The 218,990-nt window shown below is 36.8% G+C and overlaps 14 protein-coding genes and 1 long non-coding RNA gene across 33 annotated transcripts in view; 10 read left to right on the forward strand and 5 right to left on the reverse strand.

Moving 5' to 3' along the window:
• plekho1b (pleckstrin homology domain containing, family O member 1b) overlaps positions 1 to 24,591 on the reverse strand; it is a 25,397-nt gene extending 806 nt beyond the window's left edge. Inside the window, exons 1-7 of one of the 2 annotated variants that reach the window (XM_048153167.1) lie at positions 24,159 to 24,591; positions 23,040 to 23,186; positions 22,791 to 22,895; positions 11,188 to 11,328; positions 7,614 to 7,718; positions 3,854 to 3,955; positions 1 to 1,413 (exon numbers count right to left, since the gene is read on the reverse strand). The exon at positions 1 to 1,413 is cut by the window's left edge and continues 806 nt beyond it. In XM_048153167.1, coding sequence (XP_048009124.1) covers positions 721 to 1,413; positions 3,854 to 3,955; positions 7,614 to 7,718; positions 11,188 to 11,328; positions 22,791 to 22,895; positions 23,040 to 23,186; positions 24,159 to 24,185 — 1,320 coding nt within the window. In that variant the 5' untranslated portion in view covers positions 24,186 to 24,591 and the 3' untranslated portion in view covers positions 1 to 720. The remainder of the gene's footprint in view (positions 1,414 to 3,853; positions 3,956 to 7,613; positions 7,719 to 11,187; positions 11,329 to 22,790; positions 22,896 to 23,039; positions 23,187 to 24,158) is intronic. The other variant, XM_048153168.1, reaches the window with a different exon arrangement.
• A 22,394-nt stretch (positions 24,592 to 46,985) lies between these two features.
• Positions 46,986 to 54,152, reverse strand: si:dkey-23o4.6 (retinol dehydrogenase 13). Its single transcript, XM_048211623.1, has 7 exons — positions 53,116 to 54,152; positions 52,525 to 52,659; positions 52,257 to 52,448; positions 52,011 to 52,172; positions 51,433 to 51,552; positions 50,166 to 50,370; positions 46,986 to 47,777 (listed from the first exon to the last, which is right to left on the reverse strand). The coding sequence occupies exons 1-7, from the start codon at positions 53,177 to 53,179 to the stop codon at positions 47,672 to 47,674; spliced, it is 984 nt and encodes a 327-aa protein (XP_048067580.1). The 5' UTR covers positions 53,180 to 54,152; the 3' UTR covers positions 46,986 to 47,671.
• A 122-nt stretch (positions 54,153 to 54,274) lies between these two features.
• Positions 54,275 to 68,845, forward strand: pogzb (pogo transposable element derived with ZNF domain b). Of its 5 annotated transcripts, none has more exons than XM_048211608.1 (21): positions 54,275 to 54,407; positions 54,904 to 55,003; positions 55,145 to 55,257; positions 55,367 to 55,483; positions 55,945 to 56,129; positions 56,219 to 56,327; positions 56,424 to 56,675; positions 56,986 to 57,165; positions 57,272 to 57,372; positions 57,467 to 57,750; positions 57,905 to 58,059; positions 60,100 to 60,200; positions 60,298 to 60,444; positions 60,741 to 60,875; positions 61,744 to 61,943; positions 62,030 to 62,170; positions 62,323 to 62,373; positions 62,458 to 62,570; positions 63,799 to 65,451; positions 65,689 to 65,722; positions 65,863 to 68,845. In XM_048211608.1, exons 2-21 carry the CDS (start codon positions 54,957 to 54,959, stop codon positions 67,676 to 67,678), a joined length of 5,934 nt encoding a protein of 1,977 aa, XP_048067565.1. In that variant the 5' UTR covers positions 54,275 to 54,407; positions 54,904 to 54,956; the 3' UTR covers positions 67,679 to 68,845. The 5 variants fall into 5 exon arrangements, with proteins under 5 accessions (XP_048067565.1, XP_048067567.1, XP_048067566.1 ...); XM_048211610.1 differs by having other exon boundaries at positions 65,896 to 68,845; XM_048211609.1 differs by having other exon boundaries at positions 60,744 to 60,875.
• Positions 68,377 to 77,869, forward strand: selenbp1 (selenium binding protein 1). 2 transcript variants are annotated; one of them, XM_048211620.1, is made up of 13 exons: positions 68,377 to 68,509; positions 69,626 to 69,752; positions 71,871 to 71,927; positions 72,919 to 73,031; positions 73,122 to 73,307; positions 74,127 to 74,247; positions 74,322 to 74,504; positions 74,576 to 74,757; positions 74,899 to 74,977; positions 75,901 to 76,022; positions 76,138 to 76,230; positions 76,446 to 76,564; positions 77,453 to 77,869. In XM_048211620.1, exons 2-13 carry the CDS (start codon positions 69,749 to 69,751, stop codon positions 77,613 to 77,615), a joined length of 1,422 nt encoding a protein of 473 aa, XP_048067577.1. In that variant the 5' UTR covers positions 68,377 to 68,509; positions 69,626 to 69,748; the 3' UTR covers positions 77,616 to 77,869. The 2 variants fall into 2 exon arrangements, with proteins under 2 accessions (XP_048067577.1, XP_048067576.1); XM_048211619.1 differs by lacking the exon at positions 68,377 to 68,509 and having other exon boundaries at positions 69,368 to 69,752.
• Positions 77,870 to 78,508: 639 nt separating this feature from the next.
• On the forward strand, positions 78,509 to 99,747 carry pi4kb (phosphatidylinositol 4-kinase, catalytic, beta). 2 transcript variants are annotated; one of them, XM_048211617.1, is made up of 12 exons: positions 78,509 to 78,723; positions 82,119 to 83,143; positions 90,129 to 90,173; positions 91,841 to 92,068; positions 92,209 to 92,436; positions 92,526 to 92,635; positions 92,836 to 92,940; positions 93,026 to 93,149; positions 94,082 to 94,347; positions 94,447 to 94,579; positions 97,672 to 97,792; positions 97,910 to 99,747. In XM_048211617.1, exons 2-12 carry the CDS (start codon positions 82,124 to 82,126, stop codon positions 98,089 to 98,091), a joined length of 2,562 nt encoding a protein of 853 aa, XP_048067574.1. In that variant the 5' UTR covers positions 78,509 to 78,723; positions 82,119 to 82,123; the 3' UTR covers positions 98,092 to 99,747. The 2 variants fall into 2 exon arrangements, with proteins under 2 accessions (XP_048067574.1, XP_048067575.1); XM_048211618.1 differs by lacking the exon at positions 90,129 to 90,173.
• On the reverse strand, positions 83,142 to 86,699 carry LOC125280849. Its single transcript, XR_007187764.1, has 3 exons — positions 86,354 to 86,699; positions 85,708 to 85,790; positions 83,142 to 83,362 (listed from the first exon to the last, which is right to left on the reverse strand). It is a non-coding gene; the product is annotated as an uncharacterized LOC125280849 (long non-coding RNA).
• Positions 99,748 to 100,200: 453 nt separating the features above from the next.
• On the forward strand, positions 100,201 to 119,847 carry myo1eb (myosin IEb). Of its 4 annotated transcripts, none has more exons than XM_048211615.1 (27): positions 100,201 to 100,607; positions 101,777 to 101,914; positions 103,533 to 103,622; positions 103,961 to 104,055; positions 104,159 to 104,246; positions 105,997 to 106,086; positions 106,764 to 106,895; positions 107,148 to 107,282; positions 107,386 to 107,518; positions 107,658 to 107,854; positions 111,328 to 111,408; positions 111,494 to 111,580; positions 111,665 to 111,751; positions 111,851 to 112,018; positions 112,586 to 112,671; positions 113,023 to 113,104; positions 113,331 to 113,536; positions 113,632 to 113,776; positions 114,643 to 114,757; positions 114,958 to 115,127; positions 115,311 to 115,456; positions 117,334 to 117,480; positions 117,601 to 117,758; positions 118,287 to 118,361; positions 118,448 to 118,637; positions 119,069 to 119,232; positions 119,317 to 119,847. In XM_048211615.1, exons 1-27 carry the CDS (start codon positions 100,605 to 100,607, stop codon positions 119,391 to 119,393), a joined length of 3,285 nt encoding a protein of 1,094 aa, XP_048067572.1. In that variant the 5' UTR covers positions 100,201 to 100,604; the 3' UTR covers positions 119,394 to 119,847. The 4 variants fall into 4 exon arrangements, with proteins under 4 accessions (XP_048067572.1, XP_048067570.1, XP_048067571.1 ...); XM_048211613.1 differs by having other exon boundaries at positions 100,204 to 100,607; positions 118,445 to 118,637; XM_048211614.1 differs by lacking the exon at positions 100,201 to 100,607 and adding an exon at positions 100,768 to 100,787 and having other exon boundaries at positions 118,445 to 118,637.
• Positions 119,848 to 120,312: 465 nt separating this feature from the next.
• Positions 120,313 to 133,410, forward strand: prune (prune exopolyphosphatase). 2 transcript variants are annotated; one of them, XM_048211621.1, is made up of 8 exons: positions 120,313 to 120,514; positions 126,103 to 126,207; positions 126,352 to 126,554; positions 129,281 to 129,465; positions 129,702 to 129,860; positions 129,974 to 130,068; positions 131,986 to 132,144; positions 132,456 to 133,410. In XM_048211621.1, exons 1-8 carry the CDS (start codon positions 120,476 to 120,478, stop codon positions 132,864 to 132,866), a joined length of 1,356 nt encoding a protein of 451 aa, XP_048067578.1. In that variant the 5' UTR covers positions 120,313 to 120,475; the 3' UTR covers positions 132,867 to 133,410. The 2 variants fall into 2 exon arrangements, with proteins under 2 accessions (XP_048067578.1, XP_048067579.1); XM_048211622.1 differs by lacking the exon at positions 120,313 to 120,514 and adding an exon at positions 121,692 to 121,941.
• A 2,672-nt stretch (positions 133,411 to 136,082) lies between these two features.
• Positions 136,083 to 150,604, forward strand: bnipl (BCL2 interacting protein like). The gene is given in 12 exon segments (XM_048153337.1): positions 136,083 to 136,179; positions 136,319 to 136,371; positions 140,710 to 140,790; positions 140,872 to 140,942; positions 141,145 to 141,396; positions 141,505 to 141,696; positions 141,774 to 141,796; positions 141,798 to 141,877; positions 141,987 to 142,118; positions 147,633 to 147,719; positions 147,834 to 147,932; positions 149,520 to 150,604. Coding segments are annotated over 11 exon segments (1,086 nt in total). The 5' UTR covers positions 136,083 to 136,179; positions 136,319 to 136,327; the 3' UTR covers positions 149,545 to 150,604.
• Positions 150,605 to 154,392: 3,788 nt separating this feature from the next.
• cdc42se1 (CDC42 small effector 1) lies at positions 154,393 to 167,384 on the reverse strand. Of its 3 annotated transcripts, none has more exons than XM_048152759.1 (5): positions 167,228 to 167,384; positions 165,554 to 165,883; positions 161,102 to 161,206; positions 156,774 to 156,856; positions 154,393 to 156,691 (listed from the first exon to the last, which is right to left on the reverse strand). In XM_048152759.1, the coding sequence occupies exons 2-4, from the start codon at positions 165,605 to 165,607 to the stop codon at positions 156,788 to 156,790; spliced, it is 228 nt and encodes a 75-aa protein (XP_048008716.1). In that variant the 5' UTR covers positions 165,608 to 165,883; positions 167,228 to 167,384; the 3' UTR covers positions 154,393 to 156,691; positions 156,774 to 156,787. The 3 variants fall into 3 exon arrangements, with proteins under 3 accessions (XP_048008716.1, XP_048008717.1, XP_048008718.1); XM_048152760.1 differs by having other exon boundaries at positions 167,223 to 167,378; XM_048152761.1 differs by lacking the exon at positions 167,228 to 167,384 and adding an exon at positions 166,964 to 167,073.
• Positions 167,385 to 168,450: 1,066 nt separating this feature from the next.
• Positions 168,451 to 174,877, forward strand: gabpb2b (GA binding protein transcription factor subunit beta 2b). The gene is made up of 8 exons (XM_048154149.1): positions 168,451 to 168,660; positions 169,511 to 169,618; positions 169,729 to 169,896; positions 169,998 to 170,192; positions 170,311 to 170,461; positions 171,572 to 171,736; positions 171,820 to 171,938; positions 172,640 to 174,877. The coding sequence occupies exons 2-8, from the start codon at positions 169,511 to 169,513 to the stop codon at positions 172,991 to 172,993; spliced, it is 1,260 nt and encodes a 419-aa protein (XP_048010106.1). The 5' UTR covers positions 168,451 to 168,660; the 3' UTR covers positions 172,994 to 174,877.
• Positions 174,878 to 174,994: 117 nt separating this feature from the next.
• On the forward strand, positions 174,995 to 178,668 carry elp6 (elongator acetyltransferase complex subunit 6). 3 transcript variants are annotated; one of them, XM_048154152.1, is made up of 8 exons: positions 174,995 to 175,064; positions 175,294 to 175,437; positions 175,528 to 175,606; positions 175,681 to 175,751; positions 175,831 to 175,955; positions 177,292 to 177,496; positions 177,591 to 177,746; positions 178,455 to 178,668. In XM_048154152.1, the coding sequence occupies exons 2-8, from the start codon at positions 175,384 to 175,386 to the stop codon at positions 178,575 to 178,577; spliced, it is 813 nt and encodes a 270-aa protein (XP_048010109.1). In that variant the 5' UTR covers positions 174,995 to 175,064; positions 175,294 to 175,383; the 3' UTR covers positions 178,578 to 178,668. The 3 variants fall into 3 exon arrangements, with proteins under 3 accessions (XP_048010109.1, XP_048010108.1, XP_048010107.1); XM_048154151.1 differs by having other exon boundaries at positions 175,006 to 175,132; XM_048154150.1 differs by having other exon boundaries at positions 175,016 to 175,437.
• Positions 178,669 to 179,028: 360 nt separating this feature from the next.
• Positions 179,029 to 187,682, forward strand: aldh5a1 (aldehyde dehydrogenase 5 family, member A1 (succinate-semialdehyde dehydrogenase)). 2 transcript variants are annotated; one of them, XM_048154147.1, is made up of 11 exons: positions 179,029 to 179,698; positions 180,030 to 180,272; positions 180,795 to 180,878; positions 180,982 to 181,152; positions 181,251 to 181,367; positions 181,718 to 181,861; positions 181,962 to 182,105; positions 183,124 to 183,282; positions 183,572 to 183,735; positions 184,065 to 184,123; positions 186,213 to 187,682. In XM_048154147.1, exons 2-11 carry the CDS (start codon positions 180,051 to 180,053, stop codon positions 186,422 to 186,424), a joined length of 1,476 nt encoding a protein of 491 aa, XP_048010104.1. In that variant the 5' UTR covers positions 179,029 to 179,698; positions 180,030 to 180,050; the 3' UTR covers positions 186,425 to 187,682. The 2 variants fall into 2 exon arrangements, with proteins under 2 accessions (XP_048010104.1, XP_048010103.1); XM_048154146.1 differs by lacking the exon at positions 179,029 to 179,698 and having other exon boundaries at positions 179,705 to 180,272.
• A 213-nt stretch (positions 187,683 to 187,895) lies between these two features.
• kiaa0319 (KIAA0319 ortholog) lies at positions 187,896 to 201,263 on the reverse strand. 3 transcript variants are annotated; one of them, XM_048154145.1, is made up of 21 exons: positions 200,678 to 201,263; positions 200,186 to 200,294; positions 198,844 to 199,547; positions 197,578 to 197,734; positions 197,365 to 197,463; positions 196,541 to 196,638; positions 196,348 to 196,435; positions 196,148 to 196,243; positions 195,921 to 196,053; positions 195,520 to 195,748; positions 194,454 to 194,577; positions 194,242 to 194,371; positions 193,659 to 193,807; positions 192,437 to 192,588; positions 192,206 to 192,344; positions 190,356 to 190,515; positions 190,075 to 190,211; positions 189,821 to 189,943; positions 189,340 to 189,430; positions 188,746 to 188,837; positions 187,896 to 188,562 (listed from the first exon to the last, which is right to left on the reverse strand). In XM_048154145.1, the coding sequence occupies exons 2-21, from the start codon at positions 200,232 to 200,234 to the stop codon at positions 188,390 to 188,392; spliced, it is 3,123 nt and encodes a 1,040-aa protein (XP_048010102.1). In that variant the 5' UTR covers positions 200,235 to 200,294; positions 200,678 to 201,263; the 3' UTR covers positions 187,896 to 188,389. The 3 variants fall into 3 exon arrangements, 1 of the variants encoding a protein (XP_048010102.1); XR_007179237.1 differs by lacking the exon at positions 187,896 to 188,562 and adding an exon at positions 189,654 to 189,714 and having other exon boundaries at positions 188,797 to 188,837; XR_007179236.1 differs by lacking the exon at positions 187,896 to 188,562 and having other exon boundaries at positions 188,779 to 188,837; positions 189,340 to 189,714.
• On the forward strand, positions 201,221 to 204,942 carry LOC125244138 (tyrosyl-DNA phosphodiesterase 2). The gene is made up of 7 exons (XM_048154148.1): positions 201,221 to 201,525; positions 201,919 to 202,045; positions 202,290 to 202,946; positions 203,279 to 203,370; positions 203,459 to 203,577; positions 203,743 to 203,913; positions 204,025 to 204,942. The coding sequence occupies exons 2-7, from the start codon at positions 202,020 to 202,022 to the stop codon at positions 204,328 to 204,330; spliced, it is 1,371 nt and encodes a 456-aa protein (XP_048010105.1). The 5' UTR covers positions 201,221 to 201,525; positions 201,919 to 202,019; the 3' UTR covers positions 204,331 to 204,942.
• Positions 204,943 to 218,990: the final 14,048 nt, after the last annotated feature.

Here is a 218,990-nt window from a genome sequence, read left to right on the forward strand (position 1 = left end):
ATCGTTTCCTTTACTGCATGGAGTCTCGTCTTTAATGGCAGCTGTTTCTTCCTCCACTTTCCGCAGCAACTCTGGCACCAGACGTCATCTGTGTTAATGTTCATGGCTTTGTTCACAATTAGAGCCCATCTGATGGGATACAGAGCATTGCCGGACACAGCACATGCTCCATTATCCGTGAGCTTTCCGCCAATAGCCTTTGGCTGCACCCTGATTGCATCTTATTATGAGCTTTGTTTTTGTTAACAGCAGAGCAAGTGTGCTGGGAATTATTATTATTATTATTACATACAAAAATGACCCAGGGAGTAAAATAGACCTCGGGGTCTGTGACCATTCTGAAACAAAGCTCCTCCAGTGTATTATGAAACAGAAGGAAAACATTCACATTGTGATAGGCTGAGGATGACAACAACATCACCGCCATGTGGTGTTTCTCACCGTCTTACGCTGATGGGCCACTCGGTGCCTCCGTGCTTTTACTGTCCCTGTTGACATCACTGTGAAAAATGATACCGCAGGGTACAGCGCAACAGATTGTGTTTGGTAAAACCACCGGTCCATCGTATTTTTGCTCTGACGCCGATATTAGGAAGCTCTTTAACAATTCATACATACACGTATAGCTCATGTTATTTGATTCCAGCAATACTAAAGCAGTCAACAGGAAGAGTCCGTTGAAAAACGACGCCATTAAACCGTAGAGGACTTTCTGTGTCGTCACATCATGCTTTTCCGGTGGTTTTCTTGTTGAGGGCTGTTCAGTTTGCCGTTCTGTGAAGGACCGGGCGTGGCGGAAGAGGCAGAGTCAAGCTGCTTGTATAAAGCTCTGAGTTCTTTCACTTCTTCCAGTACGTCACGAGCCTGCCCCCAAGTGGACGCTGCTTCCTCCAGAAGCCGCTCCGCCTCCATCCGTTGACCCTCTGGGCTGGAGCTCTTTCCAGACGGCGATCCCTTCCCCTTGCCCTGTGCCCGCACCTCTGTCAGCAATTCTTGCGTTCTCTCCAGCTTCTGGGTGATGAGGTCCTGGAGCTGGCTGATGGGCTGCACTGGCGCTGAAGTCGAGCAGTGTGGAAGGGCCCGTGTTTCGCAGTGCGTGAGGATCTCGTCCATGGAAGCGCAACGGTTCTTCTCGGATGTAGGCGTTTTTTTGCGGAGCTGCGGCGTCCGATGGTTTTCCGACCAGTCAAAGGCACTCTCGCTTTTTCGCGGCAGACTCTGGGACTTTCCGGGGGTCTCGTTACATGTTGAGAGCTTCGAGGTGTCTGTATTGGAGCGCTGGGAATCTAGGGTACGCTGGGAACCGGCTTTATCGAGGGTATCCTCATGAGAGTCCTGACCCTGTGCTGCGGGGACATCTTCTTCCTGGATGAGGTCAAGTGTCAGCATGCCATCCGAGTTTGTGGTAGAAGCCTGAAAAGGGTGAGGAGATTTTAGACAAAAGTCTTTCTGTAGGTTAAATGCAAAAATCAAACCGCTTCATTCATTGCGATAACATTTTAAATTTAATTGAATTTTTCTGAGTTTACCTTTTTTAAAGAGCAGGGCTCAACAAGAAGGATGTAAAATTATCTATCTGACTGGCATATGAATTGTAATAGTCTTGGTTGCATCAGTAAAAATGGGTTTAAAAACAGAAACCAATTAGTAATTTTTTACTATACTTTATATTTAACTAGTTCACCCAAAAATGAAAATTATGCTATTACTCACCCTCATGTCGTTCTACACCCGTAAGACCTTTGTTCATCTTCGGAACACAAATTAAGATATTTTTGATGAAATACGGTGGCTCAGTGAGGCCTCTATTGCCAGCAATGTCACTGAACCTCTCAAGATCCATAAAGGTACTAAGGACATATTTAAAACAGTTCATGTGGGTACAGGGTTTAACCTTAATATTATAAAGCGAAGAAAATTCTTTTTGTGCACCAAAGAAAACTAAATGACTTTTCAACAATATTTAGTGATGTCCGATTTCATAACACTGCTTCGAAGCTTTACGAATCTTTTGTTTCGAGTCAGTTGTTCGGAGCGCCAATGTCACGTGATTTCAGCAGTTTGGCAGTTTGATACACGAATCACTGATTATATTAAGGTTGAACCACTGTACACACATGAACTGTTATAAATATGTTTTGAGTACCTTTCTGGATCTTGAGAAGTTCAGTGACATTGCTGGCAATAGAGGCCTCACTGAGCCATCAGATTTCATCAAAAATACCTTAACAAGAAGATTAACGAAGGTCTTACGGGTGTAAAACGACATGAGAGTGAGTAAATAATGACATTATTTTCATTTTTGGGTGAACTAACCCTTTAACATTTAATGAAAAAAAAAAAAAAAAAAAAAAAAAATATATATATATATATATATATATATATATATATATATATATATATATATATATATATATATATATATGTAAAGTTGAAGCATTTTGAATAAAAAAATTCAATAATCTTTATATATATATATATATATATATATATATATATATATATATATATATATTTTTTTTTTTTTTTTTTCATTAAATGTGTATGGTGTGACGAGATCTCGCAAGATTAAATTGTGACGAGATTTCTCGTCGAGGCGAAAAGCAGTCTCGTGATAGTGTGAGGGTGAAATTAGTTTACATTGCATTGTTTACATTACGCCTCCACTGTCATTTTGCTTTTTATAGAAATAAAAACCATTTAATTCAGTTGGATAACAGTCGCTGCCACTCCCTATTCACAGAGTACGCGCGATCGCGAAAGTGAAAGTAAACGAGCGCGTATTCAAACGCGACGTCAATACCCCGCATTTGAAAGCGGCTCTCTGATGCATGCAAATATCTTCCAATATGAAAGCTATCTTAGGCTGGGCTGTGTAGTTGTAAGCATCTCTCAGCTCTGTATCATGCTTAAAGAAAATTTGGTCTCTATTTGCACTGTTAATTTCAACATTTACTAATACATTGTTAAAATCAAAAGTTGTATTTGTTAACATTACATAATGCACTATCGTGAACTAAACACGAATGACTATTTTTATTAACTAACATAAACAAAGATTAATAAATACTGTAGCACATATATTGCTCATTGTTAGTTGATGTTGGTTAATACATTAATGTTAATAAATGAGACCTTATTGTAGATTTTTACCATTTTTATTTATACTCTTTATTTCTATGATCAGTTTGTGGAAAGGAGTTCAGTTAGGAGGTCAAAAGTTGTAGAAGCTCATAAATCATGTACAGTAAGGTCTGAAGAGACTCGTATGAAATTATACAGGAGAGAAGCCAGTTTGCGGCGAAACGTTTTACAGTGCTTGAATATTGTTGTCTTTTACTGCATATGATAATTCATACTCAGAAAGTAGAACTGAAATGACATTAATTACAAGATGATTAGTTAAAACATTTCAAATACACCTGCAGATTATTTTTCTAATCATGTATTTCATCTTTGAGGATTTCTTAAAAATAGTGTGTAAAAATCTCGTCTCGTGTCTCGTCACGTCTCGTGAGCTACCTGTCTCATATATATATTATACATTATATATATATATATATATATATATATATATGTGTATGTATAAATTCAGATTTTCTGATTTTATTTTTTTATTGTGCTAGTGAAAATGTTGGCAGGGTAGGTAGAAATCTGAACTACTGGTCTGACCTGGAAAGCTGAAAAAAATCCTTACTGTTGGGCCCAAATTTATTCTTTATACTATCGGTTTTGAGACAAAGTATTTCATTCCTGAAAAAAAGTACATACTATCATATGTATCATTCCAGCCTTTTCCCAGCAGGCTGTTCACGTTTAATGAGGTGACATTCAGAGCAAATGGACTGCTTACCACAGCCATGAGGTGCCCGCGGGTGGGCAGACGGCGAGTGTGGGGTATCTTAGCTCGGTCACGCGTCGGATGGGCCAACAAGCTGTCCTCTTCCACCGTCACCTAAAGGGGTCGAACAAAGAGCACTGGAATAAAGCCCAACTGAACAAATCAGTCACATGGAAACTATCAGTAGCTACATGTTTCATGCTAGCCTGCAGGAGGAGGGGCATTATATTGACCGGACAATCAATGAGTCTGTTTATTATTTGTTTGTGATGTACAAATAATGACATATGACCAATTGAGAAGAGTGGATGAATGTTTGATTTCTGGGCAAAATGCTCATGCTTGTACAAGCTAAAGGGAATAATCTGAGGATTTGTTACACTGAACAGTGTTTACTACACTGAACATCCATCGAACGTGTCAGCGCACTTCTGTTGTTTACGAGAAAGCTTAAACTGTAAATGCTAACATCCACGACTTTGTGTTCTGAGATGACTTGTGTTTGTTGGCCAGTGGAGTGTATGTCTAATCTCTACTGTGTTTGGTAAGGGTTTATGGACTAAGGGAGGGTTGGTACACAACAAAACAAAATATTTGTTTAGAAGATTACCTTTGTTTCTTAGCATCTAGCATCTTGTTTCTTAATCTAGCTACAGCATGGTGACTGCTTCATATACCCTACCTCTACTCTACTTGTGGTGGTGAGTTTCACACAAGTAAGCTCAGGATACATAAAGATCTAGTATATATTTGTGTGTGGTGTTGTTTGTGGCTAGTGAATGCATATTCTCATTGTCTAAGCACTAAACCTGCCTACACATTTCCCACACTTGCAGCATGCAGCAGTGCTTGGCAACGGATAAGCAGTGCATTGATATCCAGAAATTAGCAAAAACCAAACCACTCAGATCAGAAAAAGAATACGTCTGATATTGATTCTTAAAATGTCAAGATTGATCGCTCTTTTAATCTATGCATTTTTTATTAGATACATAGAAAATTGTGCAAAACAACTGTCAGTGATGGTTGAGTCAGTGACGCATCCTGCTGTGCAACCTGCTTCTCTATCTCTTTCAGTTCCACAGATAATTGACATATGCCTGTTTACATTATATGTGAAAAAATCACAAATTAATTATTATCAAAAAACTTCAAAATCAAATAGAATTGAAAGCTTGTCAATTGGAATCGAACTGACCTTGAATAGATACCCAGCCTTGGGAAAAATGGAAAATGCAAAAGACATTTTTTTTTTGTTCTGCTGTTTATTTAATTTATTTATTTTGATGCCATTACTTATTTAGAGCAATAATTACTTGATGATTTGATCCATATTTGAACATACCTGCAAACTCTAAAGTGCTGAAAAAGGTGTTTATGGTGAAATGTTTGAAAGGTGACATGTTTACCAAGTAAATAGTAGTAGGGGGTTTGGGGTCATCGTCCCCCATGAGAAAATTTTTGTTTTTTTAACATATAAACTAAGCATTCTGGTGCACTCCCACAAGAAAATAAATGGGAAAATTTTTTTTGCTTCAAGTAAAAAAAAAAAATAAAAAAATTAATTCACACTAGGTCTGGGCATTGACAAATTTCACAATTGGATTCGATTTTGATTCAGAAGCCTGCGTTTTGATTTCGATTTGATTACCTTCAATTCAATAATGATTAATTTGGTACAGTACATGGCAAATTTCCTCAAATATTCCTCAACTAATACTGTAAATTATACAGTAAGTTGTACTGGATCTTTCAACATACCTTCGGTATTCATTCATCCTACATCCATTGATGTTTATTTCGTGTTGTAAAGCAGAAGAGATGATTGGTTCACATGCGCTCTGCCTCTGTTTGAACTGAAGCGCTACAGCGATGTGTCAGTCACACCACAGAGCGCCAAAAAAGATCACGACAGCTCGAGAGACGTTTATGGTCTCACTCCAGTCTATGGGAAAGTAGCCCATTTTCGATTTATTGTGCCTGCAAACTCACCCCCCAAAAAAGAAAAAAAATTCTTCGGATCTACACAATTCACATGACATAAATTACATATTTTGATTCAAAATGGCGAATTTCACCGAAAAGCGACTAGTTTGCAGATATGTAATTGTTTTTAATTTGTTAATATTTGTTAATATTTTAATATTGTCTGTATCATGTTACATTTTGTGGTAGCACCAAGAATTGTAAAATTGTATTACTATGGAATATAGAAATGTAGAATATAGAAATGTTGGTATCCTGACAACCCTAAAAAGAACAATGTGATATAGTACCATTCTGTCATTTTTAAACTGGTATATTGAATAGAATTTACATTTACATTACATTTACATTTATTCATTTGGCAGACGCTTTTATCCAAAGCGACTTACAAGTGAGGAATACAACAAGCGAGAATTAAAAAGAATCTGCCGATACTGGCATATACTTTATGTATACGATACATATACAATACTTTAAAGCATCTACATCTATTGTATTAAGTGCTATATAAATAAACATGCCTTCACTTGAGCGCTGAACTGCAGAGCTCGTGTAAACATATCCACATCGCTATGATCAGATACTTTCTTGCTGCTGTTTTCTCACCACTGTCATTTTTGTTGTGTTTATTTTGTTATTGAGAGGAAAGTACACAGTACATATTTACATATTCTATCGAAACGCCACTCTCAGCAGCACGGATGCCGCTGGGATGTTAATTGAGCTCTCAGGATCAATGTGTTTCCCGAGTTTTGGATTTTAACATGGTTTAGTTTGCAAACAACATTACTGAGCTGGTATAATTCTATCGTCTTGTGAGCTGGGTTTGCTAATGCTAACGCTAGCGATGCACCCTTCTCCGCACCACAGTTTACATTCTGAGATAACGCTGCCATCAAGCGGTCGGGTTTAAACCGAACACAAAGCCTCTGACACAAATCTTAAACAACTAAATATCGATACGGTGTTTTTTTTAAATCGATACAGTGTATTGCCAGAAATAATATAGTGATATTCACATGTATCGATATTTTCTTACACCCCTATTACTGAATGGCTATAACAACAAACTAGTTATGAGAAAGGTTCAACAGAAGAACTCTCAACATAACCGGCTATTATTGTGTGCTGACTCAGTCTGTTTCCTCTCCTGTTGAGTAGTATGGGAGACCTCGCCTGTTTAACTCAGCAAGACGTAGGGTATGAATCACACCACAGTCGCATGTGAAAGGGAAAGCACACGCTCTCTCTGATTTATTTAAATGAATACATTAGTACTAGTACATTGAGTGTGCTATCTCACGGTTAGGCGGCCTGTGTGCATGTTTATGGTTCTAAGCCATGACCTGTTCCCACGACATGTCAAGAGTTGATCTGGAAAAAGCAGACAGCATGGATGGTTAGGCCAGATTAAATCTCGTTCATTAGCGGAAGCTGAAGGTGAAGATAGGCTCTGATATGGCTGCTTTAACGCTCAAAGTCGTGACTGCCGTCTATTTTTGGTGGAGTGATTCATTTTCTCCCACTGTGTGTCGAGCGTGATTATAGACCCGCTTTTAAATTGAGCAAATCCCTTTCGCAAACAAACTGTGAAAAGATCAGGGAATGAGAGGGCAGGATTAGAAGTTTTTATGAAAGTGGCTTCTCCAAGGACTTGTGAATGACAATCTGTGTTCAGTTTTTAAATTTTTTGAAGAAAATAGCATGGCGCTTGCTCATGCTAATCACTGCTAGAGTGGTGTTATGTGCAATGTTATATGCAAAGACATGGGAACGTCTAGCTTACCTCATCCAATATGCGATTCTTGGCCCTGGTGATCGCTGCATTTAAAGCATTGATCCATGACTCCTTCTCTTCTGGACTGACGGCCAAAAACACCAGATTTGGAACCTGCATGTTGAGGATGAAAAATACTTTAAAACGTGTTCTATTTGAGAAGATCATTTATCCAAATACAAACATACAGGCCAGTGCAGGTTATAGAGTAACTGTACAGTTTGATATATGACCAGTGTTGCCCTGAAACCTGCTGGCTTTTCATTTTACGCCTACAAACATGGTGAAAATTCCTTCAGTCTTGTGCTAGGTGGACACAAACATGTAGTGAGCCAAGCATAAATGAGCAGGTACAGCCATATGGCTCTTTCTATGGACAGCTGATGCAGCAACAGTGTGAGGCAGAAACCACCATATTAGGCAACAACACTGCAAGTCTTCCAAACACAGTCTGCTGGAGCCGTGACAGGCGGCCTGGCCCTTCTGTTGATGCTGCAGCTGTGTAGATAACACTCTGCTATGCACCCAATGCTACGTATTTTTACTGTTGTTGACAAATCACTTTGGCAATTAAAAGGGACATATCATGTCAAAAAGAAAAACATCTTGTCAGTCTGATCGCTGAGGTCTTTATTTAATTTACAAAATGTAATATAAGTCTCTGGTGTCCCCAGAATGTGTCTGTGAAGTTTTAGCTCAAAATACCCTACAGATCATATTTGCCCCTATTTGGGTTTGAGCAAAAACATGCCTTTTTTGTGTGTGTCCCTTTACTGCTCCCAGCCCGCTTTCCAAAAGATGGCAGAGCTTTAACAACTCGCGCTTCGTTTGCTCAACAACAACAAAGGTGGAGAATCTTACGCAGCCAAAATGACAATTGTCAGGAAGAAGTTACAAATTTTAGAATGCAACTGGACGTTTCTGAATGGTTAGTGGATAATGTAGTTTATGTAGTTGCTGTGGAGTTGATTCAACTCATCGACTATCATGTGCCATCATGGTAATCTTTTGTGCAAATCCAGCAGTGAATTGACCCTCGTTTATGAAGCAGTCTGGTGTAAAATGACGGCATGGCAACAACACTTCACTACAACAACTCTTCCTCTTCCCAACATAGCCTCACCCCTTTGTTGCGTGTTCTCGGGGACAGGGTTTATGTAAATTTTAGGGTTAGTGATTTCACCCGGGAAAAAGCACGTTGTAGTCCCTACCAGCCGTTTGTTGTAGTCCTTAAACAGAAAATTCTTTAAAAGGAAATATCTCCCTTTGCATTGAACTTTGAGTGTTGTAACTTTGCAGATGTTGTTTATGCTCTAACAGCAACATTACACACTAACTAAAGCTAAAAAAGTGAAACCATAATCAACCACCCCTTTAAAAACATAACTTGCAAAAACACTTTGAGTGATCAAGATTTGTTTACATTGGTGATACTTTTCTGTGCAAAACTTGCTGTCACTGTGCTGGTGGTTGGTTGCTCAGGCATTGCTATGTGATTTTTAAGGTGTTCAGAATGTTTTAGTGTGTTGCTAAGTGGTTGCAAGGGTGTTTTGGGTGGTTGTAACTAATTGTAACTATGACTAGCTTCATAGGTGTATCATAGGGGGAAATGTAATGCTACAAAAGTGCATTATACTACCAAAGTGAACAATGTTTCTGTAAGACTTCTGAATCCTTTGGTAATAATTAAAATTAGGTGCAGAATCTTACTTGCGGAAGCCTGTTTTTAAGGGTGGAAAAAAGAGGCAGGCGAGAGAAAAAAGCACAAAGATGATGATTTTCATGAGGTCATGTAGTAGGGTGTCTCCCCTGTTGAGCTGTATGCAGAACAGCTGTTGTATGTGGGGCAGAGGGACTTATTAACCATGTAGTGGTTTGTTTCTGTGTGTGGAGGGGTGTGTTTTGGCGGGCGGGTGCTGCTGGATTTTCCTAAGACCCTCCATGTTTGCTTCATAGGGATTAACCCCTTGTCTCAGTGCTGGATTTTAAAGGATTGGTCTGACGTAACCCCTTATTTTTCTCCTAGCTGTCAGAAAGCCTGAAAGAGTCTAGAGTCTAGACAGCCAGAAAAAGCTTTAAATCAACAATAACTAGAGGTGCACGAGTCTGGATAAATTGAGAATCACAATTTTTTTGTTGTTTAAAAGAGATCATGATCCTCCCACGATTCTGAACAGAAACTTAAAAACATGGGTGTTTGAATAGAGGTTTTGATCTATTAACAATTAATCGTGCAGCTCTAAACTATAACTACAGCAGACTTCTAAAAGGAAATTTCCTTTTACTGATAAAATGCATTTCAGAAGAGGTGAAATTAAAATGTAAAGAGTTTCATTTTTTTTTTCACCAAACAGATTTGCAAAAATTATTAAAGGTTCCACTGTCTGGACAAATCAATAGTCCCGCCCCCATACTCACACAACTGGTTGAGCCAGGAGATCAGAAATGTTTGATTCTAAACTGAATTGAGAATTCTATTTAAATTCCAATTCAATGCCTCAATTTGAATGGACTTTAAATTGAGGTGGCAAACAGAATGGTGAATTGTAGTTCAAATTTAATGTAAGGAAACAGAATACAAGTGAACTGAACTGTAATTTTTAGTTTGTCTTTTTGAATGCTAGCTTGACAAAGCCTTGTTTGAAAGTTTTGAAAAAGCTCAAAATACATCAAAGATTATGGATGGATGGACACACTTCACCTTTAAGAAACATGGAGCTTTAACGCAGTTGGTAAGATGTACTATTTGTGTTGGTCTAAAGGATAAAGGATATTTGTGGTGGCCTGCGGTATGCTAGTGAAAGCAATAAGCTGAGCCGTTCTTACTGAAAGCCAATTACACAGGATAGGATGACTACAGAGGTCGGTCCAAGTTTGTGCTTAGAGACCAACGTGCCAACTATGCTGGAGTATGTTTTATTGTCCAATATTTTCTTAGACTAACGTCAACATGTCTTAGGCTTGAGTCTAAATAGCTACATTAACAAAAGTCCGCATTTACAGATGTGACTCTTGAATTATCCTTTTCATATAACAAATTACAGGAACAGTTTGAATACCATCTGTATAACTGAATAACCAGTTAAAGGTGCGGTCACTGCACTTTTCATTCTATTGACTTCCATTCATATGCAAGCTCATGCGAAAAGTTGCAAATTCGCATCACGTGAACACGTGTGACCAGTAGAAGATCGACGCATCATGACGTGACCCCTTGGATGAATTAAAAAAGCAATATTTTTTGCAGTAAAGTCAAGTAGATTGTATATTTAAACATTTTGAATGTATTACTGCAGAGCGTGACATCATATAACAACCGTTGAAATTTCGCATGCTCAAAGTCTAGAGTGACCGTGGCCTAAGACCCCCCTTTTTCAGTCTCTGTTATTCTCCTTTTGCTCAAATATGTGTGAATGTATGTAGAAACACATATCTTTGAGTTGTGCAACAGGTGATCGCTATCTCACAGCGTGACTGCAAACTGACTAATAAACTAGCCCAGCAGTGCACCTGTGCTGACTGGGGCATAAACCTATTAGCTATTATCCTCTACTGTGAAACCCAACTTCCTGTAGTGACTGACCGTGTTGCCTGGCTGCCGTGAGCGCAGAAGCGTGAACTTGCTGTGGTTCTTTTTGCTCCTGCTTTTGGCCTTGCGAAGTTCCTCAGACCTCTCGTAGTCGGTGAGATCCACCACATCCTGGATTTTCTTCTCATCTTTGACCTGTGGGATAAAGTACAGATTTGGTTTCAATATTGTGCTTTAAATTAACCATATCCATTATAATAGTTTTTAAAAAGTTTCATGTAATGGCTAATTAATTAATACCGTTTATACTTTTTAATAATAATAGTATTATATTTTTTAAAAATCAATAATTTTGTAATTATATAATAATAATAATAATAATAATAATAATAATAATAGCATTATTATTATTATACATTTATTTTTTTAACTTTTTTTTAATATATGAAAAAATTCAGTAAATGTTTTTTTTTTAAGTGACAATGTGACAATGTTTCATGTAATGGCTAATTAATTAATACCATTTATACTTTTTAATAATAATAGTATTATATTTTTTAAAAATCAATAATTTTGTAATTATATAATAATAATAATAGCATTATTATTATTATACATTTAATTTTTTACTTTTTTTTAATATATGAAAAAATTCAGTAAATGTTTTTTTTTTAAGTGACAATGTGACAATGTTTCATGTAATGGCTAATTAATTAATACCATTTATACTTTTTAATAATAATAGTATTATATTTTTTAAAAATCAATAATTTTGTAATTATATAATAATAATAATAATAATAATAGCATTATTATTATTATACATTTAATTTTTTACTTTTTTTTAATATATGAAAAAATTCAGTAAATGTTTTTTTTTTAAGTGACAATGTGACAATGTTTCATGTAATGGCTAATTAATTAATACCATTTATACTTTTTAATAATAATAGTATTATATTTTTTAAAAATCAATAATTTTGTAATTATATAATAATAATAATAATAATAATAGCATTATTATTATTATACATTTAATTTTTTACTTTTTTTTTAATATATGAAAAAATTCAGTAAATGTTTTTTTAAGTGACAAAAATCAGTCACTAAATCAGAATTATGAATGACTGATGGATGATAAATTGACAAAGGTTGTGTTTACAGTTGATGTGACACATACTGTCTCTGTATGTGTAGTGGTCCTCTTTTTGTAGACTTTTGTAGACTGCATTATAATTTGCTTACAAAGGCAAATTTAAAATGACCATTTTTACATTTGGTTTCAGCACTGGATGTTTAGCACTTTTAGTTTCAACCAAGAATTGTCATTTTGGTGCATCATTACTCAAAATGTACTAATTATTGTCTATACTTACAGTATTTACAGCTTAAGTTACTTTTTTTTTAAAAAGGCACAGCATTTTAAAAGTATACACTGTTTGAGCTCAGTGTTTTAGTCGAGTTGGTGCAGCCACAAAAGTTCAGGACATCTAGATGACCAATGAGTTTTAACTGGGACAGACATCAAAACATAGCCCGAAAACATCATTGGGAATGAAAGAAGAGAACTTTTTAACCTAGATTCACAATGAACACCATGGTCTGATTTGGTATCACCTGCCAAACGATCTCATTAAGTCACAATCAATTTCCATTAGTGCTCTACCGAAGACAAAAAAAGCTGCCTGTCTACGCAAGGCCACATCTGGTTGTGTGCTGAACTACAGAGCTGCTCTACAGTGCAGTACTTAAGAGTATTGGCATCACACCCAGTGCACTATGGGGTGTCACAACAGGGAATGGCTGAACAAATAGTACATCTACTGTTCCAGCAGTACAAAGGCAGCAATTAACTAGAAATCTGATCCAATCCTTTTTTCCAGGAGAGGACAGTCGGAGCACAGTACATTTGCACTCAATACTGGACATTAAAAACTACTAAATACAACTAGATTCAAGATTATACTGAAGTTTGCTGTAGTGACTTCTAATGCACTATATAGTGAATTAAAAAGAGGCATAGAAGAAAAGTGGAAATCATCTGAAGATGATTTGGAAATTACATTAAAGGAAATTTATTTCAGTGGCATTGCCTGTAAAATGACCCTGATATATCTGACAACACATCTGGCACAATAAAAGTCTGTAATCTGAGATCACACTGAAACAAAAACTTCAGTGGTCAAACTCATTGAATGAATGTGAACTAGACTACTACTTTTGTGGTTTTGTTCTTTGCTCCTTTAAAGTGAGAAGGCGCAGCTCTCTTGAGTTTGATTGAGTGATTGTATATGAATCTAACACCATGTCTTTATGCTCTATTTGGACTTAACATTTGAAACCACCAATTTAAAAATAGAGGAACTGGCAGATGCTCCAGCAACAAGACAGTTTTCGTATAAGTGACCTTTTATCTGCAAATAAAGAGCGGCATATCTATATTTACTGTGTATGTTAAGCTTTAAACAGATACATCTTTTTGCAGAGGTATAGCCAAAGTGTGAATAGCCAAAAATGGCATCCTAAACAACCAAAAGACAGAGAAAATCGGTTGGCCTACCCAACAGAAAGAACAAAGAGGGGAAAAAAAGAAGTACTACTGTGAGAATAATTTCACAGTCTTGCCAGGCTCTCTGAAATGTACTCTGTAATCAAGCTACCTTTTTGTTGTGTAACTAAAGCTGTCTGAAGCTGTAAACAATATTTTTGTTGTGTGTGATTTTAGAGAAATGTTCCGAGCTCAAAAAAACTTAGGAACAGCATCGGTGGCGTGCTGTTGAATGCCACAGAAAATCATTTTGATGCATTTGTGTTTATAGCAATGCATGATATGGCATGTTTCTAAAGTATTGCCACAAAATTCAGTCAGAATAAATTGCTGTTTACAACTGTTTCAGAGTAAAACCAGATTTTCAATGAAAACAACATAGGAAGGAAATCGATTATATTGAGAAAAAAGGAAGATTAGGCCTAACAACTGTATGCATTTTTTATACTAAATGAGTAAAATAAAATTCTCCTTTCTCCTTAGACTTCCATTGTAATTTCATTATTGTCATTTCTTTTTTAAATATATATACACACTGTTCAAAAGTTTGGGGTCAGCAGCCATTACTCCAGTCTTGAGTGTCACATGATCCTTCAGAAATCATTCTAATATGCTGATTTGATGCTCAAGAAACATTTTTTATTGTTATCAATGTTGACAACAGTTGTCCTGCTTAGTATTTTTGTAGAAACTGTTACATTTTTTTCATGATTCTTTGATTGATGTAAAAGTCTTTACTGTCACTTTTGATCAATTTAATGCATTCTGAATAAAAGTATTAATTTCTTTAAAAAATTGTACTGACCAAAAACTTTTTTTGTAGATTGCAGGATGATAAACAGATTATATTCTGTTTATCGACAACATTGCAGAAAGATAGAACTTGACTTGCTGTTTTTGTTATATGAAACATTTGCTCACCAGAATTGTTTCCAAAGTGTATTCATAGTCATCATGTTATTCAACAAATAACTGTATTATGGAGCATTTCCTGTTCAGGTGTCCTTTTGCTTCGATTTGAGGCCAGGTGGACAATTTAGAGACAAACAGTCATCGTTTCATGTTTCAAAGTACCGTCTGAATTGAATTTAGCTATTTACTTTCTCCATTAACCAGTCTAACCTTTCATAAACGTCCATCAGGGTCACAAAGCATTGCAGCTGAGAGGGTGAATCAGAGAAGCCAAATGCCCTGAAGAGGAATTTGAAATGAATACTCCCCGGCAATGTGTCCCATTGGCCCACACATGAAAAATTCATTGCAAAGTGTTTAAGTGGAACTATGTGAATTATACGGCCATTGCTGCTTTATGATATGAAAGCTGCAGGAGAGACCTCACAGGGTTAAATGCAGCATGTTGGCTCGGTCAGGTGAGAGAAGGGGAAGATGCTTGACAAATTCTCATCAGTGAATACAAACAAACTAAAGATAGACTGAAGATGTTTCTCTGACTTTCAGCACAGTTGTTTCAGCTGGTTTTGCTTCAAAGTGGTGACCCAACACAAAATTGCCAAAGTTGTTTACACACTTAAAAATAAAGGTTCTTTATTGGCATAGATGGTTCCATCCATTAAGAACATTTAACATCCATGGAACCTTTCCAATACACAAAAGGTTCTTTAGAGTGTACTAAAATATTATTCGCACTAAGAAAAACATAGTTCTTGTTCACTGAAAGGTTCTTTGGGGAATCAAAAATAGTTCTTCTATGCAAAACCCCCCTTTTGGATCCTTTATTTTTAATAGTTCACCATACAAAAGTAAACAAAACATTAACATTTATATTCATGTCACCACTACACCAAACAAAATTGCAAGGACTTTGACATGAAGAACAAAAGGTAAAACCATTTTCCCCTCCCTTTTAAAAGCCTATTTATTTCTCTGTATTATTCACCTTTTTCCTGAGCAAACAATGAGCCATAATGAATTCTAAGACTATGTTCACACAGTCAGTCCAAATCCAATTATTTGTCTATCAGATTGGAATCTGATCTAAAATTATTGACTTTCAGCATGCTTCTTATAACAACGTCTAGTGTTTACATGTTATGTGGCATGAGAAAGTCCGAACGTAGCCTAACTTCAGTTTGCGTGCTGCTGTCCTGTTCAGGTTCCATAGGAACCCATTGTTAAAACAATAAAAAAAAGTGACTGAACTGATTAAACTTTTTGAACATTACTAAAATTTCAAATGAGCACAGGGTTAAGCTGTGCTGTTGTTGGCTGCCACAAAAACAGCAATAAACTTAAGAAACTCCTGGTAAGAACTTGTTTTGAGCACCATCAAATCTGAAAAGAATATTCGTATATGGTGCCATATGCCTTGTATTTTATACCAAAGACTGACAAGAGAATACAAGCCCGGCTTGCAGCACTTAAAGGTGCCCTAGAACTTTTTTTTAAAAGATGTAATATAAGTCTAAGGTGTCCCCTGAATGTGTCTGTGAAGTTTCAGCTCAAAATACCCCATAGATTTTTTTAACTGCCTATTTTGGGGCATAATTAGAAATGAGCCGATTCAGGGTGTGTGGCCCTTTAAATCTCGTGCTCCACGCCCCAAGAGCTCCCGCTTGCCTTAAACAACATAAAAAAAGTTCAAACAGCTAATATAACCCTCAAAATGGATCTTTACAAAGTGTTCGTCATGCAGCATGTCTAATCGCGTAAGTACAGTGTTTATTTTGATGTTTACATTGATTCTGAATGAGTTTGAGGCTATGCTCCGTGGCTAACAGCTAATGCTACACTGTTGGAGAGATTTATAAAGAATGAAGTTGTGTTTATGCATTATACAGACTGCAAGTGTTTAAAAATGAAAATAGCGACGGCTCGTCTCCGTGAATACAGTAAGAAACGATGGTAACTTTAACCACATTTAACAGTACATTAGCAACATGCTAATAAAACATTTAGAAAGACAATTTACAAATATCACTAAAAATATCATGTTATCATGAATCATGTCAGTTATTATTGCTCCATCTGCCATTTTTTGCTATTGTCCTTGCTTGCTTACCTAGTCTGTTGATTCAGCTGTGCACATCCAGACGTTCTGCCCTTGTCTAATGACTTTCATAATGTTGGGAACATGGGCTGGCATATGCAAATATTGGGGGCGTACACCCCGACTGTTACGTAACAGTCGGTGTTATTTTGAGATTCGCCTGTTCTTCAGAGGTCTTTTAAACAAATGAGATTTATATAAGAAGGAGGAAACAATGGAGTTTGAGACTCACTGTATGTCTTTTACTGAACTCTTGTTATTTAACTATGCCGAGGTAAATTCAATTTTTGAATCTAGGGCACCTTTAAGTTAAAATACTTCCCATAAAAGGTATATGTGTGGTCTTGAGACAAAACCCCAGAACTTCACCAGATAGGGGTGAACCTGTATGAAGGATATGAGTGCCCATCTGATTTCAGTGTAGTTATCTTTGGGCAGATTCATGCATTCATTAAACTTTGATGGGTGGGGCACTGACAAAAGATGGTCATTGCAACACTGTAAAAGTGATGGCACTATAGAGCCATGTGCTTTTTAAAACCATTTTCATAAGTTTACGCTAATTTGACACCAGAGACTGGAAATGTAAAGGATAATTCCACTATGAGTTGGGTGAGACTTGAACTTTGAAGTTGAACTTTAATGTTTATTTTTTCCTAAACACTTAGGGTATGTTTACACAAAAATGATGTACTAAAAACAACTAAAGTTTTTTTCTTTGTACAGATGACAACGTTGTCAAAACAATCCCATTCACATGTATCCACGAAAACTACTAAAAACGCTGTATTATGCATGCTTGGCCAGTAGTTGGCGATGTCACTTTGTAAAGAAAGTATACACACCATTCTTTTACAGAGAACTCAAACCAAATAAGCATACCTATAGAGTACCTCAGAGATGAGGCGAGACGAGTTAGCATTTTAGGACTTCTGGTTCCATCACCCTAAAGTCAATGGGTTTTTTTAATGGGTTTTTGCTAAATTGCCTGAAATAAGGTCGGTGGTTAACAAAGCCTCTAAATATTTTCATGTTTTGATCTATAACATAAAACACACCAGTTATAACCCGCTTGTGATTTTTTAAACCTTTATTGTGTCTTAAAAACGGCGGTTGCAAACAAGTTGTTAAAAGGGACTACTTCCTTTGGCGGGGACTTTCATCGTCATTATGACAAATAGGACATTTGGACAGCATTTCTCATAAAAAAAAAAAAAGTGGATAAGTATTCATACACAGTGCAGATCAAAATCAGCAAGCATGTTTTTAAATAAAGTTGTTTTTTAAATAAAGTTTGAGGAAGCTTGGTGGTGGTGACGTTGATCCACGACCACGGTGTGCTGTAGTCCGTTTATAGCCTACTGTTAGCTTTATATATCTGACGACTTTATTTAGTCTTCAAAATGTATAAATGTTGTGTTAACTTGTAAATATTATCTTGATAGACAAAACGTGTAAGTGTCATAACCCTTTGTTAAACACAGAGCTTATTTTTTGCGATTTTGCAAAAGTCTATGGGAAAAATGCATAGGCTTTCGATCAAGGGAACCCGTGCGCCGCTAACTTCCGGTTTGGCCTACAAAAACACGTAATCTCTGAGGTACTCTATAGACTAAACAATTAATATGCATTTGCATGCCTTCACTATTTTCACAGATTTGCATTTTGGTAGTTTACATGGAGACTATAACAGTATCGTTTTCAAAAACTTGCACTTTGAAACCTTTAAAAAGTTAGCTTTTGTAGTCCCCCAAAATGCTGTTGTCGTATAAATAATCGGCCAAAACGCATAAAACGTTTTCCGTTTTTTGTTGAAAACGGTGTTGTGTAAATGGCCCCCTAGTTTAATTCTACTGACCACAACAGATATTTGGTTCATGACCCATCAGTTGAGAACTACTGTTGTAGAGTTTATAATTTCAGTCCAACAAGCTTCTCATTTTAAACATCCTGATGCTATTTTGTAAACTGCTGTTCCAGGGTAAACCAGCCTGCAACAGGAATTTCTCCCTACTTCCCTTTCAGATTTTTTTGTCACAGTGTGACCAAGATCCCTTAAAGAATCCACCTAAAGAAACCAGACAGAGAAGAAATGGTTTGATGACTATACAGGGCACGACAACCTCCACTGATCTCACTCTCCAGCAAGTGAGTCAGAGCCGTGCCAGGCCCTGACGTGTGAAATGATTCATCCGTCAATTTCATTTGTGATTCCACTTGTGTTAATGTAGCTGAACGACTGCACCCCATTACCCTAGAGAACGATCGCAGCGATTGTAAAAGGAAAACTTCACACGTCTTTCCTTGAGTGTTTGTACATGTATGACATATACTGTGTCCGTAGACATGTTACTTTTACTACTGCACTGCATGATCTGTTTTTTAGTTACACCAATTCACACTGCTAGAATAATTCAGCCCATCTGACATCTGAAAATCAATACAAATATGACAAGCAAACTGAAGTTAGTAAATGGGATGCATTAACTAATTCAAGCACTTGACTAAGTAAAGTTGAATCAAACTGTAAATCCAATATAACATGATCTGATCCGTTTAGGGTGGATACTTATTGTGAATCACCTAAGTGGAAGGGTTATGCAGTTTTAGTGGCGTCATTTAAGAAAAGCAAACCAGATGAAGGGGAAAAGGACTTTGTAAAAGAGGAAGTGTCAAGTCCAGAACAGGTTGTGACCACTACACCCACTCGATCATCTATACATATGACTTCAAAAAGCAGAAGAGCAATATAAGACAAAGACCACAACTTCCTTATTTGGGCTTGATTTTGCAAACAGAAGACACAGGCAGTTCTTATCTTCTTCTACTTTTATGTTGAAGCTCTGGTAGATGCCATTTATGCTAAGAGGAAGAAACAATTTTACAGAGACATGAAACTATGCTTTTAGAGTTTGCTGATTGGCTGTCTCAAGCAATCGTGAGAGAGAAATGTACCAGTGTAAGTGTGTGAACACGAAGACAGTTCAGGGTGAGTGGGACAAAGCTCTCCTAATATCTGTGCACTCTCCCTACATCTGCCACATCGGCGCCCAGGAATCTGACCGCAAACAACACTCGCATGACATCTGTTCTGGGAGAGATTTGCAGGAGACCTTCTCAGCTTACTGCCACCATTCAGTCTCCTATCATCTGACTGAAATATGTCAATTTGATTTAAGCAGAATCACATACAATGAACGGCCAGTGGGTTATTAGTGGTGCTTGCAATTACAATTGCTCATTCTTAGGTTTAGGGATTTCAACAACCCACCTAACCCTGCAGATACCTCAAATTGTGCAGTTAATTGAGTAGAGATGTGCTTATATTTTTCAGAGCAATTTGACTAACAGTTTATACCTGGTAGATGATAAAATGTGCAAAATGTGCTTAATTACATTAAAGGAGAGACCTGAGCAATATGTAGAGAATTTAGAAACTAATTTGGCCATTAAAGTTGGCATGAAATGAAAAATTAATTCTATCTATTTTAAAATGTATGTTATTGATCACGGTTCATCTACCTGTTTCATTTTTTTTTTCTTAATCCAAAAGTAATAACTCGATCTCCCAGTGAAACAACTTCTTTGGTGACGTATTCTGGGCTTCTCTAATCATTTAGTCTACATAAACTTCGCCCCTTTCTTACTATCGACAGCACACTTACAGTCAACTCATCTGCCTTCCTCCAATCAATAACCAATTGAAAGAACCAAGTCCCACCGTGCATTTTTCTCAAAAGTCCACTCCATTCACTCGGATGTACATCACATTCACAATACAGAAGAAAAGATCTGCTGCAACCACCTACAGCTCCTTTGTAGCATGGCAGCTAGTTTTGCATAGGCGAGTATCACTGACATTTCCATGATACATATTTGAAAATGGTCTCCAATTAATCCTTTTTTGATACTTTTATGGTACTTTTGAGGTTCTGTCAAGTTCTGTCATGAAACTCTAGATGGCACAGGCTGATAGTTCCCTAACTCAATCTGCTAGCAATCATGGCATTCTCTATAGGGTACAGCTGATTGGTTCCTGCTGTATCAGTAGCCAATGGGCTTGCTGCTCAACCTTCAAATACTTGGTCAGCATTTGCTATAGAAGTGCGCTTTCCGAAACCCTCCACCTTCCCCAGCTCCACCTGTATAAATCTGCTATGGGTAATTCATGTATGCTATATTGTACAGCAGCAGCATGTTGTGTATGTATTGGCATCCATACTTGCTCTGCAGCAGTAATAACAGCGGCAGCTTAGCAGATCTATTCCACCAAATCCAAACATACCTACACTCTCATATCCGTTACCTTGCCAAACGCTCAGAGAGTTGTCATGACAGAAGGAGTTATTGAAACTATTCAGTACAATTTCTTCAAATATTTATGTTCTGCAGAAGAAAAGTCATGCTTTTGGAATGGAATGAAGGTGAGTAAATGAAAACGTTTTCATTTTTGGGTGAAACTGTGCATTTAACACCTAGGAGACAGCATAAAAAATCTAAAAAGATATTTTGTATAGTATAAGCCCTGTTACCTGATGGTATATATGTCTTAGAAATATATTTAACTCCTTAAGCTGGGATATTCAGATTCAGATCATTTTTGCCGTTTATCTATTAGGAAACATGATACCAAAACAACAGCATCAGATCATTAAAATCTGTTGTCTGTCTAGACAGCTGGAGAGAAACATCTAGACGACAGCATGATGAAACCTCAGTCTGTTAAGCACTAAAAGGGTCAATCCTCCCTCTGAGCTGTGAGCCAGAGCCCATATGCTGCCTCGGCATTGTTTGATCTGATGCTGAGCACAGCAAACAGTCTTCTGCGTGACCATGACTCAACCTCAATCCTGCTTCCCTTCCCTTCGTCCTCCCACACTGCAGTAAATCGGCCTCGCTCCCGAATAAAGGCCCTTTATTTTCTATTCCTTCATGCTTACTGAGCTTGTTAAACCTCTCAGAGGAAACTGTTCATCCAGAAGTGAAGGGGACCACTGTATGGAAGCCACAATGTCAGGCACATGCTTGACAGGATGTGTTGCATTGGACTTGGAAATGACAGTCTGCTAATTGAATGTTTACATGTTTATATCGTCATGTTCGGCCTTTCATCACATCCAGCGGCTCTAATTTCAGAACGATGTCTGCAATTGGATAAAGGTGTTAAGCACTGTAATATATAGCCTGACCAGGGCTGCGTTTCCCAAAACCATCGTTAGTCAACTATGGTTGTAAGTCCCATTGAACTCTATTGGTAATGATGGAACTTGCGACCATAGTTCGCTTTGGGAAATGCACAGATCAGGATATTGATTCACCCAAAAATCACAATTATATCATTTACTCACCCCCATGTCTTTACGAATCTGTATGACTTTTTCATTACATGGAACACAAAAGGGTTTTTTTATAGTATAGAAAGTTTAAACTGCTGTTTTTCATACAGTGACGAGGAGCAATGAGTTGTATGTACTACTTTTATGATCTTTTATGGTGCTTTTTTGAAGCTTGACAGCCCCTTGTTCCCATCAACTTTCATACTGCTAAACTTCTCATTTTCAATGAAGAAATAAAGTCACACGGGTTTCGAAAGACATAACGTGAGCAAATGTTGACAGAACTTTTATTTTTGGCTGAACTATATCTTTATTTATGTGCTGCTCCTGTGAGGAACTAGTGGCAGTTAACTTCCTGTATGTCACAATAGATTATTCATCACCCGAACATTCATCATTATAATCAGGACAATCAAAATGATTTTTACCTCTGCATATGTAATGGTAAAGACAGTAGATAAACCTCATGTGGTTTGACTTGGATCACACTAGATATTTGTAAATTATATTTTTTTTAAAAATGTATTTGACTGTCTAGTTTTAAAAATGAATTATCACAGACCCATTACACACATGAACTCAAAGTTATGAAATCTGCCTACTTTCATCAGTAATCAGAAAACACTAATATTTATCATTATTATTTCCATGTACTGCATATGCTGAAAACTGACAGTTTAGTTTGAGCGATGGGTTTCTACAAGTCTCCTGAATTTTAATACATTGTGGTCAGTATAAACCATATTAATCTGCATTGGAAGTATACCCTTATTTTGTAGTCTGGATCATATTTTCTTTTACGTTGTGTAGTTTTGTTCATGGTTTTCGAGGATGAGGGCATGTCATGTAACTCGTCCATGCCTCCAAGCAACTGGAACACATTTTACACACTTTCTCACACACTATACTGAAAGGCAGTACTGAATATTATTGCAATCAAGTAGCATCTCATCAGTCAAATTATGATGATATGGAGAAAAGCATGAACAGGAAAAAAGTTGAGTCCACAACTTACCTCTTTTTCAGAAATGTACAGTTGGTCTCCTTTCAGTATAACAAATCTGTTTTTCCAAATTTCCCTGAAAATTCCTTTGCCACAGAACTTGCGAATCCATCCAGTTTTGTCAGGCTGCGCAGGCTGTTGATTGGCTTCCTGAGGGCCCTGCGTTTACAGACAGAAAACAGTGGCATGCTAGTGAGACTTCAGGTTCCCAGTGAGTTATGATCTAATTGCATGTTTCAAAGCATTTTTTGCAAGTCTATAATGCACAATATGCTGTCTAGGAAGCCATTTCACAGGTTTTTGAGACAGAAGTAATCTCTAGCAAGGGGGAGACTTTCTTAAAGACATTGTCTTTGTCATGTAGATCACATTTCTGGCACTTACTCACTTTTCTCACACACACACACACACACCCCAGTTTTTTTCTCAGTTCAGATGGCAAGATCCCAAGGCAAAATACTGAGTATGATGAGATTAAAAGGTTGTGTACATGCAAAATAATGGAAAGTAAAAGCTTTTTTCTATAGTGTTGAACTCAAAGAGTGCAAAAACAAACATAACATCCAAAATCTGGTTAAGCCTTTATTCTGAAAAATGTTTAAATGCTCCTCAGCTATATATGCATGTAACCAGCATATGCTAGATGAAACGTGCCTGCTGTTCTAGTCTGGAAATATTGGAGATGCCATTTATCATGCTTTTTAGTCATTATGGACAGCAATTTAATCAACTCATTAATAGTGTATGTTAAGTGTTCACTTTGTAGGTCTAAACCCAGATGAGAATTAGCATTTTCAAGCCATGGGTTCCCTTGGGAAATTTCTTTAAGGCTTTTATAATGGATGATTTATTAATCATTTAGATTTGTTTGGAAATGCGTATATATAAACTTTACTCCTTTCACTATTATAAAAGCCTGGTCAACTACTTCCAAAAAGGGCGTGCAGAAGATATAATGTCGACTTACGTTTACAGCAAGAATAAAATAATTATACTGCATGTGCTACGTTGAAAAATGTTTTTAAACACTGTGTTTTAGTAAACTGAAGTGTTCATGCTGCAGTGTTTCACACTAGTGCACAAAGGCTCACGGCGCTCCTCACTGACAATAGAGTGGACTCGATGTCTTACCCGCTTTGTTGAACTGTTCTTCTTCATGGCTCAATAAAACGGAGCTTTCCGACTCTCCCTCCGTTAAATCCAGGTCCTTCCGTGCACAATGTTTTGTCTACAACGAAACAAAATCCTGGTGTGGACTCGAAACGTAACACTCAAAGAAAACCACGGTGTTCAATGAGTCGCTCCCCGTTTGTTTCTTACGCCTCTTGTCTATTTACTCCTATTCAGTGTCCTCCAGATCCGCGCAGATTATTATCCAATGGCTTTTTCTCTGTGGTCACGCAGACAGATCTGAGAAATGTGCTTTCTAGAGCAGCATATAAGTCTGTGATGGTGGCATCATGATCGTTTGGTATGGGTTGATCTCCTACCGTCATGTGTGTCTTTCGTGGAGTTGTGTGAGCTGGAGAACTTGAGGCTGTGTGGTCCCTGTCTTTGTCCTCGACAGCTCCACCTATGGACACCACAGTGATGTCACTGGAAAGACAGAGAGGGGGACTTACTGTACTGAAAGAAATGTGCAATATTTGGCTATAATTTGACATTGTGAAACACAGTATTTGCCTATATTATTAGCTAAATATGATATAGGCTATATCATATATCATTATATGATATTATTATTATTAATGTGTAATTAAGACATAGCCTAATTATAGGCCTACTACATAGTTCATCAGTAGTGTCAAAAACTAACCTTTTTATTAAGGAGCAATATTTGCGTCCTGAATTTGTTGAACTAATTGACCTGAAAAAAATGGATGACATAATTTGTATGGTTATAATTTTTTTCTTGAATGTCAATTAAGAGGGGAAAAAAATCTCAATCTGAGCAATTATGGTTGGTAAACATTTCAGTTTTTACAGTGTAATACCTTTTCTTTTTATTATATACTTATAAATACACGTATTAATTTTATATATTTATATTTTTAATTTCTGTAATCCCCTTTGATATAACAAATGTGGTAAATGATGAATTCTTTACATATATATATATATATATATATATATATATATATATATATATATATATATATATATATATATATATATGTAAAGAATTGTCCATGTCTTTTTGATAAATGATGAATTCTTTCACATAAAAGGAAAATTTTTGCAGTGTGCGGTCAGACCTCACATATATATATATATATATATATATATATATATATATATATATATATATATATATATATATATATATATATACAGTACAGTCCAAAAGTTTGGAGCCACTAAGATTTTTAATGTTTTTAAAAGAAGTTTCGTCTGCTCACCAAGGCTACATTTATTTAATTAAAAATACAGTAAAAAACAGTAATATTGTGAAATATTATTACAATTTAAAATAACTGTGTACTATTTAAATATATTTGACAAAGTAATTTATTCCTGTGATGCAAAGCTGAATTTTCAGCATCGTTACTCCAGTCTTCAGTGTCACATGATCCTTCAGAAATCATTCTAATATGCTGATTTGCTGCTCAATAAACATTTATGATTATTTTCAATGTTAAAAACAGTTGTGTACTTTTTTTTTTCAGGATTCCTTGATGAATAGAAAGTTCAAAAGAACAGCATTTATCTGAAATACAAAGCTTCTGTAGCATTATACACTACCGTTCAAAAGTTTGGGGTCAGTAAGAATTTTTATTTTTATTTTTTTGAAAAGAAATGAAAGAAATGAATACTTTTATTCAGCAAGGATGCATTAAATCAATCAAAAGTGGCAGTAAAGACATTTATAATGTTACAAAAGATTAGATTTCAGATAAACACTGTTCTTTTGAACTTTCTATTCATCAAATAATCCTGAAAAAAAATATTGTACACAAATATTTTGTACAATTGTACACATTAAATGTTTCTTGAGCAGCAGATCAGCATATTAGAATGATTTCTGAAGGATCATGTGACACTGAAGACTGGAGTAATGATGCTGAAAATTCAGCTTTGCCATCACAGGAATAAATTACTTTGTGAAATATATTCAAATAGAAAACAGTTATTTTAAATTGTAATAATATTTCACAATATTACTGTTTTTTACTGTATTTTTAATTAAATAAATGTAGCCTTGGTGAGCAGACGAAACTTCTTTTAAAAACATTAAAAATCTTAGTGGTTCCAAACTTTTGGACTGTACTGTATATATGAAGACTTCAAATGCAAAAGTGTCTAGGTGCCATCTGAAATTTTCTTCTAAAATAAGCATTTTATCAAGCTTGTATGTTTAGGTTCAGTAATTCCACTTTAATGGCAATTAATTGATTAATTGGTCCTTTTCATTGACATTAAAGTGAAATAACTGAACATAAACATACAAGCTTGATAAAAATGCTTATTTTAGAAGAAAATTTCAGACGGCACTTAGAGGCTTTTGCATCTTAAGTCTTCATATATAGATTTATCTCTCTTGACCTGCACCTCGGACGGAGTGCGTTTGTCCATGTCTTTTTGATAAATGATGAATTCTTTCACATAAAAGGAACATTTTTGCAGTTCCAACAGCAAGCAGCCCGTGAGGTGTTGGGATAAGGCTCCCATAAAGTGATGTAACTCAGCAGCAATAAAAACATGTCCACCTGTCGTCTTAAAACCATCATAGTCCTTCTTAAGAGTTTAAAAATAGTAATGCATACTGCTTTGATAAGCTTGGGTCTGAAAACGCCCCCTACCTAGTATGTTCTTATAGTACTTTCTTCATTACTTCAACAGGAATTCACTGCTAAATGTTTTTGTTGTTAAACCAGGACAGATAATTAGGTTACCTGTAAAGGTTCAAATAATAACTGGATTAACTTTCTATATATATATTCGCAAAACACAAACATGTTATACAGCCTTACAGTATATATATATGAATGAGATATTATGAACCAAAAATTTAAGTCAAGCTGAGAACATGGTTAGCATATCACGGATTACAGTTTAGGGCATTTAAAGGGTCAGTCAGAGCGGCTGTTTGTCAGGCATATGGCACAGGGTGACCGGCTGTTTATCTGTTAAACAGAGCCTGACACATTTACATTAGTCCTTTTAAAAAAAATCACATATTAAGTGAGAAATGGGAGCATTTAAAAGCTGTATCAAAACAGGAAGCTGAGGAAGCTATTGTATGGTGTATAACAAGTCAGGATGTTCATCTATTCTAGTTATTTATTGGATGGTGAGACTTGTAAGCGTAAAGTATGTGTTCACTATAGTATGTGCTGAATTCTCAATGCTATCATTTGCTATTTCGTAAATGAATGTCCTTTTTGTGTGCATTGCTGTAGTTCATTCCTTAAGATCAGTATTCACCACACAATCCTCCTGCTTGGCCAAAACAAGAGGCTTTCAGCAAATCCATCTAGGAATGGGCTGAAAACAACAAAATGGAGCAATCCAGTCTTTCTTTCTTTCTAATATGTAATTCTTTTAACAAAACAAAATGAGTATAGACTACTTTTCTGCATTTAGCCATTTTTTGTGAAACAGTTTTCTAATCCTTGCATGTACAGTATAAATACCCATTTTTTAGTTAATGCTGGTCTTTATAAACCCAGGTAATCTTACATTGGCATCATTGTAATGACACGCGTTAATCCAGCACTGAAGTAGAATTAAGCAGCGCCGCTGTCCCAGTTTAAATAGAGCTCTTGCGCAACCGCAGCGGAAATCAGCTTACAGAGTGGACTCTCGTAAGGTTTTCAACTGCTGCTGAAAAAAAAAGAAACATAAACAGCAAGGCTTGAGGTGACTTTTCTCATCAGGTTGAATTGTCCATGTGAAGAACTAGACATTTTGTACTGCTAATCATCTCTGGCCTAAGATGAATGTCACATTATTTTATCGCACTTCAAGTGTTCCCTGTTCTGACACGCCATCTTATTAAGTGCTCTGGCCCTCTATGTTGCGATTGAACAACTTTATAGTTGTATGGTTTTTTTGGGGTTTTTTTTAATATACAGCTATTTGTTTCAGAATAGCATTCTCATTTGCCATTGAGTGCTAAAAGCTATATTGATTTTAAAGTTAAGTTTATGTTATTAGCTTTATGTTATTAGCTAGTTTTTATATTGATCTGTTGGACATCAGTGGACTGACCAGCAGATGTGATGGTGGGAAGAGACCCAACATGAGCCACTGTTGCTCCGCTGGTATTCTTGGTTGGAGATGAACAGACAATTGTACAGTAGATTATGAGAGCACAGCTGGCCTTGGTTTATCCACCAATGTATAGGCCACAATAAAGACACAATTTGTAAGTGTTGGAGTGTCTTTAACTAATATTTAAAGATTAGATATAGAAGCCCTTGATCCTCATTGGTATAGAAAGCAAAAAAGCCACAGAAAGTAGAAGAAGAATCCAACCTGTGTCCAAATTTGAGAAGAAACAGATGAATGTGTAGCAATGTAGTCTTAGTGGAATCACATGACAGATGTTGACAAGAATTTGATCTGTGACCAACTGTATAATGACCAGATGTTGCTATGCTGCTTGGAGTAGAGATAATGTTTCAATTTAACCTCAGCCACAATTACATAGCACAAAATACCATAAAAGACAATGAAATGACATGAGATTGAGTAATGAGACTATTTTTGTTGGGGGGAAAAAACTGTCAAATTTGGTCTTAAAGGATTAGTCCACTTTTAAATACACTTTTCCTGATAAATTTACTCACCCCCATGTCATCCAAGATGTTCATGTCTTTCTTCCGTCAGTCGAAAAGAAATGAAGGTTTTTGAGGAAAACATTCCAGGATTTTTCTCCTTACAGTGGATTTCAATGGCTACCAACAGGTTGAAGGTCAAAATTACAGTTTCAGTGCAGCTTCAAGGGCTTTAAATGATACCAGATGAGTAATAAGGGTCTTATCTAGCGAATCGATCGGTCATTTTCGAAAAAAATACAACCGTTTATGCTTTATAAACAAAATATCGCCTTGAACGTACTTTCCGCTTCCGCATTCTTTATAACGCTTACGCTGAATGTCCTACGCCTTCCCTATTCAAGTTCCGGAAAAAACGAAACTGGCGCCGCGTTCGTTCCGTAAGTTGAATAGGGAAGGCGTAGAACATTCAGCATAAGTGTTATGAAGAATGCAGAAGCGGAAAGTACGTTCAAGGCGATATTTTGTTTATAAAGCATAAACGGTTGTATTTTTTTCGAAAATGACCGATCAATTTTGACCTTCAATCTGTTGGTAGCCATTGAAATCCACTGTAAGGAGAAAAATCCTGGAATGTTTTCCTCAAAAACCTTCATTTCTTTTCGACTGACGAAAGAAAGACATGAACATCTTGGATGACATGGGGGTGAGTAAATTTATCAGGAAAAGTGTATTTAAAAGTGGACTAATCCTTTAACAGTTATATTCAAAAGATATATTCAACAATGTTCAGTGAACTGTTAAAAAACTATTTAATTTAACTGTATAAACTGTGTAGCTGTCATGATCACCGTCTGTTCCTGTCAGTTCCCGGACTACATCTCCCATCATCCTCTCTGCCACTCACCTGCACACACTTCACACTAATCACTAATCACCACACCCAGCTGCAGCTCATTACACGGACTATAAAAGACTCATACACACACCACCTCACTGCTAGGTCTTGTTTTCCCTGTGTTGCATTACCAAGCGTTATATCCTGTCTGCCTGTCCTGTGTTACCGTTCCTGCCTGTTTCCTGTTTGTTGACCCGTTGCTGCCTGTCCTGACCATCGCCTGCACCCTGACTACGATTCTGCCTGTTCCTTGTTGTTCCCGTTTGCTCCCGTTTGACCCTGCCTGTATGACAACGCTCACTGTAAATAAAGCTTTGCATTTGGATCCATACCTGAGTCCCGCCTTCGTTACAGTAGCTGTTGATTTGCCATTCTTTTCTGCATTTCTTCTCACATGCAGGTTGATGTTACTTTTGACTGTTTGCCCTTGTTCTTAATTTTTTACCTTTTCATAGACATTCTGTGTGATTTTAAAATGACCAAGATTTCTGGTTTTAATTTTCAACCCATTTTGGGTTAATTTTATCCCAGCAGTGTAGTAATTTTAAACTATAAACAACATCCCAGCATACTGGGCTAAACATTTAACCCAACCCTGATAGGTCTAAACAAAAAATTTGCCAAAATGACCCAAATTGGGTTAACCCAGCATTTTTTAGTTTTGAGGGTGAGTAAATTATAATATGGTCCAGAACGTCCATTTTTGGGTGAACTATCCCTTTAATTTTTTAATCACAAGTGCTTGAAATATAATTGGAATGTTAGCTGTGTTGCTTAATATGAGGAGACTATGGGTTCCTTTCCTGTGTTTATGTTGTTATGCATTATCTTCATCCAAATGAAGCTAAATGTTTGGTTACTCTAACTGCATCTCATTAGCCATTTGCACAGGACAGAAGCATATACTTAAGTTTAAAGGCAAGAGTTTTGGGGGATGGTTTTAGAAGGTTTATTACAGCCCAGAGTGAATGTGGAATGTGAAATAAAGCCTTAAAATTTGAAGTGGCATTTCAACAGTGCTGACACAAATAGACAATCAAGACACACCATCCCACATCCTCATACCACGGGTGCTGATTCAACAGAAAAGTAGCCGCAATAATAAAAGCTGGTCCACCCTAATTATCTTGTTGTTTCAGTTTGGACAGGACAACATGCATTCTTTGCTTTGAAAAGTAAAAGCACACCACTATGGGCTGAAGATTCGTTTTTAGACTTGGTTTGTTCAAATCCCTAACTAAGTGCAATAATAATTGTGATGCTGTATTAATTCTTTATTTGTTTTTAAATACAAAGTCAGGTGACTAACTTTCTGTTATATTTATATACTTTAATTATATTCCTTGATTTGCAAATTTGTTTGAGAAGATATGATGCCACCACAGCAAACATAAAGCTAAATACCCATCAGTTCAAAGACAGGCTCCCTGTCATTGTATTGTTACCTTACACTAGTCAATGAAACATTCAGTGAAACCTCATCTCCTTCACACTGATGAATCTACTCGTCAACCTTTGAGTGACCAAGTAGTAAAATGTTAGTGTAGAGTGAGTTGTGTAACTGTATCCGTTCTCAGACTTGTTGTCCCACTGACATTTTCAGGAAATATCAGACACAGAGGATCTGATTTCACCACTTTAAATTGCCCCGCAACACAGGAGCACTACTATCAAAAACATAACCAGGGTCAGGGTTAGGTCCGTTTCATATTCTCTTTTCCGAAAGGCACTTGAATTGATTGATTGAATTGATTCAAAACTGCACAGAGCAGGAACAATATGACTGATTTTGCATACAAAAGAGCAGCTGCTTCTACATTTAGTTCCAGAATGTACCATAACAGCGTGTTGTTTCACTCCATTCATTACATCAGAGGGTCATGCAATGCTAATCTCATGGAGAATGGACTCTTGAGCAAATGTCCCAGCTTCACTGGGATTATAAATGAAAGCAGGTGGATTTGGGAGGGCATAACAGGGACTACTGTGATATAAAAGCTGATGCCCTCTTTCAGAGGTACATAGCATTCTTTCTGTATTTGACTTCATACAGTATATCAAACCTCTTCCATGCGTCCTGAGACCACATTGGTACCTTGTTTATAAAATGTGTTAAAAAAAAAAAAAAAAAAAAATTCTGGTAGCACTTTATTTTACAGTCCTGTTCCGCATGTACATATTATGTACTTATTATAGTAATTACTGCATAATAACTGGATAATAACTAGGTACTAACCCTGAACTTACCCATAAACCATAACCCTAGTAGTTATTGCCCACTACTTTCTCAGGTAAGTACACATTCTGTAAAATAAAGTGCAACCAAAATTCTAAATAAATGAATCATTGTGGTATTTTAAACAATTAAACATAATTACTAAAAATTGTAATCTGGTTGTAATCTTGTACTATAATCTTTTGCTGATTTTCTTTTGGGCCTGCAAGCTGTATGAAATAACAAATGCGGTAACACTTCAGAATAATGGTTCGTCATTAATAGGTAACTATGCAGGAAGTAATGCAGAACAAATGAGTAGTTCTACATTAACACTTAAGCTACTAATATGAAACTAATAATCACTTGCAGTTCCTGCAGATTGACTATAGGTAACACTTGACTAATTAGTAATGCATTTTTGTTCAGAGTAAAAAAAAGACAATTGCTCATGTCTCAGACACATCAGTAACTAATTAATAATTCTTTATAATTTGTCATAGTTCTTAATAAGGGTAATGATTACCTAATAAGGAACCTACCTATCTCAATCTTGCTTCCATATTAGTTAATAGTAGTAGCTGAAGTGAACTACTCATTTGTCCTGCATTACTACCTGCATAGTTACCTATTAATGATGGACCATTATTCAAAAGCAGGGATAGGCAACTCTGGTCCTGGAGGGCCACTGTCCTGCAGAGTTTAGCTTCCTGATTAAAAACTCACCTGCCTGTAGCTTTCTAGAAATCCTGAAGATATTAATTAGCTTTTTCATGTGACCAGGAACAATTGTTGTATATTTTGTTGTAGTGGGGACAAAAAAATTGGAACACATCCAGGGTTAACCACATGTGGTCTGCGTCAAAAACTTAGGCACCTGACTTGTTGCCTCGTAATAAATTATTCATTCAAGAACGTTGTGCAAGTTTACTGCAACAATGGAACCGAAAATCCAGCATGTAGTTGATCCTGGAAAGCGCTCGTTGTCACAGTTGCAAACACGATGGCGTTCTTCTTCCACAAGGGGGTTTGGCGTCACGACATTTGTTTCCAGGTGGATCGTTAAAGAACGCGACACACGTCTCCCGGACATCCTGTAGAATTCAACCAACCAGATGACGACTTCGAAAATCCTGAAGTGTTTCCAGATAAGTGTGCCATATGCATCAGACGTTCAGCCAACAGTCCGTGGCCGTGATGTCTGAGGCTGAGACTATCGCTGCCCTAAGCAATGACTTTGCAAGCAGTGTTTTCGCACAAAGGTACCTCACGAAACAGATTTTGGACATACTTCTGAGGCAGTGTAACGGTTTAATGATCTACAGCAAAATAGAGAGCTTTGGTGAAAACTAAGGGAATATTTAAGCAACTGCAACTTTCAGGCACCTTCTTTTTAGCTCAACTGTCACAGAATGGAAAGCAAAGGATTGCGGGATATCAAAAGCAGCGAAGAATACAGGAAGCTAACATTGTTTGTGCCATGATGCCTTCCTACCTTGCAATGTATCCTCCAAAGGCAGCATTTTTAAGATTTCAGACACAGCTGTGAGATGTGTGTAGGGGCTCATAAGTTCATTAAAGAAGAGTCAAGTTAGTTCCAGATGTTTGTCTTTATTGAATAGAAAAGATGCTTAAACAGTTCAGGTATGTTTAGTGTTGAAGCTAAACTCTGCAGGACAGTGGCCTTCCCAGACCATTCCCTGTTCTAAAGTGTTACCACAAATGCTTTTATTTTATTTTGCATTTTTCAGTAACTAAAACTTTTTGTGCAATCTCAGGGAAAGACACGTTGAAATACCTAATTCCAGTTAACACAAAAACCTGCGAAAAGCACTTCTGAGTACAAAGTGTCATTAGCAATCTAACGTGTCACATTACGACATATATCAGGATGTTCAAAAAGAAGTCAAATCTTTTGTTAAATCAATTTTCTAATAATAAATTTGCGACATATTCAATGCCAGTGCAAGAGAAGCTTCTAGTATTTTAGAGACAATGTTTTGGACAAAAGATGGATTGCTGCTCTGACAATAGCATAGCTTTACCTGAAGGAGATACAACCAGGTCTTGTAATGCTAGCTGTGAAATTCAACTCTGGAGACCTATCAATTATAAAGTAGACCAACGTCAGGGACCTTTAGTGACACTCTCTCCTGCCTGCTATCTTTCTTTAAAACATTTCTGCACCATCCAGAACAATAGAAGAATAGCAGCAGTTTCATTTTCCAAGTCTCTTTGTGGTTGCATGAAATAGCAGAAATGCACACAGGCATCTTAATTCTCTCTCTTACCAACCAGATTTCTACATGCTTTGCATCGTTGAACAATGCATACCATCAAGGAATGATTGAACTTTTGACAGATCATGTGGTATTCTAAAATATCACATTTCCTGCATACAAGCACACTTTGATTAGAAATGTAAAAGTACTGTTAGAAAGGACTGTTTTTTTGTTTTGTTTTGTTTTGTTTTGTTTTGTTTTGTTTTTTTGTAAAAGGTCTATCAACATTTTAAGACAGCAGCATCAGATTTATTTTTCCTTTTAATGCTTCTCTGTATTTTCTATTATATTTTCTTAAGGCTTTAATAAGGATGTGGAGTCAATATCAAAATCCACAGTGCATCCTGTGCAACAGAGTGTCATTTTAGGACTGTATTTTAGCATTGCAGTTTGGTCTGAGGTTTATGTGTGATCTGAGTGCCCTCATTCATTATTTAAGCATCTTTTATTGGGTTGCACATAATTTATAAGCTTTTAAAAGGGAGTGGTGTCCTCTCACTCATCCTTTAGAGATCATATCTTGTCATTAGACCAATCGATCATATACCAGAAATAAAATATAGGGGTTTTAACCTTTACAGATTCAGGGACCCCACAAACAGACTCTGAACAAACCCAAAATCAAAACCCAAGACAATCTATGATCATTTTCAAATCATTAATTTATTTACATAGCTCAAATAGTACAACTCCGGAAAAGTTGGGACGTTTTTTAAATTTGAATAAAATGAAAACTAAAAGACTTTCAAATCACATGAGCCAATATTTTATTCACAATAGAACATAGACAACATATAACAAATGTTTAAACTGTGAAATTTTGCAATTTTATACACAAAATGAGCTCATTTCAAATTTGAAGCCTGCTACAGGTCTCAAAATAGTTGGAATGGGGGCATGTTTACCATGGTGTAGCATCTCCTCTTCTTTTCAAAACAGTTTAAAGACTGGGCATCGAGGTTATGAGTTTCTCGAGTTTTGGTGTTGGAATTTGTTCCTATTCTTCCATGATAAAGGTTTCCAGCTGCTGAAGAGTTTGTGGTCGTCTTTGACCCTTTTTTTTCTTTTAATGATGCACCAAATGTTTCTCTATAGCTGAAAGATCTGGACGGCAGGCAGGCCAATTCAGCACCCGGACTCTTCTACGATGAAGCCATGCTGTTGTAATAGCTGCAGTATGTGGTTTTGCATTCCTGCTGAAATACACAAGGCCTTCCCTGAAATAGACGTCGTCTGGAAACCTTTATATACCTTTCAGCATTCATAGTGCCTTCCAAAACATGCAAGCTGCCCATACCGTATGCACTTATGCATTCCCATACCATCAGAGATGCTGGCTTTTAAACTGAACGCTGATAACACGTTGGAAGATCTCCCTCCTCTTTAGCCTGGAGGACATGGCGTCCGTGATTTCCAACAAGAATGTCAAATTTAGACTCGTCTGACCATAGAACACTTTTCCACTTTGAAACTGTCCATTTTAAATGAGCCTTGGCCTACAGGACACGACAGCGCTTCTGGACCATGTTCACATATGGCTTCCTTTTTGCATGATAGAGCTTTAGTTGGCATCTGCAGATGGCATGGTGGATTGTGTTTACCGGGTGTTTACCTGGTTTCTGGAAGTATTCCTGGGCCCATTTAGTAATGTCATTGACACAATCATGCCGATGTGTGATGCAGTGTCGTCTGTGGGCCTGAAGACCATGGGCATCCAATAAAGGTTTTCAGCCTTGTCCCTTACGCACAGAGATTTCTCCAGTTTCTGTGAATATTTTGATGATGTTATGCACTGTAGATGATGAGATTTGTAAAGCCTTTGCAATTAGACGTTGAGGAACATTGTTTTCCACAATCTTTTTACGCACTCTTTCACAGATTGGAGAGCCTCAGCCCATCTTTACTTCTGAGAGACTCTGCCTCTCTAAGATACCCCTTTTATAGCTAATCATGTTACAGACCTGATATCAATTAACTTAATTAGTTGCTAGATGTTCTTCCAGTTAAATCTTTTCTAAATTTCTTGCTTTTTCAGCCATTTGTTGCCCCTGTACCAACTTTTTTGAGACCTGTAGCAGGCATCACATTTGAAATGAGCTCATTTGGTGGATAAAAGTGTAAAATTTCTTAGTTTAATTTTTTTTAATGTTATCTGTGTTCTATTGTGAATAAAATATTAACTGCCTAAATGTAATAAATTCATTTTCATTTACTCAGCATATCCAAACACAAAACATAACTTGACTCTTCCAGTTATATAATAATATTTGGCACCACCATGTCCAGTCAGTTCAAACCAGGTCACTGGGTTTGAGATATTGACCTGCCCCACTGCAGCACAGTGCTGTTGTGTGCCATGTGATCTTTCTCCATCACAGACAGACACTATTTTGTGTTTTTCCATTTAGAGCACAGTATGGTCACTTGAAAATGTCTGCTGGCTACATTAAGTTAGATAACCCAATCGAAGCTCTCGAGATCAATACAGCCTTCTCTCTCACTCATTACAAGGCCTGTGATCATGCACCAATGTCACAGTGACTTTCAGTGAACATCTGATGTTGTAATGAAACATAAAATGACATTTCAGATTGATTTTTTAATGAATCTGGGAAAACAGGGATGAGAAAGAATTATTTTTATTCAGTTTGTAATTATAAATGCACTATTTTAGTTAACGTATAGTAGTCACTAGTGGTCAAGAATATAACATATTTATGTACAGTACTAATTCTTATTTAAATAATAATATGCAAGTAACATTTAGAGAACATTCAAACATTTTCATAACAATCAGAATGTTAGCAAAATGTTTTAGAACATATTTTTGTTAGCTGGGTGGTTGCTAATGTGTTTTGAGTCTGTTAGCGTGTTGCTAAGTGGTTGCAATGCTCTAGCAATGCTCTAGTCAGTCAATATAATATTCTGGTCCCTATGCAACTCTATAATATTTTTGCCTGTTTTACTGACCACAAGGTGAAATTCATAATGGCATTCCTTCCCTGAACAATCCACATGATTTTAGGTAGGCTATCATTCATTTTCATTGTACAAACAGTGAGAAAACTTTCACTTAAGTAAAATAATTAAGGTATAAAAATTGGTACATAACTTTTTTTCCACATACAGCTCTAATTGAGCAATCAGCATTAAAAAGCCATAACACTGATTTTAGTAGTTAAATTGGTAAAGTTACTAGTAGTTAGCGGTTACTATTGTCAGAATTGTTCTCCAGTAATTATCACAATAAAGGGATGTAGATTTACAGTCAGGAGGTTTACTTCCTGTTCCATTTGAAAGATGTCTGTGGGGTTGATTAGGTCTAAATGGATGGGATTAAAAATGCATCTGTATTGATCATACTGCTGGGAAAAATAAAGCACTGTTGCCAAGCCAGTATAAATGAACTCATGTGCCGGTATATTAATCAGCATACAGTAATCTTAAAAACAGAAAGGTGAATCTCACAAAATCGTCTAAGAAATGCAAAAGAATCGTTAACGATGTAACAATGTGAAAAAATAATATTAAATTATTTAAGTTGTAAAGGACCTTTAAGTATAATCTTATAAAAGTATATCATAGAATTCATAGTACTTATGATGTTTTTATTTATTTATATATATATATATATATATATATACACACACAGGGGCGGATTAAGGTGGTCAGGGGCCACTAGGCTGCTCTTTGAGTGAGACTTTCTAAACATTTTAATAATTTATTGATAATTTTTTCTGTTTTCGGCTGCAAAGATGAAGACCACTATGCTGATTCGTCATATCCGCAGTAGTGGAGGCGATATGCATGTTTCATACGGATTACATAATCTGAGAATATGTATTTTCCATTTGAATTGGTTCGATTAAAAGTAGATATTTCAAGCTTTCTATAGATATATTTCTCATGTCTGTTAGGGAAGTACGGTTCATGTTTGTTACGTGCTTAAGTTCACAAAGACAATCAGAATGCGCATCCTGGTTGTTATTGTGAGTTTACAGAAATAAAAGTAGATCCTTTACACTTTGTATTACTCTTATCTGTATGACCAAAATTTGAAGTGATCGCACCGCAAAAATCTACTTTTCTTCAACGCAAAAGTTTTATTTTCTTAAAAAAAGTTAAAAAAAAATGGCAAACAGCACAAATAAATGCAATATAATAGAGAGCTATGAAACTAAGTTTTTCAGTTTTTATTCAGGTAACAAATACTACAGAAATTAAAGTAAACATCCAGTGTTATTTTACATTGGTTACCTTAATTTCTGTATTCTTTATTGTAAATATTAAATACACATTTATTCTTACCATAAAGTTATAAAACGTATTCAGTCAAGAGCAGAAAGTGATTTTCTTTGTCTTTTGTTCTTTAAATAACATGACAGACAGCAGCAGGAATATTGGACTGCTGTCCCTTTAAGAGTTTATGAACGGACCCAATAGACCACTTTGGAGCAGACGTCACAATGACGTCACTTGCAGCTGCGCGCGCATAGTGGTTGCAGAAAAATAGCGGCAGCAATTGGAGGAAAATGTGCAAAATCCACAGAATAAGAGAAAAATGTTTTGTTGTGCCTCTGGATGTTGGAATCGGAATGCAAAAAATATAGTCTTCATTTTTAAAGAAAACCATCGTTGAAAACGTCCTTTGAAGCTAAACAGAGACGTTTCACAGACTGGACTGATGACACCCGCAAGGATTAGTCTACTATTAAAGCAGGAATTTGATGTAAACAGTAAGTCTACATAATATTCACATATTCAGTTCAGAGGGCATACATACATAGCAGTTACAGCATTGAAATAATATTTAAACCTATAACATTTCACATAGATAACTTTTAAACAGTCTATACAATTTTAATTTCACAATTCTGACTTTTTTCTTGCATTTGCGTGTTTATTACTCCCAGTTCGGACTTTATTACTCGCAATTGTGAGTTTATTTCACAATTCTGAGGGGGAAAAGTCAGAATTGCGGGATAAAATGCAATTCAGAAAAGACAGAATAACGAGTATATCTCACAATTCTGTTTTTCTTTGTAAGAAATGTGAGATATAAACTCAGATTTGCGAGAAATAAAAGTCAGAATTGTGAGATATAAACTCGAAATTAACTTTTTATTCTTTTAATTCGTGACTTAAACAAAAACAAAACAAAAAACAAAGTTGTACGCGTCAAGAGGCACTCTTTTAGCTTCTCCTGAGTATAGGCTATACACTTGAGGTGTCAATCAGGTAAATATATATCTCTGGCCACTGGATGCTTGGCCATTTCGTTTCGTCATTTAACCACTGACAAGGTGCTATGGCAAACGGATCCGTAAGCTGTATCCCACTCGGTAATGTTAATTTTTTTTAAATAACAGTGCTTATCGCTGGGTGAAGCTGCTGTGATATGCCGACAACATTTAAAAAAAAATAACAAATCAAAATATTCTATAATGTTTCTAAATCTTACCTACTCTGAACCGCTTCGTCGTAACTCTCTAGTCGTACTGGTTATCACTCCCGGGTTTTCTGCAACCATGATGCGCGCGCATCCCGAATGTTTACAAACATTAAATAGGCCTATACTGTTACACAACATGCGTTCTCTTTCTTAGCTATTTAACGATCCAAAACTGACTGTGTTTATCTGAATAATGGCATTTTGACATTATTTTGTATGTATTTGACCTTTAATGTGCAGTAAGTCGCTCATTTTGGTACTTTTGGTACATTCACACACAGTACGGTTATTTATAGGTGTGACAACCGCATTTTATAACCAAACTCACACCCGTAAATTTTCAGTAACTTTTCGGTAACTTACAGCATCAGAGATATGAGCTGTGCGTCATCTTAAGGTGTTAGATCCAGTCACTGTTCTCCACCGGAGCGGCTCCAGTCAGTTTTGTGTTTCTTTTCCAAATTCAAATGCCATGTCATGCGCGAGACATCGCAAAAGATGTAACACGCGAGTGCAATGGTTATAGACTCCAGCTAGCGAATGTTTACATGTTACATGAGTAGCATTTGCCTTAGCAGTACAGCATGCTTTCAGAAATCCTCCACATTCCCCAGCTCCACCTGTATAGATCTGCTGGTAGTTCATGCTATATTGTACAGCAGCAGTATTTTTTATATTATATTATTATATAATTTTTTTTTTTTTTTTTTTGACATCAAATTGACGTAAAATTTTTTACATCAATTTGAGGTCCACACACTGATGTCCAATTGATGTCGAAACCATCAAATTGACATTAATTTTTTGACATTAATTTTTTGACATTAATTTTTTGACATTAATTTGACGTCCACACACTGATATCCAAATGATGCCAAACTGACTGTGTCATGCTGAAAAAAAATATCAAAATGACTTCAAAAAACAGGTCAAAAATGCAAATCAAACTGATTTTTTTTAAACAACCAAAATAACGACACAAAAGCAATGCAATGACAGAAAAATACAAAGTTATGAAACTCTAAATAGGCAGGCTAATAGGTCCTTAACTCAACTGCTCGTAATCACATAATTATCTATAGGACACAGATGATTGGTTTCTGCTGTATTAGTAGCCAATGAGCTTGCATGCTTAGTCTTCAAATACATGAGTAGCATTTGCCTTAGCAGTGCAGCACGCTTTCAGAAACCCTCCACCTTCCCCAGCTCCACCTGTATAGATCTGCTACAGATAATTTATGTAAGATATATTGTACAGCAGCAGCATGTCTTACTTGCTCACAGCAGCGTGTCGCGTATGTATTGGCAGTAGCAAATCCCATACTTGCTCTGCAGCAGCAGCAGCAATAATCAACAGCAGCAGCAGCGTAACAGATCTATTACTCCAAGGTCAAACATATCAACATTGTCATACCCATTACCATGCCAAACACTTAGAGAGCTGTCATGACAGAACTTTTATTCAGCAAACTTCAAATTAATAATACAAATGTAAATAAAAACAAAACTGCACCTATCCTGATTGAGAACAAAGATCAATGGCTCTCTGGCCCTTCTGGCACCCCATACCCCCATATCTGTCATGTGCTGATCGAAGATAGTTCTTTATGTATTTGATGATGTCAGATTATGATGTCAGATTATGTAAAGATTATTTTGGCTAAAAGTGGGTTACATTGTTCTTTTAACATTCTTTTAACCACTATCGTAATTTCTTTCTGACATTTGCCTCAATGCTGTCTAGCAATAGCAGTGACGTAAATGAAAATTATTGACATGATTTGATCAGCAGCTGATTGGACAGATATGACCCAAATGTCACATCTAACCAATCACCTGCTTATTTATTTTCTTGTGGGCCAATGAGGGTCTTTTTTTTGTTTGCGCTGAAGTAAATTTAAAAAAATAAAATAAAATAATAGTCTGGCCAATCTGCAGCCTAGACAAGCCTGTGCATTAATCCACGCATATATATATATATGTTACAGAGTGAGAATTTGAAAGGAAAATGTACCTAATTATCATGAAAATGTCACAGTGCAAATATATTTATTATAAAACACTGTATCACCATTTCAATGATAATGTTTCTTGAGCACCAAATCAGCATATTAGAATGATTTCTGAAGGATCATGTGACACTGAAGACTGGAGTAATGATGCTGAAAATTCAGCTTTGCCATCAAAGGAATAATTTACATTTTTAAAATTGTTAAAATCAAACAGCAATTTAAAAAACAAAACAAAAAAAAACCTTCACAATATTACTGTTTTCCATGCTATGTATAGCATAAGCATTTTTCAAAGCATTCAAAATTCAAACCCACCTTAAACTTCTGAATAACAAAAAGTGATGTTTTTTATTTCAAAAACACATGGAGTATTCTGTCTTGTCCTTTATACTTGCCATGTGTCTGATTGTAGACTGGTTGTGGGACATCAGTTAGTTTCATCAAGGAAGGTCTCAAAGTTCACCCAGAAACCTTGTGTGTATGTGTGTCAAGGCTTGCTGACCGGCATTTATAAAAGCAGCCAGCTGTTTCTATACCACTCACTCACTATATTTGTGAGCATGCCCAGATATATCTGTATAGCAGAAAGCAGTCTGCAGCAATTACTGTACCCAGGCAGCTGCAAGCATTAATTACACAGCAGCCCTGATGTGCCACCTTCCTCTGAAGAGCCCAGCTTAAACACCCATCAGACCACCGCAGATTCAGGGCATGTGAGAAGCTGCCGGGGTGCTTGGTATGATTACGCTCTTGTTCTGTGTAAACTATCCTCACAAGGAACAGCAAGGAAGAAGGATGTTTGAGGAAGATACTTCTCAGCTGGAAATTTTCCATTTTATCAGCTTATATTAGCATCCCATAGTGGTATTTCAAATATTTGACCACATTGTGACCACATTGTATTTGACCACATTGTGTTGAAAAATTCAGTCGATAGTACAGTGGATATAAAATATTCTGGTAACACTTTTTTTTTTTATTTTGATGGTCCACTTAAGTCACTTTGCAACTACATGTCAACTTATTCTACTAAACCAAACCTTAAAACTAACCCTAACATAGCAGTCTACTGACAATCTAATAGTCTTGAGTAGTTGACATGTTACAGAGTTACTATAGTTAGTAGAATGTCTAAAGTGGACCATCAAATCAAGTGTAACCAAAGGTCTCTGTTGAAAAAAACATTTTTTGTGATGTAAAAAAAATTGAAACAGAACGTTTGCATTGTTTAATGTAAAATTACAACCTAATGCCACTGAAAACTGAAGTGACATATTTTAGAGAAAAAATAACTTGGAATAATGTGCTAAATTCTGATATAATTTATCTTTGTTTCATTTTTTTTCATCACAAAAACTAGCTGTTTTAACAGGGGTGTGTAGACTGAACCTTCCATTGACTTTTTTCAGTGCATTTTTTTCTATTTTTACTATTCTAGATTTGCTCATATTTTATTTTTAAATGTGATTATTTAATTTTTAAATTAAATTAAATATTATTAATTTTATTTTGGAACATTCACTTTATGATCTAAAAATGCATCAGTATTGATGATAATGCAAGGAAAACTAAAGCACTATCACCAAGCCACTACAAATATATTTTATTTTATTTTATTCTATTCTATTCTATTCTATTCTATTCTATTCTATTCTATTCTATTCTATTCTATTCATTTGGCATTTTATCCAAAGCAACGGGCATTGCATTCATTTTAAAAGATAACCTCAAATTTTGTTGTTGGAGAGTCAATTTTAAGATGTATAGTTTATGTGAGGACATTTTCAGAGATTTTGGCCCTGACAACTATAGCAAAACAAGTACAAACACGTGCACACACACATCAGTATCCTCAAAGGACTTAAAATCCCTAAGCAGGTGTATTTGCAGGGGGTGTCGTGCTGAGTAAGCAGCCTGTGGACGACTGCGGTATCCCATCAGCTGTTGGTGATAACCGGTGGTCTCGGATTTCACTCTCCCTCACCTGTTCTCGCCCCTGGCCCACTGCCCCACCATGCCCTCCACCTTCTCTCACAGTTGCAGCATGTTTACTGTTTACTACTAACGAATCCAAGATCGGGAAGATGAGCTCTCAGGTTTCAGTGCATGGCAGTTCTCGCTGAACTGATTATCTCATGAGATAAAAACAGTTAATCTGTGGGTAAAAGAGCAAGATATTCTTCATATTATGCCTCCTTCTTGTCCCTAGGCTATTTCTGTTAGTAGTTCCCTTTGTGCCAGCACCCCATGATTTAAATCACTTTAGAGGTAGTGTGTCTGTGTGTGTGTGTACAGGGAGACTCATAAATAACAGAGAGACCGATGATGACCCCTAAGGGACTGCAAATCAGACCGGCTTTCCCGGAATGGAGTCCTGTACACTAGTCCATTCTTTCAAATAAAAAACCTCTCCATGTACCATTATTATTGGGTCTGCTGCATTCCAGCACTAAGTTGGCCAGAAAAAAAACATGGCAGTTAAGCTGAATCAAATTCCCTCAGAGCTAGTGAAGGGCTGACTTTAATGGGGCCCCTAACAGTTGAGTCAACCGAACGGGTCAGCAGTTGCCGTGACCTCTTGGCTCTTGGAGCCAACCACACTGGGACTCAGCAAGATGAAGCTTTTATGATCTTTTCAGAGCTCAGCTGGTCTCCATTGAGGTTCTACTACAGCCCTCCCGTTTCCCACAAATCCTCCCAAAAGCCTCATCAAGGCATAATGGATAGGGGGTTGAGCACAACATTAACCCCTGGGGCAAAACAAATAGAGATGGTCATGATGACGTACTTTTATAAGAACACAGGCATTTAGACTCGTCCATGACTGTATTGTTGTTGAAGTGCATCACAGTTTTGACTTTTAAAGGGATAGTCATACAGGATTGGAACAACAAGAGGGTGAACTATCCCTTTAAGTTGTAAATTTGAATTTTTTGTGTTTTGCTGGCCAATATTATAGAAGCTTATAAAAAATACACAGATCAGGCATAACATTATGACTACCTTCCTAATGTTGTGTTGGTCCCCCTTTTGCTGCCAAAACAGCCCTGACCCGTCAAGTCATGGACTCCACTAAACCCCTGAAGGTGTGATGTGGTATCTGGCACCAAGATGTTAGCAGCAGATCCTTTAAGCCCTGTAAGTTGCTCTTTCCATAGTGCATCCTGTTGCCATGTGTTCCCTAGGTAAGTGATGCACATGCACCCCGCCATCCACGTGATGTAAAAGAAATTTGATTCATCAGACCAGACCACCTTCTTCCATTGCTCCGTGGTCCAGTTCTGATGCTCACGTACCCACTGTTGGCGCTTTCGGTGGTGGACTGGGGTCAGCATGGGCACCCTGACTGGTCTGCGGCTATTCAGCCCCATACACAACAAACTGCAATGCACTGTGTATTCTGACACCTTTCTATCAGAACCAGCATTAACCTCTTGAGCAATTTGAGCTACAGTAGCTCGTCTGTTGGCTTGGACAACATGGGCCAGCCTTCGCAGCCCACATGCATCAGTGAGCCTTGACCGCCCATGACCCTGTCGCCGGTTCACCTCTGTTCCTTCCTTGGACCACTTTTGATAGATACTGACCGCTGCAGACTGGGAACACCCCACAAGAGCTGCAGTTTTGGAGATGCTCTGACCCAGTCGTCTAGCCATCACATTTTGGCCCTTGTCAAACTCGCTCAAATCCTTACGCTTGCCCATTTTTCCTGCTTCTAACACATCAACTTTGAGGAAAAAATGTTCACTTGCTGCCTAATATATCCCACCCACTAACAGGTGCTGTGATGAAGAGATAATCAGTGTTATTCACATCACCTGTCAGTGCTCATAATTTTATACCTGATCAGTGTGTATGTGTGTGTGTGTGTATATATATATATATATATATATATTTATAAAAAGTCACAGTTACCTTTTTCATATTTTTATTCTGTGACAAGAAATACGATTCCATACAATATGGCTTCAGATATGAGAGCCGTTGCTAAAAATCCCCTAAAAATAAGTTCAACGACAAACCACACATTTGAATGCAAAATTCATATTGGTTACATGTAAATTATACTCTACAACCTGCAGGAATGTCACACTGTAGTACATCCGCATCTGATGATATCAGCACATTATGGATATTCAAGCCTGAAAGATGATGTAGATATGTGACATGAGTTATTTTGTTAATATGAATAACAGGTTTTAGTTACATGCTGCTTTTTCATTTCGTATAATAGCGTACTGTACAAGAGAATCAGCACATCTCTGTTTAATGATCTTTCTCTTGTATGAGGCCAGTGGAGACAGGCAGGCGCCGGGCATTGCCCACAGGGGCCACACATGCAGAGCGCTCATTGATTGGGTTCTGCTCTTCACAAGCATTATGGTGCTGGATATGATGGATTGAGTTTAGTGAATTATGCTCTGTGTCGACCATAAATGATGTGCTAATGCTACAAGCTATATTGCGCTGGGAGCTGGATGGTTTGATTGGCCCAGCAATAGGTTTTTAATTGGATTTCATCTTTATTCTCTGTTTCAAGGCACCCAGAAATGACTGAGGGTGTTGTGCATTGTCACGCCTTGAAGTCTTTGATTAAACTTTTTTTCTTTTTTGACTAATTATGTTTACATGAAACATCTTTGTCCTGCTGAGGTGCAAAAAGTGGCTCTGTGTGCACTATCTGCAACACTACAAGTTATTATTAACAATCACTTTTTGTCAGTAATGTGCACAAAGAAATGAATACAGGAAAATGACTCAGCTGTTTGGAAGCCAATTTCACACACAAATGATTCCCTGGAGAAAACTTTCTCAGGGACAGAGGCTCAGTTGAAGAGTACGATTTGTTATTTGCTGGCAGGGAACTCATCAGCAAATTTTTTTCAGTCTCAATCAGACTGAAAAAACACATAGAAAATATTCTCGTCGCTTTATAATTTTAAGGTAGAACCACTGTACTCACATGAAATGTTTTAAATATGTTTTTAGTACCTTTATGGATCTCGAGAGAGGAAATGTCATTGCTGGCAATGGAGGCCTCACTGAGCCATCGGATTTCAACTAAAATATCTTCATTTGTGTTCCGAAGATGAACGAAAGTCTTACGTGTGTAGAACAACATGAGGGTGAGTAATTAATGACATTATTTTGACATTTTTGGGTGAACTAACCCTTTAATTCTGAATTTGATTTTTTAACAAATTAGAATTAATTAAATCATATGAGAATAAGAATAAAAATGAATAACCATGAAATGGCCAAAATAATTTTTTTACAGCCACAACATAACCAGGCAACTTAGAATTTTTCACTGTTAATATATTAAGAATTAGTGGGGAAAAATATCAAAATGTAAAATTCAATAAAGAGAAAAAATAGTTTGGCTGTTTTATATTGATTTTAGTGTCCTTGTTACATAATTGCAACTGTAACCTACAACCTACAACCACATCACAAGGTGATCATGTGATCCAGGGTCTGCTTCTTTCCAAACCATATTTCCCTTTAGTTTTCTATTGACCTGCAGTGTTCCATTGTGGAAGGATGCAGGCTTGTTGTATCATGATTTTAGTAGGGGGAAATGCATAGCATGCCATGTTTCCAAGAACACATATTTATCGCCATCTAGTGGTTAAATTATGACAAACATAGTCTATACACGTAATTAGATATGCACATACTGGACATAATGTAACCTCTAGTTTTTTCTGATATGTTAGGCACATAGTGAAATGTGCATCATGTCATCATGAATGAATCCTGAGAACACAGATTTTGAAAAAAGCATACCTCATTGATGGATGGTTAACAAACAGAGCACAATTTACTTCTTGCTCTTTCCCTAAAGCGCACACACACACACACACACACACACACACACACACACACACACACACACACACACATGCTGACAAATATGTATCTCCCGACCTGATGCAAATCATGTAATTTGCCTTGGCACTAGCTGTGCCATGACTTCCTTTTCTGTGGTTCTGCCATCTCACTAGTAAGTTTTGGGTGACAGGTATCACCACTAGGGGGAGCGCTTGCAATCAGGAAGAGTATCAGTGCAGGTTGTTCAGTCCGACCAGTCGAGCACTTTCTTCCCACAACCTTCTTGCCACTGCATCATCTTCTCCTTCTGGAGCTGGGTGTTTTTCAGCACAATCACTGCACAAAACACAGATACACAGAAACAAGTTGAATTAGTTATCTTTCCCAGTCTTTAAAAGTAATCATGAAATGGAAGTCTTTTCTTCTCTATTGTGATGTATATTCGATTGAAACTTTGATGTGCTTCTCAAACAGAAGGCTGCGTCCTTGACCTGGTAAGGTTGCATATCTCGGCTGCCACGTCCAGTTCAGTCAAAGGACGTCTGTTGTTTTAGTGTAAATTAATTACTTACTAAACTACCAATAATGTATGACACTGGTGGACCACAGATGGTTGTAATTTACTATATTACATTAATAGAAAGCCAGTTAATAAAAAGATGCCATGCACACTTACTAGACTATCTCATTCTAGCATTTAATAGTGAGGAGGACTCCATCCTACAAGCCTCCAAAGGACAGGACTAGGAAGGACACAGCCTCATTAGGATGCAGCCTTCCGTTTGAGAAGCAGCTGAAAAAAATGTAGGGCAGGACTTGATTTTGTCCATTGGGAATTGATTTGATCATTGTGGCTTGCTATCCACCTTTTTCCTACACCCCATGATTCCTTTTGCAAATTATGGGAGTAACTTCCATTAAACTGTAAACCAACAGTGAAAGGTTCACTCTATGAACGCAATAAGCATTTTCAAAACCAGGGTAGGCCTACAATGAGATTACAAACATCGATTAAAAATAAAAAGGAAATTTAAAAGTGTAAGAGCATTAACAAATTACTACAACGGACCATGAAAAGCTTGATTATTTCCACAGCAATATTACAGACATGTTAAATATCATTGTATAATCAGTTTTGGGGAAAGTTACTTTTAAAAGTAATGCATTACAATATTGTGTTACTACCTAAAAAAAGTAACTAATTGCATTACTTAGTTACTTTTGTGTTACTTTTTCTCACCTGGGCTGGGCTTGCTTGTTTGTTTTTTAATTACAACAAAAAAAGTCCTATTTTTGGCAAATGTGAAGGCCCTTTCACACCAAAAGTGAAATGAATAAGCCTCAGGCTGAAGAAAATGCATATTTACGTCTGTACAGTAGAGGGCGAAGCTCAAACAAAGCTTTCAGCTGTGCTGCCATTCTGGGTTAAAGAAGAATAGGATACAGTAGGAGGAAGTTCAACACTCTTATTTGTAACTCTAAAGTAATTTTTGCTTTTTGGTTTAATTAGATCATAGAATTTCAGCAGCAAAGACACTGGTTAATAAAGTAAGATTAAATACATTTAATATTTGTGTAATTTAATATAGTTAATTATTACAGGTTTGTGTAAAATTCTGAGATTTCATTTCACTGTTTTTATTCATTTTGAGGAATACTGAATATTTTCGTGCAAGTGAGATGAGTAAATGCATGTTCACATTTAGTCTAGAACTACAATAACCATCATGTACACACAGCGCGCACACAACACCTCAGCACTTTATTTCTCTCAACATGGGGACAGGAGAGCTGTCAGTCAATAAATGTGAAAACAAAGTAATTTGCGTTACTTATTTGAAAGAGTAACTTAGATATTTTGTTGTAAATTGAAAAAGTAATGCGTTATTTTACTAGTTACTTGAAAAAGTAATCTGATTACGTAACTCAAGTTACTTGTAATGCGTTACCCTCAACACTGTGTATAATATATGTCTGTATTGAAACATATAACATAACCTTAATTAAAAATGTTAATTAACTGGAACACTGAATGATAATATTTCAGTGATTTTCATCATTTTGACAAACAATAAATATTGTATTTATCTGTTTTAGAAACATTACGGTAAACACTGCTAATAGCGATTAAAACTGAAAAGGGGAGACAATTACATTTTAAAGCATCCGTGTGAGAAAAAAAAATCTGGAAACCCAGACAGCAACAGAATGTGGCCCAGATCCGGCCCACATATGGTACATGTGGATTACATGCGGACCAGATGTGGGCCAGATCTGGGCCGACACTATGTTGCTGTCAGGGAAGAGACGAGATGATTTGGGGAGACAAACAAGTGCATTCCAGTGAATTATTTGTGGGATATATCGTAAATTAAATTAGGAGAGCAGACCTGTCATGTTTATGTTCTGTTTTGGTTTAATTCTAGTTCCAGTTAAAGGGGTCATATAATGCCATTATCATTATAGGATGGTTGTGTACAGGCACTGCCAACACACATTTCAGTACAATCAACTTGTAAAAGTGCATGTACCATTATATGACCCCTTTAAAGTAATGTTAAGTATAATTTATATTTATAAATAACATTATTTATAACAAATATTGCAATATTTTGATTTCATGGTGACTTTTAATTTTTCACGTAAATATAAACTTTTTTGATTGTAAATTGTGTTTGAACAAAATGGTCAATGCTTTAGCAATTGACAAAGTATTGCATTTACCTGAAGTAGCAGCCAGACTTCCTCTCTAAGCCTTCAGTGACAGCACAGTAGATGGAGGTCTGTGCACCCTGCCAGGGAGTTTTCATCAGCAGCATACTGGGCAGAGACAGTATAGTCTTCATCATGGGGTACCATAAGAGAATATGGCGATTCAGCTCTGTTCGAATCACTCCTGGATGCAGGCAGTATGAGGAAACTCCTGTACCTATGGAAGCATTCATTTATATATAAAGCAACATGAAAAATAACAAAAAAGTTCATGTAATTCACCCTTTGCCAGAATTTGATTGATAGGCAATCTAACCAATGATAAAGCCGAATCATCCATTTTGTCCGACAATCAAACCAGACAGGAGAGTTAGATTAACGTGGGTGGATTTGAACTTAAAAAATGGTGTGTATTGACATCTTTCTGTGGTTGAAACAACATACCTTTTGATCTTAATTCATGTTTATTTCATGCTATAATAACTAGTAGGAAGAGATGATCAGTTCACATGCTGCTTGAACTGAAGCACTACAGTGATCTGAGAGCCGCAAAACGGTATTAATGGTTTGAATTTCTTCAAAAATGACAAAATTTGAAAGCTGAGACTATGTTTCATACAAAAATAACATCTGTCTTGACTGCTGGCGCATTATCAGTGTCCTTTGCTCTGAAATGTATTTTTCACTGCATGAGAACATGTGTGGTATGACAGCGCCATGGCTTGTCGGACATAGCAACAGTAACTAAGGGGGACAGGTCTTTGCGGAGGGTCAGTTGCTTTATTTGCATATGAACTGGTTGCAAACTTGATTAAACATGAGCAGTGAAACAGTATGTGACAAAATCAACAATGACAGAACAATGAGGGAGCGTTTACACAGCACCGTTTTCAACTAAAAACTTAACACTTTTTATGCGTTTTGGCCGTTCATTAACAACGGCGTTTTGGGGGCCTGAAAACACAAACTTTTGAAAATTGGTTTCAAAGTGCAAGTTTTTGAAAACTAAACAGTTTAACCGTTATCGTCTCCGTGCAAACTATGAAAAATTTGTGAAAATGGTCACTTTGTAGGCCAAAACGTGGAAGCGAGTTAGCATTTTAGCATTTCCGGTTCCATCGTAGTGAAGTCAATGGGTTTTTGCAAAGGAAAAACTTTTCTGTTGTCGTGTAAACGTACAAAACGTACTAAAACATGTACTTTTTGCTCAAAATAAATAAACAGCTTTTGTTATTTTGTTTGTTAGGTTTCAAACCAAAAACTATATCTAAAATCTTACCTTTCATTTTTCGTGCAAGTTCTTTGGAGAAAAGCACATTGGCCAGCTTACTCTGTTTATAGCTGGCCAAAGGACTATAAGGCCTTTTGTCAAAGAAAAGGTCATCAAATTCAATCTTACCTATAGGAAAACAGTGGAAAATATGGATATTTATTGGATTAAAAAGTTAAAAAGGTTCTATTGTTTTGTCATATTTAAATTTAACATCTACACTACTGTTCAAAAGTTTGGGCACAGTAAGATTTTAATTTGTAAAGAAATATTTTTTTCAGCAAGAATGCATTCAATTGAACTTGAATCAAAGAATCCTGAAAAAAAAAAAGTTTTCGCAAAAATACTAATCTGCACAACCGTTTTATTCGTTAATAATAAATAAATAAATAAAAAATAAATAATAGAATAGAATAATAAAAGAAAAAGAATGACAAAAGTTTTAAATTGTAATAATATTTCACAATATTCCTTTTTTCTGTATTTTTAACCAAATTAATGCAGACTTGGTGAAATATATCTTTCAAACTATCTTTCAAAATCCAAACTTTTGAAAATGAGTGTTTTTGTTTTGTTTTGAAAATTACCACCAACATGTGCAACACTGGACACATTCACTACACGGCTGGGGGAGGATCTCTTCAGCATTCCTAATAGTAGATTGGTCAGAAGAAAATGTCCCAAGTGATTGACAGCCAGCTGTGTCTCAAAGCCATCCTCTGTGATCCATTTTGGACACATCATCACACCTGTCAGAAAAAAACAAAGCAAAAAAAAAAACTTTAAAATCTGTCTCTATATCGCTTGCTTCCTCCTTGTGAAATCTTACTCACCTGCATTGTTGATGAGTATATCCAGTCGTTCTTCTGTGGCTACGAACTCTTTGGCAAATTCTCGAACGGAATAGAGAGAGGCTAGATTTAAGTGTCTGATGACTACATTGCCATTTCCTGTGGAGCGACGAATATATTCGGCAGCGCTCTCAGCACGTGTCAGGTCACGGCAGGCCATGATTACCCGAGCCCCTGTATGCACAAACACACATACTCGTACACTAAAAGTAAGGGAATTAATAGATGAGGACTAGATAATCTGCCATACCTCTACGAGCCATATCTCTTGCAGTTTCCTTGCCAATCCCTGTGTTGGCACCAGTGATCACAACTGTCTTTCCATCCAAACGAGCACAGCTTTTGCAGACACCACCAGCTATCCATTTTCGCAGCAGCATAAAGCCTGTATATGGGAGATGTGAATTAAAGCACAATGCTTTTCTCTTATGTTCTCTTATGTTCACCAAGGCTGTATTTATTTGATCAAAAATACCATAGAAACTTTAATATTCTGAAATAGTATTACAATTTAAAATAATGGTTTTGTGTTTTTATATATTTTAACATGTAATGTATTCCTGTGATGGCAAAGCTGAATTTTCAGCAGCTTCAGTGTCACATGATCCTTCAGAAACCACTGTGCTAATTATTATAATTATTAATTTAAAGATTTTTGAGGCAAGCCATGATACATTTTCTTTTCAGGATTCTTTGATGAATAAAAGTTCAAAAGATCAGCATTTATTTAAAGTACAAATGAATACTATATATATAAATATATAATATATATATATAAAACACTTTTAAATAAAGATTCTAATAAAAGTTCTAAGGATGTCAAATAATACGCGTAACTTACTGATCGCCGCCAGCGCGAGGACCGCGCTATAGTTCACTCCATCAGATGATGTGACTCGGTCCATCCCCTCATGTAGCAGGTGTACAAAATGAAGAATAACCCTGGTATGTTACATTGTGTCCTGTGCAGAACGCTATATTAAGTAACAACAACAACAGCTTAGTGGCCTACCTGCTGTCCACTAGCCAACTGGCTGATTACACGCGTCTCTTCATTTAGCTGAAGATTTCATTGTGTTATGAAACGTTTATCTCAGCATCAACAATAAGAAAAGTTTCTTGCATGAATATAAGTTCATTGGTTTTAATAATATTCAGAGCTGAGAAAACAATAGGCCTGTCTGGGACGTTTTCTGCTGGGTACTTTGAAATAAATTATTTATGTTAAAATAAAATTTAACATAAAATAGTAAAGTTATTGGTTCAGTCAGTTAACCTCCCCTTCTGAGTCATAATGCTTTTGATTCACTAAAAAGAATCAGTTCAGAAGAGTCATTTGTTCGGTAGTGGTCGCCTGATGCACTAAATAGAACCGACTCATAAGAGTCGTTTGTTTGTGAATCGGACGACTCGTTTCGTGCTGTATAGTCAGTAGAGGCTTTGCAGTGAATCTGAATAGTACCTCAGTAAACACTGCAATGTGATGTTCCGTCCACATTGGTGGAAAGACGCACGTTTGAGAACCGTTAATGAAACCGAATCTCATTCGTTTCCAGTAACTTTTTTTTCGAAATCATTCGTTTCCAGTATCTTTTAAAAATGGAACTGGTTCTGAAAAAGTACATGTTTTTGGATCCTAACCTATTTATCGGTCCTTTGTACATGTAAGGGGAGTATATACTCATATATTTAGCCAATATTTTCATATTTTTATATTTTAAGTGATCAGTAATTTAAAATCATGAATTGAGTTCAGAAAAGACCAGTTTATAATGGTCTTGACAGTTTATCTGCAAAACACCAGCAATGTGTTGAATAAAATCCAGCCACTATCTGCTTGCCATTATTTATCCAGCAGTTGGTTAGATAGTGTAAAATGTTGTCGTTGCAAGGAAGGAAGCCATTTTCTTGTTCCAGTAACCACTCCTCCTTATTTCAGAGATTACAGCCAATCAGAGGTCCGAATCTAAAACAGGAAGTGGCGTTTTGCGCGCATCAACCAATCGCTGCTTCAGAAAGAGCAGCGCCTCTGCCCATTTAGCGCATTTATTCGTCTCGTCTGTGACGTACCGGCAGGCTTTGTGTGCTTTCAATATATCACATTGAACATATTTCCATATAGACTATAATCCGGTAAGTATTATTTATAAATTCGACCATATTCATTGTATTTGCGCTTTAATCCACGCATTAGATGCCCATCGTTCATTATATGCGCAGGGGACAGTATGCGGAGTGCGCACTTAGCGCGCGAGGGGGTTGCTGCATAATTTGTGACCGAGTATTTGTAATAAACATCGCGCTGTCTCTCGTTCCAACCCTCTTTAGATCTTAATCCGCATTTATTGTTATTGTACACACATCTAAGGCGTATGCTTTCATTTAAGTCTGTCAAATCATCCAGTCTCACGCACTGGATGTAAGGGCACAGGAACTACTTTTCTCTTCTCCCATTTCAGTTGGATGAAATCACATTGCGCGTACTTAGACAATTTTTGAAGTGACGCGGTAGCGCACTGAATATCTAACCCTTTTAATACAGTATATTTTATTTTATTTAGAATATATATGAACACAAAATGTGGTTTACTCACTCGTTTGTTTGTTTATTTATTTATGTAATTTGCAGGATGAGGCGGTTTTGTAAACGCAACCCTTGACGTTGAAACTGGTCGGACCTGAATGCTGCCAGAGCCCGGTGAATATTGTGAGGGTCTTCATTCAAACATGTAATTTACCTGTCAAATCTAAAATTAAACCCTACATTAAGACTTATTAATACAGTAAATACCATGGGCAACAATAACATTACTGCTTTTCTAAATGTATATTGTAAAGGCATGTAGCTCAGTAAACATTTTATATTTCAGAAACATGGACGCGGATTTGTTTATGGAGTGTGAGGAGGAGGAGCTGGAACCATGGCAACAGCAAAATTCAGCTGATGATTCAGTAGGAAATGCTGAAAGCAGTACTCCCACTGGTGTGTAATTTTATATATTCTTTCTGTATTATTTATAGTTAAATGTATGTTTAAATTAAGAAATATTTTAATATCATTATGCTAAAACCTGTCCTTCTCCACTGTTTAGTGTCTTCTACTCCTTCCATGGTGGTTGATATTCCAGCTGAGCCTAAGACTGTGATGATCCCAAACCTACCACCCATTGTAAATACGGCAAACACGGTTCCGCTGATCACAAATACATGTGAGTATCTTGTTGCTTATGGCACTGTTGAGTGATTATCAGTTCTTTTGCCTATTAAATGAAAATTCTGTCATTATTTACTCATCCTCATGTTGTTCCAAACCCGTATGACAGTCAGGCTCTGTTCTGTTGAACACAAACTAATTATGAATACTATCTTGGCTGCTCTTTTCCATTTAATAAAAGTGACTTACAACTGGGGCTGTTAAACTTTAAAATGACAAAAAAATATATTATTAAAGTATTTAAATTAAATTTGTGTGATGTGTGAGCCATATATTTAAAGTGTTTTGAAGGGAGAGACTGAAATTCCACTCATAATCCATGTCAAAACTCAGAAAGGGAGCACAAAAGTGGTATAAACTCCAAAAATGGTACACCAGTTCCATCGCCACCATCTTGATGACAGCATTTTACATTTTATCTGCACTACTCCTTTAATCAGATATTTATTCTTTCAGTGACTCAACGCGTGGTTCCTGCTGCTGTGCCAGCAGATATTCCTAAAGCAGTGCAAGGGCAGCAGGTCTTTTTAGCATCAGGAGGAGGAGGGCTGGGCACTGTGGCTCTGTCGCAGGTTCTTCTGCCTGGGACATCTCCTATTGGCAATGCCACCAACACCCAGCCGATTTACTTCACCACACAGGTGCTGCCATCTGACCTCATAGATCCCAGCTCATTTCTGGTTATCTCAAAATTTGTTTATCAAAATGTTTCCTATTGTGTATGATACAGGGTCTTCCTGTGCATAATATCCACCCTGCCCAGCCTGGCCAGAGCCCAATGAGTTTGGTGCTGAATGTCCAACAAGGCCAGACTGTTCGACCCATTACTTTAGTCCAAGGTATGTCGAAGTGCGCCTTAAGCTTCTGTTTTAGTTTAGCAGGTTTTGATTTGCTCATTGATTGATTAACAATGTTTCATTTTTATGTCTTTTCAGCACCTGGTACACAAATTTTTAAACCAGCTGTTGGAGCAACCCAAATAATTACCCAGCCAGCTCAAATAAGGGCCGGAGCGCCGGTTGCAAACAGGGCCCAAACGCCTAGCACTTTTAGCACGGTGCAGATCCCTGCTACTCTCACTATTCGTACCACAACAGCGGTCGCCCCACCTGCAGTCAATTCTCTGGCCACCATGTCCTCTACAACCCTTACTCAGCCCTCCGCAGCACGAACCACAACTAAAATCGGTAAGATGCTCCTGTTGAGAACGGTTCTCTCTATTCATTACAGAACTAAACTCTATTTCTGTTTTTTTTTTTTTTGTCTGTTTGTTTTTTGTTTTTGTTTTAGACAAACACTTTAGCTTGTATTTTTTAAGAAACCGTGAAGGTAGGGAAAAAAAATTGAAATACTTAGGGACAAATTTGAATTTAATATTCTGCTGCAAGATAAAATCATGTAAATGGGTATTTATCACAGCTGGAACACTGTACTGACCAATAAGCATCCAGGACTGAAATGTATCTGTTTTAAAATTGTATTTATTCCTATTTACAGTGACAATAAAGCCAGGAAATGGACCCTTGGACATGCAAAACATAATGAGCCTTGTGAAATCTGTTAACCTTCCCGGTGGAGCTCAAGCACAGACGTTTGTTGTCATGAGCAACCAAAAAACCAATAATGGCACTGTTGTTTCCTCTGCTGTCCCTGTCATGACACATAATGTTGTCCAAAGTAAGTTTGTTTGTTCTGTTCTTTGTTGATGTGTCTTTGTTAATGCATCAGTTTCATACTGGAGTAAAGCCATGCTGATAAATTCCAAACTTTTCTTTCTTTGTAGCAATCCCTGTTACACATACAACACCATCAACAATCTCTAATTCATGTCCTCGTTGTGGCGCTCAGTTCAAAATGATCGAGGCTCTACGGAGTCATATGTGTGTAAGTATACTTTTTTTTTTTGCAGATACTTTTATATTTATCTGGTTCATCTATTCATCTAAAAAGTGGTTAATTAATCTTATCCCCCCTTTAGTTCTGCTGCCCAGATCTTGTCCAGATGGCCGACACAAGCAGTACAGCAACTGCTGTTAACACTCCAGCCACGCCACCTAAGAGTGTCTCTGTTGTGCCTAGTATCAAGGTGGATAGCCCACCTACAAAGGCTGGAGATACCCAGCCCAGACTTGTCATGCTGGTGGATGATTTCTACTACGGCACATTTGAGGGGAATCGAGTCTATGTACCAATGGACAACTCAAAAGAACCATTATCATTCAAATGCCTCTCCTGTAACAAGAGACTGAAGAATAATGTTAGGTACGTTGATGGACAGTCAAGTTAGGGTAGGAATTATGGATATATTTGTCTAGTTGCAGATGATATTTCCCGGTGCTTCTTCTGAACTTGGACTGAAGAGGTTTTCTTTCATATACTAGAATGCTGCATTTAGTAAGTGCTTGTTCCCTTGCAGGCTTATGAATCATATGAGGTACCATGTTGAGTTGGAGCAGCAAAATGGGGAGATGGACACGCACACGTCCTGCCAGCACTGTTTCCGCCGCTTTCCCACACCATTTCGTCTTCAATGCCACCTAGAGAGTGTCCACACTGCCATTGAGTCATCTAGTAAGAACTTTTTCCAGTTTTAATACTTCAAAGATCTTTTAAGTATACACTACCATTCAAAAATTAGGGCTGTGTATGATCGTTTTTTTTTTTTTTTTTTTTTTTTAAATGTTTTTGAGAGAAATCTCTTATGCTCACAAGGCTGCATTAATTTGATCCAAAAATACAATAAAAACAGTAATACGGTCAAATATTATTATAATAAAAAATTACTTTTTCCTATTGTAATATATATTTAAAAAGTAATTTATTTCTGTGATGGCAAAGTTGAATTTTCAGCAGCCATCACTCCAGTCTTCAGTGTCACACGATCCTTCTGAAATCATTCTAATATGCTGATTTGATGGTCAAGAAACATTTTTTATTATTATCATTGTTAATTACAAAGTTTAACCATCATAGAGCGAAAGTTTATCATTTGCATGTTTTAGGTTCTGTCAGTTTAAACATTCAGGTGATTTTAAACCATTTTAGGGCAATAAGATGCGAAAGAGAACTGAAATCAGAACTGCTCTCTTTGGTGAAAATTTCTGCTTGAATGGACACATACACGCAAAATGCCATTCTCGGCTAATATCCTTGTAAACACAGTTGCTTATGGCTTACGTGAGTGTAAACACCTGAGAAAGAAAATGGATGCTTATCATTATATTGGATCCGTGCATTAGGTCTTAAAGTGACAGCAGCCTACTATTCTTGCTGCTGTCTTGAGTCATCAATGTTAATTAAACAACAAAACACAAAGAGAAAATAGCTTTTGTAGCTTTGACAAATATTAATTATATTAATACAGTGAAGACTATGCAGTGTTATTTTACATTTGATTATTCAATTTCTGTATTGAAATACTGTATGACTTACCTGAAAAACATAAAGCATTTTTTATTCCATTTGTATCTTTGTTCTATTATATTTATCTATGCTTGTAATTTGTTTATTTTCTTTGCAAATTTACTACCCTACAAAACCACCTCAATCATTCTAGAATGATTTATTACTTCCAAATAGAATTATCTAAAAGTCATATAGTGAGAATTTTTTTTCATATCGCAATATATGTATCGCACAATAACAAAATATCGAAATATCGTGCAGCCCTATATCACCGTTGAAGCGGTTGTGTTGCTTAACATTTTCGTGGAATATTTTCAGGATTCTTTGAATAGCAAGTTTAAAAGAACAGCATTTACTTAAATTAGAAATCTTTTGTAACAATGTAAATGTTCTTCAGTTTTGATCAGTTTAATGCATGCTTCCTGAATATGATTATTTTCTTTCAAAAAAATCTTACTGACCCCAAACTTATGCATGTGTACAGTAATGTTAGATATAACTGTATTTGTTCGTTACCAAGAATTCTCTAATGATGACAACATTCAGTCTATATGTTATTCCAATTAAACATGTAGATGGGTGATGTTGTATTTTCATCAATGAAATTTATCCTTATGGAACTGTCCTCACATAATTGGATTTTACATTTTATGTGTCCCACCACCTTGTGGTAATTTTCCGAATACCATAATATTCTTATGCATAAGAAACATTAGCAGCTTTCCTTACAGAGAATCAGGTCATACAGATATAGATGAAGCTTTTAGATACATTTAGCTTTCTAGAGGTTGTTCATCATCCCACACTTGTCCCAAAAAGTAAATTATTCAGTATTTAGAAGGCCACCAGTTTTTAAATCACCAGACAGATTTTAAAAAAAAATTGCTTGCAAGACTGGTTATGCTGGTTAGAGCCTATGCAGATACAGTTTTTTTTTTTTTTTTTTTTTTTTTTTTTTTAACAGACACACTGTTGCTATGTGCATTAGTGTATTTGACTACATTCAAACATAAAATAAGTTACTGGGGCAACAAATGTTTTTTTTTTTTTTTTTTTTAACATTAAAACATATTTAATTTTAACACATTTTGTATCCAGATGGTGCATGTTTGCCCTGACCTTTTTGCTGGTTTGCTACAGTGTCTGTAAACTGCAGTAAGTTCAGTTTTGTCAGCTGATTTATTTGTTGTTATGCTTTCTGTTCAGCCAAGTGTAAGATATGTGAGTGGTCCTTCGAGAGTGAGCCAGTGTTCCTGCAGCACATGAAGAACACCCACAAACCTGGAGAGATGCCTTATGTGTGCCAGGTAAATTAAGTGAAATTGACCTGGATGAACCTTGTGACCAGTCTTCATCTATAATAGTAGGAGTGTCTCAGAATCTATAATGCCTTGACACTTTCAGGTGTGTGAATACCGCTCCTCCTTCTACTCTGATGTGTTTAACCACTTTCGTACCTGGCATGAGGATACCCGCCACCTTCTGTGCCAATATTGCCTCAAGGTTTTCAAGCATTCCACCAGTTACCAGCAGCACTATATTCGTCATCAGGTGAGCATGTTATAAGAATAAATTATAATATAATAAAAAAGAAATAATAATTGCATGTATAAATATTTTCAACACATTCTCCTTTTGCAGACTATTTGCTGCTTTTGCAAAGTCTTACTGGTCAATTAAATAGTCTGGTGTTTTTTACACTTGGATGAGGGGGTCCATAAGGGTGCATTGTTTGAATATTTTGCAAAGAAAGATGCATGCCATGTGCTCCTATGTGCATTATTGCTTGACTCAACAGATACACATTTTGAACTGTGTGACTCTGACTATTCTTTTGTTCTCTCCAGAAGTCAACGGTTTACCACTGTAACAAATGCCGTCTCCAGTTCTTGTTCACAAAAGACAAAGTTGAGCATAAAATCAATCACCACAGGACTTTCCGAAAGCCTCGTGAATTGGAAGGACTCCAGCCTGGGACAAAAGTAAAATATATTTGTCTGTTTAGGGGCTTTCGCACCAGAGGGACGTTTTCATAGTTCCTACAACTGTTGGCCGAATGACCCTCTTTTTGCCATATTCACACCACAGAAACTGTGAACGATTTTAGTTCTAGTAACGCCTTTTTGGGGCACTAAATTAGCCTACTTCAGAGTAGGGTCTAACCCAGCACAATAGGAACTACCAGTGACGCAAGTATAAGCATGTGAAACACCGGTACATGTCATTTTTTTAAAAAAAAACATGTAAACACAGATTATAGCCTATGTATTAACTCCAAGAACTAACTCAACAACATGGAAAACAGTGATAGATGGACTTCTCAACTTCTCACTAAGGAGAAAATCCAGCACAACTTTGACCAAGGGACCAAGCGAAACATGATTATGTATCTGCTCAGCTAGCAACATTTGGTATCAGCCACAAAGCAAACACTTTTTTTTCTTTTTTCTCCATATTCAATTTACTTTCTTTGTATAACAGGTCTATCTAATAACGCAGTAGGTAAGACTGTTAAACAGATCATAAACTAATGAAGACTGAGAATGGGAGTGCAGTGTGTTCAAGCTCTAGTGTTCTCAGCACTGTCAAAATAAAAATCACATAAACAAGCACAGCTTACGTCACTTCAAGAGTTCTTACTGGTGGTGCAAATGCAACAAGTGAAATGACCCTAGGGGAACATTTAGTTCTCGGGGGAACCGCCCTGGTGGCTAGTTCCTATAACTAAGTTCCTATAACTAAGTTCCTATAACTACATGGTGCGAAAGCCCCTTTTGTTTGTTTGTTTGAGAGCAAGTTCAACTATTGCAAAAATCTATATTGTTTTATATGTCATCTGCTTATTTCTAGGTGACCATTAGGGCATATGTTGGGACAAAGAAGTCACCAGGTCAGGCATCTTCAAAAGCATCCACTAATTTTCAGAAGAATAGTGTAGGCAGTTCACAAACATCAGCATGTAGTGGTGATCAGCAATCACAACGACATGGACCTGGGAGGAAACAGGTCAGCAAGACGTTTGACTACTTGTCCAAGTTCCAAGAGCAGAGGTAAGCTTGTGTTGCATTTTACATTAAACCATTTCTACTTCATATCAGAACTTTGAAGTATGTACTTTTGGTCTTCCTCTCTCCAGGGCACTATTGGGCAGACATAAGTGTGTGGAGTGCACTTTTGACATTCCAGACTTTGCGAATCACTACCCTACTTATGTTCACTGCTCACTTTGCTTCTACAGCACGTGCTGTTCTCGTGCTTATGCAAACCACATGATCAAGTAAGTCAAGTCATATATCTTTCTTTACATCCTTTTGCACCTCTGTAAATGAGAAAAAGCTGTGGCACTTGAAATTGAAGTTTGAAATTTAGTTTGGTATGCCAGGCAGTCAATGTGACAATATACTGATTTGCAATTAATTTTTATTTCAGCAATCATGTTCCTGGAAGAGTCCCAAAAGCTTCTAAAAAGGGGCCTCCGAGGTAATATATTAATGTTTTGATTTTTAGTTCTATTTTACATAATCTGAAACAGTATTTTATGGGTAATTTGGTGCTCTGTTGTAGCGGTGTGAAGCTGAACTGTGCGGGTTGTGAGTACTCCACTGCTCTGGGAAATTTGATGGCCAAACATCTCATTAAGTTCTCTAATCACTCCCACTGCATCTTCACTCGTAAAGGTGGGTGTTCTCCAACTCAACAAAACATTTGTGTTTTTCCTGAGTCTTTGGAAAATGTTGTCTTTCTGCATGCTTGTTTTTCTTTCTCTGCTTTCTTACTCCTGTAGTTAGAAGGCATCCGACTCTATTGTAGGTGTCATTAATTGCATGATTATAATACTAATATAGTACTAATAGACAGAAAAGTAAAAATACCTTGGAGCTAAATTAATAGTATCATGACAATCACTGCTACTTGAATCTTGTCAGTACAACTTATAACTAAATGACATTTACTTAACAACAGGGTCCAAAATGAATACTTGTCAAGTGCCATATGCATGTAATGGGACTAAAAAGATTTTTCCTGGGTGTGTAAAATTCTTTTGTAATATCAAAATAATACAAGTTCACAATGTAAGACCCGTTAAATTGCTGTACAATTGCTGGATTACCTTTTCAGTAAATGTACAGCATCTATGATTTACACATGTAACAACTTTTTATCTTTTATCCATATCTACAGGCTTAATTAAGCAGCTTGTAGTAATTACATCACTTCGTTCAGAACTTTGTAATTGGATCAAACTCTTTGACGGCAGATTTCTTACATCAGAGCATCTTATTGACACACCCTGCTTAGCACTGTATATTTCACTGCTTGAATGTTATTTATTCTGTTGATAGACACCTACAATAAAGAAGGATCATTTTTCCATGCATTCGTAGCTAAACTCAAACATTACAGATATGCTTAAAACATTTGCAAAGAGGCCAGTCTTGAGTAATAGCCCGCAGTATGTGATACACAGCAATCACACATGTGGGGTATGAGCTCAAGCTGTCCATTGTCAAAATGGACAAACGGGGGCCTTTTGTACTTGGTGTGACTTTGCAGGACTTACTGGCAAGCCTTTGCAAGAGCACTCTGGATGAGTAAATGAGTATTTACACAAATCCTACTGCACACCACCTGAACTGGAGAATATCAGGAGGAGTAAAAAAAAAAAAAAAAACCCTAAAATGGGTTAATTTAGAAACATGACAAATGAATAACGACAAGGACTATCCATCGGGAATTTATCTGCTGCTTCTGAGCTGCTTATTGTTTTCTTTTTCAAAAGCTAACTGACCTATCAGAACCACATATACATTGAGCATGGTGTTATAAAATGGATTATTGGTGATGGTAGAGACTCCAAGGAGAAGACTAACTCTGTGTTCCTGTAATCCCTCCCCTCCCCTACAGAGTGTTTGGAGACAGATATTGAGTTCTGCCAGGTTGAGGAGGAGGTGGAGGGTCCACAAGGGGATGAAGCTAGTGATGTTGGGACACAGCCTGACTGGTTGTCCATGAAGGAGTGGAGTGTGCCCAAAGAGGAAGGAACTGTGCCAGAATTCATGGACAGTTGTGGCCCACAGCATATAATGGCCAGAAATAACGATGTCCTCGACTACTTCCAGCTTCTTTTTCCCGATGTCCTCTTTGAGCAGATTGTTTTTGAGACCAATTCATATGCTACTTATTGCAGCTCTTTGGGGCAGGGGGATCCTTCCTGGCACTCTGTGTCCATTGAGGAAATCAAAGGTTTCTTTGGTCTCACTATCCTCATGGGCCTTCAAGGCCAGGTGGAGCCAGAGTTGTACTGGTCCTGGGACCATCACCAAGGCCGCCATGGCTCCAGAACATGTGAGCTCTTTTACAGGACCATGTCAGTCAAACGCTTCAAGCAGATCAGCACTCACATCCGAATGAGCAGCATGCTTATGGAGAATGAAAATCAGAGTGCTGACAAGTTGTCCTTTTTTCAGCCCATGCTGGGCATTCTGCAGACAAGCATGCAGGATGCCTACAGGCCAAACAAGTGTCTGACAGTCGATCAAGCTTTTCTACCAAGCCATGACAAAGGAATCGCTCAGGAGAAGAGTAGAAATTCCCAGCCAAGGATATGGCTACTGTGTGACTCAAAGTCAGGCTACTGCCATAAACTGCTGGTCTTAACACGACAGGAGAAAAACAAAGACTTGGGAAAATCAGTTGTACCGAAACTCATAGAGGGCCTTGAGGGTAAACACCACCACATTTTCTTGTCCAGCTCACTTGCATCTGTGCCACTCATGCGGGAGCTTTATGACATTGGTATATACTGCTCTAGCTCCGTCCTGCCCCAAAGTTCAATTTTGCCCAAGGAGTTTTGGGATGAACCTCCATTGAACAATCCAGGTGATTTCCAACAGTATGAACACACCTCACTCCTTGCCACCAGATGGAAAGATAACAAGCAGCTGGTATGCCTCTCCACAAATGCTGATGCAGGCCAGCCAGATGTGGTGTGGAGGAGATCTCCCACTAAGATTGGTGAGCTTTGCACCATTGAAAGGCCCCAGGCCTTTAAGTTGCTCCAGGACAACATGCGTGGTGTTGACATCTGTAACCAGCTGCTGACGTGCAACCAACTCGGTGGGCTGGTTCTTGACACCAATTGGCGGCGTCTCTTCTGGTTCCTTGTCAACTTGAGCATCATCAATTCTTTCATTGTTCTTCGAGAGACCCGCAAAGACAACCCACCCGGGTGGTTTCAGGGGGGTCACTTTTCCCAGGCCATCTACCGTAAACGTCTGGGGTACCAGCTGGCCAAGTGTGCCGAAAGATATGCTCGCCAGAACCAAGTCCATGATAGCATGCTTGAGCAACAGATTGTAAAAAAAGAAAAACCAGAGACTCAAGAAGGGGTCAGACATCGATTAGCCAAAATTACTCGTAGGACAAGGAGATGTAAAGTTTGCAACCTGAAAAACGAGCGTCATGAGAGTGTATATGGCTGCACAGCGTGCCGTGTGAATCTGTGCAAGCGTTCTTGCTGCTTCTGGGACTTCCATGGTTTCTCACCTAATTTCCAAGGTTATAAAGTTCAAATACTGACACTAAATATTAATCAATGTATTTCTGAATGTTTGCTCTCTATTCAGATGTTGCACAAAATTAAAGAATAGTTTTCAAACAGCTTTTTAATTGGCATGCATTAAAGTGATAATGCATTGTATTACATATTTTTAACATGGAAGATAACCTAAACACATTATTTACATTCATTGTCCTAGATTATTATAATTCATGTTAATTTTTTTTCCTGTACAGGTAACGCTAAAGTTGGATTCATTGATTCTAAGAGGTATGTATCTTTAAAAGATTTGTTGGATTCACAATTGTAAAACCTTGAAATTTGAAATTAAATGGAATGTGCAAAGGCTTCTTTTTTTTTTTTTTTTTTTTTTGCAAATTTTAAGTTTAAACATTTTTCATGTTACACAGACCCTGGAAAGTGACGCACTATTTCCCTTCCAGGGAAGGCACGGAGCCTGGACTTAAATATAGAACTGAAATGTTGGAAAGAAGCCTGCAGAGGTCTTCAGTGGACGTCAAAACTTTTTCTCATAGTGCCGATGCTAATCTGGATGAAGATGTGGACCAGGAAATGGCCCCTCTAGAAGACGAAGACACTGACTCGGTCTCTGGGACAACAGAAAGCGATGAGGACATGCCACATCAAACAGTGGCTGGACGTAAGGTAGAGGGAACGGTAACCAATACACTTTCACAACCTGTGAAAAACAGAGAAGAGACTCTGTCTATTCATCAGCGTCGAATACTACTCCTTGCACTGTGCTCTGGGATTCAGAAAGCAGCTAAAGAAATGGAAACCAAACCTCAGTTGATTAAGACTTGGCTTCAAGACAAAGAGGATCAATTAAATGAATGCAGCAGCAGGATCTGTGGAGAGGCCGTTGATCGTCTAGTAGAGTGGGTTCTAACACAACGGGAACAGCAGCGTCCTATCAGTGAGGCGAAACTGTTTGAAAAAGCTTCAGAGCTCCAAAGCCAAACCAATGAGAGCGGTTCTTTCCGTATTTCTTACGAGTGGGCCGTGAGCTTCATGATGCAGCACAAATTGGGCTTGGATACCTCTTTCACTGTACATCGGGAACTCCCTAATGCCATGGAGGAAAACTGTCGTCACTTCACAGAGTTGGTACACAGTCAAATAAAGACAAACAACGTCCCACAGTGTGTCATTTGTGCTATGGACCAGCTTTCTGTTTTTGTGGACTTCAACATGCTGAATGAGAAAACCAGAATAAGCAGAGAGACCGCCTTTCAGTTTACTGGGTCTGGGAAGCCTTTTGTAAAGATTTACCTTGCAATGCTTGCAAACGGTACAATGCTACCTGCAGCTCTCTTCACAAGTCAGACCGCAAGCATGCTGAGCAGAAGCCCACCAGACTCAATCCTACTTATGGGCAAAGAGGAAGGTTTCAGCGCAACGGAAGAGCTAGAAGTTTGGGCCACCAAAGTTTGGAAGCAGCATCTAGACTCGCAGAATGAGAACAAAGCCCTGCTGGTTATGGATAGCCATCATTGTCAAACATCTGAGAATATCATATCCACAATCAGTAGCACCAAAGTCTTCCTCGCCACCGTTCCAGCTGGGTGTACGGGCCGACATCAACCTCTAGAGATGTGTGTACGCCCTGTGCTGCAAAAGTTACTTCTTGCTCGTTGGGCACAACAGCCTAGTGATGGTGCATCTGGAGTTAAGCCTGAAGACCTTGTGCAGCTTCTCTTATCTTGGTTGGAAGAGGCCATGTCTTGCTTCTCTGGTAAGACTGAATTCATTCAGCACTCGTTCTGCTTGGCCCGTGTGCTTCCTGATCAGGAAGCACATACAAATTTGCCTGGTAATCCATTGGAGCTGTTCAATATGCTGTCAGAGACCACGCTTGGACCTGAAGTAGTAGATCTTGAGTCAGAAGAAGAAGAGCCAATGGACACACATACAGTAGACAAAGTGAGTCAGGTAACTGAGAAAATTGATCTGACACTGGACCAAGATGATACAGAAAATGAAGTTGAACAAATGAAGGATAAAGACGTAACACCAATTGAGATAAAAAAGACAGAACAACAAAAGGAAAAAAATGATGAATGTGTGGAAATTGCAAGCGAGTCCACAGATTTCTCCCATTCATCCCCTGAATCTGAGACCCCTTCACACAACTCTGAACAAGATAATTTCTCAGAATCCGGTCTGGATCCCAGCACTTGCCAAACTGACTCGGCAAACAGGTGATATTTGATCTACTAAGAGACACTGTGTAGTTGAACAGATGGATTTGGAGTCAGACATACCTATTTGGGCTGAATGTGACTGAGGATATTTAATGTACAACTTATTGTGTAGTGGAGTGAAAATGTAAAAACATTTGGAAATCTTTTTTTTTTTTTTTTTTTTTTTTACTCCCTAAATACTGTATAGATTTACAGATTAAACATTGCATGATTGACTTTTGCTAAGTTTTCTACTGTTTGTTCGTTTTGTTTATTCACTAGTATAAAACAATATAATATCTTCCACAGTTTTAGGCTTTTTTTTGTCCATGGACATATTATGTTTAGATTCTACAGCCGCTTAAAAGTTAATCAGTGTTTTTACATCTGCTTATGTTTCAGTCATTCTGAAGCTGTAATGAGAGCCAGATTAAGGCCCACAGAGGCAGATGATAAAAAAAATTACACTTGAAATGAAAAATCAAGCAAATACTATTTCAAATAGTACTAATTGATATTGTTTAATTTAGTGATAACTTTTTATCTTGCATTTGGATTGTCCATTACTCAACAATACAACTTTTGTTCCATAACTTTACAGAGTCTGTTAAAGATGCAACACGATTACTTTATGTGGCTGTACTAAAGTCCAGATTGCAGTGTTGGTTGGCAACAGACTCTTGATTTCTTCCATTTTGGTTATTTATCTACTTACAGACCGTTTGAACCATGATACACGCTGAAGAGTCTTAGCATTGTGGTATTGCAGCAGCAGTGAATGAAGTGCGATCAGTGAATGTATATTCAGTATTACTTTCAGCATCTGAATTTACCGTAGCACCCACAGGATAGTGTAAGTACACTCCAGGTGACATCCATTGACATTCAATTCAAAGATGTTCTGTAGCACTTTATTGGTGCCCTTCCATGTTTGTAAAGGTGCTTACTTTGATTTCATCTGTTTGCTGCAACAATTTTGTGTGTAATATACATGTACTAAACAGTGAGACTTTATGTAAAGTAGTCTGATTATGAAGGTAAGTGGGAGTTTGTATAACGGGGGTGTTTTTGGATGTGTTATTTTGATTAAACTGTAAAGAAAACTAATCAAAAATTGATAATTTAAGAGAAAAGGTGTTACGTGTGTGACTTGGCATTCTTTGACATGAATAAACTTTACATAAACTCAGTTTGTGCATAAAGCCCACTCTTTTTACCATGCTTCTGTAACAGAGTTGGAATTGTACTTTGTTAAAAGTATCATATTTTCTTATTGTATTGTGAATTTTATCATTTTGAGAACACATTTTGCAGTCATTTTTATTCATTTTCTGTTTCAATCATAAACCTGCACATCGCCCCTTTTTGTACCTCCTTTGTTCCCGTAGTTCGCGTTCCCCCTTCCCCCCTCACAATGCTGCTGTGTATTGATGAGGGGGTCAGATGTGCACTGCAGTCTGAAGACAATATATATGTGTTTAATTGTCTTCTTCAGGATCAAATAAAATAGTGGAAAGCAGCTCTTGGTGTCGTCTTGGTGTTCAAGAAGAAGAAGAAGAAGACTCGTTACACTTCCCTGCTTATTTCTTTAAAAGGTTTTCACATTTTGTGGGATACAGCACCTGTAGTTTAAATACTTTGAAATTCGAATTACAGTTCTGCACCCTTGCTACCTTAATTCAAATTCAGGAACTGATTTGGAGGGTCGCGCGCAACCCTAGATTTAGCATTCACTAAACAAAACTAATCTCTAACACATTTGTTTTCGGCCCTGGCAAAGATTGTATAGCAGCTGCAGATTTTCTCTTACCAATGAACTTTAACTGTGAGAAAGTTTGTTCAATAGGGCAAATACCCCAGAAAAGGGGGCTGTATTTCCTGTTTGTGGGCTGATTTCCAGGGACCGAGGTGGCAAAGCGACATTTGATCTTTTTATTCTTCAATTGAATACCTGGGTGTGGTTTTTCAGGATCATCTCACAGTCCCAGTGGTGTTACAGCTGAAAGAGTTAATCCAACAGCGATATAAAAGTTTTCTGCAGGTCCGACGCGCTGTATTGGGTCAGTGAGTTTCCGCCTGTGCAAGCAGCAGCATGGGTAAGTTTCACTTTTAATGCCCGTTTTGCAGCAGTATTTATTACACTTTATTTCAAGCACTCGATATTTTCATCGTTATGTTTAGGACGCAATTGCTCCAGTTTGGAAGAAAGTATAGCTTCAGATTTTTTCAATGTTATAGGCCTAGGCTTACCTGTCAAAATCATTGAGGTAGAATTCGTGCCATATTGTAGCTTCGTAGTGAACTAAATTTGCGTTTTAACGTTTTTTTTTTACCGAGGCATGTTGACTTTAAAGCGCCATGTAATCAAAATCGAAGTTTAATCCGTGGTAAAATCAGTGGTTGGATGGTGTTAACGTTTTTCAATGTCATTGCGTGACAACCAATTGCACTTAGTTTTACTTTTCAGTATATATTAATCTCGTGTAATAGCCTACAGAAGTAATTGTTAATACAAATAATAATAAATAAGAAAAAACATATACATTTAATGTATTTCTCATTGATTCCTCATTGGGCTTTTCAAGGAATTTACATAATTTAACACGTTTAAAAACGTTTTGTGTGTGTGTGTGGCGTATAATTCAGAGTTTCACTTTATTTCCACAACACTTTTTATTCAGGGATGGTTGTTCAGTGAGGGGGCTGACCTTCACTTAACCTATAAACATTTGGCTATCAAGGGAAGGATGTTGAACAATTCTTGGCAAGACATGTTGTCTCCTGGATTGTGACATCAACCATCTGTTGTAGTTGGTTTGTGTGTTTGTACGTGTATTTTATAAACATCTTCAGGGGCCAGTTTTTCAAAAAGTTTAATCTGGATCAGAATGATCTGTATTTGGAAATCGCATATTTTGCTATCCAGGATCAGGTAATCCATTTTACTTTTGTGTTGGTTTTTCAAAGCAAAATTGGATTGGATCACCCTGATCCAGATACACACTTTTTCAGATGACCAAATCTGGATTACCTCGTGCACTAAAGCAGGGCAGCAGGGGTGTCCAATCCTGCTCCTGGAGGGCCACCATCCTGCAGAGTTCAGCTCCAACCCCAATTAAACACCTGAACCAGCCAAGGTCTACTAAACTTCCAGTCAGGTGTGTTGAGGCAAGTTGGAGAAAATTCTGCAGGACAGTGTCCCTCCAGGACCGAGTTTGGACACCCCTGCCCTAAAGAGACATGGTGAAAGAATATGAGATGCGGGGGGAAAAATTTTTCAATGTTTTTGCATTTTCTCAGAAAACTTCTACGCAAAGTACTTTAGACTGGTTCATCTCTTATGATTGTGCCAATGTAGTTTACAAAACAGTGATTAAAAAACACTTTGAATTAAATATAATATTTGTTTAATATTTACAGCTGTTTGGGGATTATTTTATGGCACCAAAATCTTTTTTACTTTACTGTGTTACCAAAAGGCTAAATATGTAGCCTAATATCTACTTCTAATTTATTACTTTAACAGTTAAACTAATCAAGAGCAAAATATGTATACAAAATGTGTATGTATGTTACATGATAAAAATGTTGTATTTTTTTGACCAGTTTTAAAGTTTTCTTACACTTTTGTTCTTGAAATCATTATAATCCAGATTTTTTGGATCAAAGGTATCCCAATCTTACTAAAAAAAGTTTTGAACAATACAAACTGATGATTTTATCCAGATCAAAATCAAGATAAAATTTTGTGATCTAATCTGATTTCAGAATCCTTTTTTTCCTCTTGAACAACCCATTTTCAAGATTTGATCCAATCTGATCGGACTACTTTTGAACGATTGGCCCGAGGGCAGTAAAATGTACTATTTAGTAATAGTTCACTTGGCAAGGCATCATTCATGCCTTTTAAGAATGAACAGTAACTTGGGACTCACACTCATATAATGCTGCACTATGTAGGCAAATAGATCATCACAAATCCCATTTTGGAAAAAACAAAAAAATAATAAAACAAAATAGGCCACTTCTTTCATTCAGTCTGTCCTTTTTATTTTAGTTACGAATGAAATGCAATAACAAGCAAAATTGGGTTTATGATAGGATACTTCCCAGATTCCCAGTCTGTGTGACTGCATGAATCTTTAATTTCTGATAGTTTGAGTGTAACTCAGATTGTGATATTTGAGATCTGACATTTGATGTCTGCTTTACAGCTTCAACCTGTTCAGGATGTGGACCAGGATATAAAACCCCTCTGGATGCTATGAAAGGTAAGTTGCTTTAAAGCATAAGACAACATACTGTGTGAATTAATAAACTGGTAGAATATATTAACATGAGTTAGAGTTTCGTAGTTGCAAGTCACTACAAGGTAGTGGTGATCTTTGCACTAGAGATTTACTGTCAACATCTGATCTGGCAGCTTCTCCTCCCTACCACCAGAGGTCCCCCTTACTTGCAGATTGGCATTGTTCTGCATTGCTTGGTTTGCTTTCTGCTGTACCTCATGTTGCCATGTTGCTTATATTGTAGTGAACCAGGGTCCTTACCAGTCCCCAAACATGACTGACTGTTTTTTTTTTTTTTTTTTTTTTTTTTTTTTTTTTTAAATTAGCTTCTGAATTTGCCTACTTCAAATCTAATAAAACCCCTCGCCATACATAATAAACCTTCCTCAAGTCACTGTGCCAAATAAAAGTTACTCTGATTCAAATAGTTAAAATAGTCACACTACAAAATTACTGTTTTTTGTTTTTTCGCATTTGCTGAGTACATTTCTAAATGATTTTAAACATTTTATCAGACACAAATGCTTTTAAGCTGATAAAATGCATTGTGACAGTTAAATTATCATAGGTTATTAGAAATTATTATGTGCATTAAATTATAATACATTTTTAATATATAAATGTGATTGATCTAATGTGAATGGGAAACCAATACACATTTTGTCTTTGCAAAATTTAGTTTTTAATATAGTTTTGTTAATATATTTAAAATAAATTCTCTGTTCAACTGGCTATATGCACATATAAATGTGCATATAAAAACACCATAATCATATACATTTTTAAAATTTAATAAGACAATTATTTTGATTTGTATATTTAAGCTTGCAAAACATGTAATAGCAGATTTTTTGAGCACTTCATCAAATGTTGTGGACACAAATGCTACACCCTTTTGGGAATTAATAAATTATAGTAAACAAAGATCAATAAATATTTAAACTCTACACTTAAACATAAATTCTTCCAACAGGTCCTCGAGAAGAGATAGTATACCTGCCATGCATTTACCGCAACACAGACATCCAGAAACCCGACTATCTTGCAACTGTTGATATCAATCCACAGTCTCCCAATTTTTGCAAGGTAAAAGCAAATATGTTATGTATATGTATTAATTATTTCATAGTATAACTGTTACTTTAGTAACATTTTCTCCATTTTGTGATGGTCTAGGTGATTCACAGGTTGCCCATGCCCAATCTGAAGGATGAATTACATCATTCTGGTTGGAATGCCTGTAGCAGTTGTTATGATGATCCCTCCAAAAGGCGCAATCGTCTAATTCTGCCTTCCCTGATCTCCTCCCGTGTCTACGTCGTTGATGTAGGGACGGATCCTCGGGCCCCACGGCTTCACAAGGTTCACAAGAGTCTGTCTAAGATTGGAATACACATATTTTGATGGTGTTAACTTTGTGGGTAAACATCTGGGTTAGTAATTTGATGGAGTAAAATCTCAGGAGCACTTTAAAAAAGAACTGGAGAGTTACTTAAATTACTTTTTCACTCTTGTGCCCCTAAACGAGAGTTGCTCCAGAAGGCCTGTTCTTACTCCTATGCATATGCTTGCAATTTGTTCTCTTTTACTGCTTGCTAGTTTGGTTAACTCAGACCAGCGAATTTGTATCATTTAAAAGATGTTTGACCGATGGGCATCACAATCTAAAAGATAACCCACTTGGGTGAACATCATATGTCATCTTGATTTAAAAGCTATATTAAAGGAATAGTTCACCCAAAAATGAAAATTATACCATAATTTACTCACCCTCAAGTCATCCTAGTTGTATTTGACTTTATTCTTTCAGCAGAACACATAATATCCTGGCTCTTCCCAGCTTTGTAATGGCATTGAATAGTGCCTGAGTTTTTGAAGCTAATCCACATGACTGTGTTAATAAATGCCTTCTGAAGCGAAGTGATGGGTTTTTGTAAGGATAATATCCATATTTAAAACTTTATAAACTATAATCATTGGCTTCCAGCATGACTGTACATGACTGGCATGACATTATGTCCTGTTGCCCATATTGATTGGGGTCCAAAGTAATTTTGTTTAACATCTACAACATAATGCTTAACATCAAGTGTGACTGCAACTTAATACATAACTGTTGACTCTGAGAAGGTTTTGCTTTTGCCAAATCGGTGAATTCTTTCCGTCTCTGTCCTCCTCCAGATAGTCGAGCCCACAGATCTGTTCTGGAAATGCGGCCTTGCCAACCCCCACACTTCTCACTGCTTAGGTAGTGGCCAAATCATGATAAGCACCATGGGCGATCCTTCTGGCAATGGCAAGGGTAAGATGCTGTGTTTACCTCACTGTATTCACAATACAAAGCAGGCTTATTTTTTTGTTTGTGTTCATTGTAAGGTGGTTTTGTGTTGCTGGATGGCGAGACTTTTGAAGTTATTGGCAACTGGGAGCAGCCAGGTGAAGCAGCACCATTTGGTTATGACTTCTGGTACCAGCCTCGCCACAATGTCATGATCAGCACCGAGTGGGGAGCACCCAAAGCTTTGGGAAATGGCTTTAACCCTGCAGATGTCAAAGCTGGTATGTGCATGTTCAAGAGTATGTTTGATGCATTGTAGCCGACTGGCAGTGATGATCGGATTTGTTTGCAGGTCACTATGGGCAGCGCCTCCACGTGTGGGACTGGACCACACACAAAAGGATTCAGACTCTGGATCTCGGGGAAGAGGGTGCTATTCCTCTAGAGATCAGATTCCTGCATGACCCTGCTGCGGCTGAAGGATTCGTGGGCTGTGCGCTTCAGAGCACCGTCTACCGCTTCTACAAGACTCCGGCAAGTATATAAAAAGCCCTTTCACTGTTTACTGTTCATCTTTTCTAGTCTTTTTTATAAAGGCTATATGAATGCTAAAGGCCTTAATTTTTTTCAGTTTTTAGGCAATTAATGTTTTTGGCTTCAAATTCTGTTTCACAGAAAGGGGACTGGGCTGCAGAGAAGGTCATCAAAGTTCCTAGTAAAAAAGTGGAAGGTTGGGCTCTTCCTGAAATGCCAGGTGAGTGCTTTTAGAAATATTCTATAGTATAGTTTTTTTGTGTGGTTTTTATTTATTATTAATGAAAATACAGGGAAGGAACAAATAACAATACGTATATGCACAATGTGATTTCCAAAAAGATTAAAAAAGAAAAAAAAAACAACTGAAGAGAGACAGAGGGAGATTATACACATAACATACTAAAGTCTAAAGAAATTATTAAAATATTGTCTGGAGAATATTAAATTTGTGTTTTTTCTTCATATTGTTAATGTAAGATTTATCAACCTTTATATCTGACTGTTAAAAACTAGGGCAGTCAATAAAATAGTTATGATTATAATTATTAATTTATAATTTTATTATTTTAACTATTTATAATAATACTACTGATACTGTAATATGAAATTTAGTAAATGTTTTTTTTTTTTTTTTTTAATCTTGTATTAAACATTGATATCTAACAGGCCTGATATTTAATTTAACATTAGTAAAATGTTTGGATTTTTCTTTTTTTCCCCTCTGAAGTTTTTCCTGGACCCCAGTTTAACAATCTTCTGTAATGGAAAAATATAAAAATATAAAAATATTCAAATATTGTCTGGAGAATATGAATTTGTGTATATTTTTTCTGTATATTTTTATTGTAATGACTTATTTTATATATATATATTTTATGGGATTCATTTCCTAATTTTGGACTAGTTTTTTGAAAATGGATTTACTAAATTTCATTGCAATGTTTAAATTTTGTATTAAACACTTCTAATATATGAAAATAGATTTAGTAAAACTAAATGTTTTATCTTTCTCTCAATGTTTTCCCCCTTTTGAATTTTTCCTAGACCCCAGTTTGACAATCTGCTATAATGGCAAAAAGTTAAAAATATAAGACACTGTTACTCATGGATTTTTTTTTTTTTTTTTTTTTTTTGCCATAGGTCTCATTACAGATATCTTGATCTCATTGGATGATCGCTTCCTGTACTTCAGTAACTGGTTGCATGGAGACATTCGACAGTATGATGTCACTGACAGGAGGAATCCACGTATGGTTGGTCAGGTAAAACAACTTTGATTGGCAGGATAAAGACAAATTTGTCTACATTTATAGAATCATAAATGAAGTATCAAAACAGCAGAACTTGCATTTTTAATGAATGAAATGCATTTTTGAGGTCTTCCTTGGAGGCAGTATTTTGAAAGATGGAGCAGTGAAAGTATTGGAGGATAAAGAACTGGACAGCCAGCCAACCCCACGGATAATAAAGGTACCTTTTCATTTCCAAGTATGCTTCATGTGAGCTCTGTGTACACATTAGAGTTAGCCATTTATGGAGAGGAAAACAGCCTAAGGCTGTTGGCAACTAACTAATTGACAGATGACCTAGCTTATTGTCCTCCAAATCATTAGGTCATACAGAGCTAAACAGAGCAATTAGAGCACATCATTTGCTGGAGGTTAAAATGTTCTTTTCCTCATCAGGGAAAGCGGGTGCAGGGAGGCCCTCAGATGCTGCAGCTGAGCTTGGATGGGAAACGACTGTATGTCACCACTTCTTTATACAGTGCCTGGGACAAGCAGTTCTACCCTGATCTTGTGAAGTGAGAAAAAAATCTTTATTAGAAATGTCATTTTAGTATTTTGTGTAAAATATAGGTATGAAAGCCTGTTTTTGCCACAGAATAAAAACATAAAAAGGTAATTGCAAATTAAGTCAGAATTGCGAGATATAAACTCACAATTCTAACTTTATAACTCGCAGATGAGTTTACATCTCACAATTCAAACTTTACAACTCGATTGCAAGTTTATATCTCACAATTCTGAGGAAAAAAATCAAAATTGTGAGTTATAAAGTCAGAATTTTGACTATATTTCTCAGAATTACAACTTTATCAGAATTGTGAGATAAAAAGTTGCAATTACTTGAATTTTTTTATTCCATTGCAAAAACTTTCATACCTATATTTATATTTTATATCTCAGAATTTTTTTATATTTCGCAATTCAGACTTTCTAACTCGCAATTGTTTATATCTCCCAATTCATAACTTTTTTTTATAGATATAAACTCAAAATTGACAGAAAAAAGGTCAGAATTGCAAGATATAAACACGCAATTGCAAGAAAAAAAGTCAGAATTGCGAGATACTGTATAAACTTGAAATTGAGAGTTATAAAGTCTGAATTGCGAGATAAAGTCACAATTCTGAGAGATAAAATATAAATATATATAGGTATGAAAGCTTGTTTTTCTCACGGAAAACAAATTTAACAGGTAATTGCAACTTTTTATCTAACAATTCTGAGAAATAAAGTCACAATTCTGAGACAAAAAGTAAGAACTGTGAGATAAAAAGTCACAAATACTCTATTCTGTGGCAGAAACAAGCTTCCATAATATAGGTCAAGTATTAGAGGCTAGTATAGGCTGTTTAAATTGTTTCAGAAATTACCTCTTATTTATTATGCTTCTTTTTTCACTTTAGGGAGGGGTCAGTCATGATGCAGATTGACGTGGACACAGATAAAGGCGGCCTGAAGCTCAATGAGAATTTCCTTGTAGATTTCGGAGCAGAGCCAGAAGGTCCTGCACTTGCTCATGAGCTCAGATATCCTGGTGGAGACTGTACTTCTGATATCTGGTTATGAAAATTGGGCCAAACCATCATGTTCCAAGGAGCAGAATTATTATTCCCATATTCTCACAATTGAGTGCAGATATATCATCATTATTACGATCATGTTTAGCCAAATCCTTAATCATATTATGTGTCTATTAACCATTCCAAGAGTGAATTATGTTTTGAATCACATCTCAACTGCAAAAACTAATTTTCATTGTCTTTGTACCCTTTCTACTATTTTTAAATAAAATACATATTATGTATCCCAGTGAACTCAAAGGCTTTGTCATTTGTTGTTGTAATGGCTTTCCAAATCATTAGAATTGCAAAGCAGATTTTAAACGCATGATGCAAGTGCACAGAGAGAGTACACACTCACCATTATAAGTGCACATATTTTTGAAGTATCCTGTTTCAAATATGTTCTAACATAAAACAGTCTATTATGTTGTATTTTGGTTTTCAGTGCTTAGAAACAAAATATGGACATGTAACAACTGTCATAACAAATGTGTATATTTTTAATCATTTTAAGGCATATTTTTTTCATCAAGCTGCAGAGAAAGAGAATAAATGCAACTTTAACAACGCAAACAATTTTCAAGGAGTTTAGTTTATTTCCATTAATAATATACAAGTATGAAAAGTTATCTGTCCAAATTTGCAATTTTTTTAAGAACCTGCTGTAACATGAATAAATACAATTATAGAAATATAATATAATCAATTATCATCATTAATAATATTTATTCTCATTTGTATACAAATGTTGAGCAAAACGTTTCAACATCTTATGTTTTTACTCTTTCAAAAATGCATTAACATCAGTCATGTAAAATATTAATCACACTCTTTACCTGTCTTAAAGCCTAGAGAGCTTCCTATCTAGATAACATTCGTGGGCATTGCGTAAACGGCCGAGAATGCAGTCTTGTGTTTTGAGACACAGGATGTAAGTGTGTATGCTGGAATCAGGCAGTTGATGTGGGCAGCCCCTGCGTGTGTCATCTCGCCACTCACTTTCTTAGCGAACAACACCGGCTATTCAGCAACAGGAGAAGCGCACCTCCCAAATGGGGCAGTTAAAACACAGATAAACCGATTATTTAAACCTTCACCCGGATTATTTTGAGGTAAGTCATATGAATTCATGTTCCCCCGGTTCGGTTCAAAAGTAGAAGAACGTTATAAAGTAGAGACGTTGCGCTAGCTGCTTGGCTAAGTGTAGCATCCGTTTGTGTTTTTATGAGGCTTATCCTTTCAGGCCAAAATAACAGTTGAACAATGTAATAATGTAATTATTAAGTTATACTCTACTTCAGCACACTTACTGTTACACTGTTTTTCATTAAAAATGAGTTTGAGCCATGCAAGAGAGAAAAGTAGTCGACGTGTCTCGTAAAGGTCTCAGCTAAACAGGCTCGGATGCTAACTTGAGTGCAAAAGTCATCTGACTGATAGACTGCTTACTTTTTTTAACATCTGAAGTAAGACAAAACGGGTAATATTATGATTATAAATCTTAAATATGGGCGTTATTATGAGGTTTGGCACCCATAACTGCACATATTTAGCTTGACGTGCTTGTACTCCCGTTTGTATTTATACTTTTAACTACGAGAGGAAATGACATTGATAATGTTTGTATGGCACGTCGATTAACTAATTCACCGTTATAATTTTAGTTTATCTAGATCTTTGTGTCCTGATCGAACCAACTGATGCATCACTTTATAGCTACCTATTGCCTCTATTGACCTGGTTTTAAGTTTGTTTATTTTGTTCCAGTGTGCTTGATCTGAAGAATATTAGATTTCATGGTTTATTTATGCTGTGCCTGTCTAGTAATATAGTTACTCAGGGGTTTCATCAAATAGTTTGATAATAATGGTTTTGGATTGTGGAAAGTGTTGTGGGTGTTGGCAGAAGGAGACTCTTGAGACTGATCATTCATGATCTACATGTTTTGTGTTCCTCTAGATCACGGTTTCACACTGTCCTGCTCTCACATTTCAGGGCAAAGGCTGATTGAATTTACTCTTTCCATTGCAATCTGAGAGGTTTAGTTAAACGTTTTGATACTGAACAATAGAAATAAACCTGTGCTTGTGGTTTGATTGTGTTAATCAGTATTGCAACTCTTACGGTTATCACTTTAAGCTTGTTGTTTTTGGTTGTACAGGATTTAACTTGGAGAAAGAACTGGCAAGATAGAACAACACACAAACCGTTCAGAGTAAACTATCCACCAGAGTTGGATTCAGCATGTGATATGTGAGAGGAGAGCTGGCATCTCCACCAGTTGACATGTGCTTTAATCTCATCACTTTCAGAATCAGTTTGCATTTGTTCTGTTATAGTTTCTGCTCTTACATTTCAGTGATCTAAGAACAGACACTTTTGCTCATGCTAATTTCTCTTCCATCTAGCTAAACTAATCAATCAAAATCATCTGAATTGCCTTTGTTAACTTGAGGACTTTCCATCACTCCTACTAACAACATGAAAGTAAAACCAGGTATAGCTTCATGACCTTTTCTGGTGAGCTGCAACTTTCTGACAGAATGATGTGTTTTAAAGCTCAGTGGGTTTTATAATGTAGCAGCTTTGTGGAATCTGAGACTGATGCTTTACTTTATCTGATATTGGCCTGCTGGTAATGGTGAGGTAATCTGCTGGAGGCGGATTATGGCGCTGTCCTGCGTAGCTGTGGATCAGTGGGACGCCGTGACCCTGAGGAAGTGGCTGTTAGTAAGCCTGTTCCTCTGAGTTATTGTCCGTTTTATATTTGAATGGCTGTTTACAGGATTTGTGGTCATATATTGGTTAAAACGGTCCATCATGGAAGTTCTTTCTGTTCTCATATTTCTCTGACTTTACATGTAAGTTGATATTTTAAATGTAAAAAGAATCTGAACCGACCCCGTTTACTGTCTGTTTATAGTGTTTATAATTGTATCTGCTCTTATTGTGCATAATTCACCAGTGTTATTCCTAAAGAAAAAAAAAGATTGTTTTCTTTCATTAAAATGTACTCTACCGTCCAAAAGTATGGGGTCAGAAAGATTTTAAAGTGTTTTTGAAAGAACCTTCTTATGCTCACCAAGGCTGCATTTATTTGATCAAAAGTACAATAATATTATTGTACTTTTAAAATATTGTTACTATTAAAATAAGCTATTTAAATAAATGTAATTTATTCCTGTAATGGCAAGGTTGAATTTTCAGCGTCATTACTCTAGTCTTCAGTGTTACATGATCCTTCAGAAATAATTCTAATTCTAAAATGCTGATAGTGCTGATTTAATTCTAAAGTGCTTGAGAAACATTTCTTATTATTCAATGTTGATAATTATAGTTGTGCTGCTTCATATTTTTGTGGAAACCATAAGTTTTTTTTTTTTCAGGATTGTTTGTTGAAAAGAAAGCTTAAAAGAACAGCATGTATTTGAAATAGAAATCTCTTATATGTTATGTTACAAATGTGTTTACTGTCCCTTTTCATCAATTTAATGCATAAAAGAATTCATTTCTTAAAGGGGACCTATAATGCCCCTAAAATACCCCTCAGATAATTTATTATAGCTTGTCAAACTTGCCCCTATGTGGGTGTGATTTAAATGCAAATGAGCTGCTGTTCCCGGCCCGCTTTCCAAAAGATGGCGGAAATTTAACAACCAGATGCTCAGGCAGAATCTCACGCAGCCAAAAGGACGATTGTCAGTAGCGAGTTCAGCTTTTACTTTTTTCAAACCGGAGTCGGACACTGATGGAGAGACTCAGAAAAAAAGTTACAACTTTTAGAATGCAACTGGACGTTTCTGAACGGTTAGTGGATAAATTTATGTAGTTGCTGTGGAGTTGATTCAACTCATCAACTAGCGTGTGACGGCATGTTAATCTTTTGTGCAAATGCAGAGTTGAATTGACCCTCGTTTGTGAAGCAGTCCACCGTAAAATGACGGCATGGTAACAGCACTCTACTACAGCAACTCTTCCTCTTCTCTAAAGCAGACCAACAAGGCCTCACCTCTTTTGTTGCGTGTACCTGAACCAGGATTTATGTAAATTTTGGGGTTTGTGATGCCACCAACCTGGGAAGAAGCTCGTTGTTGTCCCTACCAGCCATTTGTTGTAGTTTCTATAAAAGAAAATATTTCCATTTGCATTGAATTTTGAGTGTCGTAACTTTGCAGATGTTTTTTATGCTCCAACAGCAACATTACACGCTAACTAAAGTTAAAAAAGTGAAATCATAATCAAGGACCCCTTTAAAAGAGGAAAAAAAAACATACTGACCCCTTTTGAAACGGTAGTATAGGTAATATGTTTTTCTGCTGACAAATGGAGTCTGGGAAAATAGTAATCAATATACCATAACTTAACATTTCACATGATCCAATCAAATCTTGATGAATAAGATCATATCCCGCCCCACATTATTTCACAGCAGTTTAAATGCATTGAACGTCATCATGTTTTCCACTTTGTCAAGCTTGCTGATTGTGTGCCTCTCTGTGTTTTGCAGTGGCCATGGGTGACACAGAGCTGGAGCTCTCTCCCGCTCGGCTTGAGGAGCTACAGAAGAGCCCATCCACCTCCTCAACCTCCACTACCTCCTCACTGTCCCTGCCCTCGTCTCCCTCTTCTGGCCCTCGTCCCCTCACCAGCTCAAGCCCGAGCACCAGTGAAGGCCTGCCCACATCCAGTCCCACTCTAGATGTCATATCAGAGGGAGTGGGTGAACTCAGCCTGGTCATTGATACTGAGGTGGCTAAAAAGGCCTGCCAGGAGGTGCTTCAAAAGGTGAAGTTCCTGAAGGTTGATGGAGATGTATCTTCAGTCACTTCAGAGCCCGTTTTGGTGAACGGTACAGCGCACCCTGAGTCCACTGATGGAGGAAAACCTCCCAAGATCACCACAGAGGAAGCGGAGCCCGTGAAGAGCGTGCGGCGGCGTCAGAAGAACAACTCCTCCAAGCAGTCCTGGCTCCTGCGGCTCTTCGAGTCCAAGCTGTTTGACATCTCCATGGCCATCTCCTATCTTTACAATTCCAAGGAGCCCGGTGTGCAAGCCTACATCGGCAATCGGCTCTTCAGCTTCCGGAATGAAGATGTAGACTTCTACTTGCCCCAGTTGCTCAATATGTACATCCACATGGACGAGGATGTGGGCGACGCCATTAAGCCCTATGTGGTGCACCGCTGCCGGCAGAGCATAAATTTCTCCCTGCAGTGCGCCTGGCTGCTGGGGGCCTACTCCTCTGACATGCACATCTCCACGCAGCGCTACTCCCGTGGCACCAAACTGCGCAAACTCATCCTGTCAGATGAGCTCAAGCCCTCCAGCCAGCGCATCCGCAGGGAGGTGCCGCAGCCTCCCCCTTCCTGCCCCCCACCCCTCCATCACGGTCAGGGCATGAGCGAACACAGCCTATCGCCCTCCAAACGCACCCACCAACGCTCCAAGTCTGACGCCACAGTCAGCATCAGCCTCAGCAGCAACCTGAAGAGAACCGCCAGCAACCCCAAAGTAGAGGCCAGCCAGGATGAGGTGAGACACCTGTGATGTCACATGTTTGCTTACCTAGTTAGTTACATGTAAGCTGATTTTAGTTGAACAGTGTCTGGCTGTCGCTTCCACATCCCACAGATGTTGTTTCTCAGCTGTTTCATGCAAATGAGGAAGGCAAACGGCTCAGATTTGTGTGGTTTCTATGGCTGCGCTGGAAAAGGCGTGTCGATGTGCCACATGATGTGACGCGGACGAGCTCTGAAAATAAAATAGAATTTCATGTAGTTACTTTAATGACAGATGGATGAGCTACTATTTTAAGCACAATGTGAGCTTTCTTCTTAGGCAGCATCCTAACCTTAATGGAACCTAAAAAGTAACCGATTTGGCACAATCTTTTTAGGCAACAACTTAGACAAATAACACTCTTTTTATGTAAAAGCATGGGAGAGTCAACTTATAGTGGATTCTGATAGACTTTTATGTTAGCACTTTGCTAAGTTAATACTGACATCTAATAAGCATAATACAATTTTTTTTTATTAGATTTTTTTTAATATATAAAAAAATCTGTGTTTTAACATATATTTTCCATATTGAATGAAATATTGTCAGTGTTCCTCTTGATAAATTATTTTATATGATTTTTGGATCATTTAAACTTTTTGACTGACTTGTTGTGATGGTGACTTACAATTTGGCCAAAACAAGTTATCGTAAAAGGCAGCCTTTTCAGAACAGACTTGGTGTTGGGATTATGCCTATAATGCCTTAAAGTCGGCATGAAATTAAAATTCTCTATTTCTAAATGCATGTTATTGATCTTATTGTGAACGATTCATAATTTTTAATCAAAATGTCATAACTTGATCACAACAGACTTTGACAATCATTTATTCTGCTTAATCCCCACCCCTTTCTTACAATCAACTGCAAGCTCACATTCAGAGCTGCTTTCATCCAATCAACAACCGATGGATTAAAACAAGTCCCCACCCTAATTTTTTTTTCTTTTTCGATTATCCTTTTTACTCGGATGTACGTCACAATATTGAAAAAAAGACGTGTCACTATTTCCATTTAATCAAGATTTTAAATTCCTGTTTACTAGGCTGGTAGCTCACTTTTGGTTTTGGAGCAGAGCTGTGTCGACTCGTCTTACTGTGTTTGAGTTGGTCTGCCACGTGGCAGCTATGACTATAAATTTTTCAGTGCTAATCCCAGTGAAGTCAGAAGCCAACAGGGGGATGAATAGATTTTTGTTTTTGCTCTCAGAAAATAATTAACTACCACTGCTGGCTGATTTCCAGAAGAATCTTGACATCTCTGCAGCTCTTCTGTTAAGACAACCCTTCTCTCTTTGTGTTCGTTTGCACAGTCATGATAATAGTCCTCGGGGCTAAATGTAATGCCACTAACAAATCACCTTTCATGCTGTTAATAAGTGGCACGTTACGAATCACAGCTCCAGGATTAGATCTGAGGTCAATGTGGCAGAGAGATCAGATCCTGTACCACATGCATTGGATTATTCATTGATCATGAGAGATTCCCAGTTGGCCTACAGTAAATTTTAATGATAGACATACACAAAAAATTAGCTTAAACACAGTATTTAATCAAAGCATGTGGAAATGTCTTCATTGACAACTGCAGGTACTAGCTGCTTTTGGAACTGCTAGACAAGTGAATTTATTGTTAATTGACTTAAACACTTTAATTTCATCAAATGAACAAATATTGACCAAAATGCACAATTTTTCAAAAGTGAACATTTCTAGAAATGTTTTTGAAAAAAGTCTCTTATGCTCTCCAAGGTTGCATTCATTTTATGTAAGGACAGCAAAACAGTAGTATTGATATATTATCACAATTTACAATAACTTCCATTTTAAAATATATTAATTTTATTGTAATTTATTCCTGTGATGCAAAGTTGAATTTCCAGCAGACATCATAACTTCAGTTTTCAGTTTCACATGATCCTTCAGAAATCATTCTAATATGCTGTTTAAGAAACATTTCTTATTATCAATGCTGAAAACAGTTATGCTGCATATTTTTGTGGTAACCATGCTACTTTTTTTTTTTTTTTTTTTTTTTTAAGGATTTTTTGATGAATAGAAAGTTCAAAAGAAAAGCATTTATTTGAAATAGAAATCTTTATACCATTATAAATGTCTTTTACTGTCAATTTTGATCAATTTAATGCACCCTTGCTGCATAAAAGTATTTTAAAAAAATTAGTGACCCCAAATGGTAGTGTATCTATCACTAGTATTAGTAGACTATATGATTTTACCCTAATGCAGTATTGGTTAAAGTAGGTTTTCTCTGTCAAACGTGACTACTTGTGATGACTTTGAACTTCAGATTGTGCATTTATCTTTTCTTCCCCTTAATAGTAGGCTAATCGGTGTGGTCAGAAGGAGGGAAGAGTAATTAGAATGTAGCAATGCACCATAATACACTCAAATACAAATAATTATTTTCTGATAAGGTTTAATGGTTTGTAATCGAAAGGCATGACATTTTAATATGTAGGTAAGGAAATTTAATGGTTAGTTCACCCAAAAATTAAAATTCTGTCATTAATTACTCACCCTCATGTCGTTCCACACCCGTAAGACCTTCCGTTCATCACAAATTAAGGTATTTTTGGTAAAATCCGATGGCTCAGTGAGACCTGCATTGATAGCAAGTTAATTAACACTTTCAAATGCCCAGAAAGGTACTAAAGTTATATTTAAAACAGTTCATGCGACTACAGTGGTTCAACCTTAATGTTAAGAAGCGACGAGAATACTTGTTGCGCACCAAAAAACAAAAACAAAATAACGACTTTATTCAACAATATCTAGTGATTTCAAAACACTGCTTTATGAAGCTTTGAAGCTTTATGAATCTTTTGTTTTGAAACAATTATGACGTAACGAAGCCTCGTTTACTGAAATCGCGTGACTTTGATACATGCTCCTAACCACTGATTCGAAACAAAAGATTTGTAAAGCTTCGAAGCTTCATTATTCATTAAGTACCTGTGTGTACTTAAATCCCTTAGCTTGTCCTTGCCAACCATAAACCCATTCAACAAAATTATTACCTAATGCTATTAATTGTTAAAATGAGTTTAGTTGGTCTGGCCAAAATACTGTTTGTTAGTATAGATGTGCCCATTACCATTTGTATTTCTTGACCATTATATTGTGTAAGTGAAACCATAGGGCAGAAGGTTATGTAATAACCTACCATGGATCAAGTTCTATTCTGATGTGTAACTTTAGAGCTCCCTTCAGATTTGAACCTCGTCACACAGCACGCCCTCTGTTCTGACGTTCAGTCATGTGCACATGATCACTCGCCTTCCTCTTTTATCTTCCTTCAGTACAGTTTCTTCCCTTCCTTCTTCCTCGAACGTGATCTTGGCGAAGCATGTGCTGCTATGGCAACAGCGATGTTGCCATTCACATGGCAGTGAGCCGCTCCACTGGTAAATGGAGTAAAGATCAGCAATTACGAAATGCATTGCTTCACAACTCCTACACACTGTTTACACACGTCAGCGAACTTCTTTGGGGAGCTAATGGTGTTAATGTAGGAATGCCACTTTGTGGTTTTATCTCCACCTTGTGAAGTGGAGTGTAGGTGTCTAATGTGAATTGCGTTAAACCTGAAAAAACATTAATCAGCAGGGCTGCTCAAATGGCCTTTCTTTGAGAACAGCTGAATGATGTAAATAAAAAAAATAAAAAAACAGAAATGCTGTATTGGGTAAGAATGTGCATTTTAAAAAAGAAAAATATTACCGGTTTTGGTCGTTGACCTTTGCTTTGAGTCTTGCTTATTCTTCTATTGGTGGAACGGGTGTTGAGCCGTTATCTTATATCCCACGCAAGCTACTCTGATAAGTTAATCAGATCCACTGTGATTTATTTGCACATCTAAGCTGCAGTTTTTCCAACTAATCATGTAAATATTTCAGTCTGCTGGATTTTTTTCTCCAAACAGTGAAGATTTATTTAAGAAAGAAAAAACAAGTCTTATCATCTCCCTCTTTTTTCGAAGCTTTTCAGGATATGGGTTTTCCATAAGAGAAAGTCCACTATGTGTTATCATGTGGAATTTGGACCCCTGTGTGACCACTGACAACTCTTTCACCATGGCAATTCAACCAGTACACAGAGCAGAAACCTGTGTTACAGTGAGGCATTTACAATAGAATGAAAAGGGCCAATTTATAAAGATTAAAATACTCACTGTTTCAATAATATAGACATGTTGCCATGACAATGTAATGTAAGTGCTTTATTAAAATTATAAGCTTCACATTTCTGCTTTTTACTCTTAAAAATGACACCATTTAATTCCATTGTAAGTGTCACTCTGTAATCTTGATTCTTTTTCCCTCCCAAGTCTTTACATTTTATGAGTGGTCCTTGCCTGTGCAAGAGTTGCCTGCACAGGATGCTTGACCATATCTTGTAAACAAGACTGAAGTGTAAAGTGACTGTTTGCTGGATGAGGTACAGTTAAACATGACAGCTGCTTGATACTCCACGAGAGTTGAAGCAAGGCCGCTGTTTGGCACTCCCAGAGAACTAAAACACAACAGCTGTTAGACAGCTGTTACACGACCCTGGAGAACAGAGTTTGGTCCATGCAAGTTGAATGCAAAGTATGTCCAATGGAGGTTTGTAATTACTAGTGCGGATGCGTTGAGTTTCAGGTGGGCGGCAAGCAGCTTAGGTGTCCAATGGTCATATGATGTGGGGGAAGAAGCCTGGCAGATCTGGCTCAGATGCTGGTATCTTTTTTCAGATGACAGAGAGGAAGAGGAGAGTCGTGCTTTTCTCAGTTGTAGGATGTTCTGCTTTAGGGGTTAGTCAGGCTCCAGTGCTCACTATGCTTACACTTTTAGTGCACCCAGCTGAGTAGTGTGAATCTATATTTCCTACTAGTGCAGCATGGGTCATTGATGAATAAGGTTTTTAAAAGTGTAAAAAAAAAAAAACATTATGAAGATATAATTAATTTTGAAGATTTATTAAGTGTTAACAATGAGATTATGTGGTTTTTATAATCAATTAACACTGCTTTTGTCATTTTTTTACAAAATAGACAAAATTTGTCACCAAAAAAGTAATTTGGTTTAACCAACGTTTTGGTTTTACCGAATGACACTTTTGGTTATACTGAATGATGATATTTTCAAACAATGTTAACAGGCTGATATCTAGCTAGCTAGCAAAAGGACAATCAAACATTTTATATTTAGTACAAGTTTTTAAAATATTACAACATTTTCCATGTTTTATAGCGGTTGTACCGAATGACCTGATGTTTCGGGACATGTGTAAGCAAGTGAAAACATGAATTTTTCAAATGGTTAAAAGAGAGTTAGTTACTTTGCTTCACAATCATGTGGTCCTTTACAGGTGTCTGAATGATGTCACATCCTGTCACATGATACTGACCGCATGACTTGAGCCAAAATGGTCCCTTTCTATTGGTTACTCTGAATGACATCAATGAAATTCATTTTTCCGGACATTCTTTCTCATAACAACTTCTACAATTTTTGCACTATGTTGAAATATGTTATAAAATCATGCCAGAATAAAAAATATATACATTTATTACATATTTAGATATTTTAATCTCAAATTAATTCTTGAAATGATTTCTGAAGGATCGTGTGACACTGAAGACTAGAATAATGGCTGCTGAAAATTCAGCTTTGCTATCACATGAATATATTTTAAAATAGAGAAGTTGTTTTAAATTTTAATATTATATTTCACAGTTTTACAGATTTTACAGTTTTTTTTTTTAAATTATTATTAAATAAAAAAAATTGTACTGACCCCAATCATTTGAACGGTATTGTACCATATTAAAAAATATTGTATTAGGTTATATTTGTTATATTATATATTATTAAGAAATGTTGAACATTTGAATCCTATTTCACATTGTTCTTGGCAAAACACCTTAACATTGACCAAACCACTGTAATACACAGACGTTCGTGGTTTACTGCTTTAGTATCTAGGAGGAAGTAATCCATTTTATGTTTGTGGCCTCTTCGCTCTTGTTGTGCGTTAGTGAGCAGGAACACACGGTATGCGTCATGTGAGTAAAAGCATGATTAATTTATGCAGTCTGCAGGTTAATGCAATAATGAATAGTGCCGTTAGCACAACGTATTTTTCTGTGTATCATGTCCACATACTCCAGTCTACCACTCATTTTTATCAGCAATAATATGGTATAGTCTATATGGTATTATATATAATTTGGATAATTAAACATAGGATAATAGTTTTAATGTTAGTAGTATAGTATATTAGTAAAAGTTTTCATGCTTAGCTCTACGTTTTAACCAGGCGTGGTATGATAAATCACCATTCGATTTTACGTTCATGTTCATGTCCTAACCAGCCACGACTAGTGACAGTTATTCCTGTGGCCTTGCCACACCCACCCTGAAAACTGCTGCTTCTCATTACAGTACATTAAACATTTCATATCTTCTGATTGGCTGTGATCAACAGCTTTTTGGGAAATTAGTAATCGGTATGATCAAGGATCATGGGGAGTGTTTGCTTGGCAGTACACCATGATGATAAGGCTTTATTGTTGGTCTTCTAAATCATGCCAGTTTTATGTTAATATGTAGATGATAAAACTAATCCAGCCATAAGCCGTGGCCTTGTCGGAAGGGTGTGTATATGTGTGAGTGCCTCCTGTAATCCTTCAGCTTGTCCTCACCACCAATGGTGGTGCTTTACATGGGTTTGATCAGAGCGGCTCTGAGATTAGGCCCAGTCACATCAGCAGCCAGAGATAAATATGACACAGTAAATGTTTCAGGCCTGCGGAGTCATGGCCAGGCCCAGCTGCTCAAACAGATGGGACGAGTGTAACCTTGAGATGTGTTTTTGTCTTGTTCTCACCCCCCTCCACCCTCCCCTGCTCTTGCACTGTAACTCCCCCCTCCCTCCCTCCCTCTTCCTTTTCCCAGGATCTGAGCTCCAGCTCCGACAGTCTCGAGCTAGAGGCTGGTACAGTAAGTCTCTCACCGTCTAATAACGCTCCTCTGTGCGTAGTGGGATGATGGCTGTGTCTGTTTGCAGGCGGGGGTTGACTCCACAGATTCCTTCAAATGTGTGCCTTCAAGATTTGCAATCATGCCATAAAACATCACAAACTGGGCATAATATTGGCACTTTACTTGAAAATTGGGATATTTTCCCCCCTTTTTCAATGAGGTTTACAATATTTTTAGAGATAAAACCTCTTGAGATAAAACTAAATATATTATATGTTGGGAACAGTGTTGAATGAAAGGTTAATTGCAGTTATCACTACAATTTAATAATAAAAACTAGATACTTTTGATTAGTTTTGTTTGATATTTTATGTAACATCAAAGTAGATGTTGGATTTGGGCCTTTATTTCTTAAATAAAAAGTAATGTGAACTGATGGTATGCTTGCAAACACTTGTTCTTTGTGTGGTGGTTGTTGTCATTTTAGCTGTAATTATTTGGATGTGACATTTTTGTCTAATTCTCTTATTTAATCAATGTATAAGTGTATTTATTTTTGACTAATAAAGTCAATAAATATGGGTGAATTCAATTTGTTTTGGGTTCTGTGATCAACTACAAGACCTGTGGTTTCCTACAGAGACTTTGGCAAAGGAGAATTCTCTGTAAAGTGTTTTAATTTGGTGGACTGAATTCTTTCCATGGGTGTTTTGGGTGCTCTTTTGCATATTTGCAAAGGATTAAGTGGAATAGTTGTTTGGAAAAAGTAATTTTATGATCTTGTCATTTGTTTTTGTAACCCCTTCTACATGGATTACAGATATCCATGTATTATTTGACATCTATAAACCATAGGTTGCACATGTGGAGGAGTTTGATGAGTCTTTCTCCACATTTTCCTGTCCTTTGATTACATTGTGTATTTGTGTTAATACTTTTTCCTCATTTCAGGTGATGCTATTCATTCATGACTCACTTGCCCTACCCTGTGGTCAGCTGTTGCTAAAACACTGTCTCTTACCATTTCTGATGTTTTGTTTTTACGCCCATGCTTCACTTTTGAGTTTAGAATGCTGTACCGATCATGCATGCAGATTTTTTTTTAGCAGTTTTGAGCACTGCCTCACATATTCCTGTGCTGAATAATAAAATGCAATAACTCATACATCCATAGAAATTCAGTGACTGGTTTTGTTTGGTTGTACAGTCAGCTCGAAACTAAATTTTAGGCTTTGGTACGATACCAGCTCTGATACTACAGTATTGATACTAAATCAGACTGTGAGAGATTTACATATTTACATAATGTGAACATTAATAATTGAAAAACAATAATAATTGAAATATCTACATAATGTGCTATTTAGCTGGTATAGGAGTATTTTGAAATGGAATAAAATGACACATTGCCTTTAACTTTGTTTTTTGCTCCCATCACACTGTTTAAATAGACAAACTTTGCTAAAAATCAGTACGTTAACGAAAATGGTGATTATATTGGTATCATACCATTGTAAATCAGTGGTACTTAAAAAAAAAAAAAAAAAAAAAAAGTGTACAAGTATATTGTGCAACCCTCTTTTTGCTATTCCTCTGCAAATGCCCAAATCTGCATACGTTTCATTTTGTGTGGTACAATGATGTTTCTCTTTTCTTTCCTCTCTCAATCTTCCTTCCTCTCTCAGCCTGTGCGTCTGACCCCTCAGAGGGAGTTCATTAAATCTCTGATGGGGATAGGGAAGAGACTTGCCACTCTGCCCACTAAAGAACAGAAGACCCAGAGGCTCATCTCAGAGCTGTCCCTACTCAACCACAAGCTGCCTGCCCGGGTCTGGTTGCCCACGGCTGCCTTTGACCACCACGTGGTGCGCGTGCCCCACACGCAGGCCGTCGTGCTTAACTCAAAGGATAAGGTGAGGTTGTGCTCAGATCGATGTGGATATGAATCCAGACTTTTTAAATGGAAGAAATATTGAGTGTTGTTTGGTTTTGTTGGGTTTTGAACTCTTTCTTTCCTAATTTCAGTGCTAACTGCCTTTTTGTGCTTCTTCAGGCACCTTACTTAATCTATGTAGAAGTTCTGGAATGTGAGAACTTTGAGACGTCAAGTGTGCCCGTGAGGATCCCGGAAACACGGATCCGCAGCACGCGATCCGTAGAGAATCTTCCGGATTGTGGCATCACACCTGACCAGCGTGCCAGCAGCTTCTCCACGGTCCCCAATTATGATAACGATGATGAGGCATGGTCTGTAGATGACATTGGAGAGTTACAAGTGGAGGTACTCGGAAAGTGTAATGATCAAAACATCCTTTACAAATTTGTGGTTGTCATTATCCTCAGAGAGCTGATCTGTTTCTTCTTCTTAAGCTTCCAGAGATCCACACCAACAGCTGTGACAACATCTCCCAGTTCTCAGTAGATAGCATCACCAGCCAAGAGAGCAAAGAACCTATTTTTATTGCAGCTGGAGATATCAGGTACACTTGGAGCTGGTGTATGTGTGGTTGCATACAGTAAATGCCAATTCACATTGCACTGACAGACAGAGTGGAATGTCTGAGAAGTGACGTACTGTAATCTGGTGATTGTCCTCATTGGTCGATGTCTGTCGGAGCAATGTGAATTGGCCTTTAGAAAGACAAATTCTAATTTAATTGTAATGTTTTCATTATTTCAGACGACGCCTATCCGAGCAACTCGCCCACACCCCCACCACATTTAAAAGGGACCCAGAGGATCCCTCAGCTGTAGCCTTAAAGGAACCGTGGCAGGAGAAAGTGAGGTATGTGTACAACATTATCTAACGGGGTTGGTTGGTTTATTTGTTTGTTGATTCTTGATTTTGTCTTTCTTGTGCTGTTGAATAGACGGATCAGGGAGGGCTCCCCCTATGGCCACCTACCCAACTGGCGTCTACTTTCTGTTATTGTGAAATGTGGTGATGACCTGAGACAAGAGCTTCTCGCCTATCAAGTTCTGAAACAACTGCAGGTTCCACTCTTCGTATTTTGTCTTTCAAAATGGGGCTAGATCTAGGGATGCACAATGTATCGGTATCATATTGGTTTTTGGACAGTATTGTATATGTAATTGGGCTTGCTCATTTCCCCTATTTTTACATTTAAATTACATTTTTACATTTTTCATCAGAATGTTACGATGCCTAAATTAACTTTTAAAGCAATTTATTAGATTTTTTTTTTTTGTGTGTGTGTGCAGCCAAAGCATTTTCAAAAATAGCGGTTTATTATATTGCCTGGAATTTTAATATCGGTGCATCCTTAGTTATATCAGAACGTAATTAAGACATAATGTTTCGATCTGTATTAATTTTTATATTATGTATATATACACACTACTGTTCAAAAGTTTGGGGTTGGTAAGGTTTTTTTTTTGTGTTGTTTTTTTAAAGAAGATTCTTATGCCAAAGCAGCATTTATTTGATCAAAAATACAGTAAAAATAGTAATATTTTGAAATACTCTTACAATTTAATACTAGTATAAAATGTATAAATTGAATAAAATGTATTTTATTCCTATGATGGCAAATCTGAATTTTCAGCAGACATCATTCGAGTCTTCAGTGTCACATGATCCTTTAGAAATCATTCTAATATGATAATTTTGTGCTCAAGAAACATTTTTCTTATTATCAATGTTAAAAATATTTTGTGGAAACTGATACATTTGTTAGGATTCTTTTGATTTGATGAATAGAAAGTACAAAAGAACAGCATTTATTTGGAATATAAATATTTTATAACATTGTAAATGTCTTTACTGAAACTTTTGATCAGTTTAATGCATCCTTGCTAAATAAAAGTGTTAATTCTCTGCAATTTACAAAAGTGTTTATTCAAGTAGGGTCTGCTGAGGCAGTGTTGCTATACTGAATCATCTCACCATCTTTGTGGTCTTTCAGATTATCTGGGAGCAAGAGCGGGTTCCCTTGTGGATCAAGCCCTATAAGATCTTGGTCATTTCTTCAGACAGTGGCATGATTGAGCCAGTGGTCAACGCTGTGTCCATTCACCAGGTGAAGAAACAGAGTCAGCTTTTATTGCTCGACTACTTCCGGCAAGAACACGGCAACTACACTACAGAGGAATTCCTTACTGCTCAGCGCAACTTTGTTCAGAGCTGTGCTGGCTACTGTCTCATCTGCTATCTGCTGCAGGTCAAGGACAGGTGAGAGAGACCATGGATGGTAAAATCATCGCTGAATCATATTGGAAGCTAAATAATTTAGATAAGTTGTAACCACTAATGTTTTCTCTTGTTTTTCAGGCACAATGGAAATATCCTGCTGGACTCTGAGGGCCACATCATTCACATCGACTTTGGCTTCATCCTTTCCAGCTCTCCACGAAACCTAGGCTTCGAGACGTCTGCCTTTAAACTAACCAGTGAATTTGTTGATGTAAGTACAGCTATGTTTATATTGGATATAGTTGTATCATTGGTGGAGTACTCCTGTCCTAAATTTGGATAAGGATGATGACTGTGCTCTAGGTTTTATGGCTAAAGTTTGCATGATGAATCAGTACTATATTGGCTATCTACTAGAAGTGTAATGAATCACTCGTTTTCAAGATGCATCAATTAAAATCATGCTGCTGCATATGCATCGATATTGAAACATGGGTTTTGGAATCGTGAATTTTTTGTTTTGGTCAGAAACTGATATAAATTGCTAAAAATAGAATGAATTGCAATTCGGTAGACTATCATTCCATATTTTAAAATTTCTAAAATTACATTAAATTACTTGCTTACACAAATTATTGAAGACATAGTGTGGCTTCACAGTTGCGCTCTCACAGCTGTTCCTCACAGACACACCTTTAGCTGTATTGCGCTCGCTTAGGGCTGTCGCAGTGACGGAATTTCCCTTGCGGTGATTTTTATTTTTTTTATTATTATTATTTTTTTGCTATATAAATGTTACAGTGTGGTCAGCAAGCACAAATACTAAGGAGATTCAAAAACAAAACAGGCTTTATTAATAATCCAAACACTCTAAATGAACACGCAGGTGAATAAAGCAAACCACACAATGCATAAACAAGAACTGACCAAGAACAACTGAAATACTATATAAACAGGGGTAGAACAAGGGAAAGTAAACTAGACATATGTGAAACTAATACGTAACTATAGCAACAAATGAGGACATAATCAGTAACCAATGAATCTGAAACTAAACCGAGCGGGGAAACAGGAACTAAAGGAAACAGAACAGAATGTCAGATTAAGGGTCCACATAACAGAACATAAACCTGACAATTAGCTTGTTGGGCTATTTTTATATGTATAACATTTAGTTCTGATCCTTGAATCAGACTAGACTAAGAGGCTTTCTAAGACTGCTAATATTTATAACCCATAAGTATCCAGCATCAGCACTCATCAGTGTCTCTGCGCATTCTAGACAGGCTGTCAGTCAGTGCAGTTAAATTGTTACACCACTAGGTGGTGGCAAATGACTTTCTTTAGCCCTTGGACGGAACTAGTTTTACAGGGGAATGTTAGAGAAATTTGCTTTCACAGTGAAGTTTATTTAAATAGGGTTTTATTAAATTAAAATTATATCAATAAGTAAATTAAAAGAGATATACATCATAAATGATGCATGCAAACACAGCACATGAGCTTCGTAATCCCCACATCCAGAGCACATACACTCCCACCTCTGTGATAAACATGGAGATGTTAGTCCCGTCCGAAGCGGTACATGAAATCACAGCCATCGGGTGAAAATAATTGAAAATCAAACTATGTTTGTAAAACTAGTCCCTTTTGAATAGGGCTTTTGAGTGAGTCATTAAATGGTTTCAACTAATACGTTCAAAAATGCTGATTCATTCATTATATTCATTCATTCCTTTGCGGTTAACTTGTTAGTATCGTGGTATTACAATATTGCGGTTATCATGGCAGCCCTGGGCTCGCTCTCCCTCCATTTTTGTAACTCTCATAGACAGTTTTCTGAGAACCTCATCTTTGATCTCTCCTCATGATGGTCACTGACTATCACATGAGCAGATGACACAGCTCTCACAATAGCACTGTAGTCATTCCTGAATCGAATTGTAAACCAATGAATCATGAAACTAATTGATTTACACCCCTATTTTGTACTTATATTAGAGGGGTTTTTATTGTATATTTAATTCTTCATGCATGTTTCCACTTTTTACATTCAGATTACTTTTGCTGTCATCTAACGCTCACTTAAAGTTAATCTTTAAAATATTATTAATTTAATTATACTGTTAAATGTAATCTTTAGCAAATCTCAAAATATTAATATCTTTTTTTTTTTTTACACTGGACATTAACTAACCTAACACAACATTTAAAAGTCAACTTGGATTTATTTATATATTAAAAAATTTATTTTAGTTTTTAATGTTTTCATTTTAATTCATATGGACAAAATAATGAACCATTATAGTGAGGCCATTAAAGGTGCCGTAGAACGTCTTTTTAAAAGATGTAATATAAGTCTTAAGGTGTCCCCTGAATGTACCTGTGAAGTTTCAGCTCAAAATACCCCATAGATGTTTTTTTTTTTTTATTAATTTTTTTAACTGCCTATTTTGGGGCATCATTAAATATGAGCCGATTTAGGCTGTGGCCCCTTTAAATGCTCATGCTCCCCGCCCACAGAGCTTGCGACTATAATACAGTGCATACAAAGTTCACACAGCTAATATAACCCTCAAAATGGATCTTTACAAAGTGTTTTCATCATGCAGCATGTCTAATCGCGTAAGTATGGTATTTATTTGGATGTTTACATTTGATTCTGAATGAGTTTGATTGTGCTCCGTGGCTAAAGCTAACATTACACACTGTTGGAGAGATTTATAAAGAATGAAGATGTGTTTATGAATTATACAGACTGCAAGTGTTTAAAAAATGAAAATAAAGACAGTCTTGTCTCCGTGAATACAGTAAGAAACGATGGTAACTTTAACCACATTTAACAGTACATGCTAACGTAGCAACATGCTAACGAAACATTTAGAAAGACAATTTACAAATATCACTAAAAATATCATGATATCATGGATCATGTCAGTTATTATCGCTCCATCTGCCATTTTTCGCTGTTGTCCTTGCTTGCTTACCTAGTCTGTTGATTCAGCTGTGCACATCCAGATGTCCTGCCCTTGTCTAATGCCTTGAACATGAGCTGGCATATGCAAAAATTGGTGGGCGTACATATTAATGATCCCGACTGTTACGTAACAGTCGGTGTTATGTTGAGATTCGCCTGTTCCTCGGAGGTCTTTTAAACATGAGAATGAGATTTATATAAGAAGGAGGAAACAATGGTGTTTGAGACTCACTGTATGTCATTTCCATGTACTGAACTCTTGTTATTTAACTATGCCAAGATAAATTCAATTTTTAATTCTAGGGCACCTTTAATCATCATTATTATTATGGTTACTAACTACACAATATCATTCAGAATTTTAATATCTGTGCATCTCGTTTCAGGTAATGGGAGGTCTGGATGGAGACATGTTCAACTATTACAAGATGCTTATGCTCCAAGGCCTCATCGCTGCACGCAAGCACATGGAGAAGGTCATCCAGATTGTAGAAATCATGCAGCAAGGTACTGTTGGTCTGAAGCTTCAGGAGATCTTCGGAAGCATCTTTCTCTTTCAATAATCATCTGAGGACACTTTATTGTTCAGCTTTTTTTTTACAGATCTGTTTGTATGTCCTGCAGGTTCTCAGCTTCCCTGCTTCCACGGCTCCAGCACCATCCGTAACCTGAAGGAGCGTTTCCACATGAACCTGACGGAGGAGCAGCTGCAAGTGTTAGTGGAGCAGATGGTGGACGGCTCCATGCGTTCCATCACTACCAAGCTGTACGACGGCTTCCAGTATCTCACCAATGGCATCATGTGAGCGGCGACTGGGGTGCATATAGACTTGAGAGCTAAAACTGGAAAAAAGGCTGCACCACTTTAAAAACCACTCCCAATGCCCGCTTCCCATAACCACCCCCGTGTGTCTGCACCCTTCAGACTGATTATCTTTAAAGATGGATTTTTTTGTTAGTTTTTTTAATTTGACTGAAGAGGTCTTGAGCTGTGAAGTAACCTTGCCGTCTTTTTTCAACAGCCTTTCCTTTTGTTTTTTGTCATGTCATCTTACAGTACTCTGAATGCCCAGAGTTGAACTTTATCCAGCTTTCCAGTGCCTCATTTAAACACTAAGCTGCTCTGTGACTTCTGGTTTTACTCTCACCTGTGTACTGACTGACTTCAACACCCCATAATATCATCATCATCATCAGCTTTATTTTGTTCGCATTACCACTTATGCTGTACACTTGGGATGAATAACATTCAGAATTTCGACACACACATACAATGGGACGGGAAACAGGAGATGTTGTATCTACGCCTGTAAATTGCATTGCGAATTGAGGGAATCAGGTGGTAAACATTGCTGCGATTGTTCAGCTTTGTGAAGTCAGTGTTACATTAACCGTTTCAGAGATCTTCAGCTCAGCGCCGCACAAAGAGCCGTTAAGCCATGAAACGTTTGCTTAAAGGGCTCTCATTTGACCCTGTGAAGAGCGCTTTGCCCATAATAAGGTTAATGAAGCTTTTTAATTCAATATGGATTTGTTAAACGTCAAAACACCAAAGACACAGACCAGTGGCTCCGCCAATCATACGAGAGTATTAATCTTTGATTGATTTGATACAAAATCTAATATAAAATAATTAGGACTTTAAAATTTAAAATATCCTGGTGTTTTCTAGGTCAAAATAAATGTATAAAGAAACTATTTTGAGTTTCCAGAGGTCTGGACTGAAATGTGGTGGACTGAGAGATATGAACACTATTTATTGCCCTTTTACAAATATTTCATATGCTTATATGACATGTATGAAATAACACTTTCTCAACATGTTCTCTGTGGATTTCATTTTGTTTTGGCACAAGTTACAATGCAAGCTAGTTTGTACAGCTAACCTGAATTTATAATGTGCATTCTTACAGCTGACCTCATTCTGAGGTGGGCGGCCATGTTTAAATGTGTGACTGTGAGCCACTGGAGATTTTTTTTCTTTTAACAGAGAGAAGTTCAGATCTGTTGCACAGGAGAAATGGAAAGGGCTATGAAAAAAGCAAGAGAAATCAACACATTAATTCTTTGTTTTTATTTCCTACACATGTACAGGTATAAAATTCCCTGTGTAAAATTTCTAGTTTTTTTATTTTTTATTATTATTGTTCTTTAATTTCGTAGAAACTGGGGCGTGTGTTGAGCCTCATCTTCTTTCCCTGTGACATCAGTGCTTCTCTTAATAGTTTTAATTCATCCTCTCCGCCACAATTTCCTTTCATTTGTTTGCCTGTGCGAGAGCAATTTAGACTATGTATGTTTTCAGCAGCTTATCTTTTCTCTTTACTATTTTATACTTCTTTTGTTTCAACGTCAAACTTTCCTTTGAAACTTGTAAAACGGACCAGCTCTTATGATCATGTGAATAACCTTCCTTGTGAATGTTCCTTTGTACAATAAATTAAATGTTCCCGTTCCACAAATTGCATATTTTCTAATAGTCTTTTGAAACCCAGTAATTGATATTATTAATTTTTTTGTTTTTGGGGCTCATTGTGAATATTACAATCCTACATGCAACTATTTTAAGTTCTAGTGTTGTGTATGTCTAGGTGGATCCTTTACAAAAAACAAAAAAAAAATTCAATAAATGATAAAATACTAATAGATACTGTTAAATAATACAGTAGCCATAATTGTAGTGATTTTGGTGGAAACTATGGTTAACTGTGAAGCGCTTTTAAGGAGTGATGTAAACAAAAAATAACATCTGATGGGTTTCATAAAGGGTGTTGGATATCTAAGAAACAATGTATTAATGCTTAGCAGGGTTGTAGCTAGAAAGACCCCATACCATTTTTTAAGTAACATTTTGAAAGTGTTGTGAGCCACTGAAACAGTTTCACCTCACTAGCTACAGCCCTGGCCTAGAGGCTCATTTTCCTGTGCTTGTAGTGTGCTGTGATTACCTGTGGCGCAGGTAAATCCGTTCAGGATCGTGGGGTGGCGCCGTTATGTGCGAGTATCTGTGATTCCTTCCGCAACCGACAGAAGGAAAAACTCCGATACCTGCCTACACTTGCTGCTGCATGGACAACACCCGTAAAACTAACCATTTCATCGTTTTACAGTGTTTCCGATACATGAAACACTCTATCCAGAGCCGTTTACGCTTTTGGATATAATTAAGAAATTGTTTCGGAGGTTATAGATGGAATATCAAATGGACGACTAGTTAAATCCTGGAGTTTCACCTGAAGCTTGCAAGAGTTCCTCGAGGAGTCCACACAGGACTGAAAGTTTATCAAGGGTGTGATACAGGAAGTACCTTTAATTCATAATGGTAAGTGATTTAAAAGGGAAAAAACCTTGCTAATTACTAATTAAAATAATTTTTAGGTAGAGTTAATAAATTAAGAGCTGCAGCTGGCTCTAAATCTTGTTAACAAAGTTGTGATTGTTTGATAGGAATGGCTACTACTACAACATAGAAGTTGCACTTTAATTGTCGACGAAACAAATGGTTATTTATGAAGATTTATAAGACATTTGCGCGATTATTTTTCCTGTCAGAGTGAATCAGTGAAATCTCAAATCATGAGTAGCCTATGGCCTGAATAACTATGGTCCAGGAATAACTTTTGAAAAACGTTTATTAGGTCGACAATGTTTTGCTCGTCTAACACTATCAAACTCGATTTTGGGACATTACATAAACAAGAATTCTGTTAAGAAAATCTAAAGCACAATAACTTCATTAAATCCTAGGATTCAAGACAATTCATACAATTCTATTGATGAAAATGTCAGTGAGTTCCACTGGGGGGAAATCATAAAAACAAATAAACTTGAGTAATCTGAGTTCAAATTCAATTCAAGCCTGAAAATAAAACATTTGTGGATTTTTATTTTTCTCTTTAGAATCTGGGAGGGAAGCACGCATATTTTCAGAATTACTGTTTACGACTTATTAAAGGAGTAGATATATGTATCACATATATTAATTGTTATACTTAATTCTTAATCTCCTGACTAAGCATTTGCCTAAAGTTTTTTTGCTTGGGGGTAAATAGAAATATGGCTTACAATTCTTTGTTTTGTTGTAGACCTAGACCGCATATTCCTGACTAAATAACATTCGTTTAAATATAATCTGTACAGGAGCTCAAAGTCTCCGTAGTAGTTTTGTTATTGTCACAGTACTGTCTTGTCAAAGTGTCAGAGGCTCAAAAGTCTCACGACAGAAAGTATTTTATAAATGTCATTTCCTCCTATGTGCATGGTTACCACTGGTTCTCAGTTAATCAGTATATTCTTACACTTATTAACTCTTTAATAAACTTGTTAACCTATTAATTCTGCTCAACACCAGCCAAATGTTGCAGTGCAAATGTTTAAAGTTCTAGAATGCATTTAAAGCTTTATTTACCCAACAGTATGTCAGCATTCGATCACAGGTGACCATAGAGATGTGTTTGAATAAATAACCTGTCCTCTGTCTCTCTCGCACAGGGAAGCAAAGAGAAATATCACTGGCAGACCCAGAATGTTAAGGTCAGTGGTGTGGACGACATGGTCCTCCTCTCCAAGATCAGTGAAGAAGCCATCACAGATAACCTCAAGAAAAGATACATGGATGACTACATTTTTGTATCCTTATGTCTGAAATAATTACAATTATTTAGTTATTTGGCATACTTAAATATACACTACTTCTCTAAAGTTCTATCTATCTATCTATCTATCTATCTATCTATCTATCTATCTATATATATATATATATATATATATATATATATATATATATATATATATATATATGATTATATGTGATATATATATATTGAATATGATTATACACCCCTCACATTTCAGCAACCATTTTATTATATGTTCTCAAGGGACAATTCTATAGAAATGAAACTTGGATATATTTTAGAGTAGTCAATGTGCAGCTTGTATAGCAGTACAGATTTACTGTCCTCTGAAAATTACTCAACATACAGCCATTATTGTCTAAATAACTGGCAACACCCTAAGTGAACATGTCAAAACTGTGTCCAAAGTGTCAATATTTTGTGTGAGCACCACTGTTATTTAGCACTGCCTTAATCATCCTGGGCATGGAGTTCACCAGAGCTGCACAGGTTAGGGATCCTCTTCCACTCCTCCATAATGACATCACGGAGCTGCTGGATGTTAGACACATGGCGCTTCTCCACCTTCCGCTTGAGGATGCCCCACAGGTGCTCAGTAGGGTTCAGGTCTTGAGACATACTTGGTCACTCCATGACCTTCACCTTCAGCTTCCTCAGCAAGGCAGTTGTCATCTTAGTGGTGTGTTTGGGGTCGTTATCATGTTGGAAAACTGCCGTTTCTGAAGGGAGGGCATCATGTTCTGCTTCAGAATGTCACAGTACATGTTGGAATCCATGTTTCCCCAAATGAAGCAGAGCTCCCCAGTACCAGCAGCAATCATGCAGCCCCAGACCATGATGCTACCATCACCATGCTTGACTGTAGGCAAGACACAGTTTTCTTGGTGCTCCTCACCAGGGCGTCGCCACACATGCTGGACACCATCTGAGCCAAACAAGTTTATCTTAGTCTCATCAGACCACAGGACATGGTTCCAGTAATTCAAGCTCTTGGCAGGTTGTCCAAGGTGCGTGGGGGGTTGACGGTGGGGTTTAGTTTGAGCTTCTGCCCCTTTGTTCACGGTTTCTATCGAGGGATAACAATCTATCTCCAACATGAACATGATGAATAGGACATGTGGCTTTGCATGGTTAAATGACATACAGCTGTTATCACTTAGGTTGTACTCACTTTTGTTGCCAGCTATTTTGACAATCATGGCTATAAGTTATTTTCAGAGAACAGTAAATCTATACTGCTATACAAGCAGCATATTGACTACACTAAAATATATCCAAGTTTCATTTCTATAGTATTGTCCCTTGAGAAGATATACTAAAATGGCTGCTGAAATGTGAGGGGTGTACTCACTTTTGTGAGATACTGTGTGTGTGTGATATATATATACATACATACACACACACACACACACACACACACACACACACACACACACACACACACACACACACACACACACACACACATTGATTTGGAGACTGCTGTCCCTTTTCCCTGCTCTCCAAATGTCATAAATATGCATTTGAGAGAAGCAAACTTCTGATAGCTTATCTCACATCCCTTTATTTCAACCTACCAGCTTTTGTTTTTGCCATAACCAACTCTTCAGACATACATTGGTCCTGTGCTGATATCAGTGAACCCCTTCAAACAGCTGCCATATTTCACAGACCGTGAGATTGAACTTTATCAGGGAGCCGTAAGTACAGCATACCTAAATACATGAATAAGAAATGGAATTAAAGTTCAGATGAATAATCATTCCTGCAGGATAAGACATATACACATGGACAGACAGAGCAGAGCAATGCCATTGCATGTCCAGTCTTGCCATTGACTTCCAGAGACTGCCTGCGGATTTGTATTTGTTAACATCTTCCACTGGATGGCCAAATCATAGATAGCACAGATGCAAATAAGGAGGTTTTTCTGTTTACGGAATGATATCACTACCTCAATTTCATGCAAATGTGACTTTTAATTTTCCAAGACTGCCGTATTAAATTCCACGATGTACATGTATTCTGTCGCTCCCAGGCACAGTATGAGAATCCCCCCCACATCTACGCTCTGGCCGACAATGTGTACCGCAACATGATGATTGACTCAGAGAACCAGTGTGTGATTATCAGGTCAGGGATCAAGGATCTGACGCCCTCACCATGAGGCACCTTGAAAGTATGTGTGTGGTATCAAATGTTTGCATTATATGTGGTCTAAATGTGTCTGTTACAGCGGAGAGAGTGGAGCAGGAAAGACAGTGGCAGCCAAGTACATTATGAGCTACATCTCCAAAGTCTCAGGAGGTGGGCCTAAAGTTCAGGTGAGTTTATTGTCTGCTAGATCAGGGTTTCCCAAACTGGGGTTTGCAAATCTCTTGGGCTTTGTGAGGAAGTTTAGGGAGTTTGATGAAAAGCTGATAATAGGGCTGTCGCGGTTAAGGAATTTCCCTTGCGGTATTTTTGAGTGGCTCAATAGCGCGATATGCGGTATTACCGCCATATATATATATATATATATATATATATATATATATATATATATATATATATATATATATATATATATATATATATATAGAGAGAGAGAGAGAGAGAGAGAGAGAGAGAGAGAGAGTCATATTCAATAACGAAACTAAATAGAGCATTGAAGTAAAGAGAATGTCAAAATAAGGGTCTACAAAACAGAACATAAACCTGACAATAAGATGGTAGAGCTATTGTTGTATGTATAATAGTTAGTTTCCTCGAATCTGACAAAACAAGACTTTCTGCTGATATTTCACGAGTATAAGCAGAACTAACGTTACTCATCTCTGCGCGTTCTAAACGGCAGTCAGTGCAGTTACATTGTTGTGACACAAGGTGGCGGCAAGGGACTGTCTTTGAGTCTTTAAACCGTTCATTCAACTGCACGTTCAAAAACGCAGATTCATTCAAAGAGAGATGAAATGAAACAAGCTGTTGAAATCATTTTAACGTTGAGCGTCACTTTATAAGGCTCAGCTGACCAGTAATGCTTCGATGCTAAGGCAGAGATTTCGCTATCCTTGGACACGACAACTTTTTTTCACGAATATATGTCTCGGCCTGAAGGACAGACGCAGGTAATCGCACACGCTCCGTCGATCTCTCTCACATTCACTGTCTGTTTAGGCTTGTTTAGTGCAAATCTACGGAGCCTCTGTACAAATCACCATGGTACACATTATGCTATCATTATTACCTTATTTAATATTTAGTACACGTGTATGAAGTGTAAAACGAGAAGGACATAGCCTTTCAAAAAATAGAAAACATGCAAATATCGCGGTTGCTGCGGTTTTTGCAGTGTTCTGCGGTTGGCTCGTCAAAAGCGCGGTATTACGAAATTGCGGTTATAGCGACAGCCCTAGCTGATAATTCATTAAATATAATAAAATGAATAAATGAATGTATTTTAAATTCAGTAAATATAAAATGAATAATAATTAATAAAATAAATATGAAAACAGTAAAAAAAAAAAAAAAAACACTTACTAAGAAAAGATTAAGTGTTTTATTTGTTGACTTGAATGTCACGTCACCATTAACCAACATTAGAGAAACATGAACATGCAAATGTGTTGCTAAATAAACTTAAAATCTCAGGGAGGTACTTCAAGTAAGTATTTTAGGTCAAACAGGTGTGGCTGACAAAAAAGTTTGTGAATCCCTGTGCTAGATGGCCATTTGCTTAAAAAGAGCCAGACTGAACTGAACCCAATCTGTGAACTCATGGGTGTGGTTGTTTCTTTTGTTAATATTGCCCACATTTTGTGCTTATTGTATGTGAAATGTTGCACCCTTGAAATCACCTAAATGGTTATCTGAGATGAAAAACAGTGATCTCTTTGTTTTTTCTGTGACATTGAACAGTTTGCTACCAGATGTAATTATATGGAATGAATCAGGAGCTATAAAATTAATTTCATTTAAACTACTTTTCATAGTTTAAACAAATGAACAGTGTTCAGTGTACAAGTCTAGTGTTTATCATACATGGCATACTTGAACTGTCTGTGATGTCATGTTGTTTCCTCTTTCCTTGTTTAGCATGTTAAAGACATCATTCTCCAGTCTAACCCCCTCCTGGAGGCTTTTGGGAATGCCAAAACCGTCCGCAACAACAACTCCAGTCGCTTTGTAAGTCTTGCCGCAATGATTAGTCTCAAACTATATATATATATATATATATATATATATATATATATATATATATATATATATATATATATATATATATATATACACACACACAATACTAATATTACATATAATAATAATAATAATAATAATAATAATAATGTAATATAATAATAATAATTTTGTGTATATATTGTGTGTATAATTTTAATTTATATATATATATATATATATATATATATATATATATATATATATCAAATTTTGTTAAAAGTAAAATGTAAGAATCATTCATTTTAAATTCTATAAATATCATGCAAATTATAAAATAATATTGAAATTTTAATCAAATAAAATATTTTTTAATATTATTTTAACGATTTTTTCAGAAGATTTTTGCTGTTCAGTCTCTGGAATAGGTGTGCTTTCTAGTTTTAAGAATGTCATTTGGAGCATGCTGGTTCTCAACATGTCATAGCTTGTTGGCTGTTGCAGGATGTGTTTGCTGGTGTGCAGTTTGTGTGTGTGTGTGTGTGTAGACTGTGAAGTTGTAGTTCAGTAGGCTTTACTGTTCATTTCCTTTTCTGCAGTAGTACTGTATGTCAACACATAATATGTAATAATATCAGTGTACAAGCTTTGAGTTCACTGCATAATATGTTTATTTCATACTTCAGGGAAAATACTTTGAAATACAGTTCAGCCGAGGAGGAGAACCAGATGGTGGAAAGATCTCTAACTTCCTACTGGAAAAATCCAGAGTAGTGTCTCAGAACCATGGGGAAAGGAATTTCCATATATACTACCAGGTAAATCTGTGAACTCAAGGAAACACGTCTAAGAAAAGATCATTGCAGGGAATGATGTGTAATGCAAGTTGACAAATTGTTGTGTGTCATGTTAGGTCAGTATGATTTAAGGCCAATTATGGATTGTATTGTGTCATACTAGTAGCTTATGCTACTTAATCAGGGCAGTATTGAAGATTAGAGTTTTTAAATTGCACAAAAGTCCTGTATGTTGTTAATACCACTGGCTTATCTCCGATGTTTTCGTATCAGCTCTTGCAAGGAGCCACCAAGGAACAGAGAGAGAATTTAGGCGTCACAACCCCTGATTACTACTTCTACTTAAACCAGTCCAGCACCTACACTGTGGAGGACGTCAATGACAAGAAGGAGTTTGAAGACACAATGGTGGGTGTAAAGCATTGTATCCTAATACAAACCACCTAGTTGTGTTCCTGCCATTCAGTATATACAATCTCATAATGATAAATTATAAATATTACATTTTTAGGCTGCCATGTCTGTGGTCGGCCTTTCTGTGGATGCACAGGATACTGTGCTGCAGATTGTGGCAGCAATCCTCCATCTTGGAAACATCGCTTTCAGAGAGGAGGGCAATTATGCTGTGGTGGAGAGTGAAGACTGTGAGTTTATTCTTGTATTTATTCATTTAGCAGGTCTGTGTTTCTGATTCCAAGTGAGAAGTACAAAACAAGAAATTCTTGTATACAGATAAGTATCTTACCTAATGTAATGTAAATTCACTTTCTCGCTCTGCTGCAGTCCTGGCATTCCCGTCATACCTTTTGGGAATCAATCAGGATGGTCTAAAAAGGAAATTGACCAGTCGCATCATGGACAGCAAGTGGGGTGGCAAGACGGAGACTATTTCTGTCACCTTAAACACGGAGCAGGCCTCCTTCACTCGAGATGCCCTGTCTAAAGCACTGTATTCTAGACTCTTTGACTACTTGGTTGATGTAAGTCAATCTGCTAGATTTAAATTACCAAAAAAATATGTTTTGTGTTCCTACGTATGGTTTATACCAGGGTTGTCAAAAGTACTGGTTCTTCGGTACCAAGTCGGTACTGAAATTTAAAAAAATGTGACGATACCAGCATTTCTGCAGTACCGGTATTACCAGGTATATTCGGCACCTGCTGCTAGGCGGCTGTTTTCAAATGCCCCCATGTGTATCGTGTAAGCGATTACATACACATCTGTTGAGCACTTGAACGTCGTAGCCAATCAGAGGTGTTTAAGTTAGTCAGAATCTGCTCAACACCTCTTAAAACACTGGAGTTTTCATTCACCGCGTTCTTTAAAGTTCTGCACTCTGGCGAATCCTTACCAACAAATCGAAAACACAATGTAAATAAGAGATGCATTATGCAGTGTAGACAGCTTTTTTGATTATAGTGGGAGTTTTCGCAGAAGTGTAGATCTCAATGAGCAGGCGCTGAATGTAGCCTAAGTGATTGACAGCTTCAGTAATTATAAAAGGAGTGCTCTTTGCTTGCTTTCTGTTTATAACATATACAATTTGAACAAAAGTTTTGTTTTTCATGCTGCTCAGTACACTGCAAAGTTTATGGTTTTACAACTGCATTTAAATGCTTATGTGAAATGTGAAACTGCAATGATTGACAGTGATATAACCACAGCAACAGACAGGACAAAACAATCTGATACTGTATGTCAAAATAGACGTGCAGTAAAAGGTTAGTTCACCCAAAAATGAAAATTCTGTCATTAATTACTCAACCTCACGTCGTTTGGAACGCACAATATTTTTGATGAAATCCGAGAGCTCTCTGACCCCTCCATTGATTGACTGCAATTTAATGAACACTTTCAAGGCCCAGAAAGGTAGTAAAGGCCTCGTTAAAATAGTCCACGTGACTACAGTGGTTCAACCTTACTTTTATAAGCGACGAGAATACTTTACAAAACAAAAATAACAACTTTATTCAACAATTTCTTCTTTTCCCTGTCCTGCTGTTTACATTTTAGTTTTCAGGTTCTACATCAAAACGCCAGCTCAGTATTGGCCAATGCTGTACATGTGAGCAGCACAACGCATATGTGTCTGCTGATCCAGGAGCCGGCCAATAATGAGTCGGCGTTCTGACGTAGAACCTGGAAGTGCTGAACTGTGTCTACAACGTAAACAGCGTAGGCGAATTTTTCACTTAGTCATTTTATAAAGTGTTTAATTATAAGCATTTGAAGGCAACATTTTAATTGTATTATTTACTTATAGTTATTATCATCATAAATAATAAACTCTAATTTAATTAAATTAAAAAAGAAAATCAAATAATTAAAGGATTAGTTCACTTTGAAATGAAAATTAGTAATAAATATCCTGACGCATCTGAGCTTTATAATGGCAGCGATAGGGATAAATGAGAATGAGCTGAAGAAAGCGTCTCCATTCACATCCATCCATCATAAATATGTGCTCCACACGGCTCTGGGGGGTTAATAAAGGCCTTCTGAAGCGAAGCGTTTGCGTAAAAAAAAAAAGTTCTGCGCACGTTGAATATGGAAGGCGGCTTGTGCGGAAGCTAGATATTTTACTTCATAACTTGTTAAATATGGATTTTTTTTTTTTACACAATTGCATCGCTTTGCTTCAGAAGGCCTTTATTAACCCCCCGGAGCCATGTGGAGCACATATTTATGATGGATGGATGTGGATGGAGACGCTTTCTTCAGCTCATTCTCATTGATCCCTATCACTGCCATTTTAAAGCTCGGATGCGGATATTTATTTAAAGGTGCCCTAGAATCAAAAATTGAATTTATCCGGGCATAGTTAAATAACAAGAGTTCAGTACATGGAAAAGACATACAATGAGTTTCAAACCTCATTGCTTCCTCCTTCTTATATAAATCTCTTTTGTTTAAAAGACTTCCGGAAAACACACGGATCTCAACATAACACCGACTGTTACGTAACAGTCGGGATCATTAATATGTATGACCCCAATATTTGCATATATGCCAGCCCATGTTCAAGGCATTAGACAAGGAAAGGCAGTATTAACGTCTGGATCTGTGCACAGACAAGGTAAGCCAGCAAGAACAACAGCGAAAAATGGCAGATGGAGCAATAATAACTGACATGATCCATGATAGCATGATATTTTTAGTGATATTTGTAAATTGTCTTTCTAAATGTTTCGTTAGCATGTTGCTAATGTACTGTTAAATGTGGTTAAAGTTACCATCGTTTCTTACTGTATTCACGGACACAAGAGCCGTCGCTATTTTCACTTTTAAACATGTGCAGTCTGTATAATTCATAAACACAACTTTACTTTATAAATCTCTCCAACAGTGTAGCATTAGCCGTTAGCCACAGAGCATATAGCCTCAAACTCATACAGAATCAAACATAAACATCAAAATAAATACTTTACTCACATAATTCGAAGCATGCATACAGCATGCATGACGAACATCTTGTAAATATCCATTTGAGGGTTATATTAGCTGTGTGAACTTTGTAAATGCACTGTAATATAGTCGAGAGCTCGTGTGGCAGGGAGCACTCGATTTAAAGGGGCGGCGCTGCCAAAATCAGGGTATAGTTAATGATGCCCCAAAATAGGCAGTTTAAAAAATTAATTTAAAAAAATCTATGGGGTATTTTGAGCTGAAACTTCACAGACACATTCAGGAGACACCTTAGACTTATATTACATCTTGTGAAAAAGCATTCTTGGGCACCTTTAATATATCTCCGATTGTGTTCATCAGAAAAAAGAAAGTCATATACACCTAGGATGGTTTGAGGGTGAGTAAAGCTTGGGCTAATTTTCATTTCAAAGTGAAGTAATCCTTTAAATAAATTGGTAAAATATTTCCAGTTACGGTACCGAATGTCTGTGGTACTGAAACCAGTACAGAGAATCATGGAATTTTACTGGTATTGGTACTGGAATTTTGGTACTGTGACAACCCTAGTATATACTACTTCAAAAGTTTGGGGTCAGTAAGAATTTTTTGTTGAAAGACATTAATAATTTTATTCAGCAAGGAAGGCCTCATTAAATTGAAATTGAAATAGTAAGTGACTGGGGCACTACACTGGGGCATTAGGACCCATACAGACCACAGGGTGAGCACCCCCTGCTGGCCTCACTAACACCTCTTCCAGCAGCAACCTGGTTTTCCCATGAGGTCTCCCATCCAGGTACTGACCAGGCTCAACCCTGCTTAGCTTCAGTGGGCAACCAGTCTTGGGCTACATGGTGATATGGCTGTGACAGGAATATATTACATTTTAAAATATTTCTCAGTATAACAAATAAATGCAGCCTTTTGAGTGTGAAACACTTCTTTCAAAAATATTGAAATATCTTACTGACCCCAAACTTTTCAGTAGTTTATATGTCGCAAAAAAAAAAAATCATTTAAATTGGTTTCTGCTTGCATTTGCAGGCCATAAACAAGGCAATGCAGAAAGACCGTGAGGATTTAAACATTGGAGTTCTGGACATCTATGGCTTTGAAATCTTTCAGGTGAATTTAGTTATATTTTCTAAATTCATCTCATTTTTACTCCTCATATTCAGTTTAAACAACCTCATGCCTTTTTTTTCTCCAGAAAAATGGATTTGAACAATTCTGCATTAACTTTGTGAATGAAAAACTGCAGCAGATTTTTATTGAGCTCACACTAAAAGCAGAGCAGGTGAGAATAATTATATTTAATAAACCAATGCAAATAGGCCTCTATAGAAGTGTTTGCTAATGTTTTCCGCTAACTCTTTTGCAGGAAGAGTACGTGCAAGAGGGAATCAAATGGACCGCCATTGAGTACTTTAACAACAAAGTTGTATGTGATTTAATTGAGTCCAAAGTGGTGAGTTTACACTTTCAGGGTTTTCTGCATCAAAATGTTTATCATGCATAACATCGCCCGTTCATCTAATGGCATCTAATGTCCACCTTTATAACCCAGAATCCTATTGGCATCATGAGCATCTTGGATGATGTGTGTGCCACCATGCATGCGAAAGGAGAGGGTGCAGACCAGACTCTGCTGCAAAAGCTGCAGTCACAAATTGGCACTCATGAGCATTTCAACAGCTGGAACAAAGGTTTCATAGTGCACCACTACGCAGGCAAGGTAAGAGACACTTTTCAAATGTTCAAATAGAGCTCTATATATAGATAAATATCTATTTAGCAAACATCTTTAGCAAAATAAAGTTTCAAACTCAGGTATATATAAATGGTAAACAGTATAAAATGCATCTTTTTGATGGTTGGCAGTAGTGTGGTTTAGAGGCCTTGTTACCATATACCAGACCGACCCGTGTCCTAGGTATTCGTCAAAGTTTTGGACTTGAAACCTCTTGGGTCAGACCTCAGGTTTCCGGATCGAAGTGGACTGCTGTAGACCTCTAGTGTGGCTACAACACTGCCCCCCTGTGGATGTAGTTTGTGTGAATCTCATAGCTTTGTCTTTTTGCTAATTAAATGTACTGATTGAATCTCTTTTATTTTAATTTCCATAAAACAGCAATCATTTATCAAGCTCTCAACAGAGTTCTTTGGCCCAGCACAAGCAGTTGGATGGATTGAAATATAGCTGAATATAGATGTGTTTGTTTTAGAGAGTGCTTCCAGCAAGTAGAGTCACACTAATATTGATTGTCTTCCTGGTGAGAGTAATAAGAGCCCTTATTTCCAGGTGTCTTATGATGTGAGCGGCTTCTGTGAGAGGAACAGGGATGTGCTGTTCAGTGACATCATCGAGCTCATGCAGAGCAGTGAGTTGTAAGTGGTTATTTGGATATTTTATTTGTTTTTTTTTTTTTTTTTTTTTTTTTTTTTAGCCCAGGTCAGCTGAAGCTTTTTAAAAGCCCCTAAATGCACTCATGCACTGATGCAGAACATCTGCAGTTCAGCTGTATTTCCTTAATGAAATAATAAGTCACATAAATAAATAATAAAATCAATAAGGTGTAGCATTTTTATGGAGGATGATGAGTTGTTTATCTTCTTGTGAGAGATATTCTGTGGTGTATTACTTCACTAGAGACAGCTCTGATTATGTCTTCCATAAACGATATTAGTGTTTCAGAGATGTTTGAAATGGTTAATCCCTTTTTCTGGTCATCCCCATAGCGCCTTCATCAAAGATCTGTTCCCAGAGAACCTTGAGGCTGAGAAAAGGGGCCGTCCCACCACTGCAGGTTCAAAGATTAAGGTGAAATAATAGACTTATAAAATATAGAAATGCACTCTTAAAAACTGAACTAGAGACATTCCTATAATTTGATTTGAACCATGTATTCTGTTTACTTACATTTTGTGCCTGGCGAGTGTTTTGGAGCCTGTGTATTGTTATTTATGAATGTGATATTACGCTCATAAATTTATGTGATGCTATTGTTAATTTTCTGTCTTTGATTTTCTCTCTTCTCCCCTTACAGAAACAAGCAAATAATCTTGTCCAGACATTAATGAAATGCACCCCACACTATATTCGATGCATCAAGCCCAACGAGACCAAAAAGCCTCGCGACTGGGAGGAAAGCCGTGTCAAACACCAGGTGGAATATCTGGGACTGCGAGAGAACATCCGTGTGCGCAGGGCCGGCTACGCCTTCCGACGTGTCTTCAAGAAATTCCTACAAAGGTAAAATCACCCAAATGCTAATTATGGGAATTTTGATAAGTTGCACTTGTAAAATGTGATGTACTATAATTAACGGTTCTATTATACTTGCTCAGATATGCCATCTTGACCAAAGAATCATGGCCCCAGTGGCGTGGAGATGAAAAACAGGGTGTCCTGCACCTTTTAAAATCTGTCAACATGGACTCTGACCAGTACCAGCTGGGCAAGACCAAAATCTTCATCAAGGCCCCAGAATCTGTATGTATTATGCTGCGGTCATACTAGACTTTGAGTACGTAAAATATTTATGGACACATCAACGGTTGCAAAATGACACTCTGCAGCGTATTTTTTAAAAACGTAATTCAACATATGATACATCAAAAATGTACTCCACTTTACTGCAGTCCTGCAAATGTAAATTTTCATTCTTTTAATTCAGCTAAAATGTCACGCTGTGTCATATTAGTCTTCTATTTGTTATACGTCTTCACGTGATACGCATTTACAGGGCAGAGTTCCACAAACTTGAATTTTGGAACACAGCGAAATGCAAAACTTATTTGCTTGAGCTTGCATTTCCTGTGTCTCACATGTTCAAGCGTGTAAATGTAAGTCAGTGGCGCAAAAAGTGTAATGTGACCACCCCTTTAGTTTGTAAGTTGAAGGTAATTAAGGTAATGGATAATTTCACAGTTGTGATTTAATGTGATGTTTTCTGAAATATGAGAAATAATAATCTAATTCATTAAATGAACATTTGGGGCTGTGTTATTTTCCTGTGTTGCCATTGTAACTCATTTCTTCAGAGGTGGGTCTGTTTATTTTCATCAAGGACAAATTGAATTACTTCTCAGTTTGGCTACTTAAATGCATTCCTTGGGCGTCGTGCAAAAGATTAAAAGTAATTCAGTCATGTTAAGTGAATATTAAGAATTTCTTCAGCTGTTGTTCAAATGGCTTCTTTTTGGCCATGTTTATAAAGAATAGACTCTGCATGTTCAGGCAATAGTCTTGTGAACTTTAATGGGTTTAAACACTTCTCAAAGTTGTTTTGCATTTTGTTGATATTCTGATATTGCAGTGATGACTATGAAAATTAAGTATGACATGTTGATCTTCAGTTGTTCCTGCTGGAGGAGATGAGGGAAAGAAAATACAACGGATATGCTCGGGTAATCCAACAAGCCTGGCGCAAACACATCGCTGTGCGCAAGTATGTCCGCATGCGAGAGGAAGGTGAGAGCAAACTCAGATTTTCACGTTGATGCATGCAGAATAATAGACGCTTTTTATAGAAATATATATAAAGACTGTGTCCGGATCCCATTGTTCTTCTCCTGTATCAGTCAATAAAAGCCTCAAATAAACTCTATGGCCTTGGGAATACAATCAGATGAAATTCATATTAAATCATATTGCTGTTTTACTGATTCCAGCCTCTGACCTCCTGTTGAACAAGAAGGAGAGAAGAAAGAACAGTCTGAACCGCAATTTCATGGGAGACTACATCGGCACGGACAACCATCCGGAGATTCGGCAGTTTGTGGGTCGTAGGGAGAGGATTGACTTTGCTGATGTGGTGGTCAAATACGACCGCAGATTTAAGGTATGATTCAAAGTCCCATTTAACTTACTGAAACTCATGGATCACTTCCTCTGTAACTGTCTAGTAGTATTTTTTGCTAGATTACTGAAGCTGCTCAACAACAGATGTTTCGTCCTGCACATTGTAGTTCATCTCACATATTTTATGAGATCACATACTCATATGCTGTTTCAACACCCACAGACTGTCAAGCGTGACCTCATTCTCACCCCTAAGTTCCTCTATCTGATTGGACGTGAGAAGGTGAAACAGGGTCCTGAGAAAGGCCAGATCCAGGAGGTCTTGAAAAGGAAGATTGAGGTGGAGAAGATCCAGTCTGTCTCTCTTAGGTACTTTATCATGCAATATGCATGATAACCTTTAGGACATGAATGTTCTCCCTATATTACAGCTTCAAAATGCATAATAAATCATACAATTACAGCATAATGAAAAATCTCAATGTTCTCTAACACTAAAGAACTTGAGCAAACATTTAAAGGGTTAGTTCACCCAAAAATGAAAATTCTGTCATTAATTACTCACCCTCGTGTCATTCCACACCCGTAAGACCTTCGTTCATTTTTGGAATACAAATTAAGATATTTTTGTTGAAATCCATGAGCTTTCTGGCCTCTGATAGACTGTTACGTTATTACTACTTTCAAAGCCCAGAAAGGTAGTAAAGACTTCGTTAAAATACTCCATGTGACAACAGTGGTTCAACCCTTAAATGCATGACTGTTTCGCCAATCATTCTTACATATTCGGGTCTTTATCGACCCGGATCTATATCTAACACGGAAGGATCTCTACCTGTCGCGATAATATAAAACTCCTCTGATATTAGAGTAACAATTACAGAAGAATAAAATAAATCGTATTTTGTTACCTTTTGGAGCTTGAAAGGGCTCCGTTTGAGCAGATGTTTTATGCCATCACCACTGTCCTCGTCAGAGCTCATTTCCCAGTAAATTCAGCAAATAATGGGCTAGTTTTATGTTTGAGGTCACGAATATGAGCCCATTCGCGATCTCAAACGTATTCTCAAAACTGTATAATTTTCAACATCTTCAAAATCAATATTTCGATTGCTAACAGCTTCACCAGATTCATCCTGTAACAGTTACAGTCATATTTGATTGCATTCAGTACTTGCTCTGCAGTAAATCGCTGAGCCATTTCATGTTTTTCTTATTATTTCGTTTTCTGTCTGAATGGCAACTGGCAATTTCTGTCTCGTCACTTCAGCATTGTGTATCAGACATTGCCACCTTGTGGAATAAAGGTGAATTGCACTTCCGTCATCTAAGATTCAATTATTTTTGTGCAGAAAAATATACGTACACTCATACACACCTCGGGTCGTTTGCGACCCTATACCATTTTTACAAAAAATGAATACAAAAATAGGCATTCTTTTATAATTTTATGATTTTTTTTTTCTTGTTATATTCTTTATAATTAATTGATTGAGGAATACCAAGAAGGTTGATGTCTAACTTTAAAAAATGAACGAGGAGGAGGGTAGTGAATGACGTCTCGGTATGCATTACCGAGGTATGCATTTAAGGGTTAATGTTACGAAGAGACGAGAATACTTTTTGTGCGCAAAAAGCAAACAAAAATAACGAGTTTATTCAGCAGTTCTTCTCTGTCAGTCTCCTGTGAGGTTTACATAGTAAACACAGTGCAGCACTTCCGTGTTCAACGTCAGAACACTGGCTCAGTATTGGTTGACACTGTTCACGTGAGCACCACGACACATGCATGTGATGCTGACGCAGGAGCCAGCCAATACTGAGTCGGCATTCTGATGTAGAACCTGGAAGTGCTGCACTGTGTTTACTATGTGAAAAGCATAGGAGACTGACATGGAAGAGAAGAAATTGTTGAATAAAGTCGTTATTTTTGTTTGTTTTTTGTGCACAAAAAGTATTCTCGTCACTTCATAACATAAAGGTTGAACCACTGTAGTCACATGGACAATTTTAATGATGTCTTTACTACCTTTCTGGGCCTTGAAAGTGGTAATAATGTTGCAGACTAACAGAGGTCAGAAAACTCTTGGATATCTTAATTTGTGTTCTGAAGATGAACCAAGGTCTTACAGGTGTGGAATGACATGAGTGTGAGTAATTAATGACAGAATTTTAATTTTGGGGCGAACTAACCCTTTAAGCAAGTTTGAATTGCATGATGATGATGGGTGGATCTCTTTCCTCAGCACACTACAGGATGACCTCTTCATACTGCACGAGGATCAATATGACAGTGTTCTGCAGTCTGTCTTTAAAACGGAGTTCCTCAGTCTGCTGTACAAGCGTTACGAGGAAAAAACACGGAAAAAGTTGCCACTCAAGTTCAACAACCTGTGAGCAATGTTTCCCTCATTGTGAAATTTACCATGTGCTGTATTACATCATACTCAGAAAAAGTATCATGTGCATATGTTGGTCTTGTAATTCTAACATTCAACATTTTTCTCTCTTAGACTTGAATTTAAGGTGAAGAAAGGGGGATGGGGTCCGTTTGCATCTGCTGGCTCTCGACAGATCCAATTTCAGATGGGTCAGGGGGACGATGCAGTTCTGAAGCCGAGCAGTAAGGTCCTGTCTGTCAGTATTGGCCCCGGTTTGCCTAAAAACGCAAGTGAGTGTGTGTTGAAATTTTAGTAAAACTAGTTTAGGGGGTGCAGTACCAAGGGATAGTTCCCCTAAAAATGAAAATTCTGTCATCATTTACTAGCCCTCAAGTCGTTCCAAACCCATATGAATTTCTTTCTTCTGCTGAACACAAAAGAAAATATTTTGAGGAATGTCGGCCCTATTGACTTCCATAGTATTTTTTCCCCATACTATGGAAGTCTATGGTGCCCATCAACTGTTTATTCAAAATATCTTCTTTTGTGTTCAGCAGAAGAATGTATTTTAAGTAAATTATTTCTGTGATGTCAAAGCTAAATTTTCAGGCATCAGTGTCACATAATCCTTCAGAAAACATTCTAATATGCTGATTTGATGCTCAATATTTAATCTTCTTCTTCTTCTTCTTATTATTATTATTATTATTATTATTATTATTATTATTATTATTATCAATGTTAAAAACAGTTGTGTTGCTTAATTTTTTTTTTGGAAACTGTGATACATTTTTATAGCATATTTATCAATTCTACAGGACCAACACGGCGTGACAACCGAAAGAGCAGGTACATGGGCAACCAGAATCGCAATGTAGGCCAGAATTCACGTGGTAAGTCCACAGTTTTATGTATTTCACAAGAATTGCTGCTAAACTGTTTTAGAAATGGTTTTAAAATATTTTTATGATTTCAGAAGCTCCCAAATCTGATGGTCGAGGTAGAGGAACCCAAGGGCAGCCCGCCGTTAGGAACTCTCTGCTCCGTCAGCAGTCCAGCATGGATCAGCCCACCCTTCCCCGACTCCAGGGATCTCGCCGCAGTCAGCAGGAGAGCCAGATCTACACTGATATGGGCTTCATGAAGGTTCCTGATCAAGGCGTGGCAGGGTGAGATGACGGATCATATGACAGCAGGAAGCTCAGATGAATGCTATTATCAGAATTATATCCTCCATGCCATACTGACTGAAGACTTTACAATCTCATAACCTGTTCAGCTGGAACTAGTTTTCACAGATCAGTACATGGCAGGCAATTGTGTACATGACATAATTAGGTTAATTATATATATTTTTAGTTTTTTTCTATTTTCAGTTTGTCAATTAAATTTAATTTTGTTTTCACTCTATCAATTTTAGTTTAGTTTGATCAGAGATACATTAAACTAAAAATATTTTGATTTTTTTTTTTTTTTTTCATTATTTTAGTAATTTTTGTAGTCATGTTTTTTGTAGCCACTTTTTTGTTTTAGTCCAATTATTATTAGTGTTTCTGGTTATTTCAGTCTTTCAAAGAAAATATTCTCTCTTTTCTTTCAGGATGCATCGCAGACGTTCGAAAGAGTACAAGCCTCTCCCAGGGTCAGGGCGACCCAAACCCAGACCCCGCACCCCACAATGCAGAGCACTCTACGCTTATGATGCTCAAGACACAGATGAGCTCAGCTTTCAAACAGATGAAATCATAGATATCCTAAGTGAAGGTAATCTATTTTTATACCATTAATAGTGAACTTTATACAGACTAAGTGAATTCTGCACTAACCCAAGATGTGCTGTCTGACCAGACCCCTCAGGTTGGTGGCTAGGCCGTCTTCGAGGAAAAGAAGGCGTGTTTCCTGGCAACTACGTTGAGAAGATCTAAACTGGCATGCTATTGGACAAAATGTGATTCATTGCAGAAATTAGATCAAGAAGAACAAAGCATCAGCATTATATCAAAGCAGCTCGGTGCCAAATCATACCCCCAAGTGCATGGATATTTACTGCAAATGGTGCCACTCTGACAAATATTCAGTAGGATCCTTCTTTAGACCCCGATGAACTTTTATGTGATTAATTTTTTTATAGAAAGTAATATTAGACATACATGTAGAAGAAAAACTATAATGTTGTTTTACCATAGGTTTTTAAATGTTTTTGGAGAATAGAATGAATACATCAATATTTTAATGTACTGTATTTTACTGAAGTTGTATTTTTTAAATATCAAAATTCTTCTTTTTTAGCGATATTGTGCAATTGTATAAAATCAGAAAAGCTGTTTTCAGATACTCGGAGAACAAAAATAAAATGGAACCATTTTTGGTTAATTTTTCCATTATAAGCATCATGGAAAGTGTTTTAAAGGCTTGTTAGTTCATTCAACAAGCACAATTTCCCCCCTTTATAGACAAATTTCCTAATTAAACAGTAAGATAGAGTGGGACATATTGAAGTGTTCATTGCATTATAGTTGCATCACAGCCGTGAGCCATAATGTCCTACTTGCTTGCTAGTCAGATGCAGGTGTCATTAGAGCAAGGGACTTGTTGTCTTTTGTAGTAATAATTTGATTAGACAAAAATCTGTTTAGTACAGGATAAGTCATGATAAATATTTTTGGTTAATTTTCAAAAGTGATAAAATAATTTTGTCAACGTTTAGAAGTACACCAGCGTAGAGTTGGTCTCAAAGGTAACACACATGGACTAAAAACTACAAACTCTCACTCATTATGGTCTTTCGTGACCCCGCAGAACTACATTTTCCAGAACATAATGTGACGTCAGGACGTAACTCGAGACGCGCATTACGTCTCTTCTCTAGCAAACCTCTGAATTCCGAGTGGCATAACTTACACACAGTGAACTGCAGAGACACTTCACATTTCAGAGGCAGTCGAGGGCATTTTTATACTCCTTTAAGATATTTCGTTACGTGAAAACCTTCGGGCTCCGTGTAACAATGGAGGCATATTTACGGAGCTGTCGTGATGTGATTAAGGTAAGACTATGGTACTGTACGCTTAAAGAGAGGGTTACGCGTGGTATGCTGGATTGGCTACTACCATTTTACCCACTTAAAAAGGGGCCAGTGGCCAGTTCTTGCACTGTCTGTGTGATGAGACATTAATAAACATGAGTGTTTTTGCCGTATATTATAGCTTGGTGTGAAAAATAATGTATGCTGCTTTGTTTAACGTACACTCGATATTGACACAAGTCATATGGCATGACGCGCGTGCATAGACCCTGGCCGCATGCGCCAATGACAAGCGACCACATGCATTGAGAGAAAGAGAGAAAGCACACAAGTCTGTTTGTTTACATTTATTATTTCTATAATATCAGTAAGTTTTATTATATATTTTTATACGAAAAGAGTTTTTTTATACGAAAAGTGTGTTTTTATATCACTTCACTTTATATCACTTTTATATCAATGACGCGTGCATACACACACACACATACACACACATATATATATATATATATATATCAGTTTTGCTATGCTTTCAGTGTAAAAAGGTCAGTTTATTAAGATGATTGGTGCAAATTCATCTGTAATATGTTGACCATTATCTGGCAGTGTGTTTAGTCAATAAGAAAAATTCCCACTTTTCTAGTTTTACAGCTTAATGTGCTCGGTTTCAAGGATGAAGGTGTCCCTATTTGCAGAGACAATAACACCTGCTGTCCATTGCATATGATCCTGACAGCATCTGTCCAACAGCAGTGCATCTCTGTACCCTAAACACTGTTGTTTTAAACCCAAACACCCTGACACCTGTGCTCACCAACTGCTGGGCAGATATTATGAAGTCCTGTGTTTACTTTGAGACTCTCAGCTCATGGAAGCAAGCAGAGATGGGTTCTTTAATTCAGTCAATGATTGAAGGAATTATTCGGTTGCACTTGTGGTTAAAGTGCTTTTTGTCTGCATTGAAGCATGAGGTTGCAAATAGAGCGGACACTGGAGTTCTGCCCACTCTGACCCAAGACCCACAGGTTCTGTAGTGTTTACTCACCATCCCGTGGTCCATTTCACATTGCGGTGACTAACTTCCTGCGCTGTCCCCTGGCCATGCACATATGGACATGAATAAGCATGTTTTTCCTGCACTTCCCCATCTAAGAAGGTTTTTGGTGATGATTATCACATGAGAGAGAGGGAGCTTGCCAAAATCTCACCCTAAACAAGCCTCGCCCCTGGTCTGTGCCAGCTGTGAGCTCAGTCAGTCTGTGTTGACAGTCCGTCGTTCAGTATTTAAAACAAACCCCAGCTGGTTGCCCAGATCAGAGTACATCATTTAATGCTGACGTCACAGATAGCTTCTGTATTCGGCTGGAGTAATGGAGAAGGCCAAATGCTAATTAACATTGGACGAGGAGTCATCATGGAGAGCGATAAAAGGCTTTATGGAATCCAGGGTGATGCATTCAGTGTTATTCTATTAAAATTGCTCTTCATCTTACAAGTGGTCCAGTAAATAGACTTCAATATAGAGTTGTGGGTTCTCAAGCTCCAAAAAAGAAAGAAAAAAAGCATATTTTAAGTAACAAATGTAGTTTATAATAACAACACTATAGTTTGAAATCATGGGTAAGTATTTTTTCTAGAAAGTAATCCTTTTATTTAGTAAGGATGCATTTAATTGATTCAAAATGACAGTAAAGACATTTATAATGTTACAAAACATTTCTATTTCAAATAAATGCTGTTCTTTTGAACTTTCTATTCCTCAAAGAATCATGAAAAAAAAAAAGTATCAAAAAAGTTTGGTTTTCTCAAAAATATTAAGCAGCACATCTGTTTTCAACATTGATAATAAGAATTTTTTCTTGAGCACAAAATCAGCATATTGGATATTTTTCTGAAGGATCATGTGACACTGAATGACTGCTGGAAATTCAGCTTTGCAATCACAGGAATAAATTATATTTTAAAATATATTATTTAAAATACAAAACGTTTATTTTAAATTGTTGTGATATCTCACAATTTTACTGTTCTTATCATTTAAATGTATGATATAATCAAATAAATGCAGCCTTAGTGAGTATAAAAAAACTTTTTTCAAAAACATCAAATCTTACAGACAACAAACTTTTGAACAGTAGTGTACAGGTGCTGGTCATATAATTAGAATATCATCAAAAAGTTGATTTATTTCACTAATTCCATTCAAAAAGTGAAACTTGTATATTATATTCATTCATTACACACAGACTAATATATTTCAAATGTTTATTTCTTTTAATTTTGATGATTATAACTGACAACTAAGGAAAATCCCAAATTCAGTATCTCAGAAAATTAGAATATTACTTAAGACCAATACAAAGAAAGGATTTTTAGAAATCTTGGCCAACTGAAAAGTATGAACATGAAAAGTATGAGCATGTACAGCACTCAATACTTAGTTGGGGCTCCTTTTGCTTGAATTACTGCAGCAATGCGTCGATCAGTCTGTGGCACTGCTCAGGTGTTATGAGAGCCCAGGTTGCTCTGATAGTGGCCTTCAGCTCTTCTGCATTGTTGGGTCTGGCATATCGCATCTTCCTCTTCACAATACCCCATAGATTTTCGATGGGGTTAAGGTCAGGCGAGTTTGCTGGCCAATTAAGAACAGGGATACCATGGTCCTTAAACCAGGTACTGGTAGCTTTGGCACTGTGTGCAGGTGCCAAGTCCTGTTGGAAAATGAAATCTGCATCTCCATAAAGTTGGTCAGCAGCAGGAAGCATGAAGTGCTCTAAAACTTCCTGGTATACGGCTGTGTTGACCTTGGACCTCAGAAAACACAGTGGACCAACACCAGCAGATGACCCCAAACCATCACTGACTGTGGAAACTTTACACTGGACCTCAAGAAACGTGGATTGTGTGCCTCTCTTCTCTTCCTCCAGACTCTGGGACCCTGACTTCCAAAGGAAATGCCAAATTTACTTTCATCAGAGAACATAACTTTGGACCACTCAGCAGCAGTCCAGTCCTTTTTGTCTTTAGACGCTTCTGACGCTGTCTGTTGTTCATGAGTGGCTTGACACAAGGAATGCGACAGCTGAAACCCATGTCTTGCATACGTCTGTGCGTAGTGGTTCTTGAATCACTGACTCCAGCTGCAGTCCACTCTTTGTGAATCTCCCCCACATTTTTGAATGGGTTTTGTTTCACAATCCTCTCCAGGGTGCGGTTATCCCTATTGCTTGTACACTTTCCTTCCCTTCGCCTTTCTATTAATGTGCTTGGACACAGAGTTCTGTGAACAGCCAGTCTCTTTTGCAATGGACTTTTGTGTCTTGCCCTCCTTGTGCAAGGTGTCAGTGGTCGTCTTTTGGACAACTGTCAAGTCAGAAGTCTTCCCCATGATTGTGTAGCCTACAGAACTAGACTGAGAGACCATTTAAAGGCCTTTGCAGGTGTTTTGAGTTAATTAGCTGATTAGAGTGTGGCACCAGGTGTCTTCAATAATGAACCTTTTCACAATATTCAAATTTTCTGAGATACTGAATTTGGGATTTTCCTTAGTTGTCAGTTATAATCATCAAAATTAAAAGAAATAAACATTTGAAATATATCAGTCTGTGTGTAATGAATGAATATAATATACAAGTTTCACTTTTTGAATGGAATTAGTTAAATAAATCAATTTTTTGATTAGGGCTGGGCGATATATCGCATGCGCATTTCGTCAGTAAAGCCGGTTCCCTTTCAAATGGAGCGGCATTTAATAGACAGAGCTGTAGTTCACTGACAAGCTACGCAATATCGCGTTCATTATCGCAGATGAATCGCCTTCGATAATGAACGTGATATTGCGTAGCTTGTCAGTGAACTACGGCTCTGTCTATTAAATGCCGCTCCATTTGAAAGCAGGTGATGCCGATTTAGCGGTAATCAGGGAACCGGCTTTACTGACAAAATGCGCGTGACAATCGCATGCGATATATCGCCCAGCCCTATTTTTGAGGATATTCTAATTATATGACCAGCACCTGTAGTTTTTATTCATTTTTATTTCAGTTGTTTGTTTGTTTGTTTTAATACATGAAGTCAAACCAAATGAAAGTGGGAAATGTTGTCTTAGGAACTAGCTGAAATAAAATGTTTTCATTTTTTTATTTTATTTTATTTCATTTCAATAACAAAATGTTTTATTGTTTTAGTTAACTGTAATTACCTTTGTTAGGAACAACACTGAAATTTAGGTGATTGTGCTCTGAAAATCTTCAATGTCCTCCACCATATCTCTCAAATCTTATTTGCGCATCTGTATGGCTACATGGCTACTTCCACACTCTCCGTTTTTGGGGTTGACGACCGCATTTACTTACAGGTGTCTCGAAATGTCCCGTTCACACAGAAACATACAGTAGCTTCTCAAATAGGCTACTGTCTGTATGAACGTGCATTGGGAGTCAGTCGTGTATTCTCTAAACAGTGATATCAAAGATAGCAACGTCCATAAAACTGCAGCAGAAATCTTCATTAACCAATAGCAGCTTTTATATCTGAGTGGAAAGCAGAGTATTTGAGTCACACTTAGAACACAAAACTGAACGGAGAACAGTGACTGGATTTAAAACCTTCCGATGACACACAGCTCATATCTAGTATCTAGACATAACTAGCTGTCCAGTCCGGTTCCATTCACACAGCGTGGGTTTTCTGAGAATGCGGTTGTGACGTAACCATATTAAAGACTCAAATACAGAACTGACAGCCGATTCTGTTGCTTTGAACATGACCTATATTCATACTTGCTGTGTTATTACAAGACATTATTTGACATTGCTGACTTTAAAATGTCTTCACATTGCAAGTTTGAATATGTGGAAGCGCAAATGAGATTTGAAAGTTATGGCAGAAAGGAAGATTTTCAGCTAATAACAGACTTGCATTTCAGCTCTGTTCCTCACACAAATATACCATTTTGCTATATAGTACATAGGTTGTATGAACTACTTATGTGGAGTTTCTTCTTTGTCCTTTCTTGATAACCCTTGATCACTGTATGGTTTTATTGTATGAACAAGAGCAGTGTCGACACCTTCTTTTATGTTCCATGGAAGAAAGAAAGTCCTACAGGTTTGGAACACAAGAAGTTGTGTAAATGATGATAGAATTGTCATTCTGGGGTGAACTATCCCCTTAAGAACAAATAATAAACATAATAAAATGAGTTTTGTTGTCATCCATGTTATCATCTGTTAAAGGCATACACTGCTGTACTATATCTTTTGAGAAGCCACAGAATGTGTTTTATCTTTGACATTGCACCGCACCTCACACTGGCTGTCAATGATATAGAGTGACTGGTTGATCATAAGTTCAACATTGTTTGTCAGATGAAGCTCTGAATGGAGCTGGAAGTCTTCACAGTCTATTGGATGCATTTTCAGCCTGTCATGTAGTTTACTTGCTGTAGATATTTGTGCATATAGACATTTTAGTTTGGTATTTCAGCCTGCAGTTTAATAGAGGCCACCAAAGCCTTATTATGAAGAACTAGGCTTGCAGTTATACGTTATGAATTCCTGTCCTATATTAGTCCAACAGCCTGTGACATTATTCTCCTTCATTCTCAGGCTTGTAGTAAGAACAGCCCAGGGCTGCATGTCGTAATGGGAAATGAGGCTTGTGATGTGGACTCCATGGTATCAGCCCTGACCTTCGCCTACTTTCTTTCAAAGGTATGCAACACCCAACCTAATAAACCGTATTTGCTGTGGTGTTTTTGGAAAGCTTGAGAATTGTCGGAGAAAATAGATGTGATAATTCTGTACTGGAGGTTGAGGATTATTGTTTTGTTCATCATTATTGTTGACCTGTTGTAGAGTCTTGATCGTAAGAGGGTACCGGTGCCTTTGCTCAACATCCCACGGGCTGAGTTTCCCTTGCGCTCTGACAGCACCTTTCTGCTGAGAGAAACCGGTCTGTCGCAGGACTACCTGCTTTTCAGGGACGAGGTGGACCTCCACAGCCTGCACAAGAACAAACAGCTGACCTTGACCCTGGTTGACCACAACGTTCTGCCCAGGTCAGTGTTCTGTTCCATAGGACATATGCAATACATGAACTGCACCATGTTCCATCTTCACATAAAAAAAGAATGATAAAGTAGGGGTGTGCGATTATATATAGTCTACGATAATATTGTAATTGTTGTTTTAACGATGTGCAATCTGATATTATCGAATATGTCCCTCAAAAACCAAACAGAAAAATGCCTAGAGAGTGCATACACCGTGTCATTTAGACTTTTTGGTTTAGGTTAGACTACTGCACGTGCACATTTAGAGTGCACTCTCTCACTGCGAGATTTACTCTAAAAATGCAGTAAAAATGCCCCTGTATGAGTATTTGTCTTTTAGGCTATATTTATATAATATATAGTAAAGCAATCACTCAAACAGAGTGAAGAGAGTGTGTTTTTTTTTGTTTTTTTTTCCAAATATCAGCACAATTGCAAATGCGATATTGATTTAACAGACACTATATTGCCTATTTTCGCTGAAAATAGTTCCAAACAAAGCCACAGCAGAGCTGTTTTGCATTTCTGAGCAACAAGCAGCAGTGTTTCGTTACTGAATTAATCAGTCCATTTGAACGAATTGTTTGAATTAATGACTCAATGATTCGCTCATTAACGGTGACTTGCCGCCACCTACTGGTGGTTTTACTTTCAAATTTAAAGGTCCCGTTTTTCGTGTTTTTTTGAAGCTTTGATTGTGTTTATAGTGTGCAATATAACATGTGTTCATGTTTCGCGTGTAAAAAAAAACAGTATTTTTCACATAATTTACTTATCTGTATACCGCTGTTTCCCAGTGCCCAAGGAAGTCGACCGGAAGTTGAAGTCGGCCGGGTGCCGCCATCTTGTAGCAGAACTTCACTTGCGTTAGCATCCCCATTGACTCCTATTCATTTTGGCGTCACTTTGACAGTGAATAACTTTACATCTGAGGCGTTTAAAGACTCCATTTGTCCATTATTTATTTCTAAAGATACACGACAATGTATAAAGGGCTCCATTACCTTCTATGTTACATTATGGCCCCGTAGAAACAGTTTTTGTAAAAATAGGCTAACGATTGCGTCATAACCACTCGACTCTCTGTCGCACAGTAGAGAAATTACCGTAGAGACAGGAGGAGATGCTCGCAGGCAATCGGAGTGATTATCTTAATATGGCGTACTGGCGTTACATTTTAAAATACTATACAAAATAATTAATCAGAATACTTACTCCTGCTCACTCACGCCAAAGAACTCCCCGCTCAAGCTCGCCGTCTCTGCAAGATTAACGATGGCAGTTTTGACGCACAGCTACTAGAAGATTTACATCTGTCAGACAGGTTGCGGACGTCATCAAGCTTAGTTTGAGTCTGCGCGTCAGAAACGGAAGTGCTAAAAATCGCTAAAAATGGGCTTCACTTCTCTCAATTGAGTTCCAATGGGGTCGCTGTGTCCATTTCTTTTACTGTCTATGCTGTTTCCACTGTCATAAAAACGGGCTGATGACTTCCTTGTTCTATGAAGTCCCTCCTTCAGAAATACGTAACGAGTTCTGATTGTGCCAGCGGTTCCTGTGTTGTGATTCGACAGCTCTGAGCGCACCGTGCCCGGAAAAGTCACGCCTCTTACCATAACGTGGAGATGCATGCGCTCAGTGTTATTGTAAACATGTCTTTAATTTTACCCTATCAATTTGAGCCGGAATCAGACCCGGTGATTGGACTGCGGGATGAAAATAACAGCATTTTGACGACATGGCGACAAACACACTCTACAAACGCAACTCTTGTGTATTCCTGTGGGCGGAGGTTAGTCAAAAAACTGTTTTAGTGACGTCATTAAAGAAGGAAGTAGAGGGATGTAGTCCAAACTGGCCGTTCGATGTAGGCGACTTCTGTTAAATAAAATATCTCGCTTGGCATTGAACTTTGAGCTTTAAAATTTTACAGATTTTATTTATACTCTAACAACAACATTACACACTAACTAAAGTTTGAAACATGGGATCACGAAGAACGGGACCTTTTAAAGTATCTTTTTAATTTTAAAATTTTAGTTTCATATGTCATCTTTTAATTTTTAAAACATCAAACATTATTTATGCATTTGTAACTGATATTTAACAAAATATGAAGAATAACAAAAACTTTAGGAGTCAGCTGTCCACAGCAATCCTAAACCTGCCAAGGTACCAGTACAGTAACAATCAGGAAAATATCTTTTTTTTTTTTTTTTTTTTTTTTTTTTTATATTGCACACCCCTATAAAGGAGTCAAATTTTAAATAATTAATGAACTTGAGCTATATAGTGAATTTTCAGTTGAAATATATATATATATAAAATAAACTGTGAAAATTATCTTGATGGATAAAACGTGTAAGTATCATAAACTTTTCTTGATTAGCCCCTTTTTTTGATAATCCAAAAGCCTATGGGAAAATAAATCCTATTGGACTTTTGTCAAGGGAACCAGCGTGATGCTAACTGCCAATTGGCCTATAAAGTGACAATTGTGACAAAGTGTCATAATTCCACCACTCTATTATGGTGCATTTTACCGCACCATATAAATGTATGTATGTAAATGAAAACCAAAATAAATATCAGAATGTCTATTTATATCTACGTCAAATTAATCGAATTAGTCCACCACTAATAGCGACATAAAAAGTATTTATTGAACCCAACCTGTGACCACAGAAGCATGATACAAACTTCTTTTGTAATAAATCTGTTTTATTCTGTAGTGCTGACAGTGAGCTAGAGGATGCAGTTGTAGAAGTGATTGACCATCACCTCCTACAGAGGCCCTCATCTCCCTCCTGCCCCGTCACTGTGGAGACCGTGGGCTCCTGTGCCACCTTGGTGACAGAGATTATTGCCCAAAAAGCACCTGAGGTGCTCGACCAACAAGTGGCTCAGCTTTTATATGGTGAGTCTCATGGTGACATGATAAACACAGAGAGGAATGTGAGCTCTCACAGCATGACTGCTGTTCAATCTGCTAGACGCTGTTAGACATCAGATGGGCTCAGCATGGTCTTCAGTGGCATTTGGCTGGAACAGATAGATTTGACTTGTACGTGCAATATGATAGAGACGTGAGATGTCAGCAGAAAGATAAAATCTTATTAAGTTGCAGAATGTATTTCTGCCTTGCGTTGACAGGTACCATTATCCTAGACTGTGTTAACATGGCACCTGAGGCAGGTAAAGTCACCCCTAAGGACAGCCAGTACGCCAGCTTTTTGGAGAAACGTTTTCCAAAGCTGCCTCCGAGAGGCGCTCTGTTTCAGTCGCTACAGAATGCCAAGTTTGACGTGTCAGGTGAGAGAATCTTTTATTGTGTAGATTAATGAAACAAACTGCTTATAGACTCATTAAAACTTTAAAGCATGTGTTCATCAAAAGAAATTTCACAATACTGCTCTGTATTTCAGGCCTCTCCACGGAGCAGATGCTGTTAAAAGACATGAAAGCTGCATCTGCTGGAGATCTGAACTTGGCTGTCAGTGTCATTTACATGACACTAGAGGTCAGTACTGTTATGACATCTTTCACTTGACCTCTAAAAGCTTCTACAATCTCTGCAGCTTGCTATGTATTGATTTGGATGTTTTTGGTTAATACAGCTAAACAAAAACTGATATTTATACAGATATTTATGCAGATATATACAGATTTTGATATTTTGCCACTTGCTTTGCATATTTCTTGAAATTTTGTCATTAAATATTACTGGGTTTTTTTAATTATTATTATTTGAAATAGTTTTTAAAGGATTCAATTACACCCCTAGAAAGAAGTACAAAAACCTTTGATTGCACTTTATTTTAAAGTGTTCTTGTTTTGGTATAATTATACATTTAAGTACTGAGTAGTAATAATTATCTACATGTACTTACTATAGGGTTAGGATTAGGGTTTTGTTTAGTGCAAGTTGCATGTAATTATGCATAATATAGTTTTTACTACAGTAACTACATGTAACGTGTAATTTTACTGTAAATTAGTAAAGGACACTGTAAAATAAAGTCTTACCAAACATTTTAACTGTTGTTGTAAAATTCTGTAATGTCCATTGAATTTTTCGTTTTCTTCTATAATGTCTTCATAATATTGTTATTGTTAAAACAGATACTAATATAATATAATATGATATGATACTAATGTTTTAAACAATAAAATCCACTTTTTACAAGTTATGATGGAACATTACAAATTACCCACAGGAAGAAACTTTTGTGCTTTTTCGCAGATTAGTCTATTTTATTATCTATTAAATGAGATTCAATACTGAACAATGTATTCTTGTGTTCTTAAAAATATTTTTGGATTTCATCTTGAAATCATATAATACTTTTAGCGCAAGTAAACAGCGACATTTGATTCATGGCCAAAGACAAATGATCTGCTGTTTCATGCTAATGGCGTATTGCAGTGGTCTTATTTTGATCAATGATTAAATATTGGTGATTGTATTGGTGCATTTGTATAACCTCTATAACCTATAAGTTATGTGTGGAATCTCATTGCATGCATTTCTAAAACACTCCGGCAGGACTTTAATTTTAGAAGATCACATGCAAATTACATGTTTGCTCTTGAATGAAGTGAATCTTGTTTTTGTGCTATGTATTTAGCCTCAGTACTTGGTTCCACAAAGAGGAAATGCAGATTCTGAAAAGTAAAGAGCTCTTGTTGTGGGCACAAAATGTGCTCATGTGCCCATCCTCATGACTCATGTGAATTCCTTATTAATACTGAAGCACAACCGAATCCAAGTCAGACACACCCAGACTCACCGCAGGGCTGGGCGGCCTGTCTCACACACCCACTGATTACACCAGACGTTAACCTCCGTGACAGGCTCTTCTGTTCTCTTGTTAGTACACATACAATAGTAAGATAATGTTGCTGAATCAGATGTGTATCAGAACTGTTCACAGTACAGGAAAATGGGAGATTTTTTTAACATGGCATAAGAAAGTCATAGATTCAAAATCAGCCCCAGTATGTTAATTATAACACACTAAAATGGCATTTTAATACTTCAAAGTAATAATTCCATCAATTTAATGTTTATTACTTTATTATTTTAACTGTCAGGAATAATGTGAGTGGCCATTAAAGTTATTCAGAAATTTTTGTCCGATTGATTGACAAGAATCAGAGATGTGTCATAAGAAGAAATGATGTTTGACGTATTTTTAAGATCATTTTTTTCAGTTACAAATTATTTCATTAAAATACCATAGTCGTAATAAAATATTACTAACAGCTGAAAAAAAAGATATATGTTGGAATTCAAAGGCATCAAAACTTTGAATAATATTGTGCATTAAAAATATTTATCTCCAGATCTGTTTGTGTTTTAAAATGTCTCACAAAGTGAAATGATTGCAGTCCTTTTTGTAATGCTCATATGTTAAAAGAGCTGTTCTGTTTTTAGGCTTTTCTTCAAAGGCGTGGCCTACAGCAGGATCTCTGTGAGTTCTGCCACAATCACAGCTACAACCTGCTGGTCGCAATGACAATCTCTTTCAATGACAACAAGGAGCCCTTCCGACAGCTAGCCGTCTACAGTTCCAGCACTGTCTACAGGGAAGAGGTACTCATTATGCTTTACACTGATTAAAGAAATCAACCAACAGATGTCTTTCTTATATACTCTGCATATAATAAATGCTATTCTTTTGAACTTCTATTCATCATATTCATCATATTCATCAATGTTTTCAACATTTCTTGAGCACCAGATCAGTGTATTAGAATGATTTCTGAAGGATCATGTGACACTAAAGACTGGAGCTTTGCCATTACACATAAGCTACCATCTTACCGACCCCAAACTTTTGAAAGGTTGTGTATAAATTAAGTTGAGAATCTGTTCTAATTAATCTTTTTTCTTTTTTTTCATAGATGAGTAAAGCACTAGAAAAAGCCAAAACCCCCAGTCTGGACCTTAAGCCAATGAGCAGTCCATATCTGGATGTCAAGGCCTATATACAGGGTAACACACTGGCATCCCGCAAGAAGGTAATGCCCATAATCACAGACTTCCTGAAGGATAGGGAAAGGAAAGTGGCTCAAAGTGGAAACATAGAGGACCTATATCTGGACGATGATTCCAATCAGGACCAGTGTGACTCTCAGCAATGTATTGAAGACGCTGGGATTGAGGACGATACTCCATTTCCTCCAACGCCAATGAACAGTCTGGTTGAGGGTTGTCCCTTGGACAATGGCCTACCAAAAATCAGCCCTGAGGTTTTGGTAGAGAAAGTTACCAAGATGGCCAGCATGGAGGACACATCTCCTGAGGGACAATGATGAAGATCTGTTGTCCAAGAGAGTCTTGGATAAGAGCTGGAGAAAAAAAGTTCTTCTGCGTCTTCAAGAGGATGCGGTGGATATACAACAGTGATGCACCAGGGCGTGAGAATGTAATGGTACTTTTTTTGATCTGGTTAACTCACAAAGGTACGATACGGTCTAAAGAGACCATTCTGTTGACTTTTTCTAAGGACTGGTACATGATGATTCAAATGGAGCATTATATAAATGCATCACATAGAAATGATAAATGTCATAAAAATGGCTGTAAAATTTCAGGTTTAGTCCAATTATTTATTGCTCGCAGTAGTATTCACATTCAATCTTCTAAATTACTCTATTTCCAGGTAAACGTGAGCTTATTCAGTTCTAAAACTGACAATACACACCCGGTGCAAGCTAGCGACTGACAATTGATAGAATGAACCAATTCTGAATTAATTTCAGTTATTATACAAATTTTAACATGGTAGTTATCCTTGCTTTTGGTGCCACTAACATACATACTCCATTCTTTGTAATATTAAAGAAATAATTTTCAGCTTGTCTGCAGGCCATGTATGTAGCATGGAATTGATTCCCACATATTATTATAATTATTTTGACTTGTCCCTTGATTTGTAAAAGCGAATAGAAAATGCATTTACAGTACTCTTACAGTGTTAGCCCAGCAGGCATAAGAATTTTTAATCATTTGGACACTGATATAAACTGCAGATTTTCTTTTTAGCTGGTCATGATTCGTGTTAAATTTTGAAAAATGCAATAGTTGCATATACACTTATACATAAAAATAAATAAATATTATATATATATAATATAATAAATATTTTCACAGTGCTGCCTGCTTGTCTGCTAGGCTTCCAATGTGCATAAATAAGCATATATAAGCAGTTCCTGTTGGGATGAGTCAAAATGATAGATCTTACAGGATTAGTTCACTTTAAAATGAAAATGACCCCAAGATTTACTCACCCTCAAGCCATCCTAGGTGTGTATGACTTTTTTCTTTCTGATGAACACAATTGGAGTTATATTAATAAATATGATGTGTCTACGCTTTATTATGTCAGTGAATGGGGGCAACGAGTATGAAGCTCAAGAAGGTGCATCCGTCCATCATAAATGTACTCCACACGGCTCCAGGAGTTAATAAAGGCCTTCTAAAGTGATGTAAGAAAAATATCCATCTTTAACAAGTAATAAAGTAAAATATCTAACTTCCGCTAGACCTCAGTTACATAAGTTGAATAGGGAAGGCGGCGTAGGACGTAGTGTAATCGTTTTGTACTGCGAAAGGCGTTACACTTTCTTAAGTTGAATACGGAAGTCGGTCTAGCGGAAGCTAGATATTTTACTTTACAACATGTTAAATATGGATATTTGTCTTACACAAACACATTGCTTCACTTCAGAAGGCCTTTATTAACCCCCTGTAGCCGTGTGGAGTATGTTTATGATGTATGGATGCACTTTCTTGAGCTTCAAACAGGTTGCCCCCGTTCACTGCCATTATAAAGCTTGGACGCATCAGGATATTTATTAATATAACTCCGATTGTGTTCATCAGAAAGAAGAAAGTCAAATACACCGAGGGGTAATTTTCATTTTAAAATGAACTAATCCTTTAAATTGATGACAACACGCTGCAGTGGATGTAAATGAAGATACACTGGATTAGTTCATCTTGTCATTATTCCCCAATAATATTGTAAACGAGTGATTGTTGGTAAATGAAAAGTGAGTATAACCCCTCTGTGGCCTTTTGCATGTTATAGGTGTTAACTGACCTACTCCTGGTTAGAATTAGTGCACCTGCATTTTACTCAATGAAATTTTACCATTAACTACCAAAGACCTCAGTTGTATTTGTGTGCGAGGCATGTTAAGCATTTGATCAGAGTTCAAAAATTATATAAGTTTTAAAATATGTAACTTGATTTCTATTATGTTATATTATGTAATTTATTTAATTTACGTTTTGAGTACATTAGGGTTAAAAAAAAATGTTTGTTGTTATCATGAACTGTCCTTTTGATTCATTTTACGGCCTTCAGCTTATTAACAGTTATTAGAGATCAGTCACCATCTGGCATTCGTAATCAGAATCTAAAGATTGATTCAAACTGGACTAGCATTATAATTATAGCATTCATTATATTAGTAAATACAAAAGCTCAGTACAAGGTATTTCAAAGACCTAATTGGATTAATCTTATATAATGATGTTTTATTGGACAGTTATATAAATGTTTTTCTTCCCATAGAACTAGTTTTGTCATGGCTTCATACACACAAAAAATAAAACTGTTAAACAAAATCGGTGTATATCGGACTTGAAACATGTTAGATGGTATGTTGGTGTTTTGAGGTGTTGTGTATCTCATGTGAATTAACCCTAAGTGATAGTTTGGTGAGATTTGGCATGATGACAGCAGAGGATTGCTGCATGCTGCCTCAGGAGAATAAAGCACACTGAATAATGCCAATATCATCATAATGTTGTATTTAAATGTTGATTTAATGTAAATGTTTTAATGTGATATGGTTGTAAAGCAGGATATTCAGAAGCACATCCTCTATTGCCAAGGCCTTTTTGATTTCAAGTATTCCTCAACTCAATAAAACATTTCATATTGTTCCATATTTGGTTTGTGAGCTTTATCTATAGAATTGCAGTTACATTGCAACCTTGTCATTTATTTGATCAAAAATACATTTAAATACTTGCTGTAAATTTTCTACTTTAATATATTTTAAATTGTAATTTATTCTTGTGATGGCTGAATTTTCAGCAGTCATTACTCCAGTCACATGATTCTTCAGAGTAACATTTCTTATAATTGCTTAATATTTTTGTGGAAACCGTGATACCTTTTTTCAAGATTCTTTGATGAATATAAAGTTCTAAAGAACAGCATTTATTTAAAATAGAATGTTTTTGTAACAATGTAAATGTCTTTACGGTCACTTTTGGACAATTTAATCCACCCTTACTGAATAAAAGTCTTAAATTTTTTTAATTTATTTTTTCAAAAAACAAAAATCTTACTGACCGCAAACATTTGAAAAGTAGTGTATATAACTAATAGAATATAATAATCATAAGATATGTAGTTGTCTTTTGGAGAGGCCTGTAACTTCAAGGGTATTAGGACCATGAAATCATGCCTTTCTGTGGCGTCTTCCTCCACCTTCCCAGCCTTCCCTGTGGGGGAGCAGAAGTGCTGAAAGCAGCTGAACCAATGGGAGACAGTCAATTCAGTCAGCAGAAGTCAGAAATGTTGAAAAACCTGTACTGACAGTCAGGGTGAGTTCCCTAACACAAGACACAAGATACAGTCACTGAAACTGGCTGCCATTGTGCCGAAGCTCATGAACCACCTCAGGTCATGGTCATCAACTGAGTTCACTGAATGCATTTCTAATCTAGACACTATCTTTTAAAGACTTTAGACATGGGGACTTACTCAGACCAGAAGGAAGGATACCTGCAAAATGGGTGAGTCAAAATTTAGATTGCCTGTTGTCAAATCTGTCCCTAAATACTGAAGCAACATTAATAAAGTAATGGATTTGTACACAATGTAATGTTTACGTGGCCTCCATTTTCAAAGATTTCAGTTACTAATACATGATCAAACACATTTATAAGATCAAAACAAGTACCAGAAGAGGCCATAAGCACATACTGTACTGGACAAAGCAGAGATGAATTTACAAGTCGTTGCACTGTGAAGTGGACAGCAGTAGGACAAGAGAGAAATTTGGTTATTTAGAAAGAGGATTTTAGAAAAGGGAAGTTGCAGTTGAACTGATTTCCGGCACTTTTTGCCAAACTTCTTGACTAATATTTAAGAAAAACCACACAGAAAGACATTACCTCTCGTATCCTGTCACCTGACAGATCATCAGATTTTCTGCCATTTACATTTGACACAATAACAAGGCTTTCACATCTGTTATGGGTTAAAAATGGAAATCTTCAAAAATGTATTTTAAATTGTTTTAAAGCAGAAAATACGTTTACTATAATTCATAATGCTTGCATCACTTAAACTCTTTAATGTCATTATTACTTTTAATAGTTTTAGAGTGTAAAATGGAGATATTAAAGCTTCTATGCGATAATAATGCTACTATAATCCACAGAATAGATCTTTTGACTTGTTAATTTCCATACCAAATTCCATATTCATGTCCAGACAAGAAAAGTATGCATGAAACAGTATCATAAAAACACTCAGTGTTTCTGTGATATGACTAAATCTAATAATGCCTGTATTCTTAATACATTAAGTTACAGAATGAGTTGCTGAAGCTTCTTACAAGCCGGGACAATGGTTTTCGCAACAGGCGATTACTTTACTGAATCTTGTAAGAGTTGCATCAGGAACAATTGCTGAAACAGTATACACTGTCATGCTTCACATTGGAGGTGTCATGAGGTTTAGATTTCCACAGTTGTCATACATATTTCTTAAAATGTATTGACATCTGATAATGCCTCAGTTAGGACAACACTGAGCTTGAGATTTCACAAAACACAGTGAAACAGTTGTTTAGTAAAAACATACTGCCTCCTCTGTTAGAGCAGGTGATGTTTGAAATAATGTATAATCTCTGAGCAATCATGCTGGACAATAGTGTATAATGTACAAAGGTTACAGACAATACCATCAAGAGCTGAATGAATTTGGTGTTACTGGCTAGTGGTAACATCAGAAACAGGTTCAGTGATGTGACATTTGACTGAAGGTGTTATGTTGCTGACAACAGAAGCACACCGGCTCATTGCCTGCCTGGAATCAGATGAAAACAAAACTAGATTTTCTGGTCACATGTGCTGACGTAAAGAAATACTTGAGGTAAAAACAGGAACATGAAGAATAAAAAAAAAGTTAGAAAACTGAAAAAAAGTTTAAACATATACAGTACATACTGTACAGATATAGTACATATTTTGGATAAATCTGTTCAGTTTAGAGGCATTCTATGTTTTGCCGCATCTCCTGCTACTTCCATTTTCTCACAAATTGCTCCATATTTCAATGGATATTTCTAAATAACACTGTCAGACTTTAAAATGAATGTCATATATTTATTTTAAATATTGAGAAATCTAGCATTGACTTCAGTAAATAAAGAGTTGGTGCTACATGATGGTTTCAAACCATCATCAACGTCAGATTTTACAATGTTGACAAAATAACCAAATTTTGCACGTCACACATTAAATGCAGTCATTTATGGCAAGCTACAAACTTGGTGAAATATGACAGACTAATGGTAAACTAAGGACAAAACATTAATTGCCATAAGCTTTTAATTCTATTGTAGGCCTATTTAGACCTATACATTAGCGGAAACTATTGTTGTTGTGCAATTTTTATTAATAATATTGGGCCAGTTGTTCAAAAGTAATCTGATCGGATTTCGGCCATTGGATTGGATCAAATCTTGAAAATGGGTTGTTCAAAAGGAAAAAGGGATTCTGAAATCAGATTAGATCACGGAATCCAATCCTAGTTTTAATCTGGATCAAACCTTCAGTTTGTGTTGTTCAAAACTTGTCAGTAGGATTTGGATAACTTTGATCCAAAAAAACAGGATTATCCTGATTCCAACAGGGGGTAGGATTTCAAGGTGGATTCCAGGAGGAAAATGTAGTAAAACTTTAAAACTGGTCAAAAAAATACAACATTTATATCATGTTATATCAAAGACTATAGAATAACACAAGACATGTATTGTTTTACGCGCAATATGGCGGAATAAATCCCGCCTTCTAAATAAGAGCCAATCGCTGACTGGTAAAGTCATCGCGTCACTTCAGCGGCCGTTAGAATCATAGACATATGTCTATGGTTAGAATCACCGGTCACAGTCAGACGCACGCCTCCGAAGAGACGCGCATTTAGGTCTGCGCATGCGCATTAGCTTGAGCCAGCCTGAAAAATAGTTTTTTTTGTCATGATTCGAGCGTTTAGAAACTAAATTTATGAGCCGGTTGTTGTTAGATTTCATTGGTGATTTCAAATATGAAATTTAATCGTAAGGTTGGCTAACAGTTTTGGAGAATTTGACGTTTCCCCATTCAAAGAGATTGCATGATGCCTAGGATGCCCGAGAGGCGATTCAAAGATGGCCGCCGAGTGAAATGACTTGTCTTAAAGGGACTTTGATTATATACATACACATTTTTTTTTTTTTTTTGCTCTTGATTAGTTTAACTGTTAAATTAATTAGAAGTAGACATTAACCTACATATTTAGCCTTTCGGTAATCTACTGTAAAGTAAAAAAGATTTTGGTGCCATAAAACAATCCCCAAACAGCTGTAAATATCCAACAAAAATATTATATTTAATTCAAAACCCATATTCTCTGTATCATCATGTCCCTTTAGGGGCTCCGTAGAGCACTGGTAATCCAGATTTGGTAATCTGTAAAAGTGTGTATCTGGATCATGGTGATCCAATCCAATTTTTCTTTGAAAAACCAGCACAAAAGTAAGACGGATTACCTGATCCTGGATAGCAAAACATGGGATTTCCAAATCCAGATCATTCTGATCCAGATTAAACTTTTTGAACAACTGGCCCATTATTATTATTTTACCTATTGGAGTTTTATGGATCTAAATCACCACAGGTTTGATGCCTTGGTCTGACACAGGACGCGTACAGCTGTAGGTTTGTGTTTAAACAGCTTTCTCAGGTGCGGAGGCTGCGTCATCAGGTGTGACGCGCGCTGATTGGCTGAATTCTATGTTTGGCATGAAGGTACTTGCTTTAGTGAGGTAGAGAGTCGCCCTCGTCTTTGTGAAGGAAAGGTACATAGCGAAGTTTTACATCAGTATCCTATAATACATAAATTTAACTACAGCACTTGTAATGTTCTTAGGTAGTACTTGTTTTATTGTCAAATGAAGAAGAGATTTGTTTTAGAGGCGCATCTACGTAGTTGTTGAAAAGGTGAGTTTAGCATGTTTACATTGTCATTATTTACATGTCCATAAAAGAGCGATGTGATGGGCGTTAGCGAGCTTTCAAGTGTAGCTACAGCCCTGTTACTACGTACGTCTATCTACCTATCTATCTATATATATATATGAAAAAGATAGATCTGTTAATACATCATATGTCAAAATTGTTTCCAAAAACTTTTCTCACCTCTGCTCTTAAGACCAGAGATGCGTTTTATTGACAAGATATCAGTGTTGGTCAAAGACAGGACAAAAAGAGTCCATATTGGATTGTTTCAACAACTTTTTGGACCCCTCATAATGGATATGAATACAATGGGGTGTTTTGTTTGTTTATGTTTAGTTTTGTGTGTGTGCTTGCCTGCTGTATGCTGTTTTGCATTTCATTGAGTAGCAAAGAAGGCAGTGAAATCTAAAACTTGGATTTAAAAATGGGTAAGACCCATAATTAAACTAAATAACTTTAGAAACTTTCACCGTAAGTTTAAAAAATAAATGCTATATTTTAACATAAAGGGAACTCTTTTTTTGTTGTTGTTTTGCAGCTAAAATTATTACACGAGGTGGTACAAACATTTATAAAATATCAACGATTAAATCAGTCTCCGTCATTCACTGCAGGAATTCAGTTAGAAACATTTCCAAGTGGCTGCACATTAAATACTTTCTATACGTTTCTCGTGTGCTGACCTGTTTTGTAATTTAAACAGACACACCTGGAATTTTATCTTGACAAAACTGAGGAGTAAGTTGTTTCCTTAAGATTTAATGGTTAATAATTAATAATAAAAATGTAATTTATGGACCAAGAAGCCCCTGTGCCTTCCTTTACATTTTCAATTTATTCATGCAGGCATTCAGAATACGGCAAGACATCGGCCTTCATCCCCGACATGGAGCTCCGGGAGGAATGGCAGGATGAGGAGTTTCCCAGGTAATCTGCACTAACAGGTACATGCACCTTATTTATGTTCATCTTGAGTGCAAATGGGATTAAATAATGTGATCTTTGTAGGCCCCTTCCCGAGGACACACAGAGTCCTGGCGATGAACCTGAAAGCCCTGGAGCTGAGGGAAACAAGCCTGGTAACTTCATTTAGTTACTGGCCAAAACAGATATAATTTCACACTTGTATGTATACGCTCTACTGTTCAAAAGTTTGGGGTTTTACTGACTGACCCCAAACTTTTGAACAGTTTTACTGACTGACTTCAAACTTTTGAACAGTAGTGAATATATTGTATTTTCCATTGTAATGCTTGATCATTATTTCTTTCTTTCCACTAGTCCCACCGACCAGCCTGGCCCTGACAGGTAATACTGTGAGGAAGAAGCGACTAGTGGCACCAGCACTTAGTTTAACGCTGGACAAAACCTCTGTTGACCGGAGCATGAAATCAGATGAGTTTGACGCTTCCGCCATTTCACCATCTGCCGATGATGACCTAGAGTTGGACATTAACCTAGAGGCCTTAGAGACCCCCTCAGACAGCGAATCTTGCAACTTCCCAGACAGCATGCACGACTTGGAGTGGGAAGGTATTCGGTTATTTTGGAGTTGTGTTGTTTATTGTTTCCCTTGGGATCACATGCTGAAGTATGGGACTTGGCAACCATGGTTTACCATTAGTACTGTGGTCATTGCAGATGATCTTCCTAGGATGGGTAAAGCAGCGATCAGAAAAGCCAGTTTACTAGAGCACGCAGAGATGGGACACTTAGACTTGGATCAGGTGGACAGCAACGGGCGGCGATGGAGACGATTCCATATTGGGGGCCAAGAATACCAAGTCAACATGAGCGTTCTGGAGCCGTACCTCCAAGTTCTCTCCCACGGAGGTTAGCTTTTGTGGAAGAAGTTGAGATGAATATACTTTACTGAATAATTACAAACTAAATTGACCTTTTTTTTATAGGGTATTATGGGGACGGCTCGAACAGCCATCATCATGTTTACTGCCTGCTACCTACCAGAAAATACAATAGAACACTATGAGTATGTGATGGACAATCTGTTCAGGTAAAACCTCATGATTTGGTATGAATTTTCTCTACAAGCAATTATATATTTTTGTAACTTAAATGTTTATTCTGAGAAAATGCACATTTAATGATTTATTTGGATTTAGGTACATTATTGGCACGTTGGACTTGATGGTGTCTGAGAATTACATATTGGTGTATCTGTGTGGAATGGCCCCTCGCAATAAGATGCCTGGCATTAAGTGGCTCCGACAGTGTTACATGTCCATTGATAGAAGGTGAGCTATACTAGAAGTTTAAAGCTGCTGTCTGCAACTTTTTTTGTGTTCAAAATTTACAAAAAATTATATAATGAGAATGTACAACATGAATCCATTTTCCAAACCGTGTTTTTGTCTTACCCTGAATCATTATGGTACACTTATAATAAGTGTTCATATTTCAGACCGGACTGGTAGGACCCGCCGCAGAGTATCACAGTAACTGCGTGTCTCGCCATAGACATACACGGAGAAAAGTAGCTCCGGCTACAATGTTCTTCCGCAAGACGCATGCAGTTCTGTTTATTAACCACTAGAGGCAAAAATCGCGGACTGCAGCTTTAACAATTTTATACTTAAAGACAACAGGAAATGACATTCATAAGACATACCATTTCAGAAATGTGATTTATTTCCAAGTAATGCAGAATATTTATTTGAAATTATATGAGGAAAATTTGAAATTATATGCATCAGGGTTCCATTTCTGTTGGCGATATTACAATTAGGATAAATATTTCTTAAAAATTATACATTTTTTTTATTATTATTATTATTATTTCAATATTTCTAATAGTAAAACAGTTTAAGACAATTACTAAATTATCTAAATCATATATCCATATTTTGTATTTTTCCCCCCATAAATTATTACTATTGGTCACCCTTTACGTGTGTCTGTAGGTTTTGCAAATATTTAACCAATATAATGTATTGAAAGAGCTTGCGACTAAACCTTGTATCTCCATTGGATCTTCAAAATGTCCGTCAAACCTCATAACTATCGTGAATGAAGTGCCGCACGCAGTTTGGACCCTCTCTGCTTGTTTGCAAGGGTAAATAAAGAACTGGTTGTTTGAATAAGTAAAGTGTTTTCTTTACTCAAGAAACTCTCTCTCTCTCTCTCTCTCTCTCTCTCTATATATATATATATATATATATATATATATATATATATATATATATATATATATATATATATATATATATATATATATAGGCTAATGTTTTATGTATTTGAGGAAGAGAAGACTTTTTAGTCTGACGTTTTAGTCTATCATTTGTCATTGAGTCAGTTAATACTGTCATAAAGGATTAGTTCACTTTTAAATGAAAATTAGCCCAAGCTTTACTCACCCTCAAGCCATCCTAGGTGTATTTGACTTTCTTCTTTCTGATGAACACAATTGGAGAAATATTAATAAATATCCTGACACATCCAAGCTCTATAATGGCAGTGAACAGGGGTCACGAGTATGAGCTGAAGAAAGTTCTTCCATCCACATTCATCCATCATAAACGTACTCCACACAGCTCCAGGGGGTTAATAAAGGCCTTCTGAAGCGATGTGTTTGTGTAAAAAAAAAATCTATAGTTAACAAGTTATGAAGTAAAATATCTAGCTTCGCCAGAACGCCTTCCGTATTCAATCCTTTAAATAGCCTTATCTTTTATAACATGAGATTTTTGTAGCACTCACATAGCTAAAATAAACTTTATAATCTGTAAGTTGATGAAAATGTAATGCGATGCACTTACTGCCTCAGATGCGTCCATTCTAATGGCGGACAAAACAACAAAACATGAATGTTTTACTTTCACTGGTCAAATACTCCATTTGATCTTTGGTAGAATATTAATAATATATAATGACACATCCATTGATTTATTTTATTTACATAAATAAAATTTATTCCCCCCGCTGTAGTTATTTTGCCTATGTCACAATATGAGGTCAATCCGGCCCGTCTACTTTCTCCACCCATGTGGCTAGCAAAAAGATTTTACTGAAGTCAGTTATGATTATGATACCAAACCTTGTTTTTCTGATCAAGAAATTAATTGGTAATTTGTTGTATTTCACATTGTTTTTAAAGACTCAATGGAATGGTTTGATGACTGAAATTTTCTTTATTATCTTGACATGTTTGCTTTTGAAACGGGAAGTTGTGGTTGGACAGATAGTCAATAGAGAGACAGCCTGGAAAAACGAAACAAAACAAAGCTACTTGATTTTGCCAAGTGGTGGCATTTTTAATGTAATACTGTAATTTCTTAAGTGTGTATATTTGATTATAAACATTAATATCACAGAAATCTTTGGTAACATTTTACATGTTTATATTTCAGTTAAATGAAACAAATGGATCATGGTTTCCACAAAAATATTAAGCAGCACAATTGTTTTCAACATTGATGATAAGAAGAAATGTTTCTTGAGCACCAAATCAAATTAAAATGATTTCTGAAGGATCATGTGACACTGAAGACTAGAGTATTGATGCTGAAAATTCAGCTTTGCCATCACAGGAATAAATTACATTTTATAATATATTCAAATAGAAAACGGTTATTTTAAATTATGATAATATTTCACAATATTTGAAAGCCACCAAACCCCAACTGTATTTTGATTTCTCATAAAACGACAGTGTAAATTTCCATCAGTTCCAGAAGAGGGCGTGTGTGTCTAAGCTGCTCTGACTGTGGCACTCTTGTCCTTTAGTTTAGTTCCTGTTGAACATGAGATCCCACCTCAGCTCTCTCTCTTTCTTAATGCCCCTTGTATGAAATATGATAGGAATGTTGTGGACTCGTACATACAGGGCCATGTTATCGAGTTCTTCCAGACATTCCTAAGATAACCCTTTGACCAGTTCTCAGCTGTCATCTTTTTTTTGTTGTTGTTGCTATATTTAGACATTTTTAGATTGCTTACTTCATTGAGGATTAGTTTCCTTAAGGTTTATAACTCTTGTGTCGGCTCTCCAAGGCCAGTGTGGCTGTTCTCAGTGGACGTCACACAAATGGATATGTTATTTAAAAAAAAAAAATCACTGTGTACTTATCTAGCAGTTTTTGATTATGTAAGGGATAATGTATAGACATTATCCCAACACAACCTCAACAGGGTGATCAGGATCAGGTCAAGATACCAGAAGGGTTTGTTTTGTGATTATTGACCAGTCGAAGAAATACCATGGTAAATTCATATTTAAATTCTAGCATAGCATTTTCACAGTTGTATTTCCTTCTCCCAGGTGAAGGTCATTCTCATAAATGTTTTATGTGAGGGACTTGTATGCTTTGAAAATTCAGGGTCGTTTCTATGGCTTATCATGTGAGATCAGTTTGGGAAATGAGGAACTAAGGAGTGTGGGATGCTCTCGAAAGCCTGGTTTGTCATTCCTACTGGCTCCATTGCGTCATTGCATGAAGTTTCCTCTTGGATCACTCATATGCTGCTGACTACAGGCAGCAACAGAAAACAACACAAACAAACACTGTCAAGCATGACTTCACAAGAATCAAGGAGGAAAAAAATAACTGATAGAAGTTCATGTAAATTCCACTGAATCTAACGGGAAACCCCTGAGACGCAGTTCTGTAATTTTAGCTACTCTATTTAGAGTTTCGGTGTAAACACTGACCTTTTCATAAAAGCATACAGTGGGGTCTAAAATTGAGACTGCATTTAAAATCTGGCATTCGAATTGTAATGAAATTAGCATTTTCTATTTAAAGCAAAAATGTCTAGAAATAAATGATAGATTGACCCTGTCAGCTTCTTTGTACAAAAGGTACACTTTGGATTGAGGGGCGAACAAACCAAATATTAAAAAATATGAAACTCTTGTTAATTTTTCAATTCAACACTTCAATTAAATGTTAATATTAAAAAATAAAAAATAAAGTTAGAAAATGTATTTAATTGTAATTGAATAGTAGAATTAGCCTAATTTTATTTAATTTTATATGTTTGGAAATGCAAAATAGACAGATTTTTGCTGACAGTCTCAGACATTCTATGGAAGTTTGTTTACGCCACTAAATAAAAAAAAAAAAGTAATTGCGACTTTTTATCTCACAACTCTGACTTATTTTCTCAGAATTGCAAGATTTAAACTCGCAATTGCGAGTTATAAAGTCAGAATTGCGAGTTGTAAAGTCAGAATTGTGAGTTATAAAGTCAGAATTGCATGATATAAAGTCAGAATTGCGTTATAAAACCAGAATTGCGAGTTAATTCTGACTTTTTTTTCATACAAACTTTTTTAACATACAATTGCGAGTTAAAGTCAGAATTTTGATATATAAAATCATAATTCAGAAAAAAGTATTTTTCCCTCACAAATGGACATTATAACACGCAATTGTGAGTTTATATCTCACAATTCTGACTTTATAACTTGCTATTCTTACTTTATATTACACAATTCTGACTTTATATCACACAATTCTGACTTTAAATCACACAATTCTGAATTTAAATCACGCAATTCTGACTTTATATCACGCAATTCTGACTTTATATCACTCAATTCTGACTTTATATCACGCAATTCTGACTTTATATCACACAATTCTGACTTTATATCACGCAATTCTGACTTTATATCACACAATTCTGAATTTAAATCACGCAATTCTGAATTTAAATCACGCAATTCTGACTTTAAATCACGCAATTCTGACTTTAATCACTCAATTCTGACTTTATATCACGCAATTCTGACTTTATATCACGCAATTCTGACTTTATATCACGCAATTCTGACTTTATATCACGCAATTCTGACTTTAAATCACACAATTCTGACTTTAAATCACACAATTCTGAATTTAAATCACGCAATTCTGACTTTATATCACGCAATTCTGACTTTATATCACGCAATTCTGACTTTATATCACGCAATTCTGACTTTATATCACGCAATTCTGACTTTAAATCACACAATTCTGACTTTAAATCACACAATTCTGAATTTAAATCACGCAATTCTGACTTTATATCACTCAATTCTGACTTTATATCACGCAATTCTGACTTTAAATCACTCAATTCTGACTTTATATCACGCAATTCTGACTTTAAATCACGCAATTCTGACTTTATATCACGCAATTCTGACTTTAAATCACACAATTCTGACTTTATATTACACAATTCAGACTTTATAACTCGCAATTATGGTTTATATCTTGCAATTCTTAGAAAAAAGTCAGAATTGTAAGATAAAAAGTTGCAGTTACCTTTTTATTTTTATTTCATGGCAGAAACAAGCTTCCATACTTTTGGACTCTATTATTTAGATCAGAATAAAGTGTTTTGTCTTTGAGCCATACAAGCCTTACCCCTTCAATAACATATCTAAGAAACAAAACAAAAGAAAAAGGGAAATGGTTATATTATTTTGGGCTAGAAAACCAGTGGAATAACAAATAGTCATCTCCAAGTTTCTGCTTGCCTGTGTCCCATGATTCAACGCCCTGCCTCTTATGGTTTCACACGGGTCCGGGTGGTGCTGGTGCTAGTGCCAGTCAGCGATTGCTCCCTTGTGTCGTCATGTTCTGCTGGCATCGTGCAATTGCATGAATCCAGGGAATTTTACCAGTTCCTCTAGTGAGAGAACCAAAGCAGATATTGGAAACAAAATAGTTTTATGTGTTAACACAGTTATTTTCCTTTGCTTTACTGATTGGGGTCTTAAATGTATTTTCTTTTATTTCTTTTCTTTTCCTTTGCAGGTTAAGGAAAGACTTGAAAGGGCTTTTCGTGGTTCACCCGGCCTGGTACGTGAGAGCGGTAATTACCGTCATCAAACCATTCATCAGGTGAGCACGGATGATCAGTAGTTCAGCAAACAGAGGTCAAGATGTCATAATCATTATTAGACGTTTCATATTATATAAACCCTTCGGTCTGAGCTGTTTCCCTCTCTCTTGCAGTGAGAAATTCAGCAGGAAGATGCGTTTCATCCACAGCTTGCAGGAACTGGCAGAGTTTGTTCCTGTGGACCAGCTGCAAATCCCAGACTGCATCAGAGAGTGAGTGTCCACATCAAACCACATTAGTGCACTGCCATTATTTGACACCTGAACTAAAAATATATATAAATATAAATAAATATATTAATACATTTTGGTAACAATAAAATTTCATTTGTTAACAATAGTTAACTCATGTTAACTAATGCAGTTAACTATGAATAATGCTTCTACAGCATTTAATGTTAATTCCAACAATGTTAACAAATACAAAATTTGATTTTAATGCACTGTAAACTAACATGAATAATGAACAACTATATTTTTACTAACGCATATTAAAAAAGATCAGTAAATGCTTTAAAAATATATTGCTTGTTGTTGATGCATTGACTAATGTTAACAAATGAGACCTTATTGTAAAGTGTTACCTACATTTTTAAATATTTTATAAATAAGTTCTTCCAGTAATTTTTTTTTTAAATAAAGAAGAAAAACAAAAATACAAAATACTTTGTCAAACTAATTTCCTGACACTATTCCTCCTTTTGCCCATCATATCTGATAATTTCACTCTAAATAATTTACATAAAATCTATTTGTAAATTGTATTCATAAATATTAATTAATAAATAAATATTAGAAATATTTATTAATCATTTTATGTAAATTGTTTAGAGAGAAATTACCAGATATGATGGGCAAAAGAGGGAGAAATAGGGTCAGGAAATTATACAAGTTTGACTCAAACTTCATTTCACTGTACATGATTAAATGTATTCATAAACGTATTCATAAAATGAATATTTATTGATCATTTCTAATTAATACATGTTATGAATAAATTTAATAAAATGTATTCATAAAGTAATTTATTTATAGTTTTTTAATGAAAACATTTTATGAATAAATGCAAATATTAAATTTAAATGTATTCACAAAATGTATTCATAAAATACATATTTATATTTATTTATTTATAATGAATGTAATTATTTACCAGTGAAATTGATGTTTGTCAAAATTTGATTTCCTGACCCTATTCCTCCCTCTTTTACCCATCAGATCCTGTAATTTCACTGCATATAATTTACGTTAAAATTATCATTAAATGTTTATTTTATAAATACAGTTGATCAATAAATTTAATTATGTAATGGTTCATATAAATAAATAATTAGTTAAATGAAAAAAGTTTCCAGAGTTGCTACCCCTGTCACTTTTTTCTCTAAATAATTTACATAAATCCATAAATTTTATTCATTATACATTTTTAATTGTTTTAAAAACTAGTTCACCCAAAAATGAAAATTACATAAATTGCTCACCCTCACGTCTTTCCAAACCCGTAAGACATTCATTCATCTTTGCAACACAAATGAAGATATTTTTAATGAAATCTGAGAGCTTTTTGTCCCTCCATTGACAGCCTACGCAACTACCACTTTCAAGGCCCAGAAAGGTAGTAAAAACATCAATAAAGTACTCCATGTGACTCCAGTGCTTTAACCTCAATTTTATGAAGTGACAAAAGTCATACAGGTTTGGAACGACATGAGGGTGAATTACAGAATTTTATTTTTTGGGTGAACTAAACCCTTTAACTAAATAAAAATGATAACTATGGAAGTGATTTTTGTTCTGTAGGTATGATGAGCAGATGAACAGGTGAGGGTGTCTGATGGAAAGACAGCAGAGGTGTACATACTGTACAGACTTCACACTGGGGGATTGGAGCTGGCTGGGGTTAAAGGTCAAGCTTTAGGTGCAAATGCCCTAATGACAGAAAAACTGCTTCCTACCAGACAACTCTTTGATGAAATACACAAAGACAGTGTTGTCCTTCAGAGAGACACAGCTGTGTCAAGCCACAAGGTGGGTAAGGAGAGATCCGCGAACAACATGAAAGCCTGCTTTACGTCATTGCATTTAAACTGTTACACAAAAACAAACAAATGTGCAGTGTTTTCCCAGACTCTACAAAATCAAACAACACACCCTTCATAAAAGCTTTTATATTTAAGCGTGAAAAGTTAAACATACACAACCTTACTGAATATTTTAATAAAACCATTTCCTTTTTTGACTTGTGGTGAACATACCCAAATTAGGGTAAATATTAGATTAAATAAGGTTGTTTCATGGCTCTATTTTAATATTTGCACTAAATGGTTACAAAGTCTCATTATAAATATGTTATCTGAAACCTGTATGAACCATCATTCATATATGGTTTAAAGTCTTCAAAATACTGTGTTTTCATCTAAGTGACCTGGTTTTTGTCTTTTCTGTAAAGTGGTATTGACTGTTTTATTGAATTTATTTTGATATGTTCTGTAAAATACATTGTACTTGAGCATTTAATCGTGAATGTTATCAGTGCAAATGCAGCAATGCTCAAACTTTTAAATCAGAGAGCTATTACAATACAAAGTGTATAATATTGCTGTAAGGAGTCATGTTGTTCAGTTTATACCTGTACATATTTGTTACATATATAATAGGACTTGGTTTTCTTCTGGAATAAGGTAGGGAAATGTTCTCTAATATTCAGCTGCTGCTGCCTGTAAAGTGGCCCATTGAATGTGCTTTCATTTAATAGACTCCTGTGTGCAAATATTTATACAAGGCCACACTTGAACAACCTGAGCTTTCAAACTGCATACATATATACTACATGTATGTCTTTTCTACGATATTTAAGGAAATAAAGGGTTATATTAAACACCTGATGTGATTTTCTGTTTTATTCACTATTAATTGTAATGAGGAAATAGTGGGAGGGGGGGATTTATTTTATTTTTTGAGAGTCGCTATGGAAATATTCTTGCGCCTTTCAGGAAACCGGGACTGGCAGAGAGAGGAAGTGAGGTAGCTGAGAGGTGAAACATTTTTCTTTATGCATTGAAGTTACAAACAGGAACATAGAGAGTACTGGAAGGTTAAATAACAAGATTCCTGTTGTAAAGCTTTATGTGCCAAATGTTATAAATGAGTCAGTAATGTTTAGCAGAAAGTTCATGTTTTGGATTCGTCTAAGCAAATAATTCACTTCAATGAATGAATGAACTACAGAATGGATTCAATGGTTTTCAGATCCATAAATGGAATTGTTGCCACACACACAAAGATATGCAATACATGCATTAAATGCAAATAAAAAAACACCCTTTTTTTAAAATTATATTTTAATAGCCAAATAAATAAATAAATAAAAGTAGGCAAATAATATAAAAAAAAAAATGCAAACTTTAGAGCTGCAAATCATGATTATGAAATATAAGCATTTTTTTTTTTTAAATTGACACTGACTTGAAATGAGTCTGCTGTGCAACCTTATGAATCAAATAAACTTCTCAGGATATATTTTTTTTGTCCCATCTCTAAAGAATCTGTGGTATCTATTTCAATTTTTTTGTATACTATACATTCAATAAAAGAGTGGAAAAAAATTCTGTCTCGTCTCATGTTTAGCAAGTGAAATATCTAATCAATAAAACATCGGCACAATTAGTCCATTAAACAGACTATTTTACTGTTTTTCAAGCCATTGTTAGAAAAGGAAATTAAAATGCAATGTGGTCTGTACCGGTGTGAGACATAAATAATCTTTGTGCCAAAGGTCCATTGTTTGTTTCTGTAGGTGTTTTGCGCAATCTTTCACACAGGCTGCTTTACTAATTAATGTTACAGTAGATGTTAAAACATGATTTAGGGATCAGCTTTGATTTCTTCGCCCATAAATTTAAGGCTTACATTTGTACAAACGTGAATGACAAGATAAAAAAAACACCAAGTCAAGGAACAGCCCTGTGTAGTATTAAGATAATCCTGTTAAAATCCATATTTATTGCATTTGTGACGAGCGTTTAACTGTAAGAGAGCCTATGTACTTTTTGCAGCCGTGGACAAGTTTAAAGGTGCCCTAGATTCAAAAATTGAATTTACCTCGGCATAGTTAAATAACAAGAGTTCAGTACATGAAAAAGACATACAGTGAGTCTCAAACTCCATTGTTTCCTCCTTCTTATATAAATCTCATTTGTTTAAAAGACCTCCGAAGAACAGGTGAATCTCAACATAACACCGACTGTTACGTAACAGTCGGGGTGTACGCCCCCAATATTTCCATATGCCAGCCCATGTTCCCAACATTATGAAAGGCATTAGACAAGGGCAGGACGTCTGGATGTGCACAGCTGAATCAACAGACTAGGTAAGCAAGCAAGGACAATAGCGAAAAATGGCAGATGGAGCAATAATAACTGACATGATTCATGATAACATGATATTTTAGTGATATTTGTAAATTGTCTTTCTAAATGTTTCGTTAGCATGTTGCTAATGTACTGTTAAATGTGGTTAAAGTTACCATCGTTTCTTAATGTATTCACGGAGACAAGAGAGCCGTCGCTATTTTCATTTTTAAACACTTGCAGTCTGTATAATGCATAAACACAACTTCATTCTTTATAAATCTCTCCAACAGTGTAGCATTAGCCGTTAGCCACGGAGCACAGCCTCAAATTCATTCAGAATCAATGTAAACATCAAAATAAAACTGTACTTACGCGATTAGACATGCTACATGACGAACACTTTGTAAAGATCCATTTTGAGGATTATATCAGCTGTTTGAACTTTTTTTATGTTGTTTAAGGCAAGCGCGAGCTCTTGGCGCGTGGAGATTTAAAGGGCCACACACCCTGAATCGGCTCATTTCTAATTATGCCCCAAAATAGGCAGTTAAAAAAATGAATTTAAAAAATCTATGGGGTATTTTGAGCTGAAACTTCACAGACACATTCAGGGGACACCTTAGACTTATATTACATCTTTTTAAAAAAGTTCTAGGGCACCTTTAAAGTGTATGGTTTAATAAAATATACAACTTGTGATAAAGTAGCTGAGTATAGCTGCAAATGAACAAATGTGACACCTAATGTAAAATATGTATTTGATTTTCTATTTAAGTTGCAGACACAAAGCAAAGATCAAAGTAAAATTATAACTTTTTTACAGTAGTAAAAAAAAACAGTTCCTTAAGTAAAAAGGTGCAGTGAGTGATCTGGGAAATGCTAACATTAGCCTGCTAGCATTGAAAGCATACAGTTGCGTCCCAAATGACACACTATACACTATGCACTCATCCATGTAGTGCGTGAATTGTATAAGGTTATTTTATCATTTAACAACGGAGTCCGATCCTCCCTTCCCCTCCACTACGCAATTAAAGCTGCGACAGTTTTGTGCACGAAGTGTCCAACATTCCACACTTCGTTTTTTTCCGTTAATTTAGTGCATCATCGGGTATTTAAAGTGCACTTTTTTCTATTTGGAACTTTCAGTGTGAATGCACTACTGCACTATTTATACTTAAAAACGTCATAGAACAGTGCATAAGTACGAGAACTGGGACGCACCTTACACGATCCCACACTCCCTGCAAATCGCCGTCCAAAACACAGGAATGCACCCGCACACAAACACACCTGCTCTTGGCAAAGCGTCACAAGAGACCCTTAAACTACCTCATGACATAACATTACAATAATAATGAACGTAAACAACTTGTAGCCTACCTGACTGCTGCAGATTAATTTCGGTGTTGATGCTGTTGACATGGATATGCATAATTCCGAGTCAGACTGAACAGTTCCGGTTAGAACATCACGGGTTGTCATCTCATAATTACAGTAGTTATGAAGTGATAAGCTTGTTTTGATTTGGTAGGAACTGTAAAAAGTGGCTGCTGTTTGTTTGCGGTGCTCCATGACTGAGGCCTGTCTGTATAAACTGGGCTATAGATATTGGTATAAACTCTGCAGAGCATCTAACAGGGTGCAGGAGCCACAAGGCTATGTAAAAACATACGTTATCATGTAGGTAGGACATTGTATTATTTAATTCGGACCGAATATAATGATTGGACTTACATTTTATGGTCCTACACCTTCCACATTTGATAAATGTAAAAAATAAAACTTAGACCGTTTAACTGATTGCTATCAGGATAGGAGGAGACTTTTAAAAGGTTAATTCACCCAAAAATGAAAATTATGTCATTAATTACTCACCCTCATGTTGTTCCACACCCACAAGACCTTTGTTCATCTTCGGAGCACAAATTAAGATATTTTTGATAAAATCCGATGGCTCAGTGAGGCCTCTATTGCCAGCAAAATAATTAACACTTTCAGATGTCCAGAAAGGTAGTAAAAACATATTTAAAACAGTTCACGTGACTACAGTGGTTCAACCTTATTATAAAGCGACGAGAATATTTTTTGTGCGCCAAAAAACAAATCTAGTGATGGCCGATTTTCAAAACACTGCTTTTCATTTTTGGGTGAACTAACCCTTTTACCAGTATAACAAAAAAAAATTCTGTAGAGAATCACTTATTGCACATTTAAATGTTTGGTTAACATAAACATGTCAATCCACTTATCAAATTATCCCAAGAGAATTTTTACACTTTAGACAATATTTTTATGTCTCAAAAAAACAACAACAAGACTGTTCTTTGTACAACTGTATTGTTGCAAATCAAAGCACAACAAAAGGATGCATCATTACCATGCCATATGAACAGAACACTATTACTGCTCCCATTTGATCACAATCAATCAGCTGGACTAATAAACTAAAAGACATTTATACAAAAAAAAAAAAAAAAAAATTAAAAAGTAAGGAACAACAAAAGGAAAAGTATTAAGAATAAGGGCATAATGAGTGCTTTGCACAAACATCATGGCTTTCAAACAGTCACACAAACAAAACCAAAAAGTGAGAAAGTCTGCAAGCAACATGCATAATTAAGTTAAGGGAGCTGTTGAGGTCTTTGGCTGAGATGCAAACATCTGCATGTTCCTCTACACCGTCTCCTAAGAATGAAATGCATTTCTAGAGCGCCACCGGGCAGCTCCACTCTACAAATACAGTAAAAAAAAATTGGATTTCTAAAAGCAGCATGCACATTCTGAAAGCTTTCACTACGCACAGTTTTTCCTATGACATTTTCTAGCAAATTACAGCAAACACTAAAAGTAAATTACAGTTTGGGATCTTGCAGAGCAATGCATTTAAAATACAACATCACAATTACAAGCAAAAACATATTGTTTATCATTTCAGCCCAACATTGTGCTACACTGAGCAGTATTCAAAACAAAGTACAGAGTAAAGTATACAAAGTGTGTGTGTGTGTAAATCAGTGATTTAATCATGGTGCCGTGCGAGGGCTGGAAACAGAGCGTGTGTTCAAGCTTGTGTGGGGTGGAGCTTCATGTGTGAAAGTGAGACTAAATGTGAGGTTTAAATGACAAAGGGCAGTGGCTCGCTGTTGGCAGGAAGCCTGAATGTATCCACTGTTCAAAGTCTCAACTCAGATAGTCAGGTAATAGCCTATTTCTAATACTTAGCAATAATTCACCTAAAAACAAAATATCATTTACTCACCCTCCCATTGTTCCAAACTCAGATGCTGATACTCTTTTTTTTTTCTTTTACAGTGGAGACTTTGAAGAATTTATGAATTTTTGTCAATACAACAATTGTGCATATGTTAGTTGCTGCCCCCAAAAAATGTAAATAATAAAAAAGCACCAAATATGGTGCACAAAACCAATGTAATACTCTCTTTATATTCCAAGTCGTCTGAAGCCATATGATCCCAAATTATTGACTTAAATATTTCTGAAACAATAATTCTCCAGTTAAAAGGATAGTTCATCCAAAAATGAAAATTCTGTCATCATTTACTCACCCTCAAGTTGTTCCAAACCTGTATGAATTTCTTTCTTCTGCTGAACACAAAACAAGATGTTTTGAAGGATATGGCTAACCAGTTGATTGCCTCTATTGACTTCCATAGTATTTTTTACCCCCAATACTATGGAAGTCAATGGGGTCCAATGGGAGTTGACAGAATTTTCAATTTTGGGTGAACTATCCGTTCAACAGCTCACTTGAGGTGACTATTATCAGCAAATAATAACACATTTGGTCTGTTAATCTCATGAAGCAAACATATAACTTCAGAAAACTTGGAATATAAGGTCATACATGCCTTTAATTTGCAGCTCAACAGTCATGATGTCAATATGAATTGATGTCCTGCATGAAGATTTATCAAAAAAATTTCCTCAGTTATATGGAGTTGGAAGGAACGACTTAAAATTAATTGGGGGAAGGGATCGGCCTTTGTAAATGCAATATCAGGCATGCAGGGGAAAAACAAATCCATATTTTCATACTATATCCATCTACTATACACATTCCAGATGAGCTTTTTTATCATACACTAATCAACACCAATTTGTGCAACTGTTAATGACAAGCAGCTGGAGACACTGTAATGGTATAGGTGCACATATATTTCCATTACAAAACAAAAGTAAACACACATTTGCACACATCCTTATCAATGACAGACTATGACAAACATGCTGGTTATAACTTTGGGAAGGCAGTCAAATAGTCCCCTTTGTCAAAGCGATAAGAGCCTTTCCTCTTCCACAGCAAGCACAGTCAGCGTCTCAAATGCACACGTCACACATTCACACTCTTTGTCAGGCGCTCTCATACAATCAGGTCCAAATTTAATAACAAATGTCTCCTCTGAAACATTCCAGAGGATCCAAAACATAAACCTGCAGAGGTGGCGTCCATGTTTGTAGCTGCAGCAGTCGGAGGTTGTTGTTTTTTTAAATCAAAATCTGCTCTGTATCTCCTCCTAACTGGTACAGTTCTGCTAGCTGGACAAGTTCTGCTGAGGACACTTTGGAGCTTGGGGTAAAAACAAAAACAAAAAAATCCTGGGGAACAGATGAGGGTCTATGGTTAAAATTGAGTGAACGTGAAAGGATGGGGAGGAAGAGTGTGCGTGTTCATACTCACAGGTAAAATACAGGCTATAACAAGCTGTTTCGTCCATTAGCGTGAGGCACTTTGGATCTCATTTGTTCCTGTATTGGGCCAGACTGCAAGAGGAAATGACACAATCAGGTTATCGGCTTGGAAAACATGCATAATTATTAACAAAAAGTCCAAAAACAGAAGTTCACTTTACTACTAAAAGTATAGATGTGTTTGTTATAGTAATTTTCCCTTGATAGTCTTAAAGTGGCCATAAAGGACAATTTGATTCCTCAATGTTTTGAGGTAAAATAGTCTGCTGTACTAGGAAAATACAGTAACTTTCAGAATGCAAAACCTCTGTGTCAAACAAAAGAGCCGTAATTGAAACGGAGCAGCAAAAACATTCTTCCGAAGGATCCCAACATTAAAGTGCCTTATTATGCCATTTTAAAAGGTTCCTAATTTTGTTTTGAAGGTCTCCTACAATAGGTTTACATGCATCCAATGTAAAAAAAACACTTTTTCTCATAATATACATTGCACATCACCTCAGTGTCTGAATCTTTGAAACAAATTATTTTTAGTCTCTCTAAATTCCACCTTTTCGAGAGCCTACTCTGCTCTGATTGGTCAGATGGCCCAGTCTTTTGTGACTGGTCTACCGTTAACATCACGTGTCAAAAACGAAACACCTATTACTACATCTGAATTTCAGCTCTAGTGGCTTCCTCAGTGCTTGTATACACAGTGATACAAACAGTAATGATGGCGTCGGTTTTGCTATATCAATTCCCGAGCAAGTCCTTAACCTTTTGAAGTGAATGCAAAGTAGATTGCAGCGCTGAAAACAGCATCTTCTCAACATGTCGACAACACAAACCAAACTCTTCCAGGCGTCAGCTACAACTACAGTATGATTTGTCAAAGTAGACGTTGTTTGTGGGCAGCCAATGAATACCACAGGCTGGCTTTATGCAAATGTTTTACATTGTTGCAAAGGTTTGTAACAGGAAGTAAGACTGGAATTGCTGACAACTCGTTTCAGCAGTTTAGAGTCGATTCTTTCTTTTAGGAGACAATAATGTTAATTGTCATCCACTTCGATGTTTTAAAATTTTGCAGACCTTTTACATTCACAAACAGCTATATTACACACTACATGAAAGGTGATATCTTGAAAAATATATTATTTATTAACAACAACAACAAAAATTGTAATAGGGCTGCCCCCTAATAGTCGACTAACCGTTAGTCGGTGAGAAGAAGCTTAGTCGACCAAAACTGGTATTAATCGGTTAGTCGCAGAAAAAGAAAAAATAAATCTCCACAGGAAGTGCCGAAATCAGACATTCTGTGATGGACAGATCATTAACGGCAGGAAATCCAAACATTTGCCTATATCATTCATAATTCATCGACATGGCTTATCACTTGAAACATGTAAATAGTAGCAACTTTACAAGTCTGCTCACTCTAATGTTAACCTAGATAAATGTGTGCTATTATTATCACAAAAACGAACCGAAACTCAGATATATTTTTCATATCTGTGAGGCAAGTATATGCTATAAGTTTGAAATGTCTACTTTTACATGAGCCAATTCAAATCTAAAACAAATATTTTCAGATTATGTAATCCGTCCACTACTGAGATGAGTCGGCATCGTCGACTTCCTCTCTGCAGCTGAACACACACAAAACACTAGTTTATCAATAAAATATTAAAATGTTTAGTCTCCTGTTTTTTCACACCACATGTTTGACCGCTGATTCAGCTATGTATTATTATAAAAGCTCATTATTATGATTTACATGGTTTATTAATAAAACACACAATTAGTCGACTAATCGCTCAAATCAACGACTACTAAAAATCTTTAGTCGAGGGGAGTCCTAAATTGTATTATGTGCTGTCTTTGCAAATGAAGCTTTGGTTTATGTGGCATACTGTTAATAAGATAAAACACTGGATTACATCAATGCTGCATGATGCATAAACTGTAAAAGAGTTTCACACTTCTAGAGGTGGAGCTGAAAAAAAAAAAAAAACTACATCCTTCATGCATCAACAAGCCTGTTTCACACACAGAGCTCTTCACAGCGTCACACCCATTGTTACATCATGTGTCTCAGGAACACTGAATCTCACAGCAGAATGAGAAGGAAGTCCATTTTCTCTGGTTCATTCTATACACAATTTCCCAGTACAACACAAAAGAACAGAAGCACAAGGGAAAACCCAGCAGGTCAATCACCTGTGTTCAACAATCAGCACATCACATGGACTATGAAAGGCCGATATCAACCAATACTGCTTATCACTGAAAGTTTCAACTATCAGCAGAGTATTGTTAACAGGTTCAGCCTTTGCTTTGATACAACTATTAAAGCTGCCATTGTATAAATTGCGCATTTTTTAAGAGGTGTTGAGTCACCTAAGAGCTGTACATTTTGCAAACAACACACAAAGCTAAAGATTGCCACTTAAAAATCAATCAATGACCACTGCAAAAGACCTTGACGAACATTTCCTCATTTAAAGAGCTCTATTCTGTCTCTGATGGGCCGTCCGCCAACATTCCTCTGTGCAAGTTGCAGTCTGCTTGATTCTGCCCAGGTATTCAGTCCCTATGTGAACTGCAGGATTAGATAACTCCTCACCTTTCTTATTTGACAACACAACAGCCCAATGAACACAAGCTAAGATCTCACACAAGTCCCACTTCAGTATCACATCTCACACATGCAGCATGTCTACTTTTTTCAACCACACATGAATTTGCTTGGGAATTAGATTTATGACACCTGTATGACAGAATAATACTTTTTTTTTTTTTTTACAAACTTAAACTAAATACAAATACATTTCCCCCTAACTCATTAGATTTATAAAGCCTTTACATAATAATAATTAATTTTTAAAATAATAAAACTAAACAGAAAGAGTAGTGCTTCCAAGCTCATCACATTTACAAAGTCTTGACATTTATGTCTTTGCATAAAAAAATAAATATTTTTTTCATGGTTTTATAAACTAAAATAAACTAATTAGAAATATTATTGCTCCTATGCTCATTAGACATCTTGATATTTATGATACCTTTACATAAAAAAAGAATAATAATGACGATAATGATAAAAAAATATATTTATACTACTACTACTACTACTACTACTACTAATATATATTATTATTATTATTATTATTATTATTATTATTATAAAATAACAAAGAAAAACTGAAACTAAAGACTTGGCAGCACAGGATGACCACTTTTTTAACATCCATGCCAAGCAGTTAAAGGGGACCTATAATGCCACTTTTACAAGATGTAAATGATGTCCCCAGAGTGTGTATGTGAAGTTTTAGCTCAAAATACCCCACAGATAATTTTTTATAGCATGTTAAATTTGTCACTTCTTGAAGGTGAGCAAAAACGCTCCTTTTTTGTGTCCCTTTAAATGCAAATGAGCTGCTGCTCCTACGAAAAGGGCGGAGTTTCAAGAGCTCGTGTTAGCAGTGCCGATTACCAAAGGCAGTCACAATTAAAATGTTAGAAACTGTTCAGACTTTTATGTTCAAACCGGAGTCAGACAATGATGGAGAGACTCAAGAAGAAGTGACAACATGTAGAATGCAACAGGACATTTCTGAATGGCTAGTTGATTAATTTATGTTGCTGATGTGAAGTTAACTATCTTAAAGTTATTGATTGCATATTCCATCATGATAAATCGCTCATGTGGGAACTGTTTTAAGATGTCTACATAGCCAGAGAATATATGCTGCAACTTATGTTGTCATCTTGCTTTTATGACATGCTATTGCATTTGTGTTACTGTATTGCAATAACATGGCCTCACCCCTTTGTTGCGTGTTCTTGGGGGCAGGGTTTATGTAAATTTTAGGGTTAGTGATGTCACTAAATTCCTTAAACAGAATTCTTTAAAAGAAAATATCTCCCTTTGCTTTGAACTTTGAGCGTCGTAACTTTGCAGATGTGGTTTATGCTCTAACAGAAACATTACACTCTAACTAAAGCTAAAAGGTAAAATCACAATCAACAACCCCTTTAAACATGACATGCTCAGACAACTGGCAGGTGCAGCTGGTGTAAGGGAAAAAACGAAAGGAAAAGAGGGCAAAAGAAAAACATCAGGGACTTTCAAAAGGTTTGAAAGGGGGTGTCAGGTGTATTTGTACAAAAATCCCAGCAAACCCCATTTAGATGTTCTCGGTATGACCCTGAGGTTTAGTAAAGAATCCATGCAGAAGCATTTGTTGTGTCATTGTCAATTTATTATAGCCATGCCATAAACATTAAGAAGAGTGAGTCCCACTGTACCAACACAATAAAACATCTTACCGGCTGCATGCCATCTGCCATTTCACCAGAGCCTATATGTGTCAGATGAACGAAATTTGTGGGCTCTCCGATCATGCTACGGTCAATTCTCCTCCGTTTCTTCTTCTGTGAACATAAAGGCTTATATTAAAAAAAGTCCAGCATAAAGATACAAAGCACTTAAATGGCAGGCGACTTAAGCCACAGTTGTTGACAATATAAGTGTAGTGAGTGGAGTCTGTCATGTGACCATACATAGACCATACCAGTGCCTGGGTGATATTACACTAATTTTTCCCTATGGAATCTATTCCTGGATACATCCTGAAGATAAACAGGATAGTTTCTAAAAATCCCCAAATGTCATACAATTTACTCAACGGTTTCTCTTTTCTTTCTTTCTCAGACCTTGACTATGCGGTAAAGTTAGTGAGACATTATATAAGTAAATCTAAAAAAAAAAACATTGTATCAACAACCAGAATAATTATTTGATGAGATCATGTGCCATAGGAGGGGTGTTGGCATACATGCCATTACTTGTCTGCCCATAGTGAACAAAGTGCATTTAACACAACATACAGTATAGCAATGGGTTTACATTGTCAACCATCACATACATCTTCTAGACTCATCTGAAAAACAGACCAGAGATCATTTGATGTCAGTATTCAGTTCATTTGGCTAGTGTAAAAGTGTACAAGCAAGCCGCACCAGAGTCAGTTTGAAAAAGTGGTCTGCGTATGGTTCATGTAAACTCTTGTTCTGTTCACAATTGGTATGAACCAAACTGACTCACAGAAGTGAGCTTCTATGCAAATACATCTGCATATAACTGCCTCCAGAGCAAGACATTGATGAATAGTTATACATCATCAGCCCCGCCCACTGGCATGCAGTTGTTTAATAGCTGACATTCGCCTACACTTGATGTGATTGTGAGTGCCATGTCGCATCAAAAGCAAACAGAACCCATTCTAAACCACTGACACTGTCTATGCTGGATACTGCATACAGATGTGTGTTCAGTTTGTGACATAATCCACGCACTTGAATCTGTCGACAACAGGACAAACGGAAGACTGAAAAAATCTTCGCTTTGACGTGACCAGTTTAAACAGCTCATTTGCATCTCTGTACATAATTCAGAAGGATCCCAGCATCAGGAACAAGTGGATGGTTTATTTAATGCTGTCCCGGATCGCATCTGAGAATTATATGTTTGTTCGGTGCATTTTGTTTTGTGAAGAATGCAGTGTGGAGAGTTTGCAAATAAACTTTTGTTGAAAATCGAGTTAATTTTGTTAACAAAAACTATGACGAAAAATGTTTGTCAACAAGCTTTTCTTCCCATGACTAAGACGAGATGATGATGAGACAAAAATAAGGTCACTAAAAGAAAATTGTGACTATATCAACATGCATTATTGTTGATGAAAAAAAAAAAAAAAAAAAAAGACTAAAATGTAGTTAAAAAATAAAAACTTTAACAAAATCTCTCTTGACTAAAAAACAGGACAAGGCCGACTAAATATGACAAAAACTAAAAAGTTTATTTGACAAATTGAATTGAATTGGATATGACAGCAGCTGCATCACAAACCGTAAGAAAATTATTTCAAAATGCTTTGCCTGTAAATTACATTTTTTCATGGATAATGTTTTCAAAACACTAAGGCATGTGCAATAGTGAGTGGCTGTTGATACTGTTTCCTATGCAATGACATTAGCCAATCATAGGAGAGGCCATTTGCTGACAAGCCTTAAAGGAGCCACCCCTTAAAAATGGATCATTTTTCAGTGTTTTCTGCATATATATTTTGTTTTTGTGCAAAAAACGTTATTAACATTGAGGTTAAGTGAACCTCAAAGAACAGTGACAAAACTCCATGACTCTTTAAAATAATTATAGTAAAAAATAAAAAGAATAATAATAAAAAAAAAACAGCCTAAAGTTACAACACCATATTTTAAATGCAAAACTCTTATGCAACTCCAGACATCCTTCAAAAGGTGTTTACTTTCATAATCTGTGTATAGCCAATGGCCCATAGCACATGCTTTAGTCCTTATCACCTTCTCTGATACAAGGAGACATTTAGGTAATCATTTTATCTAAATCAGTATAAGAAAATTGCTCTTGCACTGGGAAGTAGCATTGGTCTGTGTTACAGATGCCCACTGCTGTCTAACCTCAGCCCCCCACCCACCCAACAATAGAACAAACAAGAACCTAAAAATAAAAACAGGAAGGAGGGAGGAAAAGAATGAGCACTCCCAGCTCGGAGAAGCCAGCTTCCCTTCAGAACCCCCTGTCATTGTTACAGGAGACCATGGTAAACCTGGGTCACTCATCATTGGCTCAGAACTCCAATCCAGACTAAAAACAAACCGACTAACAGACTAACAAAGATTGAATGGAGCCAAAAAGAATTGTCAAATATTCTAAGCTATTTTAGAAATAAAAACATGACTCTTTCTCTCTCACGTGAATATTAAAGGGAATGTCCATCCAAAAATTAAATTACTGCTATCATTTACTCACTTTTTCTAAACTCTTGACTTTTGCTCATGCAACACAAAAGGAGAAGATTAGCAGAATGTCCAAACTTGCTTTTTTCCAAAGAAATGAAAGAAGACAGACAGGGACTGTTCATGTGCCAACAGGGTCATAAAAGTGCCAATAAAAGAGATCCATATAACTCATGCTATATTTTAAAAGTCTTTTAAAGCCATATGGTTATTTTGTGTGAGGAACAGACTTATATTTTAGTCATTATTCACATAAAACTACTTTTCAAACTTGCCGCATCATGATCAAGTCGGGCAAGAATCAATAACATATGAAGTAAAACCTGGTACAACGCATCTGAATATGCCCAAGCATGAATGAGATTTCAGAGCTGAAGTGGAAAATAACATTTTTAGAGAAGAGTAACTTATATCAAACTATATGGCTTTAGAAGGAAATATGGAATATAGCATGTGAGTCATGCAGTACTTTTATGGTGCTTTTTGCTCATTTTGGAATTTGACAGACAGTGGTCACTGTATTTTCATTGTATGAAAAATAGCAGCGTCAACATTGTAAAACTTCTCCTTTTGTGTTCTACTGAAGAAAGTCATGTGGGCTTAGAATGACATTAGGGTGAGTAAATGACAACAATTATCATTTTTGGTGAACTTAAAGGGATAGTTCACCCAAAAATGAAAATTTTTGTCATTACTTACCCTCAAGTTCAAACCTGTATGACTTTCTTTCTTCTGTTGAACACAAAAGATGATACTTTCAAGAATGTGGGTTCAGACAGTTTACGGCACCTGTTGACTTTCAAAGTAGGAAAAAAAATACTATGGAAGTCAATGGGTGCCGTAAACTGTCTGGACACCAACATTCTTTAAAATTTCTTATTTTGTGTTCAGCAGAAGAAAGAAACTCATACAGGTTTGGAACAACATGAGGGTGAGTAAATGATGATAAAATTCTCATTTTAACAACCTTTAACAACAGCACATGACAAATTTAACAAAAATACATTAGATGCATCATACATTACTGTTCAATACGAAGCCCTGCACATCACATGCAGGGAAAAATATAGTAGGCTAAATCATACACACCATTTACTAATTAGTTGCCTCGATTTGCTAAATGTTGTGAAACATTATTACAATTTAATGTAGCTGATTTGTACTTTAATGTATTTTAAAATATAATTTATTTCTGTGATGAATTTTCAGCATCATTACTCCAGTCTTCAGTGTCACATGATCCTTCAGAAATCATTCTAATATGCTGATTTGGTGCATATTAATAACACTTTTGAAAACAGTTGTGCTGCTTAATATTTTTGTTGAAACTCCTGATACATTTTTATTAATAGAATTTATAGAACAAAGTTCAAAAGAACAGAATTTATTTAAAATATGATCAATTTAATGCATCCTTGCTGAATAAAAGTATTATTTCTTTAAAAAACAAATCTTACTGGCCTCAAACTCTTGATCATTTACCATAATAATAAATTTGCATGTATGGGCACATTTATCAGACCACCTTCACATGCAAAGTGATTTAGATCCATGACGCAACCTCCACACATTCACCCGTCCAATGACAGAGCATTCTTTGTCCATCTGAGTTTCACGTCTGGCTTCACTCTCCAAAACACATTTGCACTCCTGACAAACTCCTGAGACTATCTGGGTCACATTCACATCAGCTGAAAGGTTTCTTTTCTGTCCTAGACCAGCGTGAGTCATTCTTCGCGTGATTAGAGAACAGAAAACTCGCATGAGCCACGGGGAAAACCAAATTAATGAAATTAGTCCAGATGTTGCTCTCAAGAGGAGCCTGGTATCAATACCTGTGATTCATGCAGATTCTTGAAAACTAGGTTTTACTGTAAAACAATATTTTATGATGAAAGTCTGGGAAATAAAACTATAAATCTCTCCAAATTAAGCACTTACCGGAGGAGGTTTGGCTACCACACAGCAACCAATCTTATGCCAGAACGCACTCATCTCCGGCACACACCGGTTGGATTCCCTCCTCTCTCTCGCCACCCTGCAGGCCGTTTAGAGACGAGATAGACAGAGAATCTAATCCTCAACACTCAGCGATATAAGCCGTGGCTCGTCCAAAAAACCTCTGTCCTGATCACAGCAGAATCCTTGTTGATGTCTTTGCTTTAAGTATATATAAGACCCCTCAGAAATTCCGTTATTCTGCACCCCTGATTTCCAGTTGATTCTGCGGGACTGTGGGGTTTATGTGAGGCAGTGATGTTGCAAACGAATCTGTTTAATGAAAGAAAGAAAAAAATGATTTCAATTAGACATGAATCCATCATACAAGCACACCATATATTTAACAACATACTACATACAAAACAAGAAATGCCAGACTACAAATGAAGCAAATAAGACAAATCTAATCTTGACTTTAAAAACAAGACAAATATACAACGTTTTTGTAATCTTAATATCTTAATATTTCTTTCAATGACAGTACCATGGTACTTCGACAAGTAATATGGCACTGAACAATTACCATTTTCATTTAATGTGGCATTTATTTATATGGTAGTACTCCAAATAACTTCTGAATAGTATTACCATTTTTGTAAAAAGAAAATTAAGTACTATCCCAGACAGCAACATAATGTCGGCCCAGATCCGTCCCACATCTGGTCCGTGTGTAATCCACATGTATCAGATGTGGGCCGGATCTGGGCCACATTACGTTGCTGTCTGGGATGGCAGTATCAGGGAGTAATATCATGACATTTCCATACGTATCATGTAGTAATAATACCATAGTACATACAATTCTTGTATTGAATGATTAATATATTCATACATGCACATGGTACTCCAATTAATTTTAAAGAATACTGTGCATGTCGAAAAAACAACACGGTAGTTTATAATAAATAAATCAAACAATAGCAAATAATATTAGCACAACCCAATCTGTGTAACCGTCTCAAACTTTGAGCTGTGCTGTCTAGATAGTCAGCAATTATGGGACTCTTTATGCTGTCTAGGAAGGCAGTTCACTATTTTTTAAAGACACACAACCGCTTTCTTGAGTAAAACCCTTTACTGTGAAAAACCGTTACAGCTAAGAGAAATACACGGAAAATCAGTGTAATTATGAGCAAGAAACCTGTTAAGCTGACAGCTAACGTTACTAAACACACCTAGATGAGCTCAAGTAAACGAGGAACCACGGCTTACAAACGTTACAAAGAAACAAACCACTGAGCCGCAAGCAGAAAAAACAAACAGCCCGGAGGAAGTTAAAGAAAACAATACAGCAGTGTCTAAAAGTTTATAAATGTTTTTTCCCCATCGACTAGTTTCAACTCACAGCACCTCGATGATTAAGTTGTCAGAGAGTAATCCGACTAAAGTGAACTAGACTATCAGCGTCCATCGCTTATCTTTCTGGTCTTTATTACTCAACCAGCGCTGTTCTTATTCAAACTCAACTGTTGCTGAAAGTTTGGCACAGCAATCCAGCTCGATCGATACCGGGCCGTGTTAGCGACTCAAATGAATTAATAAAGTTCAACGGAGTCTTGGAAAAAGTTATTTTTCCTTATACGAATTAAAATATAAAGAAAAACGCTACCTTACATGCAAAAGAGAGTCCCTGTGAAGGGCTGGAGTGAAGCGCCTCTTGTGTGGAGAGCTGAGGGTGGAAATGACTCTGTGTTTCCCAGATCACTGAGGTGTGGTTGAAGTTTCCCCCATTAATATGAGGAAATACTTCAAACCAGAGCCCACCAGCGCCACCATTGGACTGCTGATATATACAAAATATCTGATGTATATAGTAGATATACATAAAGCCTGTCTTTCTTTAATCTATAGATATTTATTTTCATCTGATTGGTCGATTAATTTCCTCCAACTTGTTACTTTACTGCATTTAAATCAACCTCTAGTCTCTTTATATAGAATTGCTGAGATTAATCAGTTTGCCAATGCTCAATATTTAAAAGCAAAGTAATCAGTGTGCACTTTTGCATTAAATTGTATATTAAAACATTATGCATTTTTTTGCATTGTAGTGTTTATTTTGATGAAAACAATAGCATAACATGTATTTTTAACGATAAATACATTTCATATATTCATTAAAAATATATGAGCTGTTTTTGCATGAATATAAATATTACATTGGCAAAAAAATTATTATTAATTTAATAATGTATTAATTTTCATAGTGCATTGTGCTTAATACACAATTTATTTTAGTGCAAACGTGCACAAAACCGATTTTGTGCTTTTAAATCCCCAAGTGAAAAAATACTATAGTAAATATTATGTTTTTGAACCATACTATAGTAAATTGTTATATACTGTAGGCCGATATATTATAGTATTTACATCACTTTGTTAATGAGTGCTACAGCATACTGTAGTATTAACTATAGTGAACTGATAAACTGTAATAAATACTGTAGTATACTTTAGTTTTTACTACAGTAAACTGTAGTGTAGTATAATATACCCTAGTTGTAGAAAACTTAGTACAGTATTGTGTAAAGTCGTTTGTTTATATTACTATAGTTGTTATATTATCACAGCAACTATAGAATTACCACAACAAATTAATTCAAGTACTTTACTATAGTATGTTTCAAAAACACTTTAGTATTTACTATAATAGTATTTTTTTTCGTTTGCATTGGAAAACCTTTTAAATTGATTTAAATAGTAAAAGAAACTAATTGGAGGAAATAAATGAGCACAAACCTTATCGTTTCCATAAACAGAGAATAGATGATTTACATTTTTCTTCTGGTGTAACAAATATAAACCAGTAGGGTGCGCTACAGACGTCTCAACACTACCAAAGAAGAACCAATCAAATATTTCTACTTCCGGTACCGTTCGTGCGCCATCTTTGACGATACATAGCCCATGTATGTTATTTTTGTTTTCAAAAGTATCGAAAAGTATGATAGAACACTAAAGCGCATTAAACGAAGCATACGTCTGGTTTTTACCGTATCTAACGTGTTATAATTCAGTAAAAGTCTTCGGGAAACATTTTTGGCAAGGTGAGCAGCTGAAGTTTTGCTTTATTCTGTTTACTAGAAACTGACTGGAGGAGTTTGATGAACTGTCATTAAAAGAGATTTTAATTACATATTTTACATGATTTTGGCGATATAGTAACTGCAGAAGATCACCTGTTAATACGAACAGCTATTTTCTAACTTGAAAACTTACACGTAACTTACTCAACTTGTTGAAAATGATAAATTTTCACTTTAAATTATTTGTTCTTTACTTGTCAGATTATTAGTTTGCGCATGAAAACAGTCTGTAGTATAATATCTAGGAAAATATACTGTGTATATTACAAAAATCTCATCGAAGACAACCAATAAGGTAACAACAGTCATTGTTGGGCTTGTTTTGATAAATGAAATCAAACTGTTTTATTTGTAAATAATATCACTATATAATAGATATAATTAACCTGACTTTTTAAAGTGTGAAAATGTTCATCCAGCCACACAGTGATACTGTAAACAAAAGTGTCCAGCATGAAATCAACTTCCACCGGAACTTGCCTTATTATAAAATGATGACTGTTTCCCGTCCTGTCATTGATAATGAATTATGTCTAACATTAATGTACACATCCACTTCCTGGCACTTAAAACACTGTGGAAATCCCTGTGGAATGAAGTCTTATGATTAATATAACCACAATGTCATTCAGCATACAGTTTGTGTATATGGAAAACCGTTTCCTTAACATCTTTTGGACATTTTCTTTGAAACACTCCAACTGGTTAAACGCCCTATGAATGTAAACAGGTGGTTGTCAAGATATAAAGCAACTTTTCAGTATCAATATTTAGTATATTCCAATGCTTCAAACCTTATTTGCATCATTAGATGTCGCTTGTGGATTTGGGAAAGCGTTTGTTGGAGGCAGCGCGCAAAGGACAGGATGATGAAGTGAGGTCACTTATGGCCAACGGAGCTCCTTTTACTACAGACTGGGTGAGTTGTATTTGTTGCTCAAGCATACTACAAATGCAGACTAATTGCCTATTGTCTGCTATTTATAATCTGCATTTTACTATAACGGTAATGATGGTAATATGTTTTAGCTGGGAACCTCGCCACTTCATTTAGCAGCACAATATGGGCACTACTCCACCGCTGAGGTGCTTCTCCGTGCCGGCGTTAGTAGAGATGCCCGCACTAAAGTGGATCGGACCCCCCTCCACATGGCTGCGGCAGAGGGCCACTCGAGCATTGTTGAATTATTGGTCAAGGTAAGAACAAATGATCTCAGAAGAGTATTGGATTATTCAAATTTTGACATTCTTAATTTTTGTTGTGTTGTTATATCTGATTCTGCTCCTTTCTGGGACAGAGTGGAGCAGACATCAATGCCAAAGACATGCTGAAAATGACCGCCTTGCACTGGGCTACGGAACATGGGCACAGGGGGGTCGTGGAGCTATTAATCAAATACGGTGCTGATACTCATGCCCTCAGCAAGTTTGACAAGACGCCTTTTAACATTGCAGTAGACCGAGGAAACACTGAGCTGATGCTCTTGTTACAGGTAAAAAAATAACAGATATTACTATCTAAAACTCACCAGCTGCTGTGTATTTAACAATGTTCTTAGGTGAAATCAAGCTGCATTATCATAACTTGGACTGGATTGTTTATTATTCTAGGAGGGAATGCAGAACCAAGTGAACATGAATCCAGAAAGGACAATCCTAAGCAGCACATCACCCGCCTCTGCCAGCCCTCAGTTCATCATCTCCTCCTCTGGAGTGGTCAATCTCTCTGATATTGTTCTTACCAATGCTAAGGCTAACACAGGTATGAGTTTCATTACAGTTTGTTACTTCAGATAATTTGCCAGCCATGAAACGTTTATATAATTTTTATTTATGGATGTGCAGAGCTGAATCAACAGACTAGGTAAGCAAGCAAGGACAATAGCAAAAAATGGCAAGTGTGAGCTCTTGGGGCGTGGAGCACGAGATTTAAAGGGCCACACACCCTGAATCGGCTCATTTCTAATTATGCCCCAAAATAGGCAGTTAAAAAAATGAATTTAAAAAAATCTATGGGGTATTTTGAGCTGAAACTTCACAGACACATTCAGGGGACACCTTAGACTTATATTACATCTTTTAAAAAAAAGTTCTAGGGCACCTTTAATAGCTTTAATATGCAGTCAACAGACCTTCCTCAGGCAAGCTGCAAATTCGAGTGGTGTGCAAGATTTATTTCATTTTTTGGTTTACGTTGTACGTTTTATCGCACATCTGCTAAAGATTTGGGTGTGCAAGGTACTATATATTTCTACATAACTTTTATTTATAAAATGTGTCCCTATGACAACAATGGCATTGGCAATCTATTCTTTCCATCCTCCCTGCCAAAAATGATCTGAATCACTATTTTTCTTCCTAGTATACTCAGTTTGTTGGCTTAAAAGCAAGGAGGTTTCCCATATACACTACCATTCAAAAGTTTAAAGTCATTAGAAATTTTTAAACTAAATTAATCTTTTCTTTTTTAGCAAGGACACATTACATTGATCAAAAGTGACAGTAAAGACATTTATAATCTTTAAAAAGACGTCTATTTCAAATAAATGCTGTTCTTTTCAACGTTCTATTCTATTCATCAAAAATTCCTAAAAAAGTATCATGGTTTCCACAAAAATATTAAGCAACAAGTTTCTTTAGCAGGTTTCTACCACTTGTTTTGAATTGCACTTTAAATTTGATTCTTCTTTACTCACTAATGCCAATTTTTCTTGCATTTTGTGCTTGTTTTGCTTTTTTGCAATTTGGGAATATAGACAACAGTGTTTAATTAACATTTTAAAATTTTTACATATATTTGAACTGTATGCACCTAGAGATTGTTATTAGTGTATTTCTCCCATCCAAACAAACTGCTTTTATATTCCTGCAGGAGCTTCAGACAGTTTGATTGCTGCTGATTCAGTGGATTCTGCCATCCAGCATCTTGTAGGGGAAGATGGCCAGAGAGTCATCACCATAGTAACTGACCAACAGGGAAACCTGCAGCCTGGCAACTTGGGACAGAAATTCTTTGTCACAATGCAGGGGCAGCAAAGTGAGTAGATTGTTGCAACATTAGTTTATAGGTCTTTTAGGACTTTGAAGTATTTATATTCTGACATGTCTGTATATATTTAGTGGTCGCAGTGCCCGCGGGTCAGATAGCAGAAGAAATCGTAACAGAGGACCCCAAACCGGTTCCATCGCGGAAGCGGAAATTCGAATCAACCGTCAACCACACAGATGTCAAACATAAGGTGTGACCGGTAGAGATTCTTATTTAAATCTTACTTTTTGGGATGCAAAAGTCAGCTTGAAAGGAAGTTACAATAGTCTTTACTTTTGTGACGAATGTGACGAAGAAAAAAATGTAGGATGGGATTTTATTTTGTCCATCGAAAATTGATTGGATCATTGTGGTTTGCTATTGCTGTGATGTCATGTGAGTGACAGGATGTCTTGCTCTTGCGCCGGTAAACGCGTCATCAGAGAAGAGAAGAGATGTCACTGCAAGAGTGATCAAAGAATGCTTCCTTTATAATCGCTGGAGCTATCAATCACACAGCCAAAAACTCTCGCCAAAACTCCCATTATAATCAATAATGCTGTCTACACTGCACAATGAATTTCTTATTTACATTGTGTTTGCACTGTTAGTGACGATGAAAGCATTCATGAGTGCAGTATTCGAGTTGCAATGATGAGATCACTGCATTCATATATGTTAGCCAATCATATCAGTGGGTGTTTATATTGAAGTCTCACAGGGTAAAATCAGGGTAGAAGATGGCCTTTTATTTACAAATTATGACTATTTTTGATGTAAAAAAAATCACATTAACATTATAAGTGCATCTCAGAAAACATAAAATAATTAAAAAGAAATGCAGTTCATGACTCCTTTAAAATTGTCAATTTTGATTTCATGGTAAATTTAACTGTTTGGTGTTTTCTGCAGGAACCCGATGAGAAGGACAGTAGGGAATTACTGGAACAGCAACTGAAAGAGGCAAACAGAAAAGCCCAGGAATACCGACAGCAGTTACTAAGAAAGGAACAGGAAGCTGAGCAGTACAGGCTTAAACTAGAAGCCATCGCCAACGGGCAGACCAATGGCACCAGCACAGAGCCCCAAGAGGAAGTGGTGCTCCAGGAAGAGGAAGAGGAGGAGGTGGTCGGTGAAGAGGAAGTTGTCATGTTGCCAGAAGGGGCCATAATCATTAAAGAGGAACCCCTTGATTCAACAGCGGGAGAAACAGTGACATTAGTAGAGACGGCAGATATCACAGCCACTTCTGAGGGCACACCGTAGCAGTGAACCCAAAGACTCGAACACTCAGGAATTACATACACTCTTCTAGTCTGTGTACCTGGAGTGGCATGTTGTATTTATTTATTGTAAATCATAACCTTTTGTTTTATCCTTTTTTTTTTTACTCGTAGCATTCAGTTTCTGTACAGACCTCTACAAGGACGTAGCATGAATTATAAATAGGTGACCACAACGATGCTGAGCTGCTCAGATTGGCAGAATAGGAAGATCAGGTGTGTTCTTTTAACATACAGTGGTGCAAGTCATGTAAGTTTTAATGATGATGCTTTCTAATCAAGGCCTATTATGCAACTATACTATTAGTATGCACGATAGTGTACTTAAAGGAATGTTCTGGGTTCAATACACACCATTTTGACTCGTCCCTTTCTAGTTTTATTTTTTAAAAATGCAAGTTGTGGTTATAATAAAATATATTATAAAATAGCTTAAACGCTTGCATTACTTATTTGAGTTGCAAAGTCTATTATTTTAGTGTAAATCATTCTTTTTGAAGATTTTTAGGTCCGTGATCTTCTTGCGTATTGTGCAGAAATTATTGGGTTTAGCATCATCATGCTGTCCTTACATCAAAGTTGAATGTTAATTGCCTGGCCCCGTGTCGTGCAAAAAAAAAAAAAAAAAAACTGAAGGACAAGTCACATTGCAAATGCTGTCAATATAGCTTAACTTGAACACGGAACATTCCTGAAATAGTGACATGAGAGTGAAGGTTAACAGTATATCATATAAAGAACAATACTAGACATTATTCAGAGATGAGGACTGTTATGTTATGGCTTTGTGTGCCATTGACTTGCTCCTGCAGTGCAAGGTGTCTTATTGATGCGGTCAGCATTGGGTGATGTGATAATCAAAGTAGCTATGTAGTTACTTAAGCAGTTACTTTCATGTTTTATATACTTTTAGCTGTTTATAAAGATAACTTACTCTTTTAAGAGTACAAGATTGAGCAAAGGTTGTTTCACTTTTCTTTTCTTTTTTTAACCTAACATCATTTCCTTTGTTCTGTTAGACACTAAATCACGATTTGCATTTCAAAGTTTTGTGCTCTAAAAAGTATGCAACATGTCTGTGCTTGCATTCCATGGCCTGGTCCTTGTCCATGTGCCGATTTCCCAGTTAGCAGCTTTTACAGTCAGTCTTTCAGTTAAGTTATATCATCAGTTGTGTTGTTGAGTATTTTTTTTTTTTATGTCAGGTTTTAAAATGTGAATGAATGTCATATGTAATTTTATGGAACTAGACCTTAAATGCTCTATAGATTTCTTCCTCATAGAAAAATGGTTTTGCATTATCTTTGCTATGTTTTTTAGGTGCACAACTGATGATTAACATTCCATGAATTGAATTTTAAGGGCTTGTATCACCATTATTGTGCACAACATATTTTTACTCTGTACATATGCAAATATTTACAATTTTCTTCCATCTAAACCCATGAATATTAAGATTTAGAAGGACATTATACTATTTATTGAATGGGTTATTCACTTGGACAAGACCATGTTTTTCCCTTATATTTTTCTTGCTTTTTATGCATTTAGAATGTCAGTTGTATAGGATTTCATCAGCAGTGCTTTATAGGTAAAATGTTTACACTTATTTTGTTGCAAAGTTTGTTTGACTGGCAGAATCACTCGTATTTCAGTTTGATGGAAGCAAATGCATAAGAGTTCTAACTTAAAGCAGACACAAGCACATGATACATAACATAGATCAACAGTTTGTCCCTAAGATTTCTTGTTTGTATATTTTTTACATATATATTTTTGTAATGAAACACTATTGGAGCCTGTCTTTAGTGCACTTGCAGCTGCATTTTATCTTTGGTCAAAATAAATATTTCTGAGGTTTGGTATATCTACTGTAAATTTTTATTGAAGAAAATACTCTTTCACTAATGAAAAAAAAAAAAAAAAAAATCATATTTTCCTCCGTAGTGAAATTCCTCGCTAGTCATGATTTCAAACCACACTACCGAAACGCGTTTTTAGGAAAGATTGTCCTAATGCGAATTCCGTACCCACGTTTACTAGCACAGGCAAACGTGAGATATTTCTTCCTATTTATTTGTTCATAATGTAAAAGCAGTTGATGTAATTGCAGACACTTTAGGTACATTATTATTATTTTCATGTTTTCTTCTCCTTTACGGTACTCCGAATGCTTAGACAACGCTAATATTAATTTAGTATGATAGTTGCGCTACATATACATGGGAAAGCAAGCACTTGAAAACAACTCTATGCTTTTGTTTACAATTGTGTTTTTGCTAGAATGAAAAATACTGAAGAAAAGTAGAAGTAAAGAAAAGACAGCAGCATATCCTGCTCAACTGTTGTCAAGTTCATCTTTATCTCACAGACATGTTTCCAGAACTGAACAGTATTCTCAATTCCACTCCAGACAGTTTCAAATCGGTAACTAATTATAGTACTTGCATCTCTTTACACGCTTAACATATCTCACAAAATATCATTGACTCTAACCGATGTCCTCTGTGCTTGTAGAGTGACTTCATCCTGGTGTCTGACAGACAAGCTGATGCATCATTTCTCATTCATCACTATCTGTCTTTCTATTTACGTGGTAAGTGACCTACTGTATACAACTATTAAGTCTTATGTTAATATAAGTTTATTGATAAACTCCTATATTTCCAGCTGGCTGTAAGGTGTGTTTTCTGGGTCTTGTTCAGTCCTTCAGCCACTACAGTGCTGTAGGTCAGAGGCTGGTAAGTCTACATCTGTTTGCTCTGTTTATACATTTTGTTTATTACATTAATGTGACTTGATCATCATGTTTGTGTGCAGGGAGTGAGTCTGACCCAGGCAAGAGAGAAGGGCCAGCTAGTGTTTCTCGAAGGACTGAAGGACTCTATTGGAGCACTATTACAGGAGGAAAGCAGTCAGGGGACACAACCTTTGAGTTATCTCAGGCACGTATAGCATGTAGGGTTGCAAAATTCTGGGAATTTTCAAAGCTGGAAACTTTCCATGGGAATTAACAGGAATATATGGGAATTAATGTGAATAAACAGGGAATTTGCAGAATTGCAGGTTAGCCTATAACAGGGTACTTAAATGTAGTTGAAAAAAAAAACATCTTGCAGCATAATTTTGGTTAAAACAGCTAGATTTAATGCAATTTCAGTTGAATTTTTACCCTGCACATTCCTCAATCGCATTCACACAGCACACTTCTTACTGCAGGGCTATTGAGGACACACCCCCTGCATGCACTGTGCATTCCCCCAGTTCATAACATGCACATTTGATCAAAAATACAGAAAAAACAGTAATATTGTGAAACATAACTATTTAAAATAATGGTTTTCAGTTTTAATATACATTAAAATATAATTTATTTCTGTGATCAAAGCTGAATTTTCACCATATCAGCATGTGACGTCTTCAGTGTCACATGATCCTTCAGAAATCATTCTAACATGCTAATTTGAGAGTCAGTTATCAATGTTGGAAACAGTTGTGCTACATAATATTTTTTATAACCTCTAATACTTTTTTCAGGATTCTTTGATGAATAAAAATGTAAAGAACAGCATTTATTTAAAACAGAAATCTTTTGTAACAATATACACTACCGTTTAAAATTTTGGGGTCAGTAATTTTTTTCTTTCTTTTTTTGAAAGAAATTAATACTTTTATTCAGCAAGGATGTGTGAAATTGATAAAAAGTGATATTAAAGTGATATTGTTAGAAAATATTTCTATTTTGAATAAATGCTATTCTTTTTTTACTTTTTATTCATCAATGAATCCTAAAAAAAAGTATCACAGGTTCCAAAAAAATATTAAGCAGCACAACTATTTCCAACATTGATAATAACTGAGTATCAAATCAGCATATTGAAAAGATTTCAGAAGGATCATGTAAAAATAACATAAATAACACATAACGATTGCTGCAATAAAAATATATTTATTTTACATACTAAATTAGAATTAATTGAATGCAAAAAATATTTATGTTTGTATATGATATATTTTATATAAATATTATAAATTTCCCAAAATTTCCAATTAATTCCCATAAATTCCTGTAAATTCCTATTAAGTTTTCAAATTGGAATATTTCCAAAACTCCCCCGTGGAAAGTTTCCGGAAATTTACTGGAAACTTTCCGCCCCTTTGCAACCCTAATAGCATGTTGTGAAAATCTAGTTTAAATACATTTTTCTATGTTCCCCTCCCTATATGTTTAAGTCAGATATATAAAGAAAAAAGACTAGTCTTGCTATTTTGTTGTTCTAGGTCCCCAGCTGCTGGACTGAAAGGTCTGTTCAGATTTGTGGAAAATTCTGTGCGTCAGAATGGAGGCCGTGATGATGGTGAATCATGGGGTCCTCCAGTGTTACTCATAGATGATCTCAGTGTGCTCCTGAGTTTAGGTGTTACTGTTGGAGCAATACTAGACTTTACCCTCTACTGCCAAGCCACCGTGTGCTCTGAGTTACAGGTGAGTCAGTGTTTTTGGTTCAGTGTCTGAAATAATGCCAGACTTGATTTAATGCTTCATTGTGTAAAGACTGTTTTTCTGTTTTGATATAAAGGGAAATATGGTCATTCTGGTGAGATGTGAGGAGGAGGATGCAGATGATGATGAAGAGGGATCAAACCTGCTCCAGAGGGGACTAGTTCATCAATGTAACTTGGCATTACATGTAGAGGGGTTACCCACGGGTTACTGCAGGGACATACATGGACAGGTGCGGTTTATTGGTAAATGATTAGTTCACTTTCATATAAACTTTTCCTGGTAATTTACTCACCCCCATGTCATCCAAGATGTTCATGTCTTTCTTCAGTCGAAAAGAAATTAAGGTTTTTGATGAAAACATTCCAGGATTATTCTTCTTATAGTGGACTTCAATGGTCTCCAAATGGTTGAAGGTCAAAATTATAGTTTCAGTGCAGCTTCAAAGGGCTTTAAACGATACCAGACGAGGAATAAGGGTCTTATCTAGCGAAACAATCAGTCATTTTTGAAAAAAATGCAAGTGCTTCCGCCAAAACAGTACTTTCGTATTCTCCAAAAAGCTTACGCTGTATGTCCTACGCCTTAACTATTCTACTTACGGAAAAAATGTAACTGGCGCCGCGTGTGTTCCGTATTCCTCGTCTGGTATCGTTTAAAGCCCTTTGAAGCTGCACTGAAACTGTAATTTTGACCTTCAACCGTTTGGAGGCCTTTGAAGTCCACTATAAGGAGAATAATCCTGGAATGTTTTCATCAAAAACCTTAATTTCTTTTCGACCGAAGAAAGAAAGACATGAACATCTTGGATGACATGGGGGTGAGTAAATTATCAGGAAAAGTTTATATGAAAGTTAACTAATCCTTTATCTTATCTAACTAATACTCTTTTATAAATGGCCCTGATTTGAGCTTACATTTTGATGTTTGTTTTTTTCAGATGGAGGTTTGGTGGCGACAGAGTGGAGAGACCATGTACAACCAACGGAAAATATTTCATTTTAAGGTCTATGATAAGGGAGCGTCATTTTTCGCTCGAGGGACTTCTAGTGCTGTTCTCTAAGTTTTCAAATGAAAGTCTAAGTCTTGAATCTCTAGCTGAAATAATGTTATGATGTAGTTTGTTTTATATAAATACATATAATACATCACCAGTTGCAGTTGTTTTGTTCACTTGTTGTTTGCATTACTTTCTGTGTTAATTTTGTGTAGCAGTAAAAATGGGTGCTTGCAAAAATACCAACATTTCCAACTTCAAGAGCTGGATGCTAGTAAATGCTTTTGTTTAAAGGGACACAGGAACAAAGAAGAGCTCAAGCAAAATTCATAATTTGAGTGGGGATATTTGAATATATTTGATTTCTCACTAGTCCTGTGATGTGCCCAGCCTGTGGCCCGAGATATTGGATAGGCTCCAGCAACCCTGTAAAGCAGTGTTTTGCAACTCTAGTCCTGGGGACCCAACTACCAGAAGCTTTTAGATGTCAGACTATTTAAAACACCTGATTGAGCTCATCAGCTTCTTGGTGTGTTAAACAGTGACACATCTGAAACATTCTGGGAAGCAGTTCTCGAGGACTGGAGTTAAAAAACACTGCTGTAGAGGATAAAGCAGTTTGGACAGATGGATGATTTGAAGGAGAAAGCAAATGCAGTTTCATATTATGAACAAGTTTTTATTCTCCTCCCTTAATGAGACCACAAGAATCTTATGACATGATAGTTTTTTAAAAGTTACATTATGAGATTCTGTAGTTTAAATTGCACAGCCACTCATGTACAGTTGCCACAGAAGGCGCTGTTGTGCTTATGTTGTGAACACGCCAGAGTTGTTTATGTGCCACGTAGATTCATTTTCACGAATCGATTCCTTCGAACAGTTCGGTTCAAAGCTAATACTAATGTTAGGCTACTGTATGGTTTAACGGACTGATTCGTGATGAACGAATCATTTAGATCGTTTTTAACCGGTTCAACTGATTCTTTTTCGGTTCAAAGCTAATACTAAAGTGATATAGGCTACTGTATGGTTTAACGGACTGATTCGTGAACAAATCATTTAGACCGTTTTTAACCGGTTCGACTGATTCATTGAAAAGATCCGACCGTTCATGAATCGGACGTCGCTAATGTCGCCTTCCATCACTACCGTACCTTGAACCCGATTGAATTTCCTGCTTTGCAGTGAGTGATAAGCAGAGTTATGCAACATGCCTTATAATTCATTTTTAATACTCCGTCTTTAGCATTTTAAGAGTTAAGAGTGGAAATTAACAGCTGGATTTTTCTGCTATACATATTATATCCGGCGATAGCATAAAGTAAAAAAGGAAATTCTGTTACAAGCGCATGTAATCACGTGTTTAAAGCGACCGCCCTTTTAGACTGGATTGAGCTTGATTTTAGACTTGCACGACTCAACCTGCAGACAGACCAGACAGAGGTGTTTTTAGACCTGTCAGTTTTTACCATGGGCAGTTTGTATCTCTCAAGAGGTCGATGTATTCTTCGGCAGGTGTTCTCTGGCCTACCCAGCATGTTGCAGCGGCCGTACAGCCTCGATGTGTCAGCGCAGCTCCTGCGGACTGAAGGCTTCATAGATGGGCGCTGGGTGTCCGCTGCATCCACATTCCCCGTGTTAGATCCAGCCACTGGAGAAGAAATCGCGAAGGTGTCAGACTGCGGTACAAAGGAAGCTCAAGACGCTGTCAATGCTGCATACAAAGCGTTTCACCTGTGGAAGAGTCATACAGCCAAGGTGATCTGAATATACATGGTGTTTACATGGTACTCAAAGGTGCTTGAAAAAAATGATGGTATACTACAACCCACTTTTCACTCATTATTTAGAAAAAATGTTTACTTCAGTTTAACATATTTTTCTCACTTAAAAATATCCAGGAGGAAAAAAACGAAAATCTTGCATAATTTACGTCTATTTACATAGTGCTATAGTGTTTCATTAAGACTTTTATTCATTAAACTGAATAAAAGTGACATAAATGCTTTTACATTTTTACAGAGATGATATGTCAAATAAATGCTATTCTTTTGAACTTACTATTCATCAAAACGTCCTGAAAAAATATCAGGTCCCACAAAAATATTAAGCAGCACAACTGTTTTCAACATTTCTAAAAAGAAATGTTTCTTGAGCAACAAATCAGCATATTAGAATTTGATTTCTTTTACTGTTTTAATTATGTTTTAAATAAATAAAATTATAATTTAATTCAATATAAAAATCAGAAGTTCTCATATTGATGCATGCTCTTTGCAGGAAAGAAGCATTTTGTTGCGGAAATGGTTTGATCTCATTATTCAGAACAGGGAAGATCTTGCCAAGTTGATCACAGCAGAGTGTGTAGGTATACTGACATACATTACATACAGTGTACAACTTCTTAACATGTCCATTTACAAGGATCCAGATATTAGGAGATGTTATAACATGTATGTGTGTACAGGGGAAGCCCATGAAGGAGTCTATTGGAGAGATTACATATTCTGCCTCCTTTCTGGAGTGGTTCTCTGAAGAGGCCAGGCGTGTATATGGAGATATTGTTGCACCTTCAGCCAAGGACCGCAAGATCCTGTTACTCAAGCAGCCTGTGGGAGTGGCTTCCATCATTACACCTGTGAGACTTCCTTCTTCATTATTATAACATAACACCGTCAGGATCAATGAGCTAAACTAAAACTGCCAGGTGTGATTTTAAATTTTCTCTCTTTACAGTGGAATTTTCCTAGTGCCATGATAACCAGGAAGGTGGGAGCAGCGCTTGCAGTGGGCTGCACTGTAGTGGTGAAGCCGGCTGAGGACACTCCTCTCTCTGCTCTGGCCCTTGCTGAGGTCTGTCTGTTTCCATTAAAGCCAATATAACTTGAGGCTTTAGTAGATACACTACTGATCAAAAGTTTGTGACACTGAAGACTGGAGTAATGGCTGCTGAAATTTCAGCTTTGCCTTCACAGGAATGAATTACATTTTAAAATATATTAAAATAATAATAAAAAAAATTAAATTGTAATAATATTTCACAATATTCTAGTTTTTACTCTACTTTTAATCAAATAAATGCAGACTTTGTGAGTATAAGAGATTTCTTTCAATAACATTAAAAAGTCTTATGGACCCCAAACTTTTGAAAGGCAATGTATATAAAAGAATGTGTAATCTGTATAATTTGTATTCCTATCTAGCTGTCAGTTCAGGCTGGCATTCCTCCAGGGGTGTTTAATGTGGTGCCCTGCTCAAGAGAAAAGACCCCTGCTGTGGGAGAGCTGCTCTGCACAGACCCTCTAGTGGCCAAAATCTCATTTACCGGCTCCACTGCCACTGGCAAGGTGAAGATCCACCCAGCATCTCATTTATGTGTGCAGTTGACAATTAATGTTTGCCATAATTTAATAATTGCCTAAGTAAACATTTTAAATGCTTTTGCAGATACTGCTAAGATATGCTGCAGGAACGGTCAAAAAGGTGTCCATGGAGTTAGGAGGACACGCCCCCTTTATTGTATTTGACAGCGCTGATGTTGATAAAGCCGTTGCCGGAGCGATGGCTTCCAAATTTAGGAACTCAGGCCAGGTGAGTGTTATTTAAATCTTATATCATGGTATGAGTAATTTTGATATACACAATATAATTATTACTTTGTTATTTTTGTTGGAAATTCTCCCTAAAAATTATTGATATTTTGAGTAACCTTGTGGTAATGCCTAGTTTTCTGCTTCAGCTAACATGATGAATAAATACTTTATAATTTAAATGAATATATTTGTATAATATTTCAATTATAATTATATTTATTAAAATCATATTAAATTAATTTACTTTTTTTAACATTACAGTAATGGGAATTGTGAGGAAAAATGTGCTTAATTGTCATGAAAATAATCACTATGCAAAAATCTTAATGGTACTATGTAAACATACTTAATTTATACAAAATATTGTTTTTTTTCCCTGTTTATTTTGGGAAGAAATATGACCCATACATTTCTTTTTGAGATTGACCTAAACAGTTTTTAAGGGAGAAAACTGTATTAAAGTGAATATTTTTCATAAATAATGAGTGAAATTAGGGCTGTCAAACGATTAATCACGATTAATCGCATACAAAATAAAAGTTTGAGTTTGCCTAATATATGTGTGTGTACTGTGTGTAATTATTATGTATATATAAATACAAACATATCCATGTATATATTTGAGAAATATTTACAAGTATATGTATTTATTTATATTTTTATATAATTTATATTTTATATATATATATATATATATATATATATATATATATATATATATATATATATAATTTGTACATAACATATTTCTATTAAATATATACATTAATTTGTGTATTTATATATACATATTATTTACACACATTACTCACACATATATTATACAAACTCAAACTTTTATTTATCGCGATTAATCGTTTGACAGCCCTAAGTGAAATAGTGTAACTTTACTCACCAGGATTCAGCACCATAGTATTCTTTGAAATACCTTTTGAGTAACTTGTAAATATCATGGTATATATGACATTTGTCTGAGTTCTCATCTGTAATGCATCTTGTACTCATCTCTTCTGTAGACCTGTGTGTGCTCCAACCGCTTTTTGGTGCAGAGTGGGATCCACGATGCTTTCATGGAAAAGCTGGCGAAGGCTATGGATGCTGAGCTGAAGCTTGGCCACGGCTCGGAGCCCACCACTACACAGGGGCCGCTCATCAACACCCGCGCTGCAGAGAAGGTGCCTCATGTCACTGTCGACAAGCACACGCACCAGGGTTGCCAGCTCTGCATAACAAAACCAACCCAAATGCTAATCAAACGAACCCAGTCACGGCCAAAACTAGCCCAATCAGCGCTCCTGCGGGGTAAAAATTTAACCAGCGGACTAAAAAAAAAACTTGAAACAGTGTAAAAGTAGCCCAATTCCACAGGAAAACCTCGGACTTGGCAACACAGACACACACAGATAGATCATGTGAAGGGAATTTGGTTGAGATGAAAGGATTTAATGCAGTTGTTTCTTTCAGGTGGAGGGTCAGGTCACAGATGCTGTGGCACAGGGAGCAGTTATAGTTCGAGGTGGGAAGAGGCTGGAGGGCTCCTTCATGCAGCCCACCCTGCTGTCTAATGTCACCACTGACATGCTCTGTATGAGAGAGGAGACCTTTGGACCCCTTATTCCTGTTGTTAAGTAAGTATTTACAATTTATTGTATTATATAACTTGTTATTAACCTCAAATGTAGTCATTTAAAATTTTTCTTTTTCAATACAGATTTATCTATCTACAGATTTCATTGTATTATTAACATAATTTTAGTGAATAGTTAAATTTCATTTTTAATGAAAATATTTAGGTTTCATTTAATTATTAAAATTATTTATTTTCATTTTAGATCATCTTAATGTGTTTTGTGAATAGGTTTTAATGGGCAACATGTTTCAGTGTGAATGATTTAACATGTCTGCTTGAGTCTTCGGCCAGCTGCTGACTTTTTTTTTTTTTTTTTTTTTTCACCAGGTTCAACACAGAACAGGAGGCACTTGCTATTGCCAATGCTTCTCCTGTTGGTTTAGCAGGTTTGTACAAAATAATCTTGTTTTTTTTCTACATTTCAGAGTTTACAAAGGTTTTTTTTTTTTTGTTGTTGGACAGTCTTGAGTTTGGCCACTTTTTCTCACATACCTGTTTATTTATTATAAGACATGGCTGAAAAGATGATGAGCGTTCCTTATTAGTTGAAAGGCATGTACAATAGACTACATTAGAATATTGCTAGTTAATCATTTGACCACAAGGAGAATTAATCAATCATGATATACTATATTCATTTAGTTAGCAACATCCAACTTCCTATGATCCAGTCAGTTCCCAAGGACGAAATCCAGTCCCCCCCAATATATATATATATATATATATATATATATATATACACAAACCTGATTCCAAAAAAGTTGACACTGTACAAATTGTGAATAAAAACAGAATGCAATGATGTGGAAGTTTCAAGTTTCAATATTTTATTCAGAATACAATATAGATGACACATCAAATGTTTAAACTGAGAAAATGTATCATTTTAAGGGAAAAATAAGTTGATTTTAAATTTCATGGCATCAACACATCTCAAAGTTGGGACAAGGCCATGTTTACCACTGTGTGGCATCCCCTCTTCTTTTTATAACAGTCTGCAAACGTCTGGGGACTGAGGAGACAAGTTGCTCAAGTTTAGGAATAGGAATGTTGTCCCATTCTTGTCTAATACAGGCTTCTAGTTGCTCAACTGTCTTAGGTCTTCTTTGTCGCATCTTCCTCTTTATGATGCGCCAAATGTTTTCTATGGGTGAAAGATTTGGACTGCAGGCTGGCCATTTCAGTACCCGGATCCTTCTACGCAGCCATGATGTTGTAATTGATGCAGTATGTAGTCTGGCATTGTCATGTTGGAAAATGCAAGGTCTTCCCTGAAAGAGACGACGTCTGGATGGGAGCATATGTTGTTCTAGAACTTGGATGTCCCTTTCAGCATTGATGGTGCCTTTCCAGATGTGTAAGCTGCTCATGCCACACGCACTCATGCAACCCCATACCATCAGAGATGCAGGCTTCTGAACTGAGCGCTGATAACAACTTGGGTTGTCCTTGTCCTCTTTAGTCCGGATGACATGGCGTCCCAGTTTTCCAAAAAGAACTTCAAATTTTGATTCGTCTGACCACAGAACAGTTTTCCATTGGGGGAATTGGTGATCCTCTGCCCATCTTGACTTCTGAGAGACACTGCCACTCTGAGAGGCTCTTTTTATACCCAATCATGTTGCCAATTGACCTAATAAGTTGCAAATTGGTCCTCCAGCTGTTCCTTATATGTACATTTAACTTTTCTTATTGCTACCTGTCCCAACTTTTTTAGAATGTGTAGCTCTCATGAAATCCAAAATGAGCCAATATTTGGCATGACATTTCAAAATGTCTCACTTTCAACATTTAATATGTTATCTATATTCTATTGTGAATAAAATATAAGTTTATGAGATTTGTAAATTATTGCATTCCTTTATTCACAATTTGTACAGTGTCCCAACTTTTTTGGAATCGGGTTTGTGTATATATATACACATACAAACCCGCATATTAAAGTTACAAAAGTTATTCAGTCAAGAACAATTAGTGATTGTTCTCTGTCAGAGAGTAGCAGGAATATTAAGCTGCTGTCACTTTAAGAGCACGGATCCAATATACTGTTACATATGCATTTTATTTCTCAACTGTTTACATTCAGTTAAGACATAACCAACTATGTTTACAAGGATACTTGCCAAGATGGGCATTTTGACATAATTTAGTTTGAATATGTCTGTCCAAGCGTAAGAAGACATGAAAGAGGACTCAATACAGTATTTGTGCGTGTGCTTCGGATGCTGCACACAGAAAACGTCCCACACAGCGTGCAAATACGAATCGAGTTCCCTTTCATGTCTCCTTGAGCTTGAATATTTAAATTGGCAAGCTTTAAACCTTTAAACTGACGATCCAGCACTGACCAGTCAACTGTCCAGAGCAACATTTGTGTTCATGTTCTCACAATTTTGCATTGTTAGAATGTTACCGGCCGACTGGCGATTGACACAGTTTCATGATATAGCATTCAAAACTGTTTTCTTTCAACAGGTTACTTTTACTCCAGAGACATCAGTCAGATCTGGCGAGTGGCTGAGCAGATGGAGGTGGGCATGGTCGGGGTCAATGAAGGTCTGATCTCCGCCACAGAAGCCTCTTTTGGTGGAGTCAAACAGTCTGGACTGGGCAGAGAAGGATCCAAATATGGCATTGATGAGTATCTGGAAATAAAGTACATGTGTTTGGGGGGACTTTCTCCTTAAAGACAATGGTTTTTAGTGGTTAGAGCAAAAAATACAAGGCAGTATGCCATTATTCAAGCAAGACCATCATAAAAACATTAATCCACAAAACACTGTGAACCATTCTCTCTTTTAATCAGACGTAACTGAATAGTGACTGTACGAATTGATGTTGTTTTCAAAGAACACAGAGACTTTTTGATGACAGTATTTTAGATATTTTCTGTAAAAAGGGGTGGTACAAATGGTCCTCTTTCAGATTCTGTCCATCATAACTGATTGAAGTACCCTAGTTGCTCTGAAACAAGATTGACTTGCACTGCAAAAAAACATTTTCTTTATTTTTATTATGTAAAAATAGCTAAACATCTTTAAAACAAGATAAACCTATTTTTGTGTAAATGTTTAAGATTTCTTAGAGAATATATCTTGAATATCTAATTTTTTTTTTTTTTAATTCTTTATCCCATTTCATTTTAGATGAAAAACACACACACACACACATATATATTTTATATATATATATATATATATATATATAAAAAATTATTTTATTTTTTTTGCAGTGTAACTGATTCATGTAGGCACAAAGAAATGAGCGCACCCACTTTATGATTAAGGATGTACAAATGTAGGGATTGGGGGTTGATCCAGTGGGAAATAAAAGCACAACCTTTCTAAAAAAAAAAACGCTATTCCAGTAAATGTGTAAATGTTTAACTTACTAAGTGTTCTATTTTTGTAATTCTAGAAATGGATTAAGATGAAACAGAGACTATAATGAAGGTTGTTTGTCTCTCTTTTGTATGTCGCTTTGGATAAAAGCATCTGCAAAATATATAAAATGATATATCTAAAGGATATATCTAAATATATCTAAATGATGGGATATATTTGGGTGCTTAAACTGTTCTGAGTTGAGGTATTAAAGCATAGAGATTTGTCTAGAAAGTTAACAAATTTGTCGTGGCCAAATGTTGTAAGTGCCAATGTATTTTTTTTTTTTAATTGTTGTAAATATTAATCTCAATTGATGTACCCAATTGTATTGTAAATTGTGTTTAGAAGTATATTCATTTTTTACTTAGGATTGAAATGTTTGCTGATAATCACGTGAAGCTGACTAAGTAAAGTTGAAAGTCTCAGTAAAGAAACTTCAGCTCTGAACATTTCAACTTCTGTTTAGTTGCACCATTTCAACACTGATTCATTACATTTCCGACACTGCTACTATATATATTGAACTCGTATTTTGGTTATAAAACAGTCTTAACCTCTGTAAAGGGCCACATGTCTTTATTTATTTATTTATTTTTTGCATCTCCAGCTGCATTTGAAACAAAAGAGAAAATATAAGAAATGCATCTCCTTGTCACTATGCAATTGTGGTCTATTGCAATTCCAGCTAAAGCAGAAATTTTAAACGCTTGTAAAACCAGAACATTAAAAAGACACAGTATAGTATCAGGGACAAGACTGAAAAACCAACAGATCATAACAAAAGAGTGCATTTTAATCAGGCACATTAACATTCAAATAGTTAAGAACGGTTAAAATGTTTTTGCATAAAGAAGAATATTTTCTTTTTTCTTTTTTTGGATTTTGCTTTTCTATAGATCAGTTATTTGCAGTTTCTCCCCAAAATTTATCAATGAAGCGTCATATAAATGGCAAAATAACCAATTGCTTGCACTGTCACTGAACCTACAAGCATTATTAAGCACATACTGAGGAAAATTGCGATTGTGTGAGTTGAATGCACAGGTCTTTTTATATTCAAATTGTATTGATAACTGAAAGTCTAAGTGTATCATTCAGCAAACCATGATTATTCATTGCGAGACCAACTGCATTCAGTAGTCGGCAAGTTTAGTAGCCCATTCATTTAGCCAGTCTTTGTCTGTATCTGTATTTGTGGAATATTCAACAATACCATTGCATTGTAAATATCCACCATGAAGAAATGTCCATTTGTTCATGTAAGACTCAACCCTCCACAGGACAAAGGCTGAGAGTATCTCCATTTCTGACCACTCCATTGGCCCTGTTTCGAGCTTTATCGGCTCTCCCGTAGTTGAAAATGTTGTCCTGCTCGCTGTCCAGCTCCGACTCTGACATCATCAGACTCGAGTTGTGTTCTGTGCTCCTGTGTTTAATATCTAAAGATGACAAACACAGAAAAGTGAATGCAGTAACTACAATTACAAACCTAATGGTCTTCCTCTAAAGCAATGCTGCAAACCACTTAAAAATACAAGCCTTCAAAGAGTGTCTTCAATCATCCCTGTAAAAAATATTGCAGCATTAAATAAGTTAATCAAGAAATCAGGTCTGAAACTTACTATACTTTGGCCGAAGTTCCATCCTTTCCTGCTCATCCATGTTGTCCAGTATTGTGTACTTGGTTTTCTTTCTCACTTTGGTGCGTCTCCCTCTAAAACAGGTCAAAACAAACACACAATTATAGATACCCGTACCACAAGTACACAAAATCCCCATTATGTCATTTCTCATGAAACAAAAAATGGCCACAAAATATAATGAAAGTGAAGGAGTACAAAAATATAAAAGCAGTCCATACAGAGCAACCTGTGCGCTATATTCAAAATCATCTGAAGACAATAGCTTTGACAAAATTTCAGTTTAAAAGTAGCCGCTTTTATGATGCTTTTGTGTTGTTCCTGAAGTTTAAAAGGTTGATATTCACTGTTCTTGCATGGAAAAACAGCAATTTACAGGCTATATAATTCAAAAGATCTCCTTTTGTGTTCCACAAAAGAAGTTATATGGGTTTGGAATGACATGAGGATGAATAAACAATGACAAACTATCCCTTTAATACTGGACTTGTAGTACTAACAGGAAAATATGACATAACTAATGCCACACATTTCAATAGGCCGTTTGTTAACATGCAGTAATAGAATCTTTATCACCTTTTACAGCAGCAGACGCAAATCCAGCTGACTGACAAGAGGAAAATGATTGTCACAAAACAAGAGATTGTGACATACAATACGCTCCAGTCTGCAGGGAAGAAACAGAAGATCAGCCGTCAGTCTTTCCATTGCTGTCAATCATTCTAGTTTTTTCATGACAACCCATCAGAAATATCCCTAAATAATTTAGCACAGCAGAAAGAATCAATGTAGGTGGGGTCACATTAGCGAAATTTTGTGGGAATAAAAGGTCCATTGTCAATAGTATAGCACTGCATGAAGCATCGCTCACACAAAAGTCATTTTCTAACCAGCTTTCCGATGTTTTCCAATGCAAAATCTACATCAGGAAACTCCCGTTTGCTCAGATTCCTATTGAAATAAATTGATTTTGAATGCAAAATTTTGAACTAGCTTCTATCTTATTTAAAATGTCTAATTTACATATTTGCCTTAAGAATAGATAAGTCACACTAACCGCAATTGCTCTCGCCATCTTCAAGGAAGCGGCGAATGGGGTTCTCCATCCAAAGAGGGTCACAGGAACAGCTCTTTGTAATGGGGTCACACTGACCACGTCCAGAACACAGCAGCAAACACACTGAAGTATTCACCACCAAGGTAATATCAGAAAGACTGCATTAATTTATTATATATTTGTATTATACATTTGTTGTTTAACAGTCTAAGGGAACTTAAATGTCTTTAAAGAAAACAAATCAAGTCACTCACTAACTGTGTCCACTCTTAAGACCTTAAAGAGCAAGAAGTCGGTTTTCTCTCGCAACAGCTGGTTTCTCAGCAGACGAGCGAGTTTTGGGCCTGGGATAGTACCATCAGGACCCTGCACTGAGAACCTAAATACTGTGCTAAACATAAGAAACACATTTAGGCTTTAACTAAACTAGGGTTAGTCTTTAGTAATTATAATTTTTCTTCATTTAAGAACACAAGTCAAAATGGAGTTCTCATTTAGATTGGTTTGGTTAGTTTGGTTAATTTGTGTGTAGTACCTGATGTCTGACTGGCCGTGCAGGTCCTTCAGTGCAATGTCTGAGTCCAGAACATGCAGTAGGGCGGCCAGCTGTCTCACTACTGTGTCCTTCTGCTGCTGGCTGACCTGAGCCACGCCCACCTGCAGCTCAAGCTCCACCTCCTCTCGCTCACGTGGATCTGCACACAAATATCAATGGCATCAAACAAGCAATGTGTAAATTAGCAGAATGTGCTATTTTAAAGGTGCCCTAGATTAAAAAATTTAATTTACCTCGGCATAGTTAAATAACAAGAGTTCAGTACATGGAAATGACATACAGTGAGTCTCAAACTCCATTGTTTCCTCCTTCTTATATCAATCTCATTTGTTTAAAAGACCTCCGAAGAACAGGCGAATCTCAACATAACACCGACTGTTGCGTAACAGTCGGGGTGTACGCCCCCAATATTTGCATATGCCAGCCCATGTTCCCAACATTATGAAAGGCATTAGACAAGGGCAGGACGTATGGATGTGCACAGCTGAATCAACAGACTAGGTAAGCAAGCAAGGACAATAGCAAAAAATGGCAGCTGGAGCAATAATAACTGACATGATCCATGATAGCATGATATTTTTAGTAATATTTGTAAATTGTCTTTCTAAATGTTCCATTAGCATGTTGCTAATGTACTGTTAAATGTGGTTAAAGTTACCATAGTTTCTTACTGTATTCACGGAGACAAGAGCCGTTGCTATTTTCATTTTTAAACACTTGCAGTCTGTATAATTCATAAAAACAACTTCATTCTTTATAAATCTCTCCAACAATGTAGCATTAGCCGTTAGCCACGGAGCATAGCCTCAAACTCATTCAGAATCAATGTAAACATCAAAATAAACACTGTACTTACGCGATTTGACATGCTGCATGACGAACACTTTGTAAAGATCCATTTTGAGGGTTATATTAGCTGTTTGAACTTTTTTTATGTTGTTTAAGGCAAGCGGGAGCTCTTGGGGCGTGGAGCACGAGAATTAAAGGGCCACACACCCTGAATCGTCTCATTTCTAATTATGCCCCAAAATAGGCAGTTAAAAAAAATGAATTAAAAAAAAATCTATGGGGTATTTTGAGCTGAAACTTCACAGACACATTCAAGGGACACCTTAGACTTATATTACATCTTTTAAAAAAAAGTTCTAGGGCACCTTTAATTACCTTAAATGTTTACATGAAGGTAGAAATGTTCTGATAAGGATGCTGTTCATGCAATGCCATTCAAAAGTTTGGTGTCAGTAGATTTGTAAAGTTAATTTTTTTGAAAGAAATGAATTCTTTTAAGCAAGAATGCATTAAATTGATCAAAAGTCACAAAGGCATTTACAATGTTACAAAATATGCTGTTCTCACTACAGAGTCATGGGTGGAGCGTAAAGTCTGGATGTCATTTGGGTGTAATGGGTGGAGCTAAAAGGTCCAACCACACCCTAACCCTACCCATAACTCTATTCCTCCACCCATTAGATCCACAGAGGTGGAGCTGAATGTCATTTGGCTCTGCAGTGGAAAAAAATGTATCATGTTTCTACAAAAATATTAGGCAGAACAACTATTTTCAACATTGATAAATCTTTTTTGAGCGCCATATCAGCTTATTAGAATTATTTTCATATTATAATTATTTTAACCTGTAAAAACACTACTGAATATTACTGTTTTTACTGTGTTTTAATAAAATAAATGCAAAAGAAGCTTCTGTTTTGAAAATGATTAAAAAATCTTATTGGCCCCAAGTGTTTTCTTAGCAGATATGACATGTCAAATAATTGATGCATTTTAAATATCTAGCAACTGTTTCCTACTATAAATAAGAAATATCTTACCAGGCCGTACTTCCACAGTGGCCGTAGCCATGCTCGAGCGGCCCTGGGCATCAGTGACCCGGAGTTGGAATAGGTACGTTCCTTCTACCAGATTGGTGAGGTAAAGGAAGGCCTCGTGATCTGAGCCATATAAAACATCCTACTCTCAAAACGTGAAAAAAAGAAAGAGAGAGAGAGATCATCAGATAAAACACTGAGCCACAGCAAATGGTGTACAAATAACTCACTCACCCCAGCTGCAGGACTCTGTTCATCTCGGACCCAAAGAAAGGACACGTTTGCTGTTCCGCTGTTGGACGCCGAGCCCCTGAGCACCAGAGAGTTGTTGGGCAGAGTGAGTGTGTGACTGCCGCTGGCATGAGCGACCAGTGGAAGGCTTTTGGCTGTGAATGTAACAACACAGAGAATTGCTGGAAATGTCCTAGAATGCTTTTTGTCAAAATATCTATTGTTTTGTCATTTAAGGTCAGACAACCTTCTTTTTGTGAAATATTTAGCTTGAAAAATGTTCTTGTGATATCTTTCTTTAACCCTCTGGTGCTCTTCTTTCAGATTTTTCTGAAAATTTTTACATTTTTGTTTTCTTTTTATAGAATTTTTTACTTCATTGGAATGGTACAAAACTAGGCAAAGGTTTTGGCACTTGCTGTGTGAACACACACAAAAATTCATGGACATGATTTGAAAAGGTTAAATGGACCTGAAAAAATGTTCACACTTGTACTGTTTGCAGTATAAAATGAATGGGAAACTAATTTCATCTAGTGGAAACTTTTGGTACTGCACCTGAACAAAATCTTACTGAAAGCTCATTTTTTGAGATATCAACCTCAAATTTGTAACAAAACTTTTTAGATTTATGGCTTTGATTTTCTAGCAGTTTTAGAGTAAAATGAAAAATATATGTCATAATTTATATATTTTTTAATAAAATATATATGTCATAAAAATTTAAAAAAGTATTTTTCATAACAATAAAAGTAAAATTCTATAGCTTTTTAAAAAAAGTTTTAAGTTCACTTTTTAAAACTTTTTTCACTTCAGCAATAATCTGCCAAGTGTCATCCTTAAGAAGAAACCAAACTTAAGTCTGTGCTCCAAAACATTAAAGATTTATGACGGTTTAAGTTGGAAATTTCATTTTCAGGTCTATGCTCAAAAAGTGAATAAATGGAATATAACTACTGCATAAATATAATTTTGTACTATAAAATCCCCTAAAAAAACAAACTATTAAAAAATAATATTGCACTAATATATAGTTCAATATATATAATTGAAATAATAATAAAAAGAAAATCTGTAATTTTTGACCACTACCAGAGAGTTAAAATAAATGCCAATTGGTTTTCTATTTTCTGTAATGCAAAGACATTTTAAATGTCAGTGTTTAAATTACAGAAATAAATATAATGTGTTACTTACATTTATACATTTACATGATTCTGCTTACCTTCTTTAATAGTGACAACAAGGACTGCGCTGTCTGTTTCTCCCTGTTGATCTGTCACAGTCAGTTTCAACTTGTAATTCCCAGATCTCAGGCCAGTTGCTATGGCAACCGCTTTATTGGCATCTTTTATCTTCAAGCCTGGAGGGCCACTTCACCGTTACATAGGAGAGTGGTGATGGCACATCAATACACTTTTCACCAAAATCCTTCACTATTCATGCAACACTAAGGGTGATTGAAAATTTAGAAATGTGTTTTGAAATATGAGACAGGTCTGGATGAAGGAAGATATTCTTAAAGACAACATGCCACATTTGTCCAGTTATTTATGGAGTTGGGATGTCTGGCTTATTTTCATGTTTTTACTGTATTTTTGATTAAATAAATGCAGCCTTGGTGCACATGAGAGCCCAAACTTTTGAACACTACATAAGTAGGTGTAGATAAAAAAAAATGTTTGTATAAAATATAATATACAATGATATATGATATCATTTAAATTATGTCAAAAACAAATTCAGTCCATAAACCAGTTCAACCAGTTCATTGTAAAGAGCCAACATTAAAAGAATGATATTGGTACCTGATCATGTCCCATTGGTAGCTGCTGATGGCCTGATCATCAGTGCTGCCACTGCCATTCAATGTGATGCTGTTGACTGGGAGGAAGAGTTGCCTTTCTGGCCCTGTTATAGCGACTGGTGCTTTGTTTGCTACCACACAACAAAATTTCAATTATAGAGAATGCATAGTTTTTCTTTATACACACTGATTGGTGTAGTGGGTTTGTTTTACCAGGGAGCACAGTGACTGAGATGGTGTCTGAATCCTGTTGACCTCTGGAATCAGTGACTGTCAGCTGAAATGTGTACCGACCCTCCTGGAGATCAGAGATCTGCAGGAAAGGTGATCTCACATCCTGAAAACACACAGCATATGCAAACATCAACTGCTCCACATTTATGTCTACTGAAAACAAAATAATTTTACTTAAAGGGATAGTTCACCCAAAAATGTAAATTCTGTTATTATTTATTTACCCTCATGTCGTTCCAAACCCGTAAGACTTTTGTTCATCTTTGGAATGCAAATGAAGATCTTTTTGATGAAATCTGAGAGCTTTCGGTCCTTCCATTGAAAAGCTATGCAACTGACACTTTTGACGCTTCAAAAAGACGCTTGTAAAACTAATCCATATGAATTGAATGGTTTAGTCCAAATTTTCTGAAGAAACGCAATTGCTTTATACGATGAACAGATTGAATTATTCAATTATGTTTATTCACGTCAACTCACACATCAGTTGTGGTAAACAGAAGCTCAAGCATGTTTGCTTGACGTGCGAGAAACATTGAGGTTCATTCTTGTGTGTTACACAGTACTTTTGATCTTCCGCAAGAGGTTTGTTCTAGCGCGTCATGCAGGTATGGTTGAGCTTCTGTTTATGTTCGCTGATCAGTGTTTATATGTAAATAAAAGCCTAAATTAAACCTGTTCATCATATAAAGCAACCAAGTCTCTTCAGAAAATTTGGACTAAACCAGTTTTACAATCTCTTTATGAACTTTTTGAAGTGTCAAAGTGGTAGTCGCGTAGCTGTCTATGAAGGAGCAGAAAGCTCTCAGATTTCATCAAAAATATCTTTATTTGTGTTGCGAAAATGAACGAAAGTCTTGCGGGTTTAGAACAACATTATTGACAGAATTTTTATTTTGGGCGAACTATCCCTTTAATAAATATCTGGAACCGGCAAACATATGCCTGTAAGACATAGATGAGATCTGTGCTGACAAACTCCAGTAAGTGTTTTTCACTTTAGAGCAACACGTTTTTCCACTGGGTAAATTAAAGATCTAATTACCTGCATAGTGACCTTTTGGGTCAGGCTGCTGGGATGGAGTGTCCAGAGGTAGCTGGTAATGGCGTGGTCATCAGTGCTGTCGTTACCCAACAAGGTGAGGTGGTTGAGAGGCAGGGTGATGACCCGGTCACTGCCTGCTCTGGCCTGAGGAGGGTCATCTTTTGGGCTGCTGACCCTTACAGTGGCAGTGCTGGAGTCGGTCAGTCCATCAGAATCAGACACTGTCAGCCTAATGTAGGTCAAGCAAAATCAGGTCAGGATCAAGTTAATGAGGTCAAGTCAAATTAAAAAGCCCCGGTGGAATCGCCCACCAAAGATTTCAACGGCAAATTATAGAAGATGAAAAATGAAAATTATACAATAGGCCTGTTGTTACAGTACAAACTTAGCTAGGTCCTTACTTGAAGGTATATTCTCCTGGTGAAAGATTCTGTAGCCGCAGTCCAGGCGTGTCAACAGGACCCTCAGGTTTCCAAAAAGGGCCGTCCACCTTCTCCCACAGGTAACTGACTACTCCAACATCATCCACACTCTCTGGGAAGCATCAGGATGCACATTTGGTTAAAAACTCATGACCTAAATGATCTAAAGAAAAAAATGAGAGAAATGGACAAAACAAGCTACGTACGACTGCCATTAATGATGAAGATGGAACCTTCTTGAAGAAGCACATCTTGGCTCTTGGGTAGAGTGACGGCTTTAGGAGGCTTATTTACATTCACTGCTGCAGAATGAAAAGTAAGCCTGTTCATATAAACGAGGCACATGCACATACTGTACGCTTGGCAAATAATATCAAATATGGATCTAAAGAGGGTGAAGTTATACCAGGGTGTACTGTAAAGTTCACAGAACTTTCTCCATATGCTTGTTGTGCTTTCACTCTTACTCCGACAGCATAGACACCAGTGGGAAGCTGGATTAAAAGAAAACAAAGATGTATTTAGAAAAAGAACATTGTCTAATCTTCTAAACGATCACTTGGCAGTCATACTGAAAGTGGTCAGGAGCTGAGTCTCACTTCTGAAATTTTGACAGACTTGTTGTGCCGGCCCTCCATCACTCCGTGGTGTCCATCAGACGACGTTACCAAAGTCCACTCATATGTGTAAGGAGCCTCTGAGGAAAAAGATACTGTTAACATAATATTAAATGCTTGAAGGGTTAGTTCACCCAAAAATTAAAATTGTGTAATTTATTACTCACCCTTGTGCCATTCCACATTCATAAGACCTTCGAAACAAATTAACGACCTTATTCAACAATATCTAATGATGGGCGATTTCAAAACACTGCTTCATGAAGCTTTATGAATCTTTTGTTTCGAATCAGTGGTTAGGAGCTTGAAAGTCACGTGATTTGAGGTAAACGAGGCTTTGTTACGTCATAAGTGTTTTGAAATTTCAGTTCACATAACTTTGGCAGTTTGAACCACTGATTCGAAACAAAAGATTCATGAAGCTTCATGAAGCAGTGTTTTGAGATCGCCCATCACTAGTTACAGTTGAATAAAGTCGTTATTTTGTTTTTTTTTCGCGCACAAAAAGTATTCTCGTCGCTTCATAACATTAAGGTTGAACCACTGTAGTCACATGAACTGTTTTAAATACGTCTTTAGTAGCTGTCTGGGCATTTGAAAGTGTTAATTGTCTTGCTGGCGATGCAGGCCTCACTGAGCCATCGGATTTTATGAAAAATATCTTAATTTGTGTTCCCAAGATGAACGAAGGTCTTACGGGTGTGGAACGACACAAGGGTGAGTAATGACAGAATTTTCATTTTTGGGTGAACTAACCCTTAATTATGATTCAGGAAAGCACATAATTCAGAATGCAGAAGACCAACCTGCAGTGTCTTCTGGACTAACAGTAGCAGTTAGTTCAATTGTATTTTGAGGCAGCGTTGCTTCCACAGGTCCTTCAATGGAGACAGACAGGGCTCTTACTGAACAAAGAGAGTGTGTGAAAAAAGAGTCAATCTGAGTAATAATAATAGTGATGCTTGCTTGAATAAGCACCACTAATAAATGTAATTAATGCAGTAAAACATCTGTAGTACCTTGCTCTTCTGAGATCATCTGCGATGTGGCTTCAGTGCTGAGTGGAGTAGTGAAGAAACTACTGACAGCACTCAACTTTGAGGGCTTTGTGCTGATGTCTTGCAGAACATTAGGTGAAGGAGTTGCAGACGAAATGTTTTGTGGGTCTTCTTCAACCTTTAATGATAGAAGTAACATTGTGTTACATAATTGTTGTCACCCATGTCGACCAAAGTCTGTGGACTAGTACAAGACACCAGAACAAGGCAATAAAAAGTGAATGACATGACTCTAACAGGATAATGATGAAGTGTTATTTACAAATTTCACAAGATGTCACACAGCAGATGAGACATGAAAGACTGATTAAGCACTTGGCCAGAGTGAGAGTACATTGGAGACACCATGTTTCCCAATGACGCCACAACATTAAAATAGAATCATGACATTTCAAGTCATGATAATGAATTGGCAACTATCTATAAGAGAAAAGCCAGTTCATTTCATTGCTAATTGCCATGCCAACAGCCTTGTCAATATATATATATATATATATATATATATATATATATGAAATTTATGTAAATTTAAATTAAATTCATTTTTAATTATTTTTTAAAAATTTATATTTAAATTTTAATATATATATATATATATATATATATATATATATAATATATATATATATATAATATATATATATATATATATATATATATATATATATATATATATAAAATACTGTAAAAACAGTAATATTTTGAAACATTCTTACAATTTAAAATCACTTTTTTTCTATTTGAATATATTTTAAAATGTTTTAAAGTTTTCAGTATCACATGATCCTTCAGAAATTGTAATATGCTGATTTGGTGCTCAAGAAATATTTATATATATAATTATTAATATATTATTATTATTATTACTATTACTAATATTATTATATAAAAATACATTATTATTAATGTTGAAAACAGTTGTCTGATCAGTATTTTTGTGGAAAGTGATACTTTGCTTTCTCAGGATTCTTTGATAAATAAAAAATTCAAAGGAACAGCATTTATTTTAGAACTCTTTTGTAACAATATAAGTCGTTACTGTCACTTTTGATCAATTTAATGTGTCCTTGCTATATAAAAGTATTAATTTCTTTAAAAAAATCTGACCCAAAATTACTGACCCCAAACTATTGAACAGTAGTGTATATAATATTTACTTACCTGTCTGTTTTTAATGTCTTTAGTGTGTCCGGAAATAATGTGCATGAATCTGTAACCAACACTCACCATCATGTTAAGTGCAGTGGTTGGGGGCGTAAGATCGGATTCTGCTTCAACAAGAGATGATTTGCTTTCATTTCCCATTTCTGGGAAGTTACTTGGGGGAAAGGTGCTACTTTCAAGGGTACCCTGCACTGTCATCAGTCTTTCACCAACTCTCTCTGTTTCTGATTGGTTGAATTCTTCTTTTCCTTGAACAAGTGGCCAAGCATATAGCCCAGGGCTTTCTTCTTGTTCTACAGCTGCACCATCCCTGTCTTCAGCTCTTTTGTCTTCCAAACTACGAAAACTCTCGGGATACTCAGCATCAGTGTTGTCCAAATCTCGAATGCCTTCCAACAAGGCAAGGTCCTTCATGGGGTCCTCAGAGCCCCTGTGCCTGGGCAGAGGCTGCCAGTGGTTTGGGAAGGACTCTCCTCGGACCAGGGATTGCAGAACCAGTGTCTGCGAGGGCCCACGTTGCAAAAAGGCCAATAAAGATTCAGTACCAGGTCTTTGCTTCGGCTGGCAGTTCTCTTTTCGCTGACAACTGAGCACATAGCAGCGGCGCTCAAAAAACCAGGCCAGGTCACAGCCCGGGAGATCACAGCAAGCCCCTGCACACTGGAACAGAGACGACACATCCGGAACCCGTAAAATACTGCTGCTCCTCAGCTCCGGAGACACCACGCTCTCCGAGTAGGTTGCGGCCTGCCAGCACTGTCCCGAGACTGCATCAACAACAAATGCATGATGAAATAAATGCTAGGGTTTGTCATTTTTGATTAAGTAAAAACCTGTTGTACACAATCTACTACATGTTTCCTTCCCTCTGATTGACAATTCATACTTTTTTAGCAGGTAAAAGGCCTAAGAAAGTAAAATTTTAAAAAAAAGTCTAGCTTCAGCTTGTGGGACGTGTCTTTTTGCTGTGAAATCTCTGATCATTTTTTAAAGTAAATGTGAGAATAACTTTCATATTTTTAGTAATATTTCAAGATGGACATTTACTGGACTGAAGGAACCAAGGTTTACTTGATTATCCATATATATATATATATATATATATATATATGATAGTCCATAGTCTCACTCCTGATGTATCAAATATGATACAAAAAATAAAAAATAAAACACACATGCAAACTTTATATATAAAAATTTACACATTTTTTAAATTACAAATGTCAGCATCAGCATACTTAACAACTGGCCACTTTGTGTTTTATACATACATACATACATACAAAAAAACATTCATTATATATAATATATATAAAATACTATTTATACATTTCAATTATATTCCAGAATGGCAGTAGGGACTTGTCTTGGTGTTGATGCATGTAATGCAGAAATATATACTTGCCTTTGATACAGAAGAGCAACACAAGTGAGAGAACTGGTGAGACGTTCATGATGCCACTGCTGCCTTTTCACAGCAATAGATTTTGACCGTCATTACCTCTTCAAACTTTCTATAAGGTTCAAGACAGAGGAGACAACACAGGCTAGGCTATTACAAACAGACAGATCTTATAAAATAACATTACAGTAGCAGCATTAATCAATTAATAGTAATTTAGAGCAATTTAAGTAATTTAAAACATTTGTTGCATAGCCTTTTTTATTTGACTTCCATCCCTCACAGCAACCGGCCCTGAGGGCTTAGATACCTCTGGAGAAATGTCATGTGATACTAAAATAGGCTACATTAGATATTATCTGCAATTTTATAGCCTATTATTTACCACAATTAGCACAATTTGTTACATAAAACAAGCAAATCATTACAAACAACGGGACTAAATAGAAAGTCAACAGCAAAAATGTGCGCAGCTATTGTGAGTTGTATCTGTACCCGTGGGATGTGACGCTCTTATTCAAGCATCTGTTTCCATGACATCGAGAATCAGCTTCCGTACTGCTGCTCCATAGCGAACCTGCGCTGGATAGGATACTGAAGTAATGCTGGGATGAGGAGCTGGTATTGCGGCAGTGATGTTTTGATGAAGGTCTGATATTGCTAAAGGGATGTTGAGGTGTATGTCTGCGGGTCCGGGAGGGAGTGTCAGCAGAGAAGACAGAGACGAGCAGGGCGGAGGGAGACACGTGACGTGATCTCGGATGTTGCAGAAACACACATCACATCCCGGATTTATTAATTGCGTCTTGAGGCTTAGTGGAAATTTTTTTTACACTATTATATTATTTAAATATTATTTTTTTAAAAATACATTATCGTATTAGCATTATTAATTATAATAATTAATATTATGTCGACCACACACCAAAACGTGATCACAGAAACAACATTATATTATTTTATTATTTAAGGAATAAGTTATTATATTAGCTTTATTAATTTTACTATTAATATTACGTCGACTACACTCCAAATCCTGGTCAGAAAAACAACAACAGAGAGCTCAAAAGCGGCGGGCGGAGTTTAGCAGCCTGGCTAACACGTCTCATTTTAACGCTTCCCTGCGTTTTTAATTCAGAATAGGGATATCTTATTGTCATTGTTTAACTATTTATTTATACCATAAAGTACGAGAAAAACCTTCTGAGATTTGAATATGTTGCTATTGCCGCGCAGTATTTCATAGACCAACCTCACTCTGACGTGTGGGAAATCGAAACTAACTGCTGCTGCCCTCTGGAGCGATGAATTACTCGAGACCTGGGAGACAAGTACAGGTGTCTGTAAGTATGAAATATGTTTTATGCTATCTCATAATTTCGACTTTATATCTCGCAGCTGTACGATAAAAAACCCTCTTATCTCTTTCTATATTTATCCTCTTTACGAAATTGTTTGACAGTTCCGTGTTTATTAAATGTATGCTAGTTCTTTAAAGGTAAATTGAATATAGCCTAGCTAAGTTATGTAAAGGAGTAAAAGCACGTACACAATTGTAGATTTAAACGATAGCCTACAAAATTATAAGATCACATACCCAGTGATAGCTTACCTATATAGGTCTAACCTGTTGCCTAATTTTCATATTGTTGGCATTTTGTACATAATGCATGTTATGACTAATGAGTTAACTATGCTTTTCATAAGCTTAGGCTGAATAAACTTGTTCATGTCAGGTTTAAATTGACAGCATAATCACAGTCAGTACCAAACCCTTGAACAGAAATTGAATCTGAAAGCTCCAAGAAGTGAACACAAACCTATCTTCCCTATTAAAATGAATGAACCACCTTGTTCACCAGGGTAAGTACATTATTTAATAATATCAAGAAGCATTAAAAGCATTTTTTATTTTCTGTAGTTAATGTCAGTTTTACTGTATACAAAACTGTTTGCTTTGGTTAGACTGTTTAATTTTTAGTTATATTATCTAATTTCAAAATGTCAAGCTGCTTTAGTCTTGATAGATAATATGCTGCTGTTTTACTGAATATATGAGCTGCCACACAGTTGACTTGTTGACATACTGTATTTTATTCTGATATAGTCACACCTGCTCAGGAGAGCCCCGTGTGGGCTGTAATGACACTGCTCCATGTCTCGTGGACAATAAAGTTGAGAGGAAAACTGGGAAAAAGAATAAAAAGCATAAAAAGAGACAGAGTGCTGCATGCCAAATGAAAGCAGGTGGTGAGTGCGCTCGGGTCACTGTTGAAGAGCTGTCACCACCCTCACAACACCTGCCTGAGCGCCTCGAAAAAAGGTCTGCAGGATCAAAGCAAGAAAAGAATACTCGCAAAACAAGAAATCAATCTCTTTCACCTGTAACTTCTCCTGCAAGCTCCTCTCATCGACAAAAAGCCCAAAGTGCACAGAAAACATCAGCTCGGTCTACATGTGACCAGTCAACTCAGACAGATTCATCCCAACTCCAATCTGTCCAAACGCAGTCAACACAAACCACTCCGATCCAGGAAGTACAATCACCATCAACAGAATCCAAGTCCACCCAGACAAAACAGTCCAGTTTTTCCTTAAAACAGGCATACTGGGAAAATTCATTAACAGATCAGTCAGCTGATCAGCAGAAAACCCAATCCAGCACCAAAAGCAGCTATCTGACAGTGATATCCTGGAATATAGATGGTCTGGATTCGGATAATGTCTTTAACCGGCTCAAAGGTCTGCTGTCACTCTTAGGAAAGTAAGTGTTATTCACCAATTGCAATTTTTTATGTTTATATGTTTTTAGACCAAACATTAATATGAATAGATTTCTCATAAGGATGATTAAATATACTATTAAGGATGAATAAAATCTTTAAATTATCAGGTTTAGAGAGTTTACAGTTGCATAATAGTGTTTCTCAGGTTGCTTAACTAATATTAATTTACATTTAAAGGTGAAGTGTGTCATTACACACATCATGTCTACAGCATTCAACATCTTAATTAACTAGAAAAATCTAATGTATTACAAAACCACTTAGAAAAGGACTTGAATGAATTGATAACTAAATCAGGATTTTAATGCAGGCACCATGCAGATGTTGTACTGTTACAAGAGCTGATTCCTCCGTCTTTGAAGATTTTAGAGAACATTATGAATGATTATCAGTTTCTGCAAGGTATGTTAATGGTTACATACAAACTCAATAAATAAATACTATTTCTGGCATGAATATCAGATTTTTTGTGTACATTTTGTGTTTTCAGCCAGTGATGAGGACTATTTCACTGGCATTTTGATTAGAAAGGACAGAGTACAATTCCTCCAGAGCAACATTGTGAAGTACCCAACCACAGAGATGGGCAGGAACCTTCTAATAGCAAATGTAGGTTCCTTTTAGCTGTTTGATAATTATTGACTTATATGCCTTATTATGAATATGCATTTTTTTTAACCCTTTTGGCCATGTTTTTAATGAAAAAAGTCATAATGTAAATTTAGACTATTCAAAACATTCAGCTTCCCATTTTGTGTTTGCATGTTTGTTTAGGTGAGCTTTTTAGGCCACCCACTGTGCATAATGACATCTCATCTGGAGAGCTGTAAGACAGGCTCTCAAGAACGTCTGAATCAGCTGCGGAGAGTCTGGAAATGGATGAAAGAGGCTCCAGGGGACCACTCAGTCATATTTGGAGGAGATACTAACCTTAGGGATTGGGAGGTTGTGTGTGATATTAGCATGTGTTTGCTCTAATGTCCTCAAAATCAAAACTCACATTTTAATCTGTCAAAATGTGATATGTAAATTTGTTTGTCTGTGTTTGTTATGAAGGTGAAGAAGCTTGGGGGGCTGCCGGATGGTATCTCTGATGTGTGGGAGATGCTGGGGAAACCAGAGGAAAGCAGATACACCTGGGACACATCCATCAATGATAACAATGAAATCCCTAATTCTATACGCCTGCGATTTGATCGAATTTTTATCAGAACAGCCGCAGACGGTGCCAAGCTACGGCCAGAAAGCATGACCCTGATTGGTCTGGAGAAGCTGAAGTGTGACTATTTCATCAGTGATCACTGGGGCATTCTTTGTACTTTCTTATTTGGGGCATCAGAAGAGCAGCGTGTCACTGACTAATGTTCTTTTTTATGGTCTGCACAAAATTACGTATATCTAAATGGGTCATAAGTTCATGATTTGTTTTAACAAATCACTATTGATAAATGAACTCTGAACTAGTGTTTAAATGTTATGAACCAACCATATAACTATTGGGGAGACCAGGGCTAATTGTCACACTTTTCACTCCAGTGATTCAGTGAATATTTCTATATAATCAAATCCCTTACATCTTGGCTACAAAAAGCCACCTCAAAAAAATTCCACCATTATTACACAGGAAAAAAAAAAATAGTTCATTGAACATACACTGATAGTTTGACAACAAAACACAATGGAACCTGCCATTAAACAGCCTATTATTGGATTAAGTAGACCATTACATTGTATAACACTGAAAACACATATCACAACTCTATCCTGACTTTTATGAAAAGTATTCCTTGTCCTGCAGTCTTTCATTCTTCATTATGTTGCTTGAATGCACTGCATATACAAAATTACTGCTAAAGAAAACACATTTGTGTAATTGGAATTTAGACTTTTGACTAGACCTTGACTTAGACTTGACACCAGTCTCCTCTATATGCAAATGTTAATAACTAATGTAAATAATAACTATCAAAACTACAGTTTTCTTCCCTTATTTTTCCACTAGAGGGAGCTAAAAGGACAGCTTATGATTCTTATGCTGTGACTGAGAACAACCACAAAAATATCAAAGCGGTATTTATTAATTTATTTATTTTAATTTGTAATATTCTGGGTTTGGAGTAAGTAATGTTACATAGCTGAAAGTCTGGACTAAATCTTCTGGATGATTTACAGCACATTCTCTTTCCTAAGATAAACAGAACTGAAATGTGCCAGTACAGTTAGATACAAATTTATAGAGGTGGCAGGCTGACAACAAGAATTATTTTTTGTCATTGGCATGGTGTCAGGAATTGGATTAGCAAAGAGGCATTTACCAGCACAGTCCTCATCATGGCCAGCTGGATTTAGGAATTTACTCTAAGGAGAATGTGCCACGAATCTTACACTGCTTCTGTTTTCTTTATTTATTTTGTACCCATCATGTTTGTCTTAAACCCTCATTCTCATTATCTAGAGAGTCTAAGAGAGATTCTGCCAGCATTACCTCTCACATAATTGAACACTTACATCAGTAAACAGAACTTTGTCCGAATTTCATGCTAAAGGCAAAAACCTTGAAAAAATATGTCCTTTAAAATGTATGACAATATCATTAATCAAATGTTTAATGCGGTAAATGGATCAATGTTCTGTCATGCTTATCTATTTCCTTCATTTATAATACATTGCAGAATAAGATTAATTAATTGCCATAATCATCTCCATATAAAGTATTTAATCACATGTTGAATGTTGAAGTATTCTATCAGCATTATTTAATAAAGACTACTGTGAAGATTGTGAAAGATCATTAGCTCCCACTGTTATAGGAAACCCTTAGTCATTTTACTACAACGAACTAAAAATATACTCACATTAATCCTTTTGGAATATTTTATGCTGTTTTTAAATTGGGTCAAACCAAGAGTCTGTTTGAATATAGTTTGTGTGGAGCTACATGAAAATCACAAATTTTCATAAAATATTATCAAAGAGTCAAGATTCCCTCAGAATAGCTCTTATATATCACCTTATTGTACAAGTTTGGTCATGATTATCACCAGCCAGATCAAATACAACATATATGGTGTACTGATGTGCCTACTGTGTGGCTGTGGAGTTATCAAATAGTTACTGGCAATAACATTTTAGAGTTTTGAGCATCTAGAATCAGAGCCTTCTTGGTTTCTTTTATAGTGTTTTCCCCTTTTTGTCACTTTTATCCACTTCTTGCTACCTTCTGCATAACTTATCCTCCACTTTTCTCTTGCAGAGTCTCAACATCATGTTGTGCTGAGTTCATTTAAATAAAGCAGTTTTCAGCAGTTTTTTTCCCAGTTCAATGACACATCAGCAGGGGTCATAGCAAATAATAGTGAGCCTGACATCAATGGACATATCAGCATACATTTATTTTAAAAGACTTGCAGTGACAGTGAATATATTACAAATATTTTTTAAAGAGGTCACAGTTTGGGAAGTGTAATTGTAAAACACAGTATGTAACCAGAGAACATTAAGAGGTGACTGTGGCAAGGGGGGCGTGGTTCAGCGAACGCTGCAGCGGGGGAGAGCGTCAGGAGACGCGCGGTGGATGAGCGGATTAAGCGCAAATAACAAACACCTGTCTCTTGTTACAGTAATTGGCGTGGAGAGAGTATTTAACGCCAGGAGAAACAGGAGTGAGTGAGAGAGAGAAGGACTGCTGGCTGCCACACTCCCAGAGACTGACAGGAAGCTGACGGAGTGAATTCCCCGTGTTTATGTTTATATTGGTTTGTGCCTGTTTGCACACCTTTTTGTTGATTTTTCTGAATAAAGCAGCCAGTAGTCGCAGCTGACCCTTGTCGTCTTCCTTCCTAACATCTACGAACTTTGTTACACTGGTGCCGAAACCCGGGAAGGAAGACGGAAGCTGCCGCCATGCAGACGCCCTCTGCTGCTGCACCATTTGCGGAGCTAATTACATCTCTCGCGGTCATGCAGCAAGAACAACATCAGGCCCTGCTGGACTTGCGCCAGGATCAAGAGAGGCGGTTCCAGGCCGTCCTCCGAGTCCAGCAGGATGACCGCGAGCTGTTCCGGAGCTGGATTGACCGGGAGGTTCGGCCGGAAGTCCCGGTCCAACAAGCTGCGCCCGCCCACCTCCCTCTTAACAAAATGGGGCCTGAGGACGACCCGGAGACGTTTCTGGATCTATTTGAGAAGACGGCCGAGATCTGTGGATGGCCGCGGGACCAGTGGCCGATGCGCCTGGTCCCACTGCTCTCCGGGGAGTCCCAGGTAGCGGCGCAGCAGCTTCCGGTGCAGAACCTCCTGGTTTTCGACGACCTCAAGAGGGCCATCATCCAGCGGGTCGGCCGGAGCCCCGAACAACATCGCCAGCGGTTCCGCTCCTTGGAGCTGGCAGAGGCCGGCCGGCCCTTCGTGATGGCCCAACAGCTCCGGGACTCCTGCCGCAAATGGTTGCTGGCCGATGGAAGTGACGTGGAGAGCATCATCGATCGTGTGGTACTGGAGCAGTTTATCACTCGGCTTCCCAGGAAAACGGCCGAGTGGGTCCAGTGCCACCGCCCCACGTCGCTGGAGTCGGCCATCCATCTCGCAGAGGACCACATGGTGGCGTGCCCAGGGGTCGGCGAACCTCTCCCATCTGCTTCTCTCTCTCCTTCTCTCCCACCTCCTTCTCTCTCTCGACCTGTCCCTCTACCTAGGTCCCGTCCGCCCGGCCCTCCTCGAGTCCCGCCCCGAGGGCGGGGCGGGAATAACCAACACTTGTTCTCGGCGCCTCGAGTCCCGCCCAGCAACATTTCCGCTAAGAGTGTTGCTGACGCACTGTTTTCTTTAATCTCCCGAGTGGGGATTCCTAAGGAAATCCTCACTGATCAGGGCACGGCGTTTATGTCACGGACGTTACGCGAACTTTACGAATTATTGGGCATTAAATCGTTTCGGACCAGCGTCTTTCACCCACAAACGGACGGGCTGGTCGAACGTTTTAATCGCACGCTTAAGACAATGATTCGTAAATTCGTTCAGGAAGACGCCAAAAATTGGGATAGATGGTTGGAACCCCTGTTGTTCGCTGTGCGAGAGGTCCCGCAAGCCTCCACGGGGTTTTCCCCCTTCAAGCTTCTCTATGGTCGTCAGCCCAGAGGGGTGTTAGACGTCATAAGGGAGGCTTGGGAGGACGGACCTTCTCAATCTAAAAACGAAATTCAATATGTGCTGGACCTGAGAACAAAACTCCACACGTTGGGGCGGCTATCTATGGAGAATTTGTTGCAGGCCCAAGACAAACAGAGCCGGCTGTATAACAGGGGGACCAATCTGCATAAATTTGCACCGGGAGAGAAAGTGCTTGTATTACTCCCAACGTCAAGTTCAAAATTACTTGCAAAATGGCAAGGACCGTTTGAGGTCACACGGCAAGTTGGAGAGCTCGATTATGAGGTAATACGCTCAGATAGGAGAGGAGCACGTCAAATTTATCACCTCAATCTCCTGAAAAAATGGAATGAGGGGGAATCAGTGATGCTGGCGACGGTGATTAGCGGGGAGGATGATCTCGGACCAGAGGCGAATATAAAAAAACAATCTCTGGCCGTACAAACCTCATTCAGCACCATATCGAGACAGAGCCGGGCGTGGTGGTTCGCAGCCGGCCGTATCGCTTGCCTGAACACAAGAAAAAAGTAGTTCAGGAAGAATTAGGTGCGATGCTTGAGATGGGGGTAATAGAAGAATCCAACAGTAACTGGGCGAGCCCGATAGTTTTGGTTCCTAAGACGGACGGCTCGGTCCGGTTCTGTGTGGATTTTCGCAAGGTGAATGCTGTGTCGAAATTCGACGCATATCCAATGCCACGGGTTGACGAATTGCTTGACCGGCTTGGTACGGCTCGTTTTTATTCGACACTGGACTTAACAAAGTGTTATTGGCAGATCCCCTTGTCTCCATTATCCCGAGAAAAAATAGCTTTCACAACGCCGTTTGGATTACACCAATTTGTTACACTTCCGTTCGGGCTGTTCGGGGCACCGGCTACCTTTCAGCGGCTGATGGACAGGGTTTTGCGGCCCCATGCTGCATATGCAGCTGCCTATCTGGATGATATCATCATATTCAGTAATGACTGGCAGCGGCATATGCAGCATTTGAGGGCGGTCTTGAAGTCGCTGAGGGGAGCCGGGCTCACGGCCAACCCGAAGAAGTGTGCAATTGGGCGCGTGGAAGTAAAGTATCTGGGTTTCCACTTGGGGCATGGACAGGTGCGTCCCCAAATTGATAAGACTGCAGCAGTTGCGACCTGTCCGGGCCCTAAGACCAAAAAGGAGGTGAGACAGTTCTTGGGGCTGGCGGGATATTATAGAAGGTTTGTGCCTAATTATTCGGACCTCACCAGCCCCTTGACTGATCTTACTAAAAAGGAGGCACCAGATACGGTCCAGTGGACGGAGCTGTGCCAGCAGGCCTTTACCCAAGTAAAGGCTGCTCTGTGTGGCGGGCCGTTGCTTCACTCTCCTGATTTCTCTCTCCCATTTTTGTTGCAGACTGACGCGTCGGACCGAGGGTTGGGTGCTGTCCTGTCTCAGGAGATAGAGGGTGAGGAGCGGCCGGTGCTGTACATTAGTCGTAAGCTCTCTAAGAGAGAGACTAAGTACAGCACCGTGGAGAAGGAGTGTTTGGCCATCAGGTGGGCTGTCCTCACCCTCCGCTATTATCTCCTGGGACGGGAATTCACCCTCTGTTCGGACCACGCCCCTCTGCAGTGGCTCCACCGCATGAAGGATACCAACGCGCGGATCACTCGTTGGTATCTAGCTTTACAGCCTTTTAAGTTCAAGGTGGTCCACAGGCCGGGTGTTCAGATGGCTGTGGCCGATTTCCTCTCCAGAAATGGGGGGGGGGGCTGCAGGCCGGATGGCTCCCCGGCCTGAGTCAGGCGGTGGGGGTATGTGGCAAGGGGGGCGTGGTTCAGCGAACGCTGCAGCGGGGGAGAGCGTCAGGAGACGCGCGGTGGATGAGCGGATTAAGCGCAAATAACAAACACCTGTCTCTTGTTACAGTAATTGGCGTGGAGAGAGTATTTAACGCCAGGAGAAACAGGAGTGAGTGAGAGAGAGAAGGACTGCTGGCTGCCACACTCCCAGAGACTGACAGGAAGCTGACGGAGTGAATTCCCCGTGTTTATGTTTATATTGGTTTGTGCCTGTTTGCACACCTTTTTGTTGATTTTTCTGAATAAAGCAGCCAGTAGTCGCAGCCGACCCTTGTCGTCTTCCTTCCTAACATCTAAGAAATTTGTTACAGTGACATAGTGTGCCAATGTTTACCTTAAAGGGACAATTTAAAAATAAAATTCCGTCAACAACACTTTGTGTTTGTCCAAAACTGTTTGGCTTTCTTAAATTATTTTTATAGAAAAAATAAAGAATAATATTTTTGAGAATTCCCAAATTTTCTCTCTCATGAGGGTGACTAAAGGATATAATTTTTTATTTTCATAGTATTTTCAGTTTTTGGTGAACCATCCCTTTAGGAAGCCATTTGTACTTGACTTGACACTTAAGCTGGAGTAACCTAGCCTAAAATCATAATATCATAATTTTGTTTGAATAAAACCAATTAAATGTTACACCATGAACACCATATTTTAGGTTACAAAGCATTTCAGTGTGATTTTAGCGACTTCAAAAACAGGTAACGTGACAGATTTGCACTGATCTTATTTTATGGGCAACAGTTGAAAGAAACCCATATCACAGTGACATATTACTTTAAACTCTTGCTCATGTTTGACTGCACCAATAACATGGAAAAAGCACCAACAACTCCATTAAGCAAGTGAAATAGAAATGAGAAGTGAGAAATCAAAATTCCAGGACTATATTAGCACAGCTTATTTCAAGCCAAATGCCCCTTATAAATCCATTGTTTTCAATGCTCCTGAGGTGACAGCTATAACCTTGTCATTCATTCATACAGTTTTAGAAATTAAATAGCATTAGAAGAGATTTATGTGTCTTAGCAGATGTGCTCATGGCATTAAAGGGGTCCTTGATTATGATTTCACTTTTTTAACTTTAGTTAGAGTGTAATGTTGCTGTTTGAGCATAAACAACATCTGCAAAGTTACGCAAAGGGAGATATTTTCTTTTGCAGAAATCGCATTTTAAGGACTACAACAAATGGCTGGTAGGGACTACAACAAGCTTCTTCCCGGGTTGGTAACATCACAACCCCCAAAATTTACGTGACTTCAATGAAGGTTGATTTTTCATTACAAGATCTCAGCCATGGTTGCTTTTTTTCTGTTATGAGATTTTAAAGACTGTTCAGTTTGTTTTGTTAAAATGATAGTCGGTTTATTGCATCAAGTGATCTCAGTGATGGTAAGTCTTGTTTCTTTTTAAATCTCAATGGTTGATGGATTTGCTTTGAGATTTCAATGATGGTTAGTTTTGTTCAGGTTTTAGATTTCAAGGATGTCAGTTTTGTTCCTGTACGAGATTTCAATGATGGTCAGTTTTTTCGGTTACGAGATGTCATTGATGATCAGTTTTGTTCAGTTACGGGGGTTCGGTTGGTTTTATTACTTCAAGACATCTCAATGATGGCAGGTTTTGTTACTTTTGAGATCTCAAAGGTTTACGGATTTCAATGACATCAGTTTTGTTCATTTACAAGACTGCAATGACAGTTGGTTTGAGATCTTGGAGATGGTTGTTTTTTTCTGTTACAAGATTTCAAAGACTGTTTGATTTGTTTTGTTCAGTGATGGTAGGTTTATTACATCAAGAGATCTCAGTGATGTCGGTTTTGTTACTTTTGAGATCTCAGTGGTTGACGATTTTGTTTTGAGATTTCAATGATGGTTGGTTGTTTTCTGCATTTGGATTTCAATGATGTCGGTTTTGTTCTTTTTTCAAAATTTAAATGATGGTCGGTTTGCTTCAGTTACGAGATTTCATTGATGGTCAGGTTTGTTCAGTTACAAAAGTTCAATGACGGTCAGTTTTATTACTTCAAGACATCTTAATGATGGCAAGTTTTGTTACTTTTGAGATCTCAATGGTTGATGGATTTCAATGATGTCGGTTTTCCATTACGAGATCTCGGCGATGGTTGCTTTTTTCTGTTACAAAATTTCAAAGACTGTTAGGTTTGTTTCGTTCAATGATGGTCAGTTTTATTACTTCTAGAGATCTCAGTGATGGTAAGTTTTGTTAATTTTAGTTTGTTTTGAGATTTCAATGATGGTTGGTTCTTTTCCACTTTTAGATGTCAATGACGTTGGTTTTGTTCCTTTTTCAAAATTTCAATGATGCTCGGTTTTAGGGGTGTAACGATTTATCGCAGTACGATATATCGCGATGCAAAAATGTTACGATATGCATCGTAGAGTGATGGCGATGCTTTTACGATATGACGGCAGTCTAATCTTATTGGTTGAGCTGCCAACGTGACCTACTCTGCAAGGTGGGAGTGAGAGAAGCCGGTTGTCACCGCATATAAATGGTCTGTCTCAATCAGCTCTCTAGTTCAGTAAGTGTTTCGGGCACACATTGAATCTTGCAAGCAGGTTTAAACGTTTTTCGCGTCAGTCTCTTGCTTGGTCGCGTGAGAAAAGTCGTGGCTTTCCTTTACCGCAGTGCCACAGCAACAGATGAGAAAAGCAAAAGATGCTTGCGATGCTTTGCTTTAATAAGTTCCGTGGGGCCGTTCACATATTGCGTCTTTTCCGCGTGCAAGTCAGTTATTTCAAATGTAGCCGCGCGGCAGGCGCGTTCATAATGGGATCAACGCGGTCACGATGCGCATCCGGTGCGTTTTCCAGGCGCATCGAGATGAACAATTCTCAACTTTTCAGAATGGCGCAAGCGCACCGCAGGTCGTGTGACAAGAATCAACCGATCAGCTATGGCCTTTCCGTAACAAAACATCAAAAGCTCAGCCGAACAGCTGATCATAGCTGTACAGGGTGGTTTTTATATATTATCTCCATAAATATATCTAGTAGTAAAGCTAATGCAAGGGCTAGAAATCATTTATCCTTTGCAGAAACTTCCTGATCCTCTTCGAGAGCGCGGTTCATGGTTGCATAGCAACGGCCGACGCCACGGGAGCGCAAGCGCTTTGGAAAGAAGGAGAAGCGGTGCGGCCGCACCTTCCATGCATTTTTAGACGTGATATGTGAACGGTCCCTATTCATAATTCTAAGTTCATGTTAAATTTAACATTCTTTTTCAGTGACAGACAGACCTATTCAACTGTTGATCTGAATACAGAAGGTTTTTATTAAACCTTGAAATGTGATCTTGTATGTACAACAAGAAAAATTATTGAAATTTGTTAATGTTTTTTGAATAAATCTTGTTTGAATTTCAGTTTCATTTTGTTCAAAATATCGTGATACGTATCGTATCGTGAACTCCGTATCGAGATACGTACTGTATCGTGAGCTAAATGTATCGTTACACCCCTACTCGGTTTTCTTCGTTTACGAGATTTCATTGATGGTCAGGTTTGTTCAGCTACGTGAGTTCAATGACGGTCGGTTTTATTACTTCAAGACATCTCAGTGATGGTAAGCTTTGTTAATTTTGGTTTGTTTTGAGATTTCAATGATGGTTGGTTCTTTTCCACTTTTAGATTTCAATGATGTTGGTTTTGTTCCTTTTTCAAAATTTCAATGATGCTCAGTTTTCTTCGGTTACGAGATTTCATTGATGGTCAGGTTTGTTCAGTTACGAGAGTTCAATGATGGTCGTTTTTATTACTTCAAGACATCTCAGTGATGGTAAGTTTTGTTAATTTTGATTTGTTTTTAGATTTCAATTATGTCAGTTTTGTTCCTTTTTCAAAATTTCAATGATTTTCTTCAGTTACAAGACTTCATTGATGGTGAGGTTTGTTTAGCTACGCGAGTTCAATGACGGTCGGTTTTATTACTTCAAGACATCTCAGTGATGGTAAGCTTTGTTAATTTTGGTTTGTTTTGAGATTTCAATGATGGTTGGTTCTTTTCCACTTTTAGATTTCAATGATGTTGGTTTTGTTCCTTTTTCAAAATTTCAATGATGCTCAGTTTTCTTCAGTTACGAGATTTCATTGATGGTCAGGTTTGTTCAGCTACGAGAGTTCAATGATGGTCGGTTTTATTACTTCAAGACATCTCAGTGATGGTAAGTTTGTTAATTTTGGTTTGTTTTTATTTGTTTTTAGATTTTAATGATGTCAGTTTTGTTCCTTTTTCAAAATTTCAATGATTTTCTTCAGTTACAAGACTTCATTGATGGTGAGGTTTGTTTAGCTACGCGAGTTCAATGATGGTCGGTTTTATTACTTCAAAACATCTCAGTGATGGTAAGCTTTGTTAATTTTGGTTTGTTTTGAGATTTCAACAATGGTTGGTTCTTTTCCGCTTTTAGATTTCAATGACATTGGTTTTGTTCCTTTTTCAAAATTTCAATGATGGTAAGTTTTGTTAATTTTGGAATCTCAACAGTTGACAGAGTTCAATGATGTCGATTTTGTTCCTTTACGAGATTTCAATGGCAGTTGATTTGAGATCTTGGAGATGGTTGTTTTTTTTCTGTTACGAGATTTCAAAGACTGCTCGGGTTGTTTCGTTAAAATGATGGTCAGTTTATTACCATTACGTCAAGAGATCTCAGTGATGGTAAGTTTTGTTTCTTTTTAGATCTCAATGGTTGATGGATTTGCTTTGAGATTTCAACAACGTCAGTTTTGTTCCTGTACGAGATTTCAACGATGGTCGGTTCTTTTCGGTTATGAGATTTCATTGATGATCAGTTTTGTTCAGTTATGGGAGGTCAACGGTGATTGGTTTTATTACTTCAAGACATCTCAATGATGGTAAGTTTTGTTACTTTTGAGATCTCAATGATGTTTTGTTTTGTTCTTTTACAAGACTTCAATGATGGTCAGTTTGAGATCTCAGAGATGGTTGCTTTTTTCTGCTACAAGATTTCAAAGACTCTTTGATTTGTTTCGTTCAATGATGGTAGGTTTATTACGTCAAGAGATCTCAGTGATGGTAAGTTTTGTTCCTTTTGAGATCTCAATGGTTGACAGATTTGCTATGAGATTTCAATGATGGTTGGTTTTGTTCAGGTTTTAGATTTCCATTATGAGATTTCGGCGATGGTTGTTTTTTTCTGTTATAAAATTTCAAAGACTGTTGTGTTTGTTTAATTCAATGATAGTAGGTTTTATTATTTCAAAAGATCTCATTGTCGGTTTTGTTACTTTTAAGATCTCAGTGGTTGATGGTTTTGTTTTGAGATGGTTGGTTCTTTTCTGCTTTTAGATTTCAACGACATCAGTTTTGTTCTTTTTTCAAAATTTCAATGATGTCGGTTTGTTTCAGTTACGAGATTTCATTAACAGTCAGGTTTGTTCAGTTACGAAAGTTCAATGACAGTCAGTTTTATTACTTCAAGACATCTCAATGATGGTAAGTTTTGTTACTTTTGAGATCTCAATGGTTGACAGATTTGCTTTGAGATTTCAATGTCGGTTTTGTTCTGTCAGTTTTCCATTACGAGATCTCGGCGATGGTTGCTTTTTTCTGTTACAAAATTTCAAAGACTGTTTGTTTCGTTCAATGATGGTCGGTTTTATTACTTCTAGAGATCTCAGTGATGGTAAGTTATGTTAATTTTGGTTTGTTTTGAGATTTCAGTGATGGTTGGGATCTTTTCCACTTTTAGATTTCAATGACATCGGTTTTGTTCGGTTATGAGATTTCATTGATGGTCAGTTTTGCTCGGTTACAAGAGTTGAATGACAGCCGGATTTATTATTTCAAGACATCTCAATGACGGCAAGCTTTGTTACTTTTGAGATCCCAATGGTTGATGGATTTCAACGACATCAGTTTTGTTTATTAATGAGATCTCAGAGACAGTTGCTTTTCTTCTGTTATGATATCTCAAAGACTGCTAGGTTTGTTTCGTTCATTGATGGTCAGGTTTTTACGTCAAGTCATCTCAATAATGGTAAGTTTTGTTCCTTTTGAGATCTCAATGGTTGATGGATTTGCTTTGAGATTTCCATGATGGTTGGTTCTTTTCTGCTTTTAGATTTCAATGACGTTGTTTTTGTTCCTTTCTCAATATTTCAATGATGGTCGTTTTCTTCGGTTACGAGATTTCATTGATGGTCAGATTTGTTCAGCTACGAGAGTTCAATGATGGTCGGTTTTATTATTTCAAGACATCTCAACGATGATAAGTTTTGTTACTTTTGAGATCTCAGCAGTTGACAGATTTTGCTCCAGTTTTGTTCCTTTACGAGATCTCGGAGATGGTTGCTTTTTCTGTTAAGAAACCGTTTTCAAAGATTGTTAAGAGATTTCAAAGACTGTGAGGTTTTTTTTTTCGTTCAATGATGGTGGTTTATTACGTCAAGAGATCTCAGTGATGGTAAGTTTTGATCCTTTTGAAATCTCAATGGTTGATGGATTTGCTTTGAGATTTCAATGATGGTTGGTTCTGAACCGCTTTTAGATTTCAATGCTTTTAGATTGGTTTTAGATTGAAATCTCGTAAAGGAACAAAACAAATGACAGACAGTTTTCCATTACGAGATCTCCTTGATTTTTGGCATACATGGGTCTATGTTGACTAATATATCAACTCTGATATATATATAATTTTTACCTTTATTCATAAATTAATCATTATTTGTCATTACAATCTTACGCCTAAATGAAATTAAGTAAAATGCTAAACTGGTACCAATAGTCAATCTCTCTAAGCCTAAATCACCTATTTACGTTGCAAATTAAAGTTAAGTATTTTTAAGCCTTGTTTTCACGTATTTTTCTGTCTAAACGACTTATTCAAATAAGTCCAGTGTTGACCGCGACAGCTGCAGCCGTCATCCGGGAAACAGACTGCAAATCTTTTTAGCAGTTTAAGCACTGTCAATGTACGTCTATTACAATACTAAAAGTTCTTGCTGACAAGCTCAGATCGGACATTATAAAAAGGATCCCTACAGAGATAGACATTTTTGTTATCATATGATCATTCAAACCCAGGCTTCATTAGCAAATGCAGTAATTTTACCTCGCAGACCATCGTAAAACATAGTAACGTTACATTCAAACTTGACAGAAACAAAATAAAACTGACGGAAACCATCTTGTCTTTTCAGCGTTTCAACAATCACAAGGTCTGGTTTGGTCGAAATAAACCAGATGTAACGTAATTCACAGAGTTAGAATTGAAAATGTGGGAAAAAGCGGAAAACTGGTGTTTCTGCAACGTTCGCTGGCTGAACTTCCACTGTCATTTCACAAGTTGTGTACACTATAGCATAAAATCCTAAAACCTAATTATAAAATGTAAAATTAACTTACCAAATTTCCAGATATCCACCGAGTGAGACATCCAGATATCCGTGAGTGAGCTGCTACAGTTGTGTTCTGACGTCAGTCAGGGGGCGCTGTTTACAGCAATCCTGTATTATTGCCTGGCATTTTACAGCCAAGTTACAGCTAGGTTACAGCAACACTAAAATATACTGTAAAATGTTCCCGCTCAAACAAAATTACCCAGAATGCAATACAAATTACAGTATTGTACTGTAATATAAAAATGCCGTATTGTACTGTAGGTTTTTACAGTAATGTGCTGCTAAATCTACAGCGACATTTAACAGTGTATACTGTTCAGCACAAACAGGACTATAACATACATGATTGCCTATTATTATGTATGATTATACACATACTGTAAAAGTCTTCTTTCATTTACCAGACTCTTTTGGATAAACTTTCTAAATATTTAGATTATAGTGATAGTCTCTAATAAATTCATCATCATCCTCTAACAAACAAGATGATATCCTAATGCACATGCCAGTTCCCTCATTCTTCAAAGTATTTATCAGGCAAATGCTGATGGCCTTAAGAACATAATTCACAGTTCAAACTGAAATATGACAAATGACTGCCATGCTGTCTGGGTGCCCTGCACACCCCCTATTAAAGTGGATGACAATTCAAGTGACTTGACAGCATGAAGATCAACCGATGCCACGGCGGTCCACAGCCCACCTGTGCATGCTCAGATTAGCAGAGGAAATAATTACATCAGAAGGCTTCCTCCACTTTACACTGGACATATTTCAGACATGATAAGCCTTAGCTGTCAGTAAGGATAAGCACAAGGCAGGCAGATAATACAGTGAAAATGAAGAACAGGCTCACAGATAGACAAATCACTGATTTAAAAGATAAATCAGGGAAGATATTTATTTATTTAGAACAGAACACATTAATTAACATCACACTGTTATATCAATGTTCCAGATTCAACCATAATGCCTAATTTTAATCTGCTTTCCCTGATATTTGAAAGAAAATCCTACACAGTAAAACATTTTGTTAAATAAAAACTGGCAACTGTGTTTACCAATATTAATTTCTGCAAAAATACAAAAAAAATAAATAAAGTTACACTCCTAATAAAAGATGTCCAACATAATTTTGTGCCAATTTTCCATCACTCTACAATAACTTTACAACAACTAAAAGTAACAGTACATATTACAGTTTAAATCAGGCCAGCTAGTACACCAGCCTACTCATACAGATTAATTATGGACTGCGTAATCCAGAGCAGGTGGCAACAAATGTACTATATGTAATTGCTTGAATGAATGGCTATTCCTGGATTTTCATATTATATAAATGAAATTCATTTGCATATATGAGAAAAGAGCTCACCAGTTTATGAGCACCCTGGTGGAAATTCTACAGCACGGTATTAGTGCATTGTTAATGCATGCAAAGCTTTACCATGTTAAAGGTGCCCTAGATTCAAAAATTGAATTTACCTCGGCATAGTTGAATAACAAGAGTTCAGTACATGGAAATGACATACAGTGAGTCTCAAACTCCATTGTTTCCTCCTTCTTATATAAATCTCATTTGTTTAAAAGACCTCCAAAGAACAGGCGAATCTCAACATAACACTGACTGTTACGTAACAGTCGGGGTGTAC

Source organism: Megalobrama amblycephala, linkage group LG13 (genome assembly GCF_018812025.1).
Source record: "Megalobrama amblycephala isolate DHTTF-2021 linkage group LG13, ASM1881202v1, whole genome shotgun sequence".
Classification (NCBI taxonomy): Eukaryota; Metazoa; Chordata; class Actinopteri; order Cypriniformes; family Xenocyprididae; genus Megalobrama; species Megalobrama amblycephala.

Bases quoted from the DNA above. Each gene is read 5' to 3' on its own strand.
- si:dkey-23o4.6 (XM_048211623.1), bottom strand. From the start codon at position 53,179: ATGGACCGAGTCACATCATCTGATGGAGTGAACTATAGCGCGGTCCTC. The intron at 52,449-52,524 runs GTATGGCAGATT...TTGTGCATACAG, and splicing joins AAGAGATATGGCTCGTAGAG to GGGCTCGGGTAATCATGGCC. The intron at 52,173-52,256 runs GTGAGTAAGATT...TTTTTCTGACAG, and splicing joins TATACTCATCAACAATGCAG to GTGTGATGATGTGTCCAAAA.
- pogzb (XM_048211608.1), top strand. From the start codon at position 54,957: ATGCTGCCAGAGCCCGGTGAATATTGTGAGGGTCTTCATTCAAACAT. The intron at 55,258-55,366 runs GTGTGTAATTTT...TCCACTGTTTAG, and splicing joins TGAAAGCAGTACTCCCACTG to TGTCTTCTACTCCTTCCATG. The intron at 56,130-56,218 runs GTGCTGCCATCT...TGTATGATACAG, and splicing joins CGATTTACTTCACCACACAG to GGTCTTCCTGTGCATAATAT.
- selenbp1 (XM_048211620.1), top strand. The intron at 73,308-74,126 runs GTTCACAAGAGT...GTCCTCCTCCAG, and splicing joins GGGCCCCACGGCTTCACAAG to ATAGTCGAGCCCACAGATCT. The intron at 76,565-77,452 runs GTGAGAAAAAAA...TTTTCACTTTAG, and splicing joins TTCTACCCTGATCTTGTGAA to GGAGGGGTCAGTCATGATGC.
- pi4kb (XM_048211617.1), top strand. From the start codon at position 82,124: ATGGGTGACACAGAGCTGGAGCTCTCTCCCGCTCGGCTTGAGGAGCTA. The intron at 92,069-92,208 runs GTGAGGTTGTGC...GTGCTTCTTCAG, and splicing joins TGCTTAACTCAAAGGATAAG to GCACCTTACTTAATCTATGT. The intron at 97,793-97,909 runs GTACTGTTGGTC...TATGTCCTGCAG, and splicing joins TGTAGAAATCATGCAGCAAG to GTTCTCAGCTTCCCTGCTTC.
- myo1eb (XM_048211613.1), top strand. The intron at 103,623-103,960 runs GTAAGTACAGCA...TGTCGCTCCCAG, and splicing joins TTGAACTTTATCAGGGAGCC to GCACAGTATGAGAATCCCCC. The intron at 111,752-111,850 runs GTGAGTTTACAC...TTTATAACCCAG, and splicing joins ATTTAATTGAGTCCAAAGTG to AATCCTATTGGCATCATGAG.
- prune (XM_048211621.1), top strand. From the start codon at position 120,476: ATGGAGGCATATTTACGGAGCTGTCGTGATGTGATTAAG. The intron at 120,515-126,102 runs GTAAGACTATGG...CTTCATTCTCAG, and splicing joins GCTGTCGTGATGTGATTAAG to GCTTGTAGTAAGAACAGCCC. The intron at 126,555-129,280 runs GTCAGTGTTCTG...TTTATTCTGTAG, and splicing joins GACCACAACGTTCTGCCCAG to TGCTGACAGTGAGCTAGAGG.
- cdc42se1 (XM_048152759.1), bottom strand. From the start codon at position 165,607: ATGAGTGCGTTCTGGCATAAGATTGGTTGCTGTGTGGTAGCCAAACCT. The intron at 161,207-165,553 runs GTAAGTGCTTAA...TTATGTTCACAG, and splicing joins TGGTAGCCAAACCTCCTCCG to AAGAAGAAACGGAGGAGAAT. The intron at 156,857-161,101 runs GTAAGATGTTTT...TTCCTCTTGCAG, and splicing joins TGGCAGATGGCATGCAGCCG to TCTGGCCCAATACAGGAACA.
- gabpb2b (XM_048154149.1), top strand. From the start codon at position 169,511: ATGTCGCTTGTGGATTTGGGAAAGCGTTTGTTGGAGGCAGCGCGCAAA. The intron at 170,462-171,571 runs GTATGAGTTTCA...ATATTCCTGCAG, and splicing joins CAATGCTAAGGCTAACACAG to GAGCTTCAGACAGTTTGATT. The intron at 171,939-172,639 runs GTGTGACCGGTA...TGTTTTCTGCAG, and splicing joins ACACAGATGTCAAACATAAG to GAACCCGATGAGAAGGACAG.
- elp6 (XM_048154152.1), top strand. From the start codon at position 175,384: ATGTTTCCAGAACTGAACAGTATTCTCAATTCCACTCCAGACAGTTTC. The intron at 175,438-175,527 runs GTAACTAATTAT...CTGTGCTTGTAG, and splicing joins CTCCAGACAGTTTCAAATCG to AGTGACTTCATCCTGGTGTC. The intron at 177,747-178,454 runs GTGCGGTTTATT...TGTTTTTTTCAG, and splicing joins GCAGGGACATACATGGACAG to ATGGAGGTTTGGTGGCGACA.
- aldh5a1 (XM_048154146.1), top strand. From the start codon at position 179,985: ATGGGCAGTTTGTATCTCTCAAGAGGTCGATGTATTCTTCGGCAGGTG. The intron at 182,106-183,123 runs GTGAGTGTTATT...TCTCTTCTGTAG, and splicing joins AATTTAGGAACTCAGGCCAG to ACCTGTGTGTGCTCCAACCG. The intron at 184,124-186,212 runs GTTTGTACAAAA...TTCTTTCAACAG, and splicing joins TTCTCCTGTTGGTTTAGCAG to GTTACTTTTACTCCAGAGAC.
- kiaa0319 (XM_048154145.1), bottom strand. From the start codon at position 200,234: ATGAACGTCTCACCAGTTCTCTCACTTGTGTTGCTCTTCTGTATCAAA. The intron at 196,054-196,147 runs GTACGTAGCTTG...GATGCTTCCCAG, and splicing joins CTTCATCATTAATGGCAGTC to AGAGTGTGGATGATGTTGGA. The intron at 190,212-190,355 runs GTACTACACACA...TCTTATGTTTAG, and splicing joins CACGGCCAGTCAGACATCAG to CACAGTATTTAGGTTCTCAG.
- LOC125244138 (XM_048154148.1), top strand. From the start codon at position 202,020: ATGAATGAACCACCTTGTTCACCAGG. The intron at 202,046-202,289 runs GTAAGTACATTA...ATTCTGATATAG, and splicing joins GAACCACCTTGTTCACCAGG to TCACACCTGCTCAGGAGAGC. The intron at 203,371-203,458 runs GTATGTTAATGG...TTGTGTTTTCAG, and splicing joins TGATTATCAGTTTCTGCAAG to CCAGTGATGAGGACTATTTC.